The 288,358-nt window shown below is 39.2% G+C and overlaps 1 protein-coding gene and 1 long non-coding RNA gene across 4 annotated transcripts in view; one reads left to right on the top strand and one right to left on the bottom strand.

The window, feature by feature from the left end:
* The window catches only part of LOC132769346 (uncharacterized), an 11,445-nt gene extending 189 nt beyond the window's left edge, over positions 1–11,256 (bottom strand). Inside the window, exons 1-3 of the long non-coding RNA XR_009630838.2 lie at positions 11,195–11,256; positions 8,119–8,192; positions 2,462–2,611 (exon numbers count right to left, since the gene is read on the bottom strand). This is a non-coding gene — a long non-coding RNA (uncharacterized lncRNA). The remainder of the gene's footprint in view (positions 1–2,461; positions 2,612–8,118; positions 8,193–11,194) is intronic.
* A 47,319-nt stretch (positions 11,257–58,575) lies between these two features.
* On the top strand, positions 58,576–225,030 carry MPPED2 (metallophosphoesterase domain containing 2). Of its 3 annotated transcripts, none has more exons than XM_060766194.2 (7): positions 58,576–59,092; positions 67,623–67,708; positions 114,865–115,046; positions 150,075–150,300; positions 217,319–217,434; positions 220,012–220,125; positions 224,762–225,030. In XM_060766194.2, the coding sequence occupies exons 2-7, from the start codon at positions 67,677–67,679 to the stop codon at positions 224,878–224,880; spliced, it is 789 nt and encodes a 262-aa protein (XP_060622177.1). In that variant the 5' UTR covers positions 58,576–59,092; positions 67,623–67,676; the 3' UTR covers positions 224,881–225,030. The 3 variants fall into 3 exon arrangements, with proteins under 3 accessions (XP_060622177.1, XP_060622186.1, XP_060622169.1); XM_060766203.2 differs by lacking the exon at positions 58,576–59,092 and adding an exon at positions 60,583–60,725; XM_060766186.2 differs by lacking the exon at positions 58,576–59,092 and having other exon boundaries at positions 67,627–67,866.
* Positions 225,031–288,358: the final 63,328 nt, after the last annotated feature.

Genomic DNA, 288,358 nt, shown 5'->3' on the forward strand with positions numbered 1-288,358 from the left:
TTTCATAGCTCTTGCTCTAATGGTGTCATTTCATTGAAGCCCAACACTTCTGTCAGATTCATTCTCACCTCTATAGTCCTCCGTATCTCTTTAAAATGATTCTATAGAGAGATGGAAAACCTTGGGATGTTTTAGTGCCATGGAGAACAACAATGGAAGTGGATAGGATACCAGACTCTTAGGCTTGGGATGGATATTGTGGGTAATCACTGGATTATGGTCATATTTTTGGTATGGCATAATATTTTTAAATCTAGATGTTCCATTTGTTTATCAGTTATGTGCCTGTAACCGATAAGTTATATAATCTTCTCCAAGGTTTTCTTGACAATATTTATTCAGAGGAGGTTTGCCATATTTTTCCTTTTAGGCAGGGAAGAGGGTGACTTGAAGGCTATCTAGTGGGTGGGGTTTAAACTCTCTTCTCCCATAATCTTAGTCCAGGGGTCCTCAAACTAAGGCCTGGGGGTCAGATACGGCCCTCCAAGGTCATTTACCTAGCCCTCGCTCAGGGTCTGCCTAAGTCTGAAATCACTTGAAAGCACACAACAACAATCCTATTTCATCAGCCAAAAGCAGGCCCACACTTCCCATTGAAATACTAATAAGTTTATATTTGTTAAAATTGTTCTTCATTTTAATTATCCTATTGTTTTAAAGTGTTTTTTGCACTACAAATAAGATATGTGCAGAGTGCACAGGAATTCATTCTTCTTCTTTTTTTCAAATTATAATCCGGCCCTCCAACAGTTTGAGGGACTGTGACCTGGCCCTCTGTTTAAAAAGTTTGAGGACCCCTGTCTTAGTCCATCATTCTCCTCTCCTTAATTCTAGTCCACCATACTTGCACATATTGCAACTAGTAGACATTTAAAAATCTTCATACTCTTTGAATATGTCTAATATTTTAAGGCAACCTAAGCCAGTTATGATTACTAAATTGTGTTGCAGTGAATTCCACACACTAACTAAGATTTGGAGACAGAATGGGGTTCCTAGAGGTGAAATAGCTTGTTCCATCTGCAGAATGCAGATTTGCCAGGGTATGCAAAAAGAGGCAGTCTTTGTTGATCACTATCCCCTGATGTTTTCTACATCCAAACAAAATCTGAAAAAGAGAGTTGAGAGTGTTCTTCCAGAATAGTGTGAGAGGTACTTTCACACAAGAAAGCTTTGACTAGTGGGGGTTGAAATGCCTGGTCCAACCCAATGTCCTAAATTCAGTTGTTAATGAATCAATGGAATTTGTATATCAAAATGTATGCAAAGTCTTTTGTTACAATAGCTTCTGTTCTTGTTGGATTTTAAAAAGTGTATGTTTTAAAAACTGCATATTATTAACAGTACTTACTATCTAACAGGGCAGTGGGGGGTTCTTTGTTTTGCACATTAAAACTGTTTGGAAATCCCCTTGCAAAAACAGAATGTATTTATATGCATACATATTTATAGTCAGTCTACAGGCTAGGGCGCATTGTGCCAAATTGGTAAATTATTGAAAGGAGCTTTCTTTCAAGCTGAGACTAAATTTAATAAATAATTCAATACACTGGACCTTGTGATGGTATTGGAATCCACTGATGTGACTATCAAGCATTAAGAGACTCTAGTGTAATTATTAATGTGGAACAAATCAGACAACTCATTCATGTTTTATAAAATCCTTGTTTCTTATGTACAGAAAAAAATGAAGGCATTTTAAATCATTTTTAAGCCGGCAATTGAGAACATATGGTGCAAAATAGTCCTTTAGAGGGGAACACCCACTCCGCCACAATAAATAATAAAATTAAGTTACTTACAGAAATTGGGAACATCCCATAGAAGAGATCTGAAGAGAACAGAAATCTTTGGAGTAAAAGATGTGCTGACTACTGAGATATTGGGATACTGAGGATTAGGAATCTATGCATGAGCAGAGGTCTGTAAAATAGGAGGGGAGACAGCTAGAATACCATTGGAGGATAATTTATGCCAAGTATGACTGAACACAAGCTGAATCTCTATCAGATTATACTGGACAAATAATGGTGGTAAAACCATTCTAAACACCATTGAATCTTCTTTAGTGTTGCAGCCAGGACCATGACGAAATTTGAAAGAATCCTTAATAGCCCAGTGCTGCCCAAAATGTGATGTAAAGTGAGGTGCTACAATATTAAGATGGCACCTAGCTCTGCTTCTTCTTTTCTCCAAATCCAGGTGAGACTGTGAGAGACATGAATGAATATCTGCATGCAGTAATGGACTAGATAAGAACAAATAAAGGGGGCTTATGACAGAATCATGGAATCAATAGGTTTCCTATTAGATGCAGTTTCGTATATCCATGTGAAATCCAGGAACATATCCTCCACAGATATGGGGATTGTACTGTAAATAAAAATACTTGGATGAGCAGTAATTGATCTATGGTTTGGAGCTATGAGAGCTATTAATTAACTACTCAAATAAGTATTACCTAAATCCTTCAGTCTGGGGAGCAAAAAAGAGCAGCTGTGAGGCTGTTGCCTTTTACTTGATTGGGGTCCTGTTCTACTTTTTGATGGACCTTCTCTTCTCATTCCAAATTGTCTGTTACCTGCTTCCAAAAGAGTTGCTTCTTTTCTCCCTGTAAAAATAGGCAGATTAAATGTGCTTATTTTACAAGCATGACTAACATCACATACAGTTTGGCCCTTGGTTTTTCATTTTCCTGGAAGAATGTACAAATTGAGGATTACACCCTAATACTACAGTGTCATTAGATATCCATATCTGATATCCTTGAACAAGAAGAATTCCTTTTAAGCTCAACTAAAATTGTATGTTGTTACATGCTGTGATTACGTGCTCGGTCTGTTAGATAAGCTTATAAAAGGAGGAAAGTATGTTGCTGGTGTTTAGACTACCAGCTAGCCTATCTGGCAAATCTTGGTGCCTTTAAAATACAAATGCATAATAAATAGAAAGAAAATCATTTCTTCACATTCATTATTATTCAGATCTCCCAGAAACCTGGGTGAATAGAGAAGATGAGATGAAAGTATCATTACATTAGCAAAGTTCAACATTAATTTGAAATGCACACTGGGGAGAAAATGCAAGAACCATTTGATTTGTTGGTAATCAATATGCTTCCTCATCTGCCTTCAAAGCCCAACATGCCATATTTACAACCTCATCACATTTTCAGATTTATCACACAAGTGAGTGCAGATCCCGCCCACTCCAAACAACACTGGAGAAAAAAACCTTTGAGGATACTTGATTTTCCCCTCCAATCCTGCTACTCTAGAGTAGACCCAAGGCTAGACACCACTTTGGATACTGGACTTTTCTCTCAGTCTTAGTACTCTCTATCACGGAAGTCTAAAACTTTTAAAAAAAACAACAAGTAGTGCCATAACTTCAAAAGCCAAGAACGCTATGATGGAGAAATGACGGGAAAAACAAAGATATTTTGAAATTTCATTATTTCTTGTGATTAATTTTTAATAATGACCATACCAGGATCATGAATCAGGATTTTGGGAGAGAACTGTCAATGCTTGGTAGGGGACCGCCTTTAATCCATGTCACTGAAGCGAGTCAACATGGGCAAATTTGATGTATCCCATCCAACGTGTTTCCCCACCTTTTCTCCAGTTTTGTAGCGATTCTTGAGCTCAGAAGATGATCTCTGACTGTCTTTTCTCCCCTCCCCCCCTTGTCTAACACTTACGAAACACTTTTCTAATGAGGCATTACAGACATAGGCAGGAAGTTCCCCTCTGTCATGAGATGGACTCTGTCATATATTGTGTCCTTTTTCTTTTAAAAGTGTCTAGAAACTGGCATGTGCACGGGGGGGGGGGGGGAGGGGGAGGAGGAGATAACCAACACAGTGTAACAGTATGAACATTTGACTGACTTTAAAGACCAGGGTTCAATTTCCCACTTGGCTATGGAAACCCATTGGGTGTCCTTGGATGACTCACCCCAGAAAACCCCTTGACAGGTTCAGATTAGGGTCACTATAAATTGGAAATGAATGGAAGGCAGATAACGTTTAGGCTGCTACATAATACATATGTGTGTGGTGAAAAATAATTCCAAAGCTAGTAGAACAAGTCTCCCCACTCTTTTTGCCCTCATTTGGTCTTACGAACTGAAAAAGCAAAGCATTTCTTGAAGGAGGCTGCTGTGCAGTGGCCTTGAAGCCAATGTTAGCTGCTTGTGTTCATCTGAGTTCATTCTCAAAAATGTAAATCATGACCCATAAAGAGAAGGTTTCAAAGGCAAGGAAGTTAATAGAAACAGTTTCCCTCTGTGACCCTTTCTCACAGGCTCTGCAGGCTTTGTTACCTCTTTCTCAATCAAACTCAGGTTAGAAGAAGCACTACTTACAGTAAGCTAGTGTTACTAAAGAATAGCAGGATGTCAGCAAGTAACCTCAGAAAGCCTGTCACTGTGCTGAAAAATGCCTGCGGTAGCCCTGACAGCCAGACCAAAGCAACACTTTTTTCAGTGAGAGAGAAAGAAAGATAAAAAAGGACGCACAGTGCTACTTCTGCATAGCAATGTAAGCAATCCTGGTTACTGTACAGTCCAGTGAATTCTAGGAGTGTATGCTTCTGCAGTATGCCAGTTGTAATACCCTAAAGGCACCAGATCTTTTTGGATTTGGGGAACTAAGTAGAATCAGCCTTTGTTGGTACTTGGATGGGGGGCGGCTGGTGAATAACAGATGCTTTAGGCTACCATATACAGTATATTAGTGCATAAGTCAAACTCAAGTATAAATTGAGAGCAGGTTGAAGGTCAGTCATAGAGAAGGAAAAGCACCAATGTTGCCTTGGGAGCTGGCCACAGCAACTATTTCCCCAACTGAGCATCCAAAAAGACCAGAAGCAATGCTATAACAGACAGAGAGGAGGTCAATGCTTATAGGCTCAGTGCTAGAGAATCATAGAAGTTGTCGTTCTACAAAGTCTTTAGCCTTTTCTACAAGTGAGTCCTGGTGCCTCACCAAACTACCACCCCCATGATTCCATAGCATTGAACCACGTGAGTTAAAGTGGTATTGATCTGCATTCATTATACAGTGTAGATTTGTGTTTGAACCAGGTCTGGACTAATTCATTAAGATGCTGCATTAAAAATCGGTCTTGAATAAAGGACAGTGTAATTTGTCTCCATTTTTCTTTTTGTGTCATAGCCTCCAGTGTAGGTTGGCACAAGGCTTACATTCACAATCCTAAGAACAAAAATTTGTGACCATCTTTATTAAGAAGAAGTCCTAAATTATGTTCCATAGACTTGTAGAAGGATTCTACACTGGGCCAGATTATAGTTTGAAAAAACAAAAACAAATTCCTAGGCACACTGCACATGTTTTATATGTAGTAGAAGAAGAAAAAAGGAAAAGCCATTATAAAATGTTTTTTCCTCTCCCTTTGTGAACTTATGCCATTCCAACTGTTCATCTACTGGTAAAACAGTTAAATGGTAGATATTCTATAACCCCATGCTTAGATCCCTCACAGTTGTCCTTACCTCAGTGTGTTTCAGCAAGGATACAAAGTAAGTGTTTATAATGAAAGACAATAAATCTTGAGCACGTAAAGTGTAAAAATATTTTTCTCAAGAGCCATTCAGTCTCTGTTTAAAAGCCTCCAAGGAAAAAGCTTCCGCCACCTCTGAGACAGAGAGTTCCACTGTTGAACAGCTCATACAGTCAGGACATTCTTCCTTATGTTCAGGTGGAATCTCCTTTCCTGTAATTTCAACCCATTGCTCTGAATCCTAGTCTCCAGGGCAGTGGAAAACAAGCCTACTCCATCTTCCTTATGACAGCCTTTTGGATATTTAAACTTTGCTATCATGTCTTCTCAGTCAACTCTTCTGCAGGCCATGGTCTCCAGACATTTGATTATTTTAGTTGCTCTTCTATGGACACGTTCCAGCTTGTCAATATATCTTCTAAATTGTGGACACATTATTCTAGGTGGGGTCTGACCAAAGCAGACTAGAGAGGCACCATGACTTCCCTCAGTCTAGATACTATACTCCTTTTGATGCAGCCCAAAATCTCATTGACTTTTTAAGCTGCTACATCACACTTTTGACTCATGTTCAACTTATTATCCACTAAGACTCCAAGATCTCTTTCACATGGACTGAGTCAGCCATCACCCATCCTATATCTATACATTTCATGTTTTCTGCCTAAGTGAAGTATCCTGCACTTCTTGTTGAAATTCATTTTGTTAGCTTTGGTCAGTTCTCTATCTCTTGAGGTCCTTTTGAATTCCGATCCTGTCCTCTGTAGTATCAGCTATTCCACCCAATTTGGTATCATCTGCAAACTTGATAAGCATGCCCTTCATCTTAGTCATTAAAATATGACTTGACAAGTTAGAAACCTGTGGCTAGAAGTCAAGCTTCCTCAGAAAAATGCATGAGCATTCATGCTGACCATTAAACAAAATACATATTAGTGACACGTTCAGACGACTAGCTGAAAGGTACAAAAAACCTTATCTAGTTTCTTAAGCATGTCATGACGAGCAGACTAAGACTAAGGACCTTACCACATGTGAGCTGCTATCCTTGAGGCATTTTCATGGCATGGGGTAGTGGCTACTTCCCATCACGATGATGGACAACATCTCACAGCCACTGGTATCATGTAATTGTGACACCGGCTATGCAAAGCTTCATTTCCAGATGGATAATGTAAATCCACCCTACCATTGTGCTGCTCCATCCCCTTTTTGCTTTTATTGTGAAATGCTATGGAGGGAGGAAAAAACAATTTCCTTGGAGAGAGTAGTGGATACCACCACAGAAGCTGGAGACCTTATCGCACTGCGATATGTTTTGGGATTGCAGTGCAATCAGGGGCTATTGGCAGACTTTACCCATTTGATAGCTTTATTGTGAGGAAGTGGTAGGCCAGTAACAGGTATTGCACAATCAAGTAATAGGTTTCTTGAAGGGAAAATGAAAATGCCTTCCAAAGAGACTGATGACTACTCCTACAAAAGAAGAGGCGGGTTTTATGGCTGAACACTGGTGTCAAAAGCTAAGAATGTCTTCAACTATCCCAGTGTTTTTACTTTAACGCTTTTATAATTCACTGTTTCTGAAGTATAGGATTTTAATCACAGAAATCTGTCTTTTCCATGCTGGGAGTCACAAGGGCCCAAAATCCCATGCTGGAGCACGTATATTGGATTCTGAAAGTCCCAGGTTCAAGTTGAACATATTCAGTCAAAAGAATCTCAGGTAGTAAAACTGTAAAGAACTTAGCAAGATCAGCTAACCCACAGTGTATACTTCTAGATACTTCCTTCCAGGTATTTTAGACACGGGGTCCTCAAATATTTTAGGCAGAGGGCCAGGTCACTTTCCCTCAGGTAGTTTGTGGGGTGGGAGAGAACAGACTATAGTTTGAAAAAACAAAAACAAATTCCTAGGCACACTGCACATGTAGTGCAAAAAACAAAACAAAACAACAACATGAAAGAACAATGCAATATTTAAAATGGAGAACAATTTTGACCAACATAAACTTCCCAGTATTTCAATAGGAAATGTGGGTCTGCTTTTGGCTGGTGAGATAGTCAAGTTAAATAGGATTATTATTGTTGTTGTATGCCTCCAAGTTGTTACAGACATAGGGCGACCCTCAGTCTAAAGTTAGGATGGGGCCTTGGAGGGCCACATCTGGCCTGTGGGCCTTAGTTTGGGGATCCCTGTTTTAGACCAATCTTTCAGCTCAAGTAATCAACAGAAATAATGAAAGTTATAGCCAAAACATTTGGAAGGTACCATCCTGGTGCAGAGAGTTCAGGGCTAGATGGACCAATAATCTGGCACAGTATAAAGAACGTGAATTTAGACCAAAAGCTCTTGTGGAAATGAAGAAAAAAGTTTCAAATAATCTGTTGTTGTTTTTGTTTTTTTACTATAACAGCATAGGTCTAAAACCTTGTTTTGATGTAGTTTTTCCAAAGTGGAGACACAAACACAGAACCTGCAGTAGGTCTGGTTATAAAACTATCAGAGCTGGATATTGTCTTTAAATCAAATGAAACACAGCTGGAGTGTTTACCAACATATCTGCAAGAGATCTCTTAAAAAATAAGGTACCTATCTGCCAGAAGATCGTTCTTTATTTTCCTTTCTTTGAAATTGTCATGAAGCCTTGACTCCAGATAAGAGAACTATAATGAAATAAAGGAAACATTGTTTAGCTGTCAAAATGAATTTGAAATGTGACATGTACGGGAAAGAAAAAATAACATGATTGGCTAGTGAGTTCCTGAAATTTATGTTAGAGAAAATCCTGTTTTTGAAATAATCAAAGATAGCCTTTCAGAGTTGATAGAAACAACTACTTCATTACCTTGTTTTCCTGATTCACTTGTAGAAGGCAGAGAATGGTGGATAATGATGATAATAATAATTTCATGAACACTGTCAAATAATGTTTGACATTTTTAACCTCAAAGAACAATTTAATTTTAATCTTCACTCTATTTTTTGGAAGAAACAGAATAATTGTACACAAATAATAAATAAATGTACATAGGATAAATATTTTTTATTTACTTACTTACTTACTGTATTTATACCCCACTCTTATCAACCCTGAAGGGGACTCAGAGCGGCTTACAGATTATGGCAACATTCAATGCCGCATCATACAACAAATAATAAATATAACATATCAAATTATAAAACGATTAAAACATATAAATGCAATAAAACATATTAAATCATCGTTTTAACAGAGCAGAAATTCCATCAGGGGAAGAATGAGATGGCAGTGTTCACTCAAGAGAGGGCTCAGGTGAATCAAGGGCCATGGCTGGAAGAAACAAATGTTGGTATCTCTCTGTTGACCCAAGGATGCTGAAATGGAGGCCAGTCAAGATAGAGTCCAGCAGTTCCAAGCGGTCCTCAGAAGCTGAGTGAGTCCCTAGAAGCTGAGGTAGCAAAGGAAACAAACGCTGCCCCTTCCCCCAAAGCTCCTGGTGATGGTCCTTCACATCTTGCTTTGACCTGAGGCCCTGCAGGCATGGTTCTTTTTATGCCCCAGCCTCTGAGGCAAGCAGGTGTTGTTGCTGGCCTTGAGCTCCAGAGTCAGGGCCTCAGTTCTGCCAGGAGTAAGTCCACAGGAGCCGAGCCAGAGGCAACAGGAGAAACAAGCACTGCCCCTTCCCTCAAAGCACCTGGTGATGGTATCTTCACATCTTGCTTCGTCCTTTTCAGGAAAAATTGTGTATATTAAAAAGCTTGAAAAAATACCACTAGTGCTACATCATGTATAGTCATGTATAAGTAAAAAAAAATTAACCCCAAAAACCGGGGTCAACTTAAATACAGATCCAATGCAATATTTTATCCATCATGGTGCTGGTCCAGTTCTTTTGCAATACCTGTTTGAAAATTGGTGATGGTGGCTGTGCTTTGTTGCTTCCCAACCATGGCATTTTTTTCATGTCAGGAGCGACTTGAGAAACTGCAAATTGTTTCTGGTATGAGAGAATTGGCCGTCTGCAAGGATGTTGCCCAGGTGATGCTTGGATGTTTTATCATCCTGTGGGAGGCTTCTCTGTTGTCCCCACATGGGAAGGTGGAGCTGATAGGAGCTTACCCTGCTCCCCAAATTTGAACCACAGATCTTTTGGTCAGCAGTCCTGCCACCACAAGGGTTTAACCCATTGCACTACTGGGGGCTCCTTTAACTCCAGTGGTTTCAATGGACATAAACATGATTAACTCTCTAATGAACTATCATCGAATCCCAAACCCCTGAAAAAACTGCCATGCTAAAACTGGTATAATCATTTAGTATAAGTCACAGTCCCACTCTATTTTGCTTTAGTCAGATCCCACCTGGACTACTATGTCCAGTTCTGGGCACCACAATTCAAGAAGGATATTGATTTGTTCAGAGAAGTGCAACCAAAATGAGCAAATATCTGGAAATCCTATGATGAATGGCTTAAGGAGCTGGGTGTGTTTAGCCTGGAGAAAAGAAGGCTGAGGCGGGGAGCATGAGAAGCAAGTTTCAATATTTGAAAGAAGGTCACACCGAAGAGGGGGCAAGCTTGTTGTCTGCTGTTGTGGAGACTTTGGACACAAAGCAATGGATTCAAATTGCAGGAAAAATGATTCCCCCTAAACATTAGGAAGAACTTCCTGACAGTTGAAGCTGTTCAGCAGTGGTGTGTGTTGCCTCAAAGTATGGTAGAGTCTCCTCCTCTGGAGGTTTTTAAGCAGAGACTGATGGCCATCTCTTGGGGGTGCTTTGATTGTACTTTTCCTGCATGGCAGGATTCAGTTGGACTGAATGACCTTTGGAATCTCTTCCAACTCTATGATTCTATCATTCTAAAATCATAGCCCATTGTTCCAAATAATGACTCAATTTTGCTTTCAGTCTTTTAAAATCCCAGCTGTAAAATGCATTTTGAACTTCGGTTTTTATACTTTCTTCCTAAAGAAAATAGTCAAATTGAGATTTGAACACATCCATCGTAATTTCAGTGTGGCCTTTGTAGTATTGGCCAGCTTGTTAAAGATGCTAAGGCAGTCAAAAGATAAAATCTTTGCTGGCTGTGTTGCATTGAGAGAATGCATAAGTAAATTTGCAGCATATTTCTGTGCATGTTAACTTAGAAACGGGTCCCACTGATATTGCCAAGTCTGATTTCCAGGTAAATGCACATACGATTGCAACCTGCAATAGATTCCAGATGCAATATTTGATGCAGGGACAAGATCCAAAGCAAAAACAGCACCAGCAGCAATAATAATAGCCCAAGGCCTTTTTGACTTGATGAAGGGCCCTTTCAGCATGTCATATTTGGAGAAAGTCGTTGTTTTCCATAATTTGTCCTTATGTATATTTTGGAAAGGGGGAGTAGGTCTTGACAAGAATTTAATTAGAATGTGAGGAGCGAAAGAAAGAGGAAAAATGGTTTTCAGAGGTAGCCGGGCCCTAAGAATAAGAGGGGAGGGGAGGGGGAAACTGTGTAGAAAGGTTAAAATACAGACCGGCATTGTTTGCAAAAAGCCTGCTGTTTCCTTTATGTCTAACTGATCTGTGCCAGAAGCCCTCTTGAATTTCTACAAGAATGGAGCGTCAGTTCATCTGCATTCAGTGCCAGAGTCACGGCCCTGGAACCGATAATTGCCTCTGACAGGATTTAATTACCTTCTCCAAGACCTTTTCTCTGTTTGATTGGAGACCACCCCCTGCCTCCGATCAAATCAGACACTAATAACACACTGAAGCACAGCAGCCAATCACAAGTCAAGTCTGAACAGTGACCTTGCTGAGTAGAAGCTGATTGGCGGTGTCAGCCTTGTCAACTGTGTCAGTGAACCATCAGAAAAGAAAGGAGGGGGGCAGAGGAGGGAGGGAGGGAGAGAACGGGGGAAAAGAGCGAGAGCAGAAGATAAGAGAACAGCATTAATGCTAATGGAGTCTGTCAGCGTGCATGGCTCGGGGTTGCATTTCAAGTGTGGCACAGCGCAAGAACAAAAATTATGGCAAATCTGATGGAAACGTACAAACACATACAGTATGCATACATGCGTACACACATGCACACACAAAATATGAACGGATGGATAGATAAATTGATCAATAGATCTATAGATATGAATATATATGAACATAATATATGTGTGTGAATTTATATATTGCGTATATTCATGCTCGTGTGGATGATATATCAGACATATCACTGTTCCTAGAGATAACTGATTTTTTTTTTTAAAAATCCACATATATGAGGTGAGAGGATAATATTCTGAGATATTCCACCTGGAAAAATGCCTTGTGTGAATTCCCCAGTTTTAGATTATCCTCATGTTACTGGAGAACTGTAGAAAATACTCATATTTGATATGCACCTCCAAGGCCTGTATTTTAATATTAAGTTGACAGGTACCAGTTTTACCTTGCCTATGGTCATTTTCAGGCAGAATCCACAGTTACTGAAGCTTTTTAAACAGAAAAGTCCACATCCTTTCAAAAGGAATTCACTTCAGAAAGGAATAAATATGATGATTTCCTAAAATTGTGGCACTAGGCATGAAATATTTGCAAGAATTGTAAGAAAGGGGACAGAAATGTAGATGAAAGCACAGCTACATTATTGTTTTAGCAGAGATAGTTCCAAGAACTACATCACGCTAGAGAATGAATCCACTTTAAATCTGGTTTCTGTCTCCTGCAGAAGTCTGGGATTTGTAGCTTAGTGAGGCTGTTAAAGGCTCCTCCCTAAACTACAAACCCCAGAATTCTGCAGAAGGCAGTAACCAGATTTAAAGTGGATTCATCACATTCTCTAGTGTGTTGAGGTCCCATGTGTAGATGCTGTTGTCTATGAGCTATTGTCTATGTGCTGATATGTCCACCTAGGACCTTATCCCATGAGACACTCCCCCTTCCCGGTTTTTAAACAGTTTAAATCCATTTTTGAATGGAAAGCGAAGGAGCCCATCCCATGATGCAGGGGAACTTCCTGCCTGCACTTGTCAGGATTCATCATGTAATTGTTAAAAATAGTGTCAAAAAGGGAGCGGGAAGAAGACTATCAGAAATCATCTCAGTATCCTTAGGGGTGTGTTACATTCCATTTCTAAACTGCTAAAAACACATGGGATGGAAGTCGTCAGAATCGCCTGCATTGATACGCATAGGATGACGTGGGCAAATGGGCTGACCTTTGGGCAGTGTCTACCAGCAGTGAGTCCCCAGTGCTGTGCTGTAATGTGGCTGCACAATCCATTTCAGTAATTTATATGTATATATACTTAAAACTAAGAAATATTACAACCTTGTTAGCTTGCTAAATTTCATGTTATTTGAATTTTTGACATTTTCTGCTTTTTTTAAAAAAAGGGGGAGGAGAGGGTGGACAATCCACTCACTCGTGGGATAAGGATGAAAATGGTTAACAATGGGGAAACCAGAAAATTCTGAAGACATGTGATAAGTAATATATAGCATAACCTTTCAATTTCTAACAATAATGGACTAAACACCATGATTTCATTATGCTACCCTCCGACCCCAATACACATGGTATAAGGTCCTTACCCTGAGATGTGCTTTTATAAATATCTGTGTACTTCAGTAGACTGCAGATGCTTGCTTGTATTAATATTCCAGTTATATACCACATGTTTTGATGCTTTGTATGCCATTCTGGACTAGTGGCCAAAGGATTTGGTTCTAATGGCTCCAATCAAACTTGCACATTGTGATAAATATGTGGTTGCTTTTCTAGACTCCACAAGGCTACTGTTAATAGGAGAGGATTTTGTTATAAGTATGTAACAGCTCTAGCATTTTGAAATCATTAATGAAACTCTGGAAAATACTTTCCAGATGTTTTGATCAACATCTCCCATTCCCCCCTTTGGTGGCGCAGTGGGTTACACCCTTGTGCTGGCAGGACTGAAGACCGACAGGTCGCAGGTTCAAATCCAGGGAGAGGCGGGTGAGCTCCCTCTATCAGCTCCAGCTCCACATGATTTTCTGTTATATGAAATGAACAATGAAAGTGAAAACTAACATTGGCTCTTTTCTGCTCAATAAAATTCCACAAATGAGATATGGCAATTGCATGATAAACATCCTGAAATAAGATTGGAAATGCTTTATCTTGTTTGCCATAAAATGCACTGCTTGCTGGTTTATCCCATCTTACGAAAAAAAGTTATCCCCTGCTTTTTAAAAATTCCAACATTTCAATTAGACTGCTGAAACAAAAAAAATCTTTCCAAATACAAATGTGGATTTATAGCCTTTGATTTATTCCATATGGTTAACACATGCCAAGATTTTAATTCAGAATTGAACAGGCACTAATTCCACACTGAGTAACAACAGACTACACTGTTCATATTTCTCTGCCCAAACAATGAATAAATTAAAACCAAAATGTGGTGTCTTAAGAATACATTCCCATGATCTTTTCTTTCTTTTCATAAATGTGCTATTAACATTACAGCTTCTGCAACTAGATTTACCTACTATTATTACTACAAAGAGTGATAAAATGACACATAGAGTCTGCTTTTGCAACTCCCTCAATGTATTCTGTCCCAAGTGTTTACTTATGTTCAGATGATTGCCTACTCTTTAGCTGTTGTAACTAATATGGCTACGTTGATGTAAAAATTATTGAGATGGAAACAGGAGCAAGAATCATATGAATTGACTTTGTCCAAACATATACATTAGGAAAGTTTTAGCACTGACAATTGCCCTTGCAGTAATCTTTAGAATACATAATATGGTGCCACAACAATAAATAGGATACTTCCAGGTGAATCAAAGAAATGGAAGGGTCCTCATCGACCATAGAATCAGCCGCCTGCTCATTGCAGAATCTCCAGTTAGAGCATCCCCAGCAGGTAGTCACCTAGTCTCTTTCTGAAGACATCTAGAGAAGGAGACTTCTTTTTCTTTGTTCTCTTGTCCCTTTATTCTCTTTGTTCCCTTGAAGAAGCACTAACACATTTTTCCTCTCTCTTGAGATACAATTGAAGTGTTCATTTATTTATTTAATATCCCATCCATCTCCAAATTGCAAAATGGCTTGCAATATAGTATTTACGTATTTATCACATCAAAAGCTAGTAGAGGATACAGTTGTAATGTATTTAAAAACACAAAGTTAAAAACTTGGCATTATACTAAATATCCTTTGACCAATAGATGGCCACTTGGAGTTTCTGTAAGAGGTCCTCCATTGTGCATGTGGCAGGGATCAGACTGAATTGTAGTAGGTGGTCTATGGTTTGGTCTTCTCCACACTCAAATGCCATGGACTCCACTTTGTAGCCCCATTTCTTACAATTGGCTCTGCATCTCATGGTGCCAGAGCGCAGTTTGTTCAGCGCCTTCCAAGTCGCCCAGTTTTCTGTGTGCACAGGAGGGAGTCTCTCATTTGATATCAGCCATGGATTGAGGTTCCGGATTTTAGCCTGCCACTTTAGGACTCTCGCTTGCTGAGGTCTTCCTGCAAGTATCTCTGTAAATCTCAGAAAGCTATTTCTTGATTTAAGGTGTTGGTGTGCTGGCTGATATCCAAAGAGAGGATGAGCCAGAGATGTCACTGCCTTGGTCCTTTCATTATTGGTTGCTACTTCCCAGAGGATGTCAGGTGGTGCAATACCGGCTAAGCATTATTTTTCCAGTGTAGACATCCTGTGATAATGCGCCATGTCTCATTAAGAGCCACATCCACTGTTTTAACATGGTGCAATGTGTTCCACACTGGGTATGTGTATTCAGCAGCAAAACACAAGGGCAGATGTCTTCACTGTGTCTGCTTGTGATCCCCAGGTTATGCCAGTCAGCTTTCATATGATATTATTTCTAGCACCCACTTTTTACTTGATAGTCAAGCAGTGCTTCTTGTAAGTCTGAGCATGGTCCAGGGTAACTCCCAGGTATTTTGGTGTGCTGCAATGCTCCAGTGGGATTCCTTCCCAGGTAGCCCTCAGAGCTCAAGATGTTTGACTGTTCTTAAGGTGAAAAGCACATGTATGCATTTTAGATGGATTAGGAATCCACTGGTTTTCCCTGTAATAGTCAGTAAGAGCACCTAAATCTTTGGAGAGCTTCTGTTCAACCATTTCAAAGCTCCCTGCTTGGGCAGTGTTGGCTCAATCATCAGCATAGATGAAACTATCTGTCCTTTCTGGCAGTGGCCGATCATTTGTGTAAATGTTAAATATTGATGGAGCAAGCACACTCCCCTGACACAGGCTATTATTCTGTTTTCGCCATCTGCTTTTCTGGTCCTGGAGCTCAACAAGAAAATTCCTGTTTTTTAGAAGATTTCCTGTATGGTTAAGAAACAGGTAACAATCAAAAACACAACAGAAATCCTGAAGTTAGTTCCAACTTGAGTAGGAACTATTTAATTATTAATTGTGAATTAACACATAAATCAAATAACTTGAGGCAATGGGTAAAGTCTACCACCTGGAACTAGCAATAGGATATATTAAAATATTGTTGTTGTTGTTCATTCGTTCAGTCGTCTCCGACTCTTCGTGACCTCATGGACCAGCCTACGCCAGAGCTCCCTGTCGGCTGTTACCACCCCCAGCTCCCTCAAGGTCAGTCCAGTCACTTGAAGGATGCTATCCATCCATCTTGCCCTTGGTCGGCCCCTCTTCCTTTTGCCTTCCACTTTCCCCAGCATAATTGTCTTCTCTAGGCTTTCCTGTCTCCTCATGATGTGGCCAAAGTACTTCAATTTTGTCTCTAGTATCTTTCCCTCCAGTGAGCAGTCGGGCTTTATTTCCTGGAGGATGGACTGGTTGGATCTTCTTGCAGTCCAAGGCACTCTCAGCACTTTCCTCCAACACCACAGCTCAAAAGCATCGATCTTCCTTCGCTCAGCCTTCCCTAAGGTCCAGCTCTCACATCCGTAGGTGACTACAGGGAATACCATGGCTTTGACTAGGCGGATCTTTGTTGCCAGTCTGATGTCTCTACTCTTCACTATTTTATCGAGACTGGACATTGCTCTCCTCCCAAGAAGTAAGCGTCTTCTGATTTCCTGGCTACAGTCTGCATCTGCAGTAATCTTTGCACCTAGAAATACAAAGTCTGTCACGGCCTCCACGGTTTCTCCCTCTATTTTCCAGTTGTCAATCATTCTTGTTGCCATAATCTTGGTTTTTTTGACGTTTAGCTGCAACCCGGCTTTTGCGCTTTCTTCTTTCACCTTGATTAGAAGGCTCCTCAGCTCCTCCTCGCTTTCGGCCATCAGAGTGGTGTCATCTGCATATCTGAGGTTGTTAATGTTTCTTCCAGCAATTTTCACCCCAGCTTTGCATTCATCCAGCCCCGCACATCGCATGATGTGTTCTGCATACAAGTTAAAAAGGTTGGGTGAGAGGATGCAGCCTTGCCGTACGCCTTTCCCAATCTTGAACCAGTCTGTTGTTCCGTGGTCAGTTCTGACTGTTGCTACTTGGTCCTTGTACAGATTCCTCAGGAGAGAGACAAGGTGGCTTGGGATGCCCATCCCACCAAGGACTTGCCACAATTTATTATGATCCACACAGTCAAAGGCTTTAGAATAGTCAATGAAGCAGAAGTAGATGTTTTTCTGAAACTCCCTGCCTTTCTCCATTATCCAGCGGATATTGGCAATTTGGTCTCTCGTTCCTCTGCCTTTTCTAAACCCAGCTTGAACATCTGGCAACTCTCGCTCCATGTATTGCTGGAGTCTTCCTTGCAGGATCTTGAGCATTACCTTACTGGCATGAGAAATAAGGGCCACTGTACGGAAGTTTGAGCAGTCTTTCGCATTTCCCTTTTTTGGTATGGGGATATAAGTTGATTTTTTCCAGTCTGATGGCCATTCTTGTGTTTTCCATATTTGCTGGCAAATGGCATGCATCACCTTGACAGCATCATCTTTTAAGATTTTAAACAGTTCAGCTGGGATCCCATCATCTCCTGCTGCCTTGTTGTTAGCAATGCTTCTTAAGGCCCATTCAACCTCACTCCTCAGGATGTCTGGTTCTAATTCATTCACCACACCGTCAAAGCTATCCTCGATATTGTTATCCTTCCTATACAGATCTTCTGTATAGTCTCGCCACCTTCTCTTGATCTCTTCAGCTTCTGTTAGGTCCCTGCCATCTTTGTTTCTTATCATACCAATTTTTGCCTGAAATTTACCTCCAATGTTTCTAATTTTCTGGAAGAGGTCTCTTGTCCTTCCTAGTCTGTTGTCTTCTTCCACCTCCATGCATTGCTTATTTAAAAATAGTTCCTTATCTCTTCTGGCTAACCTCTGGAATTGCGCATTTAACTGGGCACATCTCCCCTTTTCACTGTTTCCTTTTGCTTTCCTCCTTTCTTGGGCTACTTCCAGTGTCTCAGCAGACAACCATTTTGCCTTCTTGGTTTTCTTTTTCTTTGGAACGTACTTTGTTGCCGCCTCCTGAACAATGTCGCGGACTTCTGTCCATAGTTCTTCTGGGACTCTGTTTACTAAATCTAGTCCTTCAAATCTGTTCTTCACTTCCACTGTATATTCGCTAGGAATGTTAGTTAGATCATATCTAACTGGTCTGTGTATTTTCCCTGATCTCTTTAGTTTTATTCTAAATTGGGCAATAAGAAGTTCGTGATCTGAGCTACAGTCAGCCCCAGGTCTTGTTTTCACCGACTGGATGGATGTCCGCCACCTTTGGCTGCAAAGGATGTAGTCAATCTGATTTCGGTGTTGACCATCTGGTGAGGTCCATGTATAAAGCCGTCTTTTAGGTTGTTGGAAGAGAGTATTCGTTATACACAGCGAGTTTTCCTGGCAGAATTCTATCAGCCTGCGTCCCGCTTCATTTTGTTCTCCCAGACCATGCTTGCCTGTGATCCCAGTTGTCATTTGACTTCCCACCTTGGCATTCCAGTCTCCTGTAATGAAAATAATGTCTCTTTTTGGTGTATTATCCAGTAGGTCCTGCAGATCCTCATAGAACTGATCTACTTCTGCTTCTTCAGCAGCTGTGGTTGGGGCATATATTTGGATCACTGTGATGTTGAAAGGCTTTCCTTGCACTCGAATTGAGATCATTCTGTCATTTTTTGGGTTGTATCCAAGCACCGCTTTAGCGAATTTCTTATTAATTATGAAGGCTACTCCATTTCTTCGATGTTCCTCTTGTCCGCAGTAGTAGATCTGGTGGTCATCTGATGTGAAGTGGCCCATTCCAGTCCATTTCAGTTCGCTGACCCCCAGAATGTCTATCTTTAGTCTTGACATCTCACCAATAACAATTTGCCCTGGCTCATAGATCTTACATTCCAGGTTCCTATGGTGTGTTGATCTTTAGAGCATCGGATTCGTCGTTCACCTCCAGTACCGTCGGCCGCTAGCCTTCCTTTCGGCTTTGAGCTAGCTGCGTCATCACATCTGGGGCTAGTTGAACTTATCCTCTGCTCCTCCCCAGTAGCATTTTGGCCATCTTCCGACCTGGGAGTCCCATCTTCCAATGGCATACCGACATATCTCTGGTTGTACTGGTCCATTTAGTTTTCTTGGCAAGGATACTGGAGTGGTTTGCCATTGCCTTCCCCAGGGATCACGCTTGGTCTGACCTCTCTGCCACAACCGTCCCGTCTTGGGTGGCCCTTCACGGTTTCGCTCATGACATCATTGAGGTGCTCAAGCTCCAGCGCCCCGACAAGGCGGTGATCCTTTGCTGGAGATTAAAATATTACAAGAGCATTAAACTGATTATTGTATTAAAAGAACAATAAAACCTGCTGACTTACGTGTTACACATGTGTGGACTGTGGCCAGGATCTCGACCATTCAGATATAGCTCACATGGCAGATTAGTGTTTGATGCATTATCTCACTGTCCAGATACTTTACCAAGATAAGTAAAGAAAAATAAAATTGAACAGTAAAGAAGCTCACATTAAATAACAACATTTCACTAGTTCAGAGCCATACAGAAACAGAGATTTAATAAAGAGGGAGAAACTCCTGACTCAAAAAACTTTCTAAGAGTGCAGTGATTATCAGGGGAAATGAAAAACACTGTATATTAGAATACTACCCCAATTCAATTTTTTGTGCTACTGTTAAAGGTGTAGCAGTCCTGTACATTTCCTCGGCTAACCACCCTGTTTGACAATTTGTTACAACTTAAACATCTAAAATAGTGGTGTTTTTGCTTTCTGATAGTTGTGCACAAATTCCTTTTATGTTGTATAAAATCACCTTCAGCCTATGTGCATAAGACTATATATGAAACATATGTGAACTTTGGAATTAGAGATGGTCTCATCTGCAAGACAGCTCATTACCTCTATGCAAATATAGAGGTATATAATATCCAAAAATTGAAGAAGAAAACCCCCTGAAATCCCAAACACTGTTGGTCCAAACATTTGAGATAACAGATACTCAACAAGTATTAATATATACTGTATGTTGTAAAATATATAGATCAGTTGAAGCAGGAGTGAACAGAGTGCTATTACGGCATCCCAATGTGTTCCAGTCCCTTTCTTTGACTTCTATGACTTATGGTTCATCCTCTTCATTATCGCCCTGTGTCTCAAGTAGAAATGTGATAGTAATATTGTAATAATAATAATTCTCTTTGTATCTGTATGGCAGGGCCAGCATATCAGTTAAGCCAAGTGAGGTAATTGCCTCAGGCAGCAGATACAGTGAGGCAGTGACAAGGCAGAGGAGGAGAGAGCTGTATCTGTCCTTCACTTGCAATGCTAATGTTCAGGTGCACAAAATCAACATTAAAGAGAGATTCAACTGCCAGTCAAATTGTGCAAGGAATGGAAAGGGACACCATCATATACTTTGCCTCAGGAAGCAACTATCTTGGGGAAGTCCATGGTGGGGGTACAGAGAGACACAGAACACAGAGAGAAACAGAGAATAGCAACTGCACACAGTACATAAAAGAAATGCTTCCTGAGCATTGAGAGGTTTTTTTTAACACTGCAGTCCCAAATTATATGAAGTTTGCTGAATGTCATCTTGTGCACTGAACCTTGGCTCAAGTTCAGTAAAGTTTTCAATCCGTAAGGTGCAGCAAGCCAAAGTTTTAACCAAGATTTTTTGTTTTAGGTGGTAAATGTAGAAAGAAAGAAAAGCTGTGCACCCCAAGAGTTCTCCACTTCTGTTCATTCTTTACCACCATAGACGTGTCACAAGAGGCTGCAATCCAAAGTAAAAATGTAGTTTAGGAGTGTGAGCAAGTTCTGAATGGACTTGATTAGCCATAACACTGGCCATTATAAATAAACAAGAGCCCTAATGCTTGCAAACTGCCTTGTGTTGTTCAGGCCCCTCAGTCCCCAAATCCCTTGTGCTGCAGAGAGTGAGGCATTAAAAAACATTCACATCTATAAGGCTTGTATTTGCTGTTTTCACATTCTCTTAGTAAGTTTACTTTCCTAAACCATATGAAAATTTTAATTTGTTGAAAAATTAGAAATTTGGGTAGTAAAGGAAAATGGGGTGGGGCACAATCCTAATTTGGCAAATAACAGCCTTATTTTGCTTCCGCTCCCATAGCTATCCTTCTGAGAGGGAACATACTGCCTTGCTCCATACCTCTCTTGGGTCCCAACTGCCAGACCTATGAACCATCCTGTGAAGGAAAGCTGGACGTCTGCTGCATATGGTGACTCATGCAGGCATAACTAAAGATGTCTTCTTTTTAAAATCATTTACCTCCAAATTTTCCCAGGAACATAACTTGCACCTTATGTTGAATCTTTGTTTTTTGTATTTTAATATGTTTTAATATGTGTATTTTAAAGAATGTTCTTAGGTAAATGTGTGTTTTACAGTGTTGTAACCTGCCTCGAGCATTGAAGAGAGGCGAACAAGAAATACAAATTATTATTATTATTATTATTATTATTATTATTATTACTATTATATTGAGAACCTACATTGGATATAATCAATTTCTGTCTGCCAACTTGCATTCCTTGTGTATGTGGAAGACACTGAACCGATCAACAAAGACAAGACAGAAATGCTGGGGCCAACAAGTGTGTTTAACTCTTTCCTTCCATCCCCAGTAATGCAAGAATGGAGCCAAGGTCCATTTCCTACATATCAGGGGGAAAGAGGCCTAGGGACTAATTTTCTCTCTATGAGACTCTCCAGGGGCCACAGACTGTCAAAAATACTTTTAAATGATTAAAAAAACAAAATAATAAGGCAATTGAAGTTCATTTTTTGTTTTGAAAAACAGGTGTTTTTGTGTATTAACAGTGGAAAGGGGGTAAGGGGTCTGCAACCTATTCAGAATGTGAATTGCTGCTTCCACAAAATGTAATCACGATCTTTGAGAATGGGGGTGAAAAAAGTCTACATTTTAAAATGATTTTTAAATGAAAAAGAATATAATCCCTTCACTATTAAAAGTGAAAAACTCTCATATAATATCTATCTAGTTCTTCCAGATTGACTTAAAACAGTGTGACATCTTGTAATATAGCTCCATGGATTTTGCCAGTTGTTAATGCTTATTGTGTGTCCACCCATTCCATTTCTTTTGTAAGCCATTTGTAGCGATATTTTTTATCTACTGGGGCTCTTCAAGGTTGGGACATGGGTTGATGAGGTGTCCCTGTGGTGTGATGGGCATCTATTTGATAAGGAGTTAGAGTTAGAGTTCATGAATTATTGTGCAAAAATGCCATTTCACTGACGTACTATTGCAGGGCTCTTTAAAACTTTCCACTCATAACTTCTTTTGGCCTGAGAAATTTTTACATGACCCTGGGTTTATAGATATAGACAAAAGGTAGAAAACCAAACATTTACTGATAACAAATCAGAATTTGCAAGGCTTGCTAAGCAGGGTGAATTTCCCTTTTATGAAGTACAGCTGAAACATCTTCTGTAGAGACCACTATAAAAAGTGCACAAATTTGTGTAAATGTCTAAAAACAACCACTAAGTGATATTCAGAAACCTTTTATTGGTGCCAATTTTTCGGGACCCCAAGATTGAGCTAAGGGGGTCTTGTTTGGAGTCAGGACTCACAGTTTAAGAAGAGTGCACTGTTATTCTGTTTTAAATTCCTACAATCATAGTGCCAAAGCAATGAATGTTTAAGTCCCATTGTATACCGTAGCACAGTAAAATGGTATCCTTTTTTTAAAAAAAATGGCAAGATCAAGTCTTTGGGGTGATGGGGAAATATTTCCAAGCTATGGATATTCCCAGAAATACAGAATAAACTATAACACGGGGCACAGATGTGAATATTTGCCCCTGTATCTGAAATTCTTGGGAGGGGCAACCCTTCTTGCTTAGATTTTGTTGTTCATTTGTTCAGTTGTTTCTGACTCTTCATGATTTCATGGACCAATCCATGCCAGAGCTCCCTGTCGACTGTTACCACACCCAGGTCCTTCAAGGTCAATCCTGCCACTTCAATTATGCCATCCATCCATCTTGCCCTTGGTCGGCCCCTCTTCCTTTTCCCTTCCATTTTCCCCAGCATAATTGTCTTCTCTAAGCTTTCCTTTCTTCTCATGATATGGCCAAATTACTTCATCTCTGCCTCTACTATCTTTCCCCCCAATGAGCAGTCGGGCTTTATTTCTTGAGGTATGGACTGGTTAGATCTTCTCGCTGTCCAAAGCACTCTCAGAACTTTCCTCCAGCACCACAGTTCAAAAGCATCTATCTTCCTTTGCTCAGCCTTCCCTATGGTCCAGTTCTCACATTCGTAGGTGACTATTCGTAGGTGACTATGCTTTAACTATGCAGATCTTCATTGCCAGTGTGATGTGTCTACTCTTCACTATTTTATCGAGATTGGTCATTGCTCTCCTCCCAAGAAGTAAGCGTCTACTGATTTCCTGGCTGCAGTCTGTGTCTGCAGTAATATTTGCACCTAGAAATACAAAGTCTGTCACTGCCTCCACGTTTTCTCTCTTTATTTCCCAGTTGTCAATAATTCTTGTTGCCATAATCTTGGGTTTTTTATGTTTAACTGCAGCTTTTGCACTTTCTTCTTTCACCTTTATTAGAAGTCTCCTCAGCTCCTCCTCACTTTCGGCCATCATATCTAAGGTTGTTAATGTTTCTTCCAGCAATTTTCACCCCAGCCTTGCATTTGTCAAGCCCTACATACTGCATGATATGTTCTGCATATGAGTTGAATAAGTTGGGTGAGAGTATACAACCCTGCTGTACGCCTTTCCCAATCTTGAACCAGTCTGTTCTTCCATGGTCAGTTCTTACTGTTGGTACTTGGTCCTTATACAGATTCCTCAGGAGAGAGATAAGGTGATTTGGTATGCCCTTACCACCAAGAACTTGCCACAATTTATTATGATCCACACAGTCAAAGGCTTTAGAATAGTCAATAAAACAGAAATAGATGTTTTCCTTGCTTAGATTAGTCACAGCTAATGCTGGAAATTGACAAATAATAGACCAGGGCAAGACCTATGTATATATCTTCAAATTAATGCAGGTACCACTCCATCTGAATCCAGAGAGTTTGGGCTAACTTGGATACCCCAAGAACTGTAGCAACAAATATCACAGTCTCCCAACCCAAGTGCCCCATCTGGAGAAGCCTATTATCTACATTTAGTTGCTATTTAAGCGTACCAAAATTCACCCATGTCCATATGGGATTAATTAATAAAGATGAACTGGTTTTCAGTCATCTGGGAGGCTTTATTTTCTTTTAGTAAATAATCCATAGTAAGCATTATACATTTGAATGCAGCCATAGAGGATTAATGTAAGAGGAGCAGTTTGTAAAATTCCAGAGGATGTCTTTGTTTGTATGCATTCTAGGGAGTCATTTCCAAAAATGATTCCATCTGCCTGAGTGCACTGCATATTTATTTGAAAACCCTTCTGAGTTTAAAAAAGAAGAGGGTTTTTTTTAAAAAAAATGTCACTAAATGGAGAAAACTGCAGCCAATTGATTATTCAGCTGGCAAAATGGAAATTCCAAGTTGCATAGACTGCTAATTGCGGCCTGCCCACAGACTGACAGGTCTATAATTTTTAGTTTTGTGTGCATTCAAAGCCAGTCACCTTGACTCTTAGCAGTCCATTATCTGCTGGCCACCGACCATATGATGATATTCAAGGAGTGACAGGTCTTTTCCATTATGGAATGATAAAATGCCCCATGCTTTATTTAGATAAAGCTTTCTTTTGAGATAGAACAACCAGTTGCTCATCTGATGGTTTCACATTGAAATTTGGTAGATGCACTTCAGACTCCAAAAATATATGGGTGATGGTATGTGTGTCCTTTTTCACATGAAAACACTTCTAAGTGATAGATAGCATTCAGCTATTCAGCTGGTTTTAATAACAGACCTTACAGGAGAGACAAATCTGGAAACTCTCAGCTCTGGGTATTTCAGCTTTACATTTGTAGTTTCTTTGCTTCTGGGACCTTACTTGTACATTGTAGTGCAGTTTCTGTCCATTCATACTTAATGCCATTCTCCTTAGCAACAAGCCGAACAAACCCAACAAATTGTGTCAGGTTTGCAGTTTTTGGTCTCTATGTTCATCTTTGTGCCTACAGTGGAGTGTGCCAATCCAAGTTGGAAGACATTTTGACTCAAAAGCATGCTTCCTGTACAGGAACAAACCAGAATGCTGTGTACTTAAAGTGTTTACATTAGAATTGCATTACAGAACTTGCTATGTGCCATAGTCTTTCTAAAATAGTTGCACGCAAAGATCTTTAGAAAGCTTCCATTCTTTTCAGCATACATTTGTCCAATTAGGTGATGTCCAATACACATGTCAGCTGTCCTCCAACATTACGGGCTTAGTAGTCAAGTGGGGAAAAGGTACCTCAGGTGTTGTCACTCTTTTGGCTTGGGCTGCCTACAATGATCTTGCCAGTTGTCAATCTGCCATTTGAAGGCGCAGTGATTAGTATGGAGATCAGCTCACATTCATACCTTGCAGGTGTCTGGCACACTGAGCCAGCTGTCTGACACAATACTCAAGAGAAATCCAATCCTCAATCAGTTTACTGCAATGCTTGGATTTCTCTGGATCAAGAAACCAAGTAGGTGAAATAAGAGAAGCAGTAGGCAGATGTAGGAGAGCAGAGCACACACCATATACAGAACTGTGAAAGACATTTCTTGTCCTACTCTCCCATCCCATTACAGCCAAACATGTGGTGCCATCAGAAGCTGTAGGAATGGCCAAGCATTTTAAATGAGAAACATGGGATACTATTTCAGCAAAACCATAGCCTGTGGGAATGAGAGATTTCTCTCAATTTCTAACTGTGATCCCAGTGAAAACCCACTTCTTTCTACACCTGCCCCATGAGATGTAGACAGTAAGCTGTCTAAATACTTGCTAAAATTTTAAAACTTCCCTGCTTTTAGCTGCTAGGTTTTAAAACCTATTTAGGTTTAAAAAAATTAATGTTGCAAACTACTCTAAAATAACACATTTGGTAATGACTGATGGACTGATTTCTTGTTTCTTCGCCTGCATCTGCCTAAAAGGTGAACAATTTCCAGAACAATCTAACATATTTATTTTTGCAAGGCAGACAGCTGATCTGTTTACTAAAGCATCAATTCGCTGTATTCAGATCTGTGAGAAAGATTTCCTTCCTTGTATATCATTAAGTTCTAGCTTTGAAATAAGAATTCAAGATTTCTAAGCAGATACCAAGGTATCATTTCCTTAGATTGATTGATATATGTGTATTTTGCCACTTATCAGCTACTGAACAGTGTGTAAAAGAGGGCAGGTGATCTTCCTGAGAGCCCATCCAAACAGGGCCCTAAACACGTGGACTTCCATGCTTTTACCAGAAGCATCCAAACAATGCCTCCAGTAAAATCAAATCAATTTGAGGCAAAGCAAGAAAACCCTGCTTTGTCCTGAATTAATTTGATACCTGGTAAGACCTGGATTTTTGATAAGTTCCAGATCTTTATGAGTATGGGCCCAATGTGGATTGGGGCCAGGGACTGCGTCATGTGATCTCCAGGGCCAATCCACATAGCCTTCTTTGGTTTTTCAGGCTGTATGAGCCTGAAAAACCAGAGAGCATCATCCCCCCACCCCCAAGCCTTAAAATTAAAGGAATTTACCTGGCTGCTGTTAAGGTCCTGCCAGAGCCGTCTTCCTGGCACGTAGAAATCATGCTGCTAAGTATTAAAACTAGGTTCTAATCCTCCTCCCCCAGGTCTTCTGGCACACTATTTCTTCATACCAGGATGACTCTAACAGGACCTTAATAGCAGCCGGTATGTTCTTTTAATTTTTAAGATGTTGGGGGAGAGGTATGTGTGTCTGAGTGCCCTCCCAGAAGGTACCGGGAGAGTATCTAGATATACCTCTGGGAAAATGCAGATTTTGGGGGAGGTGTGGGGACTTAAATGCACTTTGGTGCACGTTTAAGTGCTGTCTGGAAGCGGCCTGAGATTTTCCTATATTCTGTTTTTTGGTTGTCTTTGTACAGGGCTTAGAAAGAAAACATTTTTGTTCTCAGATTGTTTGTATCTAAAATCTGAGCATATGTCTAACTTCGTAATTAAAGAAACAAAGAGGGAGAAAATGCTACAAACAGTTTGGGGATTCTCATCTGCTTCCTCCAGGATACATCACTAACACCCATCTTACTCCACAGGGTGGCTTTTACTCAGGGAATTGTGTTCCTTATCCAATTTTCTGCAAATAATGAACTAGTGCTATCAGGTTTATAGGTACTATCTTGTGCACACTTTTAGGGTGTAAATTATTTATTCCACTAATTAAACTGTGCACAGTCTTAGACATTGAGCTTATCGAGACTGTAGGTTAATTATTTAAGAATTGTGATATCCCTGGTAATACCAAATAAACACAAATCTCATCAGCAAATGCAATGGAATTATTTGGAGTTAAACCTCACCTTTTACCATGATAGGGTGTCTTATTAGGTCTTGCATGTTACTTTGAAGGCTCTCAAAATATATTTATTAATATATGCAATTTTTTATTGCATTAATAGAGGCTTTGCTGTTTTGTTTTTCTCAATTCTCCTTCCTAGTGTATAAAGATAGGCCATTTTAAAACAATTCAGGTTTTCTCATTTTGAAGGTCTACTTCTCCTCAGGTGTGACCTGTTTCTTCTTCCACCTCACAGCTGCTTGTCCTCCTTTTGTGTGTATTGGGAAAACAGATGGGAGGTATTTTGTTAGAAAACTTATTATTTATCCATGACAGAAAATGCACATGCTATTTTGGATTATTCTCCATGATAACTCATATTTTGCAATGTTGGAAGAATATGATAATGGGGGGAGGAGGGGGTTGTCATTTAGAAATGTGTATGGTGATTGTGGTTTGGTAGTGGGGAGAACAGTAGACCCTTGGTATCTCCTGGGGTTTGGTTCTAGAACCATCTGTGGATATCAAAATCTGTACATTCTCAAGTACCAGTAGACAATGGTATAGTAAAATAATCTCAATTATACAGGGTTTTGCATAAAAATCTCTCATATTTAAAGGGGACTTTGTGTGGGCTGTAGTGGGGGTAGAGAGTTGGGGTAGGTCTATTTCAGTAGATTAGGTTCTGCCATTTTCAGTACCCATCATGAGTTGAACCAGTGCTTTGTTGTTAATGTATATTATGAAAACAACTATTTTGTGATAACGACACAGAAAGCATTCTGTACACTTCGTGTCATTCTGCCTGAGATGACCCTGAGAGTGATGGAGAAATTCCAGAAACGTCTTCAGCAATGTATTGCCAACAAAAGCCACCATTTGTCTGATATGATTTTTAAAACTCCTTAAAACAAAACTGTTTTGTATACTTTTCAGGAATATATACAATTTTTTTCTAGCTTTGTCTGTTTGGTACATCACTTCAAAATGTGGAAGATCTTTTCACTCCACCCTGTATAAAATGGCAAAATCAAAATTTGCTTATAGGAATTTTTTAACAAAAATATTTTCAAGTTGTGGACGGTTGAAATTTGCCCATACAAAATATATAAAGGGCCAACTGTATATTCAGTGATTATAGTAATCCTGTCAACATTTTGTAGATCAAACGTAAACACATATGACCAAGCAACATCAGATTGTGGTCAAAATGGCAAAAAAGTACAAATTTGGGGGGGAGGGGAGGTTTCTTCAAGCTAGGAGAGCCTGTAGCAGCTTGTTTTTGCCTGAATGTACTAAAAAGGGCACGCTTCCACTCTTTCCTTTCCTCCATGCCCTGCAGAGTTAATTAAATGCAATATACTTTTGAATTTTGAACTCAGTTTGCAGCAACTGAATTAACCTGAAGACAAAAGTGGGAGGACTGAGAAACTGGGATGTTGTAAAAGCAGCTAAAAAGTGGGGAAACAGAGGATTGATCAGGACTATCTGTTTCTTGAAGGAGCTGGGGGTGGTGATGGCTGACAGGGAGCTCTGGCGTGGGCTGGTCCATGAGGTCACGAAGAGTTGGACACGACTGAACGAATGAACATCTGTTTCAAATCAGAACAGTTGAGAAGTATGCAACAAGTTTGGGAAGATGAGGGAAACCTCTGTGTGGCCATGAGGAAGAAAAAGGGGGAAGCCAGCAGAGCAAGGAAAACTTTATTCCAAATTTCCAATGCAAAAAATGGGGGATTTGCAACATTGCATGAGGCATAGCAATAAAGAGAATTCCATGTTTTGGTGGAACAGTTAAAGGATATGGTATCAATTGCACAAAACCAGAAAAATAGGACATGCGGAAAGTGGTGAGCCTTCCTGTTTTCTCCTTTTATGTCTTCTAAGCCAGAATCCTGTTACTTTTATGCCTTGCACAGCATCTGAAGCTGAAGACAGTTATGTAGGATAAGTGTGGTGGAAGTAGTTGGAACACATGCTTCTTAGGGCCCTTCCACACAACCATATAAACCCCAGAATATCAAGGCAGAAAATCTACACTATCTGCTTTGAACTGTGTTATCGGAGTCCACACTGTCATATAATCCAGTCCAATGTGGATTTTATAGAGGTGTCTGGGAAGGGCCTTTAGCTCCAGCATAAATAACAGACTTGGTATGCAGCAAAGAAGTGTTCAGAACAAATTCCACCATACATTGGAAGGCCTTTTTCTATAGGCTGTCAGTAAGTTCAATAATTTGTAAGACATACTGATCTCTTGAAGCATAGGACAGAAATGTAATAAATACATGTTAAATCATAGCATAAATAAGTCGCAGAAGCTTTACAGGAGGTCAGTGGCATGAAATATACTAGGTACATTGCACCACCGAAGGTATTAACCTGGTCATACATTCAACAAAAAACTGCTGCACTTGTGGCTGGTGTGCCTGATGCCAAATCATAAATAGCCAGGTACGCATGACCTGTTTTTGAGTAAAAACTCACTGCCACTTACACATAGATAAATACCATTGGTTGTTTGAATAATTAAATGCAGCATTAGAGCTTTAAAGTGGCAGGGCAAGACACAGCCAAAGTTAAACCCATTTGAGTGCTAATAGTTTCACTTGAGGTGATTAAAAAAAAAACCCAAGTGTTTTCCATTGAAACCAATAGGGCTTCAAAGCATTTAATTTTGTCCTGGTCATATCAGTTAGTTAAACAGGATTTTATGTTCACATCTAAAATGTAGTCCTCCAGATATGTTGGATGACCACTTCATTGGCCACAATATTTCCAATTCTGATTAAAATGCTAATCAGATAATGAGTAGTCATGATGTTGGTACTCCATATCTTCCCTTGCTCCTACCTAAAAGCTCTATTGTTTTCACGGAATGTATCCACCATTTACTAAGCCTTCCACTTCAGATCATTAGTAATTTTGTACACCTACATAGTACTGATGTAAAGCTGGAATTGTGTGACTTTCCAAATGTTATGAGACTATTGACCTTATCAGACAGGGTACTTTTCAGCAGCATGCACTGGTTCCTCTATAGTTTTATGATGGAGCCCACTAGTTCCCATCCCACGATGTACTTCTGGCAGGGCTCCATCCTAAAACTATAGAGGAATTGGCACATGCTGCCATGGCAGCAACATGGGAAGCTTCCCATGTTCAATTGGAGTCAGTGGGGGGAAGCCTGGTGGCAAACACTTTCCCCTGTGGAATGAGGTATGGGGGAATTCAGGCAATGCAGGACATTGGGCAATGGGTTCGCCCTGTCGGGCATCTCCGGATTTGCCACAATGCATGGATATTCCGGTGGCCCATCTGATGAGGTCATATAACTCTCCAAATTTACCTTCATTGGCTGTACTAAATATGGTTGCTGGGAACTACAATCCAACACAATCTAGAAGGTGGCACAATCCCACGCCTGCACTAGTATGGCACACATACAAACCTAGGCTATGTAGGAATGAATGGAGATAGGTACTCAATCTTTAATGTTTCCTCACCCACAAACTTAAAACTTTTTCCTCCCATGCCATTGAAATACATTCCTCTGTCTGGAGATACACGAAGCAATTGTCTAATGTCTTTTTCACATTCACAAATCTAGATCTTGGATACCATTTTAGCTGCAATGGCTTCATTCTATGGGATCCTGGGATACATAGTTTTACATGTTATTCAGCATTCACAGCTAGAGAGCTCCTTTGGTGCCTCTGACCAAACTGCAATGCCTAGGACTACACCGCAGTTAAAGAGGAATCATGGCATTCTAATTGTGTGGTGTTACCTTCAGCTGATACCTTGAGATCTCTCAGTCATATTCACAACTCCTGTCTTTCCCCAAGCCAATGGGAGGAGGCAGTACTTAAGACATAGCAGTCATTTTTTTCATGGAATCCCCCCACACATTTTATGATTAACCTTTTAATATCCTGTAATATATAAACTACTGCTTGTACACACCTTCCAAAAGGGGTGTTGGAAATGCATCTTTTTCTTTATCTTCCATAAAAAACATTTTTAAAATATTCATTGCTTGATTTACCAAAATGAACCTGGGCATTTTAAAAATAAGGAACTCAATTTTAAAAAACCAAAACAAAGGATAGTAAACAATTTTAGGGCATGTCATGTATGTTTGTGTCCAACGTATAAAAAGAGATCTGTTTATACATTTATTTACTTGCTGTGTTTGCCTAAAATAACACTAACAAAACCATTATCAGACACTTGTAAACTATAAAAACAATACAATACAAAATTGCAACTGCAGCAACAAAGAATAACATGAATTAGTATCTTTATACTAACTCTTTGAAAGAGCACATTACTGCAAAAAACCAGCCATTAAAAAATTAAGGAACTGTAATATTAAATTGTTTTCATTTGGCACTGGGGATAGCATTATATAAAACCCACTGCCACTACTAAAGAAGAATCCTCTGAGTTGGGGAAAGGTGCTTTGATTATTATGCCCAAATAAATCACCTGGTATTGGGCTTCATATTTGCTCAAAGTCTTTGGAGTGCTATGGGCCTTTTATGTTTTACCCTCCAGAACGCTCTTCTTCAATGCCACTCTTGCATGCACATGACAAGGGGATACAATACAGCAATTAACTCTCTCTTCCAAAACACAGTGTCAAGCAGATGTGAAGACAAGAGATCCTAAATGAGAAAGTTAGTTTCACCATGTCCACAGCTAGCAGGGCTGATGGGACCTGAAAAGGTCCACCTGAGAGAATAAGGTGGCTTTGGCTTTCTGACTGCTACCACCAGTGGAGGAATCACCAACACATTTCCACCCACTCACGTATAGCAAGCTGTGTTCTTTGGTTTCTTCTTCGACCTTACACAATTACAGCCTATAGCCCTATGGTTCTTTTTTCATTGCCATGTGGAATGCTGGGATTAATAGTTGGTAGAAGCACTAAGCCAGTGGTTCTCAACCTGTAGGTACCCAGATGTTTTGGCTTTCAACTCCCAGAAATCCTAACAGCTGGTAAACTGGCTGGGATTTCTGGAAGCTGTAGGCCAAAACACCCGGGGACCCACAGGTTGAGAACCACAGCACTAAGCTCTTTGCCTGAGGATTCTAAATGTGCCTTGCAAAATTGGAAAACTCGTGATCCCATAGGATGTTGCCATGGCAATTAAAGTGGAATTATGGCATTATAAATGTGTATAGTACGATTCATGGTTTTAGAATCCACAGTTCCAGGCATCCACATGTAGTCTTAGAATAAAAATCCCATAGAGATGGTGTTGTGATGCATTGTGTTCGTTTTGCTTAATGGCAAGCAAAGTGTGGATTGAAACTTGAAAGTATATTATCCCAATCCAACTGTAAATCCCAACTGCGCTAATGAAATTTATGTAAGCGTTGATTTGGCAGCGTCCCAATAATTTTCTAGGTGTATTCTAGCTTGAACTAACAAATGGATTAAAAACTTGATCTGTAAGTGAAAGACTTTGCATGAAGCAGCATTATCTTATTATTGCTTTTTGGGGTTTATTTTATTGGGAGGATAGAGATGTCTGATCTTATTTATTTATTTATTTACTTACTGTATTTCTACCCCGCTCTTCTCAACCCCGAAGGGGACTCAGAGCAGCTTACAGATTATGGCAACATTCAATGCCGCATCATACAACAAATAATAAATATAACATATCAAATTATAAAACAATTAAAACATATAAATGCAATAAAGCATATTAAAAATAGTTTTAACAGAGCAGATGTTCCATCAGGGGAAGAATGAGGATGCCAAACCGGGGTGGCAGTGTTCACTCAAGAGAGGGCTCAGGTAAATCAAGGGCCATCGCTGGAAGAAACAAATGTTGGTATCTCTGTGCTGACCCAAGGATGCTCAAATGGAAGTGATATCGAGCTCTTTTGTGGGGCTCTCCCAGCGGGAGAGATCCCTGAAGACCGCTAAAGGGGTCTTTTGACCTCGGTGAGCAGCCAGCGAGAGCCAATCCAAAGCGCAAAAATATTAAAAATTAATCTCACCAGAGGCTGAAGAGGTTCAGTGACTGAAGCGTTTATTTCTGCGATTCAGCTGAAAAGGATGCGATTGCAGTGATCATTCACATACAAGCATAATTTTACTGAATTTACAGGCATTTTTATAGTGTACAGACAAAGGAAACATTTTCAAAAAGCCCGCCCGCCCTCTGCCGGCCGGCTTCGCCCTGATTGGCTGGCCACAGAACAGGTGGGAGGAGGCTTGACTGTGCGCCCCGCCTCCTGTCCAATCAGCGAGCTCTGCCGCCTCTAGGGGGCCAATCGGCGCCTTCCTAGCACCTCTGACGATGGTCCAATCAGCAGCCAGGAGGCGGGACGAAGTTTGACAGCTCAGGGGAAATAGGGTGCCCAGGGGGCATCCGCCAGCTGTTACTGAGCCTTTGTTCTCATCGGCGGGGTGGCAGACAAGGGGAACAATGAGTTTCCCCGATCTATGATTGGATTTGGGAGGAAGTATGAAAAGGTGAAAAAGGAGCTATTGATGGTATTTGGACCTCGGGGCCTTGTAAACAAGGGGGCCTTGTAAACAAGGGGGATCAACAAATACCTAGAAAATGATATAATCAACCTTTTTTCCTGAGTTTCTGTTGACCCATCTCTTATCTTACTGTCTGCTCTGAAAGGAGATGGAATCAATCACGGGCCCATGCAAATGTAAATATGGACTGTTTTGGGAGGACAAAGGGTTTCCTCCCTGTTGCAGCAATCCTCGGGTCACATTCCTTTTGGGGCAAAAGGGCCAGAGAGGAAAAGCGGGAAGGGAACCAAAGTACATTTCATATATTTCATACATTTCATAAGGCCAATCCCACCCCCATCCCTATCCAAAGTTTATTAAAAACATCCAATTATTTTATTAGTGAACGAAATCCATGGTCTCCTGATGAAGGCACGCGGAAACGGAGGGTGCCTGAGGATCGGGGCAAGCCTGGTCTGAGGGCTTGTGTCCATAAATGAAGCAGAAGACAGTCCGGGATGTGGGGCAGAAAGTCAATAGGAGAGGGCAAGCCAAAGAGTCCAAAGAGGGCTTCCGGGTTGTGATCAATGGGGCAGTGTCCTTTGGGAAACTACATTTCCCTGGTCTGAGGTCGGGACCCATGCCTGGCCGCCTTCCCAGGACTCCTTCGGGTGGCCGCAGTGGGTCCCTGGCTACTAGATCCGAGCGGGAGTGAGCGCCGCCAAAGAGAAGCGAAAAGCCTGGCCAGTTTGACAATCAGCTGTTTCTCTGCAAAATAAAATACTTAAAACAAAACTAATTTTTCCCCGGGTGAAGGAGCCCAAAACAAGAAAAAGGAGATGGCGGTTAGTCTTAGGATTAGTTGCAGAAAATTATAAAATTGGAACGGCGGCGATCCGCCATTTTAAGTGTTTTCGTGGATAAAGGGGTCTGAATTGGCGGTTTCCATATCTGCGATTTGAACGAACGCAGATTCGGGGTCTCGGGAGTGCCCGGTGGCACCTCCCGCGAGCTCACGGCCCTCCGGAGCCCAGAAAGAGATTTATTGTCAGTTATAGTCTGAGGCATAGAAGGATACAAAAGTAGCAAGCGGAAAGATAAAAAGTTGCAAGTCTCAAGTGTCTTTATTAGGGAAATGATACAAAGTAATGGGAAGGGGAAAAGCGAAAAGAAGTTGCAGGCATTCCTGGTTTTGAGCTGACTGCTGGGGCACATTTCATCTGTTGGTCCCAAAAGCTTGACCCAGGAACTGCGGAACTCTCTGCTGCAGTTCACACCAATGTGAAGGCGGGGCTCCCCGCTGCGCTCGGGCTCAGAAGCTGGTCAAGATAGAGTCCAGCAGCACCAGAAGCTGAGTGAGTCCCTAGAAGCTGAGCCAGAGACAGCAGGGGAAAAAAACGCTGCCCCTTCCCTCAAAGCCCCTGGTGATGGTATCTTCACTTCTTGCTTAGGCCTGAGGCCTGCAGGCGTGGTTCTGCAGGCCTTTGGGGAAAGCAGGTGTTGTTGCTGGCTTTGAGCTGCAGAGTCAGGTCCCTGGTTCTGCCAGGAGAGAGTCCACAGGAGCTGAGCCAGAGGCAACAGGATAAACAAACACTACCCCTTCTCTCAAAGCCCCTGGTGATGGTACCTTCACTTCTTGCTTAGGCCTGAAGACTATTCAACAATGGCCAATCTACACTTGGTCAATACCAAGTATAGATTGGCCATTGTTGAATAGTCTTCAAAGATCAAGCTGTGAGACAGAAAACAGCCCTAGTTTCTAACTGGTTAAATTACTCTATGTTTTCTAATGTTTATGTCTGATTATGGAAGTGAGCCACACATACACCCCATCCCCGCTTCACCATATTTCTAAAGCTGTATCTTCTTCTAAAACATTGCAGCCTACTACATCATGAGATAATATGAAGAGGAAGCAAAGTTCTTCAGTAAAGAAGTATTTGAAAAGAAATTCTGCAGATAGATTTGGGTTGCTTCTAATCTTTTTTTTAATAAATAATTTTATTGGTAAATAACATTAAAAAGAAAGCGTTAAACAAAACAAAAAACAAAACAAAAAAAACCAACCCCCCCCCCCAAATAAAAACATTACACATACAAATATTTAAAATATCATATACATTCCTGAGGTGTTGCTTCTAATCTAATTCATTAATGAATTGTCATAATTAGGATCCGGGGGGGGGGGGGGAGAGAAAAGGGTTGGAAATGATTGTTTCTAATGCTATTTCATCTAGTTTGCATTTTTGAATTCTACTACAGGTTCAGTATTCCTTATCTAGAATTCTGAAATCTGAAATACTCAAAAATCATGGCAGAAGGTTGGACTAGCTGGGCGATGTATTCTCTTCCAACTCTATTGTTCTATGAAAATACAAAATTATTCAGATAAATGGCCCAGAGAGTGACAGCTTTGCTTTCTGATGGCTCAGTGTACACCAACTTTGTTTTGTGCACAAAAGTATTTAAACATATTGTATAACATTACTTCAAGCCAAGTTTATAAGGTGTATATAAAACATAAGTAACTTTCATGTTTAGACTTGAATCCCATCTCCAACATATCTCATTATATAAATATATGCAAATACAGGTATTCCAAAATCTAAAATCCAATACAGGTGTTCTGAAATCCAAAATCCAAAACACTTCTGGCTCCAAGCATTTCAGATAAAGGACACACAGTCCATACTATAGTCTCTTTTTAAAGCCTGTGATCCCCCTACCCCTTCAAAAGTTCAAGGAAGCTCTGTCAGCTTCCATTTTAAGAGTACCAACAGAGAATGGTAAGGTGTTTAGGACATGGGTAGAAAAGGAACACAACAGTTTTCCACACATTAGGTCTTGTCGATAAATAGATGAATTATTTCCAAGGTCACCAAGCTTGAACAAAATAATGTAGATTTTGAAAGAAATAAGGTCAAGTGAGATATCAGTGGAATGTGACTGTCAATGGAAGAAAGGCAGCGAAGAAGTTTGAGGAATTTCATGCAAATTGGATGGACAATTTCCCTGTTAGCAAAATGTATTCACACATTTATGGACATTATTTAATTATCGATTGATTGATTGATTTCCCTCTCGCCATGCAGGATCCAAAGTGGTCTGCCAGATCCAAGACTGGAATGATGAAAATCAGTTAGTTTCTGTAAGAATGCTCTGGGTTTTGAATGTGCTCCAATCCTTTTTGCCCAGTGAAATCAAATAACAGAAAGCTTATCTGTGCACATGTGGAAATCTCTATGTAAATACTATGAGAATTCAGGGTATTTAACTATAGTCAGGGGGTTTAATTCTCCCATCTAACATCCAGCTCATTTTCAGTGTGGTCCATCATTCCTGGTATGACATTACTGAAAGCCGACTGATTAAAGCCAGCTCTTTCTTATGCATATTTTACCTCTGTGACCTATGAGTGGTTTGAAACCATTTGAACTCTGTCTAAATTGGATCCCCCTGGTTGTAAGTGTTGCTGCATGTCACTTCTGTGTCAGTTGGATGGCAATCTCGCGGCAGAGGATAAAAGTTCACGGCTCGGTATTAATCTACTGGGCAAACTACATCTATTGCTTTCACGGTGTGTGTTGTAAAATACTTTCAGCTGACCTCTGCTTGGTAGAACATAATGTAATTTTTTTAATGCTCATTAAGAAAAAAAACACAACAACCTGGATATATTTAGAATGTAGCACTTGTCACATCATCATGTTAAATAAATACCACTTGATAAGAACATAATGAATATGGAGGAAAGGGTTATTAAAAATGAAGGCTTGGCTAATTAATAAAACATGATTTTCTCTAGTAGGTGACATGATTGTCTCTTTCTAAACACAAAAATATACGAATTGGGAGGGAAGAAAAAAGGCATCAAAAGGGTCCATTCATAGCTTTTTTAAAGAAGTGTTTTAAGGAGCCTGAAGTATTCTTCTAAGCCAAGATGGTTTTTCAGCAGCTCTCAAGAACTTGGTCTGTTGTGTAGTTGGTCCTCAACATCTGCTGGGGTTTGACTGGCCCTCATGAATACCAAAATTACAGAGATTCATGGCCTATTATATATAGGGCATGAATAGTAAAACAGCATTCCTTATATAAATTGGCAAAAATCAAAATTTCTTTAGGGAAGGAATCTTACAATGAAGGGTTCTGTTGTATCAATTCATAATTATAGCATAATTATAATTATAGCAATTTATAATTATATTTTCTCTCTATCTGGGAAGGATTAGAGTGTTTTTACTTATTTTACTGATAATTTTAACACTCTACATGGAAGGACTATGTAACCTATTTGGGTTAATTGTAATGGTCTATGTTATATTGTACGTTCTATGCTGTTGTAACCTGCCTTGAGTCCATTGGAGAAAAGATATATAGAAATTTCCCAAATAAATAAATACATTATAAATAATGTGGAATGTTCTAAGCATTCATATAAAGGAAAGTAATATCATTGCAAGTATATCTTTATTTAAATATTTCTGTCTTCTCTTTTATCACCAGGGTTGCTGTAACAACGCCACCAGTTGTAGGGACGTTACTGATTTATCAGTCTCCTACAATTTGTAATGAATCTACAAAATCGATAACACAGCCACTAGCCTGTAATAATTTGTTTATCTTCCTTTGATGTGTAGCGCGGCTTGACTCAAAAGTTTACGAAACAGAGGCTTGGATTTAAGAGAAACTGCAATAAGTTTATTGAAGAAGCTTAATGGTTTCAATGTTTCTTAATTCCTAGAGGTACATTCCTTTAGTGGTTACATTTATAACCTTTCATAAAACCATTCATAAGAGGACTGTTCTTTCTACTAAAAAGGTTTTAAACTTATTTCCTTCAAAATGCATTTCTTTTCTTAACAGATCACTCCCGGTACTAATCTATTATTTCCTTCTGTTATCTCTGTTACAGTAAAAATTCTTCCTGGGGTTCTCTTCCCCTTTTTAACTCAAACCCTAACTACTAATCTAAATAAGTCAACCTAGCTAAATCACACGGGTTAAAAGCCTAAACCTTCCTGATTCTCAACACAGTAGAACCAGCTTCCCCTGCAGTTCTCTGACCACAGACTGCCCATTTAAAATGCCTGCTCTTGCCAAGTGGCAGTTGGCTCCTCCCCTTTTACCATAGCAACCCATCTCAGAGTGAGCTGAGCTGGCTACCATCCCCCCCAGTTATGCTATTTTAAATACTTACCCCTTTAAACACCTACCTATAATTATACATGACTGTAAGTTAAAATTCACACTTCACCACAGCTGCATACAGTGTCTAAAATGTAAAATACTTTGAGAATAAAAACATAAATAATTTAAACAAAATTAAAAACATATCAGACAAGACAATGGTTATAGGTGGAAAGACAGTTGAAACAGTTTTAACAGTTATCAATAACTCAAAACCATATACCTGTACATTTTTGAAGTAAAGTAGTCCTGGAAGGCTTTAATAAAAAGTTGGTAATTATGACTATTAATTTATATTATGCCTTGCCACTAACACCAAGATTCAGGTTATTTAGAACAGTTTATTTGTACTCCCAAGGCAACTTGCATTGATATGTAGAAGCAGCCCAATATGATGAAATGTGTTATCATAAGAAGTAGAACCATTAAGCTAAATCTTCTTACGATTCCTGTAAAAAGCTTTCTCGATCGCGGCTTTCAGGTTGTGGAACTCCCTTTCATTTAGAAATATATGTCCAGACTCATCTTCATTTAAATGTATTAATTGAATGAGATCAAGACCTAGCTCATAAATTAGCATCTCTTTAAAAATTATTGCATTTTATTGAAATCTAAAAACCCAATTATATTGGCACCTGAAACTGAAGTCAATTGTGTGTGGGATAAACACAAATTTCAGAAGTGGCAACTCTGTATTTGTTTATCATTGCAATTCAGCTGAGTATCTTATTTTAAAAAGTGATCAAAATGAAAAAAGTAAAAATAGATCAAATGATATTAAACATGTATGTTTTACTGCTGGTCAACTCAAAACTCATTGAAAAAAGTCACAAATATACTAATTTTGTTATTTTGTATTTATCTTAAGAAAATATGTTTCATGGTAGCACTCATAATATTCCCCTAAGATGAAGATGCAAGCATCCTCTTCCATAATAATATGCCCTTTCCAATGCAATCAGCGATATTCAAGCTACAGCTGCCAAAAAGAGGGGGAGGGGGAGCCATGGATGCTTAGAAAACCTCTGGTTGATTATCTTTCCAACTTTAACACAAAAGATCTACCAACCCCATTCATTATGTCTTATTTAGGCTTAAATGATGTAAGGCACATCTGTTTGGGCTACACCCATCTCCTCCCCCCAACCGCACACTTTTATTCTACAAATAAATATCTTATTTCAAATGAGGACCCCAAATTTTGGCATCCTTTTTTTTTTTTTTGCTTCTAGCAGTGTATAATAGCAGTGTATGTGGTGCAATGGGGTCTGCAAGTAATCTTATAAATATGTGGTTCCCAATACAGCCCCAGACTTTGCAGCCCTGTTTGAAATTTTGAAAAATTGCACTGGGCAACACTACAAATGGATGCTTTAATGCTTGTCAGGATGAGGATAATAAGAAAAGTGTTTTGCGTAACTCCCCTCACATTTGAGGTGTGTACATTAGTGCGAGAAAGACTGAAATGTGTGTCTTGTCTCTCATTCTGGCCTTTCTCTCACCTTATTTCTCCTCCCTCCCCCAACTTTCCTCTCTTCTCTTTTTCTCTGGCAGCTCTTTTTCTACCATTCCCATGCAATTATAGTAGTATTCAAAGGAATAGTCACAGTAATCTCTTTTTGCACACAAGATTAAATAAGTGCAGCAACACCTTTGATACTAAGGATGTTTCTACTCAGTCCAATAAAGTAGGCTGGGACTGGCATCGGACGTTGGATCTACACTACCATATAATTCAGTATCTGATCTCAGATTATCTGCTTTGAACTGGATTATATGATAGTCACCCAACCTATTCAACTTGTATGCAGAACACATCATGTGATGTGTGGGGCTTGATAAATGCAAGGCTGGGGTTAAAATTGCTGGAAGAAACATTAACAACCTTAGATATGCAGATGATACAAGTTTGATGGCCAAAAATGAGAAGGGGATGAGGAGCCTTCTAATCAAGGTGAAAGAAAAAAGTGCAAAAGCTGGGTTGCAGTTAAACATCAAAAAAGCCAAGATTATGGAAACCGGATTGATAACTGGGAAATAGAGGGGGAAAACGTGGAGGCCATGACATACATTTGCACATAGGTGCAAATATTACTGCAGATGCAGACTGCAGACTGCAGCCAGGAAATCAGGAGACGCTTACTTCATGGGAGGAGAGCAATGTCCAATCTTGATAAATAGTGAAGAGTAGAGGCATCACACTGGCAACAAAGATCTGCGTGTTCAAAGCAATGGTATTCCCCATAGTCACCTACGTATGTGAGATCTGGATCATAGGGAAGGCTGAGCAAAGGAAGATAGATGCTTTTGAAACTGTGGTGTTGGAGGAAAGTTCTGAGAGTGCCTTGGACTGCGAGAAAGTTGTATCATCTGCTAAGGAGAACTCCTCTTTGGTGTTCTTATGATTTCCTAAGGAGACAAATGCTGTTATTAAGTACGTATGTTCTCGATGTTCTTGATGGACTGTCACCTTGTCGTGGTGAGGGGGCTTGCGTGTTCCGATGAACCTGTGGGCACAACAACTAGAGTCCTGCACTCCCAGGAGTGGCCGCGGGGGAGGTCCCAGACCAAGCACAGTCCAAAGACCCAAAGACCTCAATGGCGGAGCAGGCGGGGGATAACATGGCACATGTTACAACGGCTGCGAAGGCAGAAGAAGGCTGCAACAGACTGAGAAGCCATGGTCATTGTGTTAAACTACATCACCAGTGGAACCTCATCTGTGAAGACTGTGTGTTGTTCAGTTGTGCACTGACCTCCACACATTAAAAAAAACCCACGCACAGGCGTCTTCCAAAGAAAATAAAAACAAACCAACCAAAGTCCCATGGCGATCAGCGAGTGGCGACGGGGGCAGGACTGTGAAATCTGGAAGCCCCTAGTCACAGACTGGCACATGGGCGGTGGGTATGGACTCAGTCGTTCTACCTCAAGGTCCGAGGCAGTTGAGTAGTTCGGCAGCTGTATCCGCGACTGAGCAGCCCTTTTGAGGACCCACTCTGCTCACCCCACATGGGGAGGGGGCTAGAAAAGGTGCCCTAAACATAGTCTGCCTCTCTTATCCCTGACTGGACTGCCGCGTCCAGTGGGGTCACCACCCTGCGGCCAAAAAAGAAAAATGAACTTCGGTACGTGGAACGTACGGACACTGATGGACAACAGTGACAGTGAACGCCCCGAACGCAGAACTGCCATCATCGCAAGGGAGCTGGGACGCTTTAACATCGACATAGCAGCCCTTCAGGAGCCCTCCAGGCGAGCCCATCTCCAAACAGCACTCAAGGACCATCTACCCACAGTACACCCCGAAAATGTTGAGGAACATTGGAACAAACTGAAGACCTCCATCATCCAAGCCTGCGAAGAAACTATTGGATACCAAGCCAAGAAACATCAAGACTGGTTTGACGAAAATGGCATCGAGATCCAACAGCTAATCGACAAGAAAAGGAAAGCCTTCCAAACATGGCAGAGAGACATCAACTGTGCTGCTAAGAAAAAGATCTATGCCAGTGCAAAAGCTGAGGTCCAAAGAAGGACAAGAGAACTCAAGAACATCTGGTGGACAAAGAAGGCTGAAGAAATCCAACACCTGGCAGATACCCATAATGCTCAAGGATTTTTCAAAGCCACAAAGGTCATCTATGGGCCAAGAAACCATGGCATACAGCCTCTACGCTCATCAGACGGAACCAAACTCCTGAAGGACCAAAAGTCAATTGCACTACGTTGGAAAGAACACTACCAAAGCCTCCTAAACCGCAGCTCCAGTGTGGCCGAAGAGGTCCTCTCACAAATCCCGCAACAACAAACCAGGGATGAGCTTGCAGCACTGCCTAGTTTGGAAGAAGTCAGCAATGCCATCAACCAACAAAAGAACAACAAAGCCAGTGGACCGGATGGGATCCCTGCTGAAATCTTTAAAGAGGGAGGACCTGCACTGACACACCAACTCCACCAGCTCATAGAAAAAGTGTGGGTGACCGAGAAAATCCCAGCAGACTTCAAGGATGCCACCATCATCACCCTCTTCAAAAAAGGGGAAAGAACAGACTGCGGGAACTATCGAGGTATCTCCCTTCTAACCAATGCTGGAAAAATCCTCGCAAGAATCCTTGCAAACCGCCTTCTGCCCCTCTCAGAAGACACCCTCCCAGAATCCCAGAACGGCTTCCGCCCCTCCAGAGGAACTGTGGACATGATCTTCACTGCACAACAGCTCCAAGAAAAATGCAGAGAACAAAACCAACCCCTGTACATGGCATTCATCGACCTTGCAAAGGCATTCGACACAGTGAATCGCAGCGCTCTCTGTACCATCCTCTAAAAAATCGGGTGCCCAAGCAAATTCGTGAACATCCTGCGGCTCCTCCACGATGACATGATGGCAACAGTCTTGGACAGCAATGGCTCCCAAAGTGACCCATTTAAGGTGGAATCAGGTGTCAAACAGGGATGTGTTATTGCCCCAACTCTATTCTCCATCTTCATCGCCATGATACTTCACCTTGTTGATGGGAAGCTTCCCACCGGAGTGGAAATCATCTATCGGACAGACGGCAAGCTATTCAACCTCAGCAGACTGAAAGCCAAAACCAAGGTCACAACAACATCTGTTATAGAACTCCAGTATGCTGATGACAATGTCGTCTGTGCGCATACAGAAGAAGATCTACAAGCCACTCTCAACACCTTTGCAGAAGCATACACAAAGCTTGGCCTGTCACTGAACATTGAGAAAACCAAAGTGCTGTTCCAGCAGTCACCAGCCTTCCCCTTTCCAATGCCAGAGATACAGCTTAATGGTGTAACATTAGAAAATGTCGACCATTTCCGCTACCTTGGCAGCCACCTCTCCACCAAAGTCAACATCGACGCCGAAATACAACACCGCCTGAGCTCTGCAAGTGCAGCATTTTCCCGAATGAAGCAGAGAGTGTTTGAGGACCGGGACATCCGTAGGGATACTAAGGTGCTTGTCTATAAAGCTATTGTCCTCCCAACCCTGCTATATGCCTGTGAGACGTGGACTGTCTACAGACGTCACATGCAGCTCCTGGAACAATTCCATCAGCGCTGCCTCCGGAAAATCCTGCAAATCTCCTGGGAAGACAAGCGGACAAACGTCAGCGTGCTGGAGGAAGCAAAGACCACCAGCATTGAAGCGATGGTCCTCCAACATCAACTCCGCTGGACAGGCCACGTTGTCCGGATGCCTGACCACCGTCTCCCAAAGCAGTTGCTCTACTCTGAACTCAAGAACGGAAAACGGAATGTTGGTGGCCAGGAAAAGAGATTTAAAGATGGGCTCAAAGCCAACCTTAAAAACTCTGGCATAGACACTGAGAACTGGGAGGCCCTGGCCCTTGAGTGCTCCAGCTGGAGGTCAGCTGTGACCAGCAGTGCTGCAGAATTCGAGGAGGCACGAGTGGAGGGTGAAAGAGAGAAACGTGCCAGGAGGAAAGCGCGTCAAGCCAACCCCGACCGGGACCGCCTTCCACCTGGAAACCAATGCCCTCACTGCGGAAGAAGATGCAGAGCAAGAATAGGGCTCCACAGCCACCTACGGACCCACAAGGAAACCCATGATGGAAGACCATCTTACTCGTCCAACGAGGGATCGCCTAAGTAAGTAAGTAAGTCTTAATATTTTCTTTGTCTCTTTGTTTTATTTCTCATTATGCTACTACATTACCCTCTTATTTTGGTCCTCTCTCTTCTCATATTATTTAAGCACTGGCTTGCATGTAATAGTTATTTTAACTTTTCCACAGGTTAAACTATATGCGACATTAACTACACAGCATGAAAAGACTTGCTTTCAGTATAGTGAATGTCCTAGATTAGTCACAGTATTTGCAGGTAGGAGAGGTTTAAAATTTCCTCCAAGCTGATTTCCTCCTTGAATTCACCTGTAGCCCCTACCTATTGAGTATATGTGTGTGTGAAAATCACTACCACCACCCTTTCAACATTTCAGAGATAAAAATTAGGATTGCTGTTGTTTCTGTGTACCTTCAAATTATTTCTAAATTATGGCAACTTGAAAGTGATCCTGTTTTGGGGTTTTCTGAGAATTAGTGACTCATTGGGTTTTAATGGCCAAGCGAGGATTCAAATTCTGTTTTCCAGAGTTGTAGTTCAGTGCTCAAATCACTATATCACATTGGCCCCTGAAAATGTTGCCAAATATTGCTAGTGCTAGGTAAAGATGTAAAGGATTATTAATGATAAAGAACAGACATGTTAGTAGAAACAACAGTAGTTTCTTTTTGCCTGAGAGCGCTCCTAGACAGCCTTATAATCCGGGACAAATAAGTAGGGTGAAAATCGTGATACTTGGCAGCAAGTCCAAACATGGAGCTATCTATCCTAATAAATGATCCTCCACCATCCTGACACTGTCATTTGTAGTGGGATTGACTGGGAGTTGGGAATGTACAGTGGGTGTGGTGCGCGTGCATGTTTGGGGGCTTGGAGAGTCGCCTTTTTAGCTTCTTTTTCTTCTCCCCTCCTCCTTCAGAAAATACTTCTAAAAATAATAATTATTATTAATAGTAATTCCAGAAAACAAAAAGAAAAGCCTCATTCTCTGAAAACTACTACCACCTAGTTACCTCTCCTATAGAGTAGAAAGTAGAAACAGCTTTAAGGAAGCATTAAACCTGAAGCAGAAAGGCATGAGGGGGATATAAAGCACCACTCCAGGGAGGGCCTGCAATGCAAATCAAGAAAAAAGAGAGGGCTTTAAAAAGGAAACCCAGGGAAATAGCTCCAGGTCAACCTTTCTTTCTTCCCTGGGAAGTGGGAAGCCTCCTTAAAATGCCCTGGAAATCTGCATGCAGGGAATGAGTGCATGTGCCTGCAGCGCCTGTTTCCTCTAGAGTAGAAAGAAACAACTTTGAGGAAGCATTAAAGCTGGTCTCTTCTACAGACAGAAAAGAAAGGATCACAGGAAGAGTGGTATCTTAACTCTGCTACTTAATTCAGGTCTTAATAAAGGATATAAGGGCAAACAATGCCTAAAATGATGGGAAGGGAGGCCTGGGAAGTCTCTGCCATAATGGGCCGGATAGGATGCCTTCTTAACCTCATTGTTGAAACCCAGGCTCCCATGAAGGGAAAATGGAAAGGGTCCCAGGAAGGGTGCTTCCTTAACTTTGTTGCTGAAACCTAGGCTCCCTTGAAGGGAAGAAAGGAAAGGGCCTCAGGAATGGAAAGCGGAGCTTCGTAAGGTCCCTATTGCCACCAATGGGCCAGATCTAGCTGTATTTTTCAGGTGAGGACTGAAAAGGGCTATCTGGCCACCTGCCCATTTTCGGAAGGTGTGCAAAAATGGATATGGGAGTATACTGGAATCCAGCCAGCAGAAATGGATCAAGGTTCAGCTGAAATGTACAAGCCTAGTGGTTACAGTTCAGCCACAAATACTTATGACATTTGAATAGGAACATAATTTATTCATTGGTCTATATTAATTGACTGTCCACTATTACTGATTATATGTATTATTTATTTTATTTATATTCCACCTTTCTCTTTGCATGCGAACAAAGACAGCTCACATCAGATTTAAAGCAAAACTATCAAGTCAACACAAAAACTTTGTGGGGAGATCTCTATGTAGTAAATAAAATAATTAATACGGATATATTAGAGAAAGGCTCAGAAAATGAGAATGTTCTGTTTAAAAGGGAAATATATGCTTTTATGTTAAAAACATGCAATATTTAATATTTTAAGCCCTAGCAAAGCAATATTAATTAAAATGAAATGTAGTGTACTCAGACCTCACTCTTGTGATTTCTAGGTCAGCATCATTAACATTTTTAATGGGAGTTCCGTGTTGTGAGTCATCTTGAAAAATAAGTCAATAGTCCTGCCATCTTGACGAACACTTTGGGCTTTGTGGTCCTTTGAGTATTCATTCTTTGCATCTCTATAATCTTGGGGTGGTTTTCTTATATAATTTGAGGCCGAAGACCACAGTGTCCTGTGTGGTCTGCTGAGGGCAGATTCTTAATAGTGGCCTTTATGCATCAAATATGAATTATGAGGGCATGCAGAGAGAAGATCTAGTGCCTTGTAGCTTTCTAAGCTTTCTAGCCTTGGAGGTCTGCCAAATAAGATATGTTTCTGGAAAAGCAATTGAGAGTCAGATCAGACAAGCACTTGCAATAGGTGGCTATTAATCAACTGGTAATGTTATGACCAGATAAGCCTGTCTGCCTTGATATGTATTGTCTTGGGTTGTGGGTATTTTGTTGATGTGAGCAGAACACTCTGTCTATGATGCGACTTGAGATAATTGTTGAATGTAAGCAGCCCATCAAACAAATGTTATGATTTACTTATTTTTCAAAAGGGTGTGTTTCTTCCTTTAGGTTCTTGAGCGGGGCCAAGGGGGAGTCCAGCCTCCCACACTTGCCCACTCTGACATAAAATCAATGGGTATGACTACAAGCCCTGTCTATGTAGAGTTGTAACTAGTACTTCCAGCGCTGCATTCAGCCACCTTTTAACATCTATTCCATTTTGCAAGTGCATTAAACAATTAAGCTATTACCCAATTAATACATAGACACAAAATATTCCTCTCCAAAAAAGACTGATATATACATGTGCAGTAATTATGGGGTGTTGCCTAAGCACATTCCATTGGGTTAAAGAAAAGGTGCCAGACAATGCAATACCTGGTAGTTAAGACAATCCATGGTGGATTAGTTTAAAGGGCTATGTACCAGAGGTGCAATTTCTAGCAACATAGAGAGTGAGATATTAAAAATTGTCCACATTCAAAATTCTTGTATTTGCCTTAGTAACTTTGCCTGACAATTTCTTTGGATACCTAAAGGCTATTTCTAAGTGCTCAGATGAATCTTCATATTGCTGCAATGCTAGAAATCAGGAGAGTGAAGGAAGATTGGGGTGGGGGTGCAGAAGTCTTTTCTGGACTCATTTTGTTCCCCCGTAACTATTCTTCTGAGTCCAGCATGCTGTTCACACAGCAGCTAATAATTTAATTCCTCCAGAAACCCAACAGGATGTGAGTTAAGTAGCAGTAGAGCATCCTTTTTCACATGCTGCCTATGTATGATTGTACTGTTTGTATATGATACTCCTGATTTTTCTTTGAACAAGCATTAGTTGACTTAGGATTAATAACATTCAAACTTACCTGAGTATTTTTCTGTAAACTAAGATGGACCTCATGGATCATGAGGCATATATTTACATATATTTTAATTAGTAGTGATAATGATCATGAAATGATAATAACCATATGTTTAGAATGTGCAAGAATAAGCAGTGTTATGTTATGTTTCGCTGCTACAAATCTTGGTTGTAAATAAATCCTGTAGCTAGCACTAAAGTGTCTCTTTCATGTTTCATATTAAAGAGTTACATTTGGTATCCACTGGAATTTCGTTTCAGGGTCCCCTGTGGATACTCAAAATCCCATTATATTCAATGGCACAGTAAAGTGGTGATTTTTTTTAAGTTCAGGCCATGGATGGTGAAATCCATAGATATTGAGACTGAAGAGCTACATTTTGAAGGCATAGTAAAATGGGCAACTTAGATCTACTGAATAATAAGCAAATAGATCTATTGAATTAACAGTATCTGGAAGTGTTGATATATCAAATTCCATTTGATTCAATAAGTCAGTGGTTCTCAACCTGTGGGTCCCTGGGTGTTTTAGCCTACAACTCCCAGAAATCTCAATCAGTTTACCAGCTGTTGGGATTTCTGGGAGTTGAAGGCCAAAACATCTGGGAACCCACAGGTTGAGAACCATTGCAATAAGTCATCTCCAGTTGAGACCACCGAAATAATATACATATATACTCTATACCCTATACATACTCTCTGATTAAGGTGTTGTGCTAACATAAATATGCTAACATAAATATGCAAACATAAAAAATCTTCCACCTGTCTCTGTCTGGTAGACATTTTCTGGCATGACTTACATACAAGCTCACAATCCTTGAGGCATTCTGCCAGATGCTCATGGATAAAGTGGAATGGAGCCATTGTCATTTTTATAAAAGACATAATTCAGGCATTTTACTAAAACAACCATGTATTGGGAGAGGGGGTATGTTGTGATGTCTTTATTTTGCCTTTGTGAATAGTACTGGTTTGTTTTGACTCCATTTGGAAATAAAAGCAAAACCGGCTCCCAAACAACTTCACTGTAGTCTCCATGTCAGTTTTATAAATTTATTGCAATTTGCTAACTTGTAGAAAGATGGCATCTTCTAATTGCTGAGGTTTCATAGTTCTTCGCAGTGTTTTTGTTACGCTGAAATGCATGGTTTATTTTGATTTCTTTCTTTTGCCTGAAGGGTTAGATGCACTGCCAAGATTGAATGAGCCCCTGTAAAGTGTTCTCATTAGGCGAGTGGTTATATGTTTTGTCTCCAGTGTCTGGGCCAAATATGGAATTCCTTGTAAATAGCTGGTGTCAAGCTTTGGGTCTCAATAATTTACTCAAGACATGATGTCACAATGGAAGGGAATTTTCTGGTGTGCTTTCTGGGCAGAAGGGTGATTAGCATTTGTGTGTTTGAACAATCGTTTAAAAATAGATGTTCTACGTTCCCCTAATTTTTACATTTGCAATGTTATTTCACAGTCTTTGCCTGGCATTCTTCAAATGTGCTGGTAGTATATCTGTTTCATTATTTTTCAAGTACTGTTTGATGACACTGATTTAGCAGTTTCTCACAGTTCACTGCTTCAGTTTTCATCAAATTATATTTCAAGTTACACTAGACACTTTCATCATCAATTTCCATATGCCTCAAAGACATAAAGCAACCAGTTTGCCAACTCTGAATTCAAAGGCTAGACAATGACTAGAGGAGAACGGTTTCAAGGAGGATGGAGCTGTCTAAAACAACACAGTTAAAACCCCACAATTGCTTTTAGCTGGGAACTTGCAAGGTATGGCAGATGCTACAAAACATCCATTTTTTGTGTCATGTCAAAAGGATGAAAAGAGACACTTTCCAGAACATAAGCTATATAAAGATAAGAAGATTTAGCATGGAAGGGAAATAACCATTCACATCAAGTGCCAACTGGAGCTTGGAAAAGTTACTTCCCTAGCAGACATACTACCCGTGGGAATCCAAAAAACACCCTTTCCAAGCTCTGGTCCCATTCTCTTCAGTCTGACCTTCCCAAGTTGGCAGATAAGGTACGAGGAAGCGATAATTATGTTTTGATAAGAGGGATGGATAGGGCATTGTGCTTTTTTGGAACTGCCACTGCTCAGAGTTCCTGGCTAAATGGTAGATTGTAACTACAGTAGAGTCTCACTTATCCAACCTTCACTCATTCAGCGTTCTGTATTATCCAATGCCATCTGCCTCCTGCCCGGATCCACAGCTGTTTCAATACATTGCAATGTTTTAGTGCTAGATTCGTAAATACAGTAATTACTATATAACGTTACCGTGTATTGAACTGCTTTTTCTGTTGAGTTGTTGTAAAACATGTTTTGGGGCTTGTTGTAAAATCACAACGTAATTTGACATTTAATAGGCTTTTTCTTAATTCCTCCTTATTATCCAACATTTTCGCTTATCCAACGTTCTGCTGGCCCGTTTGTATTGGATAAGCGAGACTCTACTGTACATCCATATATGTGTATATATATGAAGTAACATACACTCTTCAGACTTTTCCTGTCAATGAAGTCAGATTGAAGACTAAATGCAATAGAGCGAAATGCTGCATTCCCATCTCCACTCTGTTTCTAAACATCTGAATAAGTCTATACAGATGTTGTTTTTATTGTGTCAGAAGTGACTTGAGAAACTTCTGACACAATAAAAACATCTGCATAGCTTTATTCAGATGATGTTTTTTATTGTGTCAGAAGTGACTTGAGAAATTGCAAGTCACTTCTATTGTGAGAAAATCAGCCATCTGCAGAGACATTGCCCAGGGGATGTCCGGATGTGTAACCATTCTGTGGGAGGCTTCTCTCATGTCCTCGCATGGGAAGCTGGGGTTGACACTCCGTCTTGTGGATTTCAACCGCCGATCTTCAGGTGAGCAGTTCAGTCGGCACAAGGGTTTAACCCATTGCACCACTGTGACTCCAACGCCTTGACTTAAGAGTTTAATTCATTCCATATGTCAAAGTGAAACCTGGGACAAGCGATAGCTCTTAACTAAAATCTCTTAAGTTGAGATGCTCTTAAGTCAAGGTTCCACTGTAGTTCCATTCCAACACACTATGTCAGAGGCTTCTTCTATGTCCAGAAACTTACACTCGAAATGTCATTTTGCTGGTTAAAGTAAGGTATCATGCTTCATTTTTTTTTTAAATAGAGAGCAGTAAACCCTGTTGGGTGAGTTTAATTCTGCTGAAAGGCTGCTATTTTGACTATTGGCACACCAGTATTAACCTCTATCTGTTATCTTGTCATATCTTTGTGGTAACTCCACACACATCTTCTTCACAAAAGAGAGTATAATGCATGCTTGAAAAAGAGCACACAGTAATGCATACACCTGTGGGGTTTTTTTACATTTAATTTTTTTTTCTCTTTTCCCACTAGTTTTCACTCTGCACTCCAAGTTCAAACAGTGATGTGTATAATGTATTGTTTTAGCAAAAGCTTCAGAAAAAGGGTAGTTGTATTAAAGTTCAATTGATTTCAGAGCACCATCCACCAAAGATGGTAACCTCTTTGAAATCAAAGAGATCCATGCCTAAGTCTAATTTTTATTTTTGATATTGTAAGGTGACAGTGCCTGTTACTACTGTGTCCTAGTGAAATTGTTTTTTCAATGAATGTCAAAATGGGTAATATTAAGAAGCAAATTTCACTATCCAAAAGTAACAGAAAAGTCACCTCATGATAACCTCCATCTATTCAAAATTAATATCATCAGAATTCAACCTCATTTCCATGTAATTGTGTTTCACATATCAGCCTCAGGCAGACATTTTCAGTTAAGATCGTGGGAACTGGACTGTGATCTATTTGCCTTTTGAAACCTCAGTCACATCAGTTTCCAAATACAGTCCAGAGGGAATGATTAGGTTGACAACTGTTGACCAAAAGGATAAATGTCCTCCTCTTACCATGAAAATGTGCCTTAAAATAATATTCTGGACTACTATGGCACAACTTATTTGTCACATGTAGCTTGGATATATTTTGCACGCAAGTGCTTCTCTTTACAAGACTAAGAACTTCACATATGGAGTTAAAGCAGTAGATATCCAAAAACAAAATTTCCATAAATGTATACGGAGTTGGTGATTTTTTAAAAAATGTATATGAATGAAAATGTTATATCCCAGTTTATTTTCATTGTTTAGCACATGTATAAATGGAAGGTCTGTAATCTAGTATTAGCCAAATCATCTATTGAAAGAGAAAGAACAAAATGTGAACCTTTTGCAGATAGCCATTCAGTATACATTGCCATTCACAATACTTTCTCCAGACCTGTTCCTTGAACATTAAACCTGTTCAGGAAAGCATATCACCTTGTAAGAAACAGCACATTCCACATTAGTATCACTTGCATGAAAGACCCTATGCGAACTTCTGGATGAAATCCTGCATATACACCTATAATCTTATTGATTATGATGTAGGATTATTGGCATATACTTAGCATATATATTTACTATGTGGAACACAAACCTTATAAAAACATTTGTTCTATTGGTGTGCACAACTCATAATCAATAGGGAGTATATATCTTAATATGCCTTATGTGAAATGCTTAGGACCTTAAATGTTTTGGATTTCTTGTATTTTTGGAAATTGGAATTCTTGTATTTACATATCCATACATAATGAGTGATCTTGAAGATGAAGTCCAAGTCTAAACATTAAATTTATTTTATGTTTTATATACACCTTATATAGACTGACTATAATTTAATATAATAATTTAAATAATTTTGTCATTAGAAAGCAAAACTGTCAGTATCTCAGCTGCCCATGTAGACATTTAGATTTTGTAGTATTTTGGATTTCAGATTTATGGATAAAGGACACTCAGCCTGTATGCCAGGGGTCTTCAAATGTTTTAAGCAGAGACACGGTTCACGGTCCCCCAGACTGTTGGGGAGCTGAATCATAGTTTGAAAAAAAAAAACATGGACAAATGCCTATGAACACTGTACATATCTTATTTGTAGTGCAAAAACATGAAAGAACAATACAATATTTAAAATGAAGAACAATTTTAACAAACATAAACCTACCAGTATTTCAATGGAATGTGTGGGCCTGCTTTTGGCTGATGAAATTATCAAGTTAATTAGGATTCTTCTTGTTGTGTGCCTTCAAGTTGTTTCAGACTTAGGATGACACTTAAGTCTAAAGTTTTGGACAGGGGCTGGGTAAATGTCCTTGGAGGGTCACATCTGGCCCTTGGGCATTAGTTTGGAGCAGGCCTGTAGCGAGGGGGGGGGGGATTAGGGATTCAACCCTCCCCCCCCCCAGAAATGTTTCAGATTTTTAAAAAACCTGGTTTATTCATGAATTTTAACTGGTTAACCAAATCCCCATGCTAAGTCTATGAGATGCAAAAAATTAAGAGTCCCTCCAGAACTGCAAGCACTATCTCAAGCAAATATTGACAATTTATTCACACTGTCATTACTTGCAGCAATAGCCGATGTAGCAAAGCAACCAAGTTGGGGGGGGGGGGGTATTGAATGCTCTCATTAAGGAGGATAGACTTGGTGGAGGTGGTTGACAGGGGCGGAGCTGCAGGCTATTGAAGGCTGCTCTGCCCCCTGCTGTCCTCTTTGCTTCAGCGTGAGCTAGGAGGCAGGTTTCAACCCCCCCCCCCCCCCCCGCAAAATTTTTAACCCCCCCCTGAAATTTTCAACCCCTCCCGAAAAAAATTTCTGGCTACGGCCCTGGTTTGGAGACCCTTGCTGTATGCACTTCAGTGCTCCTTACTTCAGATTGCATGGCTATTTGGGCATGGAGGGAGGATTTTAAAACTGAAGTGTCCATGCACTCTAGATAATGAAGATCTGCAATCAGTTTCATTTGAATGGCACTTTTCCCACACTGCGCACATAAAATACCTCAACATACTAAAATCAATAGGGATGGTATCTTAACTAACAAGTTTTGTAGCAGGTTATGTGTTTTAAAATTCTAAATGTTGTCTACTGCCTTTTCTTAGAACACTTTCTCTTTCCGGAGAAGCCAAATGGAAATGTTTCAATCAGCTACTGGATTTAATAGGAACAAAGCAGCAGGTGACCTGTGAAAGAGCTATGACACTGAAAATAGGAAAAGCCCATAAGACAGCCTGTGAAACCTCCTTTACTGTTCCTTCTTACTTTTCCATTGGCATTACGATCAAGATTGTGCACACTCTCTCTTTTGGTATGAATTGTAGTGCTGCGAAAATCACATGCTAATGAGAATTTCTTTTCGACTGTGAAGCCAGGAGGTAAAATAGCTCTTTGATTATTTTTAAGTCTACGAACTCTTGAAAGTGTTTGGCCATCTCTGTACTTCTTTGTCAGGATGATGAGGAAATGCATGTCAAAAGAAACCACATGCTTGTAAAAAAAAAAGGAGCATGTGGCACCTTAAAAGCCAGAAGCTTGTTGTGTTATGAGGTTTCATGGACTAAGGCCCACTTTGTTAGAGCCATCTGACAAAGCTGATATTTTACAAAAGACAATGAGATGCTGCTGCAGCATGGGAAATTACAATGAATACTGGGATTCTGATTGTGGGGTTTTTATTTTTAAAAAAGAGGCTCTAAAATCCATAATTCCTGTCTTTGATTATTGTCTAGAAAACACTTCTGATATTTTCCATAGCTTTCAGGAGTGTTTATACTAGATGACATTTAGGTATCTTGATTATGTACAGTAGACAAAGTCTTTTGCTCTGAAAACGGTGCTGATCAGTTCAGCAGGACACAGGTGATCATTTAAGGTTATCATAATGTGTGAGGGAGAGGGGGAGGGAGAAAGAGAGCTCAGTACACTCCTGTCCTGCACGGTATACTTTCAAGAAACCAAGAGAAAGAAAACCAGAACAATTAACTAGATACTATTTGTATTTCATGTTTCCTTTTCTTCTTTACTTAATCACTCTTGTCTGTTGGATTTCCATAACAAAGTAGCACTCAATGCAATGTTCACCAATATAAAATTGCAATATTATATCCACTTAACTTAAGGATAAGCTTCACTGAAGTCAGTGGGTCTAACTTCTTATGTATGATTTACTCTGCAGATTCGATTCAGACAATACCCTGTATCCATTGTCCTGTACCTATGTATATATTCTCTTGAATTCAATAGGATGTGCTCCTGAATATATATGTATAAGTGTGTACTGTTAAGAGACTAAAATTTATTCATTTTTAAGAAATTTGTCCTGAACTTATTTTATAATTTTGGAGGAAAACCTTTTTTAAGGAAAGAAGTGAAATAAATATGGCTTTTCACCCTCTGGTTTCAGAAATGTAAATAGCTTCCAGAATTTTGATTAATTTAGGATCACAAGAACCTGAAATCAAGCCTAAAACTATAGTGTATGAAGATAATGAGCACTAGTGTAATTCTTCAAAGAAGTCATAGTTGGTGGCAGGTTGCATAAATTGTACAATCTTTTTTCTTCATTATCCATTTAATAACTACTTTACCATACAGTTCCGTAATATCTCTTCTAATTTTAGTTTCAGATAAAGTTGATATGAATTGTACAGTTGTGGCCTCTATGGTGTGGCTTGAACGGTATATTAATTATACACCAAAATCATACTGCTTAACCTGCTTTTGGGTACTAGACCAGTGGTTCTCAACCTGTGGGTCCCCAGATATTTTGGCCTTCAACTCCCAGAAATCCTCACAGCCCGTAAACTGGCTGGGATTTCTGGGAGTTGTAGGCCAAAACTCCTGGGAATCCACAGGTTGAGAACCACTGGACTAGACAATAATTATCCATGTATTTTGGTTAATATTTTCAGCATTTTCCTTTGTAAATTGCATTTTAACTTAAAGCAAATCATGAGAATTTGCAGTTTTAAAATGTGATTATTATTTTATTGAAAACCAATCTACTAAAGACAAGGGCCTGGATCCAGTTAAGACTACAGCCACTTAATTAATAAAGAAATGAGAATTATCACTTACATACATTCCATTGTTTCTGTTGGTCTACTTTCGCTGAGACAAGCAACTGTTCTTAAGCATTCTGAGGGTGGTTTGAAAAAGGTATTGCTGTTGTATACATACAGTTCTTCAGTTGATACATCTGGTCAGATATGTTTTGTATGTTTTTGAAACAATTTAACTTCTGGGGAAAAAAACCTGTTTATAAAAAGCTAACGCTGAGGAAGCATTTTCCCCAGCTCTTTTGGAGAGGAAATATTAGCTTGTTTGGGATATAATATTTAAATTCTATGGTTTCATGCCACATATCTGAACCTTTGATCTGGTGGTTCCTTGGACACAAAGGAGGTCTTTAATTTTAGCCTCACAAGTAATTATTTTAAAAATCCCACTTATTTTATTTTTAAAACCCTGAATAAGCATCACACACAGGTGAGATTATTATTTGTTGTGGTACCATAGTTCACCCCATTAATATAGTATGCTAAAAGATGAGCTCATATTTTACTCCCCCCCCCCCCCCTTCAGACCATTCTGGTTTGGTTTGTTTTTCTCTCCCTTCGGGGATTGCAGTGCCCATTGTATCCCATTTTCTCCAGATTTGGTGTGATGATTTCAAAGACTAGTTAGTATTTACCTGTGATGTTCTACACAATTACACGGGAGAAAACTCCAGTGGACACAGGGGAATTTACTTGGGGCTAAAGATGCTTTATTGGTCTGTGTCATAAGTTGCACAATGAGCTATTGTGAATGCTCTCTTGTTCATGAGACAGAAGGCCCTCAACAGAGAATACAGGAGGTTATCAAACTACAGGTGCCTGCCTGCCTGCTCTCTGCCCCGAAAGGTTGCCTTAGTTTGGGTTGTTGTGAGTTTTCAGAGCTGTATGGCCATGGGCCCTTCCACATAGCCCTATATTCCAGGATATCAAGGCAGAAAATCTCACAATATCTGCTTTGAATCTGAGTCCACACTCAGATAATGTGGGATTTTCTGCCTTGATATCCTGGGATATAGGGCTGTGTGGAAGGGCCCCATGTTGCCTTAGGGTCCTTCCACACAACTGAATAAAATCCCACATTATCTGCATTATTTTTATTTATTTATTTATCCTGCTCTTTTCAGCCTGAAGGCAACTCAGGACAGTGTACAGATTGGCAACACTTAGATGCCATAACATAGATACATATGCATTAAAAACATTTAATATCACATAATAAAATCCATATAAAAACCAATTAAAACTATAATAATTAATGTCTACCAGTTTGAGTCCTTATCAATTGAACTGGAATATATGGCCGGGTGGACTCAGATAACCCAGTTCAAAGCAAATATTGTGGGATTTTCTGCCTTGATATTCTGGGATATGGGGCTGTGTGGAAGAAAGGGCCCTTAGTTTCTTTGTAGAAACCCAAGATAGCATTTCCATCCCATTCTGAATCATGTAACAGTCTTGAGTATGGTGGAAATGTTCAAGGCAGAAATGTTCAAGGCAGATTTTCTGTCTTGATATTCTGGGATATGGGGCTGGGTGGAAGGAGGGGCCCTTCAGCATTTCCATCCCATTCTGAATCATGTAACAGTCTTGAGTATGTTGGAAATGTTATTTTCTCTTTACAGAAGGAAAACACTTGACTTTGGGAGACCTGCACCGAGTCCTGTATCAACATGTGAGGCCAAAGGGACGTAAATGGATTTGGGAATGGGACATTACTTATCCCATTTCATATAAATATTTAGGCCTGGTGATAATTTCTGGAGAGTGTTTCCAAAGTGCATGGCTCCCACATTTGTGTCTGCTTCCAAAGTGTATGGCTTCCACATTTGTGTGTGTTTCCAAGGTGTATGGCTCCCACATTTGTGTCTGTTTTTGAAGTGCATGGCTCCCACATTTGTGTCTGTTTCCAAGGTGTATGGCTCCCACATTTGTGCCTATGTTTCCAAAGTGCATGGCTCCCACATTTGTGTCTAATCTGCTTGCTTCCTCAAAACAGGAGGCGACTCTGTGCTCCTGGTACCGTTTAATGACTGTGTTGAGGATGGCGCCTGCTTCACGTGCCTCAAACGGAGGGCTCTTTAGGATGGGCATGGCGCACAATATACTGGGCTTCCCTGCCTCCTGTGCCTGGCTCTTTTTGTGTATGCTTTGAACCAGCATTCTTTCAGGGGGTCGATGATTTCCCGGCAGACCGGGGCAGGGGCTATTCTTCCCTTCCCCTTCCTTGCCTGCCTTTTTGGCGAGGGGGAAGTCAGAAGGAGCGGCAAGGAGGAGCTCTGGGGGCGCCTGCATGTGTGAGTGTGAGTGTGTGTGGGAGAGAGAGACGGGGGGGGGGGGGGAGGAGAGCGCCTTGGCCGCCCTGTTTCCTGGTGCTCTGCTCCCTGACCCCAGTGGCAGCCTTCGCTCACTGCACCGCTTCTCTTCCTCCTTGGCTCTCCCCTTTCTTCCTCGCTCTGCCTCTCTTTCGGTGCTTCTTTCTCTCTCTCTCTCTCCCGCCAGCCCCGGCCGAGGCTCCTCTCCCTCCCCCCCCCCCCTCCCAGCCCTCCCTCCTTTCCTCTCTGCCAGGCTCTCCTTTGCACTGCGGAGGCCCTCGGGGGTCGAAGGTGCTGCCCTCCCTGCCAGCTCGGGCCAAGCCTTCGCCTCCTCCTCCTCCTCCTTCTCCGGCGCCCAGGCAGCTGCTGCTCCTCCTCGGCGCGGCTTCACCTCCGCCTCCCGCTGCCCCCCATGGATGGGCTCCTTCCTCGGCACTGAAGGCATCCCCGGGAAGACCCCGCCGCAGCCAGGATTCGCCTCCCCCCAATATTGTGGTTGTTATCCTTGCCAAAAGAAGAAGGAGCGAAGGTAAACCCCGCCGGGAGAGAAAGGCAGGAGTGGAGGGCGAGCAGGGCGAGCGAGAAGGGGCATGGACTCCTCGCCGCACACAAAGCCCTGGGTTAGAGGTGCCTTGTCAGAGGCGAGGGAGCAGAGAGGGCAAGCCGAGCAGGCGCCGCGGCGGGGAAGCGGGCTGCCCAGGCGGGCTCCGGCTCCGGGGATCGCTTGCTCTCCCTCACTCTCTCCCTTCCTCCCCCCCCCCCGCTTCCCGTGCCCCCCATCTCTCCTCCTCCTCCTCCTCCTCCTCCTCCTCCTCCCCGGCCTGGCTTCTGCGTGGGGGTGGCGGCGGCGGCGGCGGGTTTGGCAGGCTGTTGACTCGCAGGGATCGCTCGGGTGATCGGGGTTATAATGTTAGAGCACGACCGGAGGAGGAGGAGGCGGAGGGTAGGCCAGAGAGAGCAGCGAGCATTGTGCTGGGGCTGCAGAGCCTTGGCTGGGCCCGCCAGGCAGAGAGCGCCAAGGCCAAACGCCAGAGCCAAGGAGTCAGATGCAAAGTACAGCTCGCATTTAAGGAAAGGGAGGAGGGGGGGGGGGGGGGGGGGAAGAGAGAGAGACGGAGAGAGAGAGAGGGAAGCCAACCTGCAACGTGTGGCAGGCGAGGAGGAGGAAAGGCGAGAGGAAGAGCCCTCTCCCCAGTCCCCAGTCCGTCGCCCCACTTCGCCTTGCCAAAGGGCATTGGCTCCAAGTCACCTCTTCCCAAAGGGGGGGGGGGGAGAGAAAGAAAAACCACACAAAAACACACAACCAAAGTCTCGCTTCCCAGTGGGTTCCTGGACAAGAGTTTCCCGGCTTCTTCGTCCCGCGAAACCCTCACGGAGAGCAGAAAGGCTCGCCCCTTCCCCCCCTTCCCCGCCGAGGCCTAAAAAGAGCCCTGGGGGACCTTGAGGGCGAGACACGTTGGATGGAAGCCAATGCAAGACCCCGAGGAGCGGGAAAGGGGGCGAGAGGGCGAAAGAGTTCACCCCCCCCCCACTCCCGCTCCACGCAGCGCCTGCGGATCTACTTCTCCTCCTCCTCCTCCTCCTCGAAGGGCTCCTTCCCTTCCAAGCCCGACCTCTTACTTACTAGGTGTCGGGGTGAAGCGGGAAACGAGGGAGGGAAAAGGCGCTGAAGGTGTCTTGAAAGGGGAAAGGGCTGCCTGGGTCTTGGTCGCGGGTGGGGAGAAGGAGACGGAAAGTTTCCGCGCGCGCGGCCAGCTTCCCCCCCTTCCCCCAAAAGGTGGGAGATGTGCCGCTTTCTGGAGAACTGGGTTTGGATGCCAGTCTGGGGGAAGCGCGGTTGGGATGAATGGTGCGAGGCGGGTGAAAAGCGGGAGACGCTGGATTGGAAGGAGGAGGAGGAGGAGGAAGCAGGCAGGGTGGCGGGGTGTCAAAGCTATTGGCCGCTGATTGTGATCAATCATTGCGAGCGGGAGGAAGAGGGAGGGGGGAGGGAGGAAGGAAGGCAAGAGGGAGGGAGGCAGACCCCAGCACCCTGCCAGGATCCAGAGGAGGGCAGCCACCTTTTTCCAGGAGCGTGGGCCGGAGGAGAAAGTGGACCAGGCGCGGCTCTCCACGGCCACGGAGGGACTGCCTGCCTTGCCAGCCTGCCTTGCCGCGAGGAGGTAGTGTGCAGCACAGCCTCTCTGGGGAGCCCCTGGGATGGAGTGGAGAAGGAGCCAGGCAGGGGAGGGAGGGAGGGATGGGGTTGCTTCCAGGCTTCCCACCACAAGTGTGTGGATGTGGGAGGCTGGCTTTTTTTAAGGAATGGAAGTCGGGTTGGTGTCATTTGTAACAGGTGTTGGAGATGAGCTTTTTTTGGGGGGGGGGGGGGTCAACATGCATTTGATACAACTTTTTGGCATCTCCTTCTTACCTGCAGTTAAGCATTGCTCTCTCTTTCCCTCAGACTATATAAATGGTGTGTTTGGTTTTTAGGTTTTTTTTGCTTCATTTTGATACATAGCAGCAGCATTCTTGTCATTGAAAAGCTTTAGTGATAAAGTATTATCAAAACTGTTAGTATATATTTGTGTGTGGACATGCACGTACTTGCATACAAGCACACACAAATACAAAATATTTTTGTTGAGTTCAGGCTGTGATCTGCAGCAACGTCTACTGTTATATGTTCATTTATAACGTTTTTTATGATACAGGAGGTAAAACTTTTTGACCCACCCACCCACACAATATAATAGATCCTGGCACTACTTCATCACACTCGAGAATGAATCCACTTTAAATTGGGTTGCTGTCTCCTGCAGAATTCAGGGGTTTGTAGTTTAGGGAGGAGCCTTTAACAACCTCACTAAACTACAAACCCCAGAATTCTGTAAGAGGCAGAAACTGGATTTAAAGTGGATTCATTTTCAGTGTGAGATGAAGTCCTGACAAAATGGATTTAAGTAGGGATGAAGTTCCAGTCTGTCTAAAAAAAGGCAAATTTGTGCTAGAAAGGTCTGTAAAAAGTACACACACAAACACATGTGAGTTATTCATATGTATGTATGTATGTAACACACATCCATTTGTATGTATGCATGCATATGTATTTATACATACATTCCATACATTTGATACTAGGTTGAATGGAAACAACCAAGGATCAAGTTCTCATTTGTCCAAGTTCACGTTGTACGTGGTTGCGGGTGGGCAAATTTGTGCTAGAAAGGACTGTAAAGAAGTACACACACGCACACACACATACACATTAAAGGCAAATTAACATTCCATACACTCAATACTAGATTGAATGGATACAAGCAAGGATCAAGTTCTGATTTGCCAAGTTCACATTGTACGTGGTTGCAGATGGGCAAATTTGTGCTAAACAGGACTGTAAAATAAGTCCTCGCACACACACGTGTGTGTGTTATGCATATGCTTTATGCATATCCATTTATACATACATTCATACACTCAATACTAGATTGAATGGATACAAGCAAGGATCAAGTTCTGCTTTGTCCAAGTTCACATTGTACATAGTTGCAAAGGGGGCAAATTTGTGCTAGAAAAGACTTCAAGTAAGCGCTGTATACATTCTGCACACTGCTGTGTTGGTTCAGTTTAAAGGGTTTAATGCTTGATCCCTTGATCTGACAAGACTGCAGGTCTTGTCAGAAAAGTTCAGTAAGGCTTACTCACAGAGAAGAGTGCATAAAGTTGTATCTTGACTGGCTAATGCTTATTTTAGGCTGCAGTCATAAAAACCTTTTTTTAAAATTGACAATGGTACACGTCATTGAAAACAGTAGGAGTTAATTCAGAATGGGAGTGCACTTTGTGTCCATTGTTGCTCTGTCAAAAAGAGTAACAACACCTGACAGAAACCTTTGAGGAGGCTCTCCTATTGGTATCTTACTTAACTGTAATTTTTTTAAAAAAAATATTTGAGTACACCTCTATTTTGTCCAAATAAGACTAGTTAAAAGTTAAAAAAAAACCCTAATACTTCAGACGATGGTAGAAAGTGATGGTTTTTTCATTCTCCACATGGCGATTAGTATCTGTTCCCTTTATAGTGTGTACGGTGTGTTTGGTATTTAGTTTCCTTTGCTTTATTGTGTTCTTGTCATTGAAAAGATTTGGTGATGTAGTGTTGTCAGAAATACTCACAGTGCTGTTTTGTTGTGAGCAAGACATAAAATAAAGAAGTATTGCTTTTTATCTTTCACAGATTGAATGTCTTTGTGATATTTTGCCATTGTATAGAAATAACTGATTGTATTCCTACAAGGTGCAAACTGTCATTCCAAGGCAATCCTGAGTATATGTGTGTGTGTATACACATACATATGAATATGTGTGTATATGTATTCACATACATATACGTGTGTGTGTGTGTGTGTATGAGTTAGGAAGTTTGGAAAGTGTTTACTTCAGGATAATCGCTTTTTTGATGTCTCAGTTATACATTTTGGGGTAGGACGAATTTTTTTTAATCATGATTATGTGGGGATACACACACACATATACACACTTTTTCACACTGTCATAATATGATAATGAGTGGTAAAGTTGTCAGCATTTTCTTGTGTGCATCTACACAACTTTCTCAGACTTTGTCAAGAGAAAAATTGCCGAGCAGGGACACAAGTCCTCATGGGGTGGTGAATATAAATTTGCGAAAGTTTTGAAGTACTCGGCTTCTGTCTTTACATTTTCTTCAAAGGGCTCTTCATTAAAGCAGATTATAATCAGGCACTTCTGATATGAGAGCAGTCTGGCTGCACTAGAAGAACATTAAAGGCAAATTAATAAAATGGATAATAAAATAAAAGGCAAATTAATAAAAGCAGACTTCTCAGACATCATATATGACCTTTATTTACTAGCTTGCTAGTAACTGATTGACATTCTAAAAGTCATTTGTATACACAAAGTTGTGTGGGTTTAGAATGCTTGCACAGTATTTCATATTCAAATGTATTGGAGAAATTTAAATTCAAAGAAGGATCAATATTCTTTTACTTTAAATTAGTTCATTTTTTCTTAAGAGTTTTAAACATTATACATATATTTAATATAGACATAATATTCTCTGCGAAGTCGGTTCCTGTTTATAAAATCTGTGGCTATAAATTAGGTCCTCCGCCTTTTTGCTTGTAGTTGATTGATGAAAATATACTGTATTATTCTTTTTTTGTAGGATGAACAAAGATATGAGATTGTGTTTAGTTAATGTTGCATTCTATCCAATAGAATTTGCTTTGGGCAAGGAAAAAATATATGGCCGTACCATTTCAACTCTGCCTAAAATTCTCACACTACAAAGTGAGTCTCCCCCGCCCCCAATCCCCAAGCTCTGAGGGCTAGCATTCGTTTTTTTAATGACACTCATTTCTCTGCCGAGAAGATGTTTTCATTTGTATTTACTCTTCAGTGCAGTGCAATTATGCAGTTCGACACTGCACACTGTCTTCGCAGTTAGTATCTCAAAAGAGAATTACAGTCTTCACAACAGAACTGCAATTGGAAGCAGGTGTTGTGTTTTACTGTTATGCAAAATAACAGTAAAATATAATTGTGGGGGAAATTAAGGAAACAGCTGCAAACTTGATATGGAAGCTTCATTACAATTTGTAGGCAGTTATCTTACACCACAAACTGGGCAAAGATTTGACTCGTGAATCTTATTCTGGCAATTTCATCCTCTGCTCTGTTATATATGTGTTTATACCAAGTCAGAGATTAAGGCAAAGACCAAGAACGTTGTCTCTGAAATACACTAATACATAAGGGCGGCGCTTAACTTTCTTTCATTAGCTTTTTTTAATCATGTGCGGTGGAAAATAAAGCCCGACTCTAATTCCTGGAAAGGAAGTTGTGGGATTCTTTAGCCTGCCCAACATATGGAAGAATACATGGGCCTGAGGTTGTAAAATAATAAAATAAATCACCTATGTGAGCCCATCTGCCATTTGGAAGGCTCTTTTCTAAAATTGTGTACCCAGCAAGAGTTCATATTGCCCAGGCACACATTTGCCTAAATGCAAAATAGAAGTTCCACATACTTGAATTGACATGGAACAAATTATCTTTCCAAGTAAACCCAATATAGTATCATTGCAAAGAGAAAAAATACAATGAAATGCAATAGCCTTCACTTGGTTGGAGCCAATCTAATATATTTAATTATATGATGAAATATACAAGATATATGGGAAGTGTGGAAAGTTTGCACTTTGGGATAACAAGTTTTTTGATGTCTCAATTCTATATAGTTTAGGGTAGGAATATTTTTTAAATCATTATTTGGATAAATTTGAGCAACAGAATACAAGTTAGCATAATCTGATGATTAGAAATGCTTCGTAGCCATTAGCAAGTATATCTAAAATGAAGAAATATAAGTGAAATAATTAAGTATAAATTTTAGTTCAGCTGAAGCAATGAAAATGTTTTAACACACAGTAATACATTACAGTTTTTATTTAAAGTGTTAATGTTGTAAATGCTAACTTAACACTAGGTGATCCCCCCACCCCACACACACACACACCTCAACCCGGCCTAGTCTACAGGCTCCTTAATGAAATAAAAGGAGCCCCGGTGGCACAATGGATTAAACCTTTGTGCCAGCAGGACTGCTGATGAAAGGTTGGCAGTTAGAATCCGGGGAGCAGGGTGAGCTCCCATCTGTCAGCTCCAGCTTTCATGCAGGTACATGAGAAAAGCCTCCCACAGGATGGTAAAACATCCGGGTGTTCCCTGGGCAGTGTCCTTGCAGATGGCCAATTCTCTCACACCAGAAGCAACTTGCAGTTTCTGAAGTCGATCCTAACACGGAAAAAATAAATAAAGAATGGATGGAGTTGGGAGGAATAACAAAAAAGAGTCCATAAGCTATTGTCTAGGTTAGCATACATTTTAAAGAATAATTTGCTGAATCCTTCTGAGTGCTTACATAAGGGGCAAAGTGGTGATACCCACGACGTTGGTAGTCTGTGTGTTTCTCCCCTTAATCAGGTATATAAGTGGCACACGTCTTCTAAATATGAATGCTTTGTTAAGGGCTTAAATCTGCTAGTAGTTGATAGACATAATCTATTGAACCCGTTACCACATTTAATTGTGAATTCTGTTAGTCAAGGAATGTAGTGTGTTCGGAATCGGTAATTCATGACTGTTTTCAATGTACTGTCAATTGGTTTTGTTGAGTGACCCTGAATTCCAGTATTATGGAAGTGGGGAGAATATAGTTCTTACAATTTTTGTACATTTTATAATGTTCTAGCTAAAACCTTGGATTCAATGTATTTATCTACTTCCCCCACATCAGAACGCTTCAGCCTTGTTAGCTTTTACTTTGTACAGAATCCGCTCCCACATTTTGATTGTTTTAGGTTTTTTTTGTTACACTTTGAGATGTAATGGCTAGAACTATTGCAAACATGGCCATGTGACAGATTTATATTATATCTTTTATTATGTGATCATTGACCTCATGAAATGATGAATATTGGTACATAGTAATACTACTACTATACCAACTTTGTGTTAAATACATTGAATTTAATTAATTGGAATATTGGTTGCAGTTCATTGTAGTACTAGAAGGACCTTCTTTTTATACACTCTAATGAGGGTCAGCAAAAGGCACCAAATGCTGCCTGTGCTTGGAAACTGAACAGGGTTAGTGTTGATTGGTACTTGGATGGGAGACCATAACTGAATACCACACACTATTGGCCATATTTCAGAAGAAGGAACTGTCAAAACCATTTCTGAGTCTTCCATGAAAGTCATGGGATCACTATAAGTCACAGGCAACTTGAAGATCTGTACAAAATGAAAATGTTTGGAGGAAGAATGAGCGGAAGAATTATAGTCATAGTCGATAAAAGGTGTTCTAAGTTTTATGGGTTAAGAAAAATTCAGAAAGTATTTCACATTCCATGCAGTCATGTTGACCAAATGACCTTGGACGTGTCTATGGACAATGCTGGCTCTTCGTCTTAGAAATTGAGATGAGCACCAACCCCCAGAGTGGACATTATTGGACTTAATGTCAGGGGAAAACCTTTACCTGTACCCTTCTTTAAGATAGTGAATAGCCTGCCAATTGTTCATTTAGAGTAGTTGGGACGAAAAGGAAGATTTTAAGAAAACTCCTAATGTCTTGAAGCATATTAAAATAAAACAATAATATTTCAGCGTAAGAATTAGCTGGAGAAAAGTGTTGTGCCACAGAGTCATTCATGTTCAGCCAGGCAGTGGACAGACCAGACCTCTTGCATGTTATGCAGTTCCATTTCTTTACTATTCTGTGGTCGTCTTACATGTATAATTCCCACTGAGGTTGTTTTGGTTATTCCTCAGAGGTGTGGGGTGCAAACCAGCAGAAAAGTTCAATGGAAAAAAAAATCTAGTTCTGTATTTTCCCCTGTAAAATTTTCCATATAAGTCACCCACTTATCTGTAGTTGTCTGACTTATTGTACTGTAATTAATCCTTTTGTGAACCACAATGTTAAACTAGTTGTAATGAATTTAATTTTTCCCAACTAGAAATGGAACTGATATGTAATGCAGAGGATGAGTCAGTCAGTGAAGCTGAGCAACATTTACACTTCCACAAAAGAAAAATAAAGCCCTTGATATATGCATTCTAAAAATACTGTTCTTTGATATATAGTCGTTTGTGTCTGATATATGGAATCTATGTTTTATTCCCTTTACATTTTTGCAAATATTCCAATAAACTAATTTCAGCATAATCATAGTATTTTACTATTTCTAACTGTGATATGTAAACCAATATACTAAGCTGGATAATGTTATTTAGAATATTACTTCTTCCAGAAAACACCATTACCCATTAGGTTTGTAATTATTACGGTCATTGCCTTGCTGTCACCAAAATCTGTTTTGTCTACTCACAAGTTGATATTCCTAGAACATGGTTGTTATTAACATTGATACAGTGTGCATTTTAATTGGAGATCATGACTATCTTGGTTGAACCCAGTTCCTAAAAGGAGCTTCAAATTTACAAACTTCTCTGTATTTTTCTAGACGTCTGCAGAGTTCATGAGGACATCTCTAAGTTACAACGTTGGCTGAAACACAATGCCCACCTCCGTCCTTTGCTCTGGAAAGTTGTAAGTTGCTCATGTCTATAAAGAGGAAGCATGGCTCATGGAATTCCTTCACAAGGCAAAGTTACCATTTCAGTGGATGAATACAGTTCAAATCCAACCCAGGCGTTCACACATTACAACATTAACCAGAGCAGGTTCCAGCCTCCACATGTACACATGTAAGTAACATGAGTGCATTCACCTTGATTTTTGAACGTTACTTAATCATTTTGCAATTGGATCACCAGATGGAATGCCATAAATTTTACATGCCTTTTGTTCACATAATTTGGCTGCCCTTGTACATATTTGGAAGGCAAATCAAGGTGAAGTGTCTCCCCCTGCTCCCCCCACTCTGGATATTCTACACTTAGCAGTTGGAATAGGACAGTTGCTTCAGAGTATTAACCCAGTGGTTTAATACAGTGAGAGTAGAACAAAACTAGAGCTAGAACTTTTTAAAAAGTTGCAATTCTTTTAACATTTATTGTGACAATCTTTTCAAACTTCTTAGATGGCTTAGGAAAAAAATCTTTTCAAACCAGAGTAGGAATGTTCACACAATGATTGCATGAATTGTGGTTTGGAAATCTTTATCCATGTGCTGATGGCAAACTTGGCAGCTCCAGAATTATTGCTATCCTCCACTATAAATTAGGTGACAATCCCCCCTCCCAAATTTGTTGCATGGTTAATCAGGCAAATTAGTTCAGTGGGGAGTCCAAATGTCAGGGGCTTGGTGAAGCCTCGGTGTCGTTTTGTGAGCTGAATGCCTCCTAGCAGACTTGTAGCTTATTGATTTCACTGGAACTTGCCAAAGGGACATATTTCTTGAAAATGTGAGCTCCCTTCCTCCACCCTTCTGCACTCAGCTGCGAAATAGGCCTAATTGGGACTAATTGTCTCCTGATCACTGAATCCTTTGTCCTTCTTGTTGTAAGGGGAGTGTGTGCCGCATGCTGCATTCCTCTTACAAGAAGGAAGACAAAGGATTTCGAGACTGCTGAACTGTTAGCCCCAAGAAATACAAATGCTGCATTAAAATAATGTTTATGACCTGAACTTAAACCAACAAAGGCAGAGCAAAAGGCGCCTTTGCCCAGCCTGCTATGTTTTGGTATTGTGGTTTTTGTGAGCTCAGATGATATTTGTGCACACATAAACAGTTTTTAAAGAACTAAGTGAATTATTAAAATCTAGATTTCCTTCCCATGACTTCTCCACTGTTTCCCCCCAGATAATATATTGTCAGGCATTTTATCTATCAGCTATTTTTAGTTAATATCTTTTTTTCTCCTAATGGTTTGACAGGTAAGTTAAATAATGAAATGGGCAGCTTTTGACTTTATATTGACCTAAAGTGGATGTGGTACTTTATTCAGTCAGTTTTGTCTAGTATTAATTCTAAAACATGTTTTTACATTGAACTGTCTTCGCTAAAAGATACAGAATATGAGATGAGGGGATTTTCCTTTTTCCAACCAACTTTTGTTGAATTAGGAATAATGTGCTAGCCCTCAAATTGTGCAGAGCTCTTTATTAATCAGATTGAAAGGGCAACATGCACACATGTTTAATCACTTAAGTAATATAATGAAACTGTAAAAGAACTAAAATTAATGATCATTACCCAAGAAGTGTGCAGTTAGGGCATGGTGTTCAAGAGCCTCTGTGAAAGTTCTGTGAATTTCAAATGCAGTCTGGTGTTGGGTATATGTGTATGGTGAGGGTGCCAGAGAATATAGTTCAGAACAAAAAAGGCTGGAAGTTTTTCAAGTTTGCCCTTTTACATGGCTTACATAATGATGAAATAGGGGGGATAGAATCAAAGGCCATTACTATAACAAATGTTGTTTAGCTCAATGGTTCTTAACCTGTGGGCCGTGGACCACCAGTCGAAAATCTGGTCCATGAGCCTCCGTCCTCTATTTATTTTATTTTATTTCCATGCCCTTTGTGCTGTCTGTCACTCCTTTTCTGTCTCTGACCATGGGATATGTTCTGTATCAAAAACTAGAGCTGATGTGATCTAGCCAATGCAGTTTTTTGAATCAGCACTCCAAACCAAATCTAAAGTTGACCAAAAACTGGTTCGTAACCCCTTTTGGTACTAATGTTAGAGAGTGGTTCCCTGGTCAAAGTGGTCCCTGGTAAAAAAAAAAAAAAAGGTTGGGAGCTACTGTTTTAGCTGGTTGTTGCACCTGGCTATCAGTCTATTTTCTTTATTCAAATACAGTACATAACACAACAATTCAACATCTTCTGAAATAGTTTTGTATTTTTGGATATGACAGATGGAATTTGTCAGTCTTTTTCAACAGTGGAAATTGGGCAAAGAGAAAATGTAGGGTCCTGACATATTGAAACCTCAGTAGAAGTGAATTCAAATCACCTCTATTGATAATAAGTTACTGAATAAAAGTCACCTGGGTCAGTTTCTAAGACTGGGTTTCCATCTGCAGAAGCTATTTACACTTTGTGACAGTGGGAGGGAAAAATTCTTCCTACTTCCTGCAGCATCAGCAGCCCTAGAAATCTGCTTCAGGAGGCTAGGAAAGCCTATTCCCAGTACCATGGAAGATGACAGATAGGAGGGATAGTGTTGCATTTGAGGCTTAATTGTGCTTCTACAAATATGGATGGAATTATATTGATGTATCCATGAGTGCAACATTATTAAGTATCTCTGCAGTTTCAAGTATAGCCTTGAAATATTTTGTTGTTTATTGAGTCTTAGCAAGTATTGCACCATGTGTGTCCTTTGCATTTCAGGAGGCTACTCCAAGAGTGGTTGAGTAATGTATAGAATGTAGTTTCCATTAAAAGTTCAGAATCAGGTGTTGTGCATCTTATGTGTAGGACAGTGCACTTGCCTTGCATTTTGATCCAGTCCTTGCCAACCTTGGCTTTCAGTGATCTTTGAACTAAAATGCACATGCAGTAATGTTTTTTTTCTTGACTAGGATGCTAGCATGTTTAATAGAGTTTTAAATAAGTAGATTGTGTGTGTATATGGGGGGAGGGAGGGGGTTCCTGTTGTAGTTCATCAACTGCTACAAAAAGCTGCATTTTCTATATGGAGCTCCAGCTTTGTTTTTGGAAAGAATGTTACTAAATGTTACCTATGAGGGTTTGGTCAGAATGGTTTGTGTTCAGCAGAGAAAATAGTTGCTCTTGGAAGGGTTAAGGCTTTTCTCCCAGTGTTTTGTCTTCAAAATAAGGCCTCTACAGTGTTGTTTTTGATTGCAGTTGTTATTTGCAGTCACATTTGCTTTGACTTATGACAGCCTTATGAATGAGATCTCCAGAAGTTCTAGCAAGCAAATGCCCTGTTTAAGTTTGGCAAATGAAACCCTGTAACTTTATCAGGGCATCTGTAATGTGTCCTTCTTTCTCTATTCACGTTCTTTCATAGCTTCCCTTACAAGTCCTAGTCTTCTTCTGATTTCTTGACTATAGTCTTCATCTTGATTAATGACTGAGCCAATGTATAAAAATGTAGCTATTTCAATGTTTCCATCATGTGTTCTTGTTATGTAGGTATTTGGTGGTCATTTTGCTTGGTATTGTTTTGTTATTCTGTCATTTCAGTGGCATTTTGTGCAAAACATAGGTTACACAGCAACCCCCAAAATGGATATGTTCTTCCTATAAAGAGAACTGAGAAAAAATAAGCCACTTTTCAATAACTGGATAGGGTGAATGTTTCAATGATATGGCCATGGTGCCAGCAAGTGTTGAGGTGGGTGTTTTTATTTTTATTTTTTAGAAAAGGAAAGCAAGTGAGAGGGAGTGTCAGATTTTTATTAGACAGATTTAAAAATAATGTACAGCTAATCCCTAAATTCTACATCAGCAGCACCACCCTTCAAGACACTTCAAAAATTATTTGAAGGTTGTGATATTGTGTGGTGCTGAATTAAAAGAAGACTTGCATTCTAATTGTAGAATTCTTGTCCTAAATATTTCTTTCTCTTTTAGATTGTTTAACAATTTCTTTGTCAATTGAATTTCTCTATAAGTTAGATATATTCTTTTTAAAAACGGGCATATAGTTTCTCTTTTGGGAAGAATTTGTTCATTTTTAGTCATTTAATTATTAAGAATGCATGAGTCCCCTTTGTGGTTGGGAAGGGTGGGATATAAATATTGCAAATAAATAAATAAATAAATGCTCATGGTCCAGGGCCTAAACACTTTAAAGGCACCAGACCTTGTCTGATCTTGGAACCTAATCAGGATCATCCCTGGTTTGTACTTGTATGGGAGGCTGCTAACAAATACCAGATGCTGAGAGCTACATTTCAGATGAAGCAACCACATTTGAGTATTTCTTGCCTAAGAAAACTCTATGAAATTCATGGGTCACCATAAGTTGACAGGAATCCTGAGACAGACAAATACATGCAACCATAGTCCTTAAAGTGTGTTTTAGAATTAAATTTTGCAAACTGCCCTGGTTCCATAAGATTGAAAAAGTAATGCCATTATTAAAATATAATATGATATAATACAGCATAATACATACTAATAATTTTGGATTTTGAACTGGAGTTGAGGTTCACTTGAACAGGCTTGCTTAACTTGTCACCCATCCAATAAAAGTCTACCAGTTGCTGTAAGTAGTAGTAGTAGTGTACTGGGTGAGTAAAGGGAGTTAGTGTTTTTTAAAAGGTTGTCCTGGAACAGCCTAGGCTTTTTTGCCACTTTGTTCAGAGAAGTAGATGGCAGTTTAGAGTACTGTTCCTTAACTTTTATTTTAAAATAAACCATCCCCTTATCTAATCAGAGTGGTGGATGTATCGGTGGCACCTCTGAGATGGAGCTCATGTTTTTTTTTCTTTCCATGGAATGATCCCCAACTTTTCCAGAGATCATATCAAAATCCATAATTTTGACCCCGTAATCTGCCCTCAGTTTATACATGAAGTTGACTTATACATGAGTATGTGTGCTATAACTTGCCCTTCTCTGCTATGGAACCCAAGGTGGTTTACAGTGTGAGTAAATACAAAATGAAGTTGGAACAATAACAATTCTTTTTTTAAAAAAAGCAAACTTAAAACAGTTCAAAACAGTTATTGTAATGACAATAATATAGCATACCCTATGAGAAGATTCATCTGCTACTTGCAATTAAAAGCTGTAGGTCTGTTTAAATAACATGGTCCTTGTCCCCAGTTGAAAAGAATGTAGGGAGGAGACCTGCCTAGTTCATTGGGTAGGGAGTCCCATTGAGAGGGCTGCATCCTGAGCCTCACCAAATGGAACTGAGAGAAAGCTCTCTCCCTAAAATTGTTAGAAGGATTGTCTTAGATCCTTTACAGGGGGAAAGGTGAAATGTAAATTAAATATGAAACATTTAGCTTGTTGAATCAGCTAGTCTCTTTTAGCTTAACCTATGCATACCCTCATTGTGAATACATGGCAAACTGAGATTCCAAGGACTCCCTTAACCTTTTGGAAGAAGAGTGATAAAATTAGTAAAAACAAAAAACATCTGTCTGCATGAGAACGTTCATTAACTTTTATAATAATAAAGATGACTAGATAGAAACATAGCTGAGAATTCTGTACATTCACACTAACAAGTCTTTCCTACATACAAACATTTCAGATGCTTTACATTTTCAGATTTGTAAACAGGATTTGGGAAAAGTTAATAGAAAACTCAGAGGAATACAGATATATAGAACTTTAGTGACTATATGGCATCAGTAATGTTTGAACTGTCAGATCTTTTTATTGATTTGCTTTATTACACCGAAGAGCCCCTGGTGGCACAGCAGATTAAACCGCTGAGTTGCTGAACTTCCTGATTGAAAGGTCGGTGGTTTGAATCCGGGAGTGGGGTGAGCTCCTGCTGTTAGCCCCAGCTTCTGCCAACCTAGCAGTTCAAAAACATGCAAATGTGAGTAGATCAATAGGCATTGCTTTGGTAGGAAGGTAAAGGTGCTCCATGCAGTCATGCCAGCCACATGACCTTGGAGGCATCTATGGACAACATTGGCTCTTTGGCTTAGAAATGGAGATGAGCACCACACTCCATAGTCGAACACAACTACACTTAATGTCAAGTGGAAGACTTTACCTTATTTTTTATTACACTGTTATTTTTTTTAAAAAGTACAAACCAACATGGTCTTCAAAGGATTTCTGATGTTTCTTTGGAGCACTGGATCTCATACTTCCAAGGCCTTCCTGACTTGTGTAGATGTTGCTTCATTTATAGGTTGGGTATAACATAAGTGGCTAAACCTATGTATTTGGTTCTGATAATCTTGCCCTGGGATGCTGGAAGTTGTGAACAGTGCAATTGATCTCTGTTAAGCCCCTCAGACTCAGGGCTATGGTTTCCTTGATTTAGTCAGTCCACTTGGAAGGTGGTCTTCCCTTTTTCCTATGGCCTTCTCACTTACCAAACATAATTGTCTTTTATATTAAGTCATGCCTTCTCATGATGTGTCAGGTTTAGCCATACTGGCTTCTAGGAAGAGTTCAAGCTTGATTGGCCCTAAGACACTGCTTATTTTTTTTAGCAGTCCAGGATATCTGGAGAAGAATTCTACAGCACCATATTTTGAATGAGTTCATTCTCTTCCCATCTGCTTTCTTCTCTGTTTATTTTACATAATCATATTTGGACATTGGAAGCCCAATGGTATGGACCATCCTGACTTTGGTATTCAGTTATATATTTAGTTCCTTCATAGTAGTTCTTTCAAGTCCTAGTGTTCTTCTGATTTCTTGACTGCAATCTCCAGTCCGATTAATGACAGAACCAAGGTAGAGAAACTTTGGCATTTATTCCTTGACATTCTTCAGTAAACATTCCAAGTCCTTCCTATTTTCTGCTAGTAGTATAGTGTCATCTGTATATCTGGAGCCCCCGGTGGCGCAGTGGGTTAAACTCCTCTGCCGGCAGAACTGAAGACCGACAGGTCGCAGGTTCGAATCTGGGTAGAGGTGGATGAGCTCCCTCTATCAGCTCCAGCTCCTCATGCGAGGACATGAGAGAAACCTCCCACAAGGATGATAAAAAAAAATCGATTCATCTGGGCGTCCCCTGGGCAACGTCCTTGCAGACTGCCAATTCTCTCACACCAGAAGTGACTTACAGTTTCTCAAGTCACTCCTGACACCACAAAAAAAAATCTGTATATCTGAAATCATTGATGTTCTTTTTTTTAGTTTTCAAGCCTCCTTTCTTCCAAGGTAATCCACTTTACATATGGCATGTTCAGTGTATGGGTTAAATAAAGAGGGTGACAAAATACATCCTGCCCTAACCCTAAATGGTTGGAAATCATTCCATTTGTCTGCATTCTGTCATCATGGTAGCTTCTTGTACTGAGTAAAGGACATTCCAATGTAGTGGCACACCCATTTCTTTAAGAATAATTCATATTTTTTTCATGGTCTACACAAGGAACAGCTTCACTATAATGCACAGGGTGATTTTCTTCTGAATCTCTTTGGTACATTCCATTATTCCATGTATGCTTGCAATATATCCCTAGTGAGCGTTTCCTCCATTTCCCAAAGCCAGCATGGATACCTGGCATCTCTTTCTTCATATATGGTAAAAGTATGTTGTAGAATTTTGGAAATATTTTTTCTTGCATAGGAAATTAATGCAATGATCCTGTGGTTAATGCAAACCATAGTTTCTTTTTAAATTGTTTATTATGCACTGTCGTTTATGTTTAATTGCACTTGATGTTTTTGCTTTATCAATGTATGTAATTTGTTTCAGCATCGAATTGTGCCGACTGTGTATACCGCCCTGAGTCACCTTTGGGCTGAAATGGACGGGATAGAAATAATATAAATAAATAAATAAATAAATAAATAAATAAATAAACAAACCCTGGTGTCACTTTCTTGGGGATTGAGATGTTTACTGAGTGCATTGTTTTCTTTGTTGACAGATTTTAGTTGGAACTAGAGTAGATTGGTCTCTGTACCTTGAAGTAGCTCTGCTGGCATGCAATCTGTTCCTGGTGATTTATTTCTCCCAAGTGTTCTGAGCACAGCTTCACTTTCTAAAATTGAAGTTTCATTTTCAAATGGTTCTTCCTTGTTTGAATGACTTTTTCCCTCATCCCATCATATACTAAAACAAGATTTGATTATAAGTTAGGATGAAGAAGTGCATAACTTCTGAGAGGATTTCTACTAATAGTAGGCCTTTATTTCTCTGGGGCTACTTTTTCCCAAACTATTCTACATTGGCTGTTCAAAATATGAGTTCTGGCTCACAATGGCCAAAGGGATATAACCGAAGTTTATATGTGAATTCAAATGGAAAATCAGTGCTGTGTTGTTGTTTTTTCCTGAGAGAGAACCACTAATGGAACTTGATCTCTCTTCAGGTCTCATATGCTTTGATCTGGAAATAAATACACTCTAATCTCCCATGCTTCATCACTTTCCCAATATACCTGGTATATCTCCTGTTTTACCCAAGCACTGATTTGATCCTATTGTGCCCAAGATCACCTTGAACTTTCACAGCATGCAGATGAGTCACATGTCATTAGTAGGAAATCTTCATTCTGTGTGATATTTTACATTTGCATTATTTCTGTCCTTCCACTTGTTTAGGATTAAACCAGCACAGGGTAAATGTGTGTGTGTTTTTTTTTACTTTCTCATTTTAGCTACGGACATACTCTGCATCCACAGATTCAACCATCCACAGTTTGAAAATATTTTTAAATAAAAAATTAATTGATTTTGCCATTTTAGATAAGGGATTCTATTTCACTATGCCATTGTACTGATGGAACTTGAGCATCCTTGGATTTTGACATCCACAGGGGGTCATGGAAGCAAACCTTAGCGGATACCAAAGACCAACTATATAATTGTTTTGAGGGAATTTTTGTTTACTTATTTAACAAAGCAACAGCAACTCAATGAATCAAGATACCCAAATTAAAATGACATTGTATCCAAGATGATGCTTGTGATGAAACCTGATTTATTCACAGTACGCCACTTGTCCTCCTGTTTAGGCCGTTTTCTATTTAATTTTTAAATCATGTTAAGATTTAAAGGGAGTTATAAGGCACCAGATCCTGTATAATCTTGGAGCTAAGCAAGATAAACCCTGCTTTGTATTTGGATGGGAGACTGCTAGTGAATTCTAGGTGTTGTAGGTAGGCTATAAATCAGAGGGAAAAGGCTGGCAAAACCACCTCCAATGATTCTATGCCTAAGATTCACGGAGTTGTTATAAATCAACAGGTGACTTGACAGTGCATACATGTGTTCTCTCTCACACACCTATTTGTTAGGGTCTTAATTTTAGGGAGGCAATAAGAATTCTGGTTGGTATGATGGTGAGTGAAAACGTGTCATGTTAGCCACAGGTTGTGTATGTTGCAGTCTGCAGATTGTGAACATCTCTGCTCAAATATAATTTTTCCCCTCATTCTGTTGAATAAAAAAAAAACTTTAGGGTGGTTCAAGGGAAATGTACAAAAACATACTCTTATAATTCATAGGAATTTTGTTCCCCTAGATATGTGTTACCCCCATCACCACCTATTCTATTTCATAGGAATTTTATATTCCTATTATAATTTATAGGAATTTTGTTCCCCTAGATATGTGTCACCCCCCCCCCCCCCCACCACCAATGATAGCTTCCCATTGGCATTGTCATAAATCAGAAGTGCCTCGCAAAAACAGAAAGAACCTAGACATTTCATAGTGCTTCAGGTTGTAGTCCTTTGCTTCCGATGTTATGTGTCTCTGACCTATTTATACATAAAGATATGAATGACTGACAGTCCCTACATTTAAGTTGTAGTCAGTCTTAAATGTGTCAGTAGTCGCACTCCATGTATATAGTCATTTGCATTTCAGCATTTGGAATGGCAAGTATTTAGAAGCCCTCTTAATATTCTGATTATGTGTACTTTACGAACATATCCCCATTCATTTCAAGGGGGTGAGCTCAGGTGTATATTTTTCAATTGTAGCCCATTTCCCAACCTCTCTAGGTACAAGGGACTCAGCAAATTTTGGAACTGTAGTAATTGCTATCTACAACTGTTCAGTCTCGCACTTCACTTAGTTGTGAGTAGCAACTACTATATTTCCAAAATATACTTCATTCATGATCGTTCCAGGGATTGAGAAACCCCCTGGGCCCAGGCATTAGCCCATATCTGAGAGAAACTCCAGGCCATCTCTAAGATGTGCTGTTGTTTTTACATCAGCAGCCTAGCATCGCTGCTTCCCTTGAGAGGAATACAGGAAATTCTGAATTTACCTATCAACTTCTTCCTAAGTGTTGTTTTCCGCACCTATTCTTTACAGCCATCTCCTTGCACATTGGATTTGCTTTTCTGTTTGGTTCCTTGGCTGCCTGCGATTGAATTTCAGGATAAAACAAAGAGGATTCTTTATTCTTTATGTTCCCAGTCAATGTTTTGCAGATATTTATTTTTTACCCCGTTTGTATCCTTCCTTTCTACCACAAAATAGCATTAATATGTGATTGGCTAGGTTATCTTTTGTTGTTGGTTTTAGTTATTTGTATCTTGCCATCAGTGTCCCTAGCACTTTGCAAGAGGGCAAATCTCAGCCCTGATGCTTTAGTAATCTATAATTTAACAACAGAAGACATAGAGAAATCAGAGAGAATTGGAAGTAGTGATCAACAAAGGGTGGGGGTAGGGCAATGGGAAATGGTTTATTACAGCTGCATAAAGTCAGGCTTCATGAGGGTTGTAATATTGGTCTGTGCTATTAATGTTGAAGCTTATTTGCTTTTCTGTGTTTAAGGGGTAAAGAAAAGACTTTTTTCTCATAGCTTTTTGGAGACTTTTATATGCTATGAAAAAAAATATGACTACGAAAACTGAGGGGGGTCTTCATAGTCATAAGCCCAGATGTGGGTGATGCATGAGTAATTTGACTCCGCAAAGGGCAGCTTCCTATGTTTTCTAACCTGTTAGCTTATTCACAGGTATCTGTAGTCTTTGCATTTGATTTTTGCATATTGTGTTTAAGGTTTTCTTAGTTCTCAGGTATGAGTTGAATTTTATTCCCCGAATCATTTTTAAGAAAGTTGCTTTCCTTTGATATAAAATACTACAAGCATACCTCAATTAAGAAAGCCTCATTCAACAAAGCTTCTTTTTAGCTTGTCCAGTGCACTGTTTTACTTTCCGTCTGGCTGGATTTAATTTTGGTACTTTTCAATGTGTTTCATGGCTTTTTTTCTTTTTCTTTTTACAATCAGGGCTAACAATGTGCACATACACATTGTTAGCCCTGATTGTAAAAAGAAAAAGAAAAAAAGCCATGGAACACATTGAAAAGTACCAAATTTCCTTCAAAAGATGTAATGCTCATGAACACCTGTACATTGTTAACTGAAGTATACATGTATTCCGTTTATTGGCAACCCTTATTTGTATTTGACCACAGAGGATACCCATGTGTAACTTTTCATTTTCTCATGAACTATATGGCCTCATATGATATAGTAAAGTAGCATATATGCTGTGTGCTGTTATTTTTATTGTGTAGCACACATCAAAAAACCAACCAATACAATGACCTTATTAGTACTGCAAGCCCTTTTGAATTATATAATAGTTCTCAAGAGAGGGAATAACTCATAAAACAAAAATGCATAAGTGTGACAAGAAGTGCCCTTATGGAATAAACAAGAACTGGCCTGTTTAAATGAATTTTACGTTGCTTGGAAAATGAATAGAAAGAACTGAATAAATGTGCTCAGTGGTTAAAAACAAGAACATTGGGTCTCTAGCCTTTCAGTTACTAAATGGCAACCTATTTGGCTACAGTTGTATACTATCTGCTCACATGTAAATTTCCCATTTAAACTGACAATTATGCATACAATTATGGCCCTCATATAATATCAAGAATAGTCATTCTGAAGAACATAGAATAATTTTCTATTGAACAATAGTACCAAGGGGGCTATATTGTGAGGGTGCAAGAGAATCAAGGGCAAAGACTTCGGGAATCTTGAGAGATAAGCGAGCAGTTACTAAAATTAGTTTACTTGAACCTAGAGTTGTGATCTGGATTATTGTTATCTATTGCTAGCATGCCTCTTCTGAAAGAGATTTGGATTTTCTTTATATTTTGGCCATCTGTAGAATGAAAACCTACTCTAACTGACACCCCTCAATGACTCTTGGGGAAATATTATCAGTTACTTTGCTTCGTGAATAGTTTTTGACTTGGTGTGTTCAATGGGCTGAAGCCAACACATTGAAAGTGGTTATTCGTAAGCTTTTTTCTCTTATCTGTCTTCCACTTGGCAAGACCTTAGTTTTTGACAAGACCTTAGTTTTCAGATCTGATTTGTAGAGAATATTGTAAATAGTCCCCAACTGACATACTATAAAAGCTGGAACACATGGCATGATTTTAGAAATTGATGGTTGTATTTCCTCCATTTATTGATTATAAGAGAGTGAGGATGGTGTAGTGCTTTTTGGATTATGACTCTAGAGCAGTGATTCTCAACCTGTGGGTCCCCAGATGTTTTGGCCTTCAACTCCCAGAAATCCTAATATCTGGTAAATTGGCTGGGATTTCTGGGAGTTCTAAGCCAAAACACTTGGGGACTCACAGGTTGAGAACCACTGCTCTGGAGACTAAGGTTTAAATCTCAGGTCAGTTATGGAATCCTGCTGGGGGTGAGGTTCAGCAAATCATTTTCTTGCAGAGGAAAGCAAAAACCAATGCCCTCCAAACAAATCTTGCTAAAAAAAAAATCACCTTGGAATCACCATAAGTCAGAACTGACTTCAAGGAACACAACAATAGCAACAATTGATTATACATTGTATTGTTTTGTTGTTCTGAGGCCTTTTGATAGGAGGATTGGGAATACAGGTTGATTATGGAGAGAAATATCAAGGCGTAGAACTGGTCCTCCTGAGTTCAGAAACCCAAGAAAAATGACTGAATTCTCTGCCTTCCCTAGAAACTTTGATAATTTTGAAATTAGGGGCACTGATCCTGAGTGTTTAGAACATACCACATGGAGTTAGCATTGAGATACAATTTTAGAAAAGCATGACCTTTTAGAGATCATAACCTTTTAGAAAAAGAGCCACAACCCCATTTGAGTAGAATCTTCTCAAGTGGTATGCAAAAAATATAATCATGCAAGGCAATTGGCTTTGGTTGTTAGACTGAATGACCTGTTTTTTCTGATCTGTTAGGAAACAGAGAATAGAATATGCCAGTTAATAAAAATAGCAGTTCTTCAGAAGTGTTTTTCAGTGCCCAAAAATATATTTACTTTGCCATAAAACAACTTGTTTTATATTATGCACTCATGAGACAAAATAAAGTAGACTTTCATAAAAATAACATATTTGATTTACTCACAACCTTCATTTGTTCAGCATACACAGGTACACAACTTATCAGTCAGTTATATATATGTTTGAAATAGTTTCTGTCCCATCTGGTCAGAACATTTCTCACACAATAAACAGCAGTCTAAAGAAGTCTGTGCTCCTTCCAGAGCAGATCATGTGGTCTACAGGCCTTCCCACAACTTCTCAGAAAAACATAGAACAATGAAAGAAAGCTGCATATCAGAACATACATACAATAAGTAAGCAACAGGATTATAGATAAACAAATTCCTAGAGGAGGCTTGAAGAAGGCTATAAATTCCAACATACAGTCAGTCCTCTTTATGTGAGGGTTTGCCATCCATGAATCCAACCAACCTTGCTGGAATTATATATTCCCAAAAGCAACTCTTGGTTTTGCTAGGTACATTGCTATAGCACCCTGCTATTTCATAGGTCTTTAGGCTCTCTCCAGCACATATCATTTTCTTTAAGGGACACAATTTTACTACACCATAGCATATAATAGGATTTGAGTATCCACAGATTTTGGTATCCATGGAGAGTCCTGGAACCAAACACCAGTGGATACATCTATGCACACAGTGGGATAAATGGATTCACAGGGATAAATGTATTACCAAATGCGGTATAGAGAGACAAAAAACTATGGTAGATTGATATAACAAAGGTAGGAAATAATGTAAGGTCAATAATGAAACAATGTCTGACAACTCAGGAAGCTGTTAGTCTTAGGAGTCCTTATGCTGCAGATTTTTAGGACTAAGCAGTGAGTTGTGAGTGGCTTTTACAGCTCTTGAGAATGCCATACAATTTTCAAAGTATTGCTGTGTCATTTTGCAGCTAAGATAGTACTGCTCCATTTTGTCTGCTTATGAATCTGACCCAGTCTTTTAAAATTGCCTTTTGTTTCATTTGTGGAATTTATCATTCCTGCCGTAGGCATTGCTTAACTTCAAAAAAAAGTCTGCTTTGTTTTTAGTTTAGTTTGTTTGTTTTGAAATAAAGATGAGGGAAAATAGTGAACTGTTCTTACAGCGGAGCATTACAATAGCTAATAAATGCTCTTTCAGTATGCTTTAAACACATTCTTCCCCTACCCAAAGCAAAGTGAGTGGAGGGCTGAAATACATAAGTGTGTGTGTGTGTGTGTGTGTCTCGCATTTCGTGAAAACATTGCACATTTGCTGTTTGTGCGGTACAAAGAATTGAATGGAGTGACTAGGGAACAGCAAGGTCAGCACATCACTCTGAAATGTTAACCACTCTATCAAGTTTGTAGAGAAGTAATAGTGTTATTGCTGTACATCAGCCTTCAGTCTGTTATACAGAAAAGACGAGACCAGGCTCGCTGATGTTAAACTACATTTCAGCTGGATATAGCTTCTAAGTCATGTCTTGTGGTCTGCTTTGTTTTTGCAGACCTTGGCAGTCAGCTATGTCAGACGGTTTTTATTGACCCTCTGTGTCCCACTTGCCAGGTCACTGGTTATTGAGGCTTGGCATAGATGTTAATGATGATGCTGATAATGATGATGATGATGATGTTTGGATTATTGATGTTGCCATACCAGGTGACAGTCGTATTGAGGAAAAACGACAGGAAAAAACTCAGCCGTTATCAGGATGTCAAAATCAAATTGCAAAGGCTCTGGCATAAACCAGTACAGGTGGTCCCAGTGGTCATTGGCACACTGGGTGCTGTGTCAAAAGATTGCAGTTGGCATTTGGAAACAATAAACATTGACAAAATCACGATCTGTCAACTACAAAAGGCCACCTTACTTGGATGTGCGCGCATCATTCGAAAATACATCATACAGTCCTAGATGCTTGGGAAGTGTTCGGCTTATGATTTTGTGATACGAAATCCAGCATATAGATCTTGTTTGCTGTGACATACTGTATTTTTGTGTCAGTAAAATAATAATAATAATAATAATAATAATAATATAAACATTGTAGTAGTAGCTGAGATAGTGGAAAAAATTCAAACTGGTCTAAGTTATTGAAGAACATGTCTGCGTTTCTTATATTACAATAAGCCAGGCTTCTCAGAGAGCCATTCCTAATTGCTTAAAAGTAGTGTGTTGATCCTCTTGATTAGATTGGGGAGCCAGTAAGCATACCTTGGATCATGTGCTAATTCTTTCAAGTTGCTGAGGAGACACAGGCTGTAGTGCTGAGTATAGGCATTGTAATAAGCAAATCATAGATGGATTTTCCATCTGTGGATAGGAAATATGTGGCCTATGGATCACCTTTGTGAATCCCGGACCTCTGAGTACACTGAGTACCTTGATATTTTTGATAAATACCATAAACTGCCTGGATTACTGGAATATGGTATGTTGTTTCATAGTGGTCCTAAAAATATGAAGCCATCCCCAAACCCTAAAAGGTGGCTAGTAACTTCCAGTAACCAAATTGTGGTGATGGCAGTTCAGCTGGGGCCCTCTGGACTCTGGACATGCACCCTGGCTTCACAGTGTACTTAGTCCTTCTTAAAGAAGGAACAGTCATCAACTATGAATCATCACACTACCTTGTTCTCAACCACCCAGATTTTTTTAAAGAATTCTGGGTTGTCATGATGTATGCTCATATTGTCTTTCTCTTTTGTCTTGAGAAAGAGTTTTGCCAGGTTTTGTAAAAGCTATATAGTGATTTATATTTCAAATATGTTATTATGACTGACTGAAAAATAACCAAGAATACTTAATAAAACAAATACTTTTAGGCATTTAATGAGAGATCAGATCATCACAATCTTTTGGAGATTGTTTTACACAATTGTAGAAGTTTCTAGAAGTACTTTGTCTACAGGGGTTGCTATCATTATAATGAGGCAGCCTGGATCAAATGCAGCTGTGCAAGTTTTCATACACTGTGTCTGAATTAAAAAGGAGATAATAATCCTCCAGGGGTATTTCATATTTTTTTTTGTTTTGTTTTTTGCAATGTGACCTTTGATTGTGTTTCGCCAGACTGCTTTGCATTGCTCCGATCTTAACACTGCCATGGTGTTAATGGGGGAGAAAAGCACTGCCTTTATTTATCTCTGAATCTGATATGTCAGCTTGGTAACAAAACGAAGACCTTTAAATCCATAGAGTTTTCACTATTTGTTATTAATTATCTGTTAGTATAATTTCTGAGCCTTCGGGAAAAACAAACTGCTTCGGTGCATGTTTATATGTAGAGCATTATTTTTTCTCTGGGCAAAGTGGGAAATCAATCTTAGTTCCAATTGGTATATGTGTGTGTGTATAGAGAGGGTGTGTGTGTGTGTGTATTTTAAGCCTTGGGTTGGCTAGATGCTGTTAGTGAGAATAGGGTTGTTCAAAGATCCATGGCAGTTTAGACATGGTCAGGATTAAAATAATGCATTCTGATTTGTGTCCAAAATGCAGGTGGTAATGAGATCCTGGTCTTCTTTAATGATAATCATGTGCTGTATGTGTGCAAGTAGTCTTGAGCTACTTCTTTTTCTTTAAAAGAAAGGTTACAATCATTTCCATTTTTTAAAGTAATGACTTGAATCTTATGAGATGTTTATTTTGTCAAGGATAGAATTAAAACGTTTGATCTGAATGCCTTTGAAGTCAGTCAGAATTCTGCATTCAATATGCAGTGCAGACAAAAAGTAGGTTTCAAGGAAATGTAAATAACATCATCCTGAAATAAAGTTTTGCCCACATTTTACATCATGTATGAAATACATTGTGCTGTTTCATTTGGTGCTATGTGGAGGGCAACAGGGATGGTCACATCTCCTGCCTAATAAAACACTAAAGGAATGTTGTAAAATAGCAAGGTGAACAACACCAGTGGGGAGCATTAGGCAGAAAACAAAGTGAATTGAGAAAGAAGGGTGATCCAACTGGCCTCAAAGATTGAGAAACCAACCAGTGAAAAGAACAGGCATTAAATATAGCTCTTTACCCATATCCCGCATTTTCAGTTATACTTGGAGTATGAACTTTTATTATCTGCCTGTGAGATAGACGGCAAGCCTGCTCTACTGTAAAGTAAATGAGTATGGCTTGTTATTACTGTAGTGCTAGTACTGGAGACAAGCTGAGATTGTATGTGTTTATCATATCAAATACAAAAGTATTTTCCAGCAATTAAACCACCAAACCCTCATGTAATGTGCCTTAAAGCACATGAAACCCTCAGGAGTTAATCAGGCCTGTATGCTTCCAATTCAGTGGCGATGGACAGAGATGAAAGCCATTAAGCTAAGAAGGCTCTGTTCACCCCTTACTTTAGGTGATTGTTTCAAGAATTTGCATGCATCTTGTTTTGATTTTTCCATCATGGAAGAGAGAAAATGGTCTATACAAGAAAACTGTCTATATTTGTGTAGTTGAATAAAGATGTGACAGCTCATAAAGGCCATTTGTGTAGCAGATGTTTTCCTCACAACAGAGACAGGTGAGCTGTGGTTATCAAGGGGCTAGTTTGTCACCTGCCGTTATTCTAAAATGTGTGGGGTGTGGAAACCAAACCAGAAATGGCTGTCTACTCCTGGTTTTTTAAAAGTGCTTAAATAAATTATTATAAGGTTCACCGTAGCCCTGCACCCACTACTACTTCTTCCATCTCATATATTAATACAGCATCACCAAATGTACGGGACACTTTCCAGTAAAATATCCCAAAACAGAGAGTACTACTGAAGACATGAAATCTAAAAAATGTGTATACATGTACACACATGTAAGGAAGAAGTAAATCAAAATACAGAAGTGTTCAATACAATTTCAAAACAAATTAGAGGAAAGGAAAAAAAAACCAAACAAACTCTAGTGCCATACAAACCTAATTGACTAACACGTATACAAAATATACAAACCTACAAAAGAGCATCAAACTGAAATTCCAAAATCTTTCAAAAAAATTCTATTTGAGATTTAGAAACAACGAGAAAATGAGAACGTGTTCAAGATGGAGGCTTGGTTTTGGCAAAAGTATGATAGCTAGAACCCTACACTATGCTAGTTGCGCAACACAGCTCAGAATTAATGAAGGGAAGATTTGCACGAGACAGCAGAGCAAGTGAGAGATGCAGCTGCAACAGGATAGCAGTGAAATAATTTAACTCAGGTTGGAGAAGATAAGGATGAAGTAACGTTAGAATTATTTAATGTAAAATGATAAACAACGGCTTATGAAGATGGCAAATGGGATAGAAATGTTACCTCTCCCCCTTTCTGGCAAACAATGTTGCCATGACTGATGCAGCTGCGTCTCTCACTTGCTGCACTGTCTTGCGCATGTGTTCCCCTCATTAATTTAGACCTGCCTTGCACAACCAGCGTAGGGTCCCAGCTATCATACTTTTGCCTTGGTTTTTATAAAAGGGGAATTAGTTCTTTTCTTGACAGATTTGCTTTTTGGAGAGTAGAGCCAGATTTATAAAAATAGCTGCCTGGTTTAGCTTTACAAAGAGGTACAGCAAAATCACAGATCTCCCAAGTTTCCCCCGCAGTAAAATATATAAACTCTGTGAAAAGGTTTGTATTGTTAAAATATAGAACTTCAGTGTTCTTTGCATAAATGTTTAAAATTTATAAGACAAAATGATTAAGGGGAGTCTGTGCTGATTTGTGCCCTTAGCAGCATAGACATACCTTAGATTGGGAGACTGTATGTTTTTCTTCCAAATAAATGGGAGGCATTGATTACATGGATATCCAGTCAGGTAGGTTGTTTGGTTATGGGATCTTTGCTCATCTTAACTTCTGGGGACTCATCAACCCCAAATCTTTAAGACACATTTTGGATTTTCTTTCCCCAAGTCATGTGTAGCTGCACAATCAGTTTATCAGAACAGCAGAGCACAAAACGAAGAGTTCAGACAGGTTAGATTTAGGACAAAGAGTTGTGCTATGTTGCTGTATCCAGGCCTTGTTAGTCATTAGCAAAAGTGGCAGAGACAATTAAATCACTTGGTAGGTGAGTTCAGTAATTTTTCCCCAGTGTGAAACTACCCCCTTGATAATGGCAGAGGCGGAGTGGGAAAACAGGCATGACTCCACATGTGCAATTTAAACGAGCCTCTATTCCACTTTATAAATATGTACCGGATGCAGGGGAGAAAACCCAGCACAATCTCTCAGGATGCTGTTAGGGCCAAGCAGAATCTCATTAGGGACTTCAAAGATCAGTTCCGCATGTCCATAAAAACAAGTGTAAATTATCTTGTGTGAGCCTGCTGTTAGCAGTTGCACTGTTACATTATGCATGATTCTAGACTATGCATAGTATGAGCAAACTGCACTATGTTCCATTAGTGTTTTTCATTGTTATGCTAAGCCTTGCAGCTTAGCATTTTATTGGTGTTATTTTGGTATTATACATTATTTGACTTACTATTCATTTCCTATTGCACTTGCTGTTCGCATTGAAACCAAGCCAGTATAAGACCAGTGCCTTTCTTTAGTAGTTACATTATTAAAAAGTAATAACTCATACAGGCCACTCGGCTTTATTGACAGTTTGACCTGCTTTCACATTTCATTTCGAAGATTGCTACTTTACAGTGACTGCATTCAAACCGAATCTAGAAATGCTTCCCTTGACACTTCATTGCACTTCTTCCTGTATATTTATGAAATTAATAAAATAGCAGGTTGGAAACATAGTAATGCACACTAACTAATCTACAGACTACAGTCCTTTCGTATCCATGGAAATACTTGACAATGCATATGATGTATTTAAAGCCAGGATGCTTCCAATTAATGCAAATAAGTGTAGTATGAGTTTTAAATATAACATTTAAATGTATTTAAAATACAATTCATGTTAAAATACACACATATGTGATGGCTACAGATGTATATGTACCAGTTGCAGGGCTGTAGCATCCTATGTCTTTGGTTTCATTATTTTGTTTATTTATTGTTTGTCAGTAAGATGTAGATGGAGCCATGGCAAGATAAATGGTATACCATTTTGATATAGCTGAAGCATGAATACACTTTTTTGACCCTGTGCATAAACTTTTTGAATGTGTTGTTGTTGTGGTGGTGGTGGTGTGCCTTCAAGCTATTTTTGACACAGCAATCCTAAAGTGACCTTATCATGTGATTTTCTTGGCAGAATTTGTTCAGGTGGGGTTTGCCATTGCCTTCCTCTGAGGTTCAGAGAATGTGATTTGTCCAAGGCCACCCAGTGGTTTTCCGTGGCCGAGCAGAGATTCAAACTGTGTTCTCCGATAGTGTTAATTCAACACTCAAATCACTACACCACACTGGCTCCTTTAATATTTTACTTACTAGTTGTTATTTTCTTCCAGAAGGCACACTACTGACAACAGGATTTATTTTTTCATGTAGCATTTTCTGAGACAAGATGGGATACTATATATAGGTCTTCATAGAGCAAGTCTTCCATTTCCTTTAAATAAAATGTCTATGGTACATTAGTGATATAACAAATACCCGTAAAAATACATGATAACTTCAAACCATATCTCTGTAGTATGACTAAAACCCATATTCTCATTTTTATTTTAACATTTACATATTCATATATTGCTTATCTTGAATCTCTATAGCTTATTTTCTGACTATGAAAAATTATTGCTCTCTTCCTTTAAGATATCAATAGTTTTTGAATAATTCCTAATGTTCTTTTCTGTTATTTTTAATTTAACATAATTCTGATATTTCATCTCTTTTTTTTGCTTTGTTTTGTTTGTTCCAGACTTAAATGAGTACTCTTAAGAAACAGAACTCAGTTCATTTCTTTGTTGCATGAACAACAACATTCTGTAACTCTTTGTTGTATTCCCTATTATCATGATTCACAAAAGGTTCCGTTTTGTCTAGCAGTATGAGTTTCTAAGGGCCTGGCTATCAAATACAAGCTGTATTTGAAGTTTACTCACAATATCTCTTGATTGAGCAAAGCCATGTGGTAGGGTTCTCTTTGCTTTTCGGACTGCGTGGGACCTTCTGAGTTTGCAGATATCTATCCTTCTTCTGAATGTAATTTAATTCATTGTATGGCCTATTGAACCAGAAATCCTGAGAAGCAAATGACATTGTGCATGCACCTCGCATCATTGTATAAACCAACACAGGATGGGATGTGAGTGTTGTCCTTTCGGGACTTCAACATTCTCTTTCAAGCCTTTTGTATAACTTCTTATGAGTCTGAGTTCTCTTTCATCCATTGTTGCTAAGTTAGTTTCCCTTTTCATGACATTGTTGGCTCATGTTTAACTTATTGCCCATGAGGACATCTTTTTCACATGTACTGCTATCAAGCCAGGCTTCCCCCATTCTGTGTCTTTGCATTTCATTTTTTCTGCCTAAGTGGAGAATCTTGCATTTGTCACTGTTGAACTTCATTTTGTTAGTTTTGGCCCATCTCTCTAATCTGTTAAGATCATTTTGAATTCTGCTCCTGTCTTCTGGGGCATTAACTATCCCTCCCAATTTGGTGTCATCTGCAAACTTAATGATTGTGCCTTCTAACCCTTCATCTAAGTCATTAATAAAGATGTTGAACATCTTTATTACACTCAGAGGTGGTTTTGCTAGTTCTTTCCTCTGAAAAACTGTCAGCCCTCCACATTTGCTAAGGTTAGAGGCATAGTTTGCCCGAGAAAGTGAAAATCATGAATAAAGAAATTGCTGCTTTTTTTACTCTGGAATATTTAGGAATTTCTAGGACTTCCAGCACAATCCTAATGTCAACTTCCAGTGGTGGCTGGGCATTAGAATTACATTGGAGATCCTAGAGATTCTAGAAAGGTGTTTATACTGCAAGGCTTAGCGATTACTAGAGAAAACATTTTAAATCTAATCCACAAAAGTCAAAACTGCAAATGTTGAAGGATGAATGGATAGCTAAGATCAGGTCTGGGTAGTCATTGGATGGGAAGCCACTAATGTAAATCAGGTGCTCTAGGTTATAGTTCAGGGGACAGAATTGGCAAAACCATCTCTGTGTATTCCTTGCTTGAGGTAACCCTGTGAAATTCATGAGATCACCATATGTCAGCAGGTGATTTGAAGGCAGACACCATGCTCACACATCCACAGAAGGAGGAAGGAGTGGGAATCTGTCATGGAAATTACCTTTAATGAAATATACATAATTTAAATTTTAGGGCTTCTGTGAGGAGCTGAATACATTGTATACAGTGCATATGAAATATCTGTGCTTTGCAGAAACTCTAACTAGTAGCAGCAGATGCATTCCATGTCAGTGAGATCAATGAATCTGCTGAGGAGGTCTGTCCAGATTTCAAAGGAACCCTATCCCCAAAATAGATTCAGCACCTTGGAAAGCTCTTTTAAGGTTTGGTCTAATACTGGGAGCAGATTCATCATTCCACTGAAATGGGAGCCACTGATACCTAAAAGCATTGTCTGGGGAGGAAAATCACAAATCTATGAATTTAGATTATAAATTGTTATATCCATTCTAGTTCCCCAAGTTGAAATCATTTGTATTCATACAGTGTTAGTAATCATTTTTCTAATCAATGCATCACTAAAGATGGGTATCCTTTCACAGAAAACAGAATGGTGGAAATCCCCTAAAATATTTTCCACTGAGAAACCTCTACCCGACATTGCTGATTCCTTTAGCCACGGGTGTATAGAGTATTCTTCATTTGGTCATTATGAAGAATCTGTGTGTTGTAGATAACACAGAGATTCCACAATCTTAAGAAGCCCTTGGGACTATATGGAGTTTGGTTTGTTTTTAGTTACTACCTCTAAATCAGCGTGAATCCTTTCTCTCATTACATTAACCGAACCAACAAAAAAGGAAATATGTACTTTTATGTTTCAAATCTTGCATTTTTTTCTGACAATGACAGATGATATTTGAAATGGCAAAAAAATGAAAGATACAGTAATAGTTTTGCTGTAGGGTTGTTAACAGGGCATGAAATAACATCTGCCCAATGGACATTGGAAGTCTTGATTCTCCACTGCAGCAGTTGATTGAAATGTTCCTTTCCCAGGTTTGGCAGTTCATGCGGCATTCATGTCACCCTGTCCCTCGGGAAACAAATCAAGCAATTGTGAAGTGATTCTGCTGAATAGATTCTGCAGAGTTCACACTGTGCAACTCCACCTTTCATTCATGATGCAAGCCTGTGGCTTTCAATTGACAACATAAAAATGGTTAAGTGGTTTGGGAAGAACATAAACAGGGGTCATCCTGGCAGAGGCATAGGTAATTGGGACCCAACAGGAAGATTGCAGGGTGGAGTTCTTAATGAGTGCGCTCCAGCTGTTGCGCTATTATTTCAAAAGCATCGATAGAATATGTTGTCAAAGGCTTTCATGGTTGGACTTTGGGTTGCTGTGAGTTTTTCGGGCTGTACGACTATGTTCCAGTAGCATTCTCTTCTGAGACCTCCAGGGGTCTGAAGATGCCGTCCACAGGTGCAGGTGAAATGCCAGAGGAGAATGCTACTGGAACATAGTGGTACAGCCCGAAAAACTCACAGTAACCCAATGATAGAATAATTTCCAGTTTGCCCCAAACATATGAATATGTGCCTACCTGAAAGTTGCTTGTTAATTTATGGCAACTTTGTTTGTTTTTCTTAAGCAAGGAATACTCAGAGGTGGTTTGCCAATTCCTTCCTCTGAAATATACTCTACTGGAGGGAATTATGTTTGATCATAAAGCAATGTGTAGTCTTTACATTAAATTCCAGTGATATTGAGTCTTGTGTTTAAAGTGAAAGATGAAAAACCTGCTGTATTTGTGAATTTCAGCTATTAAGCTTTCTTTTATCTGATAATTGGCTGGTATGAGAATAGCAAGGCTTTATGTCCTTTACCGTTTTTGGTTTGATCCTCCAAGTAGTCAGGCTCACCAGACACAGGAATAACAAGACAGTATGTCTGCAACCCTTGGCCATAGTTTATTTATCAAAGGTCAAGGGGAAAGTAATGTACTGGATCATGTTTATGTATCTCATGTCACCACGCTCCACATGAGTGATGGTCAGGCATGTGGATGGTGGTATCATGCTATTAGACAGCTTATAGATGATCTTTGGTGTAGATTTCAACTCTTGTCAGCTCACAATATTTCGTTGTTATAAGGTCAAAAAGGAGACAATAATAGAAAATGCAAGGGCCAGGTAACTGCACTACAAATAATGACAACATTGATTATGTTTCTAGAAAAATCTACCACAAAAAATTTTTTTTGGATATGCTACATGTAGCCAACTATACAGTGTGGTCATTTTGATCAGGCAGGCCTTTGGTTTCCAATTTTTGTGATAGAATGGGTTTGTGTTTTTGTTTTGTTTTTTAAAGTGTGTTAATTGTGTTTTATTTTACTTTAATCTTCTGTTTGTAACTAATTTTTCAAACCTTTCTATCAATAATTTTTAAACTGTTTATTAAATGCTTTTAAGTGTCCCTGGATCTTACACGAGAAGAAAGGTGATATATAAATTAATTAAGCAAACAAACAATCAAACAGATAAATAAGAGACCTTTAAAATTATATTATTTAGTAGCAGTAATCAAAAATTTTAAATGTCATGCTTCTTCCTGAATTCTTAACATCCGTTTCCCCTCAATTATGGCTTTAGTAGAGAATTAAGAAAGTTTTACAGGTGGCCGTGCCATTAAAGAACCTCCAAATTCCATTTTCTCACATACTCAGGCCTGCAGCTACAAAAAAAGCTGCTAACTGCATTCTTGAATATTCCAGTGTGAAAGGAATTTAAAAGAGACTTCTAGAGTTGGCTGAATTATTCATTGCCAATTTAGCCCTTTGTTCTGTAAATGGAGTATTTGAACCAACTCTTGATTTCTCCAGTGGCATTTGTTATTCATATTTGCTGACCAAGTAGTGTGAAATATTCTGTTCTGTGGTTATTCAGAAAACTCCTTACTCAGACCATTCCAAGTGTGTGATAGTTGCAAAAAATCACTTCATATTGTTTCTAGTCCCTGGGTGGATGGATGGCTAGTGATTTTACAAAGAGGTTGGCAAATAATATGTAATGATGTTGCTAAAATGAATAAAAGAACAACAAATTATAAGAAATTGGTGGACTGCAAGCCTACATCCCATTATGTGCTTGCAAATCCTATGAAAATCTATACATTATATGGCACTCACATCTTGGTAAAGTATAGAAGTCCAAATGAGGCTTTTCTAATGTTCTGATTTGTATTTTTAGAAAGCAAAGCAGATTGAATTGGCACATGCAACAAAATAAAATATGAATAAATGAATGGAAAACAATACCCCCCCCCCCAAAGTAATTGGAAACAAACCCATATGATCTAATCTAGTAATTTCCTATAGGGACCCAAGTGAACTCCTTAAACTTTGTTGCTAGTAAGATGTGGAGTTAATTTCATTGATGACAGCACATCAGTCCTCACATTGCCTTGGAAGGAATTCATGAACTAGTACTGAATCTTTTGAAATGAATAGAACAGAATTACCATATGGTCATCAGTATGAGTGCATTCCTCTCAGTGTCATGTTCATCTGTAGTTCTCAGAAAAGTTACTGTTTCAGACACTTAGGACTGCGATGTCTGGATATTAAAATATGTTGGAAAATATGCATTTGGGCTTGGAAGCACATATTAATAATGTAATTTTATAACGTAGATTTCATCATGAACAACGTGGTTTGCTAATGATCTTATTTTATAACAAAGATGTCTAAATTCTTTTCCTTTAGGAATGGCATTTTAGATTTTTGTCTTCCAAGACAGATAACTTTTCACATTTGTGATCCACATTGGGGTGAGCTTGAATTTTGGAAAGCATTGTAAAGTATAATAAATAGATAGATAATTTATTCAATAGAGTAAGGTGAGAGTATTCATTGAATATATTGAAACTTATGTCAAATTGTTTATATTAAAATAATTATGTCAAGACGTTTGTCTAAAACATATATTTTGCAAAAATTAGCAATAATCATCCTAAAATAAAATAATCATTTTTCTTAACCATTTCTGAATTGCCCTTCATCCAGATAGATTTAAAATGAGAAAAACTAAATTAAACAATGCAGTGACAGTCACAAGATCAACAGTGAAATAATGCAGGGAACAAATCATCAGTCAAATCAGGATGAGGTTCCCCACCTAGTCTCAAAGTTAGCTAACTGTTGCAACATCCATGCTGAGTTTTTGCTTGGCAAGCTTAGTAGGTCAGTACAATGTCACTATCCTGGACAATAAGACATAGTTGTGTTAGACTGGATCGTGCAACACCTTTGAAACAGAGAAAATAATTGGTAGCATAAGTTTCCTTAGAGTTTAGTTTAGTCCATCTGATACATGGAGTGAAGTGCATAGGAATTTATTTTTATAGTTATGAATGAGCAGGTCATATGTATGACTAGCAGTCAAAACTTATGGGTATTGTAACGGGCAGTTCTATTTTAACTATGGTTGTTGGTTGTGGGGTGGGGGAACCAAAGTGAGTAGATAACCATGCAAATCATTGCAGGACTTTCTAGCCTGTAGTGTGAAGCTGGTTGGGAACTAGAACAGCTATATTATAAATGGGCCAAGAGAGCCCTGATGAGGCTCTCACTTTGTATTGTATTGTTAATAGTGTTTCAATATGGGTAAGTGTCAGCATACATAGGTTATAACCGACCAAACTGCAAACAACTGGCCCAATTTTTTTATCCTGCCAGCTACTAAAGCAGTCTTGCTTAACTTGGTGGCCTCCAGATATGTAGTAGAAGAACTTCCATTGTCACTGAGCTATAAGTCCAATGCAACAAGGACACCGGTTAGGGTAAGGTTGCTTTTGTCACTGGTTTTTCGTATGTTGGTTTGTTTTTATTTTCTTTTTGTCCAGTTTATTTATTTCTCGTGTCAGGGCAGCCAGTCAGTTATATTACATTTCTAACAGATTTCTAATTCTGTGTTGAGAATTTTTGTCCAGTGTAGTACTTAGATGGGAGATTGCTGTCAAATATCAGGTGCTTTATTCTATATTTTAGAGGAAGGGATTTTCAAAACCACCCCTATTTTTTGCATGAGAAAACCCCACGAAATTCATGGGGTCACAATAAACCAGCAGAGAACTTGAAGGAAAATACAGTCATACATGGCTGGTAGGTCTGGCAGATGTATGGGATTCTCTAAGACCATGGCTAATGTTGGGTTTTATAGAATTGTTTAAAGATTGCTGCGCTGTCTTCATAAAGCATAATTTGGAATACATGTAGTTTATATACTTTCAAGTTGAATCAAACTTGTAACACTTCTATGGTATTGTTTTCTTGGTAAGATTTATTCAGAAGCAGCTTGCCATTGACTGTCTTTAAGACTAAGGGAGTGAGACTTGCCCAAGGTTACCTGGGAGGCTTTTGTGGCTGAGCATGGAATTGGACCCTAGTTTCTTGGAATCCCAGATCAACACTCAAACCACTTACACATGTTGTAAAACATTGATATATAAAATTCACTAGGATGACAAAATGGCAGAACTGTTAGGAGAGGAGAGGAGAGGAGAGGAGAGGAGAGGAGAGGAGAGGAGAGGAGAAGGGAAGGGAAGGGAAGGGAAGGGAAGGGAAGGGAAGGGAAGGGAAGGGAAGGGAAGGGAAGGGAAGGGAAGGGAAGGGAAGGGAAGGGAAGGGAAGGGAAGGGAAGGGAAGGGAAGGGAAGGGAAAAGTCAGGGACATACAAAGTAATCTTGCTTTGTGTATCTTGCTTTTCAGGGAGATTGTATTCCAATTGCAGAGAACCTAATTGTTGTGGGCCTTCATGCTGCTTTTGATCTATGGCAACCTAAGCTGAAACTATCACATGCTTTTCTAGCAAGGTTTCTTCAGAAGTATCAGCCTTCTTCTGGGGCTGATACTTGCTCAAAGTAACCCAGTAGGTTTCCATGGCTGATAAGGGATTAAAACCCTGTCTCCATAGTTGCAGTTAGAATCATAGAATCAAAGAGTTGGAAGAGACCTCATGGGCCATCCAGTCCAACCCCCTGCCAAGAAGCACGAATATTGCATTCAAATCACCCCTGACAGATGGCCATCCGGCCTCTGTTTAAAAGCTTCCAAAGAAGGAGCCTCCACCACACTCCGGGGCAGAGAGTTCCACTGCTGAATGGCTCTCACAGTCAGGAAGTTCTTCCTCATGTTCAGATGGAATCTCCTCTCTTGTAGTTTGAAGCCATTGTTCCGCATTCTAGTCTCCAGGGAAGCAGAAACACAGTTGTCAAAACACTGCACCTTGTAGGCTTGCATAGAGCCTAACACACATTAAAATCATTTAAAAGTGTTTATTTCATGGGTGTCACTTTTATTTTGGGGAGAAAAACATGCTATCAGTTTGGTTCCCTTTTGTTTTCGAACAGTCAGTGCATACCATTATTTTTCTCTGGCTGTGGGATTTTCTAAGTAATAAAATTCAGTCTTTTGTCTTGAAATCTTAAGCAGGGAAAATGCATTTGCAGCATCTGTAAGTAAATCACATAAGTGAAATTACACTGCTTGCATCTCATTTTCTATCATAAAATGTTGTGTCAGGCAGCTTGTTTCTCAGTCCTTGAGGTTCTTATACAGACAATTTTCTTCTACACTTCACAACAAGAGAATATATGCTTACTTTATTAGGCAGGGAAACTGATATTCTCTAGTGAATAGTAGCATCTGGTTTCCAAACAAACAAACAAAATGAGATTTTCAGGAGACAAATTCAGGGAGCATATATTCAGAATCTCATATGTTGTTGCATATGAAATGTTTGCTAATCTGATTTTCTCATTAGGGCAGCTTCTGCTCAATAAGTAGTAAAGCTTTAACTTTGATTTGTGCATATGTACAATGAAGCATTTCGGTACATTTGACTCCCAAACTGGCTTGTGGTGTAATTGCAAACTTTATTACTTGTTCCATCTCTCTCTGTGTATGTTTTAGTGGTTTAAAATGGAAGGTAAAATAATGTTAAAATTGAGTTTTTAAAAGAGACCTTAAGGCATATTTTTATTTTGACTATAAGTTATTTTTATAACTCAATGAAAAAACGAATGATTTAACACAGGAAAGATAATTGTCAACATCATAATTCAGTGAAAAGAATAAATGGGTATGATGCTTGGAATTCCCACTGAGAGTAGTAAATACATAAATATATCATTGAATTTTGAAGGTGGAAGTATAGGCTATAGTATGACTGTGCACAAAAACTACTGCTTAGTGCATTATTCATATAAAAGTCCCTTTCATGCTTCAGGCCTTTTTCACAATTTAGGCTTCAAAATACAATTGCTGATATCTTTATTAGGCCAATTTTTAAAAATTTGTTTACTATCTCATACTCTGCAATATTGAAACAATAACAGCATACGGCTTTGCTATCATTATCATTTTTTCCTCCTTCATGAAGAAGCCAGTGAACTTCTAAATGTGCATATGTGTTCTGACAGGACAGCATATTCTGACAGGACAGGGTGATTTTAGCCAAGTCACACTCTCGCAGCCTCCAATAAAGACAAAAGTAAACCCCCTTTGAATAAATCTTGACAAAAAATCTCTATGATAGTCTGAAATGACTTGAAGGCATACAACAAAAACAATCCTAATTAACTTGACTTTTCAAAAAATTGTGTCAGAAGCGACTTGAAAAACTGCAAGTTGCTTCTTGTGTGAGAGAATTGACTGTCTGCAAAGACGTTGCCCAGGGGATGCCTGCGGGAGGCCTCTCTCGAGTTCCCACATGGGGAACTGGAGCTGACAGACAGGAGCTCACCCCATCTCATGGATTTGAACTGCTGACCTTCAGGTCAGTAGTTCAGGTGGCACAAGGGTTTAATCCATTGTGCCACTGCAGCTCCATTTTAACTTGACTATTTCATTAGCCAAAAGCAGGCTCATACGTTCCATTGTAATACTGATAAGTTTATGTTGGTTAAAATTGCTTTTCATTTTAAATATTGTATTGTTTCATATTTTTGCACAACAAATAAGATATGTGCAGAGTGCATAGGAATTAGTTCATTTTTTTTTCAAATTATAGTCCGGTTTGAGGGACCCTGAACTGGCCCTCGGCTTAAAATGTTTGAGGACCTCTGTCTTACAGTCTCTCTTCTAAGATGGTGGAAGAGTGTTTTTTCTGTTGTTTGCTAAATGATGCCTTTAAAAATATTTTTTAATTTTTAGAAAGACCTATCTTGTGCAAGCGCTTCTAATTTTCCCAAATCAGGAGTAAAAATGAGACATTGCCATGTTCACTGAAAGTGAAACAAAGATTTGTCACAAATTTGTTTTTTTCCTTTTTCTTGCAGCCTGAATTCAAATTAACAATTTTAATCCTGGTTTTAATTTCATCTCCAGAACATTTTTGTATTGGTTTACTATACCTCTTTTTTTTAAAAAAATCATCCTCTGTTTAATCTTATTTTTTTATTTCTCTTTGTCACTTACTTCATAGGGATGAGCTTTAAAATGTTTAAGTACACTTTTGAAATTGACAAGCTTTCATAATATTTTATTGGCATCTGTTTCTTATTATGAATGAATTCTATGAAACAGTGCCTTTTTAGAGACTGAAAATCTTGCACAAGGAGACAAAGCACTGGGAAATTTTCTGCCCAGTTCATTTTCCTGTAGTGTCAAGCACCGTATTAAAAAGGATTCTCTGACTCTGGTGTGGGGGACTCTGTTTTTGAGGTGGAGGCTGTTGAGCTTTCAAGCAGATGGAACTCCACAGATGGCTCTTTGGACTTAATGTCCTTTCAGAGCCACTCTCTGGAGGAATTAGTTAGAAGCAGAAAAATAGGAACAACCCTCTTTTTCCTTGCCTCTTAGATATATGCCAGCAAAGCACAAGGATCATGACTTCTTCCTGTATTTGTTTGGCCTTTCATAACTCTTTGCTCCCTCCCAGGGCTCCTAGTTGGAATGGCATGCTGTATGCCAGCCTTTAACAAAACAAGCACATTGAAAGATCTGTTGGCCTCATGCCATCAGGGTAGAAACAAGGGAGGGATGGTGTTATTGTTTTCCTTTCCTTGAAGTGGTAATGTGGGGTTTTTTATGGCTTCCTTTCACTTTGGCTTTGATCGGAGAAAAGTCGTCTACACTGCCTCTTCCAGATTGAGGATGCTTCTGAGAACAAAGCCCGCCCAGGGCATGTCTTCTTATACCAGGAAGGCCAAAGGACTGCAAGACCATTAGAGGGTCACGACCTTCTGCAAATAAAATGAAATGAAATATTTTGAAATAAAATGATTTGGTTTTGGCTCCAAAATACTCTCCATTGTCCTCCAGAGATTGTGAGGGAAAATTTCACTAGTTCTGAATCCTACCAGCGTTTTAGGCCCAAATTATCCCCTTTTAAGTACAGGACATTCAAAATTGCTTCCAATTAATTTTGTTTTATAAAAAGGCTCAAAACCGTTCTAGATCAAAACTGGCCCAGAACAATGGGCTGAAAATGCATCCCCTAGGGCACAAGGAAAGAAAGTTTTGACTTTGGATGATCCCTAGAATGCATAACCACATCCGGGAGGGGGGGGGGGAGGGAGGAGGCTGTGAGCCCCAATTTATCAAACCATGTTACACCTTCTCCAGTATTGGAGATGAACCACCTATGGAGGTTTCCATATCGGCTGAGGCCTCTTTGAATGAAAAGTTTGAATGAAAAGTTATTGCATAGCATAGCATACAAATTCACAAAAGGATTGCATACGTATTGCGGTTTGATTCATATTCTTTAATCCTTGTGCAAAAAGGGATGCACAATTCATATGCAAGAGGTGCAGCCCTTTCAGAAGAAATCTTATGATCCTGCATCTTACTTCCATTTACATTATCATTTTAAGGGCATAGTTATAGAAAGGACAGTGTGAAGAAAGTATGTGTGTACTGAATTAACTAGTGCATTTTGCTTTCCCCCACTATGTACTACAACTTAACTCACTTATATGCTCTGAAATGTTCCTTTTAAGGATATCTTTGACCTGTGTGTGTGTGTGTATGTGTGTGTGTGTGTATGTGTGTGTGTATATATATGTGTGTGTGTGTGTGTGTGGTTCTGTTCCTGTTTCTTAGGATCACATATGCTAGACTCTCGGGAACTGGCAAATTTCTTTTAAAAAGTTGAAATACCATGTGCTCGCATGTGTGTGTGTGTGTGTGTGTGTGTATACACATACATACATACATACATACATACATATATATATATATATGGTTCTGTTCTTGATTCTTTGGATTGCATATGCTAGACTCTCGGGAACTGGCAAACTTCCTTTTAAAAGTGTGAAACACCATGCTATATATCAATGTACTCCTTTAAATACACAAGCAAATAAAAGCTCCTTGCAAAGAACAGAATATTTTGTCATGGATAAGTTTAGGCAATAATATTTCTCTCTAATATGGTAGGTTCTTAAGGTCAGGGAATTTTATACATAGCCTTCCCCAAGCATTCCATCTTAGTGTTGTCCTTTCTACCAGTGTATGCATCCACTGAAATAGAGCATTCCTGCTTGTGCCACATGTTTACATATGAAATGTACAGGAAAATAAACATTTTTCTCTCTCTCTTCTCCCTCTACCCCCTCCCGCAACATGGGAGGGGGTAGTTCTGTGTGCTAGGGCCATGCTTATGAAGGAGATGTTGTGTAATGCATTACTAAAGCTAAGCATAGACTCACCAACAAATTCCTTATTAGGTTTGCAGATAATTTCCTCTTTCAAAGGGTGGAGGAAAGAGCAAGGGGGTCAGTAATCCTGGGCTTGATCCTAACCAATAGGGAGGAATTGGTCACTGGAATCAAAGCAGTTGGTATTGTAGTAATCAGAGGCAGCCCTAGGTAATTTTCAATGGTAAGCCAACAGTACTTTGGAGCCCCCCCCCCCCAACCAATCATTGATATATATTTTGTGTTTGTCGTGGGAGTTCTGTGTGCCATATTTGGTTCAATTCCATCATTGGTGGAGTTCAGAATGCTCTTTGATTGTAGGTGAACTATACATCCCAGTAACTACACTTGCCGCACTTGCTCCCTTGCCTGGCCCGCTTTGGGTCCGGAGGCGTGCCTGAAGACACCGGCGTGTGCACCAAAAGTCATCTCTTCTCCTGACTTTCTCCTCAGCCATTGGGACAGTGAGAGAGAGAGAGAGAGGTGGAGATGCCCACCTTTCCTGAAGGTAGGCGCAAAAACAAAGGAGGGAGCGGAGGTGGGAGATATCTCCAGCGGGAGGGGTTCCCTCTCTCTCTCTCTCTTGGTCCCAATGGCTGAGGAGAAAGTCAGGAGAAGACTTTCAGTCCAGTCCAAGACTTTTGGTGCGCACGCTGGGGTCTTCAGACACTCCTCCGGACCCGAAGCGGAGATTGGGGAGAGGAGAGGAGGCTGGTGGAGTGCCGGGGGATCAGAAAAGGGAGCCGGTCATGGGGATGGGATTGAACGCGGAGAACGATTGAGCGCTGGCTCTGCTTGCGCACCCGGTGGCTGGGTGGAGCAGGAACGAGAGGGGCTAGGTGAGGCTCAAGGGCCTGGGAAGAGGATCGCCCGGCAGCGAGGCAAGAAAGCCGAGGCTCCCCCTGGACTGCTAGGGCTGTTGGGAGCTGAGGGGGCACTCCTCAAGTGGCGGTCGAGCAGCATTTAGAGGCGCCTCTGCGCCCCTGGCAAAAAAAAGTGTTCTGCGACCGCTTACTTCGTGTAATGGACAAGCCGCCCCTGGTAGTAATGCTTGACTTTGTGATTATGGAGCAGGCCAAATAACACTATAGTCAGCCCTCCACTTTTGTAAGAGTTGGGGCACAACTTCCCTGTAAAGGTAGAAAAGACACAGATATCTTGGGAGAGGGAGAGATGGGGCACTGTCACTGTAGTTCCAGGGGTCTCCCTTGCTCCCCCCCCCCCAGTTCTTCTCTCCACCAGTCCATTCATTTTCCCTATCTTTCTCCACTCTCTTCCACTCTGCTTCCACTCTCTTCCACTCAGTACAGGGCAGACAGCAGCAGCAGGAGGAGGAAAAGGAACAAGGTCCTCTTCCTGCATGTGCTGTGTGTCTGCTTTGTCCAGGCAAAGGAAGGGAGGAACTGGGTACCCCTCCTTTCTCCACCTGCCTGATTGCTCACTGTCTTTCTCTTGCCCACAGGGACAGTTTCACTGATGATCCCTGGGTCCTCTTCCTGTGTTCCACATGTGTCTATTTCACCCTGGCAAAATAAATAAAATGCATTATGTGGTGCCATATGGATTTTTCTCTTTAAATTCTGGTATGCTTAAGGTATGCCTCCCTCCTCTTTCTTTTGGGGGTGGTATGCCCCCCCCCCCCCACAAAAAACACTATCAGAAACAAACGTTTCACAGAAGTAGCCAGTTTCATCCAAAAGAACAAAACCAAAAATGAAATCTATAAGTAAGCAAAATTTTCCTCAGAACCAAATACAAGTGCTTCAGAAGATGTTTACTGTATGTCCTGGGAGCAGAAAGGCAGCTGTTTAAGAAATATAACCCAAACTATAAAACAATTAGAGCAGTTTTTGAATCCTTTGTCTGTGGAAATGGAAGCAACTAGGTGTTACTCAGCAAGAGATGTTTTTTGCTCTCAAGTTTTTTTGGGAGGAGGGGGCTTGGTTATGTCTTCTCAGAGCATGGAAGGGGGCTTAATCATATAGTGGAGCAGCATGCACGACTGGCTACACATTGTGAAGAATGGCAGTTCTGTGATGGAATGAAGATTGAATTGCATCTTTTCCCTGGAGAGGGCGATGCCTCCAGGTCAGAAAGTGAAACCTCTGCAGCGCCTGTGCAGAAGCTCCCTCTTGCACTATAGATTTTGTTTCTCAAGAGAGAGAGAGAGAGAGAGAAGGAATACCAGGTTCTCCAGACTACAGGTCAGCCAAGTAAAAGTATGTTTCTCATCCTTCTGACCAAATATTTAGTGGAATAGATTTCAGAGCTAATCTCTACAGAACTAGAGTTTATTTGAACAAACATTTGTTTTCTGTAACTCTTCAGTATATTGTTGGGAAATGCTGGATTTAATATGTACTTGATAAGTCAATGTTCCATCTTTCAGCTGGAAATTTCTATTTTTCAAATTGGTAAGTTAGAGGGCCTTCCTTTAAAATAATCTGCAATGAGACCGGGGTACTTGAGAGAGACCCAGCTCTTCCACTAGCAACAATAATCAGTGTCATTCTAGGACAAGATCTGCAAATAATTTTGTCCCTTTGTAGAGCCTCAAATGTTACTTTAAAAAAGAATAATGAATTACTTGTTACAGTATTGTAAAAGTTGCTTTGAATTCCATTCAGTAGAAAATATATATGAAATAAATAAACAAAAAAGTTGTGCATTGTTTTTATTGTGTTTTTAAAAGGTAGCTTGATACATTATTCAAGCAGTAGCAAATGGGAAAGACAGTGTTATAGGTGGATAGATTTAATATAGGAAACCATGGTTTTGAGAAGATGCTGCTATCCAAAATCATGGGATACTAACATCCCTGATCATAGGTGCTCCCTAATGGTTAATAATAAGCATGCTTCTTCACACATCATTGCTTCAACATTAGAAAATGATATTTAATATTATACATTACTGAGCTATTAAATATAAAATTACTACTATTTATTTATTTACTGTATTTATATCCCACCCATCTCATTCCGAAGGGGACTCACAACCGCCTTACAATAGGCAACAATGTGATGCCACACAAAACAGACATATAATAAAATAAACATATACATTCAAAACATAACATTAAAAAGCATATAAACATTAACACCAATTATTAAAACCACACAATCCGAAAGCATAGTCAAGTAGCTGTCCCAGTCGAGATTGCATATATTCCATCTTCATTTATTACACTGCATTACTATCCAAAGGCTTGGTCCCACAGCCATGTTTTTAATTCCTTTCTGAAGGTCAGGAGGGAGGGAGCTTATCTGATTTCGCTGGGGAGGGACTTCCATAGCCAAGGGGCCACCACTGAGAAGGCACTGTCTCTCATCCTCACCAGTCATGCCTGTGAAGGAGGTGTAATTGAGCAGGTCCTCCCCAGAAGATCTTAACCTCCGAGATGGTTCATACAGGGAGATACGTTTGAACAGATAATCTGGGCCAGAACCAAGCACTTTGAATTGTGCTTGGTAGCAGACTGGCAGCCAGTGGAGCTGATGTAACGGTAGTTATTTTCTCCCTGTACATTGCTTGAGGGAGTTGGGGGTGGTAGCGGCCGACAGGGAGCTCTGGCGTAGGCTGGTCCATGAGGTCACGAAGAGTCGGAGACGACTGAACGAATGAACAACAACACATTGCTTCAATGAGAAATCTGGCTGCCACCAGTTGGACCACTTGAAGCTTCCGAACAGTTTTCAAATGCAACGCCATGTAGAGCATGTTGCAGTAGTCTATTCGAGACGTAACAAGTGGCCACAGTGGCCAAGTCTGGATTCTCAAGGTACGGGCGCAACTAGCACACAAGTTTTAATTGTGCAAAAACTCCCCTGGCCACCGCCAAAACCTGGGGTTCTATGCTCAGTGATAAATCCAGGAGTACTCCTAATCTATGCAATCTTTTGTTCATTTTCTTTCCTTGGATTCCCTTTCCTTGGATTCCCCTTGGATTCCAAGCAGAATTATTCTGCCTTCAGCAAATGTATGTCAAAAACATCATCTGAATATGTTGCCTCATGTGTGTTTTATGCATAGCATATTTATTGGGAAGTGGGGGTTGCTTAGGGGATAACTAGGAAATATCCTGGTGGGAGCACACTGAATCATCCTATGATAATTGACTTTTACTTCTTGTTGGAATGTACCATTCAAGAGCATCTGCTGTGCTTTCCCCAAATGTGGGCAATCAGATATTCATGAATGTCCAAAGCATTGGTAGTCCAAGCAGTGAGGACTGAACACATTCATATGACACTTCCGAGTTCTGAATTCGTCCATTTGACATACATGCTCCGTACACTCTTTCATAGGGAGTGCAGGTGCAATTCTGAGATAATTTTAACTTCCTAAACTTTAAATGACGATATGAACAGACCTTTAGTGTCCCATCAAGATTATGGATTCTTCCTGCTCTCCCCTTTTGCTATCCACAGCTCATTTGGAACTGTGATATCTTCACCATCTTCATCCTGTAACAAAGTAAATGAAATTCAATTCATTATACTGAGGTCTGAACTGAAGCCATTTTATTTCTCTCATTAAGACAATCTTATGACTCTGATGCTTGCCAACAAGGTTAGGGTTAAGAGCTTGTCAGCATTACTTCTCTTGGAAACTGATGCTTTTCTTGCTGTAACTTCCAGGCACTTAATTCAAATCATTAGAATTATACCAGAGATGGGCATGTTCTTCAGTTTTATAGAGTTTGAGAACTTAGGTCTAGTGGCCTGAAAAATTCTTAAATGTCTAGGTTGTTTCAGAGCTAGCATTAGAAGTTCATTAAAGGAGATTGTAGCTCTGCAAGTTATAGTTGGAGAATGGGGGTCACTTCTGCAGGATTCTGTTTCCAGGGCTGCCACTAGCTTTATTCTATATAGTAGTGAAAGCAATTAACTTTCACTACTAACTTTCAGTGGTGTAGTTTTGGATCTAGCTAGCAGATATTTTGATATTTAACCAGTTAGTGTCCACATGACTAGATTGGCTAGACTTGATTGTTGTTCCAGTCTAATATAAACTCTATTAAATCTTTCCCATCTGTATAAAATCATGGAGGTGGTCATTGCTCCATGGCAGAAGATACTGATATTAATCACACTTTTCTGCCTATTGGGGCTCTTCAGTTCCTGATGTGTACTTGAACTGGAATTCCTCCTATACAAAACATTCTTAAAATTTCAAGAAAGTATCAAGGAACTAAAATGTGTTGTGCTTTGAAGATCATATATCATTTCTTATGTCCATGATGCACGGGGATTCTTTAATGCCCAACAAATCATGGCATACATCCTCTACATTCATCAGAGGGAACTAAACTTCTAAAGGACAAAATAAATCAGTTGCACTACAATGGAAAGAGCACTACAGTAACTGCAGCTCCAGCGTGGCTGAAAAGGTCCACTTGCAAATCCCACAGCAACAAACCAGGGAGGAGCTTGCAGCACTGCCTAGTTTGGAGAAAGACAGGAAAGCCATCAGCCAATTTAAAAATAACAAAGCCAGTGGTCCCGATGGGTTCCCTGTTGAAATCTTTAACGAAGATGGACCTGAGCTGAAGCAACAACACCACCAGGTCGTTGAAAAAGTGTGGGTGACCAAGAAGATCCCAGCAGACTTCAAGGATGCCACTTTCATCACCCTTTTCAAAAAGGGTGAAAGAACAAACCGTGGAAACTATTAAGGTATCTCTCTTTTTGGGAACTTCTTTTCCATCACTATTGGGGTTATGATTGATCCCTCCTTTATTAACCTCCCCTTATATTTATTCCATACTTTCAGTATGTTGCTCATTGGGTTTCTAATTTCCCTCATTTCTTTTCTAGTAAACTGTTTAAAAAATATATTCCAAGTTTCATCTTCCACTTTTCCTGAATCATTGCTAAGCCAATCTATTCCCTCTTTTTTGACCATTCCTTCTATAACCAAACTTAATCTACTTGCTTCATAATATTTTTTTATATTAGGTAACGATCTGTACCATAATTGTTTATTTAGTCTGTTTCTTTTACTTCCATTACAGTACTTATTAATCATTTGTTGCCATCTAGTTAGTTCTTCTTCTGTAATTTGAAGTGGTAGCATCCTAAATATAAAATTTATTTTTGGAAGTATTTTCATTTTTACTAATGCTATCCTTCCAAACCAGGATAAGTGTATACCTTCGTACTCTATTAACTTTTTCTGGACTTCTTTCCTTAATGTTACTACATTTACTTCCTCTATCTCTTTTAAATCCTTAGTTATTATTACACCCAAGTATTTTAGTTTGTTCTTAATTCTTATTCCCCTTTTGCTCTGTCTCTCTTTTAACCTCTGCTGAAAAAAATCTTATAAGAATGCTTGCAAACCATGTTCTGCCTAGATCAGAAGATGAAAGTCCCAGAATCCCAGAATGGTTCCCAACCCTACAGAGGAACACCGGATATGATCTTCATTGCATGAGAGGTCCTAGAAAAATGCAGGGAACAAAATCAACCCCCTATACATGGCATTCATTGATCTTGCAAAAACATTTAACACAGTGAATTTCAATGCACTCTGGACCATCCTCCAATTGGATGCCCTATTACATTTGTGAACATCCTGTGGCTCCATGATGACATGACAACAACCGTTTTGGATAGCAATGGCTCCCAAAGTGACCTATTTAATGTGGAATTAGTGTCAAACAGGGATATATTCTCACTCCAACCTTATTTTTCATCTTCATAGCTATGATACTGCACCTTGTTGATGGGAAGCTTCCTACCAATGTGGAAATCACTAGTGGCAAACTATTTAACCTCAGCAGACTGAAAGTAAAAACCAAGGTCACAACAACATGTGTTATAGAACTCCAATATGCTGATGATAATGTAGTCTATGCTCATTCAGAAGATGACCTATAAGCCACTTTAAACACATTTGCAGAAGTATATGAAAAACTTGGCCTCTCACTGAACATTGAGAAAACCAAAGTGCTCTGTCAGCAAGCACCAACCAGTTCCCTATACAATACCAAAGATTCAGCTTATTCAGATAACATTAGAAAATGTTGACCATTTCCACTACCTTGGCAGTCACTTCTCCACAAAAGTCAACACTGACGCCAAAATGCAACACCATCTGAACTTTATGAGTACAGTATTTTTTTTAATGAATTAATTTGAGGACATTTCTAGGGATACTAAGATGCTTATTTATAAAGCTATTATCCTTCCAACTCTGTTATATGTTTGTAAAATATGGACCATTTACAAATGTCAGCATTCTGGAAGAAGCAAAGACCACTAGTATTGAAGCTATGATCCCCCTCCATCAAATTTATTGGACTGGCCAAGTTGTTTGAATTTCCAATCACTACCTCCCAAAACAGTTACTCTCAACTCAAGAAAGGAAAACAAAATGTTGATGGACAGCAAAAGAGATTTAAAGATGAGTTTAAAACCAACCTTAAAAACTGTGACATAGATACCAAGAACTGGGAATCCCTGGAGTTCGAGCATTCTAACTGGAGGTCAGTTGTTACCAACAGTGCTATGGAATTCAAAGAGGCATGAATGGGGGGCAAAAGGGAGAAACATGCCAGGAGGAAGGTGCATCAAGCCAACCCTTGTCGGGACTGCCTTCCTTCTGTAAATTGATGTTCTCACTGCAAAAGAACATGCGGATCCAGAATAAGTCTCTACAGTCACCTATGGACCCACCACCAAGACTACATTTGGAAGGCAATTGTACTCAGTCGCAAGTTATAGCCTATGATGACCATTTCTTATAATTGAGTACCATATCCACCAATATCTCATTTCACTACAGAATATCTTCTTTTCAAAAAAAGGGAGTAAAATTGAAATAGTTGTGTGCCTTTTGTAGTTGATTTTCACCCATAAACACATAGTTACTAGGCCTGGGTAACAACGGAAAAAATTGTTTCTAAAATCGATTTGTGTTTAGGGGGTTTTTTTGTTTCGATATTTAAAATAATTACAAAATTTTCCTTTTAAAAAGTTCGATATTTACGAAATTTCGTAAATGGTAAAAAATTAACGAATCGATTTCCGAAACAATAACGAATCGATTCGTTAATGGCGGACGCAACCGCGAAATACGCTAAAAAACCTCCAAAACCTTCTGAAGCTTCCCTCTCCCTCTGTTGTTGACTGTTGGTGTGATATTATAATTTTTTTTCACTAATTAAACCATAAAACTGGCCCAGACATGCGGAAATAATAACGAAACGACCTCAAAACAATAACGAAACGAATACAATATCGAAATACGAAGCATTTACAAAACGTTTTTGAAAATTCGTTTTTTTAAATAATTGCTCCAGAATGGTTTGTTATCGTTTTGTAATTGAAAAAATTAACGAATTATTAACGAATTACGAATTAACAAAACGAAACCGCCCAGCCCTAATAGTTACCACTTGGCAGTCAAAAAAAAAGTTACCTATTGATAATTTATTTAGCGAACCAAACAATTGTATTGCATTTTCAAAAAACACACAAAGTTTGCAAACTTGGCATTCTCTTAAATGTCCTTTGACCAGTAGCTGGCCACTTGGAATGCCTCTGGTGTTGCTATAAGGAGGTCCTCCATTGTGCATTGTAGTAGGTGGTCTGTGGTTTACTCTTCTCCACATTTGAATGTCGTGGATTCCACTTTGTAGCCCCATTTCTTAAGGTTGGCTCTTCATCTCGTGGTTCCGGAGTGCACTCTGTTCAGTGCCTTCCAAATCGCCTGGTTTTCTGTGTGCCCAGGAGGGAGTCTCTAATTTGGTATCAGCCACTAACAATACCACTCCTATCTCTAGCACCATCCTCTGAATTCTGTGCCTGGACTCTAGGAATTTTGAACTGTGCCTGGATTTGTTTTTAATACCATTCCAATATATATCATCAAGGAAGATGGAAACAAAATATCTGATGCATTTCATAAACATATGTTTCCAATCATTTTATTAAATCTGTCTCAATTTTGCAGTACCCCTTTACCTGAAAACAGTTCTATTCAGTTGCTTCTTTCAATTAACATACACACAGTGTTAGAAACAATACTAAAAGTAAGTGTAAAATAAATGTTGGGGGAAAATACCATTTTGAAACACATCTACTGTGGAACATGTCTTCTTTCCCCAGGAAAGGGAATTCTGCAAAAATGTTGCAGCAGGGAAGGCCCTATTAATGTAATCACCAGCCTAGCCTCTAAAATGCTGGGGTTTGCAACAACGCCTCTGTTGAAGATCTCAAATGTTCGCTAGGTGGGTTTGTCTGAAGCTGTATTTCAGATATCTAACCCTGAGGCATGGTGTCAGATCCTGTATGCAATAATAACAATAATAAACAAGAAAGCAAATATTTCTGGTCCCAGGCACTCATAGTCTCTGTTGGCATTTCAGCCTGTAAAACCAAGGGGAATTGTGAAAACACGGAGAATAAGCAACCAGAATTTGTGACATTCCACATCGTCATCATTGATCATAAGGCCAATCCATTAAGGTATCCCTCTTGCCTTTCCTTTTCCTTAATTTGTAGAGCTTAGACAAATATGAGATAGCCTTAACTGTGGTCCTAAACCAGGAGGTGTTTGAAATATCAAACCTAAAGAGTATCACTTACTATCAATATAAGAGGAAGAGTGTAACAAATAATATTTATGTAAATAGATTATTTGCCTCTAGAGGAATAAACTATTTGTGTAAACATGTTCTTTTTGCACAAGGATTTCACCAGAAATATGGAGTCATGTAGAGTTTGGTCCATCCCCATGACACTCTTTGTTGGCAGTATGAATTAGGAATGTTTCTTCCCTCCCTCTTCTTCCTTTCCTTTATCCATATCCTCCTGCTGCATCTTTTAGTCAGCCAAATTATTAGTCATAGGTGCTGTCCTAGCCCTTGGGGCAGGGGTGGGTTAAATAAATGAATGAATAAATATTACACTAGGAAATGGCAGTGCCAGCATTGACATATGTATAGTATCACAGATAATAACAAGCAAAGATCTCAAATGAACATTTAACCCTCCACTTCAGGCTTTTCAGTCTTGAAAAGATCTTAGCTGTGTCTCACATCTGAAACAGGGGAAGAGAATGGACTATGCCCTTCTCTGCTGACTTTTCACATTTATTGAAGACACCACAACCCCTATACACATTTTTAATTCCATTCTATTCAGCTGAGTTTCCTTTTGTGAAAACAAATGAACTGAGACCAAGAAATGGGAAAGGAAGCAGACTCCCTCAGGTGCTGCTATTATGAGTGCTACTTTGGGGGATGGTGAAATTCATGACTAGAGATTTCTGCCAGGATAGCCCCACAATTAATCACTTTTGTGTTCAGTAACTGTTAGTAATCATTATAGACCCTTTTGAGGCATGATATTTTATTATTTTAAAAATATTTTTGCACATGTTTTAAAACTGTTTTGCCAACTGTGAAATGGCAAATTATACATTTTCCAGTAATATCGTATTTTATTTTAATAATAGACAGGTATTTCTGTGGAAGGCAAGAGGTCTGTCGGTGTCTTTGCATATGACTATGCCCATTTTTAACTCTGAGTGGTGGATCATAGGCAGATAATGGGATACTGTGTTTGTAAGATGCTCCCCAATCTTTCACTCCTTTGCAACTCTAGCATTTGTTTCCATTGTGGAGCTGGGGGTTATTACTCAAAGGATCACTTTGTCTGATGCACAAAACATACCTCCTTGATTGTGTTGCTATTCAAAAAATACTGAAAAGGCATACTCTAAAAATTATTGAACATATAAGTATAGTTCATGGCAGTTCCCACTGAGAACAGGCAAGACTATAATGATTTTAAAAGGAGGTTGACAAAATGTATTAAGTATTTGTGCAAATAGGATATTGGATATATAATATAAGAACCTTAATTTGTGTGGTATGTACAACTGTTTAGGGTTAAATGGAGATTATTGGGTGGATCCAGAGATGCCTTTCTGCGTATGGCAGAGATCCTCTTATTGACAGAAGAGCACTGGATCCATCAGACACATCCATGAATGTGAATGAAAAAGAGAGAGAATTGCTTAAATCCAGTTGTAGCTAGAAAAATTCCATTAGTTTGATGGCATTTATATACGTCTTGGCTTACTTTTCAATATTTGATTCAATGGATACATCTCAGTTGAGACAAGTGGTTGAATTTATATCATTACTTGCTGATTCCTCCCCCACATTACTTCCCACATCATTGTGAAAGGCTCTCACTCCTCCTTAGAAGATTTGCAAGGCTACAAGAGAATGGGAGCCAAAGCCTGGAAGCTTTCATGTTTCATCATTTGGATTGTAAATCTTCTAAATATAACAACTGACGCTTCTGGGCATGCGGCAACATGTGGAACCATGGCTTATGTGTGTGCCCTGTTACATAAAGGAACCAGACCTTTCGTTAAAGTGGAGGAAAAAGCATCAGAATGTGTATTTTAGGGAAAAAATTATAAACAATTATAATTTAAAAACTGAATACATGATTACATTTTAGAACTGCTTCTGCTTTTGTGGCTTGAAGAACAGCCTGGTATACTGGTACTCACCATTTTTCCCCATTCCCTAATATGTCAGCCAGGAAAATCTTGACATGCTAAATATCTTCATGCCAGCTTCATTTTCAGATAGCACAGAAGAAGGGGCCAGTAGTGTGACGGCACCATTTTTATATTTTTAGCTTGAAAAAGCTGTGGATTCTAAATATATTGGAAATATTTTGCCCTGTTTGGTTCACTTATGGCATGAAACAGAAAATTGCCTTTGCTCATCTGCTACTTCGAGTACTCTTCCTTTCTCTCCCTGTAGGGAAAAAAGAGTTTGAAAACTGAAAATAGCAAATGGATTTGGAAATGAGCTGGAGGAAACTAGGGAAATACAGTGTAAGTTTATAAGAAAAAGGGGATGTCACAGGTCCAACAAATCTATTCATTCCTAATGCAGATAGACAGATTGAACACAACTCGGTAAAGAATGAAAGCATGTTTGTTTCCTGGAGGAAGCAGTCCTTGGAGTGATACTAGGTTGTAGCTGTAGAAAGCTACAACCTAGAGAATCAAACAGAAACAATTTAACCTTCTTATTTCATAGGAAGGAAGGATAAGCACCAGATAAACATATGTTTCTCTGTATAGTGGCATTAGTACTCAGGTTATTAGTAGTTCCAATAACTTTTGCCTGTTATAAGAGTCTTAATTACTTAAGAAGGCCATGGGGAAAATCCATGAACTATATGTTACAGTTAAGGTATACTAAACAGTTATATGGGACATATTTATTATTTTTGCTTTAAAATGCAAGACTCAACAGGGCCTATATTATATATTCATGGCTACATGTATAATCTTTTGCCATTTCAAAAGAAAACACACAGATATGGGTAGAAAAATGTAGAGGCTGTTTCTTTGAACTTTATTTTCAAGTTTTCAGTTACCATGGTTTATATGGAGATGTTTTACCTTCTAAGATTTGTGCTTTTGAACAACTAATGAAGTACATGCTATCCACTAATTTTCAAAGAGAAAAGTTTGTGTTTTTGATTTGCAATCACTAAATCAATGTTATCAGTTCTGTTTAAATATATTCACATCTGGATTAAATTACAAATATGAAAATTCGATTTGAGTGTCGCTACACAGTTTGAGGATTGTTTCTCCAGAATCCCAAAGTCCTCTAAAACCCAAAATCCTTTATATGGTTGGTTAAGACATGACACACAAATTATTTCATGCACAAAATTATTAAAAATATTCATAGTGTATAAAGTGAATTTGAAATATAAATTAATTTTATGTTTTGACTCTAATTATTCCATTTCCAGAATATATAAGTATATATACATGTGTGCAGGCACAGATATTCTGAAATCCAAAACACTGGTGGTTCCTTTTAGGAAAGGGATACTCAACCTCTAATGGCTTCAATTCAGAGTGATCAGGATTTTTAGAGAAATATTATATGGTTTCTTGGTAATAATATATAGTATAATAACAGTAACAACAATAATAAATTCAGTTCCCACCTCTCCCCGCAGCTCAAGGTGGGATACATCATTAAAACAGGCGTTTGGTGTCTTTATGCCATTTTAGTCAATATATACTGATAGAAACTAGCATTTATTTTATGAGATAATATTTTCTTTCTGTTCATACCAACAGTGCTGTTTAATTATACTGCTTTGGGACAGAACAACCAACTGGGACCCAATTGCCAAATTGTCTTATTTTCTTTCTGGGGAGAATCTACATTTCGCTGCATAGCCAAACCTGAGAGATCTCTTTATCTAACAAAATGGGGTCTCTTGTCATGGTGATGATAAGGGACCCCTCTGACTAACTCTTTTACACTTGCAATCTCCTCCCCCTGTTTTCATCTTGTTGTTTATTTATTTATTTACATTTTTTCTATCAGCCCAAAGGTGACTCAATGCCATAAAATACATACATTGATAAAAAGCAAAAAGAACATTACAATACATTGAAACATAAAGACAATGAATAATAAAAGGTTAAAAAAATGATGTCCTCTCGTTCAAATCCTCATCCATTCTATCGTCTAGGCCGTTCCTGGGTCATTTAATCCCATTTTACCAAACTTATTATTTAATCAAGTTTTATTTTGTTTTAATTTATTTAAGTTAACTATTACAGGAGTTTTAGCATAGTGATGTGTCTATTTGTATATTCTTGTCTTTTATTGTTGATAATGATCAGTGAACTAATCAATAAACAGATCTATCTATCTACTATGTATGCATCCAGAAGTCTACAATAGTTTTATATCCCTCCTATCCTATCAGTGTATACGTATTCTTGTCATGCTCTCAGGTGATATGATGAGGCCTTTTAGGGAATGGATGTCTGCACATTTCTTCCTCATTCAATACTTTCCTCATCCAATACTCTATCTTGGAACATACCTAACCCGCAATGAAATAAGATAGCTGGATGGGGATGTAGAAGGTGTATCCATGTTTCTTATTCTCCCAAACATGCCTTTGTGCTCATGGCCTTGTGAATATAGTGCTCTGGTGAATCTATGGAAGTCTTCCAAATGAGTGATACATACACTTTTTGAGTGAATCATGTCTGTTGTGTTCAGCACGGGTATCAAGTTTAACTTTAACAGGGTATCTTATGTTCACTCTAGGGTTGATCCAATTCCATATGACACCCCGAAACCAGCAGGCCACACACGGTTTGTCTGCATCTCGGACACACACTCCAGGACAGATGGAATCCAGATGCCTTACGGAGACATCTTGCTTCATACAGGCGATTTCACTGAGTTGGGCCTGCCTTCTGAGGTTAAGAAGTTTAATGACTGGTTAGGTAAGAAATTACTGCATTTTGGTGACCCCAATTAACCTTTGCTATGCAAGTGTCAGTTACAGCCTCCTAATTGTGTTAGAGCTTTGAAGAGCACTCACCCGGCAACCTTGTCACTTGTTATATTCTCTTTGCTCAAAATATGATTCTGTTAATTAAGCATGGATATATGTGCTTGATCTTGCATTTTTGGTATCTGGTGCTTTATCATCTGGCATCTCATGGTGGCAGCTGTGAAGTCCCTGTCGTGAATATCCTGAAGAATAGTGACATTCTGGTCATGTATAAAAAGGAATAGCAAAACTGCAACTTCGTTTTCTGCTTTATGCAGTAGAAAATGTAGCTCACAAGAGGCTGTGTGATGAACATATGTTACAGATCAAGTGGAGCAGGCATTATTAACCTCCTGATGACTGATGGCTCCTCTTTTGCTTTATGGAGTCTCTAAGGAGCAAGGCACCTGTTACAGTGTTGAATTTTGCTAAGTATATCCATGCAGCCCATGGATCTTTGTGCCCCACTAATAAGTTGACATAATGGCTCAACAAGTGAAATGAAAGCCAGCAATGATTGCACTAAGTTGAGATAAAGGGATGTCCATGTTATCAGGCATTATTGTGGCATAAGAAGTTTTGAAGCCATCTGTATGTGGGTGGAGAATTATTTGGAAAAGGAGAAAGAAGATAGTAAGAAGATGAGAATGGCAAGGTGACCCTAAAGAATGACTTGGCCTTCTTTTAAAAAAAAGAAAGAAAAGTTTTACTTGTCTAAATGAACCTGCATCATTATATAAAAAGTCTTTTAAAGTATGGCTGTGACATTGCAATCTCTTGGCTTGTGTCTGGTGACCGTGTCTCTAAAGGCCTCTAATGGCATCATTAAGTCCCACGGGTTTCCCTTGGAAGGCCCTTGGGGAAATAAGAAAAGTGAAATTTTGGTTCATAAAAGGATTTTTTAAAGTTTAAAAAACGGAAATAGGTGCTCTTTCATATTTTGGCCTTTTGCTGACCCTTTCCTCTCTCTGTCTACTGACCATCTTCAAGCTTTTCCAATGTTCTCATTTCACTTCTCAAATTCTTTGTTGTCTTCTTGCGATTATTTTTCCTTTTCTTTTAACATTGAAGGGTTTGAGCACTTGCCTTGTATATAAAAAGCAATTGGAACAAAGTTGATTTTTAACACACATACATATATAACTTATATATATCCTTGTAAATCTGATTGCAACACAGAACTGAAAGAAATAATATACAGTGCTAATTTTAATTTTTTTAACTCTATATATATGTTGAGGTCATCCTTGGCATAGTATGCTACTACTTTTCAATTCTGTGTTGTAGTTTGATTATACAAGGAAAAATCTTCATGTCCCTTTTCTCAGATGCAGTATAAAGCACTGCTTCTTACTGTGGGTTCCAACTCCTTAGTTCATGTTGGAGGCCCCGAAAAATTGTTTCTGAACCTTGTGGCTGTTTTAGATATTTACACAAATCTTTTAGCAACAACATGCAGTGCTTATAGTGGACTCTGCAGAAAATGCTTCAGCTGTACCAAAAAAGGTAAATCAACTGTTTAGCAAACTTTGAAAATGCTGATTGTATGAGCCAATGTTTGATTTTATACCTATTTTATATACTTATATCACATAAAAGAAATTTGGGTGGAAAAGGGTAGCAAGTGCAAAAGTTAAAGAAGCTCAGCTATAGAGGAACTGAGTTAGAATGCATCATTTGTGGCTTGGCTAGAGAGACAGCTTACGTTAGTTGAGTTTCCAAAGAATGCCATGTTAGCTTCTTGCAGCCTAAAATGGGGCAAGGAAATAGGACTAACTGGTTTTTGTTTTAGCACGAATGTTCAAGGACATAAACCCTCTTCTTTAGATGCAGAGCAATATTAAAGCTTCAGATTGTAATGCATATTTATATAGACTTTTGATAAGCAGATTTATTATTTTTACACATCAACACCTAAAGATGTTAAAGACCTATTTTACATCACCCAGTCCTGTGAAAAAATTAGGGAAAGGAACATTCTTTAAATTTTTCTGCATTCTATTACCATGGTTAACCATGATCCCTTATCAATCAAAAGTACTTTGTACTTTCTGCATTATGGATCAGTAAAAAAAACATTGTACACATGGATCCTTCTGATGCTTTCTAGGCATCTTAGGTTAGAAGGTGAAGTAAAAACATCCTTCTTCTAAGATGGATCTTCCAGGAAGTACTGGACCATCACAGTTAGATAATGAGTCCCCAACAGTATCCCAGATTCAATCCCAGAAAGGTACAGACCAGAAGTATTTTTATGGCAACAGAAGCCTGTGCATTGTGTATATCTCCAGTCATTTTATTTCATGTCCTCTTCATAAGATGCACACTATTCACTGTACTTGTTTATTGTCACAGGCAGAGGATGTCCTTTTCTGAGGGTCACAGAGTTTAAGGGATGTTAGAAATGATCCAAGCCAAGTGTAGGATGCAGCTACAGCATGCCTAGCAGATGGCCTTCACTCTTGATAAATGCAAAATACAAAAATGCAGGCAAACTGGTCACCTTCCAAGACAGCCTGTTCCAGTGTCAATCATTAGATAGTTTCTTCTAATGTGTAGACCAAATCTGCTTCTTTTCTGCCCTTGGATTATTACCTTTCCTTCTATAATAACAGAGAGCTTGTCTGCTCTATCACGCATTATATCATAGTCTATCATGCATTTTATCATAGTCAATAACAGAGAGCTTGTCTGCTTTATCATGCATTATATCATAGAAGACTACTGTCTTTCAGTTGAAGACTACTGTCTTCTTTTTTAAAGTCTCCTTAGCAAAGATATTTCAGTCTGGTGTCTGGATTACAAGAAATAATAATAATAATAATAATAATAATAATAATAATAAGCAATAATTTTAGTGGTATACATTTTAGTGGCAAACATTTTAGTGGTATAGGTGAGGAAATTTGATGTCCACTGTAACTAATTAACATTTCTTCCTTCTGCCATCAAATTTTCCTTTGCCATCCATTAAACTAAGCCCGGCAGCCTTGTGCATCCAGTCTACCTGCTATATAGTAGCTAATACCGCTTTACATTTCTTTTCTTTGTCTTCTACCTAACTGATAAATTTTTATTTTTGGTTTTTGCATGAAAGTCATCTGGGCTTGTACACTGTGTGACCTTTGTGGTCACTTAGTGATTACGCACGCTGGTCGAGGTAATTTATTCACTTTGTTTTGGTGCGAACATATCCCAGGGGTCTTGTAACTGCTGTAATCACTTGACCCCAGTGACTGTTAAATGCTTTAAACACAGTTATTTTAAATTTATAATTGTTTTCATTAAAAATCCCTTATAGTAATTTAACTGACCTTGCAGTAAACACAGCATTATGGGGTGAGGGAAGAATTAAAATATGTGGCAGCTAGTTTATTTTTTTTCTCAACCTGCATTTTTCATAGTATATTAGAATATGCACGTTTAATATTTGCATTCAAGATAACAAATAATCTTGTGGCATCTTAAAGAGTGACAAGATTAACTTGACTGGAACCCACAGAAGCTTATGCTAACTACATTTTCTCAGTCTTTAAGTTGCATCAAGATTTGTTACTTTATTGAAACAGACCAACATTGCTACTCCTGCAAAAAGTTGCATATGTCATTATGCGGGTACATGGAAATGACTGGAAAATCTATAGGGAAAATGCAAATGAAGAATTCTCTATGAACATGTATTTAGAAGTGGTGCATGAATATGTATATATCTATGAAATACATATTCATATTAAGATTAAGCATGCCCAATATTCTGATCTTTTACTACTTTTGTGTAACTAGAGGGCCACAATCGATATTTCCTATTTATCTGGCTTTTTATGTGGCTAACGTTATGTACCCAAATCTTGAAATCAAGTAGAGCTCTTGGTACAAAGAGAAACACTTCTTCTGATACTGTTTAAATCAGACCTTCATTACCTTCCTTGTCTTGCAAACTGTAGATTCTGTTTACTGTCAAAGATGTTGTGTCCCCCCAGATATAGCCAAACACATTTGTTCACTCCAAGTAGCAGAGCTTGATTTAAGTACATCTGAAATGTTCAATCAAAAGATTTTACTTTCAACAATATCTTGAGGGATCTTGAAGCATGTCTCCTAGACCACATATTGACAACACTAAAAATATTCACATGTTCCTATTGCTTGTACAATTGGAGTAATTGTATAGTTGTTATTTTAGGCCTCCCTCATGGGATGGTTCCTGAAAAGCAGCTAAATTACACACTGCCTTTTTCCAGATCCCATAAATGAACATGAAAACCAAGGAGAAGTTCTGAGAGGAAGGAGGTGATAACTACTTAAATTTGTGTGTGGTGTCATTGCCAAAACCCTTGTCAGATTTTCCCTTTAAACTTAAGACTTACTACTTAAATGATGCAGGTGGTTACAGTGGAAATGTCAGAATGATGGATCTTTAGTGTTTTCCTGTTTTATCTTTGTCATAGTCTCTGGAGTCTTATTGACATCAATATGGGACATTTGATTCCAAATCTAAATGCAATTGGATTTGTGGTAGGGTGTAGTCCATTAAGTTTGATGAATGTTAATTTGTATGATTTTTTAATCACTTGTATTTTTTCCTGTATATAAAAAGGATTTTGCCTCTTTTCTTAGTTAAATATTAGCCACTCACATTGGTGCTAGTAAACATTGTAGTTGTATAAATGAGGGACACAATCTGTGGTGTGAGTGTATTTTCAATCAGATTGATCATGAGTTATTGATAGAAACACAAATATAATAAAGGTATAATTTGCTGGATTGTTTATTCTGTTTTGTTTTGTTTTGTTTTGTTTTGTACAAGGAGATGTTGATACTGCTAGTAGTCCTTCTCTCCAAATGCGTCTGTGTACTGAACACAGTGGGTCATGATGAATTGTGATTTATGGGATTAGAGAAAACAGAAATATCTGGTTTAACCTTTTGATTAATCTAGAGTAGATTTGGGGGGCAGAGATAAAGTACCACTTCACAAATAAGGAAATGATCAGATTTAATCCAAATGTGTATGTGGACTCTTCCTGTATCTGGAAAGTGGCTGTAATCTCATTCAAAAACAAAAAAGAGTGGAGATATTCAAACAACATTTCTCCTGTGCTGGATTATTTTCTGGTAATTTCCAGCACCAGCTGCAGCGTTTCATTCCCATCCTCAAATTGATTTCTTTTTCATTCTTAGGCATATGAGAACAAAAAAAGAATAATTTTCTTCTCTACTATCTCTTAGTCTTTTTAAAAAAAGTAAATCAGTAAAATCACAGTTTTTCACTATAGCACTACTAAAAACATGAAAAAAGTGCTCTTCAAACCATAGTATTACAAAAAAATCATTATCATCATAGGGCATATCTCGTGACTAAGTATGATTGCCTTCCAAGTGTAGGGTCTTGGCGGTGGATTTGTAGGTGACTGTAGAGACCTATTCTTGATCTGCATGTTCTTTTGCAATGAGGACATTGATTTCCAAATGGAAGATGATCCCGACAAGGGTTGGCTTGACACGCCTTCCTCTTGACATGTTTTTCTTCTTTGCCCCTATTGATGCCTCTTCGAATTCCACAACACTGTTTATTTATTTCAGGAATTTCTATACTGCCTTTCTCCGGATGGACACAAGGCAGCTCACGACATTGTTAAAACAATAACATAACAAAAACTATTCATTAAACACCATAAAACCATGATTAAAACATACAAGATGCTCCATCACATCATTCAACTTTAAATATATAAAATTCAATTAAGTAAGATACCTCTAAAATTCCCATACATCTATAAACACAAGGACTCAATAAAATCAGTTAAAAGCTTTCCTGAACAGGAAAGTCTCCACTCCTTTTCTGAAAGACATCAGGGAAGGGATTGCTCTGATTTCTTCCGGCATCTCATTCCAAAGCTTTGGTGCTGCTCCGGAGAAAGTGCCTTGCTCTAGAGATTTTTAACCATAAATTATCCCTGAGCTGAATGGAGATTAGAGTCTCCTTGCTGGATCTAAGTCAGGCATGGGCAAACTTTCTAACTTGGGGGCTGCATGGCAGGCCAGAGCGGGGTGGGCAGGCTGGGGGGGGGGGGTTCTCCCCAAGTCCCCCCTCTGCCCTTTCCTCCCCTTCCTCTTCTTTTTCAGAGACAGAAAATGAAGGAAAGACAAGAAACGTTTGGATCCCAAAAGGATTGGCCTTGGTCAGGATGAGATTGTGCACGGGAGAGAAAAAAGTGTATCAGTTAAATCCTGTATTGCCTACTCCTGATATATAATCCTAGAATCCTAGAGTTGGAAGAGACTCACAAGGGCCATCCAGTCCAACCTCCTGCCATGCATGAAGGCACAATCAAAGCACCTTCAAAAGATAACCTCTGTGGAAAATCCTCCAGAGAAGGAGACTCTACCACTTTCCGAAGCAGCCTATGCCACTCTCCAGCAGCTCTTATTCTCAGGAAGTTCTTCCTAATACTTTACCATTTGTACCCATTGCTCCCTTGTGCTCTGGTTTCTAGAGCAGCAGAAAGTCAATTTCCCCCCTCCTCCGAAATGGGACACCCTTTGAAATCTTCAAACATGGTTCTCATTTCCCCTCTCTAGCCTCTCTTCTCCTAGCTAAACATCTCATAGGAGGAAAGGAGGAAGGAAGGAAGAGAAGGATAGAAGGAGGAAAGAGTGAAAGATTGAAAGGGAAGGGAGGGAAGAAAGAGAGAAGAAAGGAAGGAAGGAAGGAAGGAAGGAAGGCGTGAGAGGGGAGAAGGAGGGAGGAAAGAGGGAAGGAAGGATGAAAGGGTGGAAGGGAAGGAGGGAGGGAGAAAGGAAAGAGAAGGAAGGATAGGTTGGCAAGAAAGAAGAGGGCCTGAGAAAAGAGCCCAAGGGACTGCATCTGGCCCCTGGCCCTGGGTTTACCTATACTTGATCTAAGTGATCTGCCTGGTCTATACAGAGGGACATAATGTCTCAAGTAGCCTGGACCAAAGCCATGTACAGCTTTATAGGTTAAAATCAGCAACTTGAATTGGGCCTGGAAACAGATCAGCAGCCAGTGGAGCTGTTTCAATAGGTTTTGCTTTTTTTACATTTTTTTTACATGTATTCAAGTAAATAAAGAAATAACATAATTACTTGAGTCTAATGCGACATCAAATCTAATGAGGACCTCAATTTTCTTTCTTTCTTTTTATATAAATTCTCACCTGAAACAAACCCCTTTCTCTTTATAATAGGACACTCCTTGTGGAAACAGTCATCTGAAGAATATGTTCTTCCTTTTGAGCTTCTCCACCAAGGGTGTAAATTTTATTCTTTTTCTGAGCAGTCTGCTTGGAATTTCTTTAGGCGTCCTCAATTTTCCAAACCTTGAAACCAAAAAAAAAAAAAAAAGTATTTACTGACAAAGTAATGTGCAGCGGCAAAATGTGCACTCTTTGTAATGTGGCCATTACAGTTGCTGCCTGCTTAGAATTTCTTCATTAAAAACAAAAGTGTTAGAACACCAAAGATTTCAGCAATGGAAAGGAAAACCTTGGGGTGCGTCTGTGCTGTAGAATGAATCCACTTTTTAACTGCCTTGGTTCAATGCTATGCAGACTGAAGTTTTATAAGGTCTTGTGCATTCTCTGCCAAAGAATCTTAGGCCCGTCGCAAACTAGGTTCCTGCTGGAGAAACCCTTGCTAGCAAGTCCCTGACGTCATGAGCCTGCGCCTCTCTCCCCGCCCCTTTCTCCACCCCTTTCTCTTTGCGAGCGTGGTTTTTCCTTTGCTAGGGCAGCATTGCCCGCATTTTCTCTCAGTTGAATTCTGCCAACTGAGAGAAAATGCGGGCAATGCTGCCCTAGCAAAGGAAAAACCACGCTCGCATGGAGAAAGGGGCAGAGAAAGGGGCGGGGAGAGAGGCGGAGTCTCGTGACGTCAGGGACATGCTAGCAAGGTTTTCTCTCGCAGGAACAGAGTTTGCGACGGGTCTTAGGATTACATAGCATTGAGCCCTGGTCATTAAATTAGACGTGACATCCGTCAAAGAGGAGCTCCAGGTGCAGCTCCTGAAGCAGCTTCCCCCATTGCTTTGGAGCAGAAGTAAGATTACCATATTATGCAAATCTAATGCACACCCTAATTTTGGCAAGGTGATTTAGCCCAAAAAAGTGAGCGTTGGATTCAAATAAATACAGTAATGAATTGATATAGCTGTCCTTTCAAAACTCTGTGATTATAAAAATGTATTCATGAATTTTAATTTATTTTATTTATTACCATCCTCATTTACTTATTTCAATATATTTATCCTGCATTTATTTTCAGTCAGGAAGCCAAAATATTTTCTTAGGTCTGAAGAAAAAATATTGTAAAAAATTGGTTGTTGTAGGTTTTTTCGGGCTATATGGCCATGTTCTAGAGGCATTTTCTACTGACGTTTTGCCTGCATCTATGGCAAGCATCCTCAGAGGTAGTGAGGTCTGTTGGAACTAGGAAAAAGGTGTTTATATATCTGTGGAATGACTAGGGTGGGACAAAGGACTCTTGTCTGTTGGAGCTAGGTGTGAATGTTTCAACTGACCACCTTGATTAGCATTTGATTGCCTGGCAGTGCCTGGAGCAATCTTTTGTTGAAAGGAGATTAGATGTCCTTGTTTGTTTCATCTCTGTTGTTGTGCTGTTCTAATTTTAGAGTTTTTTAATACTGGTAGCCAGATTTTGTTCACTTTCATGGTTTCCTCCTTTCTGTTGAAATTGTCCACATGCTTCTGGATTTCAATGGCTTCTCTGTGTAGTCTGACATGGTGGTTGTTGGAGTGGTCCAACATTTCTGTGTTCTCAAATAATATGCTGTGTCCATTGTAAAAAATGGTTGCAAAGTTGGTTCTACAAAGTAAAAATGGGAAATATGATGTTCTTTGATCCTGTTAAATTTATAAATGAAAATTATTTAAAGCATAGCTCTCAAAATTAGCAGCATCTAGCTTTTATGTGTTGGAAGCTCTACATTCACAAAAATGGAAAACAGTATTCATACCAAAGTTGAAAAAGCAATATGAAAATTTCTTACAATGAATTAATCACAGTAGGAAATTGTTTTTTAGTAGTTTTGATTTATTTTCTCATTTTTGTGCTTGCATCTGGCTCTTATTTTGCTCTGTATAGCCTCATTTGTTACATCCAGAGTCAAGATTTACTGTAAAGATCCATTTCCCCACATAGAGCATTTGGCTTTAGCTACACATTTTGCATGCTTTCAATAGCTGTGATTGAACGAAAATGCTGATTAGTTTTAAATGTCCTGGGGGCCTTCATTAGTTTTGCTCCATCTTTAGGAACTGGCTTTTCTGTGCTTTCATTCATTAGAAGGAAGTTCCTCATTTTGAAAGCCTCAATCCTCATATAATAACAGGAATATTCTGTTGTTTGTTCCTTCTTTGCACCAAATAAGAATGGCAAGTCTGAAGAATAATGTTCCTAGTGAACAGTACTGCTCGCCAGTTTTAAACCACCTTTCAGTGGAGATCAACTACAGTTCAAGCACGAGCATTTATCTAAATCTATTGTGTTTTAGAGCGTTTATTAAAAGGTCACATACAAATTTCAAAATAATTTGGTTCTGCATAGTTCTCACTGCATCGAATTTTAATATGTTTTGTTGTCAATTATATGTTGATATATAAATTATGGCAACAGGATTTTAAACATTTGAAAATTATTATTGGTTACTCTTATATAACAACAGCTGTTATACAATTCTCGACATTTTGGTAACAATTCCTTGAGCAAAAGTTGACAGGATTGTAAACGATTATTGGTGGATTTTTGGCCAGGTAACTTATGCAGAAAATTCACAATAATCCCTCTCCCGCCCCCAAATGAAAGAATCTGGGTAATATACCCTATTCTATGAATGTGACATTTGCCATTTCACAATCTTTGACATTTTATAGTAGAGGTGATTATTTTTAAATAATGTAAATGGGCTTCAAGGAAACAAACAACTAAGCATATATTATGCAGTGTAAATAAGAAAGGAAAGTAGGTGAATGTGGTCAGTAATCATGAGAAGACTCTACTCAGATTGATGTGAATTCCCTCAACATTGTCCCTTAAAACCACTAAAATAATGCTCTGTGGGTCAAACATCCTTTCCTTTAATTTATTTCCCCTGTACTGTTGACATTCATATACATATATTCCAGAGTAACACACTGTGTCTACGAAGAGAAATGCAGCATATAGATGTGTATCTTTCTATTTGAAATATGCATGCACGCATACATACACAATGAAAACAAAAAAACTGGACTAGTTTGCATTTGTTAAGGGCATCATTATTTTGAATCTTTGGGGGGGGGGGTATAGCTTGAAACAGGAAAGTGCTTGGTGGAGAAAGCACTGCAGATTTTAGCATAATGTGTGGTGTTCAAAGAAATTTTATCTCATCATAAAGATTAGCAGGCTGTGTAATTCAATTTAAAATTGGTCGGCAATGCCCCATCTATTACAGAGGCTTTTTATTTTATGTTGTATACCACTTTAAGGCCTTGAGTAGGTGACATACATTATTTAAGGCTCTGTCAGTGCTCTCATTCTCTTCCTCTGACTTAGCTACAATTGTTTGTGAATGGCTATTATACTCAGAATTAGTTTTTTAAAGTGCTTTTTCAGTGCAATATTTTCTGGGCTTGTCTTGTGTGGTTGAAAATGAATTTTCTTTGGTCAAGCAACCCTTGAGTGAAGGTCTGTTAAAACGGTTTGCTCCTAACAGAGCTTGATCCCCAAAGCTCTCACATTAGCATTTATTCACAGTATCCGAGGAATTATTGTGTCACTTAAAACCAACATGTAGCAAATATGTTAATGCAAGGTTGGCAGACCCTCACCTTAATGTAATTACCCATACTATGGGGTTAATCAAGGTTTCTAAAATTACTGTCTTTATTGTCTTTATTAGAAGACAATAGGGTTGTTTTCTGAGTCATGGTTTCTACTGATTATTCATGTGGTGTCTGACTTGCTAATTAATCTTCTGGTTCTCCTGGACCTGGCCAGTAAACAGCATCTAAGTCTCTTTGTTTGTTTGCTTTCCTTTATTACACTGAGTATGTCTGATTTTTCCCTAAAGGTTATAGAAAAGAAAATGATGCAGCTACATCTTGTGTTGATTAAGAGATTGCTGCAGGAAACGATTGCAGAATGCAGAAATATCTTAGTTAACACCGATCTTGCAAAACAATGCTACGGGTTGAAGAGTTTGGGAAGATGGAAGCCATGGTCATGTCTATATCTTAAAAAATATTTTGTATTATAGATCACTACAATGACTTTTTACATTCTTATTGCAAATACCTGGAAAAAACCACAATGATGTTGTGAAGAATAAGGAAAACTCTTAACAATATGTCCTCAAATGCACTTTAATATTGATTTAGAATTGTCTGTGCGCCCTCATCTTTCTCTGAAAACCCTATTCTAGTTTACCCTACCTTGTTCATGCCCAGCATTTTTAAATTTTAAATTTAAATTATTACATTTGGCCCGGCCATAGGTTTTAAATGCTGTATGTTATTGATATTGTTATTGTTTATTGCTTATTGTGTATTTTCTGTTTTTGAGTTTATTTTAACTGTTTTGTATTGACTATTTGTTATTGCCTTTGTTTATTGATGTGCTGTGGGCTTGGCCTCATGTAAGCCGCACCGAGTCCCATGGGGAGATGGTAGTGGGATGCAAATAAAGTTTTATTTCATTATTATTATTATTAGAAAAGGTTGTATTTTGTGGAGAAGATTGAAACCATGCTGAATTATCATCTTCAAGATCACTAAAATCTTTACAAAACCCTAATGTGAACTATAATTAGTTTCTTCAGACACGTAACATAGATGTAGTGAGAAAAACAGAGGTCAAATGGCAAGTTGTGGGTTACAGTCTGCAATAGATGCAACTGAACTTTGTCAAGAGGTTTAATCCTAGAGATAGATTTGCACACAGCAGTGAGCGTGTTATTGTGCTGATGCACACTTCCTTCTCTCCTCCGCATCCTGCTCACCTGCACATGAAAGGTGGCTTGGACAGAAGTCAGTTTCACTTTTAAACATCCTGGCCTAGCATTACATTCAAACCAATGAGCCTGGTGTGTATAATAAACCAATTTCACAACACATGTGTTTTAATCCAATATTCCCAAATGGAATGGAATGTTAAACTAGGATTCTTTAAAAATAAAAATAAATCATTTTGTGTCCTACTCCTGATCATCAGGAAGAGAAATGAAAGCACAAGCTCTGTGTTTTGTTCAGACATATTCAGACTTGTTTGAGTAGTGCTACATCATATCTAGAACTCTGGGCATAGGTAGAAACAAAGGTTTATTGTTTCACCAGGCTAACTGACGAGGATGATCTCATTATCATCAGGTGAAAGTTCATTACACTTACCATGTGCTGGTACTATATTTTGATGGAATTGATACAGTTGACATTCTCTGCATTTCACTGCTTTTAGGACCTATCTCTGCACCAGTGCGCTTTTCTGACTACTGAAGCTGATCCTTACATCTGATGCAGTAGACTCTATTTGGTCATAATAAATGTGTTAATACAAAGGTGACACTGGATTCTGCTCTGTGCTTGTTGCAATAGCCTAGTGTTGCTCTTGAGATGTAAGCCATAGTGTTAAAATTGAGACCAGTAAAAATTACCAATCAAATGGTCAGTTTGAAAGGTCTGGCAGGGAGGGTTATATATGGGAATATTAGAAACTTTTATTGCATTTGTAGACTAAACCTTTTGTGTTCAGAAGTTGTTTCAGTGCTTTCATTTATTTCATGTTATTATGAATTCAGTTTCCTGATGGCTGTTAAAATTTATGCTACATATGTGTAAAGCTTTCATTCTGAAAATTGTTAATTTCTGTTCAGCTGATTTTCGAGTTTTATTTAGAGACGGCATCAGTGATTTCTACCTGTCTTTGATTTTTAGTGTCTCTGATGTAATTTAACATCAGAATTGTCATTGTAATTGATTTTTTTTTCAAAACTATACTCTGATTAAGATTTTTTTTAAGTTACAGGCATTGAATTACATTCCAAGATTTAATGAATTCTATTCATTTTGGTTCCTAAGATTACTCAAGACTGCTAGTGATAATAGACAGCAGCTACAAGATGGGCCAACAAACACACACACACAAAAACCCATGTATTTGAGCTGCAATACTTGACAGGCCAAAAAGCAAATGGAGAATTGGGGATGAAAGGAAAGTGGAGGAGAAGTTGAAGTGAGACTTAGAGAAAGGTGGATAATTGGGACATAATGAAACTGGAAAGACATTTTTTTAAAAAAAAGAGTCTTTTTATAATACTGCAGTAAATCTTGCAAACCGAAAGATTGACAGTTCAAAGCCAGGTCAGGATGAGCTCCTGACCTTCAGCCCAGCTCCTCACCCACATAGTGGATTGAAAACAGCAATGTGAGGAGTAGATGAATAGGAACAGCATTAAGCGGCAAAGAAATAAAGTGACAGCACCCCCCTGAGCACAGCCTCCAAATATGCCGAATGACAAGAAAAAGTCTATATATATCTCTGTCTGTTTTTTTGTCTTCTCATTGTATCATTGGCATTGAATGTTTGCTCTGTATGTGTTCCTCTTTGAGATGAGAAGGGCGGAATATAAGTACTGTAATAAATAAGTAAATAATTTTTGGTTTCAATAAGGATCTATGAGGGTTTTGGGTGGGGTGATTATTTGTTTATGTGCTTTTCTTTTGTACAACACTAAATGTTTGCTGACTTTCTTTTTCATCACTCTGAGTCTCTTCGGGGAGATAGGTCGGAATATAAATAAAGTTTTATTACTATAATAATATTATTATTATTCAATTGTTGTTCAGATTTACAAAATCCAAGAGAATTACATAGCGGTATATCTCAGCATGATGTAGTGGCTTGGGTGTTGGACTGGTACCCTGGAGATCAGGGTTTGAATCTGTACTTGGAAATATATTGGGTGATGCCCTCTTACCCTCAGAATACAGTAATGGCAGACTCCCTCCCAAAAATATTCCCAAGAAAATCCTATGATAGGTTTGCTTTAAGGCCCCTATAAGTCAGAAACTACTTGAAGGTACACTTCAGTAACATTTTAAACACAGATTCCTTTCATATGTGTTGTTCATTCGTTTAGTCGTCTCCGACTCTTCGTGACCTCATGGACCAGCCCACGCCAGAGCTCCCTGTCGGCTGTTACCACCCTCAGCTCCCTCAAGGTCAGTCCAGTCACTTCAAGGATGCCATCCATCCATCTTGCCCTTGGTCGGCCCCTCTTCCTTTTGCCTTCCACTTTCCCCAGCATAATTGTCTTCTCTAGGCTTTCCTGTCTCCTCATGATGTGGCCAAAGTACTTCAACTTTGTCTCTAGTATCTTTCCCTCCAGTGAGCAGCCGGGCTTTATTTCCTGGAGGATGGACTGGTTGGATCTTCTCGCAGTCCAAGGCACTCTCAACACTTTCCTCCAACACCACAGCTCAAAAGCATCGATCTTCCTTCGCTCAGCCTTCCCTAAGGTCCAGCTCTCACATCCGTAGGTGACTACAGGGAATACCATGGCTTTGACTAGGCGGATCTTTGTTGCCAGTCTGATGTCTCTACTGTTTACTATTTTATCGAGACTGGACATTGCTCTCCTCCCAAGAAGTAAGCGTCTTCTGATTTCCTGGCTACAGTCTGCATCTGCAGTAATCTTTGCACCTAGAAATACGAAGTCTGTCACGGCCTCCACGGTTTCTCCCTCTATTTTCCAGTTGTCTATCATTCTTGTTGCCATAATCTTGGTTTTTTTGACATTTAGCTGCAACCCGGCTTTTGCGCTTTCTTCTTTCACCTTGATTAGAAGGCTCCTCAGCTCCTCCTCGCTTTCGGCCATCAGAGTGGTGTCATCTGCATATCTGAGGTTGTTAATGTTTCTTCCAGCAATTTTCACCCCAGCTTTGCATTCATCCAGCCCCGCACATCGCATGATGTGTTCTGCATACAAGTTAAAAAGGTTGGGTGAGAGGATGCAGCCTTGCCGTACGCCTTTCCCAATCTTGAACCAGTCTGTTGTTCCGTGGTCAGTTCTGACTGTTGCTACTTGGTCCTTATACAGATTCCTCAGGAGAGAGACAAGGTGGCTTGGGATGCCCATCCCACTAAGAACTTGCCACAATTTATTATGATCCACACAGTCAAAGGCTTTAGAATAGTCAATGAAGCAGAAGTAGATGTTTTTCTGAAACTCCCTGCATTTCTCCATTATCCAGCGGATATTGGCAATCTGGTCTCTCGTTCCTCTACCTTTTCTAAACCCAGCTTGAACATCTGGCAACTCTCGCTCCATGTATTGCTGGAGTCTTCCTTGCAGGATCTTGAGCATTACCTTACTGGCATGAGAAATAAGGGCCACTGTACGGAAGTTTGAGCAGTCTTTCGCATTTCCCTTTTTTGGTATGGGGATATAAGTTGATTTTTTCCAGTCTGATGGCCATTCCTGTGTTTTCCATATTTGCTGGCATATGGCATGCATCACCTTGACAGCATCATCTTTTAAGATTTTAAACAGTTCAGCTGGGATCCCGTCGTCTCCTGCTGCCTTGTTGTTAGCAATGCTTCTTAAGGCCCATTCAACCTCACTCCTCAGGATGTCTGGTTCTAATTCATTCACCACACCGTTAAAACTATCCTCAATATTATTATCCTTTCTATACAGATCTTCTGTATAGTCTCGCCACCTTCTCTTGATCTCTTCAGCTTCTGTTAGGTCCCTGCCATCTTTGTTTCTTATCATACCAATTTTTGCCTGAAATTTACCTCCAATGTTTCTAATTTTCTGGAAGAGGTCTCTTGTCCTTCCTATTCTGTTGTCTTCTTCCACTTCCATGCATTGCTTATTTAAAAATAGTTCCTTATCTCTTCTGGCTAACCTCTGGAATTGCGCATTTAACTGGGCATATCTCCCCTTATCCCTGTTTCCTTTTGCTTTCCTCCTTTCTTGGGCTACTTCCAGTGTCTCAGCAGACAACCATTTTGCCTTCTTGGTTTTCTTTTTCTTTGGAATGTACTTTGTTGCCGTCTCCTGAACAATGTCTCGGACTTCTGTCCATAGTTCTTCTGGGACTCTGTTTACTAAATCTAGTCCTTCAAATCTGTTCTTCACTTCCACTGTATATTCGCTAGGAATGTTAGTGAGATCATATCTAACTGGTCTGTGTATTTTCCCTGATCTCTTTAGTTTTATTCTAAATTGGGCAATAAGAAGTTCGTGATCTGAGCTACAGTCAGCCCCAGGTCTTGTTTTCACCGACTGGATGGATGTCCGCCACCTTTGGCTGCAAAGGATGTAGTCAATCTGATTTCGGTGCTGACCATCTGGTGAGGTCCATGTATAAAGCCGTCTTTTAGGTTGTTGGAAGAGAGTGTTTGTTATACACAGCGAGTTTTCCTGGCAAAATTCTATCAGCCTGCGTCCCGCTTCATTTTGTTCTCCCAGACCATGCTTGCCTGTGATCCCAGTTGTCATTTGACTTCCCACCTTGGCATTCCAGTCTCCTGTAATGAAAATAATGTCTCTTTTTGGTGTGTTATCCAGTAGGTCCTGCAGATCCTCATAGAACTGATCTATTTCTGCTTCTTCAGCAGCTGTGGTTGGGGCGTATATTTGGATCACTGTAATGTTGAAAGGCTTTCCTTGCACTCGAATTGAGATCATTCTGTCATTTTTTGGGTTGTATCCAAGCACCGCTTTAGCGAATTTCTTATTAATTATGAAGGCTACTCCATTTCTTCGATGTTCCTCTTGTCCGCAGTAGTAGATCTGGTGGTCATCTGATGTGAAGTGGCCCATTCCAGTCCATTTCAGTTCGCTGACCCCCAGAATATCTATCTTTAGTCTTGACATCTCACCAATAACAACATCCAACTTGCCCTGGCTCATAGATCTTACATTCCAGGTTCCTATGGTGTGTTGATCTTTAGAGCATCGGATTCGTCGTTCACCTCCAGTACCGTCGGCCGCTAGCCTTCCTTTCGGCTTTGAGCTAGCTGCGTCATCACATCTAGGGCTAGTTGAACTTATCCTCTGCTCCTCCCCAGTAGCATTTTGGCCATCTTCCGACCTGGGAGTCCCATCTTCCAATGGCATACCGACATATCTCTGGTTGTACTGGTCCATTTAGTTTTCTTGGCAAGGATACTGGGGTGGTTTGCCGTTGCCTTCCCCAGGGATCACGCTTGGTCTGACCTCTCTGCCACGACCGTCCCGTCTTGGGTGGCCCTTCACGGTTTCGCTCATGACATCATTGAGGTGCTCAAGCTCCAGCGCCCCGACAAGGCAGTGATCCTTTGCTGGAGTCCTTTCATATGTACCTACTCATAATTTACTATTACTTGCAGTTTCTCAAGTCGCTCCTGAAATGGATTTTTTAAAGCTATCATTCAAAACTGTTAGGTTTTACAATGTATTGTAAAGTAATAAACTGAGTAATAAACTGAGTCATGCACTGCTAATAGGCTTCTATTGGGAATGCTGAGTCATACATTGATTGTATATGGGGAATCATCTGGCCTACTCTAGGTGATTGTGAATGATGCAATCCTGAGTTTGAGTTGAGTCAATTAGTTGGTAACCAACCAATTAGTTGGTAACTGGGTTTGAGTTGAGTCAATTAGTTGGTAACCAATTCTACAGATATATAAACCCTTTTGCCTAGTTCCAACAGACCTCACTACCTCTGAGGATGCTTGCCAAAAGTGCAGGTGAAACGTCAGGAGAGAATGCCTCTAGACCATGGCCATACAGCCCGAAAAAACCTACAACAACCCAATCAGAGATTGCTATGTGTAAATGAATTGTATATAAGGAAACCATGTACAGTGTATATTTCTCCTTGTGTTGTGATGTTGTTTTGTCGAAGGCTATATGTAATTAAAGAACCTGTCTACTAGGACAAGATATGGCTGAGTGCTGTGGTGAGTCTGTAATATCATCTAGACTGGGGGAAAGACAATGGTAAAACGGACAATGGCCGGGCATGTGCTCAAGTGTCTGTAAAAGAGTTCCAGAGTGACTGCAGGTTGTGGGAGCAGTTGATTGAAAAGAACTGTGCAGGAAGAAGCTACTGGAAAGTGCTGAAGTTGTGCAACTGATCTGCTGCTGAACTGTGAAGTTAATCTCAACAAAAGCATTTTCATATATTTCAGTATCAGGAAAATCTAGATTGGTGTGCATTACAGGCAGAATCTTTTTGGTAGTGGCATCCTGGTTGTGGGAAGTGCCTTTAAGGGAGGTTAAATTAAATGATTCCTTATTTTGCTTTAAGTGAGAAGTAAAGATTGTTTTGTTCTGGCAGCCTTTTACTGTTGTTTACTATGTGTTTATAGTTTTGTCATTGCTCACTTTTTTTCCTGTGTAGTGCTTGTTTGCTTGCTTGTTCGCTTCTGTGTCTTTTTGCATTTTTAATGAAAATGTTCATGTTTGTATTGTTGATCGCTATGAGTAACTTATAGTCAGAGTGTTCAATTTCCCCATTGTAATAATTGATAAATCAATACATCTATATAATTAGATGATGGCACAGGTCCTATTTGTTTTCAAAAGCTAAGCAGGGCCTGCTCTGGTTATATATGGATAGGAGACCACCAATTAATAATGCTGTAAGCTATATTTCTGTTGACCTATTCTGAAAACAACAGAATAGGAAGGACAAGAGACCTCTTCCAGAAAATTAGAAACACTGGAGGTAAATTTCAGGCAAAAATCGGTATGATAAGAAACAAAGATGGCAGGGACCTAACAGAAGCGGAAGAGATCAAGAGAAGGTGGCGAGACTATACAGAAGATCTGTATAGGAAGGATAATATTGAGGACAGCTTTGACGGTGTGGTGAATGAATTAGAACCAGACATCCTGAGGAGTGAGGTTGAATGGGCCTTAAGAAGCATTGCTAACAACAAGGCAGCTGGAGACGATGGGATCCCAGCTGAACTGTTTAAAATCTTAAAAGACGATGCTGTCAAGGTGATGCATGCCATATGCCAGCAAATATGGAAAACACAAGAATGGCCATCAGACTGGAAAAAATCAACTTATATCCCCATACCAAAAAAGGGAAATGCGAAAGACTGCTCCAACTTCCGTACAGTGGCCCTTATTTCTCATGCCAGTAAGGTAATGCTCAAGATCCTGCAAGGAAGACTCCAGCAATACATGGAGAGAGAGTTGCCAGATGTTCAAGCTGGGTTTAGAAAAGGCAGAGGAACGAGAGACCAGATTGCCAATATTCGCTGGATAATGGAGAAAGGCAGGGAGTTTCAGAAAAACATCTATTTCTGCTTCATTGACTATTCTAAAGCCTTTGACTGTGTGGATCATAATAAATTGTGGCAAGTTCTTGGTGGGATGGGCATACCAAGCCACCTTGTCTCTCTCCTGAGGAATCTGTACAAGGACCAAGTAGCAACAGTAAGAACTGACCACGGAACAACAGACTGGTTCAAGATTGGGAAAGGCGTACGGCAAGCCTGCATACTCTCACCCAACCTTTTAAACTTGTATGCAGAACACATCATGCGATGTGCGGGGCTTGAGGAATGCAAAGCTGGGGTAAAAATTGCTGGAAGAAACATTAACAACCTCAGATATGCAGATGACACCACTCTGATGGCCGAAAGCGAGGAGGAGCTGAGGAGCCTTCTAATCAAGGTGAAAGAAGAAAGCGCAAAAGCTGGGTTGCAGCTAAACATAAAAAAAACCAAGATTATGGCAACAAGAATGATTGACAACTGGGAAATAGAGGGAGAAAACGTGGAGGCCGTGACAGACTTTGTATTTCTAGGCGCAAATATTACTGCAGATGCAGACTGTGGCCAGGAAATCAGAAGACGCTTACTTCTTGGGAGGAGAGCAATGTCCAGTCTCAATAAAATAGTAAAGAGAAGAGACATCAGACTGGCAACAAAGATCTGCCTAGTCAAAGCCATGGTATTCCCTGTAGTAACCTACGGATGTGAGAGCTGGACCTTAGGGAAGGCTGAGCGAAGGAAGATTGATGCTTTTGAGCAGTGGTGTTGGAGGAAAGTTCTGAGAGTGCCTTGGACTGCGAGAAGATCCAACGAGTCCATCCTCCAGGAAATAAAGCCCGACTGCTCATTGGAGGGAAGGATACTAGAGACAAAGTTGAAGTACTTTGGCCACGTCATGAGGAGACAGCAAAGCCTAGAGAAGACAATTATGCTAGGGAAAGTGGAAGGCAAAAGGAAGAGGGGCCGACCAAGGGCAAGATGGATGGATGGCATCCTTGAAGTGACTGGACTGACCTTGAAGGAGCTGGGGGTGGTGACGGCCAACAGGGAGCTCTGGCGTGGACTGGTCCATGAGGTCACGAAGAGTCGGAGATGACTGAACGAATGAACAACAACAACAAAGCTATATTTCAGATGAAAGAACTGGAAAAACCACCTCTGAATATTCCTTGCCTTTAAAAAACCTATTCAATTCATGAGTTGCCATAGTTTAATAGGAGACTTGAAGGCACACACACAAACGTTCATAATTAACATTTACCTGGGAAGCACTCTTACAAGCTTTTGGAAAGCAGTCTACCTTGGCACAAAATATTTATTGTCCACCCTCTTTATAAGTAGGTGGAATGCTGGACATCTCAGCAGTAGGAATGTGTTGTTTGTAGTGTCTTTGTTTTTGATAAATGACTTCTTTACCTAGATGTTTCAGTGATCTTCAGTCCAGAATCATTTGTGGAAGACACTTTATTCCAGCTCTATTTAGAAGCATAGTACCATTAATGAAGAAGTGCTTCTGCGACACCAGCTGTAAAAAGTTGTGATGGTAGCCTTTGAGGTGAAGATGGCAAAACCTTTCTGGTAGAAAATACAAATAAGAAGCAAATTGTTACACCTTTTTAAGCAACTGAAGTGTGAATTATGTTAACTTTCTCTGTTAATTACCAGTTCTGTTGAAGTGTGCTTGTCTGCCTGTGTCAGGGTGCTTGAAATTTGCAAATAACACCTTATAACAGGAGTGTGTTTGTTTTAACAGAAAAATAGAACACAAGGCTGCAAAAGATGAATGATAGGAAACCAAGGGCTATATGGAAAAGAAATCAAAGGAAGCATGATTGACTACTTGTTAAAAATGTTGCCCATCTGTCTTACAGTTGTGCAAGTATTTATTTTGCAAGAAATTTAAGTGCACAGAAGCTCTTTGTACTGCGGTCTTCTGGTTTATACAATGTGCCAAAATAACATTTGCGTCTTCAAAAACAACCTAACATGCAGGAAATTGTCAGGTCCTTTTATGGAGACAAAATATCGGAGACAATCTCAGTTACTTGGTTTTTTCCACCTCTCTGCTATTAAAGGCACAAAACTAGATCTGGTGGGGAAAAAACATGATTGAACGTCAGCTGTAGGATGACATTTATCATCATAGAATATAGTAAAAATATTATTTTAATTATTGCTGGTGAAGATGTGGGTAAGGCCAGTAGTTTAATATATGACTCTTTGATTTCATCAAATTTAGTACATTTATACATTAAAAACTTAGAATATTTATACATTTGACATATTTAGGCTTACACAAGTGTAATAAAACATTTCTAGCTCTAGTGCTGTTTTTCCATCATATGCTTTACAGGAAGTCAGTTAGGTATGCTCGAACTCCATCTATTAGATCTATCATTGGTGTTGTACCACTTCTGATATTATGAGCAATTTAAAACACTGGTGATATGGAACTGGTAACAAAATTAGTAACAGATTGACCTATTACAGTATGTTTTATTTGGATTGTGGGTTATTTTTGCCCTGTCTGTATGGCAAGGCATTGTGTGTGCGTGTATGAATAATAGCACTATTGACTCTCTGAGTTATACTTCCAAGATTTTCAAACTGTTGTACTACCAAGTTGTGTGCATAGAAATAGAGCAACAGTGGGTTTTAGAATTTCATACATAGTCAGTGTGCAAAATCTAGTGTTATATTTTCTTCCCATCTCCTTCTTTGCAACCTACCTGTAATGGTCTGTAGCCCAGTCTCTTGCTCTTGAGTAGAAGAAGGAACACCTGAAATCTGTCTAGTTGCAACCATGACTGTTTCATTCCACATGATTTAGCAATTTAATGGGAGTTACTGAAGGGGTTGACTTGCACCTTTTCCACTTCTGACTCTGTACACTTTCCCTTCCCTTGTATCTGAGAATACACATATGGAAGCATACACCAACTAAAGACACCTGAAGAGAGCATAGAAAAATGAGAGATCTTTAAAGAAAATCTTTTAAAAAGGTAATCTTACATAGCACATTATATCTTTTACACAAAAGCACCTTTCGTCAAGCATTATTTGACAGTAGTTACAAGCTTGCCTAAACAGCCTTAATCATATTCATAAACATAAGCCCAAACACCACTGGCTTTCCTATTCTGTTCATGAGACAGAGTGTTCTGGATCTCCGATATTCATTGAAAACTAGGAGTCTGGGCTCTTTTTCCAGTCAGTGACAAAGATTCCCTAGGGATGGTGAAGCAAGCAGCACCCTCCATGTTTCTATCAGACCCAAAGTCTCTCAACCTGTTTCTCTCCGTGCCTCATAGAGCCATGATTTTTCACTTAGAAGTATATTTATTTGTTTATTTATTTATGTACTTCATTTATACCTCTCCTTTCTCACCCTGCAGGGGGCTCAAGGTGGCTTACAAACATTGGGAAGAATTCAATGCCGGATCATAGACATAACAATAAAACCAATATAACAATCTTGAAGCTTCCACACTTTCCCCAAAACTGGGCATATCCACTGGGCAATTCTGATGCTTATCCCCAATAAATGTAGTTTAAAATATTCACATAATTAACCCTTTGTTTACCTGGAGGAGAGCCTGTGCATTTAAGCTATGTTACCCAGGTGATGGAGAGCCCATTATCACATCTTGATAAACACCTAATCTGTTCTGAAGTGCCCTTTTATATCTTTTAAGAGTACATGTTTTTATATTACATTGTTATTATTAATTGCTGTCTACTTTTGCAAGAGAGGTCTTCAAGAGACCTTGTGATTTACAGCTCTGTTATGTATGACCTTGCAAATTCAAGGCCATGGCTTCCTTGGTTGAGTCTATCCATGTGTACTGTGATATTCCTTTTTTATACTGCTTTGTCTGCTTTGGGAGATTGCTGTCTGCTTTGCTCTTGACTGCTTTGAGGAACTTTGGGTTAGTTGATTTTGTGTGGTTTTTATTCTTGATATCTTTGGCTTCATGAAGAGTGAGAGAGCAAGAGAGGGAGGGAGGCTGGAATGAGTACAGTATGAAGAAAATGATGCTTCTGCCTCTTCACTTTGTGCTTTGCGCATCTGTCATTTTAAAGTTAATCTTTTTTATTATTCCATGTGAATGTGCAGGTTTAGCCTTGCTGTTGCACTGGCCAACACACATTTTGTTGTCGCAAATATTCTTCCTTGCCACAGCTTCGTATTTCTATCATTTTAAACTTGATATTTTTCTTATTATTGTTCTATGTAAGTGTGCATTTATACATTATTCATTATTTATAAAGCTCATTTTCTTATTTTAAAATACATAAATGGGGAGGGGGTTAAGGGGCAAGAAAAGATTAGTAGCATTTCAATGCATTCAATGGGAAAATTTGCTTTGAGATAAGTCCAATTTCAGTTAAGAGCTTGGTCACAGAATAAATTAAACTCTTAACTCAAGGTATCACTGTATCTCGAAGTCTTCATCACTCTCATCAAAGTTATGCATAACGTTTGTGTTCATTATTTTTGTTGTCTTTTGCACTTTCTTCCTTGACTTTTGCTAGGAAACATTCCAAGTCTTTGCTATTTTCTGCTGGTAGTATGGGGTTACAATCTACCTATCTTAAATTGTTGATGTTTTTCCTCCAAATTTTCATGTCTTTCTCCTCCAAGTTTAACTGTGGTTTGCTTATGATATGTTTGACATCGAAGTTAGTCAGATGGCGTGAAAAATCTAACTCTGCCTGACTGTTCCCCCCCGTCCGCCCCTGTCCGAAAAAGTGTGATACTACTACTACTAATAAATACTTAATAAATTAAATGAATACAAATCAGTCCTGAATCAATTTTAGGAAATGGATTTTGATCCACAAAACAGGACATAGTATAGGCATTGACTAGACAGTTCCAAAGAATTGGCCCAATAATACCCAAGTTCCAGCTCTTTAGCATAGCCCTCCACTCTACAATCCTGATATTTTAATGTCCAAGGACATTACTCTCCCATCCCTGCCTACTGAATTTTGCACTTTCCCTTGGCTCTATCTCAGAATTTTGCACAAACTCAGAGCCCTCTGAACTCAGTACTTTTATTGCTCTGCATGGTACCATTTTTATGATGTTATGTTTTATTGTGATATGTTTCTAGTTGTTTTGATTTGATTTGATTGCATTACTTTTTTAACTCTGTGCTCTCTGGACTTGTCCTTTTGTAAGTCGCACAGAGTCCCTTCAGGGAGATGGAGGCAGGGTACAAAAATAAAGTTGTTGTTGTTGTTGTTGTTGTTGTTGTTGTTGTTATTACATTGCTGATTTTTACAATGTTACAGGATTATTTGCTATTACATTCTAATAGGAAATAAATCCTTCATTTTTCAATTGCAGATAAAGGATTTATTTGCTTGTCTATGCACCCATCAGTATGTCTCAGTAGATAACATTTTTGCAGATATTTCACACAATTTTGGGATAAAATATGACACAGTTTGGCACTATTTAATATTTGATTGAAGTATTTATGTAACATCAGTAATTTTCATAAAATTAAGCACTCATCTACATTTTTAAACCATTACCGTCAATGAGATATAAATTACCTGTATAAATGATTTCAAGATTTTTACATTTTTTTCTTTTAATAGTATTTATGTAGGTATTTTATCCCTGTATTAGCATAGTGCATTTTTCTTGTTTTATAATAGTCAAAACTGAATGAAATAAACAAAAATATTAGGTGATTTATTTGGTAGTGTCTACACATTTATTTAAATTTTAACTTTTTTGGAAGTATCTAGCATGAAATGTCTTGAGATAGCTCAATAAATTCTTGTATATGTGTTATGGGTGTTTTATTTTAAAAAGGACTTTGCTTAAATTGACTTTGGCTGTGATCCAACTCATGTTGATCAATTTAAAGTCCCGTTGTTTTCAGTGAGAGAGTTGTGCTCATTTTTGATATCTTTCATGGAAAGCATTAAGACACAGAAGTGCTTAACGTTGGAAGCATCATTCTATCTGCTTTTCAATTGAAGCAGTACAAAATTCTTACTGTTTTCAAAGCAAATTTTGCCTCAGCAACAATGTGAAGTCAGATTTCTTTCATTTTTTTCTCAGCAATGCAGTTTTAAAATCTTAATATATAACTTAATATATAAAGGTATTTTTCAAATGTAAATGGCAGGCTCATCCTCAATGATTAATATGAAAGTTGATAATTATCTTAATTGCAGACGGAACAATTGCTTCACAAAGATGAACTTCTTTCTTCTTGTACAGTTTTCTGTTTTCCTTTTTAATAAGGAAAACAAATCCCTTAATTACAATTGTAAATTGCAGGGGGGAAGGCAGATAATGGTAGAAATATATTGAGGACTGTATGCATAACGTTCTTTACATTGGGTCAGACATTCTTCAAAGAGTAAATCATTAAAATTGATTCTTAAGTCTTCCTTTAAGATAATTTCCACTTTTGAGAAATTTGTTCAAAATCTGGAGATTAGATTAGGCAGTGAATAAGATTCTATAAATAAAGAGTTTTGTGTATTGATGCCTTTAGAAATACTATTTGATGGCAATAAAATGTCCTCCGAAATTCCCTCTTGAGTGAAGAAAATGGAGTTTGTTTGCAGTAATTGCATTTCCAGTCATTTACCCTCTCACTTTCCAATATAAGTTAAGCCAATTGAAGCCTGTGATTTGGTTTTGCTTAGCTGCCAGAGTACCATGTAAATTGATCTATGATGCATTTCTCAAAAAGACTTTGGAAGTTTTGAAATTGAGATAGCCCTTTTCTTATTAGAATTAGATAGTATGAAGATTCATGTCTATATTTTAGACTAATGTAATATTAACCAAAAGAGTTCTGTTTCAATTTCACTTTAACCAATTCCAAGGCACTCATTCCTGTTTAGCGCCCCCCCCCCCCACCGCGCCTTAGCAGTGAGAACAGTAAGATTATTTCCATTGTAACCATTTGTACCCTTAATTCAGCAGTAAGATAATTTAAAATCATATGAGGAACCTTGGGAATATAATTTCTGAGTTGTAATATTTTTGCATTTTCTAAAGTATTGATATCATACATTTAATACTCATAGAAAAACACAGATCAGTAATAATAAGAAAAAGCCACAAGATTGCATTTCTTTCCTGGTTTATATAATGTGCTGTGATGTATACATGTATTTCTTTTTTACTTTTTTGTCAGTTAACTAGGTACACATTTTTTTCCTGTGGCCCTTCTGAAAAATAAATGGAAAATCTTTAGACCTGGAAGTTTTGGGAACATATAGAAGGATTCATATTTATTTTTTTTAGTTTTGACACTCGAAAGTAAGTGTTCATTGGTTTAAATTTAGAGGTCGTGTCTCTCTTTCTTACAGTCTGGGGTCAGATGAATGCCCTAGACCAGTTTAAAGGCAGGTGTATGTTTCAAAAATGGCAAATAGCAGTAACTACATTCTCTAATCATTATACGGATTGCTGCAGATAGGAGGAAAAGTTAAAATCCCACAACCCAATAATTGCTCCTCCAGAAGAATGAGACACAGTGGAGGTTGCTAATGAAAAGCATCACATATATCATACATATCTTTGGCCATCAGATTAGAAGTATTACAGGACCTGACTTTTTTTTTTTAGTTCAATCATCAGGCTTCATTCTCCATGTAATTCAGTATATAATACAAGCCATCACCTGTTCTATTGCCTACAAACAGATTTTTGGGTTGTGTCAGGAGTGACTTGAGATACTGCAAGTCACTTCTGGTGTGAGAGAATTGGTTTTCTGCAAGGATGTTGCCCAGGGGAAGCTCGGATGTTTTGATGTGTTACCATCCTTATGAGAGGCTCCTCATGTCCCCGCATGGGTGAACTGGAGCTGATAGAGGGAGCTCATCTGTGCTGTCCCTGGATTCGAACCTGCAACCTGTCGGTCTTCAGTCCTGCCAGCACATGGGTTTAACCCACTGTGTCACCAGGGGCTCCTGCTTACAACAGTTGAGAGCAATTCTTCAAACACGAAGAACAGTAAAATCCAGAAACCTGTGGAAGAATACTTGAGATTCCAAAAACTATTGCTGATGACTGATACTTTGGCACATACCTATACTCTAGTGAAAAATTATGAAAATACCTCGTAGACTGAGAGTTCATGTGTATACACTGAGGATTAATGAGAACACCTCATTAACAAGAACTTCTACAACAACTTCTTCCTTCACTTCTCTCTCAAGCTCGCTCTCTGAAGCAGTTATATTAATGAGCACAAGAAACCAGCATGCCTGGTTACGAAGCATGGGAAAAGGTAGAGCAAGGAATGGATGGGTGTGGGCAGGATAAGGGGGGAGGAGGAAAGCTTCTGAATGAAGCACACCTGCATGAAGCTCACAATGATTCACACTTTTTCCATGAGGACATTTCTGGTTGGTTGAGGTTTTGAGAGAAATGGGATCGATGGAGCCGAGAAGAGTCATAATTGTGGTTACTGATGGAAGAGCAGATATTTGCAAAGTGGACTGTCAAAAAAGCAAGGGACATCTGTGCATTTGAAACACAACTGACACTAGTGGTAGCACTTTGAGCTCTGAAATGTACTTCTCACTTCTGTGTTAAATGTGTGCACATATATTTTCCTATTGAAGATAACACTTTCTACATCTGATAATTTGGACTATTTTCCACATGATCACATGGTATAATAAACCTTAATTTCATAGTTCTTCTATTGTATTTATTTTTATGGATTATAGAAACAGGAGTTATGTGCAAAATCAAAGCAGAACTAAGACATGTTTTGGTTTCCATGGTTTGTATCATTGGCCTCCAGACCATTGGCATTTTTCAATATAGTTCCAAATTGATTTTTTCAATCATAGCAGAATTTAGTTTATCAACATCATAAGCATTCAAACATATGGAAGTTACAGTTGAAATGTGTAATACACCACAGTGTATTGATGCCAGAATTATGTACCTTCATTTTGGTTACCATCCTTATTGTTATGGGTTTATCTTTTATGCCTGCAGCATTTGTAAAAGTTAGGAGTTAGACACATGGTTTACTCATGTGACAGAAATTTCTGTACTGGATTAACCAGAATTTAGTCCATCATGTAGACTAACCTATGAGTATCCTTCCATGTCTTTTTCATGTGGCAGTAAATATTTTACAAATACAAATGCCACAGTTCTGGATGCCGTATCCTTATTTTCAAAGAAATGTCTACATTGTCATTTTATCACATTAATGTTTATCTCATTAGTATTGAATTCGATGCAAAGGTTTAAGATGGTACTCCTAATTGTAGTAGGCCTCTTGACTCAATGGTGAATCAACATCCCATTTAACCATTAGGTCTACACTAGTCAGCACTAGTATTGGCCTAAACAGAACCAGTTTTCTAATAAAGATGTTAAAAAAGAGAAATTACTGATTTAAGAAAATTAATCATTTTCATTCTCTCTCTCTCTTTTTAAAAGGGATGACTGACTGCCTAATCCTAAATTATGGCTGAACTACCACTTTTTATGTCTATTAACTGGTGATCTAGGGACCCCTGGTGGTGCAGTGGGTTAAACCACTGAGCTGTTGAACTTGCTGATCAAAAAGTTGGTGGTTCGAATCCAGGGAGCAGGGTGAACTTCCATTGTTAGACCCAGCTTCTGCCAACCTAGCAGTTTGAAAACATGCAAATGTGAGTAGATCAATAGGTATCGCTTTTGCAGGAAGGTAATGGCACTCCATGCAGTCATGCTGGCCACATGACCTTGGAGGTGTTTATGGATAACGCCGGCTCTTCAGCTTAGAAATGGAGATGAGCACCACCTCCCAAAGTTGAACGCGACTAGACTTAATGTCAAGGGGAAACCTTTACCATTACTTAGTGATAGTTAGTGATCTAGGGTTGTCCACTGCTGTATGTAAGCCCAATTGAACAAAGTAAGAAGTGTGTGGATGTGAACAAAGTGACATAATTTTAAGAGGAGGAAGTACTGTGGCATCGGTGTAGTTGACAAATGCATATTGATTTAATCTCCAGGGTTTATATTAGTAAATGATGACTTACAGTATCAGAGCATCCATAGTATATATAGAAAACATGACAAGGATTTTGGAACAAAGTAGTTTCTTGTTAATGCACTGTGCTTTGTTTGTTGTTGTCCTTTGACAAAGAGTATTAATCACAAACAGTTACATTAGAATAATGTTATGGTTGAGACATACATTTATAGATTCAAGTAATTTCTTCACTATTTATTGCTAGAACTTCAAATTAGCTCCATGCTTAAATGCATAGGGGTTATTTACAAGTCTCCTGTTCCAACTGGTGATAATAAATTATTCAGATTTAGAATGAATCTGCCATTGAACAGGCATGTATACTTTTGTAGGCCAATACTTTGGCAATGCCTTCCATTTTGCTGCCTATGGACCACACCGATTAAGTAACATCTCACGTTGTAGAATCTCTGAGATCTATGTGTGCTTTCACCCACTGAGGACTTCAGGCTTAGGTGGGGCTCTATTAGTTCCCCCGCTTTCATGGGTTTATGGCTCAACCTTGGCATTATTGTAACGTAGTTTTTTGTGTTTAATGTTTCTTAGACTTGGTTTTCCATTGCCAGCATGGAAGGAAGCCTAATGCATGAGTTTCAGAGGAGAAGGTAGCAGTCTGAACCTGCTGTGTGGCTCGATCAGCAAGCGTGAGTATTAACGCTAGAGCTGTCAGGCCTTGTGAAAATTAATGAAGCCTGACGGTTACAGAGTGAAAGGTCAGAGGCAGAGCTTGCTCTTACGTAACATTTGTGTTTTGTTGTGTCTAACAACATTTTCAACAAAGGAGGGCTTTTATATGTGAGCCTTAGATTTATCACAGGACTCCCTAGGTCTTGGCCTTTGCTTTTCCCTGTGCTGTAGCCTGATGTTTTTCTTGCATAAAACCAAAAACAGTTCCGCTGTTTGCTCTTCTGCTTGCCTTGATTGATTTTCCCTATGCTGCCTGAATGTCCTTCTAGCCTCTGTCTAAATCAGATATAGCTTTTGTAATGTATTTTTGTGAGTAGTATAAATAGTAGCAGTGATGAGATTGCTCCTCAGAAAGATTTGCTCATTAGTTTGTGGAATACCAGGTGTTTGGCTGGGAAGGAGATGAAGTGTATCACTTCACAGGTGTGTTGCTCAGTTTTTCCTAGTTTAGACAATATGAGTATCTGTGTGTGTGCACGCATGTGTTTTTGTACTGGTAAACTGTTGTGAAAGATGGCTCTTGGAACATGCCAGAATCATGAAATGGGTTCATCAAAAGATCTATTAGGACTTGAGGATGTTGAGAAGAGACACAAATAAGGCATAAGATCTGGATTAAAGAGAAGAAACATCAATTCCTCATACTGCTGCTGTATGGATAGAACTCTTGTTGGGATATAGAATACAGGAAGAGTTTGCAGTCTTGGGATTTTGTGTGCACACCAAAACATGTTTTGGGGCAGGGAATTTTCTTTGATTACTTTTTAGTTGCTGTATGGGTTTATGCAATTTAATCCATCACTGGCCCACATTTTCTCAATTCTGAATTTGCAGCAGTGAGGTAATAGTACTTTCTGTGGGCACAGAAAACATTGTATGATATATTCTTCTGTAATCAGTGTAATAATATGGATGATCTTGTTGTTATTTTAGTAATGGTTAATCTTGCAGTAGTAGTAGTAGTAGTAGTAGTAGTAGTAGTAAAAAAAGAGAGAGTTCCTGCCAGTATGCAGCCTAACAAACACCCCTGTTTGGGTTGCATTAAAAATATTTATTAAAACAATCAAGAAGGTTCTGAGGTCCCCAGTCTTGACAATAATTTGAGTTTCCAAGCAATTGATTTGAGACTGGTCTATGTATAGTCGAAGGCTTTCATGGCCGGAATCACTGGGATATTGTAGGTTTTTTCGGGGTATATGGCCATATTCTAGAGGCATTCTCTCCTGACATTTCACCTGCATCTATGGCAAGCATCCTCAGAGGTTGTGAGATCTGATCTCACAACCTCTGAGGATGCTTGCCATAGATTCAAGCGAAACACCAGGAGAGAATGCCTCTAGAACATGGTCATATAGCCCGAAAAAACCTACAACAACCCTGAGACTGGTCTGTTTTTATCTTCTTCTAGCCATTTGTCCACTTTGCTGAAACTTGAACTAGCTCTCAGTAATTCTGTGGAAGGAAACAACTGATGTAAATCTTAATATTCCTAGGAAGGAAAGCACCAGATGTGCCCTACTATCTGTCTGGGAATGTTAAGATAATGTGTAAGAATCCCATAACTGTTGGAGGCCATATTCTTCATAATATTGGGAAGTGACCCTCATCACTTGCCTACTATGTTCCCATAACATTCAAATCATAATTTGCTAACTATGAAAAGGCTATGGGCTCATTAGTCAAAATATCATTAAGTAAATATTGTGAGAAGGGGATGAAATGGTTCAAGGTTTAGTGCTCATCCCAAGTAAAAAAGGGATGAAAAATAAAAGTAAAGTGTGCAGATGATAAAATGTCATATTTGCACGATTGATGATAGCACAAGATAATGCCTCCAGAAAGTCCCTGTTCCTGCATGTGATAAAGACTCACCCACTGTACGCTAAGTACTTTTGTGAATACATTGTTATCATTGTGTGTCATTGTAAGTATTTACTGCTTCCCATGAGTTCGTGAATTTTTTTTTAGTAATGAGGCACTTAACTATTCTAAGTTGATAGTGAGGAATGTCTACATTAGTATTGTATTCAGTAGTGCTTTACTTTTTATTTAGTCATTTTTTTGTATGTATCCATATGTAGTGCTGTCATTGTTTCCAAACAAAATGAGGGACAATGTACTTGAAGGAACTAGTTGTAGATGGTATATTGTAGTATTTCAAGCAGTTTTCCGTAAACCTGGTAAATACAATTTATCATTTCAGCATTTTGTAACTTGTTCTACAGACACAGTAATGGGTAAGGCTCAATGATCTTTTTACATCTATGCTGTGTTTGATATCAAAAATCCATTGGGTGACCTCAGATTCAGAGGAAGGCAATAGCAATCCCCTATGAATAAATCCTTCCAAGGAAACCCCATGATAAATTCACCTTAAGAGTCATTGTAAGTCAAATATGTCATGAAGGTACATGGCAACAAGTTTAGAAAAAGGTTAGTTTGTTTACTCTTTGCTAAACCATAGTTACAATAAGTAATAAGAATATGTTTATTGATTAGAAAAGAAAAATTGAAACTTGAGTGCTAGGTCAATCCAGCCTGCTTGACATGTGCAGAACTCTGAAATCACATAAGCATTTATAGCAAATTCAACCCTGTGAAATATTTAGTTTAACTAAAGTCATTTCAATCTACATATGGTGGATAGTTCTGCTCTAGGTAGTTTGTACTGCTTTAAGCCATTTAAAGGGATTACAGTCTATGACCACTGCATGGATTGAATACAGAGTTTGCTGTCACTAGTTGTATCTCAAGAATCTCAAGAGTTATCTTCAGGAAAGGAAAGCAGAGATAATTTTCAATAATTTCCATACATCCTGTAGCTTCCAGCAACATCTCACCTCATACTTGCAGAGTATCTCAAATCTTATGTGGAATAGTTTTTGGTGAAATAAAAGGATCTGCCAAGAAACAGAAGAATCAGCAACATCATTGTGTCTTTCCTTGTTCTGCCATAGAAATTACAGGCAGTCCCCGAGTTACAAACATCTGACTAATAAATTACTCATAGTTAAGAATGGGGGTGAGACAACAGGAAGCGAGAGAAATCTACCCGTAGGAAAGAGTTAGTATAGGGAAAAGGTGTCTCCACTGAAGCTTTCTCACCAATCCTTTAAAGTACAACTTTAAAGTAAGTGTGTGTGTGTGTATATATATATCTACAGACACACACTCACACGCGCATGCATGCATCTGCCTATGTGATATGCAAGACCAAGGATATGCTATGACAAGAATTATATAGAGGCAAGTTCTTGTGTTTCTCCCTGAAACTGAATTTACATGTTTATGTACTATGTCATTAGAGTGCTGGAGCTTAATCAGCTACTTGTTCATTTACCCAGAAAATGCACACTTCTGAGTTTGCAGAAGACCAATAATAGGCCATGATCTTATAATAACATTTTGAGAGAGGTGATTATTATACCCAATTTGCAGTTGGACATATTAGGAAAGGCCTCCAATATCTATATTTATTTACCTGCTGAGATAAGGGCAAGTTGCAGAAACCCAGAAATTATATCTGGCTACTAAGAGCTGTAAAACTGAGTGGATGCAAGTTCTCTGTGTTTCACCTATTTGCAGCAGAAATTACTGGCTTCACTGGATGAGTCAGACTGGCTGCATAGAGTCCTGGGGCAGTTTATTCAGGATAAGGGCAATGGTTCATGCCCTCATTCTACTTGGCTTTTTGACATTGTCACATCTGTCAAATCTCATTATGTGGCACAATGTCTAGTATTGTTTCAAGCCCACATTGTTGTTGTTGCTGCTGCTTTAAAACAGTGTTTCTCAACCTTCCTAATGCCGTGACCCCTTAATACAGTTCCTCATGTTGTGGTGATTCCCAACCATTAAATTATTTTTGTTACTACTTCATAGCTTTTTTGTTTTATTGTTCATGTATGCCAAGTAAGAGATTCTCAGGGCAATTGCTATTTACTTTCTCTTTGGTAGACAGACACACATGTCTGCAATAGAAGTGCTAAATTGGAATTACATTTTCTCCTAGACGAAGCATTGTGTACTGCTTGCAAACTGCTACAAATCAACACCAAATGCTTCTGCTTCTCCAGCCCTTCTTCACCATCCTTCTTATGCTGGTGCTGCTTTAAAAAATTCCACCGTCAGAGGATGAAGAAGAAAGAATGCCAGGGTCAACTGGGCATACAAAAATTGTAAAAAGGAATGTCTTTGCCAGAAGTTTTAATAATTAAGGTGTCCTTATAGTGGAGAAGTGGTTCATTATACTTTTTTTCCTTCAGACAAACTTTCTTTTTCGCTGAAAATTTCAATGGACAATAATATGGTAAAGCCACACCTTTGAAACTGAGAGAATGAAGTTGAAGTTGATAAGTATTTTAGGTTTATTTTTTTAAAAAAGTAGAACACCATGCTTTATTCTCATTATGCAGAAAAAGGAAAATTTACTTCATCATTGTGAGAAAATTCTTCAGAGAAATGGTCCTAAAATATTGGCTGCAAGTCTCTTGTGACTATTGACATTTAGCTAGATCCTCTCTAGGTATATAACAGCATTGAACTTAGCAGATAACACTACCATGCTAATAAATTTGGAGTAATTTACCATTTTTCATCTCGATATTCATAGTCTCTAGTGGATAGACACGCAAAGGAATGAAAGATATTCACTCTCTTATCTCTATTCTATGATTAAAGTTTAATCCCTTGATTATAACTGCCATGGTGGTCAGAAGATATTCGGCCACATCTAATAATCCAGAAGAGCCATTCGTAAGACATATTAAAAGTGTTTTTGTATACACCTTTCTGTGGCACAGTGTTTTCTAAGCAGAAATATGTTGCTGCATGGAGCAGGGAGTAATAGGTTTTGTTTTATGCAGAAACGCAAGTATGTTCAGTATGACCCTTAAATGTGGGATCTTTTTATGTGGAATGCAGGTATGTTAATGAAGTGCTTTTTGTTGTTATTTCAGGAAACTTGCCATACGAATATAAAATAGTGATTGCTGGGAATCATGAACTGACATTTGATAAAGAATTCATGGCAGACCTTGTCAAACAGGATTACTACCGCTTTCCTTCTGTCTCCAAATTGAAACCAGAGGACTTTGACAATGTTCAATCACTTCTGACAAACAGTATTTACTTACAAGATTCTGAGGTAACAGTCAAAGGATTCCGAATATATGGCGCCCCTTGGTAAGTCTCCATTTAAATTTTCTCTCCTTGTATATATGATTAGTTTAGCTGTACATCAAAGTTAGTGCCTTAAGAAATGTTGCCATTTCTTTTGATAAAGTATTGAGAGTAGTTGTAAAATATATGTTCCTATGATTCAAACTCTTGCCCTGATTTTGGGTACTGCTCTTATTTTCTTTTATAAGTTTATTGGTATCTCAGATTTTACATGAACAATTTATATTGCCTGAGGGAATGGATGCCAACATTAACTAGTCTTTTCCATAGTAACTCTGCATGCTGCTTGATTACTATAAAACTGCTACACTGCTGTTCTTTCCCCTTTACCTCTGTGAAAGGGAAATCAAAGAAAAACCAAAAGGAGCCTGCTGTCTGATCTGTTTAATCCACTCATTGCAAAAAACTGAAGCACCTATGCTTTTTGTAAGACATTGTTAATGAAGTCTATCATAAGTGGCTTATTCTCCCAACCCTTTTGCTGGCAATTTGCTAATTAGATACTATTTATATTTGAGATTGCTGTTAACACATCTATATCTGTACTGATTACAGTTAAGGTCCTTTAAAAAACTAGTGTGAAAATCAAATGCTTGTGTTTAATGTTTACAAGAAATTATGACCTATATCTTCTGCCCCAAATTTTCTGCTGGATGCATTTTAAATTAAAATGTCACAATTATTATTCCCCCTCCCATAGTTTCTTACTATCTTGCTATTTATATTCTTTCAACATTCTTTAATTTAAAGCAATTAAGACAAAATTTCTAAGTATTTCAGGAGTGAAAAAAATTCAGCAGCATAAATATGCTTCAGTTAGTAACTGTGAAATGTCCTTCATATATAATGACTAATTTTCTGTTTTCTGAAAACCTCTCTGCACAGTTTCTGATTCATGGTAGTTCACGGATCACACTGTCAATAGGGGTCTAGTATCTAGATGTTATAAGGCTGCTGTGCATATGTCTCTTATGCTCCCATGTAAAGCACATACAATTAATTTGTGTTATTTTAACAATGAATAGAGGATATTGTTCTGAAGCATTTTCCCTCATGGACTTCAACTCCTCGAGTTCAATTCATTGGGCAAGGCATGATACTTCATCCCTAGCTCATTTCAGTATAGGAGATATTTGGAGGACCGTTTTCTCTACATCTTGCCACTATCACATATGCATTTAGTGCATACACATGAGAGAGCACCTGATCCCAAGGGGTTGTTAACATGTGGTTCAGAATAGGGATTGGAATGCAAGACAGATTGGTAACTGGTTACTGAGGGCCCTTCCAGACATAGCTAAATCCTGGGAGGCACTGGGATATTAAATCCTGGATCAACCCCGGGAAGCATCCACCCAACCCCAGCTCCCCCATTCCTACCTCCACCATCAACTTACCTGAAGGGGCTGCTGGCAGTGCAGCCCTCTTCAGACAGTCCTCCCAGTGCTGGAAGGGGAGAGGGTGTGTCTCATCCTGCTCCTTTGGGCTCCTTGAGCCCAAAGAACTGGGATTGCTGTGGGGATTGACCCAAATTCCAAATGCTGAGGCAGAGTCAATCCCCACAGGGTCCTCACCTGGAAAGATCTTAACCTTAGCATAAGGTTTCATTAATCCAGAGCAAACAGGGAAATTCTAGTTTTCTCCAGATCAATTTGGTTTTACTTGAGACATCCTGGCTTTTAGGCCTTTCTGGAAGGACCCATAGTTTGACAAGCTTGGTGTGTGTTGCCATTTTTTTTAAAAAAACTTTTAGTACATATTACCACAGGCTACCAGGGCTTCTGAAATGGAGGCATACCTTAGAGTACTAAGGTTTTAAATGGTGAGATATCATGGTAGGATGAATCCCAGGGAGTTTGTTTTGTGTCAACACGTCTTTTTCTTCAGTGAAAGTATGTATGGATTATATTTCACCCAAGTGAGCAAGTGATTGAGCCAGTGTGCGTGTGCACCTTCCCTCTTCTTTTTTCCTTCCCTTCTAGCCCAGTAGCTGATGGGAGAGAGACATCAATTCCCATCTTTTTTTCTTCCCTTGTCTGATCCCTCCATCCCTACAGATCAGCCACTTTCAAGGCCTAAAGGGTCACAATTCTGTCAGTGTTCTTAATGTTGTGAGTAGATGAAGCTAAAGAAACCATGGGTAGAGATAAAACTAAAAAATCTGTGTGGTTTGTCTCACTGCAAGATTGCATCCACATTCTCTCCAGTTGTCTCCAACCCATCATCCCATCAACTGTGTTACCAAGTGTCAATAGAGTACATAGAATGGAATAATAGAATAGAATAACTTTATTGTCATCTAACATTGTGACCCTTTGGGGCACCTTACTATCTGCCACTGTTCAGTTACCAAACCATGCACAGATGCAGTAGGTTAGGATACTATAGCACAGTAGTAGAAAGTCACTAGCAGTTTTTCATTCAGTTGTTGGTTCCTTAGAAGTCTGAGGTAGTACAGTCTCTGCTGGGCCCTCTTAACGTATGCGTGCCCAAGGTCAGCTCCTCCTTAACAGTAACCCCGAGGAACTTAAAACTGGCCACTTGGTATACATGGTCCCCATTTTTGACCAAGTACTGGATTTCTGGTCTGTTTTTTCTGTAGTCCACAATGAGCTCCTCGGTCTTATTGATGTTAAGAACTGGATTATTGTCGCTACACCACGAGAGCAGCCAATCTACCACATCCCAATAGACATATTCATTCCTTTCAGAGATAAGCCCCATCACAGTTGAATCATGGCAAATTTTGTAATGTTATTGGTAAAGTCTGCAAAAAGCATCCTCATATAGTTCCCCCATCCTTCCAGGTGGGTCTGAGCAGTGTGGAGCTTGATGGCTATGGCATCCTATGTCAATCTGCTGGCTCTATTTCTAAACTGAAGTTTGACCAATGTGCATGGAGGGCAAGAAATGATAGGCGTACGGACCAGTTTTTCAAGGGACTTCATGATAATGGAAGTGAGTGCCACAAATCTGTAGTCCTAAAAATTACTGGTAGGGAAATTGTTTGGTACCAGAACAGTGATGGAGGCCTTCAAACAAGATGGAGTAATACACTCAGATAAAGTTTGGTTGAAATCACAGTTAAAAACACAAACCAGTTGGTCAGCACAGTCTTTAAGCACCTGGCCAGAAATACCATTTGGTCATCAGTCTTCCTAGGATTTGCAGCCCTCAAAACGTGCCTTACCTCATGTTCCTCCACGATGAGTTGGGAGCTGCATCTACCCAGTAACTGAATTCCACCTACCACTGGTGGGCTTATTTCAAAGCAGGCAAAAAAGTGATTCAACTTCTCTGCCAATGAAGCATCCCCCTCAGCAGGAATGGCATTGTTTGATTTACAGTTAGCAATTTGTTTAATCCTCTGCCACACCGCCTTACATTGTTACTGTGGAAATAATCCTCAACCTTCCTCTAATATTTCATCTTGGCCTCCCCGATGTCTTTCTTGAGGCTTGGTCTGGCAGCACTGTATTTCACCTCATAACCAGACTTCCTTGGTCAACCTGGGTTTTAGGCTGGGATGAATCCAGATGTTTTTGTCTCCAGTGACATCTGTGCAGTTATTTGATGTCGCTCAGAACAGCTGCAGTATGTTCTTCCAGGTCTGAGTGGTAGAAATGTCCCAGTTTGTCCTCTCAAAGCAATCCTGAAGTTGTTGGGAATCATCTTTAGGCCAGGATTTCACAGTCTTTGTTTTAGACAGGGCCTGTTTCCTGAGAGGAATATATGCTGGTGCCAAGAACAATTACAAATGATCTGACTGCCCCAAGTGTAGTGATTTTATGACCCTGTAGCCTTGTTTAATGTTTGTATACGCCAGTGGTTCCCAACCTTTGTTCCTTTAGGTGTTTTGGACTTCAGCTTTCACAATTCCTAACAGCTGTTAAACTGGCTGGGATTTCTGGGAGTTGAAGTCCAAAACACCTGGAGGACCAAAGGTTGGGAACCACTGATATACATTTCATCCAGCAAGTTAGCTCCCCTGGTGCCACCCTTAACATGCTGATAGAATTTGGAGAGCATAGTGTTCAAGTCGGCATGGTTAAAGTCTTCTGCTATAATGTGCATGTTCAAGGGCTGCTGGAAATAAAGGGTGATGAGTTATCCACTACATTCTAAACACTTTAGGGTTAGGTAGGTCCATAAGTTGTTAGTAGCTGAAGTATATCTTTTTCAAACATGGCAGCATTTTTAAAAAATCTGTGCATGCTATTTAAAAGGAAGATTAAATGATCACATTTAGCCTCTTGCTCAAATAAATGTGATATTGCCTATACATTGTAAGACCTTGGTGAATTCTAATTGGCAGAGTTCATTTTAATTCACTTTAAGACTATCCCCTTAAAGACATATAAGTGTCCTTTACCCGAGTGTCTTCATCCACTTCATTGAAGAAGACAAGAGCATCTAAATCCTCCAGTAGCACTTGTTTGGATTTGAGGCTCAAGCCAGAGGGCTGCAGTTTGCTCGAATGTTAGCAGCTAAGATTAAGAGATGAAGAGATTTCATGTTAAATATGTGAGCTCTAGACAGAGACTTTTTTCAGCTCCCTTCTGCAATGAAATATATGGAAGTGAACATTGGTGAATTGAAGTCTAAAGGTATTTTAGTGGGAGAGAGAACTAAACATTACAGAGTGTTGGAGAGGAGGGTTGCAGTAAGCTCATGTTCTGAAACTTAATTCATATTAGCAAGACCAATACACCGATCCTAACCACTTAGATATTAGGTAACACCATTAAAATCAATGGGAATTTTGCCATTTAGCTCAACATGGCATGAACTATACCTGCTGAAATCCCAGTAATGTATTTTTCTTAATCATGACCAACATTTAAATTCAGGTATCTGGTTTTAAATGAATCAGTTTGAGAACCAAAAAGGCTTGTTTATTTGTTATGTTTCTTGTCACAAATCTGCCATTATATTAGCAGAAGTGGCACTCATTATCTGCTACAGTTGACAATTCAGTCGTTATTTGTTAACTATAGCTATGAATTTGGGTGAAAATGGAAGTTAGGGATTTTGCTCTGTTACTTCTGTGAATCCTATCTAGACCAAGTTACCTCTTCTTTCCAGAGCCCTGACATCTAGATTATGCTTTCATTATATTCAGAAACCCTTGTACTTTGTATATTGAATCCATGAGGCTATCAGTTGTAGAAATGCTTAGGTGATAACCAGAGGCTCTGAAGAAAGGAAATGGCTGTGACTTCCTTCATTCATAAAATTCGGTGACCACTTAAGCCAATATTGTATTGTAATCGCTCTGCTCTTGTCTTCATTGACATCAGGATTATTTAAGGCAAATCCTCTACATGCCAGGGATTGTTTGTAGAAAGCAAAGGACTTGACCCCAATGTGATATAATCTATAAGGATGCAGTTTATCTCAAACTGTGATAAACTGTAGTAAATAAGTATTTTTAGAATAACCGATAGTTGAAGACAATGAAAAAGTGATGTTTTAAAATGTACCATTGTTCTTTAGGTTAAAGCAACTGTTAACCTAGTTTTGGGAATGATTATTGACATCCTACTAACATCAGTTCTAGAGAAAATCTGAAATGCAGATTAAACCTCTGATTAAACGCTTTCCAGTGTTAAAATATTTTTAGAAGTATGAGAAAATAGCATGAGATGTAGAGAAGGAAAAATTAAAAATGTAATATGATGTAATGGTGCATGGTGCCTTTAATTTCTCACATTATATAGACCATCCCAAAGGAAAGTTATTTGTGATTAATTGTCTATTATGACATACTGTGAAAATGTCTTTGGATTCACCTCTAGTTAACGACCCACTTTCTATTTTGAGATATGTAACACATCTTGATGTCAGTACATGTTTCTGAAACAGCTGGGTGGGTGTAGGCTTACCTTTCAAATGGAAACACATCGTGTTTATTAGGTGATGTTTGCCAAATGAAAATGTCTAGCAAAGGAACTCTTTATCTCTTGCATCAACTTGTCACTCACAGAACCTAGTTGCTAGCATTCAGAAGAGAAGCCAATTCCGAATAATTGTGTGTGGATTCATAAATGGAATAATGATTTAGTTTGTACTATTTCAAAACACTTAGCTTGAATGAAGTACGTCATTGATGGTGAAATTACTACACACAAAGTTCTAGGTTTAGTTCCTATAATTTATATTGCCAGTCCTTGGGAACTCGATTTATGGACAGATCTAAGTTGACCCATTATCCTAGGGTCAATCCAGCATGGTATGCACTGAATCGGCCCTGGGATGGTTCACACAAGCCACCATCCCCAGGCCATGTGGAGGCAGGAGAGAATCTTGACCACAGTGTGGGACTGAACTGAGTTTGGTGCAGCTGGTCAGCTGCCTTTACTGTTCCCTCTATTCTCCTTGTTGCAGCGGTCTCCAGGAGCAACATGGATCATTATAGTCTTGGAGCAACCAGGGGAAAGTAGAGGGTGTGATTCCTCCACTCCCCCTCCCTTCCTCAATTTCCCCATCATCCTGGTCAATGTCACTACAAGTGAGAAGCGACTGGCAGAAGCCATGTCGTATCCAGAGACCACCATGACATGGAGAATGGGAGGGACAGTAAGTGCTACCACTTATTCCTGGTCCACTCAAGCCTGTAAAACATGGGAAAGCTGTGTAAACAGTTACTGACAGTTTCCTCGTGGAACTGGTGCAACAGTTTGTATGGGCCAATGTTGTGGGCGGTTCCAAATTCAGGGGTAGAGCTGAGTTTGGCCACCACTGAGCTGATTCAGGTGTTTTTCACAGTAAGTGGTCAGTGTTGCTATTTCCTATGAGACATATCTGCCTGAAACATTTGAGAAGATGCAGATAGCCTAGTTGTACAAAACTGGGTTAGAATTACGGCAGCGTGTATATTTACTATCTTCTAATCATCAATGCTGTCGAAGGCTTTTTTTTTCCTGTAGAAAGCAAACTAAAGCTGTAAACCTTAGAAAGGCAGCTTAAAGCATCCTAAAGATACCAAATTCCATCTGATCTGGGAGGTTTTTGGATTATTATTATTTTTGTCGTGTCAGGAGCGACTTGAGAAACTGCAAGTCACTTCTGGTGTGAGAGAATTCGCCGTCTGCAAGAATGTTGCCCAGGGGACACCCGGATGTTTTGATGTTTTTAACATCCTTGTGGGAGGCTTCTCTCATGTCCCCACATGAGGAGCTGGAGCTCTCCCCAGATTCGAACCTGCGACCTGTCTGTCTTCAGTCCTGCCGGCACAGGGGTTTAACCCACTGTGCCACTGGGAGCACCTAGGTTTTTGGATAGAAGACATGTAATGAATGCCAGATGCTGTAGTCCATATTTCAGGGGAAAGTACTGACAAACCACCTCTGATTATTCCTTGTTTAAGAAAACCTATGCAATTAATAAAGTTGCCCCAAGTCGACAGTTGAGTTGAAGGCACATATCCACACATAATTTATTTATTTATTTATTTACAGTTCTTATATTTCTTACATAAATCCTATTGAATGCAATGGAGCTTGCTTTGGAGAAGATATATAAAGAATTTTGCTGTAAGTTTGTTGTTCCATGTATTAATTCCTGGATTGTATATGTTTATAACATGGAATAGCTTTGTGTTCCTTGCTAGACTCCATATGCAAGACTGCCTGAATAGCTTCCTAGAGTCCCATTTCTCCTACTTTGAATCCCAGGTCCAGGAAAAAAAATATGGATTTTAATTCAGTTATGACAGGCTGGATGTATTTGAGTGTCAATGAATGAACGCAATGTTTCTAGAATTATAGTTAACAAGGATATGCAGGATTGCAAGACATCCATAGATTTGTGAACATTAGGATAAAGGAAATCTGGTTAACTATAATTGCCTGGTTCTGCATGTATACTTACATTTTCCAAGTATCCCTCTGGCTTCAGGTCTAGTTGTGGCATTGGAAATCCATCCAGAGGGACTAATAAAATTTCTGAATGTTTTTTTTTCAGGGGGTTTCAGTGGAAAAGGGAACATCAGAAAGTGTCAAGCAAGTCAGGATTCATAAATCAATAAAAGGTCCCAATTTATGATCCTGGATGATAAGGGGAGCAAGCAAGATGATATACCAAATATTTGATTACTGATTTGATTATCCACATCTGTGGTCAGTAGGAGCCAAGTGGGAGCATATAAATTACATTCTGTAGCATGCAATTTACTTAAGGCAAGTCAGGATTTTATGAAATTCTGGTTTATAGCTGTGTGTGAATACAAGCACTGCATATAATTTAAAGGCGCATTATGTCTTAGAAATGTCTAGTCTTGGCTTCCAAACATCTCCTGTTCCTTCATTTTCACTTGCCTTAACAATACACTTGTTCCTTTAGGCAAAACCTTTTGTTCTTTGCAGCCGTGCTTTCACAGGATTTTGTTTGTGCCTGGCAGGAATCAATTTTCTGCACTAAAAGTTTTTTTAAAGACCAGTAAACACAAACATTCCCTTCACACCAGTTTTTTTTCTGCCAGACTCACTGCCTCACAGAAACCCAGTTCTTCTCATACAGTAGTCTTTTTTTTTTCTAAATTAGGCCTAAGGAGAGAATGATTTGAGGGAGAGAAGGGCTCTGCTGAAGATTTGAAGGCCCATGGTTTGAAGCAGATAATACAAATGAGTTTTAAAATAGTATAACAAGCTCTGATTAGTTAGTCAGAAGACTCGGGGCTATGATATAATAAATGGCATAGTAGCAGGGCTCATCTGCAGTCATGCTTACCTATTTTGTTTTTTTAAAGGGCACAGTAATGTAGTTGTTTCTTGATGAATAGTGTTTCTCAGTTTTCCTCACCAGAATTAAATTAGTGAACACTATAGCACCTGTAGCTGCTACAAATGCCCCTAAACTTGATGTGACCCTAGATGCCACCTCTAAGGTCTCATTGATTATTGCAGAACATCAATCAATGCCGAACCCGCATATTTGTGGACTTTTGCACTGTCCGGTGGCATCCTCTCTATTGGCCATTTTCTTTAGTACTGGTTTTTAAAAATTGTTTTGTTGACTTTTTTGCATGGAGAAATCTGTAGTAAAGTTCAGGTTCCAGATTTATTTGTAATTCAGAGCCACTTGTCTCCTCAGTTTTATATAGCCTGTTCAATAGGTTATCTTGTCAGCACAGTGAACATCACATTGCAGGTAGGAGATAGATAGATGGGTGGATAGATGGATTTCACATGTTCATAGAATCATAAAGTTGGAAGAGAGCACAAGGGCCATCCAGTCAAAGCCCCTGCAAAAAAGCATCCCCACATATGGCCATCTGCTTAAAAACCTCCATAGAGGGAGATTCCACCACACTTGGAGGCAGCATGCTCCACTGCCGAACAGCAGATATAACAGGAAGTTCTTCCTGGTGTTTAAGTGGATTATACGAACATTTAGAATCTTTCAAAAATTCTGCCTGATAATGTGGAATGGTACATATATGTATAGATTTCTTGATATATCAGAACAATTGTCTAGGCTGTGACAGAATTTTTAAAAAGATATGTGTACCTGGATTCCGTTTATTTGCATAGCAAGAGATACTAGGGGTGGATTGGATACAGGTGCACTGGGTGAAGAACCTGTAGAGCCCTAAAAAAAGGAAGTGTCAACAAGTTGATTTATATCTTTGTGTGGAATTTGAAAAAAGAAATCCTGATATAGTCAGTGGTTTCAATGTGGGAGGAATCACATCAGGGAAGAACAGCTGCCGTTCTCAGGGTTTCATCCTGTCAAGAGTTTTTTCTAAAGAGTAATTGCCATCAAATTGGGGAAACTCACTATAAACCACATATTTTGAAAATGTAAATTACCAACTCAGTGCTGCTATAGAAAAGAAATATCAGTCCATATTCATTACAGGTGATTTCTCATGGTACCTCTGAAAGCTTTTTAAAGACCTAAGAGAATTCAAGTAGTGCTTCCTAACTTACAATTTAGCAGAATTTGTGTGTCGAAAATAACTGACAAGACTCAGGAGCATTTACGTGTATTTGCAAATTAAATGTGCAATGGTGCCTTTCTACAGTCTCTATGGTGTAGACAATTTGAGTTTTGTCTGATATGCTTGGTAACATTTAATGCCATATCTTCAGAGTTCCTGAAAGTGGAAAGATAGCTGCTGACATGGGGATTGGTAGAAGTAATGGTCAAGGGGAAGAAAGGGAAGACACCTCCAAAAGAAATGGCTTCCCTTTATCAAATATCATCATATAGCAAAAGATCACCTAACATAGCATCACAATAATGAGGTTTTTATAGATACCTTACAGTCACTATGGAATTTTTAAAAGAGATACTTGTGTTAGTCTATTCCAGCAAAACAAGAGGGTCTTTGGCACTAGAAGGTTTTCTATAGTGAATGGTTTCATGGATTGCAACCCATTTCTTCACAGCATGGAATTATGATATAGCGATTTGGGTGTTAGATTTGGTCTCTGAAAGACCTGGGATTAAATCCTTGATCAGTTTTGGAAACCATCTGGGTGACTTTGGGCAAGTCTCGCCCTTTGAGCTCAAGGGAAGCCAGTGACAAATCTCTGAAGAAAACCATGAAGATGTCGTAATAAGTTGGAGTCAACTTGAAGGTACATAACAAAATTTCAGCATGTGCAGTTGTATGTATTATCATGTAATAGATTCTGTTCATAACAAAAGTTCCCTCCATACGTTACATTCATAAAAATACCCACTTGATGTGTGAAGATGTATAAGATCCTACCTCTGAATACAAATGTTTGAAGTAGAATACCTAAGCATTAGCAGCTGTTGTGGGCAGAGGCTCCTTTTCAATAGTCAGTAATATACATCAACATTTAATGTATGAATAGGTAGGGCTTAGTGTATTCACTCACAGGTTCCTCATTTTAGGATACATCTATACTGTATAATTAAAACAGTTTGACACTGGGAAGTACTTCTGCCAAGAAGTAGCAGCCAATAATGAAAGGACCAAGACAGTGACATCTCCGGCCCATCCTCTGTTCGGATATCAGCCAGCATGCCAATGCCTTAAATCAAGAAATGTTTTCTAAGACCTACAGAGATACACACAGGAACACCTCAGGAAGCGAGAGTTCAAAAGTGGCAGGCTACAACCTGGAACCTCAATCCATGGCTGATACAAAATGAGAGGTTCCCTCCTGGACACACAGAAGACTGGGTGACTTGGAAGGCACTGTACAGACAGAACCAACCTTAAGAAATGGGGCCACAAAGTGGATTCCATGACATGCGAGTGTGGAGAAGAGCAAACCACAGACCACCTATTACAATGCAGCCTGAACCCTGCCACATGCACAGTGGAGGACCTCCTTATAGTAGCACCAGAGGCACTCCAAGTGGCCAGCTACTAGTCAAAGGACATTTAGTATAATGCCAAGTTTCTGAACTTTGTGTTTTTTAAAATACATTACAACTGTACCCTTGGTTCATTCCCTATACGATAAATAAATAAGTTTGATACCACATTAACTCCCATGGCTCAATGATATGGAATCACGGGAGCTGTCTAAAAATGAGACATTTAGCTTTTCTGCCAAATTATAACTCCCATGCTTCCATAGCATTCAACTATTGCAATTAAAGTGATGTCAAGGTGTATTAATTCTACTGTGCAGATGTATCTTTGCTGCATTTTATGGGAGCCAGACAGTTAGCTTCCAGTTAACTGAGGTGGCAAACAAATGTATTTAAGTTATTTATAACTGCAAATCTATGGCACGTTTCTTTTAAAAATTGATCAGAATGGCTTATTAATAACAACAATCAGACTTCATGTAACATGATGTAAAACAGTTAAGGTAAAGGTAAAGGTGTTCCCCTGACCTTAAGTCCAGTCATGTTTGACTCTGGGGGTTGGTGCTCATCCCCATTTCTAAGCAAAAGAGCCATTGTTGTCCGTAGACAACTCCAAGGTCATGTGGCTGGCATGACTGCATGGAGCGCCATTACCTCCCCGCCGGAGCAGTACTTATTGTTCTACTGACATTTGCATGTTTTTGAATTGCTACATAATGTTAGATAATTAAAACAGTTACATAATGTAAAATTTAAAACAGCATTTGTAGAAACAACATATTAATTTAAAATGGTATTCTGAAAAACAATATTTCTGAAACAAAATTTCTTTTTTTGTCTGCCTAAAAACAAACAGTTATGGGACAAAAGATAGCTTTCTTGAAGGATTATTAAATATTGTGACCATGAAAGAAAAAGGGTGTGAGGAGCAGTGTAGGAAATGTGGCCTATATTAAAATGCGCAGTGCATTTTGGTAAAGTCTATAATATCTTTATTTAAAATAATTAGCTGAAGGGAAACTAGAACTTGAATTATCTGTTTTCAAAAGAAAAAAAACAACAGTTAAGTATTTGAGACTATTTTTTTTTAAAAAGTATATTCCTATAGTGTATAAGTTCTGAATGGTGAGAACCTTAGATGAAAAGGTCCTTCTTCTGATACCTGCTGCCATATACAGAATAACAAAAAGACTCAAGAAGTAGAACAAAGTTCTTTCAGCTGCTCATAAGGGAATAATGGATTTCTTTAATCCTTTGGCTCCAGTGTGTTGAAGTAAGTCCTGAAAAATAATTAATACCCTGTGGGTATCAAAGAAGGTGGTTCATCTAATAATTATCTAATTTACCATCTTTAGTCAAAATTGGAGCAGCTACATTTTGAAGAGTCCAAAAGTGGTTGCGCACAAAGTGATTCCAATGAATTACTATGAAGTATATACCGGAAACACTGCTTTGGGGCATTTTGTTCTAGAACTCTGGCCAATTTGAGCAGGGCTTCTGTAACCTTTTCCACTCGCAACTCCTTTCTCTCCAAGAAATTTTTATGTGTGCTGGGTATGACTTGCTAAGCACTCTGGTTTATCTTTTTATGGAGTATACCTGAAGCATTTTCTGCAGTCATTGTAAACACTGCACACTGTCACTGACAGATTTATGTAAATGGGCGGCATTTAAAAACTTTTTAATGTGCCAATTTTTTCATGATCTTGACTCTGAGCTAAGGGGACACCACTTGGGGTTGGAACCCACATCTAAGAAGCAGTGAAGTTGGGCATCTTGGATTATAAAGATACACTGTGATTTGGTTTAAAAGATATACACTTTTTATCTTTTTTCATTAATTATTTCTTCATTCTTACTTTCTTCCTCTGTAATGCAACACCTGTTTTCTGAAAATGCAGTTGGTAAGACTGGCTTTTGTACAGAGGATTGACCCAGGGCTGGATGAACTATTGAGCAAAATCAACCTGTGCTGAGGGCATTAAGGGAAGGGAGGCAGCACAGAAATTTTCCATTGCCAAATTTACCATGGAGCATATGGTGCTAAACTGCCAATGATGCAGCTGAACCAGGTTCCAAAAATAGGGGCTCTCACAATAAAAGACTTTGGCAGTGGCCTCCTCCTCCTTGCCACCTCCGCTGCTCCCTGCCTCGGAGGCCCCTTCCTCACCAGGCTGAATGCCCAAGTCTGGCACCCAGCCTGGCGAGGAAGGAGCGGGGAGCAGCAGTGGCGGCAAGAAGGAGGATGCCGCCGAGGCCCTCTTCACTGCTGCTCCCCACCTCGGAGGCTGCTTCCTCACCAAGCTGGGCACCCAAGGGGCTTTTGAGGTGGGGTAGACGCACTCCACCCACTCAGCAATGACCTCCTCCTCCTCACCGCCGCCTCCACTGCTTCCTGCCTTGGGGGCGCCTTGGGCGCCCAGCTTGGCAAGGAAGGAACAGGGAGCAGCTATACAGTGTTCCCTTTATACAGTGTTCCCTTGCAGCTTCCTGCGAAACAACGAGTTCGCAATAAGCGAACCGCAAAGTAGCGAGGGAACACTGTACTACCTTTGGCTTCTACCAGTTGCTCAGCAAATGCCAGTAAAAAGATGTTAGGTTTTTCTTCTGCAATTCACTGGCTATAAAGAAAGCAATAGCATATTTTAAAACATTTCTGTGGCTTTTTAGCACCTGAGTGGGAAAATGGCTTTTCTTCTTAACAAGAATGGGAGCATTGTTCAAGAACATCCTGCAACACTTTTGTCAAGTTTACATCATTTGGGTCTTGAGAATAGAAACAAAAAAAATGCTTTCAGTAAATGCTGGTGGGTCTTCTCCACCTCCTCCCAGGAATTTAATCTCTTCCGTGTTCAAAAGGTCAGGAACAAACAACTCAGTGCAGTTCACCTTGGGGAAGTCCAGACTTTCTACAGCAAGAATGTGTATTTTTTGCCATTAAAGCAAAATAGTCACTTGTATGAATTTGGAATTGCTGGTTTACATCTCAGTTGTATCCTTGTTTTCCTACAAGGCGCTCTCACTTGAGTTTAGTGCTATACCCCACCCCCTTTTCTCCCTTCATAATTTGGTCTACAATGGTTGATTTCACTCAATAATTTGTCATAATTATTTGCATTTTTTATCTCACAATAAGTGCTGAAGTAAAAGTGTTCTGTTCCCCCCCCCCCCCGACTCCATCTACTGCTATGTTTTAGTAGAAATAGCCATAAAAGTTGTTACTGCTTTCCATCGCTTTCATACTTTGCCTTTACGTTGTCAGAAAAGCATCAGAGGTTTTTTTTTTCCAATTATAAGTTGTGTAATGCATCATGGATTTTGCTGACAGTCTTCATGTTCTCAAAATAGCGAACAAATTAACAGCAGATATTGAGTTGGTAGGATTAGAAAAACCAATTGGCAACTCTCATGATAGGCTTCAGATATACTGATGAGTAGAATGGGTCTCATTTCTTTTATTTTCATAGTCTTACTTAGTAATTAACTGAGGCCTTTTAAAAAAAAGAGAAAAGAAATAGAAATCACCCTGTTCAGCAATAAAGTTTTTCATGCCTGTTAGTACTGAAGGTGGGGGTGGTGTATGGGGGGGGGGGGAATAATGCTAGTTCTGTACAGCTTTGTCAGAAACACTGGCATTCTTTAGTAAAAGCCTGCAGTTCTGGGGGAAAGAAAATTGGGAAATAATATGGTCTTGTGTTAAACAAATAGACATACACTGCACAAGGTAGTGGTGTGCAAAAGCATAGGCTCTTGTTTCATTTTTCTTGGCATTTGTCCTTCAGCCCTCTCATTATAAAACTAAAGAATGTTATTCCCCAAGGTCTAAAATTACCAAGGTTTATGGACATTTTACCTCTTTGGGAATGCCACTGGTTTCTTTTAAATTTTGCTGAGATAACTTGATTTCTGATTTAACTATTCTTTTATTTATTTGAAAATGAGAAGAAAATAGAAATAATAAAGATGTCTTTCTTAGGCAGAATATTCACTTTGACCCAGATTTGTGGGCTTTCTGCAGTGACCATAAACCTTGCACCCAATGGCTTCTGCAATTTCTTTCAATAGCAGGATTGTAAAGAGATATGTGAGTACTTAGTTTTTGTCAATGAAATTATTGGGGAAGGGGGTGTACATCGAAACCCCACATGCAGACCTCTGGCTTAGATGCCTGGTACCAATTGCTAGATGGAGGTAATTGTCAGCAATGGGTGAACAATGTCAAGGGGAGAAATAAAAAGAAAAATGCAAGAATATCATAATGTAGACCAGGGATCCTCAAACTAAGGCCCGGGGGCCGGATGCAGTCCTCCAAGGTCATTTACCCGGCCCTCGTTCAGGGTCAACCTAATTCTGAAACGACTTGAAAGCACACAACAACAACAACAATCCTGTCTCATCAGTCAAAAGCAGGCCCACACTTCCCATTAACATACTAATAAGTTTATATTTGTTAAAATTGTTCTTCATTTAAATTATTGTATTGTTTTAAGTGTTTTTTGCACTACAAATAAGATATGTGCAGTGCGTATAGAAATTCATTCATTTTTATTCAAATTATAATCTGGCCCTCCAACAGTTTGAGGGACTGTGACCTGGCTCTCTTTTTGAACAGTTTGAGGACCCCTGGTGTAGACTGTAGATGGAGGAATGAAGGGGGAGGAAATGTGGTGGATTGCTAGACATAGATTAAATCCAAGTAGATTTTCCTGATGATCAAAAGTTTTTTCTCAGTGGAATGCAGACCATATGTGCTTTGGGAAATCAGAAGATTTTCCAGGGAGCTAAAGGAGAATAGGGTATTGTATCTAAGTGGACTCTCAAGCAATGTCTAATGTTGGCCTGTAGTATAAATGCAGTGACCCTGAGCTTTGGTTTTTAATATTTGTGAGTACAGCAGTCTATATTTTGTTCAGAATGTTTCAGTGCATTCACTGTATCCATGCTCCCAATTTATTTAAAAGATCTGTTTCCAAAGAGTATATGGATACTGCTTAACAAAACCAATGATCATAACAAAATCTATTTGAAAAGAACATTTTGCTCTCATAAAAAGTGCAAAGTGTGTTTGAACTCTTGTATTTTTCAGCTTTCAAAATAAAATAATTGCATTTGTAGTAGGTTAGATGTTTATGGAATATGTTCTCCTAAGATAAAATAGCAGGGAAAATCTTACTAGTTGAATACCTTTCAGGAGAATGCCTTTCATGTGTATCTCCTAGAATAATTCATTCCTCAGTTGAGACTCTTGCAAGTGGTGTCACATTTGTTGTTTTACCAAAACATGTACTCACATATATCACATATGCTACTTACAGTTATTTCCATTTCTCAAATGGTTGCCAAATATTATCATTTTTAAAAGCACATTTTAAATCAATTTCACATCACTTTGTGGAAGTAAGGAGGGTGGTATTTCAAAACAAATGTGCAAAAATTGAAAATGTTGGACAGGAAGAAGAAATACACATTCTTGTTTTATTTTAAATTTTATAAGCTAGAGAAGAAAGTTTATATTTCTGATGATAACAGAACTTTAAAAAATTACTTCTTGGATTCCTTTAGGCAGCATTTACTTTGTTTAATAACCGACCATTAATTCATTATGATGATTAAGGGAGCCTGGAATTTGTAGTCCAAAAAGTTTTTTTTTTCAGCCTTTGGATTTCAGGCATATTTATTTATTTATTTATTTGCCATATTTATACACCGCCTTTCTCAGCCCAAAGGTGACTATTTTATAGCCTACAATCTTGTTCATTTCTCTTTTCATATATATGCAGTCATCTCTCCACTGATTTCAATTCCACATATCATGACTGCATATATATGAAAAGAGAAATGAACAAGATTGTAGGCTATAAAATAGTCACACATATACAGTAAGCAACCATATACATTTTCTTCCTGCATTTCAGAAGCAAAGAGGCTGTATCCTTTGCTACTGCCTGATAAGAGCATTTTGAAGGAATTGAGTGGCACTTAATTTGTGCCACTCAATTCCTTCACTCTGCTTTAGCTGTGTCTGATAATGATATTGGGTGCTAAACATATACTGATGTCATTTTGCCTTCTGGTCTTGCAAGTATTTGCTTGTTTTTAAAATTGAGAATCTTGTGGCAAATTTCACTATGGCTTTCCCTGCTGAAATTATTTCTGGTCACAACATGGCGACCAATTTATGACTTGTGGACTGTGTAGTTTATTGGGTGAAATCTATTTTGAGTCTTCTGGAAATACAAGCTAATTATTATCAATTAATGTCATGATTCACTGATCTCTGAAAGCTATGGGTTTCCCCACTCTAGATATTAGCAGCTTCATTGGGTGGCCCTTTGTCCATGTTGACCTTTTATGTCTTGCAGAACACTGCTAAATAGCAATCTAATCCCAGCACCCTTTTCTTTGACACAATCCAGACATAATTCCTGCCGAGTGTGTTGTAACAGGATCTGCTCTTCAGTTAACTCCTGGTTTAGTAACATGTGAGATTGCATCTACAGAATGGTTTTTGACTGTGAGTTTCTAAGACCCTGGTTGCTTAGGTTACGAATAGTAGGAAAGGAGGCAACGGTGTTGTCAAAAAAGCACGGAAGTTTCAAATTATATTACTGGTTAATGAACTTGTTCACGATATTGTTTTCATTGTGCTGTTTTTGAACTTTTTGCAGGACTGTATATGATCTGTAGCAATTTATGATATCATGTTTATGTTCCCAGATAATTATAACTTACTATACCACACAACTGGGAAACAAGTTTCCCATGTCTTGCTCTTGAAATAGATTTTTCTTTCTTCTCTGTCATTTCTTGTCTGCTTGCTTTCTTATAAACCCATTTTCTGTTCTTTCCCTCATTTATCAGAGGAATCATTCTTCCTGTATTGATTCATTTCAACCTATGTCTGGAGGCAAAGGGAATCAAATTAACTAATATTTTACTTTTGCATGAGATTAATGCTAATGCTTACAAAGAGGGAAATACATTCTCATGATTTAATTTTCATTCTCTGGTTGATTCTCAGTGATTTAATTTTGCAGAGGGTTCTCTCTCTGCTTATTGTCTTTTGAGCTCATATTGGGGAATTAGAGATGGAAAACTCCTATTATGCTGTCTTGCAAGTGCTGAATTGTTCTCAGTGCTATCATCTTGAGTGCTTGTCCATTCTAATTTTAAATAACTCAGGCAGTGAGGCTGTGTAATTTCTTCCTGGAGATTGTTGCTCTGTGTAATCAATGTTAGTGACAGGAATTTTCCATGATATACAGCCTACAGTTTCTGGCATTTAATGGGACTCATGCCTGGACAGGAAATGGCCCTCAAAGAGGAACTTATGATGCTCCCTCAAAAAGAGGGTGATGTCCATCCAAATCTAGATATGACATAATCATACCTCATATCAAGAGTTTCTTAGTGTGATTCACAAGTAGTTGTGGCCCTGAGTTGCTGAGCTCCCAATTACTTTGGATATCTTCAAATTGTTCTAGGATTTTATTTCCTTACATTGAGTACATAACTATCTCGGTATATCTCTCACCAGTTTCCCAGAAATGATGGTGTATTTGTAGTAGTATTTTTCTGTCTTTATCTCAGCTCATCACAATATTTATACATTTAAACATTTTATTGAATAAATCACAAACATTTGCCAAACACTGTCCTCTCAGTTGTGTCATTCAGAGTATTAGCATATTATCTGCAGGAAGATTCATTATCCTGCACCACCATATATCTTTGAATAAGCTGAGGAATAGCCATTCAGAATTCCTGCAGTGTGGCATTGTGTTTCCTCTTCTTGCATACTTTTCCTGTGGAATTCAATCCATGGGCTTGATGCTGTACATTAACAAAATGGTGATTCACTGCAGGGGAGGTGGGTGACATTCCGGTTGTTCAGTACTCTTTCCCTTATCTAAACAAATACTGCTGAAATAGTTAATAAGTGGTGCTACAAATATTGCAAAATAAACATGGGTATCTTAGATGAAAGCTGTTGAGCTTATATTATTTGCGAAAAGAAATACACTTTGTAGATGGGACACAAGTCTCTCTCAAAAATAAACACCGCCTTTTTAATCGATGCCTTTAATCCATGTTATTTTAGTTGGTGTATATGTGACAGCATGCATTCATTACCAGATGGTTTTCAGTGAACTGTTTTAGAATGACTAGTGTTTGCATGTAGCAGTAAGGTACAGTTTAGAAAAATCAAGAATGCATTTTTAACAAACAAACATACAAACCAGTATACTAAAACTAACTACAACCCTAACAGTAGATTTTTGCTTGTTAAGGCACTGACAAACCAAGAGTCCTAGATTACACATAAAGCACATTCTTAGGCCCCTTATATACTGCCATATGAAATCCAGATTATCTGATTTGAACTGGATTATATGACAGTGTAGATTCATATAACCTATTTCAAAGCAAATAATGTAGATTATCTGATTTGATAATCTTGATTATATTGCAGTGTATATGGGATTTTAGTTAACTTTAGTGCCCTTGCTGGTAGGAGTGTTCACAAGCAGTGTGCACCAGTATAGTACTTTTGAATAATTAGACAATATTTTCCAGAATTTTGGGTTACTCCTATATGGAAATGCTGCGGTGTATATTTTTAATATTTTATTCCTCCTCCACTAAATATGTCTAGCCATCATTTGACAAAGCATGGCTTTTCATTTTCCTCTCTGTATTATCAAATGACTAAATGTTTATTCCGAATTTTCTTTTTTTTTGTTTTGTTTTTATACCTCTTGGCTTATACTTCAGAAATAATAATGGCATTGTTTGCTTCTTTCTTCCAGTTAATTAATGCAAATCCTAATGACCTATTTAAGGGGTTGCTAGCTGTATAGACAGCCACACATACTTTTGCCAATTCAAAGTTCCATCGAGTCATAGGTTGTTGGCACATAGATGCTGGGAACATAGATTAAGAATCCTTTTGAGAAGAGGCTGGAACGAGTTCAGCCTTCTGCTATGTTTGAAAGAGTTGCAGTCCCCCGAGAATACATGCCATCTCTCTCCCCTCCATACCATTTTTGTTGCATGCCTTGTCAGTTCATGTGACATTTCAACTATCGAGTTAATTAGAGGTAACTTTCAAATAAAATTGTTCCAAGTACAACATCAGCAGCTTTGTTAAAACCAGTACATAATTCCATCTACTCTGCTTCCTTTACTCATTGATTTCATAATACGATTTAAAAAATAATCAGATTGTGTTGCCTGTAATCATATATATGGTCCATGAATCATAAATTCCTTGTGTGTGTCTTCTCTTGAGATAATTGGGCATTAGTTTAGATGGGGACTTACTGTTTTATTCATTTACTGAGCTAGAAGCTTTGGAATTGGCAAGCTAATAAAGACCATTCCATGATTTTTTTGTTTGCTTTTCTTTTGCTCTGAATGTCAGTACCAAAAAACCTTCTTACTTCTATACGCTTAGATCATAACCTTAAGGCCATGAATGTCTGAAAAAAACATACTAATGACACAAATATTGCACAGTCTTGCATGCTTCCCCTGTCTACACAGTGGTTGCACTGAAAATGGAGAAAGGGGAAATCTGCCATATGCCCTCTAAGAGAGCTGTCCTGTTGTGAATCATTGCTGTTTGGTGTATGTATTAATTTTCAGCAAGTGATGTGGGTCTGAACGTTTTTTCCACTGCTATATTTTTCCATAAGAAAATTTGCCATGACTCAAAATGCAGTGTTTTATAACATTGATTTAGTAGCACAATTGATGGTTACAGTGTTAGTCAATTTGTGTAGTTCCAGAATAGTGATTAACTTGTTTCTTGAAAACTATTCTGAAACTGTATATTCCAAAAATTACATATACATTTCAGGCTGTATCCACAGATTATGCAAGAAGAAGCCAGCTCACACAACTGGTCTTCATTGTTCTCTCCTAAGCTAAGCCTGGTTAGTACTTGGATGAAGGTCTGCCAAGGAAATTCAGGTGGTTTAGGCTTTATTTAATGGATGGCAATAGCAAACCACCTCTGAATGTTTCTTGATTAAAAATATGCTATGAAATTCATATGGTCACAATAGGTCAACAGGTAAATTGAGGGCACTTCCACGCCTGGACTCTTTGAAGAGGGTTTTCAAGGGGTATAGGTACTCGCAAGTTTAGAGTGGGGGTATTGTTGTATAAGCATTATATATAACCCATTGTATTGTAACTCTGATGGCCGAAAGCGAGGAGGAGCTGAGGAGCCTTCTAATCAAGGTGAAAGAAGAAAGCGCAAAAGCCGGGTTGCAGCTAAACGTCAAAAAAACCAAGATTATGGCAACAAGAATGATTGACAACTGGAAAATAGAGGGAGAAACTGTGGAGGCCATGACAGACTTCGTATTTCTAGGCGCAAAGATTACTGCAGATGCAGACTGTAGCCAGGAAATCAGAAGACGCTTACTTCTTGGGAGGAGAGCAATGTCCAGTCTCGATAAAATAGTGAAGAGTAGAGACATCAGACTTGCAACAAAGATCCGCCTAGTCAAAGCCATGGTATTCCCTGTAGTCACCTACGGATGTGAGAGCTGGACCTTAGGGAAGGCTGAGCGAAGGAAGATCGATGCTTTTGAGCTGTGGTGTTGGAGGAAAGTTCTGAGAGTGCCTTGGACTGCGAGAAGATCCAACCAGTCTATCCTCCAGGAAATAAAGCCCGACTGCTCACTGGAGGGAAAGATACTAGAGACAAAGCTGAAGTACTTTGGCCACATCATGAGGAGACAGGAAAGCCTAGAGAAGACAATGATGCTGGGGAAAGTGGAAGGCAAAAGGAAGAGGGGCCGACCAAGGGCAAGACGGATGGATGGCATCCTTGAAGTGACTGGACTGACCTTGAGGGAGCTGGGGGTGGTAACGGCCGACAGGGAGCTCTGGCGTAGGCTGGTCCATGAGGTCACGAAGAGTCGGAGACGACTGAACGAATGAACAACAACATTGTAACCTAAGCAATGGATGTGGGAAATTCAGATCACAACAATAGTTAATTGTAAGGTTTTTGTATTTTAAATTAGAGTCCACAGAATTATTCTGTAAATTACATATGAAACAGACTTAGATTTGTAATACAGTAGAGTCTCGCTTATCCAACATAAACAGGCCAACAGAACGTTGGATAAGCAAAAATGTTGGATAATAAGGAGGGATTAAGGAAAGCCTATTAAACATCAAATTACATTATGATTTTAGAAATTAAGAACCAAAACATCATGTTTTACAACAAATCGACAGAAAAGGAAGTTCAGTACATAGTAACGTTATGTAGTGATTACTGTATTTACGAATTTGGCACCAAAACATCACAATTTATTGAAACAGCTGTGGATCCGGGCAGGAGGCAGACTTTGTTGGATAATACAGAATATTGGATGAGAGAAGGTTGGATAAGCGAGACTCTACTGTATTTCCATTTTGTACGGAGATAAGGGATTATCTGGAGGTGTGCCAGTGAAAGTTTGCTTGTGCTATGGGGCTTCCTTGATTCTCTTCTCTACTATACTCCAAAATTATGACCTGAGTTTTGGAAGGCAAAAAAGATCAAAGGTATAGAGGACTGGGGTGGAGCCTCTGTGGCATGAAACCCCTCTTGTGCAAATAAACCAATCCCTTCTCATAACTGCCTTCTGGCCTCATGGCTTGACAGAAATTAAAGCCAAGCCTGCTGGATTAAAGTAGCTCTTTATCACCACCAAGGTTACTGCCTTTCTAAGATCAGAATGAACAACTTCTGCATGTCTGTCACTGAAATAATGGTAGAGCTATTCACACACTCAGTTCTCTGAAAGTGTACTTGCGCTTTGACACATTAATGGAGGTTGTTAACTGCTGACATTAATTATAGTGTTGTCAGGGAGAGGTTTCTGAACATGTTCTCATATATACTGTTTGATAATTATCCTTAGTCGGTTTTAAATAAATTGTTTCATACTATGCATGTAAATATATCCACTGGTCTTCATTGTGCAGTGAGTTGCCCTGCAGTCTGAAAAGTCTTTAATCACTATGGACATTTGACTAATGGTAGTTAACAAACATGTAGAACATTATTTATTTATTTTATTTATTTCTTACACTTGTATACCGCTAATATCTCAGCCTTGCGGCGACTCATTGCGGTTTACAACATATTTAAAAATACAATATTCACTTTAAAAATATAAGGTAAATTATAAAAATACATACATATACATACATAGTATTGGGCCACCAATACAGACCGGGCATCTCATAGTTAAAATCATGATCCAATTCGTTGTCCTTGATTGCTAGTCCATGGTCAAAACATCATCACATCGGCATTAGTTGAAAACTTGCTCGAACATCCAAGTTTTCAGTTTTTTACGAAATGCCATTAACGAGGTGGCTGATCTTATTTCAGTAGGGAGGGCATTCCAAAGCTGGGGGGCCACCACAGAAAAGGCCCTATCTCTCGTTCCCGCAAGCCGCACCTGTGAAGCAGGCGGGATGGAGAGAAGGGCTTCTCCTGAAGATCTTAGGGTCCTGGTGGGCTGATAGGCCGAGATACGTTCGGATAGGTAAGTAGGGCCAGAACCGTTTAGGGCTTTAAAGGTCAAAACCAGCACTTTGAATTGGGCTCGGTAGCTAATCGGTAGCCAGTGGAGCTGGTACAGCAGAGGAGTTGTATGCTCCCTGCGCCCTGCTCCTGTTAATACTATGGCTGCCGCCCGTTGGACTAATTGGAGCTTCCGGGCCGTCTTCAAAGGCAACCCCACGTAGAGAGCGTTGCAGTAGTCAAGGCGGGATGTAACCAGAGCGTGGACTACCGTGGCCAAGTCAGAATTCCCAAGGTACGGTCGCAGTTGGCGCACGAGTCTTAACTGTGCGAATGCTCCCCTGGTCACCGCCGAAACCTGGGGATCCAGGCTCAGCGATGAGTCCAGGATCACACCCAAACTGCGAACCTGTGTCTTCAGGGGGAGTGCGACCCCGTCTAACACAGGCTGTAACCCTATACCCTGTTCGGCCCTGCGACTGACCAGGAGTACCTCTGTCTTGTCTGGATTCAATTTCAATTTGTTCTCCCCCATCCAGACCGTCACAGCGGCCAAGCACCGGTTCAGGACCTCGACAGCCTCCTTAGTAGCAGGTGGGAAGGAGTGACAGAGCTGGACATCATCTGCGTACAGATGACACCGCACCCCGAAACTCCGGATGATCTCGCCCAGCGGCTTCATGTAGATGTTAAACAACATGGGGGACAGAATTGAACCCTGAGGAACCCCACAAAACAAAGGTTGTGGGGTAGAACAGGAGTCCCCCAGTGACACTTTCTGAGACCGACCCTCGAGGAATGACCGGAGCCACTGCAGAGCAGTACCTCCGAGGCCCATTCCCGCGAGGCGTCCCAGAAGGATACCGTGGTCGATGGTATCGAAGGCCGCTGAGAGGTCGAGTAGCACCAACAGGGACACACTCCCCCTGTCGAGCTCCCGACGGAGATCATCCACTAAGGCGACCAAGGCTGTCTCGGTACCATGTCCCGGCCTAAAGCCAGACTGTGCCGGGTCTAGATAATCCGTGTCTACCAAGAATGCCTGGAGTTGTGAGGCCACCACACGTTCCATGACTTTGCCCAAAAAGGGAAGATTGGAAACAGGCCGATAGTTTACCAATTGAGTGGGGTCCAGTGATGGTTTCTTCAACAGCGGTTTTATCACAGCTTGCTTTAAGCTGGCTGGAAATATGCCTTCCCGAAGGGAGGCATTAACCACCACCTTACAGAATTTAAAAATAGTATACAAAATAGATTTGCACTATTATGCTGAATTTACTGGAAGCCAGAAATATTGTCAAGGAGGAATGCAAAAGGGCACTACCTGCAGCCAAAAAGAAGGAGCAGTCTCAGTGGATGAAAGATGAAACTCTTCAAGAAGAAAAGGAACATATATTGAGTTAGAACCCTGACTGCAGCTGTTTAATGGCTTGTGCACAGGGACAAGGAGAACTACTATAATTCTCAGTGCAGAAAAATTGAAGGTGGCAACAAAAAAGGAAGAACGGGAGTCCTCTTTCACAAGATCTGCGAAACCAAAAAAGGAAACCAAAAAGGAAGAATGAGAGTCCTCTTTCACAAGATCTGCTCTATGTCCCGCTGGAGAACATATTGCATGACCAAGTAGAAATAAAGAAACAATGGAATATACAGTAGAGTTATACAAAAGCAATGAAAGAGTGATAGATTCATTTTTGTGGGAAATGAATATGGAAAATCATATGAAGACAGATCTCTGATTTTGGAAAGTGAAGTAGAAGCTGCACTCAGAAGATTTGGGAGAAATACGTTACTAGGAACACATGATATAACAATAGGACTCTAAGCAATGTGATGCCGAGATCTCCAACAAAGACTTCAGCTAGATATCTATGCTGAATTCAGGAAAGGAAGAGACTGTGGATAATGGAGTACACCAAAGAATTCAAGAAGAATATCAGTCTTTTCATTACTGTATATGTTATAGCAAAGCCTTTGATCATGTCAGTCATGAAACACAGTGGATTTTTTTAAAATGGGAGTGCTACAACATTAGATTGTACTGATATGTAACTTTACTCAGAACATGAGGCTACTGTTAGGACAGAATATAGAGAAAATGGATGATTTCCAATTGGCAGAAGGGTCAGAAAGACTTTATTTTATCACTCTATCGGTTTACAGTGTACATTGAACATGTCATATATAAAGTGGGATTAGACTTGGAGAAAGGAAAATTGGAGAAGAGAGTGCCAGTAATTTGAGATACGTAAATGACAGCATGCTACCAGCAGAAAACAGCAAGGACTTAGAACAATTACTGAAGAAACTCAAGAAAGAAAGAAGAAAGGCAGGTTTATTTTTTAATGTTAGGAAAAAATAATGTCTTGTATAACTTTAAAGTAGACAGTAAAGGTATTACAATAGTTCAAGATTTTCCATACCATGCCTCACAAATTCATCAGAATTGAGCTTACAGTCAAGAAATCAGAAGAATAGGATTTGGAAGGGCAACTAAAAAGGAACTAGACAAAATTATGAAATATCAAAATCTATAACTGAATGCAAAAGTTAGGACTGTCTCTCATATGGTCTTTATAGTTGTGAAAGAAAGCTGGACAGGGAAGAAAATTACTTCAATTGGAATATGGTACTGGAGATGATACTGTAGATTATTAAAAACACAAATCAGTGGGTCATAGAGCAAATCAAGCTTGATCTCTCCCTAGAAGCCAAGACTTTTGTACTTTAGAAATCACAATGTAATAAAGTAGAAGATAGTAGGAAAAGAGGAAGACCATGCTACAGATGTATGGACTCTTATCAAGGAAGCCACAGCCCTGAGGCTGCAAGGATGACTTGGGAGATCTCTCATTCATAGGGCTGTCATATGTTGAAGTAAACTCAAGGGTAGTTAACAACAACCACTGTTTTGTGATTAGCAAGTATTTTGTCAGATTAAGCAGTGCAATATAAATGATCAAGAAGACACTTACATTCTATTTGCTCAATTAGGTTGGGAAGTACAGTGTAATTCATTTCCCACTATATCATGAATTCTTATAACAAATGTCTTTTGCTTGATGACTTTGCATGTTGTGATAAAAGAATCTTCACAGAAAACAGCTTTGTCTAGCCAACTGTGTCAGGATTATCTGAATAAAAGCTGCCTTGGGATGTTTTGGTCTAAGCAAATTTTCAAGTTTGATTTTTATATGCACAAACCCTATTTACTATAGTTGGCTTGTAATATACTGCAATGTAATCCATCTCCTTTGTTGCCAAGAGCAATGCTGGAAATACAACATGAAACTGGAAAACATGGCTAATTTTAGTTCTGACTAATGTACATAATTTGCATATGGTTTCATGAAAGCAGATCATAGTTAATAGACATATTTCACTTACTGTAACATATCTTTCCTGAGAATTGATACCATTCCATATGAAACATTTAAGAATATGTGGTATAATAAGATGACTGCTGATTTTAACAGTCATTTTATAAGAAAGCAAATATTGTGGAGTTAGAATAGATATAAGTTGAAGTTATATCTTTGGGACTCATGAGGCATTATTCATAAGAAAACCAAAATCGGGTGAAAAATGGTTCCAATATAAAGATCTCATAATTGTGGGAGAAAGTAGATTCAGAATGAAAACTGTAGAAAAGTTAGAGAGGCAAGACATTAAACTACACTGGAATTTTTTGTAGACAATAGTTGGACATATTTAAAATGGATTTTAAACTTGCATGGATTTTAAATAACAAAATCTGAATTTGAAATCACAATTTGTAATAATGAACATTAAATAGCTAAAACATATAAGTTTGTATTAGACACAAAATTCATGGTGGACAAGTTAAAAATGTATGGTAAAGTGGACAAAATGTGAAACATAGACAAATGACACTGAGAAAATGTGGAGTGAATTTTTACATTTTACTTTTAAGTTTTAATTTCAAAGAAAAATTTATTTGATGATGTATAGATGGTATTTAACATCAGAAAAACTACCAAAATTTTATAAAGGTTCTTCAAATATATGTTGGAAATAAAAACAAAAATAAGAATATTTTTATTATACATGGCAGACATGTGAAGAAATATTGGATTTTAATACATCCTTGCAGATGGCTAATTCTCTCACACCAGAAGCGACTTGCAGTTTCTCAAGTCGCTCCTGACATGACAAAAAAATTTATTTGGAAAATATATTGAAAGCAAATATACAATTTAAACCAGAACTTATGTTCTTGGACTGATGGAAGGTCAACTTGAAAAGAAGTATGGAAGATTTCTTCAATATAACTGCAGCTATACTGTTTTATGCACAGAAATGGAAAGAACCTGAAATACCAACATGGATGGAATCTGTGATGAAACTTCAAGAATATGCAGAGATGAACAAATTAATAATATTTATAAGAAAAAAATGTAGAAATGTTTAAAGAAGAATGGAGTTTCATGACTGATATCAAAAATAAATGGAGCCCAGAGTTAATTTTAGGTTTTGGTTAAAATCGATAGCTGATCTTATATATAGATGTACAACTTAAAGTAGAAACATGTTTTAGTGTTATAAATGTCTCTTTTTTATATAATTGTAGAGGAGGAAGGTATACTATAGATAATCATAATCTGACAAGTTGGAAGCGATAATATTACCCACTAATAAAATTTTGTTATGTGTAGTTATGTTAGTTGTGAAGTGTAAATACATATGTATGCAACTTTTGTAAATGTGGTATTTGTTATGTGCTTTCCTTTTTTTCTTATAAACATCTCATGCATTTTCTGTAGTTAAATTTTGAAGGGATGGGTTTGTTAATCTATTTCCAGTCTTTCTCAAAGCTTGAAAACAGAACTTTATTGGGCTATTATACCAATGAGTGTATCATATTCCTGCATTTTACTCATCCTATTTCCATTATAATTTGCAGTTCTTTAAGAATACTTTAAAATATTATTTAAATATTTGCCTTTTAAAAAGATATGCAAATATGTGTGTGAGAGAAAGAAAAACTAATCGGTAAGATTTTTGGTGATATAACATTTGAAGACGTGTGATATGTGAAGGATAGCTACATGATCCACACATTTCTCTGGGAGATTCCTATCAGATCAGAATGCACAAAAATTGAATTCTTCAAACCATTCTCTATGTCCTGAAAAGATCTCACATAGTAGGACTGGAGATCACCCAAGATCAGTGGGTGGAGAAAGTGATATTGATGGATTGTTGTTTTTCTGTATTGTTGTATTGATGTTTTGATGTTAATTAATGGATATTACTGTTTTTAAATGATTAATGACTTTGTATTGCATTGTTGATACTGGTTGTTAACTGCTCTGAGTCGCCTGATGGCTGAGAAGAGTGGTATACAAGTGAAGCAAATAAATAAATAAATAAATAAATAAAATAATATTTTGGGTTACTGAGGAAGTGAAAGCTGAAAACGTTGTCCTTTGTGCCAGCAGGAGGATTCTGTATAGAATTACTTTCAGAGATGCTTCCAGTGGAATAAATGTGTTTTGCTGGGAACAACAATGCCAGGTGCTTGGGTGTTTAAAGCCTTGTGTGCATATTATTTATGTGTAATGAAAAACACCAGTGCTTTCCACAACAGTTGTAATATAGTGTTAGGTTTGCTATTGTTCAAGTTCATAATTCAAATCTGTTTAAAATAAAAACAGATTCAGTTAACTTAGTACGTTCACGTTTGGCATATGCAGCTGTGTAAATGGCCAGCTTTTGGTTATAGATTTGTTTCTCCAATTCATTTGTAATGAAAGAAACAAACTAGAATTCCCTTGTGAGGTTTTTACCCTGAATTGCTTCTTTCCCAAGTGTTTCTTTCAGAAAAGACTAGAAGAGTCTAGGCAATGAAACCTACACTCTTTTTCTATTTCTATCAAAGCCTTGTTGAGATGTATGGCCTGCTATTCTATGTTTATTCAGGCATCAATCACAATCAACCTTCTTGCTGGTTCATCTGTAAGGGCATTGTAATCCTATTTTTATCAGTTCCTTCCTGTTCAGCAGACAGTTAAAGGAGCATGAGCAGAGGTCAGAAATATCTTAATGGATTTGGTTCCCAGAGATATCAGTGACCAGAGGAAGAGCTTTGTTGAAATTTCTTCCTGAACTGAGAATGTATAGGAGCAATGGCAAGGTGAAGAAAGAGAACACACAGAACAAGTCAGAACTGGGTGACAGATTACCAATAATATAAAGGCTATACTGCATAGAAAACAAAGCTAATTAAGGATAAAAGCTAACATTTTAAGATTACTTCAATTATTTCTTGATTATTTAGCTGTACTACATTGTGCTTTATGAAGGATGGGTATAAGAGGACTTCATTTCAAATCAAAGGTTTTATTTTAGTTACCATAATCTCAATATTTGCACATCAGGTCATTGGGTCATCAACAACCACACTCTTACATTATAATTTAGAAGTATCAATGTGGCTTTTTCACTACTCTTTTCAGGACTTCTTCTTAATTCTACAACATGGAAAAGAAGAATACTAGAACTTGGAAAATTGTAGCTCCCAATTTTAGAGTCATATGCTGCATTTTGAAATTGTGAAAGCAGCCCTTTGATAAAAAATTAAAAGTTTGTGCATGTATTATGTCATTAATACAGAAAATTTTCATTTGAAATTTCTTTAAAAACATTTTGACCATTCCAACAAAGACTTGCAGTATCATCTTCTTTGGTTTAGTATGCTTAATTTTATAATCGGAGCTCACCTTACATAAATGTATGTATTTCTCTCTGGCAGTCATTGGAGAGTATGATTGTGTTTTTGGTGAAATTTCATTTATTAATTGTTTTTGTAAATAATAAAATTATATTATTTGTTTTTATATTTATTCCATGTTTAAATAGGAATTGATGGGCTTTTAAAAAAATCTGTCCTTAAGCAAAACAGCAAGAAATTTGCCACAGGATACATGGCAAATTCATTCCTTGGACCTAGTTTCCTAGGTTTAAAAAATCTGAAATTCAAAGATTGCCATAATTTGATAGGTGACTTGGAAGCACATTTCCTTTAGGGTTTTTTTCAAATAATTTTATTGAAGTTAAAAAAGTTTCTTTTACATAAAAAGTGGGGGAACAATTTCCTTTAGATTTAGGGAGGGACTTCCTGTATGGCCATGTGCTTCTCTCCATGACCACTTAGTGGCCAAGGAAGACAAAGGACAGCTAGGCTGCCTGCTGGCTGTGTTCCTACAGTTGCCTGCAGATACAAAAGGATGGCTGGATTGTTGTAGGTTTTTTTGGGCTATATGGCCATGTTCTAGAAGCATTCTCTCCTGACGTTTTGTCTGCATCTGTGGCAAGCATCTGTGACAGGAGAGAATGCCTCTAGAATATGGCCATATAGCCCAAAAAAACCTACAACAACCCAGTGATTCCGGCCACGAAAGCCTTCAACAAAAGGATGGCTTCTTCCCATCTTCTGGAAGTCTTCTAGGATTCCCAGAAGGATGGCATCCTCCTCCTGAAATTGGCTGCAAGAAAGGAGCTGGCTGGTTGGCAGGTTGTTCTTCCTCTAATCAGTGGAGAGAGGCACCCATCCAGAAAAATGTAGGTCCAGTATGCAATGAGGGGGGGGGGGGGGGACGGGGACAAAAGTACACCTTGTGGAACTTTAATATACTAAAATGCAATGCAGGATTTTCTTACCTGCCTCAAACACAAATAAGTAGCTGTGTTAACCTAGAATAGTGGTTCTCAACCTGTGGGTCCCCAAGTGTTTTGGCCTACAACTCCCAGAAATCCCAGCCAGTTTACCAGCTGTTAGGATTTCTGGGAGTTGAAGGCTAAAACGTCCGGGGATCCACAGGTTGAGAACCACTGACTTAGAGTATCAGTATGCATAGGGATCTTGTAGCACCTCAGACTCTTAAGAGAAAAGTTACACCTGAGGAAGTATTCTACAAAAACCTATGTGACTAATTTTGTTATTTAGTTAATCTCTAAGGTGCTGTAAAATTCATGTGCAAAAATCTAAAATAATTTGATCTAATGTTTCTAGGCAGGACTGGCAACTTTTGTGGCTAGGGCAAATGACTTCTACCACCCCAAATAAGATTTGTCTCCAAATTGGCCAGTTGTTCCCAGAGAAACATCCAGAAAATGTGGTCCCACTCTCCCAACTAAAGGGGAATGTACATGATCTGAAGTTGCATTTGTTAATGATTTGAAATGGCCAGTTGTTCCTTGTCCCTCCCCATCAATGCTTATGGTAGTGTTATTGACTAAGGGGGCAGGGACAAGCAGAAATATGGGGCGTACCTTTGCCCATCAATTGCACATTCATTTTAAAAGAACTTTGTCTTTATATTAAAATGGAAAATTTATACAACTAAGACTAATCAATCAAGCTGCTATACTATAAGCACAGTAATTGAGTTATCTAGCAAATTCGAGCTCTGTACATCAAAATTGTATATATAGTGAATGTCACCTAACATTGAATCCACATCAAACTACAATAAAACTTCTCCTTTCTGCCATTTTAAGATGTCTTATGGTTTCAAATTGAATCTTTGGCCTGATCAGTCAGGTTACATTTATTTTTCTGTCCATTTGTACATATTAGTTTGTTTCTTTTTGTAAAAAAATGTTAAACATCTACTAATATCATATGACTAAATTTGAACAAAACATATGCATTTATATTTGTATCTTGCTTGTTATAAGATACATGTATGAATCCGTTCTTGTTTGGTTGGTGGCATTTCCTCAGAATAATTTGTGCTTTGTTACTGAAAATATTAATTTCAGAGAGTAATTTATGTCAACTGTGGATTTCCTGCTTTGCATTCCCAGGACTGTGTTCTTCAGCAAATGTGGCAGTTCTTCAAAACAATAGCCCAGAGGGTAGCTGAGAATCTTAGCTTGAAGCACTAAATCTAATTTTACTATTCCATGGCTCCCACTGGATATACTCAGCCATTAACTATTCAGTAAAGAAAAGAGCTGCTGTTCAGACTTGCATAACTTCATGGAAATTATATTTCAAGACTCAGAGTCCCCATCCCCCCAACTTGGGATCCCAGTAAGTAGAGAAATTACAGTGAGTTTGCTGAGCTCAGTTAGACAGATTTGAAGTCAGCATTGCTAGACTCCCTTGAGGAAAGCCAGAAAGTCAAAGGAGGAAAAATTCCCCAAATCACAGTCTTTTCATTTTTTGCAGTTCCAGTCATATCATTGCTATAACAGAATAGAAGGGAGATTCTCTTGCAAACGGCTTTTTTTTAATGCTTCTGTAATGTGGCAGGTAAAATAGTAGAGAGGTTTAGGAACAGTTCTGGTACACATACATATCAAAACATTTTAATTAAATAATAATAACAAGGATGACAAATGTTTGAAAAGTGTGGTAACCTATTTGTTCTTTCCCCATGTATTTAATGTAGGGCTGTTGAAGCCTTAATGCTCTGAACTGCCTTAGTTGTGAATTTAAAAGGAAGAGTGAAATATAAGGATCACCTGCTTTCTATGCCATCATTTATGTTGGCAGGAGCAGGTATTGCTCCTGTTTTGTTGATCTGAAAAAGAAATGAAACAGGGAGAAGAAAGAAATGTAGTGTAAAAGGTAGAAGATCTTTTCTTTTGTTTAACTTGCTCAGCTGGATCCATGTGTGGTAAAAGGTTTGGGCAGGATTGGGATTTTCAAGAGGTCTATTAACTACATATGCTGCATCCCAAACCTTGGGGCAATCAGGTTATTCTGAATTGGAACTGAGATGATACTCAACATTGGCCGATACAAGAAAAACAAACCTATATAAAGTCTGCTTCAAAACTCCCAAGAGGAGAACCTCTTACAAGAGTTCTAGGTTTCCACAAGATTTGAAATCTCACGAGAGAAAGGCTTTTACAAAGGCCTGCATTGTGTGCTCTTCTTCTTTTAGCCGTCTTTATGACTGAAAATAGAAAGGCTGGGCATCAGATATGTTGGTGGACCCCATCTAAGACCATTTTGGCTCAGTCATCTGTTGGAGCAAACACCATTATGATGAATAAGATGTGCATTCAGATGAAGATGAGAGTGTGAATAATGTGTATTCAAATGTGTATACCCACATACTCTCTTGCCTTTAGCTAACTCCAGATAATTTTTTCCATTAATAAAACTGGGTTGATATTAGAGACCACAATAAGTAAATGATCTGACCTAAAATGAAACTTGGTTTTATTATTAATTCTGTCACTCATTTTAAAGTCTTTGCATCTGGTTCAGTCTTTGGGTGCATCTACACAGTAGAATAAACACAGTTTCATACCACATTAACTGCCATGGCCCAATACTATGGAAATCTAGGATCTGTAGTTTGGTGAATCACCAGCACACTTTGGTATATGAGGCATCTAAAAATAGAACTCCCATGATTCAACAGGATTGAGCAATAACAGTGGTTTCTAACTTCATTATTTCTATAGTGTAGATGCAAGCAGTCAACTTTCAAATAATATTCATGTATTTAAAATATTTTAATTATAAGCATTTCATCAGTATCTGCTGGACATATGTCTTTTGATTAATTTTGTCTCACTTGAGAAGAAAAAAATGTGATGTGACAAGGATCTTGACTACATCACGTAAACGTGTGACTGTTCTTTTGGAAAACCTTTTGTTGTATGAGCCACTCCCAATGTTTACGTTTTGCATTTGGGTGGGCCTTCAGCAGTTAGCTGCCCCTATTTGTGGGGCATCCAGTGAGTGCACTTCCACATCTATGCTTGATTGTTTCTTGGCAAAGGAAGTTGATAAAATAGCCTTCTTAGCAAATACAGGAGATTGTGATCAGGCACAATAATCAAAATTGATTTACTACTTGAGCCAGTTCATCCCTGCCTCTTAATTATTAATCAACTGCCTGAAACCTTAATTGAAAGAGGTGGTTTTCCCCTCTGAAGGAAAATATGTTGAAATGAGATCATGGTAATATGTTCAGCTTTTCTGCTTCAAATATAGTTATGTAGAGGTGTCCTTTGCATTGTATATCATGGAATATGGTTAGCCAACATGATGAGAATAAATTCAGGAGGTCTGCATTTTGAGTTATCTTTGATAATGAAATAAATCTCTGAATTCAAACCTGTATGCCTAATACCTTATGGACTGCTGTGGACACTTTCTTATAGAAAAGGAACATATAACAACAATAACTAAAATAATCTTCTGACTGTAAATAGAAGATCAGCTGCTGTCCTCTCGTTTTTGCCTTGTCTTTTACTCGTGTTGTATTTTGAAATGGTCATATGACTGGTCAGATAAATAAATAATTATTATATATTTAAAAGAAACTGTGATTACAGATTGGTAATATGATGGATATTTTAATTTTTAACACAATTTTGTTATTATTGGATTAAGAGCCCTATATCCCAGGATCTGATCCCAGGTTTTCTGCTTTAAATTGGATTATATGAGTCTATACTACCAGATAACCTGGGATAAATAGATAAACTGGGATCAGATGCTGGGATATAGGGCTGGTCCGGAAGAACCCTAAAACTCTCAGAAATTGTTTACCAGCATCCTAGATTTGTTCAGGTGAGTTTTCCCCTTTTCTAGGGCTTAGAAAGTGTGATGTGCCCAAGATCACTCAGTAGGTTTCCATGGTCAAGCAGAAATTTGAACCCTGGCCTCCGGAATCCTAGTTCAACATACAAACCATTACATCACCCTCTCTCTCTCAGGTCTTTAGAATAATAGAATCAAAGAGTTGGAAGAGACCTCATGGGCCATCCAGTCAAACCCCCTGCCAAGAAGCAGGAATATTGCATTCAAAACACCCCTGACAGATGGCCATCCAGCCTCTGTTTAAAAGCTTCCAAAAAAGGAGCCTCCACCACACTCCGGGGCAGAGAGTTCCACTGCTGAACGGCTCTCACAGTCAGGAAGTTCTTCCTCGTGTTCAGATAGAATCTCCTTTCTTGTAGTTTGAAGCCATTGTTTCGCGTCCTCGTCTCCAGGGAAGCAGAAAACAAGCTTGCTCCCTCCTCCCTGTGGCTTCCTCTCACATATTTATACATGGCTATCTTATCTCCTCTCAGCCTTCTCTTCTTCAAGCTAAACATGCCCAGCTCCTTAAGCCGCTCCTCATAGGGCTTGTTCTCCAGACCCTTTATCATTTTAGTCGCCCTCCTCTGGACACATTCCAGCTTGTCAATATCTCTCTTGAATTGTGGTGCCCAGAATTGGACACAATATTCCAGATGTGGTCTAACCAAAGCAGAATAGAGGGGTAGCATTACTTCCTTAGATCTAGACACTATGCTCCTATTGATGCAGGCCAAAATCCCATTGGCCTTTTTTGCCGCTACATCACATTGTTGGCTCATGTTTAACTTGTTGTCCACGAGGACTCCAAGATCTTTTTCACACGTACTGCTCTCGAGCGAGGCATCCCCCATTTTGTATCTTTGCATTTCGTTTTTCCTGCCAAATTGGAGTATCTTGCATTTGTCACTGTTGAACTTCATTTTGTTAGTTTTGGCCCATCTCTCTAATCTGTCAAGATCATTTTGAATTCTGCTCCTGTCATCTGGATTATTGGCTATCCCTCCCAATTTGGTGTCGTCTGCAAACTTGATGATCATGCCTTCTAGCACTTCATCTAAGTCATTCATGAAGATGTTGAACAGGACCGGATACAAAACCTATGTAAAGACCTGAGGGACAGGGTGATGTCTCTCAGGTCTTTACATAGTGATTAAAAAGTAATAAAATGCTATATTCATTCTCTAATAAACCCAACTCAAGTTGACAAACAACAAAAGTGAATTCTGTAAAACTAGGAAGCTTCTTTAAGAAGAATCAGGCTAGTATAAAGTATCACCTTATCTTTCTAAAACAGCTAGCACACACATTTGAAATATATAAAGTTAACTGAGTATGTTTACTGAAGTGTAGTCCAAATGACTTGGTTGACTGCTACAAATACAGAAATCTTGATTTAGCTCTACATGATAAAAGCTTGTGGCATTACTCTTTCTGGTGGCAGAACAGAAAAATTGCATGTGACCCACATTCAGCCTTAATGTTAACCCAGGCTGCAGCCTTTACTACATTGACATCTGAGAGCTTTTTAAGTTAAACCTATGAACTTGAAAGTAGCAATATTAAATTTTGCATGAGAAGCGTGTCAAAAGATCTTTATAAAATGTGGTCTAAAAGCAGTATCAGGCACTTTCTTTTATAAGCACAGCACAAATTCTTTAAAACAAACAAAAATCACTTTAAAAACAATCTGAAAATGTTGGAGACTTGGTCTTTGATGTTATTGCATGGCTGGATAGAAGGGGAAAATATATTTTGCATGAGAATTCAAATTGCAATATTTCTTAAATATTCAGTGCTCTCCCATGTGTTTTTAGATACACATGATGTGAGCAAATAGGCAAAGCTCTTTAGTTTTTTAGAACTTGAACTTTTGACTTGCTCTCTGCAGTATCATTATAGCATAAGACTGTGAACCAGACTTTCAACACAGGCATAGCCAATCCTTTTTCCTTTGTGCAAACATGAATGTGAGTCCCGAGAGTGCACCCCTGAATCACCACATGCCAGGCAAAAGTGTCATCAGGGGGAGGAGACACAGTGAAAATCCAGAATATTACCCTGTTCTACTCACTTATTAAGTAATATAAATTAAATACCATTAATTATTAATCAATTTAAATAATTAAGTTTCATTCATATATATAGGACATTTTCCATTTTGACCTTTATATAAGTGTGCATTGCCCTCATAACCCTGTTTGCAGGATATAAAATATATACAATACAGTCAAAGATATCCTTGTGGTCTTCTCAAAGGTCAAGTAATCAATTATGATTGATCTACTGATACTGATCACAGCACTACTCAGAAAACCCAGAGGATCCCAAACAGTTAAAGGGACAGGAGTCCTGTTTTTCTTATTTCTTTTCCGAAATTAATCCTAGTTATATTTCACCTAGTCTTGCTCAGCATTATTTTAAAATTTTAATTATTACATTTGGCCCAGCCATAGATTTTTAAATGTTATTGTTGATATTTACTGCCTATGTTTTGTTTATGAGTTTTATTTTATTGTTTTGTATTACTATTGTTGTTGTTGTTTTGCTGATGTACTGTGGGCTCTGCCTCATGTAAGCTGCACCGGGTCCCTTGGGGAGATGGTAGCGGGGTACAAATAAAGTTTTTATTATTATTATTATTATTATTATTATTATTATTATTATTATTATTTCATTGGGTAATCCTAAAGGTGGGGCTGCTGATTGTCATTTGTACCAGGTTAGGTTTTTAGGTGGGTGAGTACTTGTGGGACACTGTATAGGTGGCAAGGTCAAAATGTAGCTGACACACATGATACACATTTTATTTATTTTTTAATTCAAATTAATAGTGTAGAAAAAAGAAAGTTTGTAGCAGGACCAGCTACCATCTTGTTTCTTGGAGGGCGGGGGGACACACAGCAGCTTCTGCAGATGCACAGCCTATACTTATTCTTTTAGTGCAGTGTTTCTCAACCTGGGGGACAGGACCCCTGGGGGAGTCATGAGGGGGTGTCAGAGGGGTCAAATTTGAGCATATTGGGTATTTGTGCCAAATTTGGTCCCATTAATGAAAATACATCCTGCATATCCGATATTTACATTACGATTCATAACAGTAGCAAAATTACAGTTATGAAGTAACAATGAAAATAATATGAGGTTTTGCAAAGTTTTACAAAAGACGATTAAGAAGCATGCTGATTCGACCTTGATAGACATCAGTGTGACTTCCTTCTTTTCATGTTAAGTATCCTCTCTTTCTTCTGTTCTCTGTCAATCCATACTTAAGTAGATTACAGCTAGAGTTGTAAGAAAAAGAGGACTATAGATTCAGGACTCTTGTGGAACACAATACTAAATACTCTCCCACATTTGCCACATTGCAGCATTGCGAAAGGCTGCTTCTGTGCTTTTCCTTATCTGTCACAATGGCAATATGCAGTGACATTTCTAACTGCTAGCATGGAAACAAGATAAAAAGTGCTTGGGACAACTGGGAAATTTCATTTAGACAAAATGTCAGACCTTAGTCTCCAGTGTAAATATTGTAGCTTTACCATGTCCAATTTTATGATACCAGTTTATGTAAAATTATTTCAGAGTCTAGCTCTAAGCAGAAAAACCATTGAGATTATTGAATAGCCCTGCATTCCCTCCATGCCACTGCTGTTGTGTAATGTGTTGCAAAAGTGCATGGAAAAGCTGAAGCACGCAGAAGAAAAGCCTAAGTGTTTTACATCACATTGAATTTTTGCAAGATTCCCTACACATATTCTAGCTAATGATTGTTTAGATTTGAAGAGAAATCTTTACTTTATGAAAAATAGGCACCATTGTGATTCTAGAATGAGCTGGTTACGTGTATTCATAAGCCATTCTATTCATTTCTCTGACATGTTTTTTTAAAGAGTTGGGCAGCTTCAGCTTTTATCCCATTGCCAACTCTTTTATCTTTAAAGCATCAGGTTTCAGGAAATCTTTCTGGCCAGTCTGAATTTCAAAGTCTTCTTGGGACTATTTGGAAACTTTTAATTCTCATACTTTTAAATAGATAAACCTTTTTTTTTTCTTTTGAAAAAAAGAAAACAGCTTAATAAAACGTCTGTGTCCCAAGTTACTTCACTTCCTACTATTGAGGACTGTGTATTGTTTAAAAAGATGTTGTGTTTATATACATTATGGTTAAGGCTATGCCGTGGCTATTGTTGAAAGATAGTTTGCAGCCATTTATCACAGTATGCCAGCAAAGCCATTGTAAAAATGTTCTCATAGTTAAACGAGGATTAGAGTTAATGGGGCAGTAAGAAAGAGTTTCTTTTATCATACTGTAAATAAGGTTCTTAGAGTAATGTCATTAGGTTAAGGTGCAGGTTCCTTTCTGAATGAATGGAACTGTTCCTGCAGAGCTAAAGAAATAGTTGTAAGACACAATTTGGCAAAGTATTTTGAAGGGCATGTCAAGCTTTTCATACTAAGATTAATTCAAATTGCTAATCGAGTTGGGATATAAAATATTTGGCCTGTTTTACTGACCACTGAAACAAAGCAGCAGATAAATTATTTATTGCCTGCATTCGGGAGCAGTTCAGAAATCAATTGATGGAAAGGTATTTTAAAACCCCAGAACCATGTCCACACGACAAGTTGCCTAACTTCATATAAACAGAAGGAATAAAAGCCAATCTGCTAGTTTGTTTTCACCTCAGCACTACTTAACCCACACTTCAAGATCTCAGTATAGAGGGTTAGTCAAAATGAATAGGCCAATAAGAAAATTAATTGTACCCGAATGTCTGCCGTGTCACACGGGGCGCCCATATCGAACATCTCTGAAGGTGAGACAAAACTTTGATAATTTATCTGTCGATACGTAGCTGTAGTTTGGTTACAATAAACATACATTCGTCTAAAATTAATTTTCTTATTGGCCTATTCATTTTGACTAACCCTGTGTGTGTGTGTGTGTGTGTGTGTGTGTGTGTGTGTGTGTGTGTATATATATATATATATATATATATCAGATTATAAATATTTCAGTACATGAGTATTAATAAATAATCAAGACACAATTGGTTTTTGTTCACATTAAGATTCCTTCTGGTTGACACTGAGGAAAAGAAAATGGGGAATCACATGCTGACTCCCCACAGTATTCCATGTTCTGCAGCTCCAACTATAACACACCCATGTCTTGAGGGCATGTCTGAAGCGTGGAAGCCTTCCAGCTAAAATCCTGATTGTTTAGGATTACAAATTACAGGAATGTTCTTGGCAGGCTTTTCTGCTGGAAATATCTACATGATGTATAGATAGTATGCAGATGGAGCCATTATGCCTGCCTCACTCTTTAGTCTATCTCCGTGTCGGTCGACATCATGATCCAATCAAAAGGGTTTATGAAAGAAGAAGAAGAAAGCAGGTGTCATCTTGAAAAATGATTACAGATAAAATAGATGGTTCTTGGGATGTAAAGCAAAATGTTGAAGACAGTCTGAGCACTAAATCATGTAAAATCTGCAAAGCATGTATCTCCTTAGGATTTGTGTTTCTTGACCCATAGCATGTGGATAGTGCTTCAGATTTGTGTCTATAAAACACATGCAGATTCCAAAAGTGGTAGCTAAGCCCACATTTTTATTGTCCTGAATTTAAAAAGGAGATATAAAAAAAACCTGGCTTCATCCAAAAGAGCATTGTTAAATTTAAGATCTCTAGATTTACTAGAGTTAGAGTTGGACAATTGGAACTTTATATGTTTTAGTCTGTTGACTGTTTTAATGTGTTTATTGACAAATTATTATCCGTTTTAATGGAGGGGGGTATATTATTGTTTTTACTGTTGATTTTACCAGTATTGAATTGTACCAAAGTTGGACAACCTGGCCTACGTATAAAGAACTCCTAAAAAATGACTCAATGGAATTAAAATCTCAAGCAGAAATAAATCAGAGTTTCCCAAAAATCACATGGTTACATTATTTACAAATAAAGGAACAATACAATCAGGACATAAAACAAGGTTTCCAAATCAAAGAAGTGTTCTGGGACAATTTTTTAAAAACTGAAACGAAATGGATAACAAAATTATACAAAAAATTAGTAGAATGGTCAACGGAGACTGAAATAATAAAAGGATGCATGGTAAAATGGGCAGAAAACTTTAAAAGACCGATAGCAATGTGTGACTGGGAAATAATGTGGAAGAAAAAACTTAAGTACACCTATGCAATGGATTTAAAGGAAAATTGGATGAAAATGTTTCATAGGTGGTACATGACTCCAGTAAAACTAAATTGTATGTATAAGAATGTATCAAAAGCCTCCTGGAAATGTAACGAACACGAGGGGACCTTTTTTCACTTATGGTGGAGCTGTACAGAATCTCAAAAATATTGGAAAAACATTCACGAAGAAATGCAAATAATATTTAATAAAAAATTCCCAAGAAAGGCTGAATATTATTTATTGGGAATTGTAGATGATGATATTAAATTGGACTCAAATGAGGACATTCTGTTTACGTATTTGACAACGGCCGCCAGAATTGTCTTCGCCAAAATCTGGAAGCAGAAAGAAATACCAGAAAAACTCCACTGGATAAATAAAATAAATGAAATAAAGGATATGGATATGTTAACGTTTTTATTTAAAAAAGAACACAGGCAATATAATTAAAGAGACAAATTGGTCAATAATTGATGGCTATTTCGAAACAAGGCTTAAAGAACTATAATTGGTCTGAGGACATTTGGACGATACAAAATGGAATATATATATATATATATATATATATCATATATATAGATTAAAAAAAAGAAAGTTATTGTACGAGCTGAATCAGAAGGGAGTCCTAATCCTCCTTTTTTTTTCTTCTCTTTTTTTTCTTTTTTTCTTCTTCTTTTTTCCCTGTGATTTTTTAAATCATGGATTATAGCTTTTTGGACTTTTGATTTTTGTTTTTCTTTGGACTTTTGATTTTTGATACTCGTTTTTCTTATCCTTTTTTTTTTTTTTACTTTTCTTCTTTCTTTGTTCACGGGTGTTATGGTTTTGGTATTTTCCTACTTTTCTATCTTCTTATATTATTCTCCCACTTTCGCTGTAACTATTTAAAACTCAATAAAAAATTTATATATATAAAAAAAGAATTGTACCAAAGTTGTAAGTTCCCTCGAGTCCCCTGAAGGGGAGAAAGACGGGGTATAAATGAAATAAATAAATAAATAAAATCCTCTGGACCAATAGGAAGTGGATATTGTCAAAACACTAATTTTTCCATAAAATATGGAATTATACCTTTATAATGTCACAAACGTTTTTAAAATAGAAAACACACACACAAAGCGACCCTTAAATACGTATTTTCTTTCTTGTTGGTGGAATCCACCATAGTTTTTTTGTGATCAGAAGGACAGTTGTATTCACAATAAGGGATTCTTCCCTGGGCACAATAGTGAAAGTGTAGAAGTTGTGATTACTGTTTATATAAATGGAAATTCTTAAGAGTGTTGTGTATACATCTGTCATCCATCTTATATTTCGGGCAAAATTAATTCACATCAGTACATTCAGCATTAAAGAGGGACATATATTTAGTAGCTATTTTATGAGTGCTTTTAGTTATATGAGCCGTAGATGAGCTATTTAATGCATATACTGTGATTAAAAGCTTTTGTCCCTAACCCTCCATCAAAATATTATTTCTTTATTTTATTTAATGACATCCTACCTTTTCCTGAATGTAGGGCCCAAGGTAGCTTTTTGCAGTTTAATTACAGTAAGCTAAAAACGTTAAAGAGCAATTTAAAAAATGTGAAATAAACTGTCTACCCTATTAATACCAAACCATGAAATAAAAGTTTAATAATTTAACCTGGAGTGTGTGTTACAACACCTCCAGTTGATAGACTTTTTTTTTTTTGGCAGCAACCCATTAATGGCCACAAATGTGTCTGAATAAAAAGCTCTTTGCCTGTTATTGTAAGGAATGCAAAGAGAGAAAGCCAGCCCAACCTCCCACGTATTTACTGATTTATGTAGGATTGCCTGCCAACTATTAGTCAGTGACTTGAGTTTAGGTATTGGCCACTATGGTTTTTGTGTTTTAAATGTCTTCCCCTGCACATCCACTATTGGAAGACATTGGATGAAATGGGCAGCGGTCAGTGAAAACTGTATTTTCTTTACATGAAATAAAATCTGTTAGTCTTTAAGATGTCAGAAGAGTCTTTGGGGTTTTTTAAAATGTCAGATAGGGTTCAGCTAGGTCAAGTTCAGCAGCACTGAATTGGTTTTTAACTTGCTGACGGCTTGGGTGTGCTCACGGAAAATCACCTACTTGCAAAGAAAGAGAGAATATATCTAGTGCAATCACATATTAAGTCTGCTTAAAAAACAAGCCCTGTTTAATTCAGCTGTGCTACTCCCGGGTAAGGGAACAGCCTAAAAGTGCGTCATTCCTTATGGATCAGATCCTGTGGCTTTTAGCTGAGTCACCATAGTCAAAAGCTATGAAATACACTTTAAAATCAAAATCCTTCTGACTAAATAGAAGACAGAAGTAAAAAAATTAAAACTGTCCCAGGCTGAAAACTTTAATAATGAGACATTTTAGATATATATAAAAACCTGTGGCCACAAGCCATAAACCACTGAGTGACCCTTCTTCCCCGACCTCGACCTCTTTCAATCATTTCAAAGTTTCTTTTCATATGCAAAGGTTTGCCCTCTCCAGCACTTCCCTTCCTGGTAATAAGGGTCTCTAGTGTAGTCCTATTCTTCTGAATTTATTTGCTTCTCTGAATGCTCTTGATCACTTGCCTTCTTTCCATACTTTAGGATTTCAGGTCTGATTATCTTCCTCCTCGCTGAATTGCTTAAGGTGCCTCATCTGGTAGTTCCTCCTTCTCTGTGGTTGCTCATCTTTCATGAGTTCCTCTAAGCAGGAATGTTGGTTTCCTTAGGATCTCCCTTTTTCTCTCTTTCTTTTATTTCAGGGTTATCTTTTAAAATCTTTTATTCCATTTATGATAACAGATGTTCCTATACACAGACCTTCATCAAAATGCACTTACATTTTCACCTTTCCTCCTCTACAAAGTTAGAATGCGGGGACATACTCTCCACCTTTAAAATGCCCTAAAATGAATCCATTTTTTTTTTTTGCTTTAACAAACTGAAGCAGCAGCAGTTTCTATTATTATACCAGCATGTATCATTAGAATCTCTCTCTCTTGTATTATTTTTCTCCTTATAATATTTTTAAATGACTCCTTATTTTTCACTTTTGCCCAAATGCTGGTTGATGCACATATTATTTCTTAGTATGATTACTGTAATCTACTTCCTTCTGGCTTTCCCTTGCCACATCTTGATGCTTTTGTTTCTTTCTGATACTCTGCTGCTAAGTCCATTTACCATGCCCATCATTTTGATGACAAAACAAGTAGGCTTTTAAAGGCGGTCCATTGCACTTTTAAAATATAAGGATAAGCACACGGTTGTTTCTCTATGGCCTTCTCCCAGTGTCAGTCTCAGTTTTCATTTTGCAAACCATAAATTGCCCTTTCCCAAGGCATTTTTTCATTGTATTTTTTCCATTCCCAAGCTTCCAAATATATTTGCTTTTATTTTATTCTTACCTAGTAGTTTTAAAATGCCTTTTAGGATAGTTTATTTTCCTGTGGCAGGTTAGAGTTGTCAATAAATCAACATAATAAGATCCCACAAAACCAACATTGAAACATAAGACCACAAAAAAAATAATCCCCTTGCTATCCTGTTTTTCTTCTTCTCCCTCTCCCCATATTTTTCATTGCTATTTAGTCATATTTTACAAAGGAGAATGTTGTTTTATATAATTGTGTAAACCACAATTTTAAAACTTGGATTTATATCTCATTTTTCTTCCAGTGATTGTGTGTGTGTGTGTATGTGCCTTCAAGTCACCTCTCAACTTATGGCAACCCTGTGAATTTTATAGTGTTTTCTTAGGCAGGGAATACTCAAAGGTGGTTTGCCAATTTCTCTCTCTGAAATATAGCCTATAGCACTAGTATTTGTTGGCAGCTGCCCATCAAATGCTAACCAAGCCTTACATTACTTAGCTTCCAAGATCAGAGAGGATATGTTTCCTTTAGAACAGTTAGGGAAACAAAATGCAATACATCCTTTGCACAAAACTTGAGAAACAAACTGTGAGAGCATTAAATAAATAATAAATGTAGCCATGTAAAGAACACTGCCTGACTTTACCTGAGCCAAGAAGGGAGTCTGTTTTCCAAGGTGTGATTATGGGCTTTAGAGCACATTAATAAAGGATATTATATCATTCTCGGAGCCCCCGGTGGCTCAGTGGGTTAAAGCGCTGAGCTGCTATGCTTGTTGACCGAAAGGTCGCAGGTTCAGTTCCGGGGAGCAGCGTGAGCTTCCACTGTCAGCTCTAGCTGCTGCCAACCTAGCAGTTCGAAAACATGCAAATGTGAGTAGATCAATAGTTACCGCTCCGGCGGGAAGGTAACAGCGCTCCATGCAGTCATGCTGGCCACATTACCTTGGAAGTGTCTAACAACAACTCCGGCTCTTCGGCTTAGAAATGGAGATGAGTACCACACCCCAGAGTCAGACATGACTGGACTTAATGTCAGGGGAAAACCTTTACCTTTTTATATCATTCTCATATAGACATTATGGAATTTAAAATCTCCAGATAATGCTAATAGTAATCTCTCCAAATCTGTGCTGTAGTTTGGAATATAAATTGAGCAGTGAACAGAAGAAGCACAAAGATGTGATACATTTTCTGTTTAGTTATATTACTCATCAACTGTCTTCATTTCCATCATAGCTACACATTTAGTAGCTAAAATAAAACATCTCAGCTATTATCAATTCCAGAGTAACTGCAGGTTAATCCCAAGTGTTGGTTAAAGATTGGTTTAAAATTCTAAGCATACTTTTGAAAATGCTTCATGTCATCAGACTCATTTGATTGGTGCTGTTGGATTTCCAACTCAATGGATATTACAAAAAGTATTCTAGGTACTTAAATGTGTCATGTCTCCCTTTGTTATACTGCCAGATATTTTAGCTATTTACCTAGGCTGTTGGTCAGAACTTGGAAAAGTTACATTTTGGATTAATACTTCTATTGCTAATTGTGTTCAAAGGCATTTTTATGATTTACTATTAAAATAGTTTCCCCAAATTCTGTATATGGGCATTTCCAGGCAGCGCCAAAATCTGAGTTAAAAAATCCCAGGACCTGATAGCAGGTCCCCACACAGACCTGTTAGTCCTGGGATATGGTCCACTGCCTTCCTCTGTAGCAGATCAAGACAGAGGGGGGACAGGGGACATCTGGCAGAAATATCTTAATATTTCCACCAGATGCAAATATCTTAATATAAACACAAGCAGATATGCATGTGCGTATATGAGGTTCAGCACATAATTGAGTGGAAAAACCTTTTCAGTCAGATCTCTTTCTTCCCCCAATTCTTAATTCAATCTCTCTTCAAGAACTGTACTTCCCTTGAACCACCTGTGTGTCCGTTTGACAGCCTGATTAGCTGTTCCCGGCTTTTAAAAAGCACACATGCTCTGGAGCAGTCTACACAGGGAGGAGGGAAGGAAACATCCCCTCTAGGGACTGCATTTAGCTACCCCACCCCCTTTTAAGCAGGTTACTTCCAGGTTTTATAGCATGTGTGGAAAGACCCTATGTTGCTTCGGAAGAGCCACAAACAGTGTCACATGAACTATTCCACACCTTTGAGGTCATCAGATGTGACCCATGTACTTAGTCTCAGGGATGCTAGGATCTGAACCATCGAGCTTGAAATCTTTCTGCCCTGATATGAAAAAATTTAAGTACTAATTACATTATAGTAAAAGAAAAGAATTGCAATTATGTTTTGCGAGGGAAATGAGGTTTACCTTGAGCTCTTTTTCTCTTTGCCTTTACCTTTTACATTTCATCGTGTGCTTCAATCTCCCTATGTGTTTGTACCTTGACTTCCATTTATCAGCTATCAATATTACGAGAGTCTTGCTTCTTGTCAGTCTAATTTCTGGTTGCTGCTGGCTCCTGACACCCAGCACTTTATCAAGCGTATGCTGTTTGGCTCCCATTACTACTGATCTCAGCATTGCTAATAAACAGCAACACCAAGGCTATATTTTCTGGCTCCTGTCAAGCTCGGCTTTCCTGGGTGAAATAAAAGTCCTATTAACATGCTCCTCCTCATTGGCTCTGACAGCTTGATTAATTAGGCCTTCTCTTTAGATGACCTCTGCACTGACATGACAAGGAGGTGAATATAAAATGAATAGTTTGTCCATATAATGGGCTACTGTAAGTTTCAGAGTTTTATCAGATCAGACTGTCTGGGGCTGAGAACCTGGAGTATAAAATCTATATTCCCCAGCTACAGAGTTGTACACCACAAAGCTTTACAACACGATTCAGCGGGAAAGGGGCGCACTTGCAAAAATGAAAGAAAAGCAAATATCCGGCATAGCTGCTGTTTCTGTAAAATAAATTCTTCACTTGTGCTGCCCTAACCTCACAGTAGAAATGCAATCTCTTTGTACATGATCAAGTAAAATGGCTTTTGGGGTGTGTGTTTTTTAATGCAAGGACACAGCATATAACTCTGTGGGCGTGCCATTCCCATGAAATAGAAATGCAAATCCCTTATTAAATTATTTCTAACATTAAATGTCATTTTACAAACTTAAAGGGATTATGTTTGTAGAAAGATACAGTAGTTTCCAACTTGCTAGAGGACCACACAATTTGTTTTTAGTCAGTGTGGTCATATTGAGGCATATTTTTAAGGGTGTTTATTTATTTCTGCTTTAAAACCTTTCTACAGCTTACGCAATTACTTTCACACAAAAGGATATGTGTCTATGCTTAATAAGTGCCAATGTTCTTTGAGTGTTGGATTAGGATGCTGGCCAGGGCTGGAATCCCCACTCAGCCCTGGAAACCAACTGGGTGAGATTGGGCAAATCATACTCTCCCTGCAAATGAAGGCCATGGCAAACCCTCTCTGAACAAATTATGCCATGAAATCTTCAAGTTAGAATCAATATAGGGTCACCATAAATCGGAATCATCTTGAAGGCACACAACAGCTTAATTGTTAGGGGTGAAGGGAGGAGTCAGTGAAGCAGGAAATATGTGGTGGGGATTGTGAATGCATCTCCTTTCAAGTCATCTGTCAACTTATGTCACCCCCTTCTTAGATATTCTGAATGCTTTAGTTCAGAAGTGAAAATCCAACAGCCACATGTGTTCCTGTAAGAACCAGTTAGATATTACTTCCCCTTCATGTTACAGTCAGGAAATTATATCCTCCTTAAATGTGACAGCAACTTTGCTGGGCCTGGCAAGCATTTATGCCCCTATCTCACTGTGCCAGTCTAGCAAATCGACCAAATCTGTATATATCCAGTTTTTATTTTTGACGCTTGAGGTTTTGTCAGTTTAGGGGAGTGCTGGGCAGTGACAGCAAAACTATGTTAGTTTTTATGGTTGAGGACCATAAACATGTTGTTGGGGTATGTGGGTCCATAGGTCATAATTTTCCCAGCCATGTAGTAACCTACCTATTTCAAATTGTGGTTGAAATCTTCGGACAAACAAAATTCTGTTTGTCCGAAGATTTCAATGAATCTCATAAAAACTAAGGAAACCTAGAATGGAAGTGTTTTGTGATAGTACTTTGGCCTACAAAAACCATGTCAAATAGAATTAGAGAAACTTGTTCCTTAAAAATCATAGTTTATCAAAAAAGAATTAAGAGGAAATTTGTAAAATTATAAACTGTTAGAAAAAACTAGGTTCTTGTGGTTTTTTTTCGGGCTATAGGGCCATGTTCTAGAGGCATTTCTCCTGACGTTTCGCCTGCATCTATGGCAAGCATCCTCAGAGGTAGTGAGGTCTGTTGGAAATAGGACAATGGGTTTATATATCTGTGGAATGGCTGGGGTGGGGCAAAGAGCTCTTCTCTGCTAGAGCTAGGTGTGAATGTTTCAACTGACCACCTTCATTAGCATTTGAAGGCCTGCCTGAGCCTGGGAAAATCTTTTGTTGAGAGGTGTTAAGATGTGCCTGGTTGTTTCCCCTCTGCTGTTTTGCTGTTGTAATTTTAGAGTTTTTTAATACTGGTAGCCAGATTTTGTTCATTTTCATGGTCTCTTCCTTTCTGTTGAAATTGTCCACATGCTTGTGGATTTCAATGGCTTCTCTGTGTAGTCTGACATGGTGGTTGTTGGCGTGGTCCAGCATTTCTGTGTTCTCAAATAATATGGTGTGTCCAGGCTGGTTCATCAGGTGCTCTGCTATGGCTGACTTCTCTGGTTGAAGTAGTCTGCAGTGCCTTTCATGTTCCTTGATTCATGTTTGGGCACTGCGTTTGGTGGTCCCTATGTGGACTTGTCCACAGCTGCATGGTATACGGTAGACTCCTGCAGAGGTGAGAGGATCCCTCTTGTCCTTTGCTGAACGTAGCATTTGTTGGATTTTCTTGGTGGATTTGTAGATTGTTTGTATGTTGTGTTTCCTCATCAGCTTCCCTATGCGGTCAGTGGTTCCCTTGATGTATGGCAGGAACACTTTTCCTCTGGGTGGATCTTCATCTTTACTCTCGTGGCTTGTTCTTAGTCTTGCAGCTCTTCTGATGTCTGAGATGGAGTATGGCATTTACTAACAAATGGTTCATTAGAGAACTAGGAAAATAGAAAAGGTAGGAAGAAAATCTGTACAGTGTTCTACAGATTCATCTTTATGGTGGCACCAAGACCTTGGAAAACTAGTAAGCTCTTGCATCACATTTGTTGACATGTTCTGAAAAAATATATTTAGAACATGTGTTTAAGGCATATGCCTATTATATGCCTGCAAAACATAGACTGTCTACAGAAGTCACATTCAACTCGTGGAACAATTCCATCAGTGTTGCCTTCAAAATGTCCTGCAAATCTCTTAGAAAGACAGGCGGACAAATGTCAATGAGTTGGAAGAATGAAAGACCACCAGCACTGAAGTGATGCTCCTACGTCATCAACTTCGCTGGACCAGCCACACTGTTCGAATGCCTGCGCACCATCTCCCAAAGCAATTACTCTACTCTCAGCTCACGAATGGAAAATTGAATGTTGGTTGACAGGAAAAGAGATTTAAAGCTGGGCTCAAAGCTAACTTTAAAAACCGTGGCATAGACACCGAGAACTGGGAAGCCCTGTCCCTTGAGTGCTCTAACTGGAGGTCAGTTGTGACCAGCAGTGTTATGAAATTTAAAGAGGCACAAATGAAGGCCAAAAGGGAGAAATATGCCAAGAGAAAGGTGTGTCAAGCCAACCCTCACCAGGACCCCCTTCTACCTGGAAACCAATGTCCTCACTGTGGAAGAACATTCAGGTCAAGAATAAGGCTCTATAGTCACTTACATATCCACTGCCAAGACACTACACTTGGAAGGCCATCATTTTCAGACAACGAGGGATCGCCTAAGTAAGTAAGTAATGCATAATGTTCAGCTATTTAATCTGTTCTAATTTGCTATTATGTTTTGATGGCTAATTTTTTTCTTTTCAGTTTTTGTCACTTTTGTTCTTTTATTATACAAGGGATGATGATTCACATGTAGCACTAAATTTGCAGTTGGTTCCTTACAGCAAAGATGAAAGTTTCCTAGGAGGAAAGTTGCATTTTGTCTGATTTGGGGATATTAGGAGTCATGCGGCCTCTGACAGAACTCAACTATAGAGTGACTCTTAATAACTGCAGTTAATGCTTCTATTCAAGTGGTCTCATACTCGCTTTTATCAAATATGTGGTTTTCAGGCTCTCCTGGAAACAGTGAGGTTAAAGGGGTCGCCTTTCAGGCAACAGAACAAAGAGAGGTGGGCTTAAAATTAGATTTTTTTAAAATAAACTAACCCTCATGTGAGCTGACCCCTTTACTTAACAATATTAAAACTAAAAGAAATGAATGACCCACATTTATACTGATCTTTTTTCAATTACTATACAAACCCTCCTCTTAACTCAGTGCTCCTGCCTTCATAGCCCTAGAACTCTTCTCTCCAAACTCTGTGATTGTTTCTTTTAATCTTATTCATTATTGCTCAGCCCCTCCTTTTAATTAGTTCCTTCCTGGTTATGCTGATGAAGCAGCCGCGTTACTCACTTTGATCCCCGCCTTTTATTCATACATTGCCTGAATCTCGTGAATAAGCTGAAAATGCATAAGTCTGTGTGTCTGTTTTGTGTGCTTTATTATGGCTTTCTGGGGAGAAACAGTCCATCTACAAAAAAATGGACTTTATTTTTTGGACTTCATACACTGTACTTCATTTTTTGATCTCTAGACTTCATACACTGTAGTTCAAAAACTAAAGGATTTTTAAAAAGCTCACACATTTCTGTTCTTCAGACTTCTCCAGATATGTATGCAACATCTCATCATATCACAAGCTTGTAATTCATAAAATATTATTTCATAACAAACATCGTTTTGATAATAAATTTCATCAGTTGTGCTTCTGCTTAATGCACATACTGCTTTCTGCGAAAGTGACATACAGGGGTTTGGGGGGGGTTAAAATCCAATTTAATAGTGTTTGAAAATGTCAGACAGCAGGTTCGGAAGTCATTTTAAATAGTTGTGTGGTTTATTACTCAAGGAATAAATTGTAGCGTGTTTTATGGTGTGCTTTCATATACAGAACACAATGGAATTTCTGCTTTTAGTTTTCAACTAACCAGTTTCTCATAATATCAAAATTTAGGGAATCATGGTTTGTTTAAGAAATCCTTTGAAAATAAGCTAGGCTGTGAAACCATGATTTGATCCTGGTTTGTTCCTACTAGCTGTAATTTAAAGAAATTACTGTTCCCCGGGTTTATTTTAAAATTCAGAGTGGAAGTTTTCAGTCTTCTCTTAGGCATGGAAAATGGAAGAAAATGAGGGAAAGCAAATTAATGTAAGGCATTCTGTGGTTCATTCTTATGGCTAGAAGTCATAGTTCTTATTGTATCTGAACCTAGCCACTGGAAAAATACATCTTGGTTGTCATTGGGTGATTATTTTGCAGACTTTTGCAGAAATATATTGCTATTTTTAGAACTTGTATGAGAGAGATACATTCCTAACAGATATAATTAAAACAAAAATACTTTGACAAGTTCCATTTAAATTTTAAATTGTACATTTATTTTAATCATTAATGGATTTGCCTCAAGGCAGTTATTATTCATACTGTCTTGAAGTCATGTTTAAAAAGAAAGCCCCACCTCCTTACTAGCTGTATCCCCTCCCACCCACTATTACAGTAGAAGAGTAAAAATTCTGGTGGATTTTCCTACCAAGACTGCTTGAACCGTTTTGCACATAGCATAGAGAATATAGTTATAATGGAATATTTACAAAGGTAACAGCCAGCGTGAAATAGTGGGTTTTGTACTGAGTGTAGGATTGCAGGAAACCAGGGTCAAATCTTTAGTTAGCCTTGAATACCCAATAGGTAATGTAGGGCATCTCACATTTGCTCAGCCTAAGGGTGCATCTACACCAGTGGTTCTTAACTTTCCTAATGCTGCGACCCCTTAATGTAGTTCCTCATGTTGTGGTGACCCCCAACCATAAAATTATTTTTGTTGCTACTTCATCACTGTAATTTTGCTACTGTTATAAATTGCAATGTAAATATCTGATATGCAGGATGTATTTTCATTCACTGGATCAAATTTGTCACAAATACCTGATACATCCACATTTGAATACTGGTGTTATTGATTTTGTCATTTGGGAGTTGCAGTTGCGGGGATTTGTTGTTAAGCTAAAATCAAAGAGCATTCTGAACTCCACCAACGATGGAATTGAAACAAACTTGGCACACAGAACTCCCATGCCCAACAGAAAATACTGGAAGGGTTTGGTGGGCATTGACCTTGAGTTTTGGAGTTGTAGTTCACTTACATCCAGAGAGCACTATGGACTCAAACAATGATGGATCTGGACCAAACTTGGCCCAAATATTCAATATGCCCAAATGTGAACACTGGAGGCGTTTGGGGAAAATAGACATGACATTTGGGAGTTGTAGTTGCTGGGATTTATAGTTCACCTATAATCAAAGAGCATTCTGAACCTTACCAACAATAGAATTGGGCCAAACTTCCTACACATAACCCCCATGACCAACCGAAAATACTGTGCTTTCTGGTTTTTGGAAACCCCTCTTACCCTCCCTCGTGACCCTCCCATGGGGTCCCGACCTCCAGGTTGAGAAACACTGATCTACACTGTGGAATTAATGCAGTTTGACACCACTTTCACTGTCATGGCTCAATAGTATAAAATCATAGGAGTTGTAGTTTTACAGTGTCTTTAGCTTTCCCTGCCAAAGAGTGCTGTTGCCACACCAAACCAGGATTTTATTGAGAGTAAGGCAATGGCAAACCCCCCTTTGGGGAAATCATGCTGTGAAAAAGAGAGAGAGATAGGTTTGCATTAGAATTGTCATAAGCTAGAAACAATTTGAAGATACGTAACAAGAAAAGTTAAAACTTTGAATATAAAAGTACTTAAATATTACATTCAGCTTTCCTCTGAGACCTTGTATATCCACATCCATTACAAATAGTCCAGTTCTTGTTCACCACATATTGCAAATCTCAGACTGAAGATATTGCAATAGCTTAGAAAAAGCAGAGAGAAATGTAAGGCTAGATGTACCTCAGTGTCAATGTTCATACATACTGTTTTTCTCTTTCTCCCCCCCCCCCCCCCAAATATATACATAACTTGGATCAATGCAGTGGTGTACAGCCTTGGCAGTTGTTACAGTACAATGCTAAATACTAAATCCTCATTAAGTGTACCTTTACCTCACTGTGATGAATTTGTTTGCTCAGGGGTTTGTCTAGATTGCATTTGTTTGTTTGTTGTTTCAAACTAGAAATAGTGCACTCTTCTTGTATAATGCAGTTTTCTTTGTTCATAGCCTCTCACTGGCTTACAGTGTTTTAAAGCCTTTTTTCCTGGAAGCTAGACCTCCCATGGGCCTTCTAAGAAGTCTGCCAGACTGCTGGGAATTTTGTTTTTTAAAAGGAGACAATCCACCAGGAATGTAGTTGCCTTGGGGGGGGGGGGGTGTCAAAATCCCAATAATTAATTCTGCCCATCCCATAACTTTTTCCTTCAGTACCCAAATTTCTTGCAATTCAATAACTTAAAACCTGAGTTGAAAAGTTAGAAATCGAGCTTAAAAGGTGCTGGCAAGTTGATCAAGGGGATAGTGAATACAGCAAATAAAGCTAGGTGCCAACAATTTTCAAACTCTCACTCTGCAGTTTTTAGGGACTAAAAGATTTTTTATGAAGGTGCAGAATATCTATTTGTTGGGGGTCAATGCACTCATTGACCCCACATACAAAAAAAAATCTCCCACCCTGAAAATTCCACAGGATTTCACATAAACCCACTGAAAATTCCACATAAACCCCACTTGCCTAGTTTCCAACAGACCTCACAACCTCTGAGGATGCCTGCCATAGATGCAGGTGAAACATCAGGAGAGAATGCTTCTAAAACATGGCCATACTGTGTAGAAAACTCACAGCAACCCAATTTCCACCAAAATGATCAGTCATTCCTAAATCATTTCTTTTTGCACACATCCCATAGATGATTTTGGGTGGAAAAATGGGAAATAATTAGCATTTGTTTTGTGTGTGCAGCTATGGTCAGAAACTGCTTAAAGAGCCACCATTTCTTCTTTTGTGTCTTTGTGGTTCACAAAAGTGAGGTTTTCCAATGTACGCACAGGATGTTTGAAGCGCACTACAGTTGAACAAATGTTTTGGGTAGGAGTTCCTTCCCCTTTGAGGGCATATCTCAATAACTGTACTTTTCAGTTAGTCCTCAACTTCATTTTGTCCAGCACACTGGAAGCCCACAATGCATTATGGAAAAATCTTCTTCATGATTTTTAAAAACGTCTCACTTTTTGTATATTTCTATATATTTTTATGTTTTTATGTTAAATCTGTGACAGTTTTATAGACATGTGTCACTAACAAACACTAGCACATTTTTCTGTTGTATATGCCTTTCCTCTGGATACCATTTGATCTGTCTATGAGTGCATCCACAGTTTAACACCACTATCTTCCATGGAATGCTATACTATAGAAAGCTGAGACTTATAGTTTAGTGAGTCTTTCACAGAAAAAGCTAAAGATCTTTTAAATCAACAAGCCCCATGATTTCATAGCATTGAGCCATGGCAGTTAAAACTGTGTCAAATTGTATTAATTCAGTATTATAGACGCACCTGAGTTATCTCACTGAGACTCATAATACTGTAGTGAAACATGTAAATGATCTTTTGAGGGAAAGGGGTTTTGAAAAAAAATTCAAAAGCAGCCTGAGCAATGTGTGATTTTTTTTAAAAAAATATCAAACAGTTTTGGAAATCCTAGATATGTGCCTATTGACCGGAGCACAAGTTTTAACGGCATCAAATTGATGAACTAGACTAGAGGAATATGACCTCCTTTTAGAAATGCCACAATTTACTATTCAACAACAATATTATTTCAGAGCATTTGTTCTATTTTCAGTAGGTTGATTTTTACCTTGTGTACAATTTACTAGAACTTATGTGGGAAGAAAGCTTTGTATACTTCTCAGATTTGTCACAGTGATGTGTCGCCCTGTGCCCCCATTATAATGTTTCTTTTCTCTTTTTGCTTGGAGCAATCCATTCAGTTCTGTGCTAGAACTGGTTTCTGAAATGAATGAAATTATATTTCTTCATTATTTTATGTCAGCCTTGCTTTATATGAAAAAGATCACATTGCATGCTAAAATGTTATGAGTGTTTAAGACACATATATACACATGAGATAGAGATGTGAACCTACAGCGTAAGGGCTTACCTTACTAATATGGTGCGTTAAGTTCCAGACCTAAAGCAAATATCACTTTAAAGCCAATTGCAGCCTTTTTTTCACTTGCCAGGCCATATCAAATCCCAAAGACATATGTACAAGATCATTTCTTAAGTGTGAAATAGCACTAGAACGCATCATTGAAAACAAAGTACGCAAAAGGTGCAAACAGAGCAAGGTAACAAAACAGTGTTGTATTGTGCAACTAAAAAGTGCTGTATTCGCAAAGTGTTCTAAAGTGAAGTGCCTTAAAGTGAGATACACTTGTGTAACACTGTATCCTTGCATTTGCTTTTAATTTTAAGTGGGCTAATATTTATCCTAGACTCTAAGAATTTTTTTTTAATTTTTTTTGTAGTACTCCCAATGTTGCCCAAGCTCATTAACTAACTTGCAATATAATTAGCAGCTCGGACACCTAAGATGGGTATATTGTTTCTAGAGAAGCAATAGAGTATTAAAATAATTTTGCAGACTTGAAGTTCTAATTTGAACTTCCTTGCCTCCTAAGAAATATCTGTGAACCAAAGGTGGGAAAGGTAAACATTGTGCAGAGATATCTAATGACCTAACCGTAGAACTTAAATTTCAGTTTCAAAATATCATATTTATTCGACTAAAATACATAGGTTTTTTTCCCGTTTAAGGGGCTTTAAAAACAGTTTGCACCTTAGATTCAATGCTGCTTTAGATTCAGTACTGAAAGACAGTACTGATATTTTTGAATGCTGAGATCTAGACCAGTGTGGGAGTGAGTAGATAGATAGAGATATAAGTAAAAGCATACACATTTCAAATAGTAGTCAGAAATTACTATGTTCAGAATTATAGTACAAAAAACATATCAAGAAGCCAGATCTGACCATGGTGGTCCATGCCTCAGTTACATCCCACTTAGATTACTGTAACATGCTCTACATTGGGCTGTCCCTGAAGAGTGCTTGGAAGCTTCAACTAGTCCAAACATCTGCAGCCAAAATACATACAGATGCTGGACACAGGGAGCATGCCACCCCACTGGCTGCCAATTTGTTTCCGAGCCTGATTCAAGTTGCTGGTTTTAACCTTTAAAGCCCCAAATGGTTAAAGGTCCAACTTACTTATCTGACTGCATCTCTTCATACCAAACTTAAGGGAAAGCCCTACTCTCTCATTTGCCACTGTCCCAAATACATTTGGCAGCGGCAAGGGAAAGTGGCTGCCCCGAGGCTTTGGAATACCCTACCCAGAAAGATCAAAATGACACCCTCCTTAACATCATTCAAACATCAGCTGAAGACCTTATTCAAGCAAGTATTCTGTGAATAAATCTAGGCTGATGAGAAACTCAGTCCTCATTGGGTAATGTGAAGTGCAGCAAACGTGAAGTGCAATAATCAAAAAGTGCAATAAGTTCTGTCAAGAGCTGACAATAATGTTTACTTGTTTTAAAATATTTATTTATGTTTGGTGTGGGCTGCTCCATGAGCTCATGAAGAGTCGGAAATGACTGAACAAATACACAAATTATTTTGTATATCCACTCCCTCCTCACCTTTTGATAAGTTTTTCCTACATCAGTAGGTGGTGGTGATAAGATTGCGTTGCCCTGGATCACCAAAAATCCTAATCTGTTTCCCTAGAAATTGGGGGCTCAAGCAGGTAGCCAGACTAACTCATAAGCCTATTTTTTGTGGATAAAATGGGATCCTGATACAAAGGAATCCAAAGTGAGATATAAGCAAATATAAAATTAATGTCTGCCATTGATTCCATGTAATCTATCTATCTATACACATAATAAAAGTGAAAATGTCCATATGTGTATGTGGCAGAGGTGTCCACTTATACAGACAGGATCCTGCCTCCACAAACAGCTTTAACCCACAGTGTTGAGGAGCCACCAAAAGCACTCCCTAAAAGGACATTTCAGGTTATAGTGGGTGCCGTGAACATATCTCCCAAACCCTGCCAATGTACTCCACTAACACCATATTGCCCACCACCCAAGTGAAGGCTTTCATTTGGGGACAATTTCACTCTAGCTTTTTTGCCCACCACCCAAGTGAAGGCTTTCATTTGGGGACAATTTCACTCTAGCTTTTTCCTCAAGAATGGACCTCTCAGGGTTCCTTTCTCTCTCCATGGGTATGGAATTTGCATGACCCCACCCACTGCCTCTCCCTTAACCCTATCCTTTCCTATGGCGCACAGCAAATAGAATTGATCAGCAACTGAACAAGAGGTTTGGGAAGAATTCAGCATGATTTATAGTTGTAGTTCACCTACATCCAGAGAGCACAGTGAACTCAACCAATGATGGATCTGCACCAAACTTGTAACAAATGATGGGATTTGCAGTACCATCACACAATTTGGCTCCCACAGACTACTGCCATCCCCACGAATGATGGACCTGGACTAAACTTGGCACACCAACTCCCCATGAACAACAGAACATAACTGGAGATGCTTGGGGGAACTTGACCTTATAGTTCACTTGCATCCAAAGAAACTGTGACCCCCACTGACAATGGACTGGGACCAAAGTTGGCATAGAGAAACCCCATAACCAACTGAACATACTGCAGGGGTTTGTGGGAATGGACCTTGATTTCAGGAGTTGTGGTTCACCTCTATCCAGCGATACTGTTACCCCCATCGACAATGGATCAGGACCAAACTTGGCACCGAGAAGCCCCATGACAACCTGAACATACTGCAGGGGTTTGTGAAAATGTATCTTGATTTTGGGAGTTGTAGTTCATGTACATCCAGCAATACTATGACCCCACCAACAAGGGATCAGGACCAAACTTGGCAAAGGGAGGTTTTTCCCCCCTGAGATTAAGTCGAGACATGTCTGACTCTGGGGGTTGGTGCTCATCTCCATTTCTAAGCCGAAGAGCCACTGTTGTCTGTAGACACCTCCAAGATCATGTGGCTGGCATGACTGCATGGAGTGCTGTTACCTTCCTGCCAGAGTGGTACCTATTGATCTACTGACATTTGCATGCTTTCGAACTGCTAGGTTGGCAGAAGCTGGGGCTGAAAGTGGGAGCTCACGCCGCTCCCTAGATTTGAACCTGCGACCTTTCAGTCAACAAGCTCAGCAGTTCAGTGGTTTAACCCACTGTGCCACCAGCGGCTGGACAACTGTGCATACAGGCAGGGTTTGGAAGTGATTGTCCTTGGATCTGGGAGTTGTAGTACACCCTTATCCATAGAGCACTGAACCCAGCCAACATCAGATCTGGACCAAACTTGGCACACAGACCCAACATGGCCAATTTTGAATAGTGGTGGGGTTTGAGGTGAATGACCCATGATTTTGGAAATTGCAGTTCACCCACATTCTTGTGCATTTTCTAATGGAAGCATTCATTAAAAAACATCAGGAAAGAAATAAAGCTACAAATTACTGAACTTATATTATCTAACATCCCAAAACAAACAATGCCATTTTCAAAGATGCAGGGCATTGCCAGGCTCCCAGGCTAGTAAGAAATAAAGAACAATAGTAGCTGAACTTGGAAAAGAATATTGGAAGAGGCTGTGTTCCGAATCAGACCAAAGGTCCATCCATTCAAGTGTTGAGGTTGTAGCTGACCTGGGTCTAATCCCAAGATCCTTCCCAATCTTGGAATGGAAATTTATGCAGCAGGTTTGCTCTTTTGTGAAGTAATGAACACTTACCATCATTATCATAATTTTAGAAATGAGTGTGATTTTAAACTGTCATAGGTTCTAGTACTGCACTCTTAATGAGGTGATTATTTCTGAATCCTTATAAATTATAACAACCAGCTAGTCACAAAAGCACTGTTTTTAAACCTTAACATCTTATGGCCCTCTTGAAACATTTTATATAAATACAGAGAGAAAGGAATTTATTTTGTGTGTGTTTTAAATAAAAGGTTCTTGTTTTTTTTATTTATGGATTCAACCTTTACAATAGTTTTTGTCTTACCAACATGCTCTTTCCACTCACTTCATTAAATGGAGAAAGGGCACAGATGCATGCAAATATGTGAAAAAGCTCCGTGTTTTATTGAAAGGCTTTTCTTTATTTTGCCAAAAGGTCAGCAGTTCCCCTTTCAGTTCATTCAGTTCAGGACATTCTCTATTATTACATTCCAAAATGTAAAACTGAAATAGATACTCTCAGGCCATATTTACAGGGCAGTCCTATAATTGAACAATCCTGAGAATGCATATTTAATGCCCTGTCCTGTAATTTTTGTTCTGCAGATGGAATCATCTCCCTCCCTAGTAATCATTGGTGTTTGTGCCTTTTACTTTGAGTGCTGGTGAAAATAAAAAAGGCTTTCATTACTGTTATTACTTGAGAGTGTTTCCTTTTGAGATGGAGTCGAGATACGAGCAGGCTGTGGAAAGAATATAGTTCAAAAAGCTATTTGTTCAAAGCACTTAAAGGGTGGGGGGAAGCTGTCAGTCTTTAGAGGTTTCTGTGTTCAGTGTAAGTTTTTGTTTTGTTTTGTAAATGTACATTTTAAGAAAGTTTTCAGGTTTCTGTAGCCACACAAACTAGTGAATATGAATAGACTTCCATCATTGTGAATGGGTTTGTGTTACCTTGTGATGTGGTTGCTGCTGAGTTCATAATATTCTTTGACAAGCTATGTACTTCTGATGCAATTTCTATGTTAGCTTTGTGGTGTGGTTGATAAGATGCCAGATACACACGTTGTTCGTAAAACTATTTAAATATTGTTTATTGGACATCAGAAAAGCATCTAGTCCTCAAAGTTAATAGAATTACTTGTAATACAAATACATTACTGCTAAAAGCTATTGCTGACTCTAGCATAGGTGTTTGTGGGTTTGCATGTGATAGAAAGTGAGAATATGTGGGTCCAGTGGAGAATAACAAGGACTTGATTGTCTTTCAGTCAAGTTTTTGGAAGATTGGAAGACAATCAAGTCCTCTGTGGAAAATCCTAAGCAGGTGGGTTTGTGATGTGAGGACTGGAAAGGGAACAGTTAAGAAGCAATTATGTAGGAATCTTTAATTATTAGAAAAACTGTCACCATGGAAGATGAAAAAGGCTGTCTTCTCCTTTGTTTCATGTTACTGAAGAAGGCAGTTTTGAAGACACAGTAGGCAAACAACAGTATGTGCTCTTTGACAGTATAGCCAAATGGATTCTATCTGTAAGCAAAGGATGGATGGCCATTGGGTGCTATAGCAACAGATTGCCTTCATGGAAAGAAGGCTGGCTTTGAGGTCGGTGCCACTGATGTGATTTTTCAAGTGTGGATCTGTTTGGCTGATAGGACTCAATTGTTTAGGAAAATGCTTCTTGGAGTTGGGAAGTGTCCAGTTCTCTGCTTTTGAACAGGTCTCTGCTCTAATAAGCAACCACATAAGGTCATTGCTGGGGAATTGGCCATGTCACACTATGGTTATTATTCATCTCTCATCTTTCCATCACCTAACTAGAAAACCACCAGAATCTTTACATGTTGTAGGCCTTGGTAACAAAAGGATCTTATCTCAGTTGCAGAGTGTATGTTTGATGTATATTGTAAACTACGCCTGCAGTCTCTATAGTAAAAGATATCCAGAATTGTCTTGAAGAGCCCTCTGTGGGCCCACCTACCAAATGAGTTGAGGTAGGGGTGAATGAACTCTGTGGCATTCACAGATGCACGGAGTTCAATTGCCCTACTATCTACCAACGGCACTTAACATGACATTCTCTCACATAAAAAAGTTGTGAGAAGCTCTGGAGCTTCTCTGCACTTTGTGGCATGTGAACAGTTGAGCTGCTTCCTATTTGGAAATGGTTGTGGCTGTTCCCAAGGCCATCTCTCTTTCCCCAGGCTCAGGCAGCTCAGGGACAGGAAATGGCACTTACCATCCCCCATATATCATTGGCTGTCAGGGATCATAGTTGGTCACATCTACTGATGCTGGATGAAGTGCCAAAGCAATCAGAGAAAGGAGTGGGGAATGGGGGGGGGGGTTCTTCCCTCTTACCTTTCCTGCATCATTTCAGCACTCCAACCTCACAATGTGGACACTTGCCGATGCTGAATCAGCTTAGTAGCTGGCCGTGAGAACTGCCGTACCACTGATCCATGTACCTCACTGACATATGTGGTCTGTGTAGATGGGCTCCTGGTCAGACTGGGAAGTTCTAGGTATGTAGTACAAAAACGTTACATTTCCAAGGCATAGAATAAACAGTAATGACGAGAGACAAAGCCTTCTTGGTAGTGGCCCTGCAGCAGTGGAACTCCCTCCCCGGTGACATCAGAACAGCCCCCTCGCTCTTAAGCTTCAAGAAGAATCTTAATACCTGGACATTTAAGCAAGCCTTTGGGGATTAATATGACCCATAAGTATGATGGAAGAATGGCAAAGCCATTAGTTCAATATTTACAAAGCTCGGTTTGTGCTAGACTTTTCATATGTTTTAATCGTTCAAAAGACTATTTCAATTGATATGTATATATTTTTACAGTTGTATAAAATTGTGTTTCACTAATATTGTTATTGTTTGAATCTGACATTGAATTATTGCCATAGTTTGTAAGCCGCCCTGAGTCCCCCTTCAGGGGTGAGAAGGGCGGGGTATAAGTACAGTAAATAAATAATAAATACAATAATGGGATAGAAAGAGCATCAGACTGAATTAGTATAAAGCAGATTCATGTTTTAAAAGCAATAACACAAGACTGGTGCTGTGGAAAAAGAAAGTTGGCAGGTGAGTGAACTGAGACAATGTGCCAAAACAAGCAGAAGGGAGAAGAGTTTATGATTAACAACTGGTGGGCCAGATGGCAGTCTTTTATATCTAGATTTAGTCTGGAGTGCTGCTAGTTGCTGCCACTATATTTATGGAAGCAGCTAGGGTGGATTAATCATTAGACTAATAATTAGGCTAAGTATGCTGTGGAGCAGGTTAACACCTGTATGTGAAGGAGTAACGCTGGTTCTTTTTTAGTTATTCATAACCCAGATTACGCTAACTGCTTTGTTATAAACTAACAGTGGCCACATTCCCAATTGTATGTAAAAAAATTTGCATCCTTATATAGCCATTTTATCTTAGGTTACTACAACAAAGAATCTTGTGGTTTCAATAATAACTACTCATATGGAAATGGTTATGTGAAGTCATTTACTTATTCTCACATATAGCGTCTCATTGCAGTCTCATAGTTGATATAATACCGCTCTCAAATGCCTTAAAATCAGAAAACAGAAAAAAAAACCTTTAATCTAATGGGTGTAATGTATGTTCTGAAATAGAAATAGTCACATGCAAATCTGAGGAAGAAAATACCAAAAATACCTGAATGGTCTTTTGGAATGGAGAAGCATTGACACATTTTGTATTTGAGGCTACAATGCATATACAGGCTACCTACATTCCTGTGTGCATAGAAGCTTCAAGTTCTTTCAACCAGAGTGCTTCTTGGATATTTATTTCAAGGTTCCTTGGCAGTCTTTGTTACTGTATATTTTGTGCCATTGTATTGTATTTCTTATTTTAAAAAATCCTACCTGCTAAAAATTGAGAGCTTAGAAATAACTTCCAAGTTTTTCCACAGATAGATAGAATTGTGTTTCTTACCAAAGTTATGGACCACAAGATGCAGACTGAATTGGACATGATTTTATTTAGGCAAATTGGCTTATATGTATTTTACTCTATTTGTATTTTCATTCACTGTTGATGTTTGTTGTTAGAGTGTTTTGATTTTAGACTGTACTGTTACCATTGAATCCTTGCTGTTAGCCAGTCTGAGTCCCTCTACGGGGATAGAGAAGATCAGGATATAAAAGTTTTAAATAAATCAATACTAAGAAAGATGCTGTAATGTGTACATATGTGTTGTTCAGCTTATTTTCTAAACCATTGTTTCTCAAACTGTCCTCCAGGTGTTTTAGACTTCAGCTCCCAGAAATCCCAGCCAGTTTAGCAGCTGTTAGGAATTATATAGTGATTTTATTAGTTGACTCAGAAGACTGCAGTTTCCACTCTGTCCCATCACATTATAGTTTGCCAACAAAGATTCAAAAAACATCATCAGATCTTGATGAAATACTGTTAATTGGGGAAAGGCCAGTGTGGTCTGGTAATTTGAACACTGAACCAGTACTTTGGAAGAATCATAGAATCATAGAATCATAGAATCAAAGAGTTGGAAGAGACCTCATGGGCCATCCAGTCCAACCCCCTGCCAAGAAGCAGGAATATTGCATTCAAATCACCCCTGACAGATGGCCATCCAGCCTCTGCTTAAAAGCTTCCAAAGAAGGAGCCTCCACCACACTCCGGGGCAGAGAGTTCCACTGCTGAACGGCTCTCACAGTTAGGAAGTTCTTCCTAATGTTCAGATGGAATCTCCTCTCTTGTAGTTTGAAGCCATTGTTCCGCGTCCTAGTCTCCAAGGAAGCAGAAAACAAGCTTGCTCCCTCCTCCCTGTGGCTTCCTCTCACATATTTATACATGGCTATCATATCTCCTCTCAGCCTTCTCTTCTTCAGGCTAAACATGCCCAGTTCCCTAAGCCGCTCCTCATAGGGCTTGTTCTCCAGACCCTTGATCATTTTAGTCGCCCTCCTCTGGACACATTCCAGCTTGTCAATATCTCTCTTGAATTGTGGTGCCCAGAATTGGACACAATATTCCAGATGTGGTCTAACCAAAGCAGAATAGAGGGGTAGCATTACTTCCTTAGATCTAGACACTATGCTCCTATTGATGCAGGCCAAAATCCTATTGGCTTTTTTTGCCGCCACATCACATTGTTGGCTCATGTTTAACTTGTTGTCCACGAGAACTCCAAGATCTTTTTCACACGTACTGCTCTCGAGCCAGGCGTCCCCCATTATGTATCTTTGCATTTCATTTTTTCTGCCAAAGTGGAGTATCTTGCATTTGTCACTGTTGAACTTCATTTTGTTAGTTTTGGCCCATCTCTCTAATCTGTCAAGATCGTTTTGAATTCTGCTCCTGTCCTCTGGACTATTGGCTATCCCTCCCAATTTGGTGTCGTCTGCAAACTTGATGATCATGCCTTCTAGCCCTTCATCTAAGTCATTAATAAAGATGTTGAACAGGACCGGGCCCAGGACGGAACCCTGCGGCACTCCACTTGTCACTTCTTTCCAAGATGAGGAGGAAGCATTAATGAGCACTCTCTGTGTTCGTCCACTTAACCAATTACAGATCCACCTCACCGTAGTTTTGCCTAGCCAGTTCAACACCCTGCTCAGGCTATGCAATGACAAACCTCCTTTGAATGAATTGTTCCAAGAATATCCTATAATAGTGTTGTCATAAGTGAGACTCAATCTGAAGGCACATTACACAATAGGGAGTTGATTGGATGGTCCTGGTTCAGATATCACAGCTATGGTTTGAGAGCACATCTCAAAGACCTTAATATTCTAGACATTAGTATTAAAGAATTGTCGTAAAGCAGGCTTGCATAACATATGGCCTGGGGGGAAGAGATATAGTCCTCACAAGGATTTTGTGTGCTCCACAAAGGCTCTGAGCCTAAGCCTTAGAGAGGGAGGTCTCATGTAGCATTACAGCCGAGCAGCAATCAGAACCCACCGTTCCCTCCTCCAAGTGCTTTACTGTTACACATTTCCTTTATATAAGTTACCAAACTATCACAAATAATTATCTAAAAACATAGCTGGATTGTTAATGTGCCACTTAAGAGCCTCTTTTAAGAGAGAGAAAATTGCATATAAAGCACATGAATGAATAAATACTGTATTTAGAATATAACAAATCACTCATCCTCCATTAGTTTTGTGATTGATATTTTCTAGAGGCAGAAAATAAAAGGATCCATCCATTCACCAGTTCACCTATGTGGAAATTTGCAGACTTGCAATATGGAGGTTCTAGTTGCCTGAAAAGCTATTAAAATGTCCAGGCAAACTGCTAAATATTTTGTACTTAGTGCTATAAGTTAAAGATTAGTAACATAAGTTGGGTGTAGTTTATAATGGTGGTCATAACAGAAGCTTAGGTCAATTGACATAGTGTAATGGAGAAGACTGTTCCTTCACTTTGTCACTCAGAAAGATATGCGGAATTGATATAGGTTGTCCATGGCATTGCCTTCTGTAACACTACAGTTTTTCCGATACTTATAAGGACACAGTATTTTATTTTGCATCCGTCTTCTGTGACCTGTCATTCGGTACCATAGTAAAATGCAGACCTTGAGTATAAATTGAAGTGAATCATTCTATTACTTTAAAAGATGGCATTTCAGAACAACCTTTTTGCCCAGCTAAGCATCAATTTTTGAAGAATAACCTTTGGCAACCACAGCGCCCTATGGGGAAGTAATTTTTCATAAGAATCAGTCCTGTAATCATCATTTATATAATTAATATACCAAATTATAGCTTCTCTGTATTAAATCTCTTCCCTATGACAAAAAAGTTGCTTAATGTTTCATTCTTCTTTCTCTTGGTCACTATAGCCAACAGTGTAGGCTCAGTATGACCGTGGCTTAGACTCATTTGTTGGTCACTCTGTTTCATTGTTCTTGTATGTACATGACCTTGAAGAAGCATTTTCTGCAGTGAATTTGCATTGCTACACAAATGTGGAAAACAAGCTATTATTTCATAATTTTACAGTGTTTCTTCTTTCCTTCAAAGGACACCATGGTTTAATGGATGGGGCTTTAACTTACCCAGAGGTCAATCTTTATTGGACAAATGGAATCTTATTCCTGAAGGCATTGACATTTTAATGACACATGGACCTCCTCTTGGTAAGTGACACAACAAACGGATTAAGTTCAGGTATCTTAAGCAGAGAGTGTTGTCAGTGCCTGTTTTGATTTGGTTATGAGGGGACAGTTGGAGCTATATATACCCCAAAAGTTTGCAAGATAAAGACAAGTTGGTCATCTGACTGTTCTACAATGTGCAATTGTATCTTCAACTAGCATCATTAAACACTTTGCAGTTAAACTTGTTTCAGGCATCCTATACTTCTGCTGTTCGGCAATAACAACCCTTTGGAAACTAATTAGGATTCTAGTTTGAATATAGCCTTGTAGAAATATAATTCAGTTTTGCACAAGTTTTTGTTTTTTTTTACTTTAGGTTCTGAATCTGTGTACCAAACATTATGTGCAACATATGAACTGTAGTGCGATCCATGAGGGGTCAGAAATGAAGTATTTATTAGTACTCTTTGTACCTATCAAGCCTCCTGGTAATGTTTAATTGCACCTCCTATCATCCTTCGCCATTGGCCAGGCTCGCTGGACTGATGGGAATCAGATTCCATTCAGCCTGGGGAGGCCATTGGTTCCCCTGTATTCCTTTATGCATTCCAGCATTTGCATTGGAGTTGACTTTCTCTAGTTTTCTTCTGCATTGCTGTTGTAACATTTACATGTTCAGTACCAGGTAGGTGAGGCCAAATGTGCAGGCTCTTCCAGTTTATTTTTCATGGTAACAATGAGGTTAGAAACCCACTCTATTGTTTTTGTTTTCTGGGGATGAATTAACAGAAAACATTTTTTTCTCTCCCCATCCATTCCAGTACTGGAGCTGCAAAATATGAAATACGCTTTTTCAACATGTTACTACTTCCTACAACAAAAATTGTTGAAAATTCCTCCTCTTGTCAACCTGTGTCAGGCCCATTATCCATTTCCTGAACAAGACACAGTTGTGACTGCCACCGCTATTTTAGGATCTCCCCCCCCCCCAAATTTGGTTCCCTTCCCTACTTCTCTTCTCCAGGCAGCAAGGCACTCCCATATAATCTTCTCCGTTATTGTTTTATTCTCCAATGTTGCTTTCCATCAGGAAGAGGCAACAGCAAGCCTACAACATCTGAGTGATTCTCACGGCTGGCTGAAATTTGGTCAGGGACTTCTTACTTTGATACAGAGTTTTAATTATGTATTAAAATACAGTGGATGGCATGCTTTCTAACTTTATGCTTGCCTTCACTTAATATTTGAACACATTAATAGGAGGATGTTTCAGAAGTCTTACCAGGATATTGGATTCAATTTGTTTTTTTTAATTTGGATTGTGAATCACATTGCTGCATATAATTACCAAATTATTTCTTATCCCCCACATACCAGACCTTAACCTGTGTGGCTGAAAATTATGCTACAATTTCTTCTTTTTAACATTGTACTTTACATAAGAAGTGAATGACATGAAGCAGCTGAATGAATGTCCCACTGTGCTGAAATAGCATCGGCCAAATTTGTTCCTGGTGTAACGTCTTTGAAGTTGATTAAGTAACACCAAGGATGAATGTGCTGCTTCCATTCATATTTGATTTAGCTCTTCCCCCACTCAGATCTTTCTACCCTTCTGATCTTTATGCATGCAATATTCCCGACCGCAGACTTCTGTAATAATTGATGTCAGGTTTTATGGATTTTGTGCATTATATGTAGAACTTAGTGGCTTTTCTTTAAAAGTATTCAATTAATACTAACTCAGTGAGAATCATTTCATAGTTGCTCTGAATTCCTTCCTTAGTGGCCAGGTCTCAGACATAATGGTACTTTGGCAGACCTTGTTTCTGTGGAAGCTATGGGCTTGAAGCTCCAATGAGTATGTAAGGTCCCATGAAAATACTTTTCTGTAATCTTCTGCATATAATCCCAATATATATATACAAAGCATAAAGACAGGAGAAAATCCCCTTCATTCCAGATATTCAGTATAAAAATAAGGCTTTGCAAGCTATGCACAAAATGTTATGGAAAGTGGGAACCCCCTTTATCTTCACTATCAAGGAACATATTTTACACACAATTTAACATGCTGACTGTTCCTCAAGACCAAGGATAAAGGAGGCATATTTTAATTCTTTATTGTGTTTACCTTGTGAGATTTATACTCTTTGGATTTTGACTATTGGTATAGATGAGGCACTAGGCATAATGCTGTCCCATATGTGAAAAAAGTAACTATTACAAGCAATCTTACTTGACCAATCTCCAAAGGCAATTATGGAAAGACCAAGGGAGAGGGAAGGAGGGGGATGCACTGCTGCCGGGAATAAATGTCATAGAGCCTCATGTTATGTAGAAGATTCTATACCTGTAGTTTAATAAATCAAATTATGTAGAGAAAAATGTTAATTGGAATGGAGGGGGCAAATCTCACAGGGGAAAAAACCCAGAAACCTAAAATAGGCAAAGTGACAATGAAAAGTTTCTTAAAAGCCATTGAATGCTTTAATGGAGATGTTAGGGTTACAGATAATGCAATAAACCTTCTGTGAGTTATGATTTCCTGAAAGTCTACGTGAAACCTTACCTGAATAGAGAAAATTAAGAGTATTGATTACATTTTGCTTTTAGGTTTTCGAGACTGGGTTCCAAAAGAACTGCAAAGAGTTGGCTGCGTGGAACTGTTAAACACAGTACAAAGGCGAGTAAGACCAAAACTCCATGTCTTTGGTGGAATCCATGAAGGTAAGAAAGACATAACATTTGCTAAAGCAATGCAAGAGTTCAAACACAAGCCTAATTCACCAAGATGTTTGAGCCAACAATAGGCTATTAAACTCCAACCTCTATGGGCCTTGGGATGCTGGAAATTTCCTAGCCCTGCTCTTGCAGAACTTTGTGCTGGTATAAGGGATGTTTTCTTTGATCCGAAGGGGCTTGTAACTGACGAACTTCAGCTCCTCCCTTGGCCTTTCTCTGTGCCTTCTCCCCTCCGTTCTGCCAGCTGATCTTAAATCAGTGGAGCAATTGTGTGGGAGATGCTTCTGCTGTCTTATTTCTGAGATCAAATCACAGAAGATGGTTATGCTGGCATAAGGGCAGTTTAGCCATAAGAAGGCAAGTACAGGCAGTCCCCAAGTTATAAGTAAGATAGGTTCTATAGATACATTCTTAAGTTCAATTTATTTGTAGGTCGGAACAGGTCCAGCAAAAAGTGCACTCCTTGTAATTTGACCAAAAAAGGTGGACATTATAGTTGCTGTGATTAGAATCCCTTTTTAAAAATACACCAAAGCTTCTAAGCAGTTGAAAGGAAAACCATAGAAACAGATAACCCTTCCTCTCCTGTTTGTCCTGCCCCAGCTTCCTTGGGGTGTAATTATACTGTGGAATGAATGCAGTTTGACACCACTTGCCCTGGTTCCTTGCTATGGTATCCCGGGAACTGTAGTTTTACAAGGTCTTGAGCCTTCTCCGCCAAAGTATGCTGGTGCCTTCCCAAACTACAAATCCCAACATTGCACAGCATTGAGTCAGGGCAATTAAAAGTGATGTCAGACATGAAAGAAAGAAGAAGATCACAGGGAAGATGGAGATATTGATAGGAAGAAAAAGAAAAGAGGGTGGAGAGATCAATACGAAATAAAAAGGCAATGGGTTTGGTGTGGTCAATAGGATGAAAAGGGGAAAAGGGCTTGGGGAGATTGATAGGAAGATCAGAGACGGGGCTTGGAAAGATCAATAGGAAGAAAAGGGAACGGGGTTTGGAGAGATATCAATAGGAAGAACAAGGAAAGGGGGATGGAGAGATACAGACACATTTTGGCTCAGCGCTAAGATTTCATGGCAGGGAGGGAGGGATAACTATGAGTTGTACACAAGTCAGAAGTCCGAACTTGGGATAGAAGAAGGGACATAAGGCATCTAATGTACAGGTGTCAAACTTGTGGCCCTCCTGTTGCTTGGGACCCCAAAATCAGTAGCCAGCTTCTCTAATAGTCAGGAATTCTAGGATCTTTGCTTCATGTAGCAGATTGTCTTGGATCAATACTGTATTACATGTTGTTTAAAATAAGCACTTATGGTCAAAGTTTGCATGATAAAATGGGCAAAGAATGTAGGTTGCCCTATAAAATTTGAGGAATGGGAGAAGATTTGGAATCATAAATTGAAATATGCATATGACTGTGATATGAAAGAGAACTGGTACAAAATGATGTACCAGTGATATATAACTCCACAAAAAAATAACAAAATACTACAAAAATGCAAAATAAATGTTGGAAATGTGAAACCCAAGAGGGCACATTCTTTCACATATGGTGGACTTGCAGAAAAGCAAAGCAAACGTCTATTGGAAAGAAATTCAAGAAACAATTCAGAAAATACTCAAAGTGAAAATACAACTCAAACTAGAATACTTTTTTATTGGGAATGATAGATATGGATATCGGTTTCCAAATAACATAATCCATACTTACAAGGAAAACAGCATAAACAAAATTAACAAGACAATATAAGCATTAAAAACCACAATAGCACATATATATTTAAAATAATCCTGCTTATTCAAGGCAATTTAAAAGGCCGGGCCGGCGCTAGTGCACTTTAAAGGGCCTGGGAAATTAGGTAGAGTCTATGGCTGTACATTTCCAGGGCCCAATAGAAGAAAGTAACCTGGGTAATTGGTAGAAAAAGTACCCCTCCCCCACCCACACCCCCTGTCCATTCCTGCTTATCTTTTTTATACCCACTCTTGTTTTTTAGTGATATTGCAAATATATATATACTCTTAATAAAAATTATTCAAAAAGGTATGTATGGTAATAAGGTTATTTAAAGCATTTTGAAAAAATTGACATGATTTATTATTGGTCCCAAGTTCTGAATTATTAAACTATAGACTTTATGAAAGAGTTGTTCTTGAACTCAGTTATTGCTCTCATAAACAGAATTATATCTTCAGCTTCAACCCCCCCCCCCCCCCCCAGTCATTTTCTCTTGCAAAATCCCAGGAGTCTCTTGCTGAATCTTAGGGTTCCAGGAAACCCTGGTTGAGAAACTCAAATTTACAGCATTGGAAGAGAAAACTTGAATCAGTCTATCCTAGGGAGAATTGAATGCCAGTGCCAACATTGGACAATATAATAATAATTGGTAAAGTGTTAGACAAAAAGGGGGAAACTACATTAGAAATAGATCAAGACAATCAAAGAAGTCATGGTCCAGACTTTGCAAGACAGGACTCTTGGAGCTCTCTCATTCTTAAGGTTGCCATACTGCAGACTTGACAATTAATAACAGCCACAAAGAATCACAATTCTAGTAATACAGATGAAACACCTATGCTTGTTCAAGTCCTCATGTTATCCCTGTTTGTTCTTTCTGGTAGAAAAATAGTAAAGGAGATTGTAAATAAATAAATGTGTATGTATTTTGTCTGTCTGATTCAAAATGCCACCATGATTCACCCTAGGGCTTAAGATAAAAGCAGAATGCACTTTTTGTCCTGTCCACTGAACCCTGGCCAAGAAGGCTATGTGATCTTCAAATATAGAGAACATGTTTAAATGACCAAAGGGCAGTCAAAGAAAACAGGCCATCTATTATTTCTTTATGTGCAGCAAGTGAGTTCATTCTTCATAGATTTCCTATAGAAATTCAAGATGTGAACAACATCTCCCAAATACTAAATCACGTGAAGAAGGAGAGGGAAAAAAAGAATATTCTGGATTAAATTCCACATTATTAAATTCTTTTAATAGCTTGTAGACATTTCAGATGAGCTTTTCAAAACATCCTGCCATAATGCTAATTTCAAGTCAGGGAAATTTGTAGCACAATAAGCTTCCGTTGCTGGGCATAAGGTAATAAGAGATTACTTAAAATACATTCTGTAGGGGGTTTAAATATTTAATGAACTGCAGCTTTTATATCCTAGTGAGATAAATACAAGGAGTGCTGTCTGGGAGAAAAGAGCAAGACTTTGTGACCCTAGAACTAAAAATTACACATCTAAATGCTTTATATTTCACATCTCCCCCCACCCCACAGCGGTTCCTCTGCTGCCTCTAATTAAGCTCTCCATAGGCTCACAGCATTAGAGGACGTTACAGACGAGGTGATGGCTCTTCCATGGTATTGTTGATTTTCCTCCAGTCCACATGACTGTAAAGCAAATAAGTTTTTATGCCTGGGTTGTAAAGTCTTGTAAACAAAAACTTTATAATGAAAAACGGCTGAGACTTCACCACGGCACCAGCCACACAAGTTCTCTTACGCATTTGTAGAGACATTGGATATTTGTGTATAAATATTAATGAACATATATCAATGCTAAAAAAAAATACAGGAGGAAAAGAAGAGGAAAAAAGACTTTACTACAGAATGCAAATTGCCTGCAGCTTTCAACTTACGGTGCAAGTTGAAAGTAATCAAAACTTCCAGTGACATTAGTGTTAGGCTGATGGAATGCAAAAGATTCCTAGCATGGGAGATCATTATGAAAAACTACTGTGAGGCCCGATATTGTACAATTTGTTTACAACTAGGTTTTATGCTGTAAGTATAAAATGAATTTAATGAGCATTCAGAACTAAGATGATACAAATTCTACTCATATGGGTTGTCCCATCAGACACAAAGGAAAACTACTCATTAAAATAAGCCAAGTTAAGATTTGACCTAAATTCTTCTTCTTAATGCTTAGATCAGATGAATCCATCTATCCTTTAAACAAAACAAACTGCTAAATGCTGAAGTGGGATTCGGCCTGTGGTAGATAAGGTTACACGTGACCTAAAGACACAGGTTTGCAGTTTGGGGATACTCCTGGACTTGGAATTGAACCTGGAAGCCCAGGTTTCTGCAGTGGCTAGGAATGCCTTCACACATTTAAAACTTGTGTACCATTTGCGTACACTTATGTACTCAAACTGTCCTCCTCAAGATGTTTTGGACTTCAGTTCCCAGAATTCCTAATCGTTGGTAAGGTGGCTAAGATTTCTGGAAGCTAAGGTCCAAAACACCTGGAAGAACAGAGTTTGAGAAACACTGGTCTAGATTATCAGAAAACCAAGGAATTATGGGGAAAGGGATAGGAGTGGAATGTGCTTTGTGTTCAGTTCTTTGGCTACAAACACTTCAAATAAATTGTATTTGAACAGCTGGCTCTTATTAAAGCAAAAAGGGTTATTGTGTTTTTTAAAAATGGAAATTATGTGGTGACATTCAGCTGCTCAGAGTACTTTGAAAGACTCAGCTGAACACAGTTCCCAAGGCTTGCTTACAAGAACTCTTTTCTTTCCGCCAGCCTGAGGCACTGTACTAGGTCAACATTGTTTGTCTGCATTATAGTAAGTGTATCACATTTTCCCTACAGGTTACGGCATTATGACAGACGGTTACACAACGTACATTAATGCCTCAACATGTACAGTCAGCTTTCAACCAACCAACCCACCAATTATATTTGACCTTCCAACCCCGCAAGGATCATGAGGCACTGCTGCATTGGGAGGTCTATAAACTGCCATTTTTCTAATTAAAAAAATACGTTCTCCTAACATGTTTCTTTACAAACGATGTGGGGTTTTTTGTAAATTGTTGGTACAAAAGAAAAAAAATAGAGGTTGTGCTTTTGGGGGCGGGTGGGGTGGGATGCATCCATTTAAAATGTAAAACAAAACATTGTGAATTTGTAAAATGAAGTTTTATGTTTTATTATCTTGCCATTGTAAATTGTTAGTGTTCTCAAAGGACAGCCAAGCTTTCTTTTAATGAGTGAGACACCTTATTTTAATATTATTAAATAAAAATTTAAAAGGCAGTGTTTAGAAAAAAAACACACCCAAATTTGCACAACTGTTATTGTTTGATTTTTTTTCAAAAAAAAGTATTTCGAATGATAAAATGCTACACTCTCCTCTTCTTTCATTTTAAATATGACAAGACAAATAAACTCCATGACCTAGCATTTTGTGTGTTCCTGCACATGTGTGGGCCACAATCCAGCACAGAATGAGATATGTATAAACCTGATGGAAGAGATGGGATGTAACTGTAGAGCTCTAAAAGAGGATGTGGAATGGCCATTCGTTTTGATAGATTGTGGTCTATATTTGAGTATATATGCGCTCCCTCTGTTGAGAAGAATGGAGAATTCCTTCTTACGTACATCCATTGGAGTTAATCAATTTGTCCACTAATATATATGCATTGCATACAGTATACTGCTAGCAGTAATGTATCACTGAAGGGGGGAAACAGCCTTCTAGATTTAGTTTGTCTCTGCCTGCTTTAATGACCAATTAGATAGTGGCATCTTGTATGCAATTATCTAAATCGTCAATGTTTGGGTGAATTTCTTAAATTATTTTAGCTTTAAAAAAATACGGGGATGAAAGCTGCAATGAGCAGGTGTTCCATGCAGTAAAAACATGTAAATGTGGACTCCTTTTAAATATGGATTTATATATATATATATATATTGTGCATTATAACGAAGTGAGACATTTAATGTTGCCAGTGTAGCATCTGCAAGATTATGCTGTACAGCACGTCTAAATTATGACGAATGTGACATGTTTCTTGTCCAAGTGCTCAAGGCCTTCAAGAGCTTGAGTTTAAAATTTTTGTGCAGTTTCAAGCATGTATAGAATCAAACGAATACAATCAAGCCTAACTAAAATAAGGCTTTGTTGTCCTTTATATTTAAAATATTATTGAATTGTCTTTCCATTTCTTTCCCCTCCTTTTTTTTGCACTGTGTGTAAATGCAATCTTGCTAGCACAAAATATTGTTGCAAATAGATATTTCTGTTCTACCAGTGTAAATGCTATTGAGCTTTATTCTGTTTTATGTTATCTTCATGGACTTTAGGAAAGCAGCTGTTTCTTTAAATTTATTGCGATATTATATATCTAGCGGCCTTTATATGCAAATAAAATTGCAAGATTTTTAAATGCTTTTGTTTGGACAGTCTTTTTACTCCTTAGATTATTTACAGACTTTAAATCGATGACCTATTTAGCACATCCTTTCCTTGGTTTTAGACAGTTATTCTGCACCTAAAATAGCAGAGTTTCTAAGTAGCCTATAAGGTATGGTTGTCCAATCCTTCCAGTGGCTACTTTTGCCACATTTAAATATGAGGTTTGAATGAAAAGTAATGCCTCCACCTTCTTAACTCCTCAACAGATGGCAGTACTGGTATGCGGCAGGTACTGGCTTGTTCAGTAGACTCTCCTCTACAGTTCCATTTTGGCAGGAAACCTTTACATTGTATGGTTGTGTTGTTAAAGTGCGAAGTATGGAACCCTGCGCAGACAGTCGGTCAATGCGACTTAAGCAACGTCCAGTCATTGAATTCTTGACAGTAGAAGGTGTCACCCCAAAGGAGATTCATTAGAGAATGCAAGCTGTTTATGGTGATTGTGTTGATGTGAGTACTGTGTGTCGTTGGGCAAGTAAGTTTAAAGATGTTGAGGTGGGAACATCTGACTTGCAGGACAAACAAAGAGTTGGACATCCTGTGACAGCAACCACCGAGTTTCACAAGCGAAAGGTTGACAGATTGATTCAGGATGATCGTCGTATCACTCAGAGAGAAATTTCAAGCATAATCTGCATTTTACAAGAATGTGTGGGTCACATTATTGCTTTGCTTGGCTATCGGAAGATCTGTGCATGATGGATTGCGGAAACAGAGTGTCAACTTCTTCCGTGACGGCTTCAGAAAACTTGTTCATTGTTGGCAGAAATGTATCCAATTTTCTGGTGATTATGTGGAAAAGTGAATAGTTGTAGTTAAAGAGCACATTTTAAGGATTATTTTCTGCGTTTGATTTTTTAAAATACTCCCATCCAAACCCAAGTAACGAAGGTGGAGGCATTACTTTTTATTCAACACTTGTATGTTGCAGGCACAGTTCTGTAGTGTACCCAGAGCAATGTACATGTAACTCAGCTTGAAACAGTGTTGTCTTGCCATTTCTTCTAAATTCCAGCTGTTGGCCCCTACTAGAATAGACTGGAACTTAACCAACTGGTACTTAATGTACATGTTGATCTATCACTGCCAGCAGAGCTAACAATTGGATTTATCTCTTGTCATTTAAAATGAGATTTGGTTTTTACCCCTCTACACACAAACATAAGCAACAACAGTTAGTAGGCAGGAAGCATCATGGGCAGCTCCCTGTGTGATTTTATAATCAAAGCTGATTACTAAGATTCTTTTTTTTTTTACTTTCTTTTTTTAAAATAATTTTTATTGTTTCATAGTGTATGTAGAAAACAAAACAAATGAACAAAAGGGAAAAAAATAAAGAAAACATATGCAAAAAATTACAAAAGAGTCAATATTCAGTACTCATTAAACATATGTACAATCAGATTAAGATTCTTCATCAGAACTGTATAGCATAAATTTCTGTGTGGTGTTGGATATTGAATCTGCGGTCACTCCTTGTATTAAATGGCAGTGCAAGACCTATGATTCCTCTGTGTGCATAACAGCATTACTTCCACACTGAATGCAGACATAGATCAAGGAGAACTTGCAGGCTGCTTCTGCAGAGGATCTTGTTGATGAAGATGGATAAGACCCAATAGGATTCCAGTCACTGTGTACATATACAAATTTGTTGTGTTTCTTGCCCTATGATTTTGCAACTCCTTTCTTTGGGGAGACTACATGACAATACATGGGCAATTTGCATCCTTCGTTACGTTCCTCGAATGGAGGTGAGAAGACCGGTATACAAAACTACCAAATAAATAAATACATACATGCATACATACATACATACATACATTCCTAAAGCAGTATGAAGCTGGTTTCATTTAATTGGTGTGGGCTTTTTTGCAATAGGCTTCTCTCCATACTCCCCAAAAATGGTTTTCTTGAGTTTGCCTTTTTTTTTTCATGTCAGGAGCTACTTGAGAAACTGTAAGTCGCTTCTGGTGTGAGAGAATTGGCTGTCTGCAAGGACATTGCCCAGGGGATGCCTGGATGTGTCAATGTTTTTTTTACCATCCTTGTGGGAGTTTTCTTTCATGTCCCCACATGGGGAGCCGGAGCTGACAGTGGGAGCTCATCCACACTCTCCCCGGATTCGAACCTTCGACCTGTCAGTCTTCATTCCTATTGGCACAAGGGTTTAACCCATTACATCACCAAGGGCTTTGCTGATATTGACAGAGACAGGCTAGAAATGGAATTAATGAGCAAATAGGCTCACATATTTCTCTTCTATATGTGCTCTCTCCATTCTACTTTGTCACTGAGAAACCCACAAACATTTCTACATTTCAGTAATCTCAATTGGATAATAATGTGAATATGAAAGCTATTTTGCACCACCAGTCAGCTTTATTCTGGAAGGCTTATAATCAAATTTAAGGAAAACGATTTTCATAAAAATCACGAATAACTTTGCATTATGCAAGTGAAACCATGCACTGTTTCCTCTCAGGCCTTTTTTTGTTATATGTTTTCCACCTGGAAATGACTGGAGGAGCATGAATTAAATAGGTTATTTGTAGCTACTTTCTGACACAGCTATTGATTTTTCATAGGTACTTTTAACTAGTTTGATAAATTTAAGAACTTTCCGAGATTTTCTATACCAACCTCTCAAAAATTACGCAGTTCCCAAGCACTCATGGGTTGCATTGATTTCAGTGGAATAGATTTAAGCCTGTACATATATTTAATTGTCTCACTGAACAGAGATAAACATTCTTAATTTGAGCTGGATTCCAGCCTTAATTTATTTCTCTTTGTGATCAATAGTTATTACACTAAGATTAACTTACTGCATGGAAAGCAGTAAGATACAATGCCATTCATCATTCTCCTAATTTAAAGAGGTTTTCTTGTCTTCTAATTGTGAATGTGAATCTGTCAAAGTGCAGTATGCTTAAATCCCCATATCAGTGGAAGAGGTTTAACCACATACTTAACTCTCCCATTGACATTAGTGGAATATAAAAGGACTAAACTTTACCTTGCTCCATATATTCAATGTGGTGAGGAGCACAACCCTCCTCTCAAGCTTTCCATGTGGGTCAGTTAATTTGGGGTGGGTGTATGTGATCCAATTTTTGTGTAATCACCTGTCCATACAAAATGCTCAGTTCATACTGGAATCAGGGTAATAATAATAATAATAATAATAATAATAATAATAATAATTTATTTGCATACCGCTCTATCTCCCCTTTGGGACTCCAACTTAGGTCATGTATTGCAATTACTGACACAAAGACATACAGAATAATCATTAAAAAACAAAGATATCATACTATATACCAGACATACATATTTAAAATTAAAAGCCAGTTCAGTACTAATTTCCATCAGGCAAGTTCAGTTAGCAATGCCCAGAGTTCCAGAGTGGGCCTTGACAACTATGAAAGGGCTGGGCTAGCACAACAAAGTAGACTAGGGCCTGGGGAGTGGGTAAGGTGCAAGCATGGTCCTGCTTGGTGGTCAGGATGGCACCTGGAGCTATTTATTTCCAAGGCCTGCTGCACAGGTATAAGAGGGCTGGGCCAATGGGAAACTTAGGGCTGGGGAAGTGGATAAAGTGCAGAACAAGGCCCTAACTAATGGCCCTAATTATTCATTACCGGGGCCGGCTGAATAATTATAAAAGGGCTGGACTAGGGTTAGTACAATGAGGTTGCAGAGGGCTGGAGAAGTGGGTAGAGTACATAGCGGGGACCTAACCAATGGCCAGGGCAGGACCTGGGGCTAATCATTTCCAAAAGCCTGCTGGAAAAGGGGCTGGTAAAGAAGGAAGGGCTATTTCACTTAACCATATGACTGGAAATGGACCTTGATAGGATGCCATATATTTTAATTTGCTAAACCATGCAATACAATATGTTTTCTTTTTTAAAGCAGGAGAAAAGTTACCATTGTCATCAGGTCTGAATGGATTGTTTTTCTTTTCTGTCCTTTCTTAAAGCTGTAGAAGAAGGTCTCACATGACTATGCAAGAACCTCTAGCTGGAAGGAGCTACCAGTAGTCAGTCTTTTCAAGTGATTGATTAACCACACTGTAGTCAATTAACCTTTCCACTCTTGAGAGAGCAGCTTTCATCTAGTCATCTTGAAAAGGTTGAAAGCAGTCAAGTCCTTTATCAAATAAGGGCAGCAAAGCAGGATGTTCCACCAAGGTGATTGGTTCCCCACTTCTCTGTGTCTAGTGAATTCAACAGACCTAGAGGTCAAGCATTTATTAGAGTAAGAGACTTTCAAATCAATCTGATCTACTCCAGGCAAATTCTACCAGGATTATGCCAACAGAGTGTCTAAAAGGCTGATTGATGAAACAACTAAGTTCTGGTTATCGCTAATGTATTCCTTACAACATTACCAAGGCTTAGGAAAGTTTTTTTAAAACTTCAGTATTCATTATATCAGTAAATACAGAAATAAGTAACAGTTATGTAATAGATTTTGTAGAAGTTTTATACAGAGTTTTATACAAAAGCTACTTTCTAAGCCTTTATTAGTCGTTCAATATTTGATTGCAGTAGAGTTAAATTAACATCCTTGTTATCAATGTATCCATAACTCATATAGCTTTGTGAATCAGTTTTCTCACAAACCTTACAAGTAACACCTGAGTAAGAATGTTAACACTTTCCAAGTTTCCAATTTGGCTCTCACATACGCTGAGATTTTATATGTGTACACAGACACTCAAACATATGTTCTTGAAGCAACGATAAATTTCTACCATAGCTAATTTCCATTTGAGAAAAACTCAGAAAAGAGCACTGTAGACTGAGTTTATTATCCAAATATTTAGTGATTTCAATTATTGTGGTATCTTTAATTTAACCAATAATATGATTGCCAATCATTTTTAACTCCCCCAAACTACACTGCTTCAGTTTTATTTTTCCTCTAAAGGTAACTGTTGGGAATTATTAAAGTAGGTCAGTAGTACTGCAGACCATTGATTGTGTGGTCTTTATAAAAGTTCTGAAGTGATCCATGAGATTGTCAAGCATGAGCCTATTACAGATAGGTGTTCCATTGTGCTTGTGCAGCATTTTATTGACCCTGTTGGTTTTCTATCATTCAGAGGAAATCAAGCACCATATATAGAGAGCCATATTTTGCCTACCTGATTGATATCTCCCTTCTTCAATGAGAGGCTCAGTTGCATGCCAGACACTCATCCTGCATCAATTGGATTGAACTTGCTCAATTTGCTATTGCATTTCAAGCATGAGTTCCACAGCCAACAGCTTCTTTCAGCAGTAAGCAGTAGCATTAGTTAGTAGACAGGGCTTTAGAAAAAGCAGGCCTGATTTGTTTTCTAATTTACTCCTTAAGCAATAAGCTGTGAATTTTTATTTCATTTCTGTTGAAGACTATAGATCTTCTTTGGGAACCGAGTGGCTGGCACCAGTCTATGCTACACACGATTCCCTTTCTTAAACTAGTATTTATGTTTTACATAAAGTAGAACAGGGGTGGAAAGACTTCATATTTGAGGGATCTGCTTTGATTTCCCTTAAAATCCGAAAGCTTCACCAACCAGAAATGAGCAGAAAAAGGCAATGAGAATGAGGGAACAAACAGTACACTTTAGCTCTGGAATTTCTTTTCTGTATTACATCTGGGCAATTTTCCCAAATTTCCCAAATTTGCCACAAAAGCTAATAGGTTGCTATCACAGGGTCACCATAAGTTGGATATGGGGGTGATCTGTGTTACTTCCCCACAGTGACCCAATGGGTTTCCATGTTCAAGCAAGGAATTATAATTTTGAGAGAAGAGGCTTTATTTTTGTAGTTTAAAAGCTGGTGATCTATCTTAAATTGCTAAAAGACTACCTGTAAGGCCTAGTCTATCTTCTGCCCATCACATGGGAAACAGTTCTATCTATATCTGCCATGTTACAGTTTGGCATTCTGTGTGTCGTGTTATGAAATATCTATCAATGTATGGCCCACTGCTGTTAATGTGTATCTATGTTTTCCACAAGTTCCTCACTGTTGGGCTGGAAGATGCTCAAAAATGTTCATAGCTTCCCAGTAACTGCTCAGAACACTTTTTTGTGATGGAGACCTCATTCTTTATAGCACCACATACTTAGAAAGGTTGTAGCTGGTCAATTTGGCATGTAATCCATGGCTAAGGCTACTTCTTATTTATTGCTTATTTTACACAGCAATTTTCCCAAACTTGCCACAAAAGCTAATGAGTTGCTGGGTGCAGCTTCACCTTACTGGATATTGATGGGATGAAGAAGTGTGCCTTGGCATTTCAATCCAAACATTGAAAGACCATTCATTCCTCTCTTTACTTGGGCAAGCAAAATTAATCTGAAGCCAGTTAGTAACTGAGGAGGAAAAGCTGTATTTGTATCCCAGGTTTTTGTGTCCTAGGACAATGGCCTTACAGAAGGAGGTGCTGGATATGTCTCCCCACAAGATCACAAACAACCCACCCATAGGCATAATGTTCCAGATGCACCTGTCTAATCTGCAGAATCAATGCAGTTTAACACCACTTTAACTGACACGACTCAATGTTATGGAATTCTGGGATTTTTTGTTTTCTAAGGTACCAACACCTTAACTGTAAAACTGCTAATAGCATTGAGCCATGCAGAGGCGGCCCTAGGTAATTTTCAACGGTAAGCAAACAGTATTTTAGCACACCCGCCCCCCCCCCCAACCAATCACTGACATATTTTCTGTTCATTGTGGGAGTTCTGTGTGCCATATTTGGTTCAATTCCATCATTGGTGGAGTTCAGAATGCTCTTTGTAGGTGAACTATACATCCCAGTAACTACAACTCGCATATGTCAAGGTCTGTTTTCCCCCAAGAGCACCCCTGGGCAAAATCAACTATACTGCAAATGCTTACTTTGCGTAATGGGTTGAGCTGCCCCTGGCGCCATGGCAATTATAATGGTGTCAAACTTCATTAATTCTACAGTGTACATTCAACATAAGACGTAATCTGAATGTCAAAAAAGGTAGGTTCCACCTGCTAGATAGAGTGAATTCTATGTTGCTGTGAAAGATGTCCCGCTGGCCACAGGGTATGATGCTGTTGGATGGAGATATTCCATTATCCTTTCTGTTTCTCAAAGGACTGTGGGTGTGTGCAGCTGATACAGATAAGCAAATCTCTGTAATATATACTTTCTTCATTCATGCTTGAATATATTTACTGCATCTAGTGCGATATCATTTGCTGCAACTGTTCATGTTGCCTTGTCCTCTGAAAATAAAATGAAGGAGCTTGAAGCATTTTTCAAACATCAGAGAGTGCGGCTCATTATTTTAGCTGAGGAAGAATATTATCATTTAGCCAGACTGCTAAATAAGGTCAGTTTTATCAAACTAATATCAATAGCCTGAGAGGTTCATTTTGGGGGTGGGAGGGAAAGAAGTAAAGGGTATTGTCTAGAGCTTATTGAAAACAACAGGAGAAAATGAGATGGATTTTGACAAATCAGGATTGCACCCTGTCATCTTTTCATTACTAAAATGCATTTTTGTTGTGCGACATCAAAGACCAAAGAGTATGGATAGGTGATTTGGAAAATGTGTACTTGAAACCCAAAGTGTAAAAAGGGTGTAAATATCTTTCATGGTGACTTTTATTTTTTAATGCAGGGTTATTTATGTAGCAATATTTTCTTAGAGTGTGCATGGTCTGCATGGAAAGCCTAATCCTGTTTTTAATTTTTCAGAGCCACTCAGATAGGCTTTTAGACACCATGTAATACATTTCTCACTTAAACTGTGTCATGATATATTTCGTCCCTGATGTAAAGACATGCTTGAATGATGAGGGCAGGGAAGCACCTCGGCTTCACTGATGATTTAGGATTTGCTCGCTTTTATATGGAATGAGAGAGAAAGTTGGCCTGGTGTCAACAGTCATTGCAAATTGCCTGGGATATGCCTTCCCACCACAGTAGCACCTGCGAGATTGCTTAGTAACTAGATTACTATGAAAACAGACTACGTTACTGTTGGGATTTTTCACATTACGATGAGATTAATATCAAGCGTTCGGCTCACTGGCATGGTTTTTACCAAAGCATAATCACTTGTACAAAGAAACTGAAATTCCAGGATGATTTTGCCAAAGCTGAGAGCAAAACTAAAACAGGTCGGTTCCTCAACCCCCGTTTGTATCCTTTAAACTCCCGAAATCTCCATTCATATACTCCAGTCATGACTACAGTAATAGCATTTCCACTAGGGCACTTTATCTAACATGATTCAACAAAGACTTATTGCTCATGCCTATAACAGTAAGTCACCATATGGCTTACATCTGGCTTTGCTGAAATACAGGAGTCCATTTCATTTTTTCTGCTCATAGAGGTGACTATATTTTGGTGGGAGGGTATTTTTTAAAGATTGCAGTAAACAGGAATAAAGGTGCCAATAGTTCCGTAATCCCCATTAATCCCTGTGACAAGAACCTTGCTCAGTTAATTTGGCAATCCCAATACATGTGGGTAAAAGCTGCAAGAAAAAGACCATATGTTCTGAAATTGTCTAAGAAAATGAAATAGGAAACATTATTTCTTTCCAGTGTTTTTAAAGATGAAATGCTTTGAACTAATAATGGTTGCATTTTGAAATATGGATGTTTCTAATAAAATGCTATATAATCATGTAGACTTCATTGTCTATATTTAGAATTTGTAGCCTGTGGCATATTCCAATTGGAGCTGGAGGAAGTGCTTTTCTGTAATAGCATGTTATGTCTGACAAAGTTGCCAAGGCAGCTATGGCATTCACTCCCCATTTCTAAATATTGTAGCTTTTCTGTGAGTTTCCTCTCAGAAGCCTAAGAGGTAAGCACATCTCCCCATTTGGCACCTAGAAATCAGGAATGGTTTGCCTGCTTAAAATGGTATTTGACAGAATGATTCTAATAAATGAATTTAGCAAAGATAACTGAAATTAAAATTATCCAGGCGCAATAGCATCCAAATATGCATACATTTAAACCACATTACGACCATATAGATTGAGACGAGAGTATTGTAGTGCCTGTTTTAAGTGATTTGTGTGTAAATTGATTTTTCTGTCTCTTTATGGATTTGCACTGGAAGACAAAGAAGGAGACAATCGAAAAAAATCCCCCCCCCCCCTTCTGCTATTGTTATATGTTGTTGAGAAGTTCCTGATTCATGGAGCAGTTGCTGTCAATATGCTTTAATTGTTTTGTGTATTTCACTGATCTTAAGAAGAACTGGAATGAGATCTTTAAACATACAGAAAGGCATTGGGGAAGAGCAGTCTATAATGCTGTTACGTGGGATTTACAGTGTATAGCTGGAATTCTTAACTCGTCTCAGTTCTCTAACATGGTTACTACTAAAGGAGAAGCATGTCTCCTATGAGAACAGTGATGTCTCCAGATTAAGATTAAAAGAATCCATATTGGGAAGTTCAGGATACACCCCAAATCTTATAGTTTCACTGCACCAGTCTGATTACATTCAGCCTTTTGTGGAAAAAAGTGAATCAGGATTGGGACCAGTTAAGAAGTGGATTTGGGACCACCAGGAAGGATCAGAGATCTCTATGGAGGGGTTGGTTGGGATACTGTCTTAAATCTTAAAGAACCATTGAGTTCACAGCACTGGATCAGATATACCAGTAGCCTGAGACTCCTTCTACACTGCCAAATAAAATCCAGATTATCTGCTTTGTGGATTATCTGATTTTATAATCTGGATTATATGGCAGTGTAGAAGGGGCTTAACTCAGTATCAGCAAGCATTATGCTTCTGTTCCTAGAGCTTTGGGAAGATTCATTTGCAGAGGCAACTGGTGGAATAAACCCCATGACAATACAGAATGTCACTTCAAAAAACGTTTTGCATTAATTTTGTTGCTGTTGTTGTTAACTGTCATCAAGTCAACTTTGGCTTATTCCAACCCTATCAACAAGAGACCTCTAAGGTCCCTTCTACACTGCCACAGTTCAGAGCAGATACTCTGGATTTTATATGGCACAACCCTGCTCAGATATTTCAGATTAAGGGCTATGACTTTCTTGATTGAGTCTCCCCATCTGGAATGCAGTCTTCATCTTTTCCTGTTGCCGTCTACATTATCCAGCATTCTTGTGTTTTCTAGTGAGTCATTTCTTCTCATGATATATCCCAAGTATGACAGGCTCAGATTAATCATCTTGGCTTCTAGGGTTCAGGCTGCATTTGCTCTTGGACCCACTTATTTGTCATTTTTAGTATTCCAGAACTCTTCTCCAGCATCACATTTCAGATAATGTGATTTTCTTCCTATCAGCTTTCTTCACTGTTCCGCTTTCACAACCATATGTAGAAATGGGGAATATAGTGGCAGTTCCTGCTAAGAGGTGTACCTAGTGGACAGCGGCATAATTGAGAACAGACGTTCTGCAAAGGACTGTCAACTCACAGTGGTTGTTCGGCTCTTTGCCCATTTTACGCATGAGACACTGAGAAACCTTTGGGTGGACTGGAGCAGTCTTCCCCTCCTTTGCAACTGTTCCAGCCTATATTATTAATCATGGGACAACATGGAACAGACAATGTATTCTTTATGTGCTTAGGCCTCTGGGGCTAAAATGCATTTGAAGCTTGTGTTTATTTGGAGGGCAGTTTGTTGCTATGATTGTCAATCCTATGCTAAAGCAATTATTGTCTGTGGAGGTCACGAAGAGTTCAGTATTACTGGAGACCCGCAGTACTTGGCATTAATGACATGAACTGCTGAGCGGTCAGAATGGTCTCGTTTAAAGGAACACAGAACAACCCACTCCTTAAGTTTCAGTCCTGGTTATAAGTTAAGTTCCCCAGAGCCATTAATAGTAACTTTTCATCCTGGTGTGAAACAATTCTATAATTTCTCAGTGGCTTTGAATTCTCTGTTGCCCTCTTGCAACTCTTCCATTTGGATCTTTCAATAAAATAAATTGTAACCATCTCAGCTTCCCACAAAGGTAGTATAGTTTTATTGTTGTATTCATCTTAAACAACATCATAACAATAAACACTGTCATCTGAGCTAGCTGCAGGTTCAAGAAGAGCATGGAATTTGGCCAGGGAGTGAAAGGTGCCTTGCTTACAACTTAAACTGTGTATGTGTGTTTTCTTCCCTTTCATGTCAACATTCTCTCCAGTTTCCTTATTCTACCTCATGCTTTCTTCACCTTCTGAACCCAGAAAAAACACGCTGATGCTACTGATGGTACCCACTTTATGTTGTAGTCTGAAGCACTTGAAAACCAATACAAAAACACAACGTAAGTATATAGTTACACTTTGAAGTTCAGCTTCAAAATTAACCCTTGAACGTATTTATATTAATCCAACGGGATACATTGGATTTTGTGTATTTAATTGCTCTGGTCCATGGACAGATGACTGGAATGAATGAATGAATGAATGAATGAATGAATGAATGAATGAAATACCTTAATAGTTCATATGGAGCTGCCTTATACCCCACCCGAAACTATTGGTCCATTTAATTTAATATATTTACTCTCACTGGCAGCAGCTCTCTATCATCTCATGCAGAGTGTTTCCTATTTAAGATCATCTGGGAGAAAAACTTCCTGACTACAACCAGGGGCTACATTGGATGGAGGTACTGAAAATTGTCCTAAAAGCATAGAGCTGGAAGAGACTACAAGGACCATCCAGTCCAACCCCCCTGCCATGCAGGAACACAGAATCAAAGCACCCCTGACACATAGCCATCCAGAGTCTGCTTAAAAACATCCAGAGAAGGACACTCCACCTTGTTCCAAAGTAACATACATTACTGCTGAATAGCTCTTACCATTAGGAAGTTCTTCCTAACGTTTAGGTGGAATCTTTTTTTCCCTGCAGTTTGAATACATTGCTCTGGGTCCTAGTCTCCAGAGCAGCTGAAAACAAGCTTGCCCCCTTCTCAATGTGAAATGTTTTCAAATATTTAAACATTTATTTATTTATTGACAGTATTTATATTCCCCCCTTCTCACCCTGCAGGGGACTCAGGGCGGATTACAATGTACATATACATGGCAAACATTCAATGCTATAGACACACAACATATATAGACAGACAGTCAGGCTATTAAACATTCCAACTTTTTCTGGCCACCAGGGGAGCTATCGCTTCACCATCCGTGACACCCATTAAGTACTTCTTCATTCCTCGCATGCTTGCTGGAGATTTTTATGGTCTCGTAAATTAGTTAAATTAGCCTCCCCACAAAGTGGTACCTAAATTTCCTACTTGACAGATGCAACTGCCTTTTGGGCTGCAAAGGTCAACAACAAACTACACAAATTTGGTCGGAAGCTCACTCTGACCCAGGCTGGCTTCGAACTCATGACCTTTCAGTCAGTAGTGATCTTAATGCAGCTGACTCCTAGGCAGCTGTGCCACAGCTGCGCCAATGGCTATCATGTCCTTCTCAGCCCCCTTTTCCCCAAGCCAAGGAACCTCCAAAGGCCAAAATTCTGCATAGGAGAACACAGTGGAAAATTCTGTTCAGGCAGGATCCCCTTTCTCCCCTCCTCCAGGACTCTCCACAAGAGGGGGACACAACAGTAAAATCACCAGGGCACTCTGGCAAAAACACCCTCTTTCTTAGCATGGATGAGAGAAGTACAAAAAACAAAGTCATTGCTAAATATGTCCGGTATTGCTCTGGCAACAGCCAAATGTTGCTAATGATATTTGGATGAAATACGTACAATGTATTTATTAATTTATTGCAAATACATGTTAAATGTACTGAGTTATTTAAACTAGAGAATTTATTTCTTTACTTTATTTGTATACCGCTGTTTCTCAGCCCTTAGGCGACTCAACACGGTTAACAGCAGCAGCAGCAAAAATTCAATGCTAGCATCATACAAACCATTTAAAAACAATTAACACAATAATACACTAAGTAATTACACATCAGTAAACAATTAATTAGCGTCTCATAACTAGAATCATGATCCAACTCGTCATCCGTAGTTCCGTTTTCCTATATTCATTGCACTGTCTATTCAAATGCCTGTTCAAATAACCAGGTTTTCACTTTTCTCCAAAATCCCATTAGTGAGGGGGGCGATTAATGATACAATTGAATGCTTTTAAAAGCTTGTCTTTTTTAAACCATATTCTTGTGTAGGGTAGCTGGGACAAATAAAGTTGAGAATAAAACTATACCCATATTCTGTGTTATACTAAATAAGGGGAGCAAGCCCAGAGCTACCAAAAATCCCTTTTCTACTGAGAGCTTCAAACTCTTCCCCCCCTTTTTTTTTGTTCAACATACTGCATTTTCATAAGCCTCACAGAAATAAGAGCCGCTTGGAACTTGGTTAGACCTCCCATCAGTCAAAGCCGGCATAAACAATTACAGTCTGACAATATCTGGTGGTAGGGTGAGGGGGGGCGGGGGCGTGGAGGGACAGGTTTCCCATTCCAGACGTAGAGGATCATATTTGGTAGTTTTAAGGTAGTGATAGGCAAAGAGATCATAACATAGGAAGGAAAACATTGATTGCTTTAACGAAGCTTCTTTTTATGAAGTATTTCAGACTCATATGGCTGGAAAGCAGCACCCTTCCAGTGATTCATATTTGGTGGTGTGAGCCATTATCAAACTTGAAGCTGAAATGCTGCATCATCTCCATGGCCATAGTAACAGATCAGATAGAAGGCTAACTGTATAATGCTAAGAAAGAATTACTGGAATTTAAACACACTATTTTGTGGTGTCAAGGGAAAGAGATGCACAGACAGGAAGGGTTGTAAGACAGTGGTTCTCAAATTTTGGTCCTATGGGACTTCACCTCCCAAAAACTTTAGCCAGATTTATCTGCTTGTAGGAGCTGAAATCCATCACATCTAGACAACCAAAGTTTGAGATCTGCTCTAAGGGTTTCCCAACATTCTTTCCCAATTCAGAAAGATGCAGGTTATCCTTTTGTTTTCAGGTTTTCAGAGATCCAGCCTGAGTCCTTCAGCATAGGCTTAAAGCTTTAGATTGCTACAGTGAGATGCTGTGTAACAACAGAAAAATGACAAGATAGACATCCTTGTGTTTTTGAAGAAGCCTTAAAGTAATCTATAGAAGGCTCTAAATGTCTTTATTTATACAAGACTTACCTGACCTAATTGTTTTATTTGACATATGTCTATTGTTAGTTTTGAATCATATTAAAAATTTCAATGTTTGGTGAAAAATATTGGAAAAGCTCTATTTTGGTGCTGTAGGAATATATCCATGTTTTTTTCATGTTATTTCTGTCTCTAGTACCAAATTTTATGTGAAAGAAGCAATGCCTAGGAGCACATCTACTTTGTTAACTGGGATACACCTGTGTATCATCTGTCTAGCTTTTTACACTTCTCCTAAGCAGGCAGTTCACAGCTGTGGTTGCCCTCAGCAACAGAAAAATAACAACAATGTCCTACTGGGAATGAATCCAGAGGAAAGGTCTCCTGGGAACACTAGCAAACCTAGCGAACCACAGTTGTATTGTTCACAGTGCCGATTGTGCCCTGTTTATGTAAAGCAGAGAGTTGCTGGGCAGAACTTCTGTGCACGTCCTGTGTAATAAGGCCATTCCTTAGGGCCTCTCTGTTGAAAAGACATGCGTGCTGTGGGTAACACAGAGGCACATGTATCTCAGGTTGTGTCCAAAGCTTTGGAACTGTAATACCATTGCAATGTCACACTTAAGAAACTGGATTCTCATCAATAGTTGCAATAAAAACAAAGCACTGAAACAAACTATCTGTGGAGAATGGCTTACTGCTGGCTGTCCTTCAGCTCAACCCAACATAAAGAAATTAAGTGACATCAAAGAAGGGCAAGTGTCTCATTAAAGGATGCCACAAAAAGTAATGTTCATTTTATTGTTCTAAAGTATTTATAGTTTTGCTTCTGTAGAAGAATAAAAATTGTTTTGTCACACAATTTTATGCTCCTCACAAGAACTATTGTATTACGAACCAGTAGTTGAGAATAATTATAACACACACATGGCCTTAAAACCCACTCCAGTGGCCCTTGAAGCCCCCTGGCAGTTCACCAAGTGCCTTCATTTTTATGTTTTTCTTGCCCCCAAATAGACTTATAAGTGTGAAAATTAGAATCATCCCCTCACATTCACTTAGTGGTGCAGGATCCCTGTAAAAGTCCTCCAGTGTGACTCTACACTCAACTTTGTATCTAATCATTATGGAGGACCTATAAATACCTTAAAAAGTGTCCCCTTTATGAATCACTAGGCCCTCCAATGCAATTCTATGGTTAATTTTTGCCAGACGTTGATAAGGAGGACCTAGAGATAACATATCAATCAAATACATGAATAATCAAATCTGCAAACATGAAACTTTCAAATGACTGCACCTCCAAATTACCAGACCCCCTGCCTTCCCAAATTTTGCCCATCGCCTGCCTTAGCTGAAAACTCACCAAAATGGTGAGTGAAAGTAACCTGACATTACTTCTGGTTTACCGCCAACTCTTCCTGCAATCTATAAGGGGCAAATATTGCCCCCCACCTAGTTCTGCAGCCACTTGTGCCTTAATGATTGACTCTAGGTTTCAAGAAGGTTTGTACAGACATAGTATTTTGTTGTGGAAGAGCCAAGTTTAAATTGCTGCTAAATCCTGGTGTCAATTCACAAGTTTGTATCATTCAACCTAATCTCATTCGCAGTCTAGTTGGGGACATAAGCAACATAAGCTGGTAAAGTACTTTGTAGTGCTAGTGAAGCTTTAGAAATGATGAACAATGCAATGGCTGCTACTTCTGATTTATTTCATGCGAGGCCTGCTATGTTGTAGGCCCATAAACATTGTTCCTCTGCAGAGTGCTGAGAGTTTTCAGATTTATTGCTTAGAGCAATGGCCATCACAAAAGAAAATTACAAGGGGAAACAAATCAATACAAAACAATAATAACCCAAGTGTAAAAGAGAATGCAGAATTTCCTCATTATGTTCCCAGACACTTTCCCAACCACGTGTCCCTCAAATGCCTCACCTGCTCACACAAATAACCAAATGGCTTAATGCTGCATATTTTTCAAATTAAGTTTTGTCTCCTTGGAAGGATTTTTAAACATCGTACCATTTTAAATAACTCTCAATTTTACGTTTAACTTAGGTTGTGGGGAACTGTTGCTCCAAAAGATCTTTAAACAGGGAGTATTAAGTGAAGGTAATGCAAAACAGATGCTCTTGTGAATAGAAGGTGAATACAAAAAAATGTTGAAAATTACAAGGAAGGCAGTTGTATAAAGCAGACCTGTAAAACCAGCCACTGGTTGCAGAACTCCTTTACTGAATGTGGAAGAGAGGATGTAAAACAGCCAGGTTAGTCATCAGAATCTAAATAAAGACTTGGCTGCATGCATTATTTCTTTTCACTCTGAGTAATTTTTAAGTCACTGAGTGCTATGGGCCATGGAGCTGTGGGCATATGCACAGGGTAGCTTTCTGAGTTGATTTAACATTATGCTCTCAAACCAGAAAAAAAAACACAAGAAAGGGGTAGTGAAGTATGTGTACGTGCATGTGCATCCAAATGCATACACATGTGTATTTCCATGTGGATTATGACTAGAACAGTCATCACTCAATATGACCAGAGCCTGCAATTGTGTAAAACTACAAAAGTTGAGCTGTCCCATCACATGATGGGTCTGCTCAGTGCTTAGAAAAGTTACCTTTTGTAGTATAATATGCATTTTTTGCTATTAGTAGAAAGTACCACTTAGTACGTGATAGGATATGAATGCTATCATTGACTAATTACAAATTGCTTTTCCTTGAGATTCCTAAGAGCGTAATAATTCTGCAGCATCTAAATTATTATTGGTTCAGAATACTTTTCCTGTGATATGATTCTACCCTCCTTCCTTTGTCAGCTTCCCTTGGGCACGTGATTGGACACTATGCGAACATAATGTTGAATAACACAAGCCTTTTGTTTGGCCCATTGTGGCTCTTCATTTTATACATTTTATATGAATGAACCAAGCTTGTACCTCAATAGTCCTGTTCAGGCAGTTCATGGCAAGGAGTAAGAGATGAGGAGAGCTCACTAGTGATCTGTCACCATTCACATGCTGAGGGAAACTTTCTATGATCCATGATGGTTCCCTGCTTCAGATTCCAAACTGCTATGATAGTCTCTGGGTAAACTTGGGCCAGTCCGTTCTCCCACCTGAACTACCTTACCATGTAGTTATCAGAACAAAGGGAGAAAGATAGTCATATACTTTGTGTTAAACTTGCTGGATCCTAGTACATTGATGCCAATCCTGGGCAAACAATGGACAGCCCTCCATTTTAGAAGTGAAAGCATTTATTTTAGACACTCAGGGGCTTTAGTGTTGTTGTTTTGAGTTTAAAAAAACAACAGAATTTTTATTCCACAGTTTCAAGGCGGAAAGGTTTTAACCAATGTGTTCTGAAGTGGGATAGGATAGAATTTGGGAGTGGTGTGGTTGAAGGGCTAGACAGGATGGTGGGTGATTACCTTGCCATCATCATCCAGCTAACATGGTGTGAACATTTTTTAAAAAATGTTTAGCATCTGTATGTTGAACAACTGCATATTCTAATACCCAGAGAGGTTGAGACTCTGCTCACTCTGTGAATGTGTCTTGCATATTCAATGGGAATGTAATCCTGGGTTCTAGTAAAGATATTTTTTCACCTCCTGTGATGGTGTCACCTGGTAGGATCCATCCCCCTACAGGTGCAGCTGAACATGTGAACATAGTAAAAAACACACTTTGTTACCGATATCACTTGGGGGTGTGGAATCCAAGACCAACTCAAGTTTGGATTAAAATGGGTGACTGTGACATTAATGGGGTCAAACCAGGGCAGGATACCACACATTGGCGCTTTGTGTGGATTCAGCCCAGATTGCCTCAGTCTAAGGATGTCCATGTAATTTAGGCTATTCTAATGACACAGAGAATGAATCCTTATCTAGACCAAGCTGAATGCCATCTCCTGAACCTGAGAGTATTCTACTCAATATTCCCTCCCTCCTCACCCTTCCATATAGGTGTTTGAGTTTTATTTACCAGAATAGAAAAAGAAAAGGGGACAGTGAGGACAGAATTTGGCATTCCCATTCAGTTTGTCTCTTATTCATAAAAATATAAGAGCTTATATTGATTACCATTTTGTATTGCAGTTACGAACTCATAACCTGCAAACACTCTGGATTCAGAAAGACTACAGATTTCCTCTCCCAGCCCACCTTAGGAACCAGTATCCAAATTGAGTGAAAAAAATGTTCAATGGTCGATGGAAATAAAGGATGACATTTACATCCCCCTTTCACCAGCGATTGATGCTCTGATAATCTAAAGCAGGGTCCCTGTCGCAATACTTAAAAGTCCAAAGTTTCCATTCCAATAAGGAATTCTCTTTCTTCTCTGTATTTTTGGGAGAATAGATTCAGCATCCTTAGCACAGGGGAGCAAAATTAAGTGTGTGTGTACCTTAGGAATTATTGAATATCCCCACACTCGGCCCTGCAAGTTGACTGGTGTCACATGTATTTCTTTTTTCCTTCATTTGTAGCATGTGTATAAATATCACAGAAGACTAGATGTGTAACCTACACTCAATGACATAAACAATCTGAGTGACCCCAAAGCTTCTGGGATAGCTGCTGTGGAACAAGAAGATAAAGGGCATGACCCTGATCTGACTGGAGACAATAAGGGGGCAACTGAGAGTTTCAATTAACTTCAAAGAGAGTGGAATCAGGGTGAAACTTAGATTAAAGGATATTACTAATGTTTTCCAGGCAGTGGTTAATTTCTTTCAAAAGTGCTCAGAACTAAAACTCCAGCCTCTCCAGTACACTAAATATAACCAGGGCCTACAATTATGTAAAACTACAAACACTGTGCTGCCCCATCACACTATGGATCCGCTCAGTGCTTAGAAAAGTTACCTTTTGTAGTATAGTATGCAGATAGTTGTTACTGCACTAAAGAGACTTAGTCTCCTATAAGTACAGTACATACAGGGTTGCAGTGCTGTACAGTAGGTTTGTACATTTGCTATAGCTGAAAGCACAGGACTTCTGAGACCACAAATAAAAAAAAACACTTCTTTAGGAATCTCTAATTCCTCAAGCAGAACTCTATAGACAAAACTTGACTATAGAACTGCACTGAATAACTTTGAGATTCCTAGTGAGACCATATTAATCAAATCCAAAAATAATCAATTATGTGAAAGTAAAACCTGCAAATAGGGATAGTTGACTGTATTCACCCTCTGTGTGAGGAGGACCACTATAGTATTCTTCTATGGAGTATGCAAACTGAAGGTGATAGCACTTTGGGATTAATTAGTGTGGACTAGTGGTATAACATTTTGTGTTGGCAGGATTACACTAACATCGTGTACTATTCTGGATTAATTCACCTAACACCACACTTAGGACTTTATTATCCCGCCCTTCACTATTGACTGGTAAAACTTATCAATAGCTGCTGATCTCACAATGTTCCCAGCATGCACATTGGTTCGTTCTGCTTCTAGGCTAGCATGTCAACAGTAAAGTGATGTCAAAGGGTGGGATTTTCTTCCTCTTTCCTCTTCCCCATCACTATTTTCAAGCTTTCCATTTTCTGTTTATTGTCTATTTTATAGTTACATTAGCCTTTTTTTGTTGTTCAAAGCTAGAATTGCAAAATTTATTAAAAGTAAAAAAATACAGAATTGCTGAAATGCAGGAAAGCAAGGTTATGATGATAGGTGGAAGTCTGAAATGTGACCTAAAATTATCAATTGCATAATTGAAGAGAGGTGTGATATTGAAGGTGCTCATCTTGGTATGTCTCTGCTGGTGCTGCTGCAATGTAATAGCTTGTTCATACAATAAAGTCTTTAGCTACACTTACTCAAGAGTTTTGAACAGCATTTAAAATGTTGTATTGTTTACAATATATTTGTTTGCCTGAAATCTAATTTAGTTTCGATTTGGCCATTATAATTTCAATGCCTTTTTCCCAGTTCTAAAGGTATATCCCAGCTGACCAGTAAAAATTACAGTAAATTCACAACAATAAGATTGTTTATATTGTGAATCTACTCATATTTCAGTGTTGAGCATTATACATTATTTATTTTTATGAACAACAGCAAAATGAAAATTTGATTTCGTTAACACTCATTTTTGTTATGAACCTGTGAATAAATTAGGACTTTCCTTCTATACTTTAAAAACACAACAAAGACATAACACAGACATAGGCGTGTATTTAATTCCCTTTTTAATTTGCAGCAAAATGCAAATCACTGATGATCACAAGGATGAATTCTGCATAGCTATGTTGAATTTTCGATGTTTTTCTTTGTTTATATATCAGTGTGAGTCTACCAATCAGTCATCAATCAATCATCCGTTGGACAGCTTCTCCAAAATAGCTTTAAAATCGTTGAATAAAATATAAACATATTCTTTTTCTTTGTGTACATTCAATATAGTGAACCTATGCTTCACACAGCTCAAAATACAGAAAAAATCAAACAAAACCAATTCATTTAGTGCAAAGAAGGCCAAATAAACTATATATCAGCTGTGGAATTTGTAAGAATTAATAGAGCTAGGCATAGCTCTGATTAGAGCTTTTAAGAAGATTTTTTTCAAGTGTTTTGACAGAAACCAAGGCCCCTTCCACACGGTCATATCACCTAGAATATCAAGGCAGAAATCCTACAATATCTGCTTTGAACTGGGTTATCTCAGTCCACAATGGCATATATTCCAGTTCAAAGCACAAATGTGGGATTTTATTAAACTGTGTGGAATGCGCCTCCTTCACATGAACAAACCTTTTTAGAATGTTCCATTATTTTTGTATTTGGAAATTTCAAATCCTCCCAAATGTAAAATTGTCCACATGGGTGGCTGAGAGAGTGACGGTTTTGCTTTCTGATGGTTCAGTGTACACAAACTTTGTTTCATGAACAAAATTGCAATTTAAAAATAATATAAGAAATTACCTTTAGGAGATGTGTATAAAATTTATATGTAGCATAAATGAATTTTGTGTTTAGAGTTGTGTCCCATCTCCAAGATATATATGCAAATCCAAAATCTGAAAACATCTGATCCCAAGCATTTCAGATAAGGAATATTTAATTTGTACCAACTTTCTTACAAGGTGGATCTTGCAAAAGGAAACCCCACTTGATCCCCAACTTGCCTTCTCTTTCCCCCAATGCTTCTATGACGAGTTCTAACATGAACATGCCTTTCCTGAAGAATATGCTAATGATTGCCTCAATCATTAAGTTACAGGATGGACCACATCTTTGTAGCTGAAGGGAAGAGACTGTAATGCATGTATTTCAAAGGACGGCATTGCATTATGGTATAGCAGAACCTCTTATATCTACTTTCTATCTACAGAAGCACTTGGAGAATGCAATAAACCCCAAATGCCAAGCGTTCCGTAAGAGTCTTACATTTAGTGTACATCAATCAAACTAACTGCAGAGTGGAAGCCTGGTGTAGAGTTCTCCAGATGGGTTGCTATGGTACTGCATAAACCCATGAGAGGATGCTTCATACAGTCCCGCTCATCTGTTGCTAACTGCAGCACCAAGTGGTGACTTGCCTGTCACACACATCTAACAGTTATCTCACTTCAGACCAAATCTTTTTCCAAAGGAGTGAACTCATGCGTTCATCAAGGTCCCACATTGCTCCTTTGCTCAACTTCAGAAGCAGCTTTTTAATTCTCCTTATGCCATATGATGCTATATTCCACACATTCCCCTTGATACTGGAAGAGTAGCAATCAATTCTACTATTGCCTTTCAATACTAGGTCTTTCTAGTACACTTCCTTTAGATAACTTCCTCCTGGTTTCCCCATCTTTTTCCTTTGCAGTTCACATGCATTACAGTCACTTGGCTCTATAAAAAAACAAATAGAAAAAGACATAAGTGGTCACTTGTACTAACGGCACCGATATGGATTTGATCTTATCCATTTTGTAATAGAACCAGAGCCTATAATGTTCAGGTTGATGTGTACTTACTTAGCTTCTTTGATCTACTAGGAAGGTGCATTTTCAATATTTTACCTTACACTATTTTACACCAGAAGCAAAATGCAACCATATGACCATTTGCATCTGAGTGGACAACTGCATGGGGTCCAGGGGTCAATTTCTCCTTCCACAAAATGCACCTCCTGCAAAACAAAAGCACTTTGTTTTCTTCTGTAGTTCCACTCACAAGGGCACCAGGGAACGTCTTCCGCTCACCATTTTTGGGTCTTAATAAGAAAATGAAAGTATTGGGAATTAGTACAGAGTTCTGGATTGCTTGTGGGCTGAGGGTATTTCAATGTATTTGGACCAAAAAGCACCACAAAAAGTTTAAAGAAATTTTGGGAGTGTGTATGTGTGTGTGTGTGTGTGTGGGGGGGGGGGGGGGTGTTGGAGACTTTGAAGGATTGATGAGCAGATTTTGTGAACTACAAAACTGGATTCCAAAGACCGCTCTGTCCTACATGCTGCTAGTAAGATGAACTTCTGCTTGCTGTCCCCTATGGCCTCCTTTTCTACTAAAAAGGCATAAATGACTTACACACATCATCAGTGTTTAGAACACAATAAATTAGCCTTTGAAATCTCAGACTCCCAGTCAAACAGGGGCAAATGGTGTTCACGGATATCGGTTAGGCCATCCCTGCGTCAAATCCTAAGGAAACACCCCAATGAGATTAAACTACTTTCCATCAGCCAGCTCTGGAGAGAATACCATTCCCATGGCTGCACTTCATGTATTCTGATTACCTTTGAAAATACTGCAATAGCACAAGAGGTGCTGGGACAAAAATGGAGATTCAACCAGTGGGGTATTAGACTTAGGAGGGTCTTGTGTGACCCAATAGTTCGACCCCTTATTGTGGATTTCAAATTGGGTCATCAATTTAAAGTTAGTTTAGCCATCCCCTCAGCCACTGGTTCCCCTGCTAACAGTCGCCCTGCTATGGATCAGTTGGACCTTTCCAACACTGTTAGCCCAAAGAATTTGAAATCCATAGTTCCATCTCATGAAAAGGGACAAAATGTTCCATCCCTGGTCCAAATCCATTCTAAAGTAGAACACCACCCCCAGTCTCAGAAACTACCTTTATTTAGCCCTTCAAGTACCTTAGATGACTCTCTCCTTTTGCTTCTTCAGGTAACCCCCCCCCCTCCATTAAACATCTGTGCCAGGATATCTTTTGATCCCTGAAATCAGAAAGTTGACTAACCTCACTGGCTATTACCCCTGCCCTGGCCTGCCCTGGGGGTGGGGGCCCTTGAGTCAGAGGGAGACCATTGAGGTGGTGTGGGGAAGGAGGAGAGGCTCCGGTCAAATTCATCAACTCAGGGAGAAGCACAACAGAGTTCCTATGACCCTGAAGCAAGTTAGGCTGGTTAGCTTATATGACAGACCCCCTGGGCTTAAGATCCTGTTGATGAATGCTAGATCGGTCAATGGTAAAACAGCAGTTATCCAGGAGTTGGTCCTGGAAGAAAAGGCCAATCTGGCTTGTATTACCAAAACCTGGTTGGATGAGCTGGGTGGAGTCAACCTCATCCAGCTATGCCCACCAGGTTTTAAGGTACATCAGCAGGCCAGACCTGGGGGGTGGGGAGGTGGAGTTGTGGTAGTCTATCAGAAATCCTTCCTTCTGACCAGATGTCCTATTCTGCAATCTACTGGGTTTGAATCCATCCCCTGAAAGTGGTTAACCAGGACAGGTTGGGGATTCTGCTGGTGTACCAGGTCCCCGCAACATGGCAGTCTCTCTGCCTGAGCTTGCTGAGGTGGTCTCTAGCATGGTGTTGGATTCTCAATGACTGGTAATCTTGGGAGATTTTAACATTCACACTGAGGTTGCCATGCTGACCATGGGCCTGTCCCAAATGATATCGGGACCTACTCATCAGGCGGGGCATACTTTAGACCTAGTATTTGTAACTAATGGAGATGTGATGGGCTGGATGAGGGCCAACAGGTTGTAATTGAATCCTGACAAGACAGAGCTCCTCCAGGTCAGTTGCTTGGCTGAATGGGGTATAGGTTGGCAACCTGTGTTTGACGGGGTTACACTCCCCTTGAAGACACAGGTCCGCAGTCTGGGGGTCCTCCTGGACTCAGCACTGATGCTTGATGCTCACGTGTCGGCGGTAGCCAGGAGGGCCTTTGCACAGTTAAAACTTGTGTGCCAGCTGCGACTGTAACTTGAGAAGTATGACTTGACCAAGGTGGTCCACGCCTTAGTTACCTCAAGATTAGACTACTGTAATGCACTCTACATAGGGCGGTTCAGAAACTACAGCTGGTGAAAAGGTCAGCGACCAGATTGTTAACTGGAGCAAGTTACAGGGAGCGGTCAACCCCCCTGTTTAAGCAGCTCCAATGGCTGTCAATATGTTTCTGGTCTCAATTCAAGGTGCAGGTTATCACCTATAAAGCTCTAAACGGTTCAGGACCTGCCTATCTGTGAGACCGCCTCCTTCCCTATGAGCCCACACAGTCCTTAAGATCTTCCAGGGATGCCCTTCTCTTGCTCCTGCCCCCATCTTAGGCGCGGTTGATGAAGACAAGGGAGAGGGCATTCTCGGTGGTGGCCCCCCGTCTCTGGAATTCCCTCCCCAGGGAGATTAGGCAGGCACCCTCCCTAGCCACATTCGATAAGAAACTAAAGACGTGGATGTTTCATTGTGCCTTCGATTGATGACCCCTATGACAAACGATTGTACCGTGATCTGTTTTCACCATTTAAGCTGAATATTACATCATTATTCATATATGTAAGTTAAACTGAGATGATCCTGATCCTGTTTAATTGCTCTGTTTTCATGATATCTCCTGTGCCATTTATGTTCCTATCCACCTTACTGAACTATTTACCCTTTAATCAATTTGTATGTTGGCCTTTTCCTCCCCTCCAAAATTGGTTTGCTGTTTCTTGATACTTGTTTATTACTATTATGCTGTTTGTGCTATTTTAATTTGTAATTTGCTGTTGTCTTTGCTTTTAATCTGTATGTTGCTTGGGTTTGGCCCCATGTAAGCCACCCCGAGTCCCCTTGGGGAGATGGAGGTGGGGTGAAAAAATAAAGTTCTTATTCTACAACTACTATCATGGATACCCCACTCCATAACCAACTGCAAAGGTTCTGGAGGTACTTCCAGCTCAATACACCCTAACATAGAGCATAGTCTCTAGGGAGGGCGCTCCTAGAGCATAGTCACAGAGTGCTAATCACCGAAGATGGATAAATCCAAAACAAATCATTTGCATCTGCCCCAATAAACAGAGCATTGCCACAAAAATAGTGATTAACATATTATGTTTTTGGCATCAAGGGCAGGGGAGAGGGAATAGAATTCAATTTAAAATACATGGTAGGACAATAATAAAATGCAAAAATAACCATCCAGTGGCAGAAACATCCCATTGCTATTCTAATGAAATATCTGTGCCCGTACCTTGGGAAGTCTGACTTGGCCACAGTAGTATATACTCTGGTTACATCCCGTATAGACTACTGCAACGCGCTCTACGTGGGGTTGCCTTTGAAGACGGTCTGGAAGCTTCAATTAGTCAAATGAGAGGCAGCCAGATTGCTAACAGGAGCGGCTCTCAAGGAGCATACAACCCCCTTCTTGTGTCAGCTCCACTGGCTGCCGGTTTGCTACCGGGCTGAATTCAAAGTGCTGGCTTTGGCCTATAAAGCCCTAAACGGTTCTGGCCCAACTTACCTGTCTGAACGCATCTCCCCTTATGAACCATCAAGGACCTTGGGATCATCTGGGGGGGGCACTGCTCTCAGCCCCGCCTTCGTCACAGGTATGTCTGGCGGGGACAAGAGACAGGGCCTTCTCAGTGGTGGCCCCTCAGCTGTGGAATGCCCTCCCTAGAGAAATTAGAACTGTTCCTTCCCTCTTAATGTTTCGGAAGCAAGTTAAAACATGGCTATTTGAGCAAGCGTTCACAAATACAGAGTAACGGATCTAGGTAACTGATATAGGAAATTGATGATTTGATTATGGAACTGGACAATGCTTGACAATAAGGAGACCAGGCATGTAGCCGGGGGGGGGGGGGGGGCTTGAGGGGCTTCAGCCCCCCCCCCCCCGAAATTCTCATGGTGGTCCGCGAGAAGGCCTTACTGGTGAATTATTTAAACTGTTATGTTTATTCATATCATGATCTGATCACCCTACTCAATATATCCCATATGCATGGGGATATTGGGGTAATGATACAAAAGGTTTGCTAGGCTAGACCCTCTTTCACTCAGACTCAGCCCCCCCCCGAAACTCAGCCCCCCCGAAACCCTCCCTGAAAAAAATTCAGCCCCCCCCCCCCCCCGAAACGAAATCCTGGCTACGGGCCTGAAGGAGATGCTAATTATGTTGTTTTTATTGCTTGTTGTGTTTTATGTTGTTTTAATGTTTTAAACTGTACTATGATATTATGTATACTGTTTTGTTGGAAATTGCCTTGAATTGCCGATAGGCTGAGAAAGGCAGTATACAAATACAGTAAATAAATAAATAAATAAATAAATAATCTATGTGTGGGAGAGCCCCAAGATTTTGCATGAATCATTGTATTACATCATCTAATAATGAAGACATAATTAGCCTTAATGGCACAATCCTGTATACTAAGTCTAATTGAATTTAGTGTGTCTTATTTCCAGATGTGTGGGTATAGGACTCCAGTTTAAGAGCAAGTCATCAGATACTAACTAAAGTAGTAGCAACCTTGATCATTTGTATGATGCTGTTTGAAAAAAGGTTAAAAACTAAACTAGTTAAGCAATTATATAAAATCTGAATCTTTTCCATCAATGTATGAGAGGACAGCAGACTCAATTTTATTCTCCTATTGAAATGGGTACCTTTAAAAAATTGCCTTCCTTTATTGCTTGCAAAGACATTGTCAGGATAAATAATGACCATGAACTTCAACTTTAAAGAATCAAAGTTCATTGTATTGAAGGAGCCCGATTAAAAGCTTAAATTGTTCTTAATTTGATTTACTTCAGTCAATTCCCTACAGAAACAGAAAAACATACACATGAAATCAATCTGCCATAGCTACAGAAGGACAGTTGTTTAGTTAGGTCTCCCCAAAACATTGAGATAATCTTGAAGGAGGGGCTCTTTTACTTGTTTCATGGATAAACGCTGCTGCTAAGACCAGCTTAAATTGAAACCGATTCATCAGAAGCTCTGAAATGAGTAGGAACAGATGACAAGTCTCTAGAGGCAAACTGGATCAAAATTAATAAGACTTTAAAGGGGCTTTCTTCTTATTCTCCAGTATGTTCTTGTGAGATAGCAGCAGGCTCCTGTTTCAGGTTTCCTCCTGTTCCTCCGTAATTATTCTTATCTGGATAGTTTTGTATGATGTCAGCTGCCCAGTCTGTGATCTCTGATACTATTTATTTTGCTCTCTGTGTAGCTAGAATGTCTTGGCATTGGTCTATTGCTACTTTCTGGCTCCGTCTTTACTTTGTATCTTACAAGTGAGATATGCCAAGAGTTTAACTATTACTGCTTCTTGGGGTTTGTTTTTTGTCCCAAAGCCTTTGAAGTCATATACATTGTCAGTTTTCATTTTTTTTTTAAAAAAAGTGTTTTTTTTTCTTTTTAAAAGAAAGCCTGGGGAAACACAGGATATACAATTTTTAGTGTTTCCATCTGCTTGCTTTGAACACGTAACAAGTTGACAATGACTGTCAGGTACAAGAATGTACCATTCTGTGACAGTGAGATTGTGTGCTCCCAAGAGGCAAAAGGATTGCAGTAGTGCTACAGGTAGGATGAGATGGACTTTTTCTGAAGAGCCATACTAAATGTACATTAACATGGTGAGCAGGCATGTAGCCGAGGGGGGGGGCGGAGCTTGAGGGGCTTCAGCCCCCCCCCCCCCCGAAATTCTCATGGTGGTCCGCAAGAAGGCCTTACTGGTACATTATTTAAACTGTTACATTTATTCATATCATGATCTGATCACCATGCTCAATATATCCCATATGCATGGGGGTATTGGGGTAACGATACAAAAGGTTTGCTAGGGTAGACCTTCTTTCACTCAGACTCAGCCCCCCCCCCCCCCCCCGAATTAAACTCAGCCTCTCCTGAATCAAAATCCTGGTTATGGGCCTGATGTTGAGGGAAAGTTACTGGGAAGAAGCAATAGTAAATAAAGAAGCATAGGTGACATTGGTATATGATCTTTATTAGACAATGGCAGGGCTGCATACCCTCACCGTACCTATTCAACTTGTATGCAGAACACATCATGCAACATGTAGGGCTTGATGAATCCAAGGCTGGAGTTAAAATTGTTGAAAGAAACATTAACAACCTTAGATATGCAGATGATACCACTTTGATGGCTGAAAGTGAGGAGGAGCTGAGGAGCCTTATAACCAAGGTGAATGAAGAAAGTGCAAAAGCTGGGTTGCAGTTAAACATAAAAAAACTAAGATTATTGCAACCAGACTGATTGATAACTGGCAAATAGAGGGAGAAAAAGTGGAGGCAATGACAGACTTTGTATTTCTAGGTGCAAAGATTACTGCAGATGCAGACTGCAGCCAGGAAATCAGAAAATGTTTACTTCTTGGGAGGAGAGCAATGACCCATCTCAATAAAATAATTAAGAGTAGAGACATCACACTGGCAACAAAGATCTGCCTAGTCAAAGCCATGGTATTCCCCATAGTAACCTATGGATGTGAGATCTGGACCATGAGGAAGGCTGAGCTAAGGAAAATAGACACTTTGGAACTGTGGAGTTGGAGGAAAATTCTGAAAGTGCCTTGGGCCACAAGGAGATTAAACCAGTCCATACTCCAAGAAATAATGCCTGGCTGCTCACTGGAGGGAAGGATATTAGAGGCAAAGATAAAGCACTTTGGTCACATAATGAGAAGACAGGAAAGCTTGGAGAAGATAATAATGCTGGAGAAAATGGAAGGAAAAAAGAAAGAGGGGCCAACCAAGGGCAAGATGGATGGAGGTTATCCTTGAAATGACTGGCTTGACCCTGAAGGAGTTGGCAGTGGCGACAGCTGACAGGGAGCTCTGGCCTGGGCTGGTCCATGAGGTCACAAAGAGTGGGAAACAACTGAATGAATAAACAACAAGACAACTGTAGTGGCATTTTTGTTAGCTTATTTTGGTTAGCAATACTAGTTTTGCAGAAGAAGGCAATAGTAAACCACTCCTCAATATGTTTCACCTGAAAACCCTTTTAGGCAACAATCCCATGTGAGACCCCCAGATCAGAAGTCCAAAGTTATCAGGTAAAAATAGAGGACAAATAGTTTATGATGATTGCAAGTGGACCTAAGCTGAAAGGATGTTTAGCTGCTTGCTTGCTTAGATGAGAAAGGAGATGGATTGGACCATCTGGGCACATGGCCCAAATTCAGAAGATACTCTGGAGCACAAAAGGTTCTGATTAACCTGTCCTATGTAGATGCACCCAATGGCCCTGGAGACTGGAGTTTGATTCCCTGCTTAGCCATTTAAACCGCATTATGAAACTGCATTATATGGCAGTATAAATGGACCTGGGTGACAAGATGCATTTTCTCCGCCTCAGAGGAAAGGAAAGAGGAAATCCACCTGAAGACATGTTACAAAAAAAAACAAAACCCATGTGATTGGATCATCTTAGGTTTGTCATAAAGTTTAAGACTTGAAGGCACACAACAAGATAGTGATGGCAATAAATCCATTTGCCCAATTGCAGCACATATATGACTTTAAAAAAATGATCAGATTTTCTTGCTGTGATGAGAGCCACATCTTTAAGCTGAGCACCCATGGCAGGTGTCTTGTGAGCTGAAATAGTTCCACACTGCCAATTAATGTTCTTGCTGCCAAAGACATCATTGATAGCAACAAAGGGCAAGATTAGAGGGATTTTGGCCATTTGTGATCTTTTCCACCCAGCTCATCTTCTAAAAGATCAGATCCTTTATTGTCCTATCCTTGTTCCTCTCCCATTCTATGGCAGAGCACCATGCAAAAGCAGGAATGCACCAAAGCAGGCCTTGGCTGCCAGCCATAAGAATCACATTTTTTCTATGTCTCCAGCAGGGACTATTAAATTACTGTCAGTCTCCAGCTGGGTTTACAACAGCTTTCATTCTGCCTATCAGCATACAGTGCATTATAGTACCAGCATATCTTTTATTTTTGCTGAGAGCATAAGTAATTTTTTCACCACATCTTCTAGAGGTGCCATATTTAGCATTTTGGTTAGAATAGTGAGAGAAGGAATAGCTTTCTCAACATTAGAACAGGTATGTGTAATGTGATGGGTTCTTCTTCCTTCCAAGCTATATGCCCTTGGGAGAAAATATTTAATGTCCACAACAAAGACTCAGGAGACACAGGAGTCACTCATAGCATTGAAATTATGGACTTCTTTGGATAATTCTTTGAAAGCCTTTCATTCAATTATTATTAGAGACATAGCTTAAGCTATATTTACTTGTCACATATAATGTCTGGAAGCATTTGCTTCTCAGGTATATAATTATTGATGACATTATTGTATAGTTAGCGATAATAGGCCTGACAGCTTGAGTTCTAAGAACAAGCAAAGGCATATCATTTTGACATTAATTTCAAAACTCTCATAGAACAAATGAATATAAATAAATGGGAAATACGAACAAACAGATGAGAAGCTGATCCTATGGTTGAGCGAAAATGGCAACCATTCTGATAGAACCAATTATTTGGTCTTCTAAGGCTTGTTCTCTTACTGGAACAGCAGTAGAAAACAAGCTAATACATAAATATTGATATAAAATGTAGGATTGAGGTGGGTTAGGGCCTGGAAAAAGTTTAAAATTGGTTTCCCTTTGTGCTCATGTTTTAACTATTCTAGGAGAAGGGGCATAGATATATTAATAAACAACATGTTGCAGTAGATGTTCTTATCTTCAAGACAAACAGCCCAATCCCATGCATTTTATTCCATTGATCGGATAATGCTAAAATATTACAGATGGGAGAAGTATCAAAAATTCAGGATGTAGCTGTGATGACCCCCCAGGTCGCAGAATCTCCCGCCTTCAAGTTGGTTTGAAGCGCAGCAGGGAGTTCCGCAGTTCCATAGAGCAAAGTTGGGTCCGACTGATGGAATGCGCCCCAGCCAGCAGCTCAAAGCCAAGGACTGCACGAAGTCTTTCTTTCTTTCACTTTCCCCTCTCCCTCCCTTTGTAACAAATCCCTCAATAAAACACTTAAGTTTTGAAACTTTAAATCCTTTCCGCTTGATACTTTGTGTCCTTTTACTGACTGCAACTTTTCTAACCCACTATAAACCTTTTCCTGGGCTCCGGGGAACCGTGAGCTCACTGGGGACGCCTCCCTGGCCTCCCCAGGCCTCCGAATTTGCGTTAGTTCAAATCGCGGATACGGAGGTTTTCCTATTGGCCCCCCCTTATCCGCCAAAACAACAACATGGCGGGTTGGGCCCATTCAAATTTTATAATCTTCTACATTAACTTCTAAGGCTAACTGCTATCTTGGTTTTTCTCATTTTGGACTCCTGCACTCGTGAAATAATTGTTTTTGTTTAATCGTTAAAATTCGGCCGAGTCACCAGCTGATTGTCAAAATTTCGCCGGCTTCTGCCGCCTGCTTCATTCCGCTCGCTGCCGCTCGCTTCAGCACGGCTCCAGCCGCCTGGAATCCACTGCCGATTGCCCAAGGAGAAGCCTCGGAAGTGGGGATCGGGCAGGGAGGCCCGATCCCCGGTTGGGAGCGCTAGTTCCACCAAGGACAGGACGGTGGAACCTGGCTCTCCTTCAACTCCCGCCCCTGTTTCATGAAATGGACTGATCTTCTGATGGCCAGCCTGTTGCATGGACTGGCCCCTACACCCAAAACCCCTCCGTCCGGACTTTGGGACTTCTAGGTTTTTTTTCTCTTTCTTTTTATGAAATAAATAAAATATTTTCTTATTACAATGGATTGGGGTTGGGATGGGTGGTGGGTTGTAATATATGAAATGCCTGTATAGTGGTGATGCTTGTGGTTTATGAATATGAAATATGTAACCCTTATGAACTCCCCTGTATCTTCTCCTCTTGATCCTTACCCCAAAAAACCGGCGTGACAAGGAACTGCCTGGGGAAAGAGCCCAAGCCTCTTTCCCCCAAATCACCCATTGATTGACTCATTTTGCATGGACAATGCTGCTGGCCCCCCAATTTCGTCATGGGAGCAAGGCCAGCGAAAGAGGAAAGGTCAACAGAGCCCCGGAAAGAAAGAGCTGATTAAATCGACCAGATGCTGTTGATCCCTCGGGTGGTCCGGCATCGATCCAGCTATTCAAATTCCCTGCCAGACTCATCAAGGACAGGAAAGCCCTTTGTTTGCCAAACATCACCCTCTTCCCGCCTTGGACAATAGCCCGCATTCCAGCGGGCAGGAAAGCCCAAATCCCATCATCTTTCCCCCCATTGTCCGCGGCCGTCACGCCTCCTCGCTCCTGATTGGCCAGAACCCAGGAAGCGAGCGGAGGGCACCCATTGGTCCTCCCGAGGCGAGGAAACACTCCCATTGGCTCCTGACGGAGGCGGGCTGCCAAACCTCCTCCCAGCTGTTCCAGCCTCAGCCAATCAGCGTGAAGCCGGCTGCCAGGGGGCGGGCGGGATTTTCAAACTGTTTTTTCCTTTGTTCTGACTGTATAAAAATGCCAGAAAATCTTTATGCTGTATGCTTGCAGTGGAACGATTCCTGTAACGCATCCATTCAGCTGAATCGCAAATAAACGCCTCGATCCTGGACTCCTTTCGCCTCTGGTGAGCTTATTTGATTTTAAATATTTTTGGCGCTCTTGGATTGGCTTCCGGAAAAATCTCACCAAGGTATCCAGGACCCTTTTTGGTGCGGTCCTTGGGCTTTCCTCCCTGGAGGGGCCCCCTAAAAGAGCTCGATATCAGCTGGAGAAAAAAAAGGAAACAAACTAACACCTTTCCCCTTCAGCTCTATGTTCCAAGCTTTAGGAACACTCGGAATAATTGAATTACTTGAACCATTGATAATCTGGCCAGGTACATGGCCCCATAACATCCACTAGTAACTTACCCATCATAGAAACACTCTCTGATGATACCCTATTACCTACACATAGAAACAAAGCATAAACATGCATTATGGTTGAAACATTGATCCATATTCCCCTGGGTAGACATTACAAGATCTCTTTTATATTCTTCCTATACCCAGTGCTAAGAAGAATACACAGAGTTATCTTCAGAGACACAATTATCTAGTGATCAGGAAATTTGTACATACAAACCATTGGATGAAAAGCCTCCCAGGAGAAGGCTTTTAGTATTGCTGTGATAACCAAACATAGATCTTTGCACAACAGCTCTTTATTGCTGACTGAAAACACCCATTTCAGATGTATGTGAACTAACTTAGGGTCCTTCCAGACAGGCAAAAAGTACAAGAGGAATTAGGATTTAAAATCCCAGTTCCTCTTTGGATGGAGGCCACACAGCTTGCCTAAACCCTGGGATTGTGTGTTTGTGTGTGTGTATGTGGGGGGGGGGGGAGATGTCCAGATACTCACCCCTACTGGGCATTGGTACTGCCAGTTTTCCCTTCCCCCCATTTTTCCCTGCACTTACCTGGAGAAGACTCCAGGAGGCCTGAAGCCTCCCCCACTCTCTCTTGGAAGAGTAGAAGGAGGGCTTTGGGTAAGGGATGGGGGATTTCTGCTCCAATGCCCCTTGTTGGATTTTGGTGGGAGGAGGAGGAGAGGCAAAGGTTGCAGGCCTGCATCTGATGAAGGCTCTAGTAAGTTGAGGGGGAAATGGGAGCCAGGGAAGGAGTCCAGACTGGGGGAAGGGAAGGAAAACATGTTGTTTTCCATGTCTGCAGGGATACACAGGAATGGAAAAATGTGTATTTCTCAGGAAGAACCAGGTTTAAAGGGCATTGTTTAAACACGTGTTTTGCAGCCTTTAACCCAATTCCTCCTGCATTTTAGCTAAATGTTGTTTAGCTTTTTAACCCGGTTTAACCTTTTTAACCCGGTTTAACCTGTGTTATAATACATGTGTGGAAGGGCCTATAGAAAAGAAAAAGTAGAGAAGGTAAAACCAGAGTGGCTGTAGACTATTAATGCTACTGATGCTGAAACTATTTCTAGTCCCGCAGTACTCCTAATGCCAGTTTACTTGTTCCTTCACTGCTTCAAATATTGGTTGTCATATCCAATGCTATGTGTTGTCTGGCAGCTTAGTGAGAAAGTCGACCCTGATGGGAAGCAGAAACATTTCCCTGGGAGATGTATTTCTAGAAAATGCATGGCAAAAATATACTTTTTGGGAATCCTGCTGGCAAAAATATTTTTGTATAAAGACAGGGGTCACTGTAAAAATTAGATGCAAATTTTACTACCATCTAAGCACATGCATAAATAAAAACAAGATATAGCCTGCATCAGTTTCCAGTAGACTAGAGTATGCTCTGGGAGCTCGTGTGATGTAGTGGCTGGAGCACTGGAACCTGCTTAGTCATGAAACTCAATGAGTGACCATAGGCAAGTCACATGCTCGCAATCTCAGAAGGTGGCAATGGGAAGCCTCTTCTGAATAAATCTTGTCAAGAATATTTTGTGTTGTATGGCTTTAGGGTTACCATAAGTCAGAAATGACTTCCAAGGCACAGAAAAACAAAAATCCTCATGCTTGAAATTCAGGGTGACCCAATCACAGAAATACTAAAAGGATCCACTGTAGAGCAGTAGTTTGTTGCAACAACTGATAGTCACTAGTCAGCATAGAAGTCTTCAGATGTGATCTATCAATGATATTCCAGAAGACAGGAGTGAGAGGGACCATATAAAATATCCAGAACCCTTGGTCTGTAGACTTTTATAGTGTAAACTAAATGAGTGTGTTGGCCAAGAGTTTTTTTAGATAATTGCTTGATTCATTGAGGCCCTAGGATGCCTTTATTGAGAACATCCATGTATTTTCCTTATCAGAAGAGAGAGGTCTGAGATCCCTTCCAAACAGGCTGATACCTTGTGGCCTGTCTCAGTTTTACCTGAGGCGTCCAAATGACACCTCTGGTAAAATCAAATTAATTTGGAGAAAACTGGAATATCCCAAAGAGCCCAAAGGAGCAGGATGATACTCCCACCCCTTCCACCACCATTCCATTTTCCTCCAAAAAAACATACCTGTGTGGTCTGCCTGCAGCACAGACCCCTCCAGAGAGTTGTCCTGTTGCACAAAAATGACAAATCAGAGGTTACACCTCCTAATACATAATTTTCGTGTGTCAGGAGAAAGTGCGTAGTTGTGGGATGGTGTGGGGACTAGATCCCAGATGGAACTAAAATACTGTATCCTAGTTCTTCCTGGGATTTAGTTAAGTGTAGCCCTGAGTAGGTGCAATATACTTTGGGAGGATGTGCATGAGGGCATTCTCTGCTGTGCTGCTCCTGTTGTGTATCCCCTGCCCAGAAGTCCAATTGGTGCCAATGCTGGCTTCACTGGTGTAGAATAAAAACATTACCTTTGGGGAGTAAAGCAGTTTCATCCAGGTGTGCCTGTGCACTTGCTTTTTATTTCTAAATGATTTAAGTTGACTTAGCTTGTAATTAAAAATACTCTCAGTCTCTTTAAAATGTTTTCTTAAAATTATTTCAAACTTATTTTTGTTGTATAGTGGACCCTTGGTATCCATTGGGTTTGGTTCCAGGACCCCATGTGGATACCAAAGTCTGTAGATACTCAAATCCTGTTGTATAGATTCGTGTAGAAACATGGCATCTCTTATTTTAAAAAACCCAAGTACTTTCAAGTCATAAATGGTGGAATTTGTGAATAGAGAATCTATGCATATAGAGGGTCAGTTATTCACTACTATGAGATCCCATTAAATAAGATAGAATATAAATTATTAAACTAATTAGCTAGCTAGCTGAATAAATAAATAAATGTAACCCTTTGCATTACCTCCTGATTTTTAGTCAGTCAACCATTTGCTGTTGACCATGTCATGGAAATAGCAGAACTGCTTTGTGTGCCATGCCAAAAAATACCTGGAAGAGGAAATTGACCAATTGCATCTTGTCTTCTCTCCCTTGCTGGCACTGTAGAACCAGGGTTTTGAGCAATATTTAGATCCTGTGGAGTGAAGGCGGAAAAGTTTATATCACTCTCACTGTAAAACTCATCATGACAAAATTGTAAGGGTTCCTTCCTGAAAGGTTGTTTGGCAAAACAACTACTTGCATTGTGTGCATTAGAGGGATGTAATTTCTTGTAGCTCAGAGAAAACACAAGACAAAACTTCAGCATTCAGTATCTCTCTTTTCTTTCCCATGACAGGATAGTGATAAAAATGGCTACTTGCTGTGCTTAACTGCGGGTCAGTACAGGAAAGATATGGCATAGCATGATATGCATTACTTAACCGTAATAACAGATGCACGATCAATACATAGCCAGTTCTATTTTAGAAGCCCTTTGCAGAGCAGCTCAAGGGAAACCATAGAAACTACTTCCCTCTTCCCTCGGCTAGCCTGTATTCATGATCATGACAATGCTACATTTCACTATGTTTTAAGTCGTCTTTATCCAAAGGCAACAGCTCTTAATTTAATTCTTAATATGTGTTGGGACATTAAGACCAAGTTGCAAATTTCAAGTGCTACACTGGGATTTAGAGGTTAGATTGAAATCATTAATACAGCTACTATCTCAACCTTTTTTGATCACTAACTATTAAATTCCTCCATAATTGCATAAATCTTAAGGAGAAGGTAGAGCCACATTTACCTTGCCTCTTTTCCTGGGTGTGTGAATGCCTTTTAATAATGGTTTGAATAAGAAATAAATATGATTTTAGACCTCTTTGTCAAACATGGATCTCAGGACTGGTGTCTTGGTTAAAGTTTTTTTATATTATGGTATATCATTTTTCTTTTGTGTTTAGTCAAAACAGTCTAATCCTCTGAGGTTAAAAACACATATTCCTCTCATATCATATTGCTATATTACACAATAATTGGCTTTTAAAGACTATTGAAAGCAACTGCCTTCTTTTTCTTGATGCCTTCTTTGCAAATTCCACACAAAAATGTACAAGACTGTGACACCTTTTGACAATAAAAACGCACACTTAAAAATGTGAGGACAACTAAGTATCTTAACTGGAAGATCTAACTTGCTAAATTTTCTTCTGGCTAAAATTCCTTGCAGCTCATCTGACCTCCCCTCCCCCAAATAAGTCTATAAGAAAGGTGTTTGTTTTCTACCCTCGATCTTGTAACTATGTTGTACTTGTGCCCATTCACACTGAAAAGTGCAACGTGTATGTGGCTGAGATCCTGCATTGGGAGATGTGCCTAAGGAGATGCAGATAATAAACAAATGTGGAATTTGTCTTGTAAATGTCTGTTGCAACACATCCAGATACAAGAAAAGAACTGGATACATCCCCTCTTATCCCCCTGCTCTCCAACAACATGGAAGTGATCACATTTGTATGAGAAAGGACTGTACTTCTTAAAATGGAAGTGTTGGAAGGGCTTTTGCTCATGCTAATACCTACAAAAGTGAACTGGAATGGTAAGAGTCAGACTTACACTGATGCCTACCATCTATTTTGTGTGTATGTGTGGAAAGGGCCAGTGCATAAAAATAAGAAAAATCAGTGACTAAAATATATTTCAGATAACCTTTAAAAGTCAAGACATCTGTACCCTGACACAAAACAACATCAATTCCTGTGACTAGTTTTTACATCCCTTTACTGCTGTAACAATGTGATCTATACAAGCTTGTTGTCTCTGTGGAAAGTAAATGGGCATATGTATTTACCATGCTTCTTAAATCCATACAATTATTTATAACAGTAGGCACACTCTGGGGGTAAATACTGTATATGCTATATGAATTATGCAACATGCAGATCCCCACTTTTTTCTTTCTATTCTGAAATAGCATCCAGGCCCTGATATCAATTGGGATTGACATGCATAGGGAAGAAATTGCATTTTTTTTCATCCCAGCAGTCTGAAAGGGACCCACCCTATTCCATCTCAACATGGCAGTTTACAGAAAGAAAAGAGAAACTTTCCCATTGTGGGGAGTTGGGGTTGAAATCTTGTTGGTGACTTACACTGGCACAAGTACCCTAGAATCCATTGAGTTGAAAGGCACAGCAAGGACCATCATCTACTAGCCCAACCCTCTGGCATGCAGGAATACAAAAAAAGGGCATTTCTGAGAGTTAGCCATCCAACTTTGGTGTAAAAATCACAAAAGAAAGAGTCCACAACCCTCCAAGGCAACCTCTTCCAATGGCACACAGCTTTTACCATTAAGACATTCTTAATTGTGGTGTGACTTTCCCCATCCCACAAGGGTAGTTCTGTTAGTCTTCTCCTGAATCATAGGGGGAAATTGTTTCAGCACCCTTGAGAGTAAGAGATATATTTTACCATGACCTTTCCGGGATTACAATCCACATTTTCTTGAAACATACAAGCACCTTTAGAGAGTATTAATGTTTCATTGCAGCAGTGGTGAACTAAGGTTACTTTCATAAAAGTCTTCAGGAAATGAACTGGTATTAACTAACCTTAGAAGTTAATTATTTACTCAGATTGTGGTAGCTATGAATTATGATCACACTGACAGTCTGAGTGATTTAACTGGGGGGTTGGACAAGGACAGTTATTAAAGCCTGTGTAGTGACAGCTGTTTTTGATATCAGAAATTTGTCAGTCTTCTTCCAGGGAGCTGTTGAGTGAATGGCTGAGTGGCTGAAATGATAGCATTTCATTTTTTTCACACACAGGCAGCCCTTGCTCTGCCCTCTTCCTCTACTTTCAACATCTGTTGATAAACTAAATCCTACATAAAACATTCATATTTCGGATACCAGTAAGCCAGGAACATGCTCAGCTCCCTTAATAAAACAACCCACAGAGTCATCCGAGAAATTGCTTGGAAACTTGGAAAGCTAATTTATGACTCCAGAAGCTATTACTTTCAGCAATGGCCTTCTATAAATGTCCTTCAGATTCCAGTGTTTTAACTTCATCTTTTGAACTGTTGAGAACTTTTCTATATAGTTTAAAAACAGAAAACTATTTGGTTGAAACTAAGCAATCTTCACAATGTGCTGAAACATTTGAGTAAATTTCACAATTTTTTTATTCATTACAATTCCTCAAGTGAACCATGTCCCAATTTTTAAGGCTCCATGCATATTCTAAGAAATCAGCCTAAATCAAGATGCACAATGTCTGTTCTGAGAGACTCGCTGGGGTTTCAAAATGTCATAGCCAGTGCAGCGGTATCAAACATTTGACTTTACATTTGTTTGATATTAAGTCCTATGTAGTCACTGTCTAATCACTAGCTCTACCCATCTCCATCCCCAGTTCCAGCACTCTTAAAATGTGGAGATGGCAATGAGTTTCCACTGTACAGGAGTGTGATAAGAAATATCCCACTCACTCAAACTCAGGACCCTCTATTGCGTGGCAAATGCTCATCTGTTGGGAGAAGTCCTTCTTATTCATATTTAGTATTCTCCATGTGAGAAGAGCGATGGATTTGGAGGAGGAGGAGGGAATAAAGTGGCCACCCCTTTTTTGCGTAGAGAAGATGCTCAGATTTGAGCAGAGGTATAGGATTTTTGTTTTTCTAGAAACTGCAGTTCAATGTGTGGGTCTATGTGCCTTCAAGTCACTTGTCAAGTAATGGCAACCCCATGAATTTCATAGGGTTTCTTAGAGAAAGAATGTTCAGACGTGGTTTTGCCACATCCTTCTCTGAGATGTAGCCTACACCACATGGTGTTTGCTGGTGGTTCTTTTAATACCAGTATCAAAACCTCAACTTTATACATCTCATACTTTGTGAAATTGTTTTTAGAGAAAATAAATCAGATTATGCCCATGATTGTAATGTTTCAAGTTAGGATAATGCAAATAGTGAGCACTTTATATACTCTGGGATTTGGTTCCAGCCCTCCCTCATCCCCTGAATGCCATTATCCATGCATGCTGAAGTCTCATTATATATGATGGTGTAATAAAATTGTGTCCCTTATATAAAATGACAAAATCAAGGTTTGCTTTATGGATTTTTTTTAAAAAAATCTTAAGCTATGGATGGTTAAATCCATAGATAAAGAATTTGTGAATACGGTTTGAATGTAATAGCATTTTTTTTGCAAGTGGTAGCCAATTTGAACAACTAGGAAAACATGGACAATCATACTTTTGGTCTCAATTGCAGTTTATGGAAAATGAGTGCTATGATGTTTTATTCTCATAGACTTGACTGGTATGCTATAGCTTCATTTCTGCAATGAATGATAGTCTTTTGGTAAACTATTTAACACATTATCTTTTCACCAGAAATAAATTGCAATGTTCTGCACATCAAGCAGTGGTATCTTCATGCCTAGGCTAAAATCAGATTCAACATGGTTGATCTATAATTTGATTGCCTCATTCATTCATTCATTCATTCACAATAGTGATTCCGGTATCCATGATGGTAAAATATTCTTTATATCTTGTATATGACTTTCTTTCTTCCAACTTATTTTTTTTTCTTTGCTGGAGAAAATACTGGTTTGTTCTTACATAATGATTGCCTTTGTTTCCAAACAATGAGACTAGCACTGGTAAGTAAGCATGTTTTGGGGAAAAAAATGGAATGGAAAGGTTTGTTCAATGTTACTATTCAGATCCTTAATAGTAACATTGGAGAAAACCTTTCAACTCTATTTTTTCCAAAACAGGCTGACTTACCAGTGCTAATCTCATTGTTGAGATACAAATACAATTATTATGCAAGAACGAACCAGTATTTTCTCCAGCAAAGTTCTTTGTCTTTAAAGCAGGTGTGGATGGCAGTTCTTCAAACAGAGTCCCATCATTTGTAAAGTGGGACATACAGCTAATTTAGATGTGTGTGTGTGTGTACATGAGTTTGAACTACTCACACAGAGTAGATACTAATTGTATTCAGATTCTGGTCTTCCACACATCTTTTTTCTAGAACTCCGATAATTCAGCAAAAGAAACTCACACTATTTCAGTTACTAGATGGTAAGTCTGGTAGTATTGTTTCATTTCTGCCATGCCAAACTGGCAGACCTCCATTGGATTGTATGAAGATAGTTCATAATTCACTATAATGCACCTATATATATAAAGAAATATTGAATTTTTATGGCATCTTACTTCCGTGGTCATGATAATGAGCTGTAACACAGGAAATCTCCAGGTCTAATTAGCTTCTGCTATGAACTTTTTTGCATGTTTTGTAATCTTTTCTCATTCTATTCCTACTTCCACCTGCAAAAAAAGATAGCAGTAATAACTGTGGCTACCTGAGATTATTGCTATAACTAATACAACTTACCTTAAGTCCCGAAGGCCTTGTAGGGTCCCACAACACTTCGGATTCCCCAGTTTAGGTACCCCACTTCCTGAATAACCTTTGTTCTAAGTTAGGGAAAAGATCCTTCTAGGAATAACTGACTGTGCTTTTCCTGCATGGCAGGGAGTTGGACTAGATGACCTATGTGGTCTCTTCCAACACTATTCTATGATTCTATGAGGAAATATGCTCAAACCTCTCTGAAATCTTCAAAATGCTAAACAATGCTGCAGACAGTAAAGAAGAAGATGACGAAGTTACTAGATTAAAGTGAAGAACTATAGAAGGTGATTTTTCCTTGTAAAGAGGATCTGAGCACTCTAAGAATGCCTGGGAATATTTTACTGCAGACTTGAAATAGCTATCTAGATTTTAAGAGAGAGAGGCCAAGAGAGAGAACATAATTTCAAAATCCTGAGCTTATTTTAAATTTATAGTCCTTGGGAAGGGGAAAAAAAGAGCAGATAGCCCAATCATTTATATGCCTGGGCAAAAGCAATACATCTATATAAAAGTACAGTGATATATTTCTGTTGCTAGTTTAATGTGCTGCTCTGTGCCCTGTGTGTTCTGATTCATTGGAGAGCAGCAATCATGTCGACAGGAGCTGTTCTTCAGTTCCCATCAGCGACAACTAAAGGCCAATTCAAGGTTGTGGTGGGGTCATGAATCTAACATAGTCACTGATAGAACAATTTCCCTTCCACATGACACTGTCAAAGGGACACACCAGGAATATATGGTTAGAACAGCCGCTGGTATCTATATCATCATGCTCTTTGCTCGCCCCTGCACCCACCCATTTCTCTCCTGTGAATCCAGAGTGGCCTTGGGAAGACAGGGTAGGGAGGAAAGTGAAATCATCCTGACAGCTTGTTTTCTTAGGGTTACCAACTTTATGAGGATTCCCAGCTTTCTAAATCTACCTCTACTCTTTTACCTTGGCAACAATAGCTTGGCATGAATATGCTAGGAGGTGTCTTTCCAAGTGTAACCTCATGTCCTGTCTGGCACAAACTCACTTGATTTTAGACCAGTGATTCCCATTCTTTGGTTCTCCAGATGTTTGGGGTGTCAACTCTCAGAAGCCACAGTCAGCTTGGCCAACTGTCAATAATTCTGGGACCTGAAGTCCAAAACACCTGAAGAACCAACAGTTGAGAGCTACTGCTCCAGACCATGTGAAGAAATGCATTTCCCATAGAAGCCCTTGAGAAGATTGGAAGCCCTTCACTGCAATGCATCATCTTCAGAGGAACATCTGGTGAGCATGCCAGAGACAGTTTTCCTGGTACCTGCTCCCTTATATAAATCTGGTATATTGACAGGATGCTGAGGAAGTCCTTTTTCAACTTAATCAATGATATATTTTATTTCTTTTTCTTTGATACATATTTATTTTAATTGTTTTAATTATGTAGAGTCATTTATTTTTAATTGTATTTTTATTCTTGCTGTGGCACTTTGATTCCTATTGTGGGATGAATGATGGATATATAATAAATAAGCTGTTAAATGCACAAGTTCCTTTTGTCTGGTCAGTTGGCAACTCAGCATTTGAGAGAAATAATGTCCCAGCTCACAGACTTTAATTAACTTGGATACTTGCTTATTTATTTATTTGTTTGTTTGTTTTATATGCAGTATTTCTCCCAAAGTGTGGCCTTTTGGACCACTGCTATGAATGTCAGGAGTTAATCCAATAGCATCATTTTTACATAAAACGTATTGTGGAAATATGGGGGTTGGATTGGGTGGCCTTTGCGGTCTCCTCCAACCCTATGACTCTACATGTTGTATAAGGCAAAATAAAATAAAATGCATTCTTTCAGTGGGATTTTGTTTTCCTTCAGCTTGCTTGTATATGGCTTCCTCCCCCCTGTTTCCTCTAGAAGTATGAGTCAACACCATGTGTCCTCATCTACATGTGCCTAATCATGTATCTCAGCTAAGATCTGTTAACATCTTTAACCAAATGTCATAGTGAACCATGCCAAGAATCAGGGAACTGAGGTGGGGAAAAGCAATAGGAAAATCACCCAGAGATTTAGCAATTGAATGTGGAGGTTATTTGAGTAATTACAATATTTTAGGTTATTTTTAGATTTAAAAACCTCTTCAAAGCACTCACAAGACAAAACAACGGCAACAACAGCCTCAAAATATTGAAACAAAACAAAAAGTAAGCAAAGCCATCAGAAGATTTTATAAAGAGAAGAAAATAAATGAGTATAGAGAGTTTCACCAAATGCATATAAAAATAAGAACAGACATGCAAGAACATGCACAACATTTGAATGATATCAACAGCTACTTTGTTCTGTAAATGAAGGATGAGAACAGAGAGAGAGTATTGAGGAAGAGACAGTGCAAACTGTAAGGCTGATGAGATAGATGCCTCATAAGGATATGCATATAAGAAAGATACAGAAGGGGCCTAACCAGAATTGCATCCACACTGTAGGACGGATAATTTGACACCACTTTAACTACCATGTTTCAATGCAATAAAATTTGTAATCTGGAAAAGCACCAACAATATCTGCCAGAGATGACAATACTTTGTAAAACTAAAAATGTCATGATTTCATAGCATCGAGACATTACAAAGTGGTGCCAAACTGTATTAATTCTTCAGTGTAGATGCAACCCAAGTTTTGGTTCTTCTTGAATCTTGCAGTAAAAAGCATCTGTGTTATTGTATGGCCCCATCAATACTACCATATAATCCAGTTTCTGAATGCGGATTATCTGCTTTAAATTGTATTATGTGGCAGTGTAGACTCATATAATCCAGTTTAAAGCAGACAATCAGCATTCAGAAACTGGATTATATAGTCAGTGTTGATAGGGCCTATGTGATGAACTGAAGAAGCCATTGAAATACTTTTTGCGTATGAATTCAAATTATGTTTCATATGGTTGTTGTTGTTTATCTCTCATACTTTTCCCCGGGTAGGAATTTATGTTGAGAACAACAAATAAAAAAACACAGTCCAAATTAACAAAAAAAAACAAAACCCTTTTTTTAAAAAAAAAAAACCCTGCTAAAACATAATCTATAAAAAAGCACAAGAAAAACAACAAAGAAATCCACCACATTGTTTAAGTGGAATGGACTTTATATGCTCATTTCTCAAAGGACTGTTGAAACAGAAAGGTGTATACCTGTGTGGAATTAGAATAGGGAGGATATCTGGCTAAACTTTCTAGGAAGTGAATTCTCCCATCTTTCCAACAGATCTACCCATGTGGTTCATGGGACAGAAAAAGGTGCCTCCCTGATAGAATTCAAAACATGAAAGAATAACAGAGAATACAGTATTTCTACAGACTGTTTAATATAATTTCGATCTTAGTTTTTGTTATGTTTTTAGCTATGTGTAGTTTTACTTGTATTTGTTTTACACTGTAAATTACCTCGAACCCTTTTCTCAAGGGGCAGTTGGAAGATGAAGTGATTAACTGATTGATTTGGGGTGGGATGGAGGAAGGAATTTCACAAGGATCAAAACAGACTGCGTCTACACCATTCAAAATATGATGGGGTGCTCTGGGCTGGGCCAACAGCACACTGAGGTCACTGTTTTATCAGCCAAAAGCACTGCCCCAGCAGTCTCACTTCTAGTATGTCACAAAAGGGTGCCCAGCTACATGATAACCAGAAGAGACAGATCCGGTCTGATCCAGCTGTCCACACCTCTAAAACATCAAGGTACTCTGGGATTTCCTGGGAACTCCAGAATAATTTTTGGTTCTCCTTGTGCTGAATTAACAGCTGGAAGTAACATTTCTGCTGCCAAACTGGACACACATCATGTGGATTGCTCGCAGTGGTTTCAAGGTTTTCTTTGGCCAGTGCATAAGAGCTATGGTCTAGGTTAAAGGAAAAGGTAATCACTAAGAGTAAGAGCTGAGTTTTCCATCATGGATGCTCAGAGGAAAAGTACAGAATACATTTACGCGTCAAGAGTCATATTTTGCATCTAGCTCTTTAATCTTGAGTGATATTAAGAAGTGCAGGTGGATGGAGTCTTATGCCATGTTTCCTGCATGATGATTTCTTCTTCAGGACTCCAGGAAGCCAATGAGTAGGCATGTCTGCCAAATTCAAACACAGTCAAGTGATCCAGGAAGTAGGACTTAGAATAGGTATTCCAGAAAACAACACATTCCACTAACATTGCTTCACTGACCTCCTGTCCCCAACTGTTTCAAAAAGTTATCTCTTTGTAACACACTACTTTATTCATGCCTGGAGACATGCTGAGGTCAGAAACCATCAGTCTTTATCTGTTTGTTGTTCTTTAGTAACAAATACAGTACTACACTACTCAGAATATCAAAAGGCAATATAGCTATTATGGCTAATAAACACTCAGAGATGTATCTTACTCCAAAGATTTGTCTTATATCCATTTCACAATGGTAGAAAGAAAAAGCAAATGGACATTTACAAATATTTGAGAGTAATATATAACTGAAATAAATAATTTGAAATACACTTAATACAAAACGATGTCACCAAGGGTGAATCTACATGGGCATGAAAACCTGGACTCACTAACTCAGGGCAGATTACAATGTACATATACATGACAAACATTCAATGCCATAGACACACAACATATATAGACAGACACACAGAGGCTATTTAACATTCCAACTTTTCATGAAGGTATTCTAGCCACCAGGGGAGCTGTTGCTTCACCGTCCATTTGTGACACTGATGAAGTACTTCCTCATTCTTTGCGGGCTTGCTGGAGATTTTTATGGTATCATAAATTAGCTAAATTAGCCTCCCCGCATAGGTGATACCTAAATTTCCTACTTAACAGATGCAACTGTCTTTTGGGCTACAAAGGCCAACAGCAAGCTACACAAATTGGTCGGACACTCACTGGCTTAGAACTCATGACATTTTGGTCAGTAGTGATCTTAATGCAGCTGATTCCCAGCCAGCTGTGCCACAGCCCCGGTGCCACAGTCCCTTCTGACTTCAACATAGACCCCCACATCAGGGCCGTAGCCAGGATTTCGTTTCGGGGGGGGGGGGGCTAAAAAATTTTCAGGGGGGGTTTTGGGGGGGGCTGAGTTTCGGGGGGGGGGCTGAGTCTGAGTGAAAGAGGGTCTAGCCTAGCAAACCTTTTGTATCATTACCCCAATACCCCCATACATATGGGATATATTGAGAATGGTGATCAAATCATGATATTAATAAACATAACAGTTTAAATAATGCACCAGTAAGGCCTTTTCGCGAACCACCATGAGAATTTCGGGGGGGGGGGGCTGAAGCCCCCCGAGCCCCCCCCCCCCCCTGGCTACATGCCTGCCCCACATGGAATCCATCCCCTCCTCCTTCCAGGTCACCTGAACTTGTGCTGATGTCAGAAGAGGTGCCTGTAATGGCTTGAGGCTGTATGGACCTCTGTGGTTAGCTGAGGCTAATGCAGTCTTGGATTAGCTGGATTGTGTGAACACCATCACCACAGCAGGTTCAGCAGGAGTGGCCTCAGATTTATTGACCAGTGTAGACTCAGCCAAACATATTATTGCAATAGCAAAAGTATGATAGGTGGGACCCTACACTAGTAGCTGGGAGCTTACGCTGATTGCACAACGCGGGGCAGAATTAATGAAGGGAAGACATGCACAACGTGGGTGAGAAAGGGGGGGCAGAAAAAGGGTAGGAATAGAAAGGGGGGAACAGAAAGAGGGGGACAACAAACAGCCAAGCATACTCCTTAAGGCAAGTGAAATAATGTTAGAGTTGTTTACCGTTAAATGATAAACAATGGCTTACGAAGATGGTAAACGGGGTAGAAATGTTTCCTCTCCCCCTTTCTGGTGAACAATGTTCCCAGGACTCTGACGCAGCTGCATCTCTTACTCCCTAACCCTGACCTCTTCCCTTCCTGATTGATTTGGGGAAAAAACATACAAAAGAGCAAGCAAGTTTACAAAATTATATACATTCAGTGCTCGTTAAACATGTGAAAAATCAAATTTGGCTCTATAGTTATTATACCTTCATGTTTCTTGTCCCTCTAACACCCGTGAACCCAACCCCCACAACCTCTAACACCCCTCAATATGGATCACATAACTAACCCACAATGTTTCATCAACAATGTTTCCACAATAACCCAAAAATTTCTAAATCTAATTGTCACAGGGACAGAAAGTGAGGTAAAATCTTCTGAACAGGGGCACAGACAGCAAAACAAACATTGCATGGGTGTTAACCCTTTCCAATACTAGCCAAAACTTTTTAAAAAATCATTTGGCTTGAAGTATACTTAAAAATCTACCTGTTCTGACTTACATACAAAATCAACTTAAGGACAAACCTACAGAATCTATCTTGTTTGTAATGCGGGGATAGAAAGACAGAAAACTCAGGTAGTGTGAAAGGAGTAGAGATTATGGGATTGTACAGACTGCCTTGGGAGTTGCATTCATAATATGTCCGAGATTTTAGAAAAATCCAAATGATATATCCTGTTCTAGTCAGTTTCCTATGAGTAGTACCCTGGACTAGTTGGAAATGGATATACCCCCTGTGATGGAAATAATGGTCTTATTGCATGTGACAGGGGGAAACCTTTCTTTTCAATCCCACCACTGCCACCACTATAAAGAATATCGTGTATTCTTACAGGCAGGAGAGACAACACACTGTCTCTAATCCCTCCTGTCAGACCCAAAGCGCTTCAACACAAGTGTTGTTGCTATAACGTGAGTGTGTAATGGTAGATTTGCTGCCACCACCCCAAATTACAGTTTGAGGAATTGTCTTGTTGTTGTATTTGAGGTAAAATGTCCCTATACACCGGCTCTTCCTTTTGGCTCCCTTTCTGGTGACTGAACTGTAGAGATGTGGAGGCTTACTGGATCTAACCTTATATGATGAAACAAGGCTGAGGCAGATTAACCGTAAACTAGAGAACAGGTTTATTGAAGTATTTGAAGCAAACAACTGACTACTGAGAGGTACATACGCGTAATTTGTTTCTGAAGCACAGACTTATTAAGGAGTAACTTTTCCTTAACTACTTTCCTCACTCTATCCTGTAATATGTAACAGTGCGATTCTTTGACCAGCCGCCCCTGGCTGCCTTCCAGAGTATCTAGGTTTCCCCTGGACTACTCTGACCTTTAGGGAAATAAACCCACTTGTATTCTGTCCTAATACAAGTAAACAAGCCTTCACTTTGACTGCCCTAGTCAAACTATACAGAAGCACTTGCTCTTTAATTATTCCCTAACAGGCTAATTCCTAGCTCACTAAGAAACTCTTCTCCCTGTCTGAAATCCTAATCTTTTCTCTGCTAGATCAAATCCTTCTCTCTCCCTTCTGTCAGAAATGACAGCCTATTTACACTCTCCTTGAACTCCTCCCCTTGGGGTCTGAACCAATCCTCCCCTTGCCTCTCTGCCTATACCATCATGTCCGCCATCCTGAGCTGCCTTCCCAACATGGAGGCCAGCTCACTGACTTTCAGGCTGTGGCTTACGGAAAAGGTATGAGTTCATCACACCCCCCCCCCCCGCTTCTGGAGTTTTTGATAAGCTTATGTCTAAGGACCTCTTCACGTGGCATGCCATTTCGCCAGCTGTCTCTGGGGAGGTGCCCTGCGTGCCCTCCCTCCATCCCCCATCATATGGTGGGCACGGGATAAGGTATGTTGGCACCCTGTCCCTGTCCCCTGTCCCTGTTCTTGCCCAAAGGGCAAGAACCTCTTTGTCTTTCCCCCATCCCCCATCAGAGCTACCTGAAAAACACTTTTGTGAAGCTTCCCCTCTATTTCAGGAGGAATGTGGGTGGGGCCAAGCCAGCGTCATCTGATGATGTTTGTCAGGTGTCATCAACAAATGGGAAAAGGAGCCCCCCTCCACAGAAAAAAACCTCTGTGTGAAGATGTCCTTAGTTACTACACTGTATTTCCTGTGACAATGAACTATCCGTGACATTCAACGACCCATTGGACTATCTATAACTTTGGACTACCCACTGGATACCCATGATATGTTGTGGAAGGGTGACCATCATCAAGGAGACCTTCCTTTCCCCATTACAGTCCCCAAGAAGGGAAATGGCAAATCACTGCTCACATCACACCAGAAACAAAAGGAAAGGAAAGAAAGGAAAGAAAGGACAAAATGCTGGGAATTAACGAGCCTTGATTGACTGCAAGGAAACAGAGTAGCCTAACAGTTACCATAAGTCCTTTGCAGTCTGGAGGAGCACTATGTTATCGGTGTCTAAGAGGAAGAGGAGAATGGGGGTTTCAGTGCCTCACCTTTGAGATCTTTTACTTCAGCCTAAATTCCCAATGACACAAATCTGCTTCTGGAGAATCATGTTTCAAGACATAGATAGCTTCTGGTCAGTCTTTTCCAAACAATTCCATTGTATTTTTAATTGTATTTTTATTGTATGAATGTAATGTTTTAATTGTTATAATTATTGTTACTATGTATTTTATTGTGTGAATTGTAGGCATCAAGATATGCCGGTTGGAAGCTGCCCTGAGTCCCCCTTAGGGGGTTGAGAAGGGCAAGGTAGAAGTACTCGAAATAAACAAACAAACAAACAAACAAATAATGTAGTGGTGCTGTTCACAAGTCAACGATGGGCACCTTAATCCTGTCAATGATTTATACAGGCATGACAACTCTAATGAATGAACACGAATATTTGTGCTCACCAAATTACAAATGTTAGCATTTTAGATGGGAATATCATATAAATTCCCTAATGACTAGCTGACATCCACGGAAGCAATCAGCATTATCAGAAAATAGGCCTTTGGCAGACATTTTGGTCTTAAGAGGACACCACTTCTCTGAGAGTTTCAGAAGGCAGAATAAATTTAGAGTGCTGCTGCTTATTGATTTATGCTCTTTATACTAGACATGCCTTTTTATTAAAGAAAGCAGATATTCAATAGTGTTAACTAGTAATGGGAATTGACTTTTCACTAATTGCACAGTGGCTGGCATTAATACACTTTAATAGAATCTGGGGTTATCTGCTTCTGATCAATCCTGGAGAGATTTTTTTCTTCTTTCTTTTTTCCTTTCTTTTGCAACTTGCTCTGGTCAAAAGATTCTAACAATAGGACCATAGGATTTATTTTTTGCTTCTTAAAATCATCCATTTAATGGGACAAGGGCCATTACTTGATGGCATAAGCTAATTAATGAAAAAGCTTCATTTCATGCCTGGACTCTTGATGGATCATTATTCCCATATGGCACACCATCCTGGCCTTTGTCATTTTGCACGAGAAAACATTGGCTTCATTCCTATGCACATACCTACAATTCAAATTGTTCGAACTATCATAGGAATGTCTTGCTATAGACAGGACTTGTACTACTTGTATAAGTCCATGTGCCATTGCTGTCAAGGAGAACTTCATATGAATACAAAATTATAGACTGAAGACCAAGTGTTTGACTATCTTAGAATGGCTTCTTAGAGCTGAGGAGCAAGGTACAGAGTACTTTTTAAAGTATTTCATAGGGCAGATTATTTTAAATAAATACCGTTATTATTTACCAACTTTCTCTAAACATCTTTCCCTTCAAGCTGAGACTCAAGATGGCTTACAAATGAACATAAATGCAATATAGTTAAAGAAAGAAAAAAATGAACATGAAAATAGAATTAAACTATTAAGGGTATTAAAAACAATTGAAAATATCTAGTTAAAATAATAAATGCAATTTAAAAGCAATATCATTAAACCGCTGCTTCACTCTCTTCAAAAGACTTTCTTTAGAAGCTTTGGTTTTGAAAAACCTGTCAGAAGAAAAAAAAGTTCTTTGTGTTGTCGAAGACTTTCAAGGCTGGAATCACTGGGTTGCTGTGAGTTTTCCGGGTTGTATGACAATGTTCCAAAAGCATTATTTCCTGACGTTTCACCCACATCTATGACAGGCATCCTCAGAGGTTGTGAAGTCTGCTGGAAACTGGGCAACTGGGGTTTCTATATCTGTGGAATGTCCAGGTTCAGAGACAAGAGTTCTTTCTCCCACCCTAGACAATCCACAGATATAGAAACTCCACTTTCCTAGTTTCCAACAGAATTCACAACCTCTGAGGATGCCTGCCATAGATGTGGACAAAATGTCAGGAGAGAATGCTTCTGGAATATGGCCAAATGACAAATAAAAACCTTATATAAAATCAGGCAGGAAGATGTTAAAAACAAGATAATGTACTTGAGGTCTGTCAAGCAAAGAGATAGGTCCTCGCCCTCGTGCCACCCCCGAAGTGGCTCCCCCAAAGGGGCAAACCCTCTTTTTGTGGTGCCCCTTTGGGGTCTACCCAGCTGGAGATGATCCTGTACCTGAAGGAGTCCTCCTTTTATCCCACAGCCTCTGAAGGCAAGCAGGTGTTTCTGTTGGGAGTCCAGACCTTGCATTTAGTCAGGTCCTCAGTCTGTGAAGAGCCAGTCCTGTGCACCAGGAGCTGAGGTCAGAGGCAGCCCACAGCAAGCAAATGCTGCCCCTCCCTTCCAAGCTCCCTGCTGATGTTCCTTCTGGCTCTTCTGTGTGGTGGTGAGATGATACATTCCAAAACCATTTGGAGGGCCACACATTTCCTGCTCCTATGCTATGTGAAGCACATCGGAGGAATGCTCATTGTTCTCATACGGATCATAGAACAATAGAATCATAGAATCAAGAAGCAGGAAAATCACATTCAAAGCATCCCCGACAGATGGCCATCCATCCTCTGCTTAAAAGCTTCCAAAGAAGGGGCCTCCTTCACACTCTGGGGCAGAGAGTTCCACTGCTGAACAGCTCTCACAATCAGGAAGTTCTTCCTAATGTTCAGGTGGAATCTCCTTTCCTGTAGTTTGAAGCCATTGTTCCGTGTCCTAGTCTCCAGGGCAGCAGAAAACAAGCTTGCTCCTTCCACCCTATGACTTCCCCTCACATATTTATACATGGCTATCATGTCTCCTCTCAGCCTTCTCTTCTGCAGGCTAAACTTGCCCAGCTCTTTATGCCGCTCCTCATAGGACTTGTTCTCCAGACCCTTGATCATTTTAGTTACCCTCCCCGGACACATTCCAGCTTGTCAACATCTCCCTTCAATTGTGGTGCTCATATAATTTATAAGAATGTGATTTATTTATTTATTTATTTCGGGTATTTCTACCCTGCCCTTTTCAACCTCCTGGGGGGGGGGGGGACGGACTCAGGGTGGCTCCCAGGCAGCACATATTCGATGCCTACAATTAAACACAATAGAATACACAGCAAAACAATAATTATAAATAGTTAAAACATCGAGTTAATGCAATAAGATCTACTAGAAAAGAAATCCAGCCTGGTGGCCGTTGTCTCGCCGAGTTCTGTAATTAGTGATTCCATTCAGCTTATCATAATCCATTTCCATAGCTATTGTCATCATTGTCCTTGTTGGTCTGCAAGATTACCCAAAGACCTGGTCCCACATCCATGTTTTTAATTTCCTTCTAAAGGAGAGAAGGGATGAAGATGACCTAATTTCCCCAGGGAGTGAATTCCACAGGCAGGGGGCCACCACCAAGAAGGCCATGTCCCCCGTCCCCACCAGTCTTGTTTGTGACAAGGGCGGGGCCGAGAGCAGGGCCTCTCCAGAAGATCTTAAATTCCTAGGCGGGACGTAGAAGGAGATACATTTGGACAGGTACCCTGGGCTGGAACAGTATAGGGTTTTATAGGTCAAGACCAGCACTTTGAATTGTGCTCGGAACTGGATCGGCAGCCAGTGGAGCTGACATAACAGAGGGGTAGTACGCTCCCTGTGAGTAGTCTAGCTGCCGTCCATTGGACTAGTTGAAGTTTCTTAACAGTCTTCATAGACAACCCCACGTAGAGTGCATTGCAGTAATCTATTTGGGATGTAACAAGAGCGTGGACCACTGTGGCCAGATCAGACTTCCCAAGGTATGGGCACAGCTGGCGCACAAGTTTTAATTGTGTAAAAGCAGTCCCAGCCACTGCCGAGACATGAAGTTCCAGGCTCAGCGATGTGTCCAGGATCACTCCCAAGTTACAAACCTGCGTCTTCAGGGGGGTGTAACCTTGTCTAACACAGGCTGTAACCCTATGCCCTGTTCGGCCTTGCAACTGACCAGTAGGACTTCTGTCTTGTCTGGATTCAGTTTCAATTTGTTAGCTCTCATCCAGTCTGACACAGCTGCCAAGCATTGGTTCAGAGTCCGGACAGCCTCATTGGTGACAGGTGAGAAGGAGTGACAGATTTGGACGTCATCTGCATAGAGATAACACCTCATTTCGAAACTCCGGATGATCTTCCCAACGGCTTCATGTAGATGTTAAACAACATCGGGGACAGTATTGAACCTTGTGGGACTCCACAAGACAATGGTTGTAGGGTCGAACAGGTGTCACCCAGTGCACAGTTGTTACATGTGCACAGAGATGCTCAGATTTGTTCATAAAGCAATTTGCATGAATCATAGAATCATAGAATCAAAGAGTTGGAAGAGACCTCATGGGCCATCCAGTCCAACCCCCTGCCAAGAAGCAGGAATATTGCATTCAAATCACCCCTGACAAATGGCCATCCAGCCTCTGCTTAAAAGCTTCCAAAGAAGGAGCCTCCACCACACTCCGGGGCAGAGAGTTCCACTGCTGAACGGCTCTCACAGTCAGGAAGTTCTTCCTAATGTTCAGATGGAATCTCCTCTCTTGTAGTTTGAAGCCATTGTTCCGCGTCCTAGTCTCCAAGGAAGCAGAAAACAAGCTTGCTCCCTCCTCCCTGTGGCTTCCTCTCACATATTTATACATGGCTATCATATCTCCTCTCAGCCTTCTCTTCTTCAGGCTAAACATGCCCAGTTCCCTAAGCCGCTCCTCATAGGGCTTGTTTGCCACCTCAGTTAACTGGAAGCTAACTGTCTGGCTCCCATAAAATGCAGCAAAGATACATCTGCACAGTAGAATTAATACACCTTGACATCACTTTAATTGCAATAGTTGAATGCTATGGAAGCATGGGAGTTATAGTTTGGCAGAAAAGCTAAATGTCTCATTTTAGACAGCTCCCGTGATTCCATAGCATTGAGCCATGGGAGTTAATGTGGTATCAAACTTATTTATTTATCGTATAGGGAATGAACCAAGGGTACAGTTGTAATGTATTTTAAAAAACACAAAGTTCAGAAACTTGGCATTATACTAAATGTCCTTTGACTAGTAGCTGGCCACTTGGAGTGCCTCTGGTGCTACTATAAGGAGGTCCTCCACTGTGCATGTGGCAGGGTTCAGACTGCATTGTAATAGGTGGTCTGTGGTTTGCTCTTCTCCACACTCGCATGTCATGGAATCCACTTTGTGGCCCCATTTCTTAAGGTTGGTTCTGTCTGTACAGTGCCTTCCAAGTCACCCAGTCTTCTGTGTGTCCAGGAGGGAACTTCTCATTTTGTATCAGCCATGGATTGAGGTTCCAGGTTGTAGCCTGCCACTTTTGAACTCTCGCTCCTGAGGTGTTCCTGTGTGTATCTCTGTAGGTCTTAGAAAACATTTCTTGATTTAAGGCATTGGCATGCTGGCTGATATCCGAACAGAGAATGGGCCGGAGATGTCACTGTCTTGGTCCTTTCATTATTGGCTGCTACTTCTTGGCAGAAGTACTTCCCAGTGTCAAACTGTTTTAATTATACAGTATAGATGTATCCTAAAATGAGGAACCTGTGAGTGAATACACTAAGCCCTACCTATTCATACATTAAATGTTGATGTATATTACTGACTATTGAAAAGGAGCCTCTGCCCACAACAGCTGCTAATGCTTAGGTATTCTACTTCAAACATTTGTATTCAGATCTTACACATCTTCACACATCAAGTGGGTATTTTTATGAATGTAATGTATGGAGGGAACTTTTGTTATGAACAGAATCTATTACATGATAATACATACAACTGCACATGCTGAAATTTTGTTATGTACCTTCAAGTTGACTCCAACTTATTACGACATCTTCATGGTTTTCTTCAGAGATTTGTCACTGGCTTCCCTTGAGCTCAAAGGGCGAGACTTGCCCAAAGTCACCCAGATGGTTTCCAAAACTGATCAAGGATTTAATCCCAGGTCTTTCAGAGACCAAATCTAACACCCAAATCGCTATAGCATAATTCCATGCTGTGAAGAAATGGGTTGCAATCCATGAAACCATTCACTATAGAAAACCTTCTAGTGCCAAAGACCCTCTTGTTTTGCTGGAATAGACTAACACAAGTATCTCTTTTAAAAATTCCATAGTGACTGTAAGGTATCTATAAAAACCTCATTATTGTGATGCTATGTTAGGTGATCTTTTGCTATATGATGATATTTGATAAAGGGAAGCCATTTCTTTTGGAGGTGTCTTCCCTTTCTTCCCCTTGACCATTACTTCTACCAATCCCCATGTCAGCAGCTATCTTTCCACTTTCAGGAACTCTGAAGATATGGCATTAAATGTTACCAAGCATATCAGACAAAACTCAAATTGTCTACACCATAGAGACTGTAGAAAGGCACCATTGCACATTTAATTTGCAAATACACGTAAATGCTCCTGAGTCTTGTCAGTTATTTTCGACACACAAATTCTGCTAAATTGTAAGTTAGGAAGCACTACTTGAATTCTCTTAGGTCTTTAAAAAGCTTTCAGAGGTACCATGAGAAATCACCTGTAATGAATATGGACTGATATTTCTTTTCTATAGCAGCACTGAGTTGGTAATTTACATTTTCAAAATATGTGGTTTATAGTGAGTTTCCCCAATTTGATGGCAATTACTCTTTAGAAAAAACTCTTGAGCAGAATCTTTACTTTTACCAAAAACTTGCTTGGGCTAAGCTTTTTGTAAAAGTGGTGGAATATGTGGTTGAGCATGTCCTAGGAAATTCTTCAAGATGAGTCAGAGCAGTTATCCTTCTCAGTCTCTCTCACGTGTATTGTTCCTCTCTAATGCACTACTAGCATTGCAAGCAGTGGTCTCTACATGGGATAATTGCATGGAGTGAACACTGGTGGAGGGTATTTGTTTTTTATGTGGGTATTCATATTATTTATATGAGCACCTTCAGCACTGAAGGCAAAGTACAGAAATGCTGCTTTAAAACTCTTTCTCTGTCTGTCTAATACTGTCAAGCAATACCCAGATGGCTTCACCTTACAGACCTGGGTTATGTAGTAATACAACCTGTCAGTAGCTGTCAGAGCACTAATGTGCTTGGATACAGAAGACAATAACTAGAATCTGGTTGTAACAATTGAATACCCAATTTATCTGCCATCACTCCATCCTAGGCATTCCTGGAATTTGTAGTGTGGTGAGGTTCTTAAAATTTCTTGCCAGAAAGTTAATCTAAGTCGTTTAAATTATCATCTAGACTCCTCTGTGGTGTGATAAAGAAATGCTTCTCATGTTTGTCCCACAGCATACTTAGCTACCTAGCAAATCCTGCATTGCATATTAGAAATGAAACTGATGAATGGGGAATGCAGGATGCAGGAGTTTTGTGGAAACCTGTGTTATTTTATTTGTTTTGGTTTCCCCATCCCTTCCTCATACTGGTCTATTTTCTTGCTGGTGCCTAATTTCATCAAATAGAAAATGAACCACAGCTTATTATTCAGAAGATAACCTGTCAGTGGCTTAGTATGTCTCCTATTTCAAGGCTTGTTATGTGACTGGCAATAAAATGTGACTAATATACTGTTAATTAATATCATGTCCTCCAGCTAATTTATCACATTATTAATCAGAGTGGAAAAGCCAAAGAGGAGTAAGCTTATATAGAGTCAACTAAAAATTCAGCCAGTGATTTGTTGTTGTTGTTTTTTTTTTAAAAAAAAAATATCGGCATTTCAACCAGAACTAAATACCTGAATGCTTCCAAATGCTTGCATTTGCCAACACTTTAACTTGTCCCGCTGGAATATGTTATAAAGAAAGACAGAATTTAAAGCGAAAGGGCAACCAATTCTGATCATAACCTTGGCTTTGCACTTCAAGTAATTATCCTTTAATTGCATAACACTGTTTGAAATAGAGCCATAATTGAAAAAAAAAACACAACAATTTGACATTCCCTGATGCTTTTTCTGACATGCGCTATTTGCTTTTTTTTATTCAAATGTAAATTTCCTCTATAATACTGTCAAAGGAAAAAGAGGGGAGAAAGAAAGCAAAATTGAAATGTCAGTAACAATTTCTGACATCCAGAGAGCATCATCAGCCAGTGCAAGATAGTGGGCAAGATTTGCAGTTCAGCATTTTAAAAAAACCTAAACAAACCCAAACTGTAGAATTTGCATAAAGAGAGAGAAAAGGAGACTAGAGACCAGTTTTGTTTCTTAGGGATATATGTTCTTTTGCAACCATATTATGAAAATACTATACTATCAAATAAACCTCCAACTGTAAGTGTATGATGAATGAATGTGTCTTATAAAATACAGACTGAAGAAACAAAGCAGGACTAGTTTTTATTTATCTTGGGATTTTGTTTAAATCAGGAAATTATTGGGATATGATTAAATAGCAAGCACATGGAATTATATAATAGCCTGCTTATGAATCTAGCTCAAATATGTAGTTCAGCTTTGAAAATTAGTATCATGACACAATCTGTGTCATCTCTTTGGGTGCATCTACGTATAGAATTAGTGCAGTTTGACACCACTTTAAGTGCCATGGCTCAAATCATGGATGTTGAGTTTGGTAGGGCACCAGCACTCTTTAACAGAGAAGGCTAAAGATCTTGTAAAACGTAATTCCTATTATTCTATAGGATAGAGCCATGGCAATTGAAGTAATATCAAACTGCATCAATTGTAGAGTGTAGATGCATGCTTTGTGGATATGAAATCAATGTTTACAGAATGCACCACTGTGTCTGGGATATATGCCAACACTGGGACTGAATCTCTTTGGATCTTTTCTTGGGTGGGCTTTGGAGCAGCAACGTGGACCTCTGAATGATTCTTGATTCAGCTCCTACTTTCTCAACATTTGTGTCGGGATCACCATATCCGTGTGGGACTGGCTGCTTCAGTTCTCTGACATAAAGAAGGGAGGTGGGAGGAGGGAGGCTGATAACAGTTGGGGAAGGTAGTAGAAATAAGACCTGTTTTTTGAGTGAAATTGAAAGTGCAGTTAACAAACTGTGGCCACACGGTGTTTGCTCACTAGGGAGCGGATGGAGTTGGGGCTGTGATTTACAGCAGGTTAGAGCAGGAAACTTCAGAACTGTCTTTATTAGGGATTTTGGAAAGAAGGAAATAAACACTTGTCTCCAGCATTTTATTGTTGTGAGCTTGATTTTAACTTCAAGATCTTTCAGAGTCTGAGAATGTGGGTATCAGTCAGTCAAGGATGGCAAGAGACTAACTTTTAAATAATGCTGGTAATGATTTGCCTTTTTATTTGGTTTGGTGGCTTTTAGGTCATTCTTTGACTTAAAATGTGTTTATTAGTTGCCTTGGACCTCTTGGAAGGATATTATAAAGATTTTAATAAATAATTCAGTCAATTAAAAATCCCTCCGTTATGCACTGAATGGAGCCACTTATCTATAACATGAGAACATCTATTAAAGGGCACATTGAAAGTATTCTTGTTGGACCCATTTCTCTTTCGTAATTCAGATTTCAGGGTTTAAAATTATTTCCCCGTATTGGAAGAAGAGGAGAAAATCTACCCCAGAGACAATTTGTTCTCAGGACAGGTTGCCCATTTGTTTCCCCATATCACACGTCAAGAGTTTTCAGCTGCAGATTTGTTAGTATCTAGTTTCTTTGCAGTTATTCTAGCTAAAGCCCACAGAGATTAACATGAGAAAGTTTTCATCTTTTTTTGTGAATTTTGTTCCCTTTGGTTTCATCAGTCAAGCTGAATTTCTTTTAGGGAGGTGGTAAAAGGGTCAGCCAAAATCTTCAGCCTATAAAACACGGCTTTGCAGAAAGATGTTCCACTGAAAACTATGATATTTATGTCCATGTTTTGGCAGCAGGCCAGCATCACATGATATATGTTTAAGTCCCATTGATTCCAGTGAAGAGTGTTTAAGATTAGAGTGCCACATTCATATTTGTGTTGTTCCCCATAATACATTATCCATGTAGAAGAAAAAGCAAATCTGTGGGATCCACAATAGTCTTCAGAATCAACCCACAAACCAAACAGGAGGGACTGAAGGGATATGTTGCCTCACTGCTGGCTGTGTTGACTCACTTTCAGTATAAGGTAATTACAAAGAAGGGCATTCATGAAGAGTCCTGCTATATAAGAGCAAAAGCCAGTCTCGTCCAGCATTCTGTCCATACAATGGGTGATCACTTGTCCAGGAGAAGCTCATCAGCACAGGAAGACTGCAATGGCATCATGCCCTCTGGCAACTAATATCCAAAGCACCTGGATCTAGTAGCTAGAGATAACAACATACTCCATACATTCATTTGATTTTATTTAAAAGTTGTCCAGATTGCCAGCTGTCAGTATTTCTTGTGATAATGAATACCACATTTTAACTGTGTTTGTTGAGGAAATACTTCTTTAAAAAAATCTTTTTTGAATCTCCCACCAGCCAGGCTCACTGAGTGAGTATGTGTTTTAGTATAATTAAAAAGAGAAAAGCCTATCTACACACTGCACAATATGGTATGCCTTTATCATGTTTGCTTTTACTCATCTTTTACTAAACTAAACAGTCTCAATCATTGTAATCTTTCTCCACAAGGGCATTTATTCAATGTTTGAATCATTGTGGTCATCCTTTTCTATACTTTGTTCATAATTTGGAAGAGCCCATTAATGGTCAGTTGTCTAACTGATCGGAGAGTCATGATTACAAGTTTCCTATTTCATATGTAAACACTTGCTGGCTGAAATGCTACATTACTAAACACAGTGGAAGAGGATTTTTTCCCCCAAAATGTGGAACTCCACCATGATTCCTCTGTCAACTTCTCAAAAACTCACTCTGATAGCACTCCCCAATGATTGTTCCATTGGTGGTGGAGAAAAGGAAGATCTGAGAAGCATCTGGTTCTGTCCCAATAGCCTAAGAACATCTTGCAACAAGGTTCTCTGCCTATAAGAACATGGCCAGGCAGTTTCTCCCCTGCTGTCCACAATGGAATGGTTATGTGGATGGAGAATTTCACAGTGAAAGTGGGGGCTTTGGACACTGTACAACAGTGCTTCCCAACCTGTGGTCCATGGTCGACCAGTGGTTTGCAAAAACCAAAATATGGTCCACTGCCTCACCATTACTACACTGCTGTCTCAAAACCACACAGCAATGAGAGCAACTGGTCTCGCAAAACCCTCTTATAGTACAAAGACAATGGGGATGTCAGGGGGAGGAGGGAGAGGCTGACTACCCATTAAAGAGTACTACTGCCACATCAGCTCTAGATTATTAAATATGGTTTTCTGTGTGTGAGCAGATGGTGACTACTGGGTAGCATATGTTCTGTATCAGAAACTAGAACTGATGTGGTCTATCCAATGCAATTTTCTGAACCAACACCCTAAATAACCGAAACAAATTTAAAGATGACTAAAACCTGATTTGTAACCCTTTTGGTACTAATGTTGGAGAGTAGTCCCTGGTGAAGTAGTCCCTGGTCAAAAAAGATTGGGAACCACTGCTGTAGAAGGAGAAAGCAAATAACCACTTTTGCAACAACTGCAAGCAAAATACACGAGCATGAGAGGAACATATACTGGAATGGTCACTAACAAAATTCAGGGTATCATATGTTGAGATGGCATTTATTTATTTATTTATTTATTTCACTTACTTATACCCCGCCCTTCTCACCCCGGGGGGGGGGGGGACGGACTCAGGGCAGCTTACAGAAGAGGTACGATTAGATGCCCAAATCAATTGACAAGCGATACAAATACAAAACAAAACAATTCAACAGTTAAATTAAAACATAATACATATAAATAATAAAACAATCTCATGTTCAGAGTTCAGAGTCCATATATCCATTCCATTCCATTTGTCCTTGTCTATCGTTAGATCCTTAAGTTAGTTGTCGGACTGACCAAAGGCTTGGTCCCACACCCAGGTCTTCAGTTTTTTTCCTAAACGCCAGAAGGGAAGTCGCCAATCTGATCTCCCCGGGGAGTGAGTTCCACAGGTGGGGGGCCACCACTGAGAAGGCCCTGCTCCTCGTCCCCGCCAGCCTCACTTGTGACAGTGGCGGGGTCGAGAGCAGGGCCTCCCTAGAAGATTGCAAGCCAGTCAGATGTTTAGTTCTCGATAAACAAAAATGTGCATGATTGGGGAGTGATTGAATTGTTGCCTTGGCAGTGAAGGATTATGTTGTTCTCACCTATAATAAGAATTTGCTCATATATTATGAGATAGA

Source organism: Anolis sagrei, chromosome 1, assembly GCF_037176765.1.
Source record: "Anolis sagrei isolate rAnoSag1 chromosome 1, rAnoSag1.mat, whole genome shotgun sequence".
Lineage (NCBI taxonomy): Eukaryota > Metazoa > Chordata > Lepidosauria > Squamata > Dactyloidae > Anolis > Anolis sagrei.

Coding starts and splice junctions, on each gene's coding strand:
- MPPED2 (XM_060766186.2), top strand. CDS start 67,739: ATGGCTCATGGAATTCCTTCACAAGGCAAAGTTACCATTTCAGTGGAT. Junction 115,047..150,074: donor GAAGTTTAATGACTGGTTAG/GTAAGAAATTAC, acceptor TTGTTATTTCAG/GAAACTTGCCATACGAATAT. Junction 220,126..224,761: donor CTTTGGTGGAATCCATGAAG/GTAAGAAAGACA, acceptor TTTTCCCTACAG/GTTACGGCATTATGACAGAC.